This window comes from Clytia hemisphaerica, unplaced genomic scaffold, assembly GCF_902728285.1.
Source record: "Clytia hemisphaerica strain Z4C2 unplaced genomic scaffold, Clytia hemisphaerica genome assembly, whole genome shotgun sequence".
Lineage (NCBI taxonomy): Eukaryota > Metazoa > Cnidaria > Hydrozoa > Leptothecata > Clytiidae > Clytia > Clytia hemisphaerica.
In genome coordinates this window covers 159,060-414,158 of record NW_027104628.1, presented here as the reverse complement: position 1 = coordinate 414,158, position 255,099 = coordinate 159,060, and the positions used below count along the sequence as shown (strand labels likewise).

At 36.0% G+C, this 255,099-nt stretch overlaps 7 protein-coding genes and 4 long non-coding RNA genes across 13 annotated transcripts in view; 5 read left to right on the top strand and 6 right to left on the bottom strand.

The window, feature by feature from the left end:
- Positions 1 to 6,111: 6,111 nt before the first annotated feature.
- Positions 6,112 to 11,419, bottom strand: LOC136824706 (uncharacterized). Of its 3 annotated transcripts, XR_010849149.1 has the most exons (4): positions 11,112 to 11,419; positions 7,342 to 7,419; positions 7,046 to 7,107; positions 6,112 to 6,343 (listed from the first exon to the last, which is right to left on the bottom strand). It is a non-coding gene; the product is annotated as an uncharacterized lncRNA (long non-coding RNA). The 3 variants fall into 3 exon arrangements; XR_010849150.1 differs by lacking the exon at positions 7,342 to 7,419; XR_010849148.1 differs by lacking the exon at positions 11,112 to 11,419 and having other exon boundaries at positions 7,342 to 7,984.
- Positions 11,420 to 31,591: 20,172 nt separating this feature from the next.
- Positions 31,592 to 32,590, top strand: LOC136824710 (uncharacterized). Its single transcript, XR_010849151.1, has 3 exons — positions 31,592 to 31,706; positions 32,037 to 32,169; positions 32,476 to 32,590. It is a non-coding gene; the product is annotated as an uncharacterized lncRNA (long non-coding RNA).
- Positions 32,591 to 38,201: 5,611 nt separating this feature from the next.
- Positions 38,202 to 39,113, bottom strand: LOC136824721 (uncharacterized). Its single transcript, XR_010849156.1, has 3 exons — positions 39,047 to 39,113; positions 38,821 to 38,878; positions 38,202 to 38,440 (listed from the first exon to the last, which is right to left on the bottom strand). It is a non-coding gene; the product is annotated as an uncharacterized lncRNA (long non-coding RNA).
- Positions 39,114 to 40,597: 1,484 nt separating this feature from the next.
- Positions 40,598 to 41,145, bottom strand: LOC136824718 (uncharacterized). The gene is made up of 3 exons (XR_010849154.1): positions 41,071 to 41,145; positions 40,735 to 40,803; positions 40,598 to 40,635 (listed from the first exon to the last, which is right to left on the bottom strand). It is a non-coding gene; the product is annotated as an uncharacterized lncRNA (long non-coding RNA).
- An 11,917-nt stretch (positions 41,146 to 53,062) lies between these two features.
- Positions 53,063 to 58,698, top strand: LOC136824709 (uncharacterized). The gene is made up of 2 exons (XM_067080691.1): positions 53,063 to 58,444; positions 58,666 to 58,698. The coding sequence occupies exons 1-2, from the start codon at positions 53,063 to 53,065 to the stop codon at positions 58,696 to 58,698; spliced, it is 5,415 nt and encodes a 1,804-aa protein (XP_066936792.1).
- Positions 58,699 to 59,232: 534 nt separating this feature from the next.
- LOC136824724 (zinc finger ZZ-type and EF-hand domain-containing protein 1-like) lies at positions 59,233 to 157,946 on the bottom strand. The gene is made up of 86 exons (XM_067080701.1): positions 157,848 to 157,946; positions 157,292 to 157,322; positions 156,954 to 157,108; positions 156,523 to 156,594; positions 155,969 to 156,028; positions 155,342 to 155,441; positions 154,643 to 154,707; positions 153,553 to 153,785; positions 152,520 to 152,585; positions 151,682 to 151,828; positions 151,034 to 151,086; positions 145,524 to 145,602; positions 144,261 to 144,392; positions 143,709 to 143,825; positions 143,283 to 143,386; positions 142,757 to 142,837; positions 141,923 to 142,021; positions 141,011 to 141,102; positions 137,687 to 137,748; positions 136,647 to 136,733; positions 136,132 to 136,191; positions 135,183 to 135,225; positions 134,708 to 134,827; positions 133,511 to 133,615; positions 133,195 to 133,242; positions 132,589 to 132,659; positions 131,697 to 131,856; positions 131,456 to 131,561; positions 129,903 to 130,081; positions 129,320 to 129,385; positions 128,146 to 128,299; positions 127,695 to 127,759; positions 127,244 to 127,300; positions 126,633 to 126,857; positions 125,979 to 126,046; positions 125,383 to 125,464; positions 124,852 to 124,935; positions 124,470 to 124,581; positions 123,808 to 123,941; positions 123,142 to 123,248; positions 122,544 to 122,668; positions 122,187 to 122,266; positions 121,727 to 121,811; positions 113,289 to 113,452; positions 112,645 to 112,736; positions 112,128 to 112,236; positions 111,051 to 111,232; positions 110,307 to 110,437; positions 109,223 to 109,287; positions 107,864 to 108,029; positions 107,396 to 107,507; positions 105,001 to 105,114; positions 104,462 to 104,508; positions 103,927 to 104,049; positions 103,109 to 103,198; positions 102,029 to 102,337; positions 99,683 to 100,588; positions 99,257 to 99,289; positions 97,993 to 98,180; positions 97,415 to 97,570; positions 96,966 to 97,108; positions 96,585 to 96,711; positions 95,689 to 95,779; positions 94,534 to 94,737; positions 86,894 to 87,084; positions 82,663 to 82,939; positions 79,968 to 80,059; positions 79,290 to 79,390; positions 77,455 to 77,511; positions 76,796 to 76,994; positions 76,096 to 76,191; positions 75,112 to 75,285; positions 66,599 to 66,742; positions 66,126 to 66,178; positions 65,608 to 65,720; positions 64,507 to 64,594; positions 64,330 to 64,389; positions 63,622 to 63,738; positions 63,362 to 63,477; positions 62,462 to 62,538; positions 62,083 to 62,154; positions 61,772 to 61,888; positions 60,715 to 60,734; positions 60,014 to 60,108; positions 59,667 to 59,769; positions 59,233 to 59,294 (listed from the first exon to the last, which is right to left on the bottom strand). The coding sequence occupies exons 1-86, from the start codon at positions 157,902 to 157,904 to the stop codon at positions 59,291 to 59,293; spliced, it is 10,146 nt and encodes a 3,381-aa protein (XP_066936802.1). The 5' UTR covers positions 157,905 to 157,946; the 3' UTR covers positions 59,233 to 59,290.
- On the top strand, positions 113,873 to 119,574 carry LOC136824717 (uncharacterized). The gene is made up of 9 exons (XM_067080697.1): positions 113,873 to 114,995; positions 115,238 to 115,814; positions 116,055 to 116,147; positions 116,457 to 116,574; positions 117,307 to 117,477; positions 117,810 to 117,943; positions 118,284 to 118,421; positions 118,989 to 119,081; positions 119,523 to 119,574. The coding sequence occupies exons 1-9, from the start codon at positions 114,047 to 114,049 to the stop codon at positions 119,572 to 119,574; spliced, it is 2,325 nt and encodes a 774-aa protein (XP_066936798.1). The 5' UTR covers positions 113,873 to 114,046.
- Positions 157,947 to 169,466: 11,520 nt separating the features above from the next.
- LOC136824705 (chromosome transmission fidelity protein 18 homolog) lies at positions 169,467 to 191,330 on the top strand. The gene is made up of 21 exons (XM_067080688.1): positions 169,467 to 169,658; positions 170,326 to 170,526; positions 172,160 to 172,440; positions 172,787 to 172,867; positions 173,094 to 173,131; positions 173,327 to 173,426; positions 174,286 to 174,507; positions 175,026 to 175,058; positions 175,874 to 175,971; positions 176,957 to 177,080; positions 177,510 to 177,555; positions 178,477 to 178,564; positions 179,239 to 179,332; positions 180,207 to 180,305; positions 181,299 to 181,548; positions 182,473 to 182,696; positions 183,523 to 183,672; positions 184,720 to 184,850; positions 186,352 to 186,486; positions 188,777 to 188,964; positions 191,094 to 191,330. Exons 1-21 carry the CDS (start codon positions 169,532 to 169,534, stop codon positions 191,216 to 191,218), a joined length of 2,835 nt encoding a protein of 944 aa, XP_066936789.1. The 5' UTR covers positions 169,467 to 169,531; the 3' UTR covers positions 191,219 to 191,330.
- Positions 191,331 to 194,618: 3,288 nt separating this feature from the next.
- Positions 194,619 to 204,557, bottom strand: LOC136824708 (ubiquitin carboxyl-terminal hydrolase 43-like). The gene is made up of 9 exons (XM_067080690.1): positions 203,938 to 204,557; positions 202,697 to 203,103; positions 199,305 to 199,897; positions 198,273 to 198,384; positions 197,641 to 197,774; positions 197,120 to 197,197; positions 196,489 to 196,621; positions 196,203 to 196,325; positions 194,619 to 195,908 (listed from the first exon to the last, which is right to left on the bottom strand). The coding sequence occupies exons 1-9, from the start codon at positions 204,500 to 204,502 to the stop codon at positions 195,429 to 195,431; spliced, it is 2,625 nt and encodes an 874-aa protein (XP_066936791.1). The 5' UTR covers positions 204,503 to 204,557; the 3' UTR covers positions 194,619 to 195,428.
- A 4,961-nt stretch (positions 204,558 to 209,518) lies between these two features.
- On the bottom strand, positions 209,519 to 248,091 carry LOC136824722 (centrosomal protein of 131 kDa-like). The gene is made up of 21 exons (XM_067080699.1): positions 248,025 to 248,091; positions 234,775 to 234,895; positions 234,399 to 234,459; positions 232,977 to 233,067; positions 232,552 to 232,618; positions 230,723 to 232,024; positions 228,703 to 228,849; positions 227,420 to 227,605; positions 226,443 to 226,665; positions 225,498 to 225,628; positions 224,438 to 224,590; positions 222,736 to 222,825; positions 218,685 to 218,917; positions 217,684 to 217,870; positions 215,419 to 215,546; positions 212,889 to 213,114; positions 212,215 to 212,438; positions 211,315 to 211,554; positions 210,811 to 210,939; positions 210,094 to 210,154; positions 209,519 to 209,591 (listed from the first exon to the last, which is right to left on the bottom strand). Exons 2-21 carry the CDS (start codon positions 234,847 to 234,849, stop codon positions 209,520 to 209,522), a joined length of 4,026 nt encoding a protein of 1,341 aa, XP_066936800.1. The 5' UTR covers positions 234,850 to 234,895; positions 248,025 to 248,091; the 3' UTR covers position 209,519.
- Positions 248,092 to 254,009: 5,918 nt separating this feature from the next.
- The window catches only part of LOC136824719 (CCR4-NOT transcription complex subunit 3-like), a gene marked incomplete in the record, with an annotated part of 17,389 nt that continues 16,299 nt past the window's right edge, over positions 254,010 to 255,099 (top strand). Inside the window, 2 exon segments of the mRNA XM_067080698.1 lie at positions 254,010 to 254,075; positions 254,708 to 254,850. Coding sequence (XP_066936799.1) covers positions 254,051 to 254,075; positions 254,708 to 254,850 — 168 coding nt within the window.

Below are 255,099 nucleotides of genomic sequence, written 5' to 3'. Positions count from 1 at the left end.
TTATTATTATTATTATTATTATGATGTATACAAGCTCACAGGCCCGAGGTGGACCTCTACGAACCGATTTCTAATTACAATATTAATATGTCAAGTATCTTAGTTGGTGTTTTTCCCACGCTTTGTTTAGGCTTTCTTTAAACAATTTGATTGAGGTCGACTCGATGACAAATCGCGGTAGTGCATTCCATGTTGGGATCGATCTATAGTAGAAAGATTTCGTCTGAGCCCCACGAAAACCATCATCAGCAAAGTTTGGAACAAATTCATGATCATGGAATCTGGTTGGACGGGATTTTTTAACAAACTTGTTCCGAGTTGTCTGTGGGTCGTAAAAATGAATATGCTTATATATTTGCACCATATCACTGAAAAGCCTTCTGAACTCAAGAGATGGAAGCTTGAGTCTTTTTAAACGTTCTTCGTAGTGGAGATTACGATATTGAGGAATCAGTCTTGTCGCCCGTCTTTGAACACCTTCAATCAAGTTTATACTACGACGTAATTTTGGCTGCCATACTGATTGTGCATATTCCAAGTGAGGTCTGACAAAGGTGGTGTACAGAGTACAAAGTGCCGAAGGACTCAAGTCGTTAAAACTTCTTTTGATAACTCCAAGGATTGAATTTGCTTTGTTAACCTGTTTGGATATATGCTCCTCGAAAGTTAGTTCCGAATCGATCAAGATGCCGAGGTCTTTTTCTTCAAAAACATGTTCAAGTTCATTACCTCCAAGCTGGTATCTGTGTGCATGCTTGATGTTGGCGAATTTACCTATTGTTAAGACATGACATTTATCAGGATGGAACGTGAGTAACCAATCCTGAGACCACTTTTCCATTTCATCGATATCTCTTTGTACAACGATAGAGTCTTCTACCGAATCTATAGTCTTCACTATTTTCGTGTCATCAGCGAAGAGAAATGCATCCGAAACTACTTTGTCTGGCAAATCATTGATGTAAATGACAAATAGCAGAGGTCCAAGTACACTTCCTTGAGGAATCCCACTTACGACAGGGTTAGTTGTTGATTTGGCTGAGTTGACTTTGACCAGCTGCTTGCGATCTGACAAAAACGATGTTATCCAGTTTAGTAGACTTCCACCTACCCCGTAACATTCCAGTTTTTTCTTTAACCTCCTGTGAGGGACGGTGTCAAACGCTTTTGCAAAATCAAAATAGATGCAATCGACAACTTTGCCTTCTGCCATCGTTTCACAACATTGGTCAATGTAGTAAAGAAGTTGAGTGACTGTTGATCGCTTACCAATAAAACCGTACTGTTTTTCAGATAAAAGATTTTCTTCCACAAGATGATCCATAATTGCTTTTCGTAGCACTGACTCCATCATTTTGCATACTATAGATGTTAAACTGACTGGACGGTAGTTTATGGCTAGGTTGTGAGCACCCTTGTTCTTGTAGATTGGCGTGACATGCGCCATCTTCCAGTCCTCAGGTAATACGCTATCTTCTAATGTTTTGTTCATGATTATCTTCAGCGGTTCTGCAACGAAGTCAACTAGTTCCTTCAGCATCAACGGATGAATCTCATCTGGTCCAAATGATTTGCTGGGGTCAAGCTGCTTGATCTGTCTTATTATTGTTTCTAGAGAAATTTCAGGGATATCGATTATCGTATCTGTTCTTTTATCAAATGAAGGTAATTGTCCGTTTGGCTCATTCGTAAATACACCACAAAATTGCTTTTGTAGGATATTTGCCTTTTCTATGTCTTCATGCTTCAATGATTCTTTGTTGTCCTCCGACTCCAGAAGAGATGCAACTCGGCTTGTCGACTTCAATTGATTTCTTACATGCGACCAAAATCGCTTCGGGTTGTTCTTTGCCGATCTGCTAATTTCTCGTTCATGGTTTCTACGCGTGCGTCTCATTATACTGTTGACTCGGTTTCGCGCCGAAACATATTTTGCTCTATTGAACTCCTTGTCAGCATCCGAAGAATTAATCCACTTCCTATGTAGGCGATCTTTTATCCTGATTTCATTTCGAATATCTTCCCCTATCGGAATATTTCCTTTTTTCTTCCAGAAGGAATTTCCAACTTCTTTTAGCGGGACGAATCGGCTCTTTAGATCGTTTAGATCAGTTTTGAACTGTTCCCAGAGCTCACATACTGTCTTTCCGTTTGATGTCGCGATAAAGTCTTGCGTCCAATTAGCCGCTCGAAGAAAGCGTCGCATTTCCTGGAAGTTAGCTGAATTGTAGGAATACTTTTGGCAACTTGGCTTCTGCTCAGCACAACACTTGAAGTCAAAGACAAGTACACTGTGGTCACCTTTTCCAAGTGGACTAAGATATTTGAGATTGTTGACTTGGTTATATTCACTGGTTAGAATGAGGTCTACTAGAGACGGATCGTCTGTTCCTCTACATCTCGTCGGCTCTTTGACGTATTGGTAAAGAAATGAATCTCGTAGTGCATCCAAGAATTTTTCTTCTTTACTGTCCTCAATATGGGGGGTTGTCCAGTTTTCCCAATTTATTGTTGGTAGATTAAAATCTCCAACTATACATTTGTGTGAATATCTCTTGTCTTGACTCAATGACTTCAACAGGCTGTTCAACATAGAATTGTTTTCGTGCGAGTTAGCTTGCTTCGTAGGGCTTCTGTATATACACGCAAATACAAGTTTGTCTTTCTTTGCTAGACGAATCTCGATAATACAGGTTTCTTCGAATTCAACAGGACTTTCGATGTCAGCAACTAGATGGTCTATTGATGAGTGTGCCAATATAACGATTCCTCGACCTTTGTTGTTATTGGTATTAGTGGAGTTAACAACTTTGTAGTCTTTCATTTCGTATTCGTGGATTTGCCATTTTTCACCATGTTTGGGTTTTACTTCACAAATTGCGATTAGGTGCGGTTTCTCGAGTTGATTTATCTTATTTAATATTCCTTTCTTTGCTTTCGTAAATTGATCGGCATTTGTTGATAGGATTCTTATTTCAGGTATAGTTCTTGGGGTAGGGTTTGCTTTATTGCTAGTTGATGCTTGTTTATAGTGGTTTGTTTCTATTGTTGTTTTTTGATTTTCAGCTTCTTTACAGCGAAACCGTTTTTTGTATCACCTCTGACTCGATAAATTTCAGTTTGAGATTTTTCCTCAGAGTTTAGCTTCTTTGCATCGTTCGATAATTCCTTATATACTTTCCGTTGTGCGGGTGTTAGGTCCTCTGTAATACTGATACCTTTGTAGTTTTCTAATCCCTTTAAACTTGTTAAATTTCCGATAACGGTCCATTTTTCTTGTTCATTTTTGAGTGATAACAACAAGGGTCGCTTTTTATTTCCATCTGCTACGCCTAATCTTCTGACACGCTGAATGTTAGCTCGGGCATGGGTATCCTTGATAAAATCTGATGCCCAACTTTTGTCATTTTCTTCATCTTTCTCTGGTAAACCATGAACGATGACATTTGGTGCACGTCTTCTCTTGTCTGCCTCTTCTGCTCCCTCTTCACGCCAGGCATCTTTGATAACTTCCTTTAGTGAGTCTTGATTTGGGGTAGCAAGATTAGTGGTGTTGGAGGAGTAACGGAAGCATACGTTTTTTCTGAGAGTGCTTTACACTCTGTTTTTGATTGTTTGTTCAATCATTTCTTTGATAGTCGGTTTGAGTGACTCGAGTTTCTCTTCAAACTTTTGCTCAACGTACTCTATGGTGTGGAAACCCGGATCTTCATTGAGATTTCTCTTTAGGTTCGCCAGTTCTTTCTTTTGGGATGCAATAGTAACTCTATCGACTTCGTTTTGCTTGAGAAGCCCCTTACAGGCTTCTAGCTCTCTTCGTAGGTTTTCGACTTCCTGTTCAAGTTTAAGAGATGATTGGGCTCGTCTTGAAGGGATGAGGGCTGAGAGTACAGGTTTAACTTCTACACAATTTTGGCAGGTGTACCTGTAATGAGTGCTTTTCGTCTTGTCGATGAACTGCTGTATCTGGTACGCGGGAAGCATCGTACATCTATAGTCAGAAGCAGCCACCGAGGCAAAACACGAAAAAGCCGTTCCTTTTTGCCAGCCAGGAGAAAATTTCTATAAAATGAACATAATCGGGTTGTCCGGAACGGCTCCAAATTTCCAGCTGGAAAAGAAAAATATGCCAGAAAAATGGAACAAATTGCACGGGAACAGCTCTCAAAAAAAAAGTTTCGACCTTTTCCTTAAAATAGCCGTTCACATTTGCCAGGAGGAGATATACAAATTTATAGGAACGGCTCTTTATTTCCAGCTGGAAATGAAAAAGGAAAATAAATGTAGCAAACGTCAGAGCAATATAGATATTTTATGGGAACGGCTCTCTATTTCCAGCTGGAGATAAAAAAGGAAAAATGTTAGAACGATATAGATATTTTATGGGAACGGCCCTCTATTTCCAGCTGGAAATAAAAATGCAAAAATAACTGTCCCAAAATTGCCTAGAATGATTACAGTATTTAATGGGAACGGCACTGTATTTCCAGCTGAAAAGAGGTGAAAATGTAGCACTCTTGGCTCAGGCATTTGGCAGTCCTTCAAGTGACGATAGGCCGGGGGGGGGGGTACTTAGGCAAAAATGGATGATGGGTATGTGCGGACGGTAAGGGTCGGTTTTTTCACCTTTCAAAGTCTCTTTAAGGGTCGGAAAAATCAGAAAGTTTTAAATTAGTCTCTCTAAGGGTCGGAAAATTCAAGATTTTTAGGAAATTTTTTGATTTCCAGAGAAAAAATTGTAATAAAGTCTCTAAGGGTATCACTTTTTTCAAAAATCTAAAAAAAAAATTTCAAAAAGTCTCTCTAAGGGTCACCTTTTCAGCAAAAATCAGTCTCTCTAAGGGTCGGTTTTCGGAGTTCCCGTCCGCACATACCCCTCATTCACCAAACCTAGTACCCCCCCCCCCCGGGACGATAGTTGCAGAGTATAACGCCATGAGAATCTATCACAGGCGTATACTTATTCAAAGGTCGAAAATCAAGTAGAAAGTTCGCAAAACACTACTTTAAAAGTCTATTTAAATTCTCCAAATCCGAATGTTCTGGATATTGGGAATTTTGAAGGCACTATTCGAACATTTTGATAGCATAGCAAAAGAGCCCACCGGGTGCACTTGATCAAAACAGGAGACGGGTATGTGCGAGCCATAAGGATATCTTTTTTCACGCCTCAAAAGTCTCTCGAATGGGGTGTAGATTTATAAGTTAGTCTCTGAAGGAGAAGTTCCAAAATCACGAAAATCGAGAGTTTCCCTCAGAAAGGGTCAAAATTCCCAGAAATTCGAACAAACTTGGTGAAAATCAACCAAAATTTGGGTAAAATCTACCAAAATTTAGGAAGTCTTTCCAAGGGTTCCCAAAAAAAGAAAATGTTACCTCTCTAAGGGTTTATTTTCGGTTAGACTAATTAAGGTTTATCTTTTCAATGTATTGGGCTCTTCCAGAAAAAAATTGTACATGGGGGGTGGAGGATATAACAATTTTTAGTGATTTATCGCCCGAACAGGGTGACTTTTGGCCCCCCGGACAATAGGTTTTACCCCGAAGACAAGCATCTGCTGACCCCCCGGACACCCCAAATTACCCCCGGACAGAGCAAATTTACCCCCCGGACAAGGCAAATTTTGATGATTTTTTGCGACCCCCGGACAAAATATCCTCCACCCCCGCATGTACAATTTTTTTTCTGGGTGAGCCCATTTTTACAAAATAATCATAGAATTATATTGATCTAATAAGAGTACAATAAATTGAAAAATATCTAGGCGTCGAGAGTTTATGATGCATTACTTCCTTCATGAAATAGTCTGCGTTGAATTGTCAATTGTCAATCAGTCTTTAATAACCAAGTTAAAGTTTCAGTGAAAGCAGAATAAATGTTTTTTTATAAGCATTGCACTTATAAGCATATCTAGGCTCAGATATAGGGAAAAATTAGCATATGGCAAGCATTGCTTGAGCCTACAAAAAATATTTTTTTCCTGATTTTGGCTTTTTTGGCTGGAATTTCACGGATTTTCAGCATTTCCTAAATTTATGCTTTAGATTTAAGCATCCCCTCAAGCATTTTTCAGCCTTATCAAGCTTTCGACCTAAGCATCTCTGAGCCTGTTTTCGGATTTTTGTATGCTTCTAAAAAAAATCATGTAATATATAACCATTACAAGTTGGATTGTCTCTTTCGATCGTTTACCATAATTTGTTCTCCGTCAATCAATCGAAATAGCACGATACTCTTTCTCCGATGGCAGTCTTTTGAAGTATTATCACGTTGTTATCATTTCAAATTTCGTTCAAGAACTTCAACGTATGGCAGCATAAATGTCCAGCATCCAGTTTACAGCTAAAATGGAAAGGGAATTGCTCCAATCATAAGCCATGATCTGCATGGTTAAAAGCAGGCGTCATGATGGATAGTTTTAATTTTCTACCAAGAAGGCCACACAGGATATCAATGGAACTGATCGTATCGGATGATATGGTATGATGCGATAGAAAGGAATAACAAAAGCTCTCCAATACTGTATGCTTTCCTTAATGGCACCCTTAACACAAGTTAACTACTACAAAACTTTCGTTGTTTTCTGGTATCTCAAAACACATTTCTTTTATTTTCTCAACCATTAATTCAAGTTTGAAAAAAAAAAGAATTTAATTTTAATTTTTTTTCCATCATCCGGTCTAAAGGTTCCTTTCCAATGTCTGTAAACCAAAAAATTACCTTCCAAACCAGAAAATGGAAACATCTTTTGCCCCTCCCTCTGAGACGTTTAGCCCATTATTCTTAAATTTTGCCAAAATATGCATACTTTTTAGAAAGTGATTCAGCCCTTTGTAAGTTAACCAATAATGCACGATTTTTCAACTGCTAAGTAATAAATTTGCTGCAAATGGTATGAGCTTTGTCAGAACTTTTTTCCCATGCTCTCCTTCTTTCTCCTTTTCAGAATCTCCCTGAATGAACATTTGCCACCCCCTTTGCCACCCCCTTTGAGACCCCCAGCAGAATGTAATATTCCATTAAACCAAGAAACAATAATTTTACCATTTCTTCAATTTGGACATCTTTTGAATGCTGATTATCCATCAAAATAAATCACTTGATCACTAGAGTGAAAAAAAAATTAATCAGATTACAAATATTTGATTCAAACTTTTTCTTCAATTTGAAAAAATTGTATCAACAAAACGTAGATAAAAATGCTATAGTAGTTCATTCAAAGGAACACAAATTTACTAGATGTAACAAATCACATTAAAAGTAGGCAAGACAATCAAATTAAAACAAACTAGTAAGCAGAAGCAGTTAAAATAAGTCATATTTTTCACTTTCTCATTTACCATAAGTGCAAGAAGAATTTTCAACTAATATTCCAGGTCCTCTCACATATTGAAAGCACGGCTCCTCTGAAATGTTGTCTAAGTAAGAAATTAAATAAGCTAAATAGAGGAAATTCAATTTCAAAGTATGACAATCTGACAAGTTGGATAACAGTGATAGGAATAGTGCCTCATATTTGGTTATCAATTATTTGAATAGTTTTCTTTTAGCAAATGATTTCTTTTTAAAACTCAATTATTAATTTCAGTCCATCTTAAATTTGGCATTACAAAGAATGCTGCAAAAGCAGTTATCTTGGTAATTTGTTAAAACTAATAATAGAACGTGTAGATTGAGAACATTTCCAGGACCTCATGAGTAAACAAAAAAATCAAAACAAAAACAACAAGAACTTGAATCATCTATTCATCATAATATTCCAGAATAATAGTACTAGATTTCCTGTCTGTCTGAAGGTTCAGATTTACATCCCCTCAAAAACACCCATAAAAACTTCCTTAAATTTTTTTGTTCAGTCCCCTGAAGCCTTGAATGACAAGCTTATTGTTAAAAAGGTTTGACAATATCATTATCAAGGGGAAATAATTCAATAGTACTGGTTGGGAAATACTATTTTCAAGTATTATCATGAGAACAGATATTTATGGGAATTCCCCCTGTTAAGTGGTACCCCCTTTAGGAAATTGAAAATAAAAGACTCCCCTTTAAGTCTTTGGAAGTCTCTAGGCTTCTGCTCATCGTTTAACGAAAAAGTTTCTTATAGAGGCTGCTTAATAGTCAGCAAATCCTCTTTCCCACTAAATGTTGCCATTCGCTGAAATCCATGAGACATTTTGATTTAAACATTTTCAAACCAAGATGACGGCCTTAGCGAGAGGAAGGATTTTTGTGTTTCCAAGCTTGCTTTGGCTTTTGGAGGATTTTATTTTAGTGTTTAGAGCTTTTTAAAGATAAATTTATGTTCTGTTGTATCTATGGTATGTATAAAGAAAAACTTGGGTCGCAGTTGTTTGAATTAACGATTCACACACACCTAAAATTCTTGAGGAGTGCGATCAAACACAGGCCATAAATTTGGATTTTACTACTAAAGTTATTCATAGCACTCCTCATCACATGCCTAAAATACTTTTTAGGAGTGCAATTTTGGAATGATTCTGGAATTTTGAAATGACAAAGCCTGAGAAACTGTAAACCTATTGGTTAAAAAAAACTAAAAAAACTACCCCAGGTTTCACCCAAAAAAACCGAACATCTTTGAAGTTACAGACAGACAGACAGACAGACAGATGAAGAGAAAAACAAAGACAAACATTCTCAAATTATTTCTCATCATAAGTTATCTAACTTCATGTCTTTGGTATATAAATAAACTGTAGCTTGGTATTGATTTGGTTACAATCTTTTTTGCTTATTTATGCCTCAGCATAAATCACCTCAAAGGGAAAGTATTGTAGTTCGCAAACGCCTTGGAAGAAGGAGCGCGTCGCTCCATATCAATCCCGAGAGACAATTTTGTTTTTGAAAAACTCACAAGATACAGGCAAGTCGCAAACAACTCTGGAATCCCTAATTTCTAATAAAAATGGAAAAATATTCCTGACTAAATTTAAAAATATATAAATTGTTAAGAAAATTTGAAAAAATATAAGGAAAAAATAAGCTAGTTCGAGGGGCGCGTCGTCACCATGTATCTTGTCTCCCAGCCCAATTTTTTTAGGATATGAAATTAGATTTTTCAAATCACAAGTAAACCAAGACTGACTCTACTAAGCTGACCAGATCTAACAAAATAATATTTCATTGAACGCTGGCTAACTGTATTGGTTATGAACACACTGTGATGCTTTGTCATGGTTTTTCTTATGATCGTTTTGCTTATTAATGCCATTTAGCATGAATCATCTCAAAGGGAAAGTATTGTAGTTCGCAAACGCCTTGGAAGAAGGAGCGCGTCGCTCCATATCAATCCCGAGAGACAATTTTGTTTTTGAAAAACTCACAAGATACAGGCAAGTCGCAAACAACTCTGGAATCCCTAATTTCTAATAAAAATGGGAAAAATATTCCTGACTAAATTTAAAAATAATATAATTGTTAAGAAAATTTGAAAAAATATAAGGAAAAAATAAGCTAGTTCGAGGAGCGCGTCGTCACCATGTATCTTGTCTCCCAGCCCAAATTTTTTAGGATATGAAATTAGATTTTTCAAATCACAAGTAAACCAAGACTGACCACTAAGCTGACCAGATCTAACAAAATAATATTTCATTAAACGCTGACTAACTGTATTGGTTATGAACACACTGTGATGCTTTGTCATGGTTTTTCTTATGATCGTTTTGCTTATTAATGCCATTTAGCATGAATCATCTCAAAGGGAAAGTATTGTAGTTCGCAAACGCCTTGGAAGAAGGAGCGCGTCGCTCCATATCAATCCGAGAGACATTTTGTTTTTGAAAAAATCACAAGATACAGGCAAGTCGCAAACAACTCTGGAATCTATGAAAATATGAAAAAATAAATAGAAAAAATAAGCTAGTTCGAGGGGCGCGTCGTCACCATGTATCTTGTCTCCCAACCCAAATTTTTTAGATATGAAATATATCGATCATTGAGTGTACAATAAACCAAGTCACAAAGCACTATGCACTCATACTACAAAATATTAGTTTTTGTATCTCAATTTTCTTGACTTTGTCTGCCTGATCATAAAAATATCTGACAAATGAAAATGTAAGTGGAAGTTTAGGTATATGTCCATGAATCAAAGGCAAGTGTTGATAATAAATAGAAACAACAAATGAAGTCAACATTTCATAAACTTTAATCAATTTCTTATGTTATTTTCTTATTTCTTTGTGTATTATTTAAAGAGTTAAACCATTCAAATGAGACAGAAATCCAGACAGTAGGAAATATATAAACATAATCATCTTATGTTTAGCAAGAATATTCCTTTGGCTAGTAAAACTTTGAAGCAAAGCCAAATTTTGAGGATGAATCTCTCCCTGTCACCTGTATGTAGGACGCATGGCTGCTCATGTTTCAAAAGTATTTACCTATATAGCTATAAGCAAAAAGTTCGTACCCATGTCTTTTTTTAGCTATTAAAACATAATAATTTAAGTTAAGTTCTCTACAAAATCTAGGGAGCCACATGCTATATCCATAACATGTGTATCAAATCAAATCAGAAAGGAAATCATTTTGCTAATTGAAAGATAACCATCTTATAATCATTGGCACACTTCAACCGAGCTAACCAGGTCCAGAAAAAAGATAACACCATTAGACCTGCCACCACATGCTCCAAGTTTTTAGCACCTCTGCTGACAGAGGTTTATGGTTAGTTCAGAACAAATCAAATCAAATGGTCTCATACATAATTGCAGTTAAAAAGTTCCGGATTTTCAAAGATTTCTACAACAACGATAAAAAAAACATCTGCCAGATAAGGTTGAACGAATTTACATAATTTTGTCACATATCCAAACAAAGAAAGAAAAAAGTAAGGCCATTGTGTTGTTGCTTACAAAATTGTAAATTTTCAAAAACACCCCCAGATATTCACACAAGGAACAAGTGAGCAAAATTTAAGCCAAATCTGACCATTTTTGAAGTCTCCAGTCTGTCCAAATGTTTTATTGAGGTGACATACTGACTGACTAACAGACATACATTCTCAGATTCTAGCTCAATTGAAGTTGAGAACCAGTGGAAAAACAGATTGAATATCATGATCAAGTAAAAAGTAAGCAAAACATACCCAATATATTCAATTTGATCCGTATCAGATTCTTCTTCATCACTTGAACTTTCCGATTCTGTTTCAGTATCTGTGTATGTACCAATATCCTTGTCATATTCATTATCAGTCACTTATTTGTCCACCATCAAGGATGCTACATTTAGTGCAGATTTTTCTTCATCACTAGATTCTGATTCCCTCTATCTGTCTGAATAAATTTCCTTGACACGTTCATCGCCATTTCTGTAAAAACCCACTCATTTTTCCTTCATCATGTGTTGACAAGTTTAATGCTGTCAATGTTCTTTCACTCTCAATCAATGTTCTTTCACTCTCAATCAATGTTCTTTCACTATCAGCAGTTCTAAAAAATGTTTAAAAATGTCAGTCTTAAAATTAAGGCAATGATTGATTTTACTACTAGGGACATTTTAAATTTTGATTTCACAGCTTCAAAGATTTTCAAATTGAAAAAAAATTTGAATGTGAGAATACAAGCATAAACTCTTGCAATTTGTTAAGAATTCTTAATATAATAAAGAGGCATTCACCTTCACGAAAAAGCCTTTTAAAAGTATTTGGGCCAGAATTCATACTTTTCAATGAAAATAGCTAGAAAAATTTTTTAATTCATTTAGCTCTGAGAAGTGACGTTGTTTACAGCAGTTCCATTAAAATGTGTAGTAATAGAATTTCAGTTTAAAAAGGTTATACTCACAGATAACTGTGCTCAACTGCTCAATGCTTTCCCCAATGTTGTAGAGTACATTTGATCATCCAACATTCCTATGAAAAATTAGTCATTCATTCTTTGATTTTATCCGAATTATATTTACATTGAGGGTTACATTGAGTGATCTGAAAGCAAAAATTTGAAATAGCTTTTAAAAAAGCTACTCTTGAACATAAGTTCCTTTCAAAAAGCCATCAAACATACAACCAGACAAAAATGTGAACTCAAGTTTTGTTTACATAAAAATGCACCAACAATGAGTTGTGATGATATATAAAAGCAGGACCTATAATTTGCTTCAATTTAAAAACAGAATCGATATAGATCTACTCTCGGGTACCTAATAGCCGGCGGGTTTGGAATTAGCAGGGGGGTTGGAAAAAATCTCAAAATTTAATATGCGGGGGGTTGGAATAAAAATGTCCTGGGTGGAAAATGTTCGAAAAGGAGGCTTAAATAATTGTTGGTTTGCTATCACCTGACCCTAGATTGTGGAGGTGGGTTGGTCGGTCAGAATTTTTTTTTATTTTGGCAATTTATGAAATTTTCGTCCATGGAAGGGTTATCAGTTTGTTTACATTTAGGTAATTTTGAATAAAAAACAGAAGTGCTAGCAGGGAATTTACGATTCTTATCCTTGAGACAAACAAGATACAAATTTTCTATTTTTTATTTTTTATATTTATTCAAAACAAACCTTGAATGAAATTCTTGGTATCATTCTTATCAAACAAGTTCATCCATCAAACTAGAAGTTCAGTAAATTTAAATTCAGTAAATACAATTTTACACAACATATGAAGTGCATGCAAACTTTCTCTTCACTTTCTCATATCCATCATTAAAATTTTACAACATCCATCATTAAAATTTTACAACTTTATTTATTACACTTCAAGTCACGTGATAAAAATAATTTGCGCACTTAGCCTGGTTTCCCCTTCCTTATTTATCAAAAACACACGCTCTAGGCGCTAAGAGGCTGCACGCCGTGACGGCCAGTATGGCGGTCACATTAGATTCAAAAGGAAACTGGGTTCTTTTTATTATTTTCAGTTCTCGGTAAAAAGGTCTACTAAAAAATTCTTTGCGTGTAAAATGTTGTTTTGATTTGGGTACCGTCGACTGCTCTAACTTGGGACGATTGGTCGAAACATGGGACTGTTGCATATCTGGTCTGTATTTTCACTTACTGTAAAATTGAAAGTGAAATCGTGTATCTTTAAATACACCTTTCCTTAACTCAAATCAAATGACTTTGGAGGTTCGGTGAAATGGTGGCCGAATTGCCGTTTTAAATTTTTAGATTTCAAGAGAAGCAAATTTTTAATCTTTCTTCAACAAGATTACTTTAATATAATGCCAATTATGCATGTAAGTTTTATATTAATACTTCCTTTTTGCATATGTTTCGCATACTTTCTAAGGGAATTTCACCACGGCCAGACAATCTCAATCGAACGGAATTGACGATGGAACCAGTCGAACCAAATCGAGAATGCAATCGACTGATTGAAATTCGATTGTCGAACGCAATCGAATCCCAATCGAATATTACCGCAATTTTCAGATTCGATTGATATTTGATTGCGTTCGATTGATGTTCGATTGCGTTCGATTGAGATCGTCTGGAGCTGATTGTCTATTTTTTGCTGCCATCTTTGTTTTGACGGTTAGAAAGCAGTATGGCCCGATCAACAATACGCTTTCGAACCGGGCGACGTTTCCCGACAACAACAACAATCGAACCAGTCGAACAACAATCGAACCAATCGAATTTTGACGTTCGATTGAGATTCGATTGAGTTCAACAATCAAATTTCAATCGGTCGATTGCGTTCGATTTGGTTCGACTGGTTCGATAGTCAATTCCGTTCGATTGAGATCGTCTGGTTGGCAAACGATCGATATCATACTCTAGGATGCATCGTCTCTTATTTCCCCCTATTTTCTACTTTCCTATCTACTATCCTGATTTTCTGTCTTTCTCAAGTGTTTCTCAAGTGTTTCTAGCTGTTGTCTAAGTATTTTTCTGAAATTTGCCCGTACCGGTGAAACAGGTCTCCGAACCCGGCTCGAACCACCAAATGCAAGCAACCTTGGTTTACAAACCCAACGCCTAACCGCTTACGCCAACGATTGAAAATTTAATTTTTGGAAGGAAAAATGTTGTTCGAGGAGCCTTGATTAGTTTTGGCATTGAAGGCAAACATAAGGTACGTGCGTTTGGTTTGGGAACGCGAAATACGAACGCAAACTACCCATGTCTAAACTTTTCAATATATCTCCAGAACTAACAGATCTTTTGAAATTCTGTAAAAAGGTCTAAGTTCCTGAATAGTTTTACTATGTTCTATGAAAAAATCATAAGCATCAGTCAAATACTCGTTCATTTATTTAAGATTGAAGACAAAAATTTGCAAAGAAAAATAAACCTTGAGCACAAAAAATGCTTTTTTAAACACTTTTTTCCACTGAAAAACAAATAACTTTTACAGACTTACCTTCCCCAAACATTGAAGAAGCCTCTACTAATTAAAGTAAATGAGATAAGATAAGATAAAACCTTAAAATCAACCAGAATTTACAACCTTTCGTCCAAAGCAAAAGACGTGCTTTTCTCGCCGCCATTTTGTTTTGGAATGAGAATTCTAGAGAATTCCATTCGTTTCCAGCTCCCGGGGTCTTTTTTCATCCAATCAGATCACGCGATTTCACTTTCGCTTTCTCTAGTCCAATAAGACTGCGGTATTTGAGTCATGTGACATCTCTATTGAAAAACCCGCGCGAAATACAGGGGGTCAAAAATAGAAATACAGGGGGTCACACTACTGGCTACAGGAACTGAAAGCAAGCAATTAAGGCCAATATTTTTGGTTTTTCTGAAGGACAGAATGTATAGGAAGCTTTACTGAAAGAGGGATAAGGCTGGGACAATCTATTTAAAAGATATGGACATAAAAAAGGCACTTTTTTGGGTGATAATTAAGATTTTACTTAGAAACTTTCATTCTCTTACCCCCGTCTCGGGCCCCCCTGATATGAGCAAGGGAACCATGATGGCCACCCCTACTGAAAATTTCAGATCAAAACAAACAAGGAATTAATTCCTGTAACTCGAAGAAAATTGGAAAAAGCTGGTTTTTGACTGTTTTTGATCCTAAAGTGCTATTTTTTGGTAAAAGCTATGCAATTTATGTTTGGATTTCTAGAAAGCTTACCCATCCATTGTTAATACATTTTTTATTTGAAAGTAATCTCTTCATGGAATAAAAAGATATAGTCAAATCTTGTATGGTCATTTTTCAAATTTTTTTTGCCAAATTCGATTTTCGCATTTCTCCATTTTACCCTACGCAAACGCACGTTGAGACACGACAGAATATTGTCATTCACAAGTACTTATAGCGTGTAATTTACAGACCTCAATTAAGAAAGCTCCCAACCCTACCGGTGCCCCTACAAGGATCCCTACACGGGATCCTAAGTTGGGGGGGGTTTTCAGGGGTCTTAAATACCGTCATACCGACAAGATTTTGGGTCAAATACCGTAATACCGTCGGTGAAGGAAGCCTAATACCGATACCGATATTATATTTATGTTTTTTTTCTCGAAAATAATGAATTTTCAGTTATCAAATCTATTGTGTAGTAACAAATGAGAAATTGTACAAACAAGTTTTGTACTTTATGAGGCCCCCCAGTCAACCCTCAATTCAGGTATTCACTCACAAATTTTTGCCAATTCACGTATTCACGCGCGAAAAAAAACATTTTTGCTTTTACATCTTTGGTTAAACGATTGTGACCTTATTGGGCTAAATTTAACCTTTTTATGGTCTCTTTTAAACAGATTGGCCTATTCTTATGGGATGGACTGGAGTTTTTACAAGAGACTTCACTAATTGGTTATTTGAAGTAATAGAGATGACGCGTTCTTTAGAAAAAGTAACAAAATTGTTTTATTACAGGTTAACGACCAACCAAATCAAACGAGAGCTTGTAAAAACTCCAGCTTGTCCCATTCTTATACCAAACATTTTCGCCAATAAAGTTTTTTGCTAATTTTGTGAACTTATTCTCGATATCGTCCACTATTTAAGGCCTCTTTTACAGCTATTTGAGCTTTCATAAAGCAATATTTTAGGTCTGCCGTGCCAAAGTTACTTTCTTGTTACGGGAGGCAAATGCAAACATAAGCCTTTCCCCCAATAATTTCTTCTTCGCAGACCCATAAGATGTCTTTTATATTGAGAATTAATTCAAAATCGAGGTTTGGGCCAATCATGGTCTGAGAAGCTGTAGACTTCAACACAGGTTCATAGAGGTGGTGCTGTGGTGCAACTAGAGGACGCGTTTTTTTTCTAAAGTTTAACCCCCCCTATCGGAGGAAAGAAAAAATATATAAAAAAGAACGTGAGCGAAGCGAGCGCGAAAATTTTTCGAGAATTTTCGCTCTCCTTTGTTATTGAAAAACAGCCTTAATACGCTATTGTTAGCCAAGTATACCTTGTTTGGTCATACAATTTTTGATTTTATTTAACACTGACCATTTGTTGGCAAAAATATGGTACGGCGAGCGACGTACCTGCCGTACCCGGTGCGGCGTTCCAAGAGTTTCGCCCAAGAAAAAATTTAAAATTTAGAATGCCTAGATTGCCTGAAAACGCATCATGTGCATCATGATGTGAATTATTTTTTAATCGTTCGATGCTGCACAAGATGCTTTTAGAACTACTGGATGCAGCATGGGATCATCCCCCCCAGGAAGATGGGGGGGGGATCAGATTTTGGTGCCACGGGGGAAGTGAAATTTTCAAGCTTGATGGGGGGAGAAAGGTGAATAGGGGGTATATTCAGTCCTCTACCTAGTGGGGGGAGTAATAGGATAAATACAGACCTTCCTGGTGTGTTTGGGCATTCAGGCTTATGAGCCTGTCTTTCTAGGGATTTTGAGAGTCTTTTTTTTTGCTATAGTAGCTTGCGAATTGAGGCAAGTCTGGATCATCACTTCGCAACCCTTATACAATACGGCTAGGGGGATTTCCCAATTGGGGGGAGCACGAATTTTAAAGACAGGTGGGGGGAAAAGGCCAGATGGGAGATTTTAGCTCTTATTAGGGGGGACCAAAAAGCTGGAGGACGCCATGTGCAGTATTTGCATCACAAAAGTTGTCATTAAAAAAATGCGCCCGCAGAAAAATAACCAAAATTGTTTAGTTATCGTAAAGTTTTGCTTATTTTGAATAACCTGACCATGACAATAACTCAATAGGACATCGTAGATTGTGCGAGCGAAGCGAGCAAGAAAATTTTACTGGTTAAAATAGCGGAAGAGACTTATCTTTTTTGAAAATTTTTCTGCATGAAACTCATGAAGAAACTAAAAGGTAAATAGTTTTATACCGAAATACCGTTTTTTATTGATAAAAATATCGAAATACCGACAAAAAAACAGGCAATTTACCGATACCGGTAGAAAATGAAATACCGTAATCCCGTCGTTTTTTTCTCGTAATACCGATTTACCGGGGGTAAAAAGGCCCAATACCGTCATACCGTAAAAGTGAAAACCCCCCCCTAAGTTAAGTCACAGGGTACGAATGCCCCTAAGAAGGCCTTCGGCCTTATATTGTGACTCTCGAGCTCCAACCCAAACCCTAACTGATAATAACCGAACCCCCGTCTAGGTCCGCGGATTGAAAAATTTCACTTTAATTTATAATAATCACTCACTCTGTTTCTTGCTGAAGAAGAGCATTGCCATCATCATGTTCAGGTTCTAGACCACCAGTGACATCAACAGTCTGTTGTTCGTCATCACTTTCAATAACATCAGCAACAATTATTTCTTCATCTGTTCCACTTTGTTGGCTGTTTGAGGAATCAGTTTCTGGTTCACTTTCACTCTCACCAGCAGTCAGATGTGTTACCAGAAAATGTGCAAACGCACTGTGTGTCTTCTGTGTATATCCAAGCTCTTTTTTATTTTGCATCCAAATTTTAAAGGTAGTTTGATTGAGACTTATAACAGGCATGATTCTAAATACAGAGATGTTATTGCATTTTGTAGTCCATATTGGCAGTTGATAACCATTTGCTAGACACTTTAAATTTCACCCTTAAAAATTATATCTAACTGTATCTCCATCATCACTGAAAAATACACCTACAAACTTTATACACGTATAGTTGAATGATGTCAACAACTAATTCAGTTAATATTAACACTGCTAAAGGATAAATAGATCCCTTTACAATACGAGAATCAGTGAAAAATTTCAAAAGACATTTCTGTTTCGCCATTATTCTCCAAGATCGAAATTTGAGCAAGACTAGTAACCGATCTTTTTTTCTCGCATTGTAAACGGTGAACTCGCGATTGAGTTTTTTAATATTTTGTCGGAAAAAAGTAAACGGGTATATTTTGCTAGAAAATTCAACTGCAGTATAAATTGGAAATCGTTCCTGGTTTCTGGAAAAGTACCCTACTGGAGTGGAACGGGTCAATTTTTAATAAATCAGCTGAATCAAAACATCAAAATGAGCCGTTCCCCTCCAGTAGGGTGCTTTTCCAGGAAACATCTTGATCCGAGCTGGTTTTAAAGCTCTGAAAAAATCTACCGGAACGCCTCCAAATTTCCAGCTGGCTAACTCAAGGAACGGCTCAAAAAAAAAGAAAAAGAAGCTAGAAATCGTCCCGGGAATGGCTCCAGATTTCCAGCTAGTTGGTTAAAGGAACAGCTTCAAAATTCTATAAGCTGTGAAAAAGTTCCGTAAAATCAGCCTGGAACACGTGTGAATTTCCAGCTGGAGAATTGTTAGAGAACTTTCAAAATTTTTCCAGGGAACGGCTATGCATTTCCAGGAGCAAACTTTTTGAAATTTTCCCGGAACGCCTAGGCCATTTCCAGCTGAGGGGGGTCTCCGGAACGGCTTTTCCATCATTTGGCCTCGATGGCTGCTTTCGTGTTAGTTTTTTCAGTCATTTTCTTTTTCGTTCTTTCCCGTACAGTCGGCTGCACGGACTTAAGGTGTCGAACCGGGTTCTGGGCCTACTTTTTAAAAATTTGTGTTTTTTGATACTTGTATTTTGTCGTTTGTCTTGTTCTTGTCTGTTGTTTACCTTTTTTTGTTTCTTTGTATTAGTCGCGCGGCTGAGGTCGAAAAAAGTGGCTAGAAAATGATTTTCGTGATACACCTCTTAGATTCCACTTTTTTCGATGGAAACTCTCGAATTAGTATATGTAGATTCCAAAATCAAAAAGTTTCCACGATATTATCGTGCAAGTAACGAGTAAATGGCGATTTTTTGCGTTTCCAGGCAAAATTGCAAGGCCTGGGAATTCATGATTTTTGGGGGGTCTTCAAATTAAAAAAAGACCTATATCACATGATAGAGCTCTTCAAACTGAGCAAAAAAGTGTATTACACCAAAGTCCCAACTTCTCTAGATCAAAAGTTATGGGCCTATTTGTGGTAAAAAACTGATGGAAAACAGGGAATTTCCCCACAATCTGCATTAATTTATGCAAAATTAAACACCTTTTTGACCACAAATAGGCCCATAACTTTTGATCTAGAGAAGTTGGGACTTTGGTGTAATACACTTTTTTGCTCAGTTTGAAGAGCTCTATCATGTGGTATAGGTCTTTTTTTAATTTGAAGACCTCCTAAAAATCATGAATTTCCAGGCCTTGCAATTTTGCCTGGAAACGCAAAAAATCGCCAATTACTCGTTACTTGCACGATAATATCGTGGAAACTTTTTGATTTTGTAATCTACACATACTAATTCGCGAATTTCCGTTGTTTTTTTTGGAATCTAAAAGATGTATCACGAAATGAAACGTTTTTCGACCTCAGCCGCGCGACTATATTTGTGTGGGAGTTTTTGTTTATTTTTCTATGTTTGTTAGTTTGTTTGGACTGTTCAGGGTTATGGAATCTGGGGGAGGCTGAGTGTTGGACGTCCTTAAAACATGTTTAAAGCCGCTGCGCCTGTCGCAAGTCAGGGACTACAGATTGCATTGGTTGGGTTTTTGAGTGGGTTTTGGTGTTTGTGTTTTTCTGCTTGGCTTTTTAAAGTTTATGTCTATTGGTTTGTTGGTTCTTTTTCGCATAAAATTCTCATTTCTTGACAAGATGTTTGATTGGTTTGATTTATATATTTAGAAAAATTCAAAAAAATGGAGAAAAAAAGGTACAATTATAAAATATTAGTGCCTTCTATGTTTCATCTTTATTTTATTTAGTATTTTCAACACTTTCTCTCACACTTGAGGTCAGATCTCTGATCTTCACCATATATACAAGGAAAATGTACAAATGTACAAATAACTTAGGAAAATGTGTATAAATAGTTTAATTTAAAATGTCAACTTCAAATAACTAATTTTTCTTGGATTCTTCAACTTTGAAAAATTACGGGCTCCTTAGTTCGATCAAGTTGTATAGACTCTTTAGTTAATGATGCCTTATAAACCTTACTCGAAAAAAATTGTGTTCCTTGTGCGTGTTCGAGTTACGGAGACCAGGCGTTTTTCAAAGAGATGACATTCACGCAAAAATCAGTTACTGAGAGACAGAATTAGATAAAAACTAGGAAATATACATGAATACAACTGTAACAAAGCTGGAAATATGAGAACATGTTTTTAAAAGCTCGTCACTCGTCTTTATCAACTTGAGATAAATATATTTGACTCGGGTTCTGACGGAAGCACTTTCATGCGTATTGCATTGCAAATTTTATATTTCGATTCTTAATACTCATGAAAAAACGACTCTTTTAAAAACTTAATGACTAAATTAAATTTAATGACTCATAATTAATCATCACTGTCTGAGGAATCGTCCCTTGCATTGCCACATGCTCCTCCCAGCGTCACAAAACTGGCCGATTTGCCAGCAACTGATTTACCAGCAACTGATTTGCCAGCAGCTTCGTTGGCTGTTTTTTCCTTTTTGCCAGGCGCATGTTTGATGACATCCCCTATCATCCTGTCAAGGTCGACGGGGTATTTTTGCTTCAAAGCATCTGTAAAAATTGGAAAAAAATGATATTGAAAAAAAAATCATTAATGGTGTAAAATAGTTTCCACCCTTAAAGTATGGAGCAGCTTATGTTTTCAATCTTTTCCCATCAAAAATTATACTCACAAATTACAAGGTATTTTTCTCCTTATTAACACATACATTTTAGACACCCCTGTCTCACAGCCCCGGTGAAACTTTCCCCTACAGTGGGGATAAAAATCGACCAGGTTTCAGGTTAAAAAATCCAGCGGGAATGATTTTGATGTGAAATTTCTAAACAATGAATTCCGAATGGGGATAAAATCAAAGTCAATTTCTAAGGGGCTGAAATTCTAGGATATTTTTCCCACCGGGGACTAAATTTTTGCTAAATATTGTCCAGGGTTGGCGAAAAATCATCAATAGTCTAAAGCAGTCTAATGTTTTCCCTTTACTATCCAAAGGGCTTATGATGCGTTCAGTTTATCTACTCATCTTCAAATTATGTCTGGGCGGTAAATTTTCTTAGAATGGTTTAGAAGGACAAATGCTTCTAGGATTGGCTTGAAACAATTGTCCTTTGACATATTAGTCTTTTAGCAGGCTAAAAAGTGCCATAAAAGGTACATTTTATTCAAAGTTTGAAGTTTTAGAGATTTTCAATTTTGTCAAGAATTTTTCGCGAGCATAAACTTTCGCGAATGGCCCTTCCTAGAATTTTTTAAAACATTTACTTTCGAAAAGGGCCAAATTTGCGAAAATCGCAAAAGTTTCTGCTCGGGAAAGTTTGGACGCCTAAAGTAATAAAATTATATACATTTGATATTATTTCATTATTTATTACTGTAGTAATTCTATGGTTGTACAATATAGTCGAAAAAATTCACTTACCAATTATACATTTGCAATGTTTCGTCTCCTTGAAACTTTTCTTCCCCGCCTTCCCAGCCTTTGAAAATTTGGATTGCAGCCCACGGGACATTAGAGCATCGAGCGAAATTAACACTGCTCTTCTCCCAGCCACTAAATGTTTCAGCATTTTACGCTAAAACGAAAATGTACATACTATTTAATATGTCTAATTCCAAGCACATACGAGCAACACCCCGTAATTATTGATACTTCTTCTCTATATAATAATACCTGTTTCCCCGATGACTTTTTTAATTAGAGGTTCTACTTAAGATACAATGGTGTATTCGATTTTAGGCTTTTTTTGTTATAGAAAGTCAATAAAATAAGTTTGACGTACTTTTGCTCTACGTTTCTCTGGACGTTTCAATTCTTCCTCCACTCTCTCAAATTGGTCCATTAAGGAACTCCGTTCAATTTCGTCATCTTCTTCGTCTTGAATTTGATTGGCATCCGTATTTATGTTACTTAAAACATCCAAAATTTGCTTCTGTGTTTCCTGAACTTTCTTTATGTCCATCATCATTGTATATTGGAAACCTAAAAAAATAAAATTTTGTTGCTTTCTGTAATGTGCTTTAATAGTCTTAAGCTCTTCAAAGATTTATTATAGAGTGGATAAACAACACATGAAACGTTGAACAGCAAGTCACTTTATTTTCATTGCTTTACGAAAGCTTATGATTTAAAAAAAAAGATAATCAATTTCTTTAAAGCTATACAAATAGATTTGTCAAATTTTGTCAATTAACTTCTCTTACAAAAACGATAAATATTTCTTACGTTTATTGGACATTTCTTTAAAGTCATTTCCACCACTACTTGGGTATTTATTTGATTTCGGAAGCTTGGGGGATGTGATTGCTGAAAGATAATCGATAGCGCATTATGAAGATTGAACATTTCGAAAAGTATCCAAAGACTAAGAATTTAGGAAGAAGATTTTCTTAAAATCAAAGTAATTACAAAAAGTTTTTCGATCCTCATGACGGTACATTATTAATAAAATAATGGTCACACTGTGCTGTGTGGGCAAGGTGAAAAGTTATCGAAATTCATTGACAAGACAGTTTTTTTCAAATTTTGTTCATTCTTCTGAAGTAATGAAATCTTACATTCTTGACGAGTATGACGAATTGAATTTGCTGACGAATTTAGTCGAATTGAATTTGATGACGAATTCAGTCGAATTGAATTTGTTGACGAATTCAGTGGATTGTCATCTAAGGGATTAAAAGTATTAACTTAACATCCCTGTGTCACAGAACCACGGGGCTTAATTGTGGGAGAAAGTTCCATCGGGGCTGTGAGACACGGTGAAACTTGGATAGACACACAGTATAACTCCCCCTACTTGAATGAGGCTTTTGTTCTCAGTATTGAAATTGATAACGATTAACAAAAATTTAAAAAATCTCCTAACGTTGAACACTCAAAGCCTCTGAAATATGTCATCACCATTCTATAACGTATTGAATACCTTGGAAATTTAATGCCTTTGTTATCGGAATGAAACAATTATTCGGCAAATTCGAGACTGGTGAATAGCTTGATCTAATATAACTTTGTGCGTCTGCTGTAATGAAAAAATAATTAAAAAGTTAGATAAGAATAATTTGGGGCTCAAAGTGCCATAAAAATAAGAACAGCCAAGCGTCAGAAAAATTTTACTGGTTCTTGTGAAAAAAGTGTAATCTTATTCTATTCAAATTTAACAAATCCATACAATATCTAGGCAACAAAGGAGAGAGAAGAGAAAACTTTTGGGCACTATGTACTTCTTTGACTTATTTTGAAGAAGGATTTGGAAGTGCAAACAGAAATTACAGGGGCTCTAGAATTTCATGATTGGTTAAAATAGTAAAAGTAAACTCACACATTCTGACAGCATGTGAAGCTACAGGAGGAGACGGTGAGAGATTTGACGGCTTCGCTTTGGATGCACCAGGGAGACTTGCCGAAAACATTGTCTGGACGTTGAAGTGTGGACTCGGTGCTCTTTCAAGGGCTTTAAATATATTCAAAAAGAATTAAGAGATATGAAAGCTATATTACCATTTGGTACGCAAAAGATGTCATTCATTTCAAAACTGTTCAAAATAGCATAATTTTAAAATCTATTTTTGGTATTTTACTTATGTTGAGTAAGATCATAAGAATGATTGTTGCAACTTACGTTCCGGTTTCTTCTTGACAGGTGTAACCTCTGCTTCTGTTGTGGTATATGAACCTTTTTCTAACTCTTCAAAGTCATCTAGAAATATAGAAAATTAAAACTGATACGAAAGGCTGTAGAAAGTTTGAATTTAAAATTAAGATTTTCCGGATGAAAGTGCAGTATTTAAATGCCCAACTTTCAAAATAATAACACAAACCTTCAAATTGATATAAATATACTAACCACTGTATATCTGAATCTCCAACACAGCATAAGATTTCCAGGACTTATCTAAGGGAATCAGATCAATGGCTGACTGCCTAGCCTTGTTTGATGGCCACCACATTGTCTTGTCCTCTATCCAATGTGTGGGGGCGATTGTCTCTACAACCTTGCTTTTGTCAAAACATTGAAGTAATGCGTATGCCATTCTAAAAAGATAATTATGAATAAATAAATAATTTTTTGTGCATAAATTATATAAATTATTTTAAAATTGAATTGTGTGTAAAATGCAGAACAAAACAAAGGACAAAGACCAGAACAAAGTGGACATGCAAGAAAACTTCCAAAATGTGTCTAGACCCTTAAGAAAGCTCTGTCCGCATGTGGCAAAAAAACAGACACTGAAAAACACAGAAAACTTAAATATGTATATTTTTTGTAAATTTTGAATAAGATAAAAACATTTTTGAACCAGATCAAAACATAATATATGAAATTTTGCATTTCATGTTGAGGGCTTCATCAAAAGATGTGTATTCCACGTGAGTCAGGTCGGCAGGGATTCCATCATTGAGCGAGGTACTAGGGGGAAGGATAAGTCCAGGATGATACGTTGGGTTCCATCCTTCTTTGGGGCGGCACCAAGAGGGGAACAGAAGAAGGAAGGTAGAGTGTGGGAGTCAAAGGGGCCTGCGGTATGTCCCCGCTTCAACTCTTTCAAGATGGCTGTGGACACAGCCTCACTGTTGGAATCGGCCGAAAGGTTGTTGCGTTCAGGTCCTGAAGCAGGGGGCCCTTGAAATCCAATGTGGAATACATAGAAAAACCCAGACACTAAAAAATCCCTTATTTGAAAAGATGAAAAAGATGACAGTGCTTCGTGGTATTGGCAGCAGAGGAAGCTTGCTGGGGGTTAGGAAAGGGTTGGCGGAGGGAAGGGTAGGGTTGGTAGTACTGTGCACGAGGGAAAGGGGGGCGAGGGCCAGGATGGGAAGGCAACCGAGGGGTGTGGTGTGCAAGCTGAGGAGCTAAGCCAAGATTCAAGGCCGACCGACCAGAAAGGGAAGCAGAAGACACAGGGCATCGAGGGGCAAGGTGGTCCTTGCTCTGGCAAAGGTGACATTTGCTAGGCTCCCTTTGACCCTGGAGGTGCATGATGAATAAAGTTGTGTTATTGATATCCCATCTAGCAGTGGGGTTGTTGGCGATAAAAGTTCTGAACGCTTTGTCGTAAGTGTACCACCCATTAAAAAAGTAGTCGTTAGCTAGTTGTGCAATATAAACTTGATAGGCAATCATCTGGTTGACAAGAAAAGGGCGAAAAACCAAGGTGGCTTGAAAAAACCTGGACCACGCCATCAGCCATGAATTTAGATCAATAACCTTTGCTTTTTTGGTTAACAGATTAGATGAGGAGTCACCACGCTGTTGGAGGGAGATATTTCCATCTCCATCAAAGGCAAATGATACTGAATTATTGGCAGGCCTGCCAATATTGCTAGGCAGCAAGAGGTCAAAGTCAATGAACTCGCCATTCTTTATTTGTTTGATGATCTTTGCTGGGATAACAGGCAGTTCGTTTGTACACGGTTGAGGTTGAGGTTGTTGTTGCTGTTGCAAAGCATGTCCAAGTTGTTGTTGGAGGAGTGGCAACGAAAGCAAGACGTTTTCACCCGTACTCGTAGCCGGGTTACCATTATTGTTTATGTTGATTGCTCCCGTGAGGGCGTTAGAGGCGGTCGTGTTGACGGTAACGGGCGTGAAGGTCGTAGTTGTCCTTTGAAATTGTTGGGGAAGAATTAAGTTCTGTAAGTTACCTCATGAAACTCAAACGGATGGAAGCCCAACTCATTGTCTAAAAAACAAAGCCGCGCTTTATCCTTTGCGCAGGATCTGCGTTGCCGCCAAAATTTTGAATTTTAGTGATTTTCAACATGGCGTCGAAAAATTTTTTTCCGACTTGGCTTGCATAACGACCATAAATTCTGAGAGTTCTCCTTTCACGTTTATGCTGTCAGGCTATAACTTTGATTAGAGGGTTCAAAGATTATTTTTGTACCAACATCCAGAAGGAATGTTCCTCAAACTTTTTATTCATCGAGACAAGGTAGACGACACAATAGCATCAAAAACACGACACTGAGTTTCTGTTTTGATTTGTTGTGGTTGAAAAAAGGAGTTCTATCTCTTTTCCTTTGAGGGAATGGGCTGGAATTTTTTACAGATGACAGGTAAAGAGTTTATCTAAAAAATGAATGCTGTTTTTTAGCCATTCCTCATTTGAAAAGCCCATTCCTTTTGTTTTAACATTGACAAAAATCATGCTAAAATGACGTTGTTGTCAGGGCTTTTTGCCTCAATAACCTTCATCAATACTCGACTTTTTTGAGTGAATAAATTTTTTTTTCTGTGGTGATTCTAGGATTTAAGACACATTAAAATGGGTTAATTTTAAAATGGATAAACATCTTGCTTCACTGGGAAGATTATGCAGAATTTGTGGCTTAAAGATCACATTTTCTGGAGGTTATCAGTCTGCGAAATTAGTGAAGATGGAATTGATAATGATGAAGCCAACATCCATCCAAGAAGTTTGTGCAACAAATGCTACATGAAGTTATATAAAATGAAGAAATATAAAACTACAGAACTAATAACCACCTATAACTTTTTACCACACGATGACGATGATGATGATGATGGTGGTGGTGGTGGCTCTTCTTGTTATGTTTGCCAACAGAAAATTCAAATTTCAACCATGAAAGAAAAGATGGAACCATCAACAACAAATTCAGCTCTAAAATTTGGATTCAAGGTAGGTATAAATTTATATATATTTAGTATAAATTCTCTCTTGCTGATATCTTGGTTATATATACCGTAAGATGCTCCTACTAAAATGCCGATCCTCGGGTTTTAAAACCGACATGTTCTCGCAACAAAATAGCTAGATTCAAATTTGTATATCAGTAAGTTTGTTGAACATTTTTTTCTCATCGCCAAAGCTGTTTTGTATGTATTGCTTTTGTGTTGTAATGTTTCTATTCATGCCCAATTTTGAGATGCAATTTGCATATTATGTAAAAATATATAAATTTATAATTTTACGTTTTTTAGGAAATCGGAAAGAATATATTTGGTTGTCAGTCATTTGGACCAGTAAAAAGTCTTGAAATTTTTGATACAGGTGATTACACCGTCACAATTCATGGCAAGCCTGTTAGACGTGAGGTCCTTACGAAACTGAATTTTCCAAATGTTATAACTAGTTTGAACACTGATGAAATTTTTAAGTTACTTCAACAATCAATATATTGTACAGGCAATGAAGACTTTGAAGACCTAGTCTCACGAAAAATGGGTGATTTAGATGACTCTATTCTATTCATGTCAACTGATAAAACTGTTACAAGTCATTTAAAAACTGTGGATGGAAAGACCTTGAGGGATGTCACTGTAATCAGGCATGAAAATTGTGACGTACTGATCAACTCAAGTAAAGGTTTGTTCTTTTGTATATTTTACATGTATTTTTTAATTTTATCATATGCATTATGTAATGCTATAAAGTCCTTGCTAGTCGTATTTTCTAATAATAATACCAAAAGTTTTGAATATTGAGTTGATATTGTACCATACCCTACATAATTTCCAGGGAAAAGATGTGAACCTTGCTCACATTATCGCAATAGTTTATTTGCTATGCGCTCACGAAAAAGAAGATCAAATGAAGAGTTGATTGCACCTCAGACAAACAACAGGTATATTTTGCGCTAAATACACCAAGTATCGTGGTGTGTTTAAAATTCCATTGTTTTATTATTGTCTAACTAGCCGGTACCCGGCGTCGCACGCCGGTTTAGCTGTTTGCTGAACGCATTTAAAGTCCTTTGAGATGTTGGGAAGGTGGCTTAAACACGATGAAATCAAAGTTTGACTCTATCCCTCCCGGGTGACGTATCTTTTAACCATACTTTGAAAAAGATTTTTGTGGCAAAAATGATCAGAAAACAGAAAAAGGGCGTCATTCCCAAATTACACCATACCGGCGACCAGCGACGTCCGAGACGGCTCTGCAATTAGATTTTTTTTCTCGCTTCGCTCGCGTTACATTTGCCGTAGTTCTTGATGTTTAGGAAAACTTTGATGTCAAGATAAGCGGAGTGAAATAATAGACATGGTACGAGATTCGTCGAAAAAAGGTAGCCCGGAGGGGGGGGTACTTAGGCAAGAGAAGGGTATGGGTATTTGCCGGCCTTAAGGGTGCCTTTTTTGAAACATGGCAGTTTGAAAAATCGGAAAATCAAACTTCAGTCCCACTAAGAATCGAAAAAGTAGGAAAATTTCAACTTTTTTCCCCCAGAAAGATAGAAATTTGGTCAAATTAGTTCCAAAAAGTGAATTAAAATTCACACAATTTCCCTTGTTTCTTCTCCTCTTTATTCACAGGGTCCGAGGGGCAGGGCCGAAAGTCAGCTCGCAACCATAGTCTCCCTGGAAGGCAGCTAACGCAGACAAAAAAGCGTGATAGCGCAATTTTATGTTGCTTTTTATAAAATAACTTCGTCATAACTTCGATAACTTTTCAAATTCAATTTCAAATTCAACAATGACTTAGATTTACAGCAAAATAATTATCGACATAGATGTTTAAAGGTCCCTTTTTACGAAGAAAGAACTCTAGTTTTTACCGCCTTTTGAATTTATTTTTAATGTTGCTGTTGTTCTAACAAACTTGTCTTGTGATTCTTATGTTTTATTTTATATTTGTTCTTTTCTTTAACAGATTCTGTTTAAAAGATTTTTGTTTTGAAAAGAATTCGAATGTCTCAAATCAAATAAGGTCGTTAATTACATTCGAAAAGATTAAACAAAAGAAAAGAGAGAAAAAAAAAGAAAAAGTCTAATCTATCAATCAAAACAAAGTCTTTATAAAAACGGCGCGAATCTGATTTAACACATTTGTGGAGCAAGAAGCGAAAGTCATCTTTTAAAAGAACAAAACATTGCTTGCGAAAACGAAAGTGACACACAAAAAACAAACCAACAAAAAACAAACCAACAAAAAACAAAATGACATACAGACTACGGCTATTAATATATAGATAAACCATATTTGAAAAGATTTGTAAGGGAAGCATTTTAATTTTGAAAAAAATATTTAACTGTCTAATACAGGATAAAGTTCCCTCATTATTCTTCAAATAGCTTGGATTTACAGACAAAGACTCCTCGCTTATTTGTGTTGCTTACATTGTTTTATATACATTATAAATTATAGAAATGATTATGACGATGACAGTTACTTAATAGTTCATTTTAGCTTAAATGGAACATATATTTTCATTCTTCTGTTTATCTCCTGTTCTATGGTAAGTGTTATTCTATTTCAATCAGAAGCTCTGTAAGTTTATATTACATATACAGAAATGGAGAGGATTGTTTTTGTTCTTTTAAATTTTACTTTTGCTTTTGGATATCTTTTCAGATTATTCTCATTGTTGATTCTGTTTCATAACCATTCTTAAATTTTTAAAGTTTAATGAGTGTCGATGTAGCAGAAACAGAAATTAAACATTTTTATTGATTATGGGAAACTTGATTTTATGATCTTTCTACGATTTATTTTCATAAAATTATATTAATGAAACTATATTTTTTTTATAATCAGTATTATAATCAGCCAAAATTATATAATATATTGTATTTATATAATAGGTGTAATAATATATTCATTTTGTATGAAAATTGTACAAAGGTTGGCAAATTATTTTTTCTAATTCAATTTCAGATATCTAAGCACTGGGCAATTGATACAAAAGTGTGAAATGATCCAGAAAGAAAAAGCAAATATTTTAAGGAACTACAACCAGATGAAAAATGATGTCCGAAAAAATATTTTTGAAGATGGAGTAAATCTAGACGATACAACTCAGAATATTTGTAAATCTGTGATTGATAAAAACGAAAACCCATTTGATGAAGATACCCCTCAACATTTGTTATGGACTGAACAAAAGAAATTTGCTAAATCAGATCCAAGGGGAATGCGTTGGCACCCACTCATCATCAGATGGAGTTTGAGTATATACCTGAAATCTCCAGGTACTTACAAACACATTCAAGCTGGGCCTTTTATGTATTTACCTTCGAAAAATACTTTACTGAAGTATATTAACTTCACAACACCAGGATGTGGCTTTAACCCCGACATTATTAAGCGGCTAATTAGCAAATTGAAGATGGACACTATACAAGACGAGGCAAAGAAAAATGTTGGCTTGGTGTTCGATGAAATGAAAATTAAAGTAAGCAGATAGGGTTGAAAATGTGACAATTCTGAATGTTTCAGAAAAAGTTTTCTTTCAAAGTTCAAGGGTATGACAAGTAACTTAGAGTAATGGAAGAGTTTTTGAAGAGATTGTCAAATATCATCAACATTTATTTAAATTCATAATATGTATTGACTTTTCCAAATTCTTTTATAGAGTGGATTGGTTTTTGATAAATTTACAGGAAGATGGTATACGTGGATTGTGTTCAGATCTAGAATATGTATTTGGTCATTTTGCCAGTGAAGGATTCACATCAGACCAGATCTTCCATTGTGCTCATGAAGCCATTGGCATACTGGAAAGTATTGGCTTGAAAGTGCGCTCTTTCACAGCTGACGGTGCAAGTCCCAACAGAAAGTACTTTGAGCTTCATAAACTTCCAGATAAAAGTAATTTGTTCCATGGTAATGTTTACTGGGCTTGGAATCCTTGGGCCTATTCAATGAAGAGAAAGATCTTCTTTATATGCGACGTGCCTCACCTCATCAAAACAACACGGAACAATTTGGAAAACTCATTTGCAAGAGAAAGAGCAGAACTCTTCTTGTAAAAGCCTAAATTCCTTATGTATTTCTTTAAATGTGTTTCTTATGAAAATCCATGTCAGCTGACTATCTGCCATCTTTACACTTTAGCAACCATTTTCGTTTAAAATGCATGCTATTTTTGACATTTTTTAAATACAGTTTTCTTTTGGTGGCGTACAGGAGTTAAAAAAAATAAATTTACAATTTTAAAATATGATATTTTCTCTTATTTTCAGTATGATGGAAAGGAAATTGGATGGCATCAATTAATGAAGTTATACGATTGGGATCTTCGCCCTTCGAGATATTCATTCGGCATCAGATTTGGACATAAGCTGAGACACGAACATATGAAGTTGGATCCAAGGAGCAGAATGCGTGTGAATCTTGCTGCACAAGTATGTATAATAAAGGAAGTTTATTGTCTATATACCTAAAAGTTCCCATGACTGTTTGAAAGAAGCAGGTTAATTCAACTATATGTTTTTTTATAAAATTGAAATTGATTTTTCATTTTGTACAGGTCTTAAGTGCTACTGTTGCTGACATGCTGGGGGAACAAAAAAATCTGGTACCGAGTCCCTCTCGAAATTTATTCGCCTCATTGATACGTTTTTTGACTGTCTGAATGTCTGCAAGCTGATCAACAAATCGGGAAAAAAAGCAAAAGATGCCTATAGAGGTTCAAATGACTGGAGATTTGAGGTAAGCTTTAACTAATGGATGCACGTTCTCCTTGTTTAAAAAATTCTTTTGAGGGAAAGATTTCCCTGATGTGATATCTTTGTTTTTAGTTCTATCATATGGCATTTGAATTACCAAATACTCTATTATAGAATATAATTTGAGAGTTTCACAAAAAAGACACAACCTTATGTAATCACTCAAACTGGAAAGTAATTGAATGATAGTTTAAATTTGTTTACCAAAGCAAAAAGTGGGCATGGTTTCTTCAAGACATAAGCAACTGTTTTTTTTTTCTAGCTCTGCTAAAAAGCCTGCTAAATTACATATTTTTTTTTTCTTTTTGTTTAGTGGTTGGAAAACACCTTTCTAAAATTTTTTGATGAATGGGACGAGCAAGTAAATTCAAAAGCTGACTTAAAAGCCGACGAAAAGGCAAAGCTCAAACTATCACAGCAAACATTGGCTGGTTTGCGCATAACAAGTAAGGAATGAAGTTTTTGTTAAAACCTAGTTTGCTTTTTTTTGCTCAAAAGCATTAGTCACTTATTCCATTTAGCCGGGAAAAAGGTTTGCTTACACTATATGTTGAACAAAAGTTGTTTTAAGGAAATTTTTTAGAGTCAACCTAGGGCTCTTGGTATGGTGCAATAAACATAGGAATATGAGAGATGGACAAAGCTTTATTTTTATCTGGCTAAATTTAAAGAGTGTTCAAACTTTGACTATAAATTGAAGATCAACTTTTTTAGCTGATTAAAATGACTGAATTTTTTTCATTTTCTTACAGCAATGTCATTTATCAAATTGGGAAAACTATTGTTTGATGAGGAGAAGGCACAGTTTTTTCTCACTGAAAAGCTCTCGCAGGATCCTGTAGAAGAATATTTTTCCAAACAGAGAGCAAAGAGGGGACCTGACGAAAATCCAAGTCTTGATATGGTCAACAAAAATGTTTTAGGACTGAATGTTGCCGGTGATAATTTGATTAAGGTGTTAAATGGGAATGTACGCAACAAGGAACGAAAGAAAGTGAGCTTGGACGTCAACGACACAACAAGGCTACCAACTAGACCAAAAAAAATAAAATCTACAGTTGAAATATAAAATAACTTTCTCGTTTATAATATTTTTTGTTTATAATCTTATTTTCCAAATTTCCAAGCAAGGCAGCAAACTTTTTTTTTTTTCAAAAGGCAATATAAGACTTTCATCCACGCACTTAATTCACATTGGGTAAAGGTCAAAATCACCTTAGAATGGACTTCCCGCCAATCAATAATTAAATTATTGCATTTGTCTTTGAATTTAAAACTAAATTTTGTTATTTCATCACTATTTTTATAAACTTCTTACATTTCTATAAGGAAGAATCTTTTATTTATATTAAAATATTTAACTATTTTTATAAAACTCTTATTTTCTTAAAAGCAGGAAAATTTCATTTATATTAAGGTATTTTTTATACTGACTTTGAGTGCTTAGGAACCTTTACTCTTGAAACATATATTTATGCTGTAAAACAAAATTGTACATAAAGAATATTGTTATGTTGTTAAAAATCCAGTCAACTGTGGCCCTGGAAAAGATGCATTTAAAATATAAAATTACCTATGTTAGTTGTTTTTTGCGAAATTTTAGTACACATTTTTTAAATACCTGGTTGCTAAGGGCTGGACCCAGGGGGGGTCTTGCAGTTACTCCTTGACACTATGTGGAGTAACTGCAACTTTGGACATTTTCTACAGACACCACCACCCTTGCAGTTATTCCATAGTGTACTAACTGACTTTACCCTCAAAATTGGTGTATACCACCCCCAAAAATGCCAAATTTGGCAATTTTTTCACTGAATTCCTCATTTTTGATACCATTTTATTGGGTACGTCTTATTAACGACCGTTCAAGAGTTAAATATCTCAATCATTTTCCAAGTTTGTTAAAATATCTTTCATGCCTTGATCGAAGAAAAAATTTTGTGATTTTTTTTTGACTTTTGAAAAAAATGTTTTGAATTTTTTTGCTTCCGGAATTTTTAAAAACCTAAAGTTTTAAGTGAAAAATTGAAAGATGTGCTCACTTAGTACACCATTTCCTACCAAAATCGACAATTTTGGGCTTTAGGCACCACCCATGTTGCAGTTAGTCCACTGGTGGAGTAACTGTTTTCCCAAATTTTGGTTTATATACCACCACGGTAGTTATTGTCATAGTGTTTATATAATAACTGCATGACCCCCCCCCTGCTGGACCCTGAAAATGGTGTCAAACATTTTGGCTATCTCTTGAAGAAAATTATTTTTAAATTCTAACAATTGGAAATAGTTCCGCTCACTCTGAAATGGATTTTAAAGGTATAATTGTGAGGGGGCCTAGACAAACTTTCCAGAAATTAGCCTTAGCTCTGAAGTGAAAAATAGAGTTGCTTATAAAGAAATGTGTATAATTCTTGAATTTGTCACTCAGATTAAATCATCACCACATCAATAGTTTCTTATTTCGGATATCTTTTTCGATCACTTGCCATAAAATATGACTTACAAGAGGTAACTTTCTATTGCCATTTTAGCATTAGAAACTACCATTTTCAATTCTTTAGATAAGCCATTATATCAATTGATACACTTATTTTGTTACAAAACTTTATCCAATACTTGAATTGACAACTGAAAAATATGGTACAATCTGTTTTTATAAGCATACTTAAGCTGAAATTTGCAAAAAATAAGCATAACCTCCAAGCTAAAATTGCTAAAATTTGTTAAATGTTTCTTTCTTCCAGCAATATTTTTGTGTCAAAATTTAATCTAGAAATTTCTATAATTTCCAAAAATTTGCTCCTTTTTTAGTCGAATCATCAAACCAGAAAACTTCAAAGTAGTTTGCAAGGGTAGAAGGTTTTCAGAAATCAAAGATAAATGTTGGAAAATTCTACAAATAAAAAATTCTTTCCAAGGTAATATTAATTTTGAGGGTTGATTCTATCTGATACAAAAGAAAACAGTGATAACAAATAATTTCGATATGAAGACTTCTTTAAAAGTATACACAATATAGAAGTGAAATAAAGCGCTGACAAATAATGACAATTAAATTTGTGTAAGAGGTTAAGAATATCAAATACAAAAAAAACTACTGAAAAATCAATAGAGAACTTGACTAGGGCTTCAAAAATCTCAGGGCCATAATGAAATACTACAATCAGGCTGAAGATATCTTTTTATCTCTTCGATCACCAAATACTTGGTATATGCTGACCATAATTGTAGTGTAGCGTTTTAAATCTATATACATAGTTCAAATAAAATAAAATCCTAACACAAGCACATTTAAAAAAGCAGTAAATATCATCAAGATATCATGAATGAATATTTAGCTAAGCTAACCCAGTTTTTTAAGCTATACAAAAAGATTTTTGTTATTCGAAAGTTTCGAAACAACACAACAACACAACAAATAGGGCCTAATTTTTTTAGGACTAAAACTTGGTGAAAGACGCAATAAGAACAGAGAAGAGACTCAAAAGAATCTACAAACCACAAGCTAGGAGCTGGGTGATTTAGCAAAAATAAATAATATAGAGAATTAGAAAATAAAGTTTATATAAAAATACAACTATCATTATAACCAATTTATTGTGTATGTACAGTATCACAAAAAAACATACTTGTTAAGATAATTTCAGACTCAATTACCTTAAATAGATAAATTTTGGCAAGGATTTAATTTGGCAAATGCTCAATTATGTAAAATTTAGCAGGGATTTAATTTGGCAAGTCGGAAGGCTTTATTCTGTGGTGAACTAAAAAAAATACGTGGTATTTTACTAAGAAATACACATTCTCCATAGAATTTCTATCTTTAAAAAATTTCATTAAATTTGGCGGGGATTTAATTTGGCGAATGGCTGATTTTTGAAATTTTGGTGAGGATTTAATTTGGCGAATTTTGGAAAAAATCGCCAAATTCGCCAAATTTAATCCCCGCCAAAATTTATCCACTTGAGGTATATGCTTCCAAAAAGGTGTGTTCATAATGGTAAACTACTTGGAAAATAAAAGGGCAAAATTTTGATGTTTTGAAATCCCAGGCTACATAAAATATACATGTATATATAATGAAAAAATAAATAAAACTAGTTTGTACTAAGACCCTTTCGCAAAGAGACCTCAGCTTTTTTAGAAAGTTTTTTATCATTTTGTTTCATTTTTGATGCCTGTATCCAAGCTGTCACAAACGACCGTATGCGTAAATTCACCCATTTCTTTAAAACAATCTGCTTCAGTGTCACTTTGAGCTTTTCAGATAACAACATTCTGCTTAATGAGGCCCAAGAGCTTTCAATCAATAAACTTTTCATCAGTTTCTCCAGAATAATGTCTCTCAAATCCTCTCCATTGTACGTCTGAATCAAAGTTTGATTCAGTACTCCACGTACAGTCATTTCAATTCTTCTAATGAAAACAAAAAAAGTCTCTTTAACAATCATCAATCCACCCCTGTTTATGCGATTTGTCCAAGAAAGTGTGTAATCGTAGAAGTCAGTTGCGTCCTCAACCTCACCTTCTACGCACCATGTATTTATTAGTTGAAGAACTGCACTCCTAAGCATCGATTCCTTCAGTCTGGAAAATCTCTTTTTTAAGGAAAAAAGGTATAAATCCAGAAACATACCGTAATACCTTATCTTACTCAACAGATATCTTGACCAGATTGTAATCGACCTTTGGTACTTTAATGACGATTTCATTTTTCCACTTCAAAATCAACGAAAATATTTTTGTTACAACAAAAGTGTATAAAATGTCAAAACCATCTTTCTTTAACTTCAAATGTTCAATTATTGTATTAGATTTTTTCCTTCCAGATTCACTGGTTGTCACGTATGAAAATTTTGTGCATGCCTGTTGACGTGCTTCAGGACAAAAATCAGTGTTGACAGAGGTTAGAAGCAATTCCTGAATGTGGTCAGCAAAATCTTTAATTTGGGCGGTGGCAAGATCAGATTTCTCAGACATTTGTTTTGCCAATTTGGACGCACAGTTTCCAGGACTCAAATTTTTACCCGATTTAAGGTTGAGTACATCATCGTTGATGGCAAGATCCAAAGCGATTGTAAAGTGCTGCTGAGACTGCTTTCTGATTGGCTCCAAGTCCGTCTTTGATAGTACTGAAAAATTAAAGTAAGAGTAAATTGGAAATAATTTGACACTGGTTGTTTCATTTAGAGTTATCTTATATACATTTAAAACAACACAACTTTAATCATCTGTGTGATATATAATTATTTTGCCCCACTTGACTTGACTCAGCAGCCAACATATTTATACCATATATCTATGTTTTATTGTTTTAATCATTTATTTGAAAAAAAATTAACTGAGAAAATGTACTTGTCACTTGTTGAGAAATCTTCTACAAAAAAGGGAACTTTCAATGAGAATGCATGCACGATGGAATATTCTGAAGCTTTTTTTAGTGAGTACCGTAACAATTTACGGTAGATATTTACTTTATATAATTTTGGAAGATATACAAGAAATTAATACCAATTTTATTTCCAAGTTTTGTTCTTTTTGAGGGGTTCTGAAAACACTTCTTGTCATGGTTTTGAAGAACAGTGTTACTTCTAAATGTTTGTTTACACCACCTACAAATGAACACGTCAACAATCTTTTCAGCATTGCAGTTCTCTGGAACAAATCTGATAGCAGGCACATCCAAAACATCAATATCCTTTTCATCAATGAAAGTCAAAGGGGGGATGGTTGAAAGCTCAGCATCATTTTCAAGCAGCTGAGTGTGGTCTGTAGGTGCAAGTTCAATTTCAAAATCAATGGATTTGCCTGCATTTTCAGTGATGAAGAACAGCTCATCAACTTCTTCTTCATTGAACAAATCATCATCAAAATCAATAATGTTTTCATTAAATCCATCCATTTTTCTGAAGCAATTTATTTTATCCACTGTGCACTGATCAGGAGACCCACGTTTTTAACTTTTATTGTTACACCACGATTGAGGGCTATGTTATACTTTTGAGATTTATACGTTTGGGCTATCGAGGCCTCGCTTTCTTAGAAAGAAATTTGACGTAACCTTCTTATTGTTCCGCAATAAAAGATCCCAACGCGCTTCAAAACAATGAGTTGGGCTTCCATCCGTTTGAGTTTCATGGTTACCTGGAAGGACATGACTTGAAGCAGTAGGCAACAACGCACTAAGTCGGCTGTCGTTTAATGATTTCAGCGTTCTCAAGATATCGGTCACGTCGCCTGCTGAGGAGACTGGTGCTGTTGATGTGGAAGCAGAGGTTTGAGTAATGCTGTTTGAACCGTGAGGTACAGCACTAGCAGTTGACAGTATAACGGCAGAAAAGGCGGTGGTTGATCGTCGTTGTTCATGATTTTGACAATAAAGATTGAAGTCCCAATCAATACAAGCTCAGCTTGAAGAGGGCTTGACGCTAGAATATATATAGGCGAGGGAAGAACAACCGGCAGCCGAAATACACTGTTTCCTAACTGCCCCAGGCACGGTGGTGGGATGTACTTCATTCGACTTTGAATTAACCTAAGCTAAGGTTTAGCTCCAATAAAACGAGAAAGTTAGAAAATTTGAATCAAAGTAATCATTTATTAGGAGCTTGAGAAATGTTGAAAAATCAACTACTCACCAGACTTATGCGTTCATCTCACTGTCAGTTTTGATAACAATCCCGTCAGTATTTTGACTGAATAGATCTCCGTCAGAAGCTTAAAGTGAAAAAGATTTGAAACAAGATGTAGCAAAAAAATGTAGCAGCAGACATAAGAAATTGAAAAATCTCCTTTTATATTGTTATTGAAATTGTTATTGTTCTGAAACTAGAAACAGTAGACTGTTTAAATTCTCAAAATCATATTCAAATTCTGCGAAAATAGGTTGATGATACATTTTTGTGTTTTAATTATTTTTATGATTCTTTATAATAAATTAGGATTAAAGTATCGTAAAAAGTGAAAGAGATAATATACAGAAGTAATATTATTCGTATCCCTCGCACTGATGAAAGATGCCAGCGAATAAAATATTTTGGATGGTTTAGAAATTTACCTTTCTTTGCTAAAATCTGAAAATTAGATTAAAGACTTACGCTGAATCGTGATGGTACCCTTCACCTTTGGATATGGCTTCGTCGAATATTGTTGTTCCTAAATTTACAAAAAGGTAATAAATATGCTATGGTGAGTATTACTAAAAAAGTTTCCTGAAGACTCAATTAAAGCAGCTGTTGGCCTGTCCAATCGAGAATATCATGAAATAAAAAGTTAAGTTTTGCATGAAAACCAAGATAGACAAAAACATGTAAACACCCGTACATTTCCAAGTGGCATAATGTGAAAAACAGTTAGTTGAAGTTTGCCATACATATATTGGGCTGCGTCTCTGTGTGAAAGGTTCTCCCTCTTCATGATGAATAGGTGTACATTTCTGGCACAAGCAAACATTTAACTGTTTCAAAATAGGACCCCCTCAAAAACGGTAATCGAAGCCTCTCTGTTCCTCTCAAACTAGCGGGGTCGTCTGGATCACTTTTAATTGAGATAACAAATTTAGTATGAACAAGATGACATGAATATGTGAATTAAAATAGTCATTCCAATAATGCTGGCCTCTTTTTCAGCGCAGCTCCTGAATTGTATCAGCGATGAACGGCTGTTAAAAACTTGAAATCGTTCCGATTGCTTTCTTAAGGATTCGTCTCCTTTGATGAAATCCAGGATTGTATCGTCTTCAACAAGAAATTTTAAAAAGTCTTGTTCGAGCTCTGGACCTTGATCTATAATGAAATTGCACATTTGTAACGTACAATTTTTGGGGTTTTCACTAACACATAAGTAGAAAGGTAGTTGACAAATTTGAAAAGTAACAGTACGTGATAAATTTGAGCTGTGATATCTGTATTTTCTTCCTAAAGATGTCGAAAACCCTCAAAAAATTTATTTATTGAAGAGGGTCAAATGATACACATTTATTCACCCCCAGTAGTACTTTAATAGTCGAAATTTCGAAATTTGTTTTTTTTTCTGAAAATTGTAACTTAAATGTTTTGTATAAAACATCAAACACTTACTGTCACTTGACTCAGAAGAAGTTGTAGAACCGTCATACAACTTAACTCTGTCTATAAATTAAAAAATGTTGGTTACAAACAAAAGCTTAAATTTTGAAATTTATGCGAATAATTAACTGCATTGTGATAATGACCACATAACTTATAAACTATATCAGCCTAAAATTTGCTATGTTTTTAAATGTCGTACCATATTTTGATTTTACTGACGGACATTTTACTGAAACAATCACCTTTGGCGAGCGGTATATACAGTGCCCATACAGTGCAGATAAAAATTAGTGAAATTCATATCCTTACGATATATTATTTTCTCGAATTTTCAACTCTTTTAGACACAAAAAATTCAGAATTTTTGGGCCAAATTTTGCAATTTTACCTAGATTTACTAGATCTTCGACCCTTTCAGTGCATTTATCATAAGTCCACCCCTACAGTGTATTTCTGCTATTTAAAAAATATACCCTTGGAAATGCCCGTCGGTTCCCCCACATAAATTAAAAAGAAAACAATGTCAAAATAAGATTGGATCTAGTTAAGAAATCAAAAGGCATATCCGTGCAACTAAGTTCGAAAACATGTATTAAGCCGAAATTACCGTCTGCTTCATCAGCAAGCAATTCCAAATTGGAGATTTTGTCATGATAAGCATTTGTTGAGATATGAGCTAAAATGAAATTTGGAGAACATTGAAATTTCAAAAAATTCATTAAGATTTTATTATGAAAATTACCACTAAAATCAATATAATTAAGCCGAAATTACCATCTGCTTCATCAGCAAGCAATTCAAAACTGGAGACTTCGTCACGATAAGCATTTGTTGAGATATGAGCTAAAATGAAATTTGGAGAACATTGAAATTTGAAAAAATTCAATGATATTTTTATCATGAAAATTACAACTACAATCAATATAATCAAGCCGACATTACCATCTGCTTCATCAGCAAGCAATTCCAAATTGGAGACTTCGTCATGATAAGCATTTGTTGAAATACGAGCTAAAATGAAATTTGGAGAATATTGAAATTTCAAAAAGTTCAATAATATTTTTATCATGAAAATTACAACTAAAATCAATATAATTAAGCCGAAATTATCGTTATCGCAGTAGACTGTGTTTTTGCGATGTTGCTATTTCCAGCATTTGTTGAGAGTGGAGCTAAAATGAAATTTAAGGAGAACATATTCTCAAAAATTAAGCAAACGAAAACCTCAACGAAATTTATTATCCAGTTTAAAGAAATAAATCATTTAAACATATTAACCGTATGCTTCAGTGGAACGTGTTCCAAATTTATCGTTTTGCCATTTTCAACGTTAGAGATGGGAGCGCCTAATTGAAAGTAAGAGGTGGTCCAATCTGCTAGTACCCCGTCGTTGACTTCAAGAGGTTTATTGCATACTTTTAATCTTTGATTGACAGTTGCAAGATGGCTGAAGATCTCATTGTTTGGCTGACACAAGCTGGACAGAAAGTCAAAGAAAGTGCTTCCAGAAATAACTTGTAATACAGTGTTAACCCAACAATTATTGAAGGGATTCTTTATGCCAGAGCCTTTTGACTTTCAGAGCAGGGACAAGCTGGTAAGATAAAGGATGGCTTTTCAGAACTTTTTTTCTTCCTTTTCTTTCGAATTCCAAAGAAACTCCAAAACTGCGATGTCTGTTTCTTCTTCGTTTTTGAACCCGATGTAATTAGTAAACGGTAAGAAGCGGGACTTAATACAGCGGTCGCAAACAAAACGTGGCGTAACTCTGGCGTATGCAATATCTGTTCCTGCGCAATGTGCATGGTAAGGGTTGTGACAGATGATGCATTCAAACAAGTCATTATCCTCCTCTTTGCAGACGACACAGATATTTCTAGATTCTTCTTTCGTTCTTTCAAATTTTGGCTTAGGTTTAAAATCCAGGGTCTTCCTCCTGGTGGATCGGTAAAACCCCTGTTCATTCAAATCGGTCCGCTTCTCTCTTTTTTTCCAGCCCTCTTCAACTCTAATAGATTTGTTAGGAAGAAAATCTTCATCAGAAATCTTTGGTGTTCTCTCCAAATTATATTTTGACCTGCCCTCTAAAAGACCATCATAAAACTGACGCATCTGCCATTGGAGATCTATGTAGGTGTTTTCAATAAATGCTGGGATAGGCTGATGTAAGCCTTGCAGACGTTTCAGGTTGGAGAAATATCCCTCAACTTGGGCAGTTGTAGTATTACTTTTCAATGTTGATTTCGAAGCAGAAGGTTGTTGCTCTTCATGGTTGTTGGCTCCAAATCTTGTCAAATTACCAAGGCAGAGACCAGTCCAAAGAGTTGCCATCGGAAGTCGGTAAGTAGAAATAAAGTTAAAATAACCTGGCGCGTAAAATTGGTTGTTGATCTCTTCATTGGTTGTTGCTTGCACTGAAAAAGTCGATAGTGCATCATCCCAGAACCCGGACAGTTCTGTTACAGGTTAACGTTTCTCATTTTTCTTGCTTTTCGTTGTTTCTTCGAGAGACGCTAGAAGATTGTCTTCATCAGCTTCAAAACTGTTGGTGATGCTCTCGTGCACTGCTGTTTCTTCCAAAGTTTCTTTCAACTCTTCTTCGATATGGCGGGATTGTTTGATCGATTTTTCGATCTCTTCAACCGCCTCATTGACTGTTTTTCCATAGTTGACAGCATCAACAGCACCAAGCAGTACGTTCCGCATCCGATCTCAGGAACTGAAATAGCTATAAACTTAATTTTTTCTTTAAAAGGTCACCAATGGGTGTAGCATCCGTCCGTTCTATAATTGCAACCCATATAGTGTGATCCAAGTTGGCCAGAACACTGGAATTCCACTTTTCCACACTTTCGGAAATGTCACCAAGCAGTACGTTCCGCATCCGATCCCAGAAACGGAAATAGCTATAAACTTAATTTTTTCTTTAAAAGGTCACCAATGGGTGTGGCATCCGTCCGTTCTATAATTGGAACCCATACAGTTTGATCCAAGTTAGCCAGAACACTGGAATTTCACTTTTCCACACTTTCGGAAATGTCACCAAGCAGTACGTTCCGCATCCGATCTCAGGAACGGAAATAGCTATAAACTTAATTTTTTCTTTAAAAGGTCACCAATGGGTGTGGCATCCGTCCGTTCTATAATTAGAGCCCATACAGTTTGATCCAAGTTGGCCAGAACACTGGAATTTCACTTTTCCACACTTTCGGAAATGTCACCAAGCAGTACGTTCCGCATCCGATCTCAGGAACGGAAATAGCTATAAACTTAATTTTTTCTTTAAAAGGTCACCAATGGGTGTGGCATCCGTCCGTTCTATAATTGCAACCCATACAGTTTGATCCAAGTTGGCCAGAACACTGGAATTCCACTTTTCCACACTTTCGGAAATGTCACCAAGCAGTACGTTCCGCATCCGATCTCAGGAACGGAAATAGCCATAAACTTAATTTTTTCTTTAAAAGGTCACCAATGGGTGTGGCATCCGTCCGTTCTATAATTGCAACCCATACACTTTTTGATAGCACTTTCGATTTGAAAGTGAATATGACGCTACGAATCTGAATATGACGCTACGAATCTGAATATGACGCTACCAATATGACGCTAAGTTCATTTTGGTAAAGCCTCAAAACCAATCATAAAAACTTTCTTTTACACTCTCTATTTATTTACAATGCAATAGCTTCTTTCAATTTATTGAATAAACAAAAAAAAAACATTTTTCACTTTCTTCTTTTAATTATAGTGTTCTTTTATTATTATGCGCAAATCTTTTATTTAATGAAGTTATGTGTTTCTTTTCTCTTCGAAGAAAAAATATTTTTCGCGCCAAAGTTTTTCCGATAACTTGTTTTCCGAAAATAATCCAAAATCGGAATTATACCAATAAATCGGAATAAAAAGCAACACTGGAGACGCTGGAAAAAAGAGATTTGAAGGGTCACCGGGGCTGACCAAAAATGACGTTATGAACTTTAAAAAGATGTTAATAATATGTTGCATCACCCTCTTTTACAAAAAGTGCTTAGTTTTAATGGGTAATTAACTTTTTTGTTTCAAAATTTCTTTACACTGTCCGCAATTGAACTATTTTGAATTTTGCGGAAAATTTTTCTAAAAAGATGTGTCAAAAGTTATGACTGTTTTTTAAAGCAAAATCCAGATGAAAAATTGATGAAAAACCACTATTTTGAAGATTTCGAGACAAAGAAGCATTTAAAAAAATTTTGCGGAAAACTTTTTATTGTTCGGTAAAAGATACACCTACTGCGAAAAAATTTTCAAAATGTTTTTTTCTTTGCCTAAACTAAGCTCTTCAAAGTTGAAATACTCTTCCTCGCAAAAGTCTTCATTTTCTTCTTCATCAATTTTTTTCAATTCAATTTTTGAATTTTCAGATTCAGGAATAGTTTGTCTTACAGAAAATGTATAACATGGCATAGTTTTGTTGGTTACATCAGTCAGAAAACACATTTTAAACACGGCAATTATGAAAAATTCACTATGGTCAGAGCCCTTAAGTGATGTTGCTAAGATTGACGCAGATTTTTCCAGGGATTCATTTTCTTCACCATATCACTTTTTAGTTGATGGTGCGATCCATAAGGCCGCTGGAACGACATTGTCTCACGAGCTTCGGCAGTTTTCGGGTGTCCACCAGGCAGTGCGGTCGTTACAGGGGGTCATATGCTGCCTGCTAAATGTAAGTATTCTACAAATAGTTTTTTTTTATGCCAACTAATAAGAAATTCGTTTCGAGTGGTATTCTTGTTATTTGGTACATTTACAAAGTGCATTTATTGATTTACAAATGCATCCTTCTCGAAATGCATAAAATAATTGCGAACCTCGTTCTCAAAGACTTGTTGCTACGATACTTCAACGTCGTCAAACATAATTGATGTTTGCAAGCTAATTTTGTATCAAAATTGAAAACGGTCTTTTGGGTAACCATATAACATGTTGTTTGAAGTAATTATTTCACTTGAAAACGAGGCTGCAATGGTGTTGATTTATCTGGAGAAGTGTGTATTCCTCTGTGGGATCAGGTCCGGTTTGAGGGGCCGCTGGTTGAATTCTTAACCAGTTTTCAAAACTGGTAAAGGTTTCAGCCGGAGCTAATTTTACTGGCCAGATTTTACACTAAAAACTGGTAAAGAACTCCTCCCCATACTGGTTAACAATCCGGCCGATCTGGTAAAGAACTCCTCCCCATACTGGTTAACAATCCAGCCGACCTGGTAAAGAACTCTTTCCCATACTGGTTAACAATCCGACCGACCTGGTAAAGAACTCCTCCCCATACTGGTTAACAATCCGGTCGACCTGGTAAAGAACTCCTTCCCATTCTGGTTAACAATCCGGTCGACCTGGTAAAGAACTCCTTCCCATACTGGTTAACAATCCGGCCGACCTGGTAAAGAACTCCTCCGAATACTGGTTAACAATCCAGCCGACCTGGCAAAGAACTCCTTCCCATACTGGTTAACAATCCGGCCGACCTGGTAAAGAACTCCTCCTCATACTAGTTAACAATCCGGTCGACCTGGTAAAGAACTCCTTCCCATTCTGGTTAACAATCCGGTCGACCTGGTAAAGAACTCCTTCCCATACTGGTTAACAATCCGGCCGACCTGGTAAAGAACTCCTCCCCATACTGGTTAACAATCCGGACGACCTGGTAAAGAACTCCTTCCCGTACTGGTTAACAATCCTGCCGATCTGGTAAAGAACTCCTCCCCATACTGGTTAATAATCTGGTCGACCTGTTGAAGAGCTCCTCCCCATTCTGGTTAACAATCCGGCCGACCTGGTAAAGAACTCCTCCCCATACTGGTTAACAATCCAGCCGACCTGGTAAAGAACTCCTCCCCATACTGGTTAACAATCCAGCCGATCTGGTAAAGAACTCTTCCTCATACTGGTTAACAATCTGGTCGACCTGTTGAAGAGCTCCTCCCCATTCTGGTTAACAATCCGGCCGACCTGGTAAAGAACTCCTCCCCATACTGGTTAACAATCCAGCCGACCTGGTAAAGAACTCCTCCCCATACTGGTAAACAATCTGGTCGACCTGTTGAAGAACTCCTCCCCATTCTGGTTAACAATCCGGCCGACCTGGTAAAGAACTCCTCCCATACTGGTTAACAATCCAGCCGACCTGGTAAAGAACTCCTCCCCATACTGGTTAACAATCCAGCCGACCTGGTAAAGAACTCCTCCCCATACTGGTTAACAATCCAGTCGATCTGGTAAAGAACTCTTCCTCATACTGGTTAACAATCTGGTCGACCTGTTGAAGAGCTCCTCCCCATTCTGGTTAACAATCCGGCCGACCTGGTAAAGAACTCCTCCCCATACTGGTTAACAATCCAGCCGACCTGGTAAAGAACTCCTCCCCATACTGGTAAACAATCTGGTCGACCTGTTGAAGAGCTCCTCCCCATTCTGGTTAACAATCCGGCCGACCTGGTAAAGAACTCCTCCCATACTGGTTAACAATCCAGCCGACCTGGTAAAGAACTCCTCCCCATACTGGTTAATAATCCGGCCGACCTGGTAAAGAACTCCTCCCCATACTGGTTAACAATCCAGCCGACCTGGTAAAGAACTCCTTCACATACTGGTTAACAATCCGCTCGAACTGGTAAAGAACTCCTCCCCATACTGGTTAACAATCTGGTCGACCTGGTAAAGAACTCCTTCCCATTCTGGTTAACAATCCGGTCGACCTGGTAAAGAACTCCTTCCCATACTGGTTAACAATCTGGTCGACCTGTTGAAGAGCTCTTTTCCATTCTGGTTAACAATCCGGCCTACCTGGTAAAGAACTCCTCCCCATACTGGTTAACAATCCGGCCGACCTGGTAAAGAACTCCTCCCCATTCTGGTTAACAATCCAGTCGACCTGGTAAAGAACTCCTCCCCATACTGGTTAACAATTCGGCCGATCTGGTAAAGAACTCCTCCCCATACTGGTTAACAATCTGGTCGACCTGTTGAAGAGCTCCTCCCCATACTGGTTAACAATCCGGCCGACCTGGTGAAGAACTCCTCCCCATACTGGTTAACAATCCAGCCGACCGACCTGGTAAGAAATCCTCCCCATACTGGTTAACAATCCGGCCGACCTGGTAAAGAACTCCTCCCCATACTGGTTAACAATCCGGCCGACCTATTAAAGAACTCCTCCCCATAATGGTTAACAATCCAGCCGACCTGTTGAAGAGCTCCTCCCCATTCTGGTTAACAATCCGGCTGACCTGGTAAAGAACTCCTCCCCATACTGGTTAACAATCCGGCTGACCTGGTAAAGAACTCCTCCCCATACTGGTTAACAATCCGGCCGATCTGGTAAAGAACTCCTCCATATATTGGTTAACAATCTGGTCGACCTGTTGAAGAGCTCCTCCCCATTCTGGTTAACAATCCGACCGACCTGGTAAAGAACTCCTCCCCATACTGGTTAACAATCCGGCCGACCTGGTAAAGAACTCCTCCCCATACTGGTTAGCAATCCAGCCGACCTGGTAAAGAATTCCTCCCCATACTGGTTAACAATCCGCCCGACCTAGTAAAGAACTCCTCCCCATACTGGTTAACAATCCAGCCGACCTGGTAAAGAACTCCTCCCCATACTGGTTAACAATCCGGCCGACCTGGTAAAGAACTCCTCCCCATACTGGTTAACAATCCGGCCGACCTGGTAAAGAACTCCTCCCCATACTGGTTAACAATCCGCCCGACCTAGTAAAGAACTCCTCCCCATACTGGTTAACAATCCAGCCGACCTGGTAAAGATCTCCTCCCCATACTGGTTAACAATCCGGCCGACCTGGTAAAGAACTCCTCTCCATACTGGTTAACAATCCGGCCGACCTGGTAAAGAACTCCTCCCCATACGGAAAATTTTAATATGGTTACAATGATACCCATCAAGCTGGTGAAAAATTTACAGAGAATTTCAGAAATGTGGAGAAAATCGCTAAAAATACATAAAATGGAGCCTCCGCGGGATACAGCGTTGATCTTTTCACCTCAACTTTTGTACACGAGTAGTTCAAGCAGGTGGCTATTCGAAACTACCTCAATAGTGAAAGATATATTTGTAGTCTTTTTTCTATGCACGAAAGAATTACCAAAACTTCAGTATTTTCACTTGAGTTCTAAGTTCAAGCTGTATTTTAACTATATTGCACAATAAAACCCTCCACTACAGAGGTACTTTCAATATGCCGGCTCTCCTCCCTACTGCCTTGGGAAAAGAAAATCACGAATTTTCAACTTTGTATCGCGCAGAATGTAGGAAAAAAATAGTTTCTCCAAGAAAATACTCTAAAAATGGAAGGTACAGGCCAATGGGTAAACCTGTTTGTTAAAAATGGTTGATTGACAATAAGTAGATTCTTACGCAATAAGCCAGGAATCAAATTTAAAAGGAAGACGCAATTCTTTCGTTCTTTTGAGCATAAACCAATTAGCTCTCTCTCTTATTTTTTTCTTAAAATAATCTTTACAAGAATAAGATTTAGTTTATTAAATAATCTTTTAAAAGTGTTGATTGATGCGTGAGGCCTTTTTTCATTGAACATACAACTCTGTCGGTGTTTTTTTAGACTGTACCAGAGAGATCTTAAAAAAGAGGGAAAAGAGAATTTTCGTTTCAGAACCACTTAAAGGGCCTGAGCATACTGGTTAACAATCTGGTCGACCTGTTGAAGAGCTCCTCCCCATTCTGGTTAACAATCCGGCCGACCTGGTAAAGAACTCCTCCCCATACTGGTTAACAATCCGGCTGATCTGGTAAAGAACTCCTCCCCATACTGGTTAACAATCTGGTCGACCTGTTGAAGAGCTCCTCCCCATTCTGGTTAACAATCCGGCCGACCTGGTAAAGAACTCCTCCCCATACTGGTTAAAAATCCGGCCGACCTGGTAAAGAACTCCTCCCCATACTGGTTAACAATCCGGCCAACCTGGTAAAGAACTCCTCCCCATACTGGTTAACAATCCAGCCAACCTGGTAAAGAACTCCTCCCCATACTGGTTAACCATCCGGTCGACCTGGTAAAGAACTCCTCCCCATACTGGTTAACAATCCAGCCGAGCTTTGGGTAAACATAGCGTTGTGTGGTATATTAGATAGGTTCGATACATCTTATAGTAAGACCTTATTAATTTTAAATCTTGTAACTTTAGCGTGCGGCCACCTCCTTATTTTAGCATTATATCTATGAGTGTGGTTGCTCGTTTCGCTTATTTTGGCGAATAAATAATCTACTTACGTACTTACTTACATACTTACTAGATATGAATTATATCTGGTATCTGATTAGTCTAGCAAGCTAGACGACTAATTTATACATAGTAGAAATAAAGCAAAAAGTAATGAATGGAACAATTTTAGTCGTCTAGAAACCTTTGTGCACTAACTCCAAACAAAAGAAAAGTGTCAATATTGCAATTATAATTTTTTCCTGCTCAAAATAATTCTTGAGAAAAAAAATATGTGTTGATTTGTGTATTGAAAGTTTTTCATTTTGAGTTGATTTCGTTTTGAGAGTTTGTTGTTGCTTGATACATTGTTTTCTCGCTACGAAAGTCTCTGCGTAGCTAGCCCCTGTATCTATAAGGCTGGAACACCGGATTCTTCCAGTCGTTTATACAAGCTAAATCCCGTATTATTATTATTAGTATTTGTATTATTAGTATTACACGCATTATAAACGACTCCAGTCTAGTATCTGATAAATCTTGGACCCTGTCAGAAAAAAATCAAAAAAGATTTCCGATTTTCACCCTGAAAGTGGCCAAAGTGACTAAAAGTAGACGCAAAATTGAAAAAAATTGTCAAAAATTACTAGCCGGTACCCGGTGTCTTTTTATTTAATTTCCCCCACTTTTTTTTTGCTCTAAAGTGAAAAATGATTGATGGTCCAAAAGTAGAATTTAATTTTCAGGGATACCTTACTTTTTTTCTAAAAATACCCAGTTCTTCAGTTATGATAGAATAACCGAACATGTCTATTTTCTGAAAAAAACAATGCGCACTGAGAGCGTGAAAACTTAAAAAGTTGCGCGCTTGGATGTTACCTTATCGGGGAAAAAAATGTCGGGGGAATGTGACGAAAATTTTGAGAGGGTGACGAAATTTTCTCCCGACGAATTTTTTTTCCCGATATTTCATCACCCGACCAAAACTTTTACCCGATTTTTTTATCCCCGACCAAAACTTTTCCCAATTTTTTAAACCCCAACCAAAAATTAAATCTAAGTTTATTTACACCTTTATTAACCGAAATTAGTGCTTTTAAACGTCGAATTACAAGATTTATTTTCGAGCTAGTGAAGGAAACCATTTCATTTGGACAATTTAGTTGGTTGGAACAGAGGAATGTAAAGAGATGGAAAAACAGCTTTTCTGATTACTCAAAGTTCAACGATCACTTCTATTGAAAATACTATTGTAAAAACGTTGATTAGGTCATTAAATGAAAGTCCAGAAAAGACGCTCGCCATACAAATCGGACGGTTTCTACGTGATTTGACGATAAAAATTAAAGTTTGTTTTTCCTTTTTCGCCGATTACTAGTTCAATTTTTAAGAATAAGGAGCAATATTTTTACCAATGTATAACAAAAGAAATTCCAAACGCAATGATATTAAATTGGTTCTTGTAAAACTGTCAGAAGTCGAGTAAAATCAAGATGAAGTTATAATTTTCTCGAGCTCTAGCTTTCCATATTATGGTGCGGTCATAATGCGGTTATATCAGTAGAATCGCTAGGAAATTCTGAGCAAAAAGATATAGGTACCTTTTCGTATAGGAGAGGTGTACCCAAAATACAAGCCCTAAAAGTTTGCGCATAATCAGGCTTGAAACAAAAGAATTTTGTCACAACACGCTACAATGCAGATTTTTTATAGCGACAACAAAAGAAACCTATTTACTCGACATAAGCTCCCTTAGGGGCAAGAGACCTGGTATATGACGAGCCGTTTTTCCATTGTTTTCAAGAAGCTGTTTTTCCATCTCTTTACATTCCTCTGGTTGGAAGTGACTAAATTGTAAATTTCGTCGGGGAAAAGGGACGAATTTAAAATTTGGTCGGGGGAAGGTGACGAAAATGCCTCTAGGTGACGAAATTTTTCCCCGACGAAAAAAAAACCCGACTAAATAAAACTCCGACATTTTTTTCCCCGATAAGGTGCTCAATGAACGAATGTACAATAATAACGTTACGCAAAAATGCTTCATATTTCAAAATCATGATACAAAAACAAAACAAAACAAAACAAATATCAAATATGGGAGATGCCATGGAAAGAAAATGCGTAATTAAAAAATACTATGTTTAAAATATACTGTTGAACAAGGAACATTGTACGATCCGCGATATTGCCCGTAGCGTTCCCTCAACGTCCATTTAACGTTATAAGAACGTCATTTATGGACGTATGAACGTTATATGACAGTCATGTGGGTAATAAAAAACAATTCTTAAGATTTCAATATTGTAGTACGATAAACATTTGTATTTCGCACAGAAAGAGATTAAATTTCGCGAGGATTAATTATTGGTGAATTTAGAATTTTTTCGCGAAAATTAACCCACTTAACTTTTTCAACAGTTATTGATAGTTTTGCCTCTGTTTTGTCCTTTTGATGTATCCAGTGAAATCGCTTAACCGCGTAGTATACATTGCTTTTATAAGAACAGTAACAGTTCACTTGTTCTTATAAAAAAGGGGAGCTTTCTGAAGAGCAACATCGCAGTATACCTTGGAGGAAGGGCAGATAATATTTTAGAAAAAAATCTAAATGACATTAGAAACTAACTAATTATTAATATTTGAATATAATACTATGAAATTGTCTGTCATAAAAATAAATTAAACGTTGAGAATGCCTTATAAATGCCTTTTGATAGGTTCTTTAAAGCTTTTTCCAAATATTCGTGATACTCATGAACGTAATGTTTTATACAGAGGCATCCAGAAAAGACCGGATGTTTGCCACTAATTTTGAATTTACCGTATTTACCAATAACAATCCAAAAGCTCCCTCAACAATAGACCTTTTCATAAATTACGTCACGACCAACGCTTACCCCGTTTTCAAAATATTGCTAAAGTTTTCGATTACCAGAGGAATTCAGATGAAGTTGACTCTACTTGAAAGTAATACTTGAAGACTCGAGGGATTTAATCACCTTGGCAATAGTTTCAAAACGAAATAGTCGTTGTACTCAAAATATTTTACGAAAAGACCTTATCAAAAGGGTCAAAATCGCAAAAAGGCTATACCACAGTACTATCCGAACTTTTGTGATTTTGATTGTTAAGGGAATTTTCGGATTGTTTCTGGTAAGTATGGTAACCAATAACATTAATGTGAAACGCCCCGTCTATTTTGAGTGATTCTGTATAAAACATTATGTCATTAATATCATGAATTACATAATTCCCAGACAACATAGCCCTCGATTTATTTTTTCTGAATCATGGTTTGAAAGAAAGCTATCAAAAGAAGAGTATGGGGTTTAAGTTCTTGAAAGCTTTTTTACGACAATTTGAAAATATGGTTTGTTGGAAATAAATGTCAATTACGGGCTTCATTGAAATGTGATTCCGAGTTTGGTACAAAAGCAAAACTTGAAAAACAAAATATACAAAATTTTAGGAACTTCTTAATTTTCGAAAGACTAAAAGTTACGGAACCGTAAGAATGTCGTTCCAGGTTGCACACAACGTTGTTTTAACGTTTGTCTAACGTCCACAACGTCCATATAACGTTACATGAACGTTAAAACAACGTAAGGTGCTAGCTATAATTGTCTTAATATCTTCTCAAATGCATCAGTAGAACAATACAACATGTGAAGAACAAAGATGAGTTATATAACTATAAGTAGTCACGGGTCACGTGATTAGCACGTGACCCGCTCTTTTATTTTTTACAGTCCTCTTTTGTATTTATATTTTAGTTGCTCGGAAAGACTCATCGGAGACGGTCATAAAGACCTATACTATCTCAAATTATTAGTCTGAACATTTTGGTACACACGAACCGGATATTAAAAACAAAAAATAAAAGTAGAGAAATTATAAAGTATAAGAAATTTATTTTATGGTTTGGCTTGTTACTTTATGGTTTTGGTTTGTTTTGATTTCATGGTTTTGTTTTCTGGATGTAAATATTGAATGTATATAGTTTCACGAAGAACATTTTGGTCCAGAGTTTCGTTGTAAAAAGTTGTACATAATGTCGCTTACCACTAAAAAGAGAACACGTACCGGCTGTTTAAATTTCATGAAAAATTATTTCGAAGAGCTTGAGGCTTCGATCATTGCTTTAAAAACTGTTGATGAAGATACTTTGATTGATTTGGAAAATAAACAAACTTTATTGCAAAACAAATATAAGAAATATTTGGACCTTAGTGAACAAATTGGAGAAATGCTTGAAGAAGACGCTGACTATATTGCCGATCGGAACAGTGTCGACCAAGAAGAGGTGAAATACAGTAAGAAACTTTTGGTGTTGAAAAACTTTATTGCAAAACATAAGAAAAAGCCAGAGGCTAGTGTAAAAGACAGTGACTCAGTTACAACAGATTCAGAGAGCAAAAGAGTACCGGTGAAACTGCCACGTTTCGTCATTAAAGGGTTCAGCGGTGAACCTACAGAATATGAAAGTTTTAAACAATCTTTCACGGAGGCGATAGACAAACATCCTGATCTATCTGCCATTGAAAAAATGAACTATTTGATTAGTTATCTCTCTGATGAGGCCCTAAGATGTGTGAAAGGCCTGCAGTTATCTCACCAAAATTATGAAACTGCAAAAGAAATGCTCGAAAAACGTTTTGGTAATAAACAACTTGTTATTAGCTCTCATGTCAAAAAACTGTTAGACTTAGAGTTTATTGATTCGAAAAATGTTAAAGGTTTGCGGAATCTTTTTGACAAAATTGAAACTGAGATAAGAAGTTTGGACTCTTTAGGTTGCGACAGTACAACTTATGGGACAATGCTTATCCCAATTATTATGGAGAAACTCCCTCAAGATATAAAACTCGTTTTATCCAGAAAATTTGAAGATGTCTGGAAATTGACAGACATTATGAACGAACTTGAAAAAGAATTGTGTGCTAGAGAAAAAGTTTCTTCTGAAGAAAATTTGCGTGATTCTGGTTATACTGCTCAATCTCTCTTCGTCGGGAGGGGAGGAAACAGAAATAGATATAAAAATTCGGGAAATTCTGGTAACTCTGATCAAAAAGGAAAAGAGAAAACTGATTTATTATGCATATTCTGTCGGCGGGATCACTACTCAAAAAACTGTGATATTATTACGAAACCCGAAGTGAGAAAGTCAATTTTAATGAAAGAGTCTAGGTGCTTTGTTTGTATGAAAACTGGACATTCAGCAGGCAAGTGCAGGAAAAATTGGAAGTGTCAAAAATGTCAAGGTAGACACAATACGTCAATTTGTTGTTATCAGCCCAGTCAGGATCAAGAGAAACCTCAGGAGGATAAGGACAGTAAGGACTCTGAGACGAAGGAACCCAAGAAAGTAACTGCTAACATCAGCTATACGAAAACAGCCAATCCAGTTTTGCTTCAAACAGCTAGAGCCCAAGTCAGCTCAACGGATGAAAAGAAATCAGAGAATTTGAGACTTATGTTCGACACCGGCAGTCAACAAAGTTACATTAGCAAGGAAGCCAGAGAACGATTAAAGTTACGTACAGTGGGCAAGAAATCGGTTAACATTATGTCATTCGGAAACAAAACGGAAAATCTTGAACTTGATGAAGTTGATTTTGCTGTTAAAAACCAAAAAGGAACTTTGAATATTTACGTACGTGCTCTCGTATCAGACATCTGTTTACCGTTAGAGGATCAAGTTATCAATTTAGCCCAAAGTAAATACAAACATTTACAAGATTTGAAATTAGCAGACCAGAATCCCGACAATCTACCGTTACAGATAGACGTGTTGATCGGCTCAGCAGATTATTGGAACTTTATTGGTCAGAAACAGATACGTAGTCCAAATGGCCCTACTGCTATATCGTCAGAACTCGGTTATGTTTTGAGCGGTCCAGTTGAAGGAGGGGGAAAGATTAAAAGCTCCACCGCAAACGTTGTTAGTACTCATTTTATGCGTGCAGTGCAAACAGATCGAACTGAGGATAAACTTACAGATCTAAATAAAGCTTATGATACTGATTGGAGAAAAACTTTAACAGAGGAGGATATAACTGTTTTACAAGATTTTGAAAAATCGACTGTTTTCGAGGAAGGAAGATATCATGTTTCACTTCCTTTCAAAGAAAATTCTGAACCTTTGGGAGATAATTACAGAACCGCTAAAAAACGTTTACAACACCTGCATGAACAGTTTTCGAAAGATAAACAACTTTTTGCAGATTATGAGCAAATTATAAATGAACAAAGAAACTTGAAAGTTATTGAAGAATGTGAGAAATATTCTATTGGCACCTCCCATTATTTAAGTCATCGTGGGGTTATAAGAACTGATAAACAAACAACACCCCTTCGTATTGTTTTCGACGCTAGTTGCAAAAGTCGAGTGGGCGGACCCTCTTTAAATGATGTTTTGTATACTGGTCCAACAATAACCGCTCCTCTGTTGGACGTTTTGATTAAATTGAGAGCACATAATTTCGTTATTTCCGGTGATCTTGAAAAAGCATTTTGGCAAATCGCATTGTTTGAAGAAGATAAAAACTTTGTGAGATTTCTTTGGTTCAAAGACACCGAAAATTTTGACTTCGAAAACTTTGAGAACAATGAACTTATTGAATTACGATTTACACGTGTTATTTTTGGTTTGAATTCCTCGCCCTTTTTATTGCAAGCGACACTTCAAAAACACATCGAAACCCATTGTGAGGATGATTTGAAAGAAACTTTGAAAGGAGCTCTTCATGTTGATGATCTCAATAGTGGTGCAAAAACAATCAAACAAGCTGAATCTCTTTACCTCACCGCGAAGGAGTGTCTTGAGAAGGGAGGATTTAATTTAAGAAAATTTCGTTCAAACAGTGATGAACTTGAGAGAAAGATTTTTGAACGTTTCCCTGACGACAAACGATATAACGGGGAAGAGAAAATTTTAGGGATTAAATGGGATAAAAATTCCGACAAGATTATTTTTAACTTTGCTGAAATGAGATCAAAGTTTACACAAAATGCAACTCGAAGGTCGCTTTTAGCTTCGATTGCTTCTATTTATGATCCCTTGGGACTGATAAGCCCAATCACAGTCAAAATGAGAATTTTGCATCAGAAAGTTTGTAATGCAAAATGTAAGTGGGATGAACTGTTACCCCCTGACCTCATGAAAGAGTGGAAGTCCATTTTGAATGAATTTAAGGAGATAGACTCCATTGAAATTGATCGAAATTATTGCTTCGACGACCCCAACGACCCTATTACGAATGTACAGATCCACAGCTTCAGTGACGCCTCCGAAAATATGATTGCTGCTACAATTTATGGCCGGTTTAAGCTTAAATCCGGGGAGGTCAAAACTGCTATTATTTTAAGTCGACACCGCATCATATCTTCTCAAGTGAAAAAGTCGAAAAAGAATAGCGTCCCTCGAGGTGAATTAAACGGGTTATTGCTTCTGTCAGAATTAAGCCCTATTGTGGAGAATAATTTGAAAAAGGTGTACGACGTTCAAAAAACTATTTATTGGGTCGATTCTACATCTGCTTATTCGTGGGCTCAAAACGAAAGTGTAGATTATGACAAATATATACAAGAACGGGTTGAAAGTATTAGAAACAGTATTGATATTGACAGTTTGAAATTGGTGCCATCTAAACTTAATCCAGCAGATATAGGGACTCGCGGTTATAGCCCCTCAACTTTGATTAACTCTGAACTTTGGTTTCACGGCCCAGATTTTCTTAAGCTGAATGAAGAATACTGGCCTAATCTCAGGTGTGGTGACAAGTTTTCTGATTATAAGCCCGGGAGCTGTCCTCCTGACGGGCCACCTGATGATTTATTTGCTGATTTAAAGCCCGAGGCTGAGACTAACTCTACCTGTCTCAGTTCTCCTAGGCACCCTGTTACTGAAAAGTTATTAGTTACACAAATTCAAGAAAAAGAAGAAAAAGAAGATTTAGTTTCAACGAGTACCATCGGTGCTTTAATCCAAACAGAGAGGTTCTCCTCTCTGTCCAAGTTGGTCCGCGTGACCGCTTGGGTCCTTAGATATATAAGGAAACTAAGAACAAAAGCAAGAAACAAGAAACAAAAAGTAAATAATACAAATAAAACAAAAATCAATGGTGGTATCAATGGTATCAATGGCATCAATGGTGGTATCACTGGAGAAGAAATGTTGGAAGCCAAGCTGTTATGGTTGAAGGATGCACAAAGCTCCTTACAAAGCAAAAATAACTTTACAAATTTACAGAGACAGTTGAATTTATTTGTTGATGATAATGGCTTGTTTCGTTGTAGAGGGAGAATAGACAATGCTGAACTCCCGTATGATTCAAAGTATCCAATTTTACTGTCAAAAACGAAATTTACCGAACTCGTCGTCTTGAAATCACACAAAGACGTTATGCACCGAGGGGTGAAAGAAACCCTCAATCACATCAGACAAGAGTATTGGATAACGCAGCCGAGAAACTTTATTAAACGAATTTTGAGTAAATGTCCTACTTGTAGATATTATGAAGGACAGAATTACGATTACCCAGAGGCAGGTCCGCTGCCAAAAGAACGAGTATCTTACGATAACGCATTTTCACACGTTGGAATAGATTACGCCGGCCCAGTACATGTAACAAACATTTACGATTCAGATGGGTCGACTTACAAAGCATGGATAGCGATCATCACTTGTGCCAGCTCCAGAGCAGTTTATTTGGACTTAGCTACTGACTGCTCTGGTCCAGCGTGCGTAAACATACTCAAACGTTACACGAACATTTTTGGATGTCCGAAAACTGTTATTTCAGACAATGGTACGAACTTCATTTCGTCAGACGTACAAGACTTCATGACAAGTAAAGGTGTTATTTGGAAATTCAATATTGAGAGTTCACCGTGGACAGGTGGATTTTTTGAAAGAGTCGTAAAGATGGTCAAACGATGCTTACGAAAAGTGTTACGTAAAGCGATATTGAACTTTAACGACGTAGTTACTCTATTGAAAGAGATACAATGTATATTGAACAATCGACCCTTAACTTACCTTTATTCGGACGAGGTTAATGAAATTCTAACACCCAACAAACTGTTGTACGGTAGAAACATTGTGAATGAAGTGCAATTACCAGATTCAGAAACCGAAAATCTCGAACCTTCCGAACAGTTATCACGGGTTCGAGAACTTGTTGATCATTTTTGGACTTTATGGCAAAACGAATACCTTCTTGAACTACGAGAACATCAAAGACGTAAAAAGTCGAACAGTAGTTTACACGCAAACAAAGGCGATGTAGTATTGATTAAAGATGAACGATTGAAACGTAGTCAATGGAGACTCGGTCGAGTTAAGAAACTTATTCACAGTAAAGACTTTAAAATTCGTGCTGCAGAAGTAAATGTTATTACCAACGGTAAACTACAAACTTTGAAAAGACCGGTAAGTAAACTCTATCCGGTAGAATTTGAAGAACAAAGAGACCAAAAGGACAAAAGCCAAATTAAATTCACAAGTGACGAAGACACAATTATTTTCCTTTGTTTTGGGGGAGTGTGAAGAACAAAGATGAGTTATATAACTATAAGTAGTCACGGGTCACGTGATTAGCACGTGACCCGCTCTTTTATTTTTTACAGTCCTCTTTTGTATTTATATTTTAGTTGCTCGGAAAGACTCATCGGAGACGGTCATAAAGACCTATACTATCTCAAATTATTAGTCTGAACACAACAAGATCAAAAGTTTTGATCTGATTTCAAAATAACGTTTCTTGGTAACTAGTTATACGAGAAGACGGAGCCTCAAATATCTATAAAACACTAGACCAGGCTTAATTTCATCATTGATGAAACAGAATGATGAAATAATAAAAAAAAAAAAACGAGATCTTCAATTTGTTAGCAAGAGCAGCGAAAGTACTGAAGCCTGGTGTAATTACTGTGGTTCACTGTCGGTCACTTTGGTCGAAGTTGGTGCATTATTTGTTTAGCTCAATGTCATGTTGTCATGTCACAAATCTGTGAGCAAAATACTAGTCACCGAAAGACCTGGTAAAGGGTAAAGTTAAACACACCCACCAATAACAAACTGTGATTTAGTCAGATGGAACACCATTATATCAGGAACGTAGACGACCTTTAGTAATGAGACCGTTCCTATTTGGACACTTGTGACGGCTATGGTAGTTCTTTTAGATCAGAAGGTCTTCTCCATTCCGGTTTCTTAACGTAATGGTCACACTTCCTCCATTTTGTTTCGCCAACCGATTCAAATAATGAGAAACGCTCAACTATAAACAGAAGGAAAGACAGAAAATTACATCGAATAATCTTGTTCATTATTGGTCACAATTGTACAAACAAAAATAAGAGGCCTTTCTGCCGTAACTAAAATCCAAATAATCCTGTCCACTTTTTCGAAACCTCAAAGCTCGATTAGCTTACAGGAGTCAACAGCTTTTTTACACAGAAAAAAGTTGGCCGTGACGGCCCAACCAAAAATCAGAGACATTTTTATAGAGCCTTGCACCTGAAAAAGTTTGTTACTCTAATCTTTGAATCTCGATTAGCCAACAATGTCTAACATCCTTTTGAAGACAAAGAGAAAAAAGTTAGCCTCGATTGTTCAAACTAAAATAAGAGGCTTTTGTATAGAAACTTACTTGACATCGGAGTCATCTTCCTCGTCATCGTCGTCATCATCCTCATCTTCGTCCGTATCAGTATCACTGTTATCGTCACTGTCACCCCATGCTTCATTCATACCTACATTTGAAGGACGTGTAAATATAGACTTAAGGGACATGCTATAAAGTGAATATTGCAATCGGGCTTCGTCACATTTTGGGTATCACCATTTCTGCATCATTTTGCAAAAACTCAGAAAAAACTAATGACCCAATCCCGACCGAGAAAAGCTGGACTGACGAACGAATGGACATGGGTTAATTAATAGGAGCTCTGAGGTAGGTCCACAAAGGGGTCATTGATTAAATGAAGGAAGTCTTACCAGCATCCATCCAATGATCATCAACGACGTCTTCATCCTCATCCTCATTTTCCAACGCATCGGAATCTCCGGTTGTTATCCGAAGTTCCCCGGGCCTGTTAAAGTAAAGAAAGTATTTTTTTAGTCAATGAGTCAATGAGCCAACTAATCAGTCAGTCAGCCAGTGAGTCAATGAGCCAACTAATCAGTCAGTCAGCCAGTGAGCCAATGAGCCAACTAATCAGTCAGTCAGCCAGTGAGTCAGCCAGCCATCCAGCCATCAAGCCAGCCAGCCATCCAGCCAGCCAGCCAGCCAGCCAGCCAGCCAGCCAGCCAGCCAGCCAGCCAGCCAGCCAGCCAGCCAGCCAGCCAGCCAGCCAGCCAGCCAGCCAGCCAGCCAGCCAGCCAGCCAGCCAGCCAGCCAGCCAGCCAGCCAGTCAACTCTAGTTTAGACGGCCGACTTTCTGCCCTGCTTATTCTAAATATTAGAGTAGGCAGAAAGTGGTCACAAAGTTGGCAGTTAAATCATTTGCTTGGAAAATATTGAAAGAAGTCATTGCATTGACGTCAAAGATGGCAATGCATTGACTTTAGACAGCCCACTTTATGCCAACTTTAATTCATAATTACAATAGGCAGGGCGAGACTAAAAGAGCTAAATCCGTCTAAACTAGAGCTCAGTCAGTCAACTCCAGTATCAAAGGAAACAGAAAAATACTTACTTATTTTGAGATGACTTTGTCTGAAAAAATGTAAAAGACAAATATTAGAGAGACTTCATGAGAATATAAAAACGAAAGAATAACATCAGCAACAACTGTTTACCTACAAAAAGTTTGAGACAATGGCGAAAGATACATATAAAGACAACGTCCTGGAGGTTTAGGAAAGTTTAAAAGGAAATGTACTAAGTGTGCTTGGACAAAGCGAACTGGACAGTCGCTATTAAAGATTTATTTCCTTCTTTCGTACATAATTTGGTTCTTGGCAAAACATAGACGCCTTTTGTTCCATAAGTAATTTTTCTAACGGAAAAAAGCCAGAACATGGCCAATATCTGTTACCACCGTCGTTTCGCATAAGATTCCCTTTCCTGCACTAAGATTCCTCTGCCACTTTTCTACCGGAATAAGACCAGAACTCTTGGTAGTTGGAAATGAGCTTCGGATGTTTCGTAAGTACAGACAAGATTTACCGTACCGTTAGAAGGAAACCCTTTCCGATCTTATGTCAGTTCAGGGAAATTTTTGGAAAAGTCAGGAGAGACTTAGTGCGGGAAAGGAAATCTCATGCAGAACGACGCTAAAAATAGTGAAACAGTTCTGGAAAGCCGGCTTATTTCAGAAATATTTAGAAAATATAACGCCATCTTGACTAACAAGAATAAAAAACACACAACACTGTCATCAAGGCAAAAGGTCCAATTTTAAAATTAGTGTCTGAGAAAACTTAAACTTTTATTACTTTGCTAACTTAAAAATTTGAGACAGACCCTTTCCTTGTAGTGGACGAGGATTATCTCTACAAGTGAAAAGGCCAAATCTCAAAATTTTAAGTCAGCAAAGTAAAAAAGAAGATCGGACCTTTTGTCTTGATGGCGGCGACAATAGACGATATCGGCTTAACGTGAAAGCTCAGATTTAACCTCGGAAAATTGTCCACAATGCTTTGCGCGGAAAAAAGTTCACGGTGAAATTTTTTCCGCACAAAGCATTGTGGGGAATTCTCGGGGGGGGGGTCAAATCTGAGTTTTCATGTGAAGCCGATATCGTCTATTACCTGATCAATTTCATTAGGTAATGGAGATGGAGGTTTCTCTTTGGCTTTTTGAATCATGTCAAATGCTTTGTTTGGTATCCCAATCGCCAGACCGATCGCTGCAATGTTTTTCACGATCTGAAAAGTAAAAGAGACAACTTTTATGTAGTTAATTCCCATTTTCATGACATTTCAAGGCTTTTATAGATATTTCCTTTTTGATTTAGAAACTAGGTAAAAAAAATTTATTGTATCCCTATCTGCTTTTGAATAAAAAATGAAATGGTCTAACAATGTATGAAAATCCTATTTTAAATTTAAAAAAAAATCACCTTTGTGAAACAATTCTTCAGTTTTTGATCAGTAGCCAGCCCTGCTACCAAATCATCAGCTACTCCCCAGTCCTAAACAAAGATATTAAAAGTCAATATTTTACGTGAAGGGTCATCTAATCTAGGACTTAATGACAGTCTTTGGAGTGTTTTCACAGGATCCAAGGCCAGCTTGTTCGGCAATTTATGAACTGAACGGAACATTGGAAGGAGCGAGGCTTCGAATCGCGAACCCCTTGTTTGTAATGACCATCGCTACTCATTGTCCAGGGAAAATTTTTGTCATTCATTCTCCTGACTTATGATGATAGAGCATTATATTCTAAGGGCAGATTTCTTATAGTCTTTTGGTTTTAATTCTGCTTGAGGATTTTTATACCTGAGCAACGTTTTCAACGACCAAAAAAAGTTCAGACAATCCACGGATGACTGGCGAAATCAATGCAAGACTTGTACCTGAAAACAAACAGATAAGTGTTACAATGAATTACGATATATACCGTAAAAATACTTTCAATAGCGAGATTATGTATCTGGAATTCTCTACGGCTACGGCTAAAGCGGCGAGGGAAATGGCGAGTAAGGCAAGTAATGGTGGGTGAAAGCAAGTTCGATATTTGACGTACGGCATTATGTCGACTTTGCTTATACGGTGTTTTGGTGTTTCTTCCGTATACATAGCAAAGTAGAAAACGACATGTCACCTTTGGTGACGACCCGCATGGGCAGCCCCGCAACCGTAGCCGTAGAATATATCCGATACATAATCTCGCTAATGAGTGGGGGGGGGACAGTTTTACTTATAATGTCTGTTCCTAAATAAAGGGAGCCCGCATGTTCTCATTATATCTTAAAGAGGTTTTTCATGCTTTCCGTCAAGCTACGTAAATTCCGCTATTATAGAAGCAAACGTTCGATTTGCATCAGAGATCGTCTCTAAAAATTCGAAATGACGTAACTTAAGAAAACATGAAAAACCACTATATTGGGGTCACGTCAATTCTAGCCTGTATGACTGTTCTAACAGTTATATTCCAAAAGACATCGAAACTTTGTGTGTAAACATGTGGACACGATACACCCACTGAGCTTTATATAATAGATCATGGAGCGTTGTTTGACGTTGGGCCAAATTTTGACAATGACAAAGAATCAATCTTCTTTGCGGGTACCACTTTAGTATCAACTCGGATCAAAGATGGCGGATATAGCTTTGTCCAGGGTTTATAAAGGTGAGTGGACCCCTAATAACTTGAAATAAAAAATCAGAAGACTATACCAGTATCAGATTCAATGGAAGTTGTGTAGAGTGACCACAGCGGGCGAAGTAGACTCAAATTAGGACGATTCTTCTCGGGCGTTGGTTCGGAATTCTCTCCAAATAAATATGAATCACTGAAAATGTATAAAATTTCGTTTCAACAAATGGAAATTGAAATTTCACCCAAAAAAAAGATAACACAGGCAGATTCTTTAAACATTTGAATAACTTTTATAATTCATCGAGTCGTGAGAACTTTGAGCTCTGCATCGCCTTACCCAGCAGCTATTTGAAGTATTCTTAAAAGTAGGCCAGTAGCCATTAGTCTTTGTTGTCCAACTTGGTTGCAAGTCACCACAATCAACCAAGACCATAGTTGCTTCAAAGGTAGTCTCCTGTAAGTGAAAAAAGTAGAATCGATATTTAAAGTGGAAAGCCTAGTCCATACGAGGGGGAATCATAGAAGTCTTGAATCAGGTCCGGTTTGAGGGGTCGCTGGTTCAAGTTGAACTAGTTAGCCAGATTCTTAACCAGCTGGGGGACGAGTTTAGTTCTTTACCAGTTTTTAGTGTAAAATCTGGCCAGTAAAATGAGCTCCGGCTGAAATCTTTACCAGCTTGAAAACTGGTTAAGAATTCAACCAGCGATCCCTCAAACCGGACCTGATCCGAAAGAATTTACTCCTTTTCGCGGCTTCCAAGGCCAGCTGATTCAGCTATCTGTAAACTGCACGCAACATAAATAGGAACAGAGATTTGAAACAGGAACTTCTAGGTTATGGCACTCAAAGCACCTTAGACAACTCGGCCTTTACTCTAAAAGTGATAAATAGTTGTAGCTTCTAATCGAGATTTACAAGAAGCCATTCAAATTGAAGGTGTCTAGCTTTCACTCGACGATAGTGTCTTAGCTTTATTAGAAAGGTAAATCTATCTTTACTCTCCACAAACAAAGCTACTCTTTAGCATTCTTATAAAAAGAAATACCTTGCAAATTGTAAATCTTGTGCAAGTAAAGCACTCAATATGGTACAACCAGTTTCAAATCTAAAACAAAGGTTTGTAAGAAAAAAACTGAGAAGTGTCGTAAATAAAAGTTTAAAAATTAATCTAGCACAAAACTGTAGAATATCTTTAAGGGCTTTAAAGTTGCAAATAGTTTACCTTCCGAGCTGACCGCCTGTGACCGTGAATTTCCATCCCCAATCGTAATTACTACTGTCTGATGTGAAGCGATAGTAAACGGTGTCTCCTAAAACGAAACGGAAAATCAGAAGGGACCTTGAATCAGACAATCAGAACGTCACTGACAGTCTTTATATACCTTGGAGACAGTTTCTCGGCTCTGACCATACAAAATCGTTGGTCGGAGTTTTTGAAATTGGTAGCACTACTCAATGTTGGTGAATTTCATTGGTAATTCATTGAATTACTTATTGACCCACATCAAGAAGTGCTACCATTAGGGTACCATTTTTCTGAAAACTCCGATCAAAGATATAGCGGGTTATAGTTGGTCCAGGATATATAAAGGTCAGTGATCAGACCACCTTTTCCATCGTGATGTTGGGCATTATTCAGGTCTATGCACCCATGCAATGTTTTCAGACATTCCGTCATTTTTAAACAGCTGATTGGTTGCAAATGAGGAATCTTAAAGGTTTTGTTTTTAAATAAGAGTGATATCGTTTGTTTACTCATCAATTTTAATTCCCTAGCTTTTTCACATTGAATCGACACAAGTGTGGAGCAAGATTGGTCAAAAAGAGAAAAAGAAAAACAATTTTTTGTTTATTTAGCACAATATAACAATAGAGAGACGCCGACTGGATATGAAATGGGAACACTTATGTAAAAATAAAACCTTCAAAGAATAACCAGAAAGATATTTAATTCTCCTAGAGGTATCGAGGGTGGTAGACATCAATAAAACTTCAAGGAATGTTCAAATAGTGCAAGTCACTGAGCCATGTTATTTCTAGGCTCAGCTCAATGAAAACTGACCCGGCTGACTAAAAAGAGTTGTTTTCCAGTTTTAAAATTTAGTAAAAATTCTTGAACAACATTGCATCTGACATTATATCATAGACCAACAGTTTATTGGTTGTAACTGACGTAGAATCAGTCAATACGTCACTGATGCAACCAAATAGCTGTTGGGCCCGTGATGTAATATCAGAAGTTTATATCATGAACTCAATGGTGAAAGTTTTTTCGATCCGAAGATGACGATGTTTTGACCTAATTTCCCTGTTTTTTACATACCTGGCATTTCGAAGTCGTGCCAATCAGTAGAACCGCTGAACGTTCGTCTGTTTTGCGTATAATTTGACGATGAAGAAATTAACAACTCATCGCAGTTGTGCTCTGTTGAACATCTAAAGTGAAAAGGAAGGAGAAAATCACGGAACCTTTTTTAAAATAGATTATAGATTAAAAATATGTCTCAATTTTTTAAGGAAATTGTCCTAAATCAAATGGTGTAGCGGCCATTCTACAATAAGGGGTACGTTACATTACACTAATTTTTGACTGGACACCGCCAGTAGGGACCTAGGAGCGCCGCGACCTATGCAATATTTGATAGCACCCATAGAGGCCGTTCAATCTAATCGTGATTAACAATATCTCAGAATGGTAGAATTTTTATCTTTTCAAAGAATATTTATGACTTTATTCATCAACTCATATACTTGATCTCCTTTAGCTCTTCAGGGGAAAATAATCACCGTCAACTGATTAGAGTTAAGTAGTTAATCAAAATAGTTAAAATTTATTCTTACCTTTCGTCGAATTTGATGAAGAGACTTGTCGCACCTGGAATGTGAACTTTGTCCTATGGAAAAATTATTTATGTTTAACACTTTTTAAAAGGAAAAATCATTTAACAAACGAGGTTAACAATCTTATTGGAAGTTTATCGTGGCTTGGATCAGGATATTTAAGTTTGGCTACGTTTCAATAGATTCTTCTCCCATTATCGGACAAGGTGGAGGATAAAATGATGGGGGAAATGTTTCATTTAAGATTTGAGTTAAGTCCATGTCCTTTTGCCAGCTAGTTGAGAGATGAAATTTAGTCTCGAGAGAAATACAATATCACAATAATAATGTTTCGGAGGCCGTGAAAAAAAGTCTTATAGGAAAGAACTTTGAGAGGCCATGAAAAATAACATCACTCAAAAATAAGGCAATACAATTATCATACCTTAGCTTCGCGGAATTTTTTTTCAAAGACAGTCGTTAATATCACTAACCTCTACTTTAGAGTTATTTTTATATTTGTGGTCAGACTCCCTGGTCTCACTGGCTAGCCTGACTTCACCCATACATTGAACAGCAGACAAGGCTAGTGGCTGGACCAATTGTTTGTTGCAACAGCGAATGAAGTTATGCACAACCTGTAAAAATAATAAGAAAAAAATATGTCAAGGAAAAATCTTTTAGCACCATATTCTTATTGGTCAGCCGAAGCTGAGCATTCAAATAGGTAAAATTTTCTTCCATCATCATAAGACGGCAAAAAAAAAATCCGATTTCCCGGATCTTACTTTGATTTCTAAACCTTCTTCCGATCGGGTTAACTTTTCGGGTACTTTTAGCGTGTGTTGTTTTTACAGATCATAATGTGGTGATTCAAGATGGCGGCTCAAGCGATAAGTCGATAAAGTGTTGTTCCAAGGTATTTCCAGTGTGAAGCTGTTGCAAGCTTCAATTTCTGTCATTTATTTTTTTCAAATCAAACACATGATTTTCATCAAGGGGATTCTTTTTCTACATCTTATGAAGGTTTAAATACGTTTGCTCAAGTTTTTTATGTTGAATTTTCTGATACTTTTTATTGTTGGGATTGATGGTGTTATAATGTTATTGGAATTTGATAAAGTATACAAAAGTACATACAGCTACTGTCTAAATTTGATAAAGACTGGATGCAATCGTGTTTTTTTGGACTTAGACGTGTTTGGCTTCAGACGACCCTGCCGATACACCGGACATTCCGGCGTTATTTTTTGTCTGGTGTTTTCTTCATTAAATTTTCAAAAGTACACACCGGAATACACCGGACTGTCTAGTACCGTCAACTGCGCCAACTTGGGACAAGTGTACGCAACATCGGACTTGTTGATATCTGGCCTGTATTTTCACTTACTGTTAAATCTCTTTGACAATCAATCATACTTTCTGTCGTACCATGTCACGATAACTTTCACTCATAGTGCACCCTTTTTAACTTTTGTTTCCATTTAAAAATGACCAGACGCCGAATGGAGAATTAGAGAATGCCCGCCGCCTAATCACCCGATGAGATAATAAGTATTCCCGTTTCTGGTTTCTAGATATTTAGGTTATATATTTTCAATTAAAAGTGGTTTGGGATTGTTCGCACCCCGTCCAATTTTTTGTGACCTCAGCTGCCTGTCCATAACAAATAGATCACCTTCGCGCGTGCTCTACACGGATTTTTTTCCATATTTCGATTTAAAAGCCTATTTGGTGCGAAAGAGAGATTGTGTATTTATTAATACGCGGTTCATTAAACTCAATGCAAATGACTTAATGGAGGTTCGGTGAAATTGTGGTGGAATGGCCGTCCCATGTTGCGTAAGATAGTGATTTATCCATATATTGCGCACCTGACAAACTGCATCGGAATGTCCTGTGTATCGGCAAGGTTGTGGCTTCAGTCATACAGTATTATATAAGGCGGATCGCAAAAAATTGTTTTGTTCCCATCATTTCTACTTTAAAAAGGTGGGTCGTTCGGTCGAAAATGTTTTTCTGTTAAAGAAGCAGCTACATCTTGTTGAAAGGGAATCCGCGTGGACTGGTCCGAATTAAAAAATTGAGAAACCGTCAACCGTGGATAAACTAGTTTTCGGTTTACTCTCCATTAGCACACAGCTCTCTACTTAGATCTGAAAACTTGTAAACACAGAGCGTGCAGAGGTTGACAGTGGGAATCCAGCAAAGCAGCGGAAAAGCTTTCAGACTTACAGACTCTACCTGCTGACTATAAATCAGGGTCGGTCAGATGACGGTAACCAAATGATGACGATCACATCTCCTATTATTGGACTTTCAAAATTATGACAAATGGTCTTTGGAATTTGATCAATTATATTGATATTATATACAGTTTTTGTTGAAATTGATCAAATTATTTTTAACACGCAGTTTTTTCTGATCTTTGCGCACGTTTTTGGCTTTAACTAAATGGTTGATATGGAATGAATGGCAACAACAGTTTTTACATATCTTTATCTGACTTGCAGAAAGCGGACTGCAGAAAGTTACGAGAAATGGTTTCTAGATTTTTTAATGAAGTATATATACCATCAAGTTACACAACATGGCCACTCTTGTCACAACTTGCACAGCCATAACAAAAAGTTTGTAGCTTAATGGCAGTCAGTTACAATTTTTAGAAGAAGCTGGAGAGAGTTACAACAAAGTGTTATTGGAGTTTTATCAAGTAAACAAAAAAAGTACAGTTTCTATGTAATGAAAACTAATAATGGTTCTGCACTAAAATTATGGCATGCATCTTTATTTTGGGTTTGACTTTTTGGCAATTTTCTTATTTGTAGTTGCCCCCGCAGGAGCGTAGCGACGAGGAGGCACTCATAGTTTCACGCATAGATATTGGACTGGAATCTCGAAATTTTGTTGTTTTTTTGTGTTTTGTCGCGCAAGCATCCCCGTAGTTAGTCTCTTCCGTAAATGTTCGGTTTTGCATATTTTCATATTACGTTATATGCTATTACCATTATTACATATTACAATCTATTAGTTTTGATTTAGCTTTGAAAAGCTGAAGCGAGTGTTATAAATGCAAATTATAACAGTGTATGATATAACACGAATTACAATATTACTTACGTGCAAATCATCAAAACAAACAAAATGGCAGACTGGTTATGATGGTGAGCTGATTCATTGACTGGAAAAAGTGTTTTGTATGTCAAATTTTGTTTCTTGTCTTTGAAACTGAATACTAAATATTGTAATTTAGTCAGAAGTTCATTTCAGCAATGATTTCAATTCTTTTTCTGGAATCTTTAAAGAAGTTTGCTCAAGTTTTCAAATGTACATTTGATATTTTTGTTCAAACTGTAATTTATCTTTCTCTGTTATTATATTAATAACTAGCTTTATTGTTTATAGAGCTTCTTGAGCTTTAAAGACCATCATATGGTCGTAACTCGAGAAAGTCCTTCTTAACTTGGTAAAGCAAGATACCGGCAAAGTACAAAAAAGTTGAATGTACACATAAGTAAAGTTGAATCCAAAAGTGGTTGAATGTGTTGAATGTCAATCAATGATTTTTTTTTTTGGTCTTCAAAATAGATTTACCTCACTTAGAGTGTTTTCACTGTTTGTTCAGTGTGGTAAATCTATTTTAAAAACCTGAAAAAAGTTTGTTTACATTCGTTTAACTTTGCATGTGCACGTTCCACTTTTTCATGCAGTTGTGATAGGGGCCGTCGTACGTACGTACTCAAAGATTTTCCAAAAATTTGATACCCCCGCCCCCCTTGTACGCAGAGAACAATAGAAATGATGTCATTTAAACAATAGATGTACGCTTTTGCTAAACCCCCCTCTCCCCCCTTCACTGCGTACCTACGTACTATATGGATGGCCCCATAGCCTAAATAACTTACGCTCTAGGGTTTGGTGAAATAGCTCCAATTCTAGCTTTCCAAGTTAAGGCATTTAACGGTGGTTAGACTAGGCACACAGACAGTCATACAGGAACACCATAAAGTGAGAGTATATAGCTAAAAGCTCAAAAAGTCTAGTTTCCTGAAGGCCCGTCTCTTCATTGTCTGCGCTGCAATCATATCTTAATGGCTTCAATCCTTTCAGCTTGGAGAAAAGATCGCATCATGAAAAAGTACTATGCACTTGAAAAAAAATTAGGCAAATTTCAACTTTTTGACTGGTACGTCTGAATGGACCACAATGACATTCCTTTATTTTTCTTTTGCCTGCAATCACAGCGTAAGCAAGTGGAGCCCGGGCCTTAACTAGGATTGGTCTATTTCAGATGGCGCAGAACTTTTTGATAAATTTTATACGCAGTATCATCTTATCATCTTACTATTGTTTATTAGGCAAAGTAGCAATAGAGAATTGTTGAAATATATAGCAGCCAATGAAAAATAAACAAGCTAATTCTGATTGGTTACCTTGTTGATTTATTCACCGCTATATATTTTGCCTACAATCTAAGATGTCTGCAGCATTATCGGAAAAGGTCTATTTAGTGAATGATCATGACATATATTGTTGTAAGAAAAAACAAACAAACAAGGAGATGTGAAAGTCAATAAGATAATGATACCATGATTTTCGAAATATGTTTTTGAGAAGCTTTTCCAGCTTTTCTTTGAATTTTATTTAATTGTCAAGCTGCATGAATTCTTCAAGTATTTTGTTAATGGAATATAATTTTTTTTTCAATCAATCAATAAATAATTAAATCAATCAATTATTCCTGATTATTTTTTATGCTTTAATTTTTAAAGCATTAAAAGCTTTATAAGTGCATGAGATGACCTTTCTGTGGGGGCATTTAGTGAAAGCTATGACTAGTATAACACTTTGGTCAGATATGGATATTGTCTACACCCAACAGAAAAAATGTATTATAACTGACTAAAATGAACAAAAAGTTTAATTACACTATGTAGACTAACTAACATCCCAAACAAGCGAGGTTCCTGGACTTTTCAACCGGCAGCAAATTGCCACTGTATCGAACGCTGATCTAACATTTGCTCGCATCTCATCAAAACTATCCATTTCACCCCTTTGACCCTCTAACCATCTTAGCTCTTTTGGCTGACCTTCCAGCCTCGGCTGGTTTATTGGTCAGCCCCGGTGACCCTTCAAATCCCTTTCACGATTTTTTTCCCGGAGGTCGTCGTCAAGACTTTCAAGTTTGAATCCGATTTCGGATTATTTTCGGAAAACAAGTTATCGGGAAAACTTTGGCGCGAAAAATATTTTTTCTTGGAAGAGAAAAGAAACACATAACTTCATTAAAAGATTTGCGCATAATAATAAAAGAACACTATAATTAAAAAGAAGAAAGTGAAAAACGATTTTTTTTGTTTATTCAATAAATTGAAAGAAGCTATTGTATTGTAAATAAATAGAGGGTGTAAAAGAAAGTTTTTTATGTTTGGTTTTGAGGCTTTCTTGTCTCGAGAGTTTTTGTATGTAAGAAAGGAACGTCAAAGTGTGGCGTAACATAAACTTAGAATCGTCATAACTTTTGATTGCGTTATCGAAACTGGACGGAATTTCCTAAGCAGCTTCCTCAATATAAAATGCCCCTATTCATTCACATTATACTAGGTTCAACACGCCATTTAAATCAATCTGAATCAATTGCCTCAGTGGGGAGGCACTTAGGCAAAATTGGGTACGGGGACGTGCCACTTATCAGGGTTTCTTTTTTAGGCTCTGAAGATATCTGACAGGTTCCCAAATTTACTAATTTTCAAGATGTGTATCTGATAGGGTCGATTTTTTATTATTTTGGACAATTTTTAGGATGGAAAACACAAAATCTTTCAAATTTCCCCCCACCCCCCTGTGTTAAACTTTTTTTTTGTCTGAAGTTCAACCAAAATGAGCTTTTTAACCTCTTTGGCTTTAAAATCGAATTAGGTTTCTTGATTGTACTTCCTTCTAATCGTTTTAAGCTTATTGGGCTGACCTTCCAGCGCAGCTGGTTTATTTTAGTTTCTATTCCTATCCAACATGTTGGACTGATTCTAAGCATAAGCTCTTAAAAATTTACTAATGTAATTTTCATCAGCACAGGGAATAGGCCATCTATCCTAAGATAGGACAGAGATCAGAGAGTTAAGTAGATAGAAAAAAAAGCGAAAAAAGCAGAAGTTGTCTAAATGGATGATAAGAAAACGATATGCTGAACGTAGACATAGACGTAGACAAGAGGGTGTAAAATTTGAGTAGGAGAGCAGATTTTTATGACACAATAATTGGTCAGCCGAAGCTGAGCATTCAAATAGGTAAAATTTTCCATAAGACGGCAAAAAAAAAATCCGATTTCCCGATCTCACTTTGATTTCTAAACCTTCTTCCGATCGGGTTAACTTTTTTGGTACTTTTAGCGTGTGTTGTTTTTACAGATCATAATATCATAATGTGGTGTTTCAAGATGGCGGCTCAAGCGATAAGTCGATAAAGTGTTGTTCCAAAGTATTTCCAGTGTGAATCTGTTGCAAGCTTCAATTTCTGTAATTTATTTTTTTAACTTGGCAAATCAAACACATGATTTTCATTAAGGGGATTCTTTTTCTACATCTTATGAAGGTTTAAATCCGTTTGCTCAAGTTTTTGTTTATGTTGAATTTTCTGATTTTTATTGTTGCTTTTTATTACAATAGTTTTTGCAATAAAAACATATTTTTCTTGTTTGCCTCTAGAGGGGGGATTGATGGTGTTATAATATTATTGGAATTTGATAAAGTATACAGCATACAGCTACTGTCTAAATTTGATAAAAGACTGGATGCAATCGTGTTTTTTTGGACTTGGACGTGTTTGGCTTCAGACGAGCCTGCCGATACATCAGACATTCCGGCGTTATTTTTTGTCTGGTGTTTTCTTCATTAAATTTTCAAAAGTGCACACCAGACTGTCTAGTACTGTCAACTGCTCCAACTTTGGACGAGTGTACGCAACATGGGACTTGTTGATATCTGGCCTGTATTTTCACTACTGTTAAATCTCTTTGACAACAAATTTGTTTTGATAATTCCACCAAGTTTATCAATCATACTTTCTGTCATAACATGTCATGATAACTTTCACTGATAGCGCGCCCTTTTTAACTTTTGTTTTCATTTAAAATGACTGGACGCCGAATGGAGAATTAGAGAATGCCTGCCGCCTAACTGCCCGATGAGATAATAAGTATTTCCGTTGATCGTTTCTAGATATTTAGGTTGTATATTTTCAATTAAAAGTGGTTTGGGATTGTTCGCACACCGTCCAATTCTTTTGTGACCTCAGCTGCCTGTCTATAACAAATAGATCACATTCGCGCGTGTTCCACTACGGATTTTTTTCATACTTCGATTTAAAAGCCTATTTGGTGCGAAAGAGAAATTGTGTATTTTTTAATACGCGGTTCATTAAACTCAATGCAAATGACTTTGGAGGTTCGGTGAAATTGTGGTGGAATGTTGCGTAAGATAGTCCCAAGTTGGAGCAGTTGACGGTACATTTTTCTCTCGGAAACAAAGTACACCAGACACTACACCGGACTTTTGTCCAGTGATTTATCCATATATTTGCGCACCTGACAAACTGCACCGGAATGTCCTGTGTATCGGCAAGGTTGTGGCTTCAGTCATATTATATAAGGCGGGTCGCAAAAAATTGTTTGGTTCCCATCATTTCTACTTTAAAAAGGTGGGTCGTTCGGTCGGTCGGTCGAAAATATTTTTCTGTTAAAGAAGCAGCTACATCTTGTTGAAAGGGAATCCGCGTGGACTGGTCCGAATTAAAAAATTAAGAAACCGTCAACCGTGGATAAACTAGTTTTCGGTTTACTCTCTATTAGCACGCAGCTCGGGGTTGGTCTAAAAAGCAGGGTAGCCAATTGGGGTAGCCAATTGGGCTAGGTTGTGGGGTACCTAAATATTTTACAGACCAGAATAGAAATACCGAAAATGAATGTATAGAACCACATTTTACTGACCAGGGAGCATGAATCTGATTGATACTTAGATTGATCATGTATGATTCTAGTCTGGCTAGTATGATTCCAAAGATAAACAAAGATATAAATTACCACGTGTTAATGCACGAGGAGTAAGAAATAGCTTCATTATAATAGAGCTATTTCAAAAGACTTTTTGTACCTATTATAAGCTGTCAAATTTAAAAATTTTGAAAGGAATTAATTGTTTGAAACATCTAAACATGATTTAAATTAAACAATAGATTCAATAACAAAGGATTGTTAAGATATGACAAGATTAGAGATCATATGGCCCAAAGGCGATTCCAAAGCTATTATCATCGAATTACAGCTTCACGGAAATAACAATTAAAAACATAAATAAAGAAAATCTAAAACTAAAATATTAAAAACTGTTTTGTATATATTTTTTATTCGGGTCTGTAAAGTTTCAAACGAAGCCAAGAAGGAAGACAAAATGGCGCCAGGTCTCTTGAGTAGTAACAAAGTTCAGTACCTTTGGAAAAAAGGCTATTGTGGCTTAAGTTCGAAAGGAATCTTAAATTTTATTACATGGAATCATTAACAATATGTTGTAATAGTTATTTCCACATGAAAATAGGTTTCAGATTTCAAAAGTTTAGGTAAAAAGAGGTACCCCATAACCTAGCCCAATTGGCTACCCCATTGGCTACCCTGCTTTTTAGACCAACCCCGCAGCTCGCTACTTCGATTTGAAAACTTGTAAACACAGAGCGTGCAGAGGTTGACAGTGGGAATCCAGCAAAGCAGCCGACGCTGATCCCTTTGACCCTCTAACCTTCTTAGCTCTTTTGGCTGACCTTCCAGCCTCGGCTGGTTTATTATCTTTTTATATCATGAATGGATAATTGCTGTCATAAAAATCTGCTCTCCCACACAAATTTTGCACCCCTCTTGCCTACGCTACTACTAGGGAGTCTACAAAACTTTGCTACTTAGATGAATAGCCCTCAACTTAATTAGCTATTTCGAGGTAGTGAATTTTTAGTTCCAAACCTTTTGGAAGTGCTGCTTTGACTCCACGCTTTGGATTAGGTCTAACAATCCAACGATATTGTGCGGGACAATGTTATCCAGGAGGTTAGGAAGGATATTTTCTGTTGAGGGCCAGCTTGCAAATAACCAACCGACTAGATGACGCGCGTAACCCACTGCAACTGCATGGTTCAACTAGAGAGAAAAACAAAAATAATAAACAAATGTCAGATGCTAGACATAGCAATGGATTTCGTGTTATAAAGTTACTGTATCATTTACCGTTCCTGTTATGATACCGTAAATCCTCGAATAAGCGCCCCCTTGAATAAGCGCCCCCTCCAGGAAGGGGCGCTTATTTGAATATTGTTATTGATTGAATAAGATATTGAGTAGATACTTGTGTCTTAAAAGAAAGAAAACGATTAAGAATAAAATGATAGAAATTGTCAATTGGATTTTTCCAATTTTTCTTTTATTCATCCTTTTTTGAAAAATCAACCCTTTGAAACAGTTAAGTTTAAGCAGATTCCAAATTTGTTGATATACGAATTTCTGCAATAAAAAATAAGATCCCCGCTCGAACAAGCGCCCCCCCCCCCTTAGAGCCTGAAAAATTAAATAAGCGCCCGGGCGCTTATTCGAGGATTTACGGTAGTAGCGAGTTAATGTATTCGAGATAAGTCGAGGGGGACGGTATAAAGCAAAGTTGACATGTCTCCAAAATCACCATCCACTTTGCTCGACGACGTTAAAAACACCAGAATACCGTCATCTGTTTAGGTGAGTAAAGGCGATATAGAGCCGTACATCAACTATCGACTTTGTTTTGTATCGATTTCACTTACCGTCGCCCTCGATATCCTCCGAATAATAACTCGGCAGTGTTTCACTAGACCTTTCATAAAATTTCTGTTCTGAAAAAGCTTTCAAAATTTATGGCGTATCTGTACATCAATACAAAACATACGAGACGTTTGAAACTTTCATTCAAAGGGTACGCACCTTTTTAGCGAAATCTCGCGGGTTCTCACGATTACTGATCTCCAACTCTTTCTTCAGCAATTCACCAGATTTGCTGCGTTTTTGGCGTAACATTGTCTGCGAGGGAAAATAAAGAAACGAAATTAGGAAAATTGTATTACGGTCGAGTCTCGCTTATCCGAGCTTCTTTTTACGAATCTTTCTATAATTCGAACTTATTGTCAGTTCCTGTCAGGGAGAAAGCCTCTTGAAATACTCTCTATAATTCAATTCTTCTCTCTGTTATTCGAGAGATTCCCCGTTCGAGAATCAACTGTATAGCCATTGCCATTGGAAAACAAGATGCGTGCGCTAGAATATTGCAATACAAAAAAAAGTAAGTGTCTACATGATACAACAGACCTGAACATCTGGGTAAGAAAAGAACAAGGACAAGGCCCCGTCTATTTTACATTAAAACAATAAATTACAACTATTGAATACTACTGTAAGAAATTAATCACAAGCCTCAATCCTTAAAGAAGCTTAAATAATCTCAATACGATTTCTATCCAATTTTGAAACTAACCAATCAAGCTTCAGATTAAACCAAATCATAGTTTTGTCTTCAAATTCCCAGATAACCCTATATAGGAAAGGGCTCGAAAAAGTCTCAATTATTAGGGGAGGGGGCTGTTATATAGAGGAGTTGAACCACCAAGTAAACTGTAAATTTCTTTACCTCATTAATTTCAGCTTCAGTAATCGAGGAAATCAATTTGTTAGGGTTTTCCCCTCCTTCGGGTTTTGCTCTGAGATCTTTGAATTCGACAGTTTGTGGCTGGAATTTCAAAATACCGACGTCGGTGGACGAATCGACCGGCATCACAAATTCCTCTTCTCCTTCTTCTTTCTTCTCCGCTACGACGCCGTCTGCTTCCCTGAAAAGTAATGTAATAGTTTTTTTCACGTTAGGGATCAGGTAGCAATAAAGGCTAATAAAAGTCAATTTGTATGGCGCTTATAAAAAGCCACCAGCGTCAAGTTTGCCAGTTTTACATATAAAACTTCACACATTTTCAAGGTTTTAAAGATTTCTTGGCGGAAACTTTCAAGATCAAATTTCAAGTCACAAAAATAATCTGTTTTTAATAATAATAATAGATTTCCATGATATCAGTTTCAACAAACTCACGTGATTGAGTTCTTGCTTTTTAGCTGCAAAATATCCGCAAAAAGTCCATTAAAAGTCACATCATAGATCATGCACAGTATAAATTGTTCCCACGCTGATGTTCTATCGCGTTTATGAAAGAAAGTACTAAGTAAATGTTAATTGTACTGTAACGAATACAATGACTTCACTTTTAGTTTTGGGGCTTAAAAATTGTTTCACTTTACCACGTTTTTGCGAGATCTCTCAGCTCATCAGAAACACGTATTGTAACACCGTCAAACCTTGAAATATAAGAAAGTCAATGTCACTGAACTTTACTAGCTATTGTCAATACCTAATGGACATCAAATACCTATTTCGAGAAAAAATGATAATCTAAAAGAACATAAAATAAAAAATAAAAACATATCCAGTAAAATCAACCAAATGAATAAAAGAAAACAAAAAACGACAAATCCACTTAAATTTGCGGCAAGAAAAAGGGGTTGGTGTAATTTAAGATGCACGATCTAACGATTTACGATGCACGATTCGCGATCCGTGCATAAAATATGTTAATTCATGCGTAATTATACTAATCATGATAAAATATTTAGGCAATTTACAAACTTTTATTCGCTGAAACTCAATTATTTTTAAAAACGTAATTTATGTAAGATTATACAAATTATATTTAAAAAAAGTTTTCAGTGCGTTTTCATAGATTGAAAGCCACGTGCATTCACCTTCTGTACTCTCTCTTTCTCATAACTTGAATCAATATAGGGGAATTGTTTACCGAAAGAAAATTCTTTCTCATAATAGAGCATCCGTTTTTTGCTTCGTACATTACGGTCCGCAAAACATATCATTCTCAAATATATTCTTTTATTTGCTTTAAGAAAGAAATTCCTATATTCGATTATTGATTGTTAAAACTGAGAGCAAAAATGTTTCTTGTGCATTGTCTATTACTTTCACTTTCTTTCTATTGTAAGATTATGTAAGTTATTTTTTCCATAATTTTACGGTCGTATTTATTTGTAGTTCCATCGCTTACTTATTCCTTTTTTTGGATAAATTTACTGTGGTAAACAAAAGCGAGAAAATATTATGCCATTGTTTTAGAATTATGTTAAATAATTTAAGTTTTATGATAATTATTAGGAATAATCAGCATACTTTATGCATGGATCGCGCATCGTGAATCGTAAATCGTTAGATCGTGCACCTTAAATTACACCAACCCAAGAAAAAGACAGAGCCTGAAGTCAGGTGTCAAGAGTAAGCACTTCCTGCTACCCATGAGAAAGAAAGAAAGCGATGATTGAATTTACTATGTCCTCTTGTATCTTAGACCCAGTATCAGAGTATCATGGTACCCTTAGCATTCACTTGCCAAGTGAAGCGCAGTACAGTACTGTCTCTTCAGCTCGAACTCAAAATTTTCTCAACCTTCGTCCTTTTAGTTTTAACAATGTCTTATAAATCTTACTCAAAACATCGAGATTTCCTTAATTCGAACAAATTGTTTCCTCCGTGCGGATTCCAGTTATAGAGTTTCGACTGTACATCGAATTCAAGCTCCCCAGGCGAGAGTTAAGAGCGATGAACACCACACTATTAAGCCTACCTATTCTGAAATATTACAACTTGTATCCTCTCAAGATTCACTGGCGGATTTAAGACAATAGAGAAAGTACGTCGGAAACATGCGAAGGAGTGCAACGCTCGTTAATTGACAATGAAATTACAATTACAAATCTCTTTCCCTGATAAGCTGGACAGGGTCTAAAGTAAAACCGTCTAAGAAAATAGTAGCGAGTTTATGTACTCGATATAAATCGAAGGAGACGGGATAAAGCAAAATTGACACATCTCCAAAATCTCCGTCCGCTTTGCTCGATGGCGGTAAAAATACCAACAGCAAACCGTCGTCTGTTTAAGTAAGCAAAGGCGATTTGGAGCCGTACATCGACCATAGACTCTGTTTTGAGTCGACTACACTTGCCGTCGCCCTCGATATCCACTGATATATAAACTCGCTATTATTTCAGAATTGAAAGTAGAAACACATTACCTGCGTTGAACCTCTTCCAACATGACCTCACGATTCTGTCCGTAATGTTCGTAGAGCGCTCTCAAGATCGGATAAGATGCTCCCAGTGCTTCGTGTATTCTCTGATTGAAAGAAAATGATAATATTTGTTTTCTAGTTCTCCGATAATTCTTATGATTTATTTCCTCAGTTAACTTTTAATTTCACGAACCAAAAAACTTTTTTGGATTTATATTTGCGAAGTAACCAAAAATGTATTAAAAATTGTCCTCATAACGCTAAAAATATCACGTTTACATTGTTACTTTTTGCACTGAAAATCGGATTTTGAAAATACATTTATAACGTTATCATCACATTATAAAGTATCATTTAGGAACCTTTGATCTTAAAAGAATCTCCACCGTAATGGAAGAAAAACATTTGATTTCCACAAACAGTTGACTCTCGCTAATTCAAAATCGAACGGATATCTTACTTGTTCGAATGACAGACAGATTCGAAAAAAAGAAAGTATTTCTAAGAGGGTTTCTCCTTGACGAGGCCTGGAAACAAGTTCAAATCATAGAAAGATTCGAATAGAATAATAATAGAAGCTCGAATAAGCGAGAGTTTATTGTATGGTATTGGCCCTTCAAGATCGAGTGTTTTATTCCATGATGGCGGATTTCCCGGTAAGTATTTGTTGTGAGTAATTACCTCCATGCAAAGTTGTGTTTCAGTATCTAAATCTTCGATTGGTTTCTTTTTGTCATCATCAACAGCAGCAGCTGTGCTTGCCGCAGCTCCTTCTGAAAAGTTAAACATAATACAATCTTCTCGAAATACATAAAATAATTGCGAACCTCGTTCTCAAAGACTTGTTGCCAGAATACTTCAACGCCGTCAGACATAACTTATGTTTACGGTTTTGTGTCAAAATTTCGGGAAAGCGTATTAAATGTATAAATGTCGTTTGAATAAATTACTTCATTTGAAAACGAGACCCGCAATGCTTGGCAATGCTGTTGATTTATCTCGAGAAGTGTATTAACTTGACATAATATTGCGCATCTATTTTCAACCCTCTCATTCAACGTATGCTTATTTCAATCATTCCCGAGGCTTTTTTTATCTAAATGGAACTTTTTCACACAGCCTGAATAGGGACCTAACTCCAAATGTAAGTTAGAAAAACCTTGGTCTCAGGCTAAACTACTTTGGGCGTACAAATCTTCGCGAGCAGAGGCGTACAAATCTTCGCGAGCAGAAACTTTTGCGATTTTCGCGAAATTTTTGCGAAAGTAAATTCTTAACAGGGCAATTCGCGAAAGTTTATGCTCGCGAAAAACATTTTTTCCTCAAATTCACGGAAGTAAATGTCGTAAATTTCGCGATTTTTCGACCTCGCGAAAGTTTCTGCTCGCGAAAGTTTGTACGCCTAAAGGAGCTGTCCCTAATCAGCCCCCTTCCCTTTCCATGGGGAGTTCAAAAATGCTGAATATCACACGCTATCTTAAGAGTCCGAAACCTCGTTTAGTGAAAAACATTAGAATTTGGACTCAATCATTCCAGAGACCAGCAAGCACACGAAATTCCTCACTACGACACATAATGAATGGGCTTTTCCAGAAAAAAACCATGCACCCCCTGTTGAGGAGGCTTTTGTGACCTCCTCCTTGGAATTCCAAGCAATTTTAGGATCATACCCCTCTGGAATTCCGAAATTTTACAAATTTTCAATCACTACCCCCTTGGAATTTCGCTTATTTTTGACAGATTTTCGTCTACCCTTACGGAATTCCACTGCATTCCATGTCAGTTTTTATTTGAAGTCAACTAGATCAGACGCTTTTGCAACGCTCTTCGAAAAAATGGCTGAAAACAAATAAAAACATCAAATTTCATGAAAATAACATCAAAATGGATAAAGATCAGCCTTTCGAAGCAGCCTCACCACCTCAAGATTGCACGCCGTCAAGATGTACTGAAGACGAAGACCTGGATCGCTTAACATGCAAAACATGTAAAAGATCAGTTCATTATGAGTGCACACAGTTACCCCTGTATCAATTACAAATATTCGTGACATCCTACAACGATCATTACTTATGTTCAAACTGCGTACGAATAACGAAAAACCTAAGAAATAAAGTGGGAAAAAACACTCAACATATGATGCAAAATGAACTTAAAAAGAAAGACGACGTCATACAAAAACTGAACAACGAGGTCAACACCAACACCGAAACCCGCGATTCCATCAAAAATGACTTAAAAACTTTTCTGGCAGGGAAACTACAAGAGATGGAGGAAAAGACAAGAAGCATGATAAAGGAGGAAATAAAGCACACCGCAGAAATAATGACGGAAACATCAAAGAAAACATACGCCGAGATTACCAAGAAACAAAAAGAAGACTTAAAATCTGCCGAAGAACAAAAACGGAAGGAAGAAAGTGAAAAGAGAGACATATAATCTAGAAAACTGAATATGATCGTTCACGGGTTTCTCGAATATTCAGGCCCAGATAAGGAAGAAGAAGAAAAGGGGAAAAAATATGACAAATTTCGGTTCCGAGAACTCCTAGATGACATTAATGTTCCAGAAATCAATGTTACTCATCACAGATTAGGAGACAGAAAAATAAAGAATGGCCGTCCTCTGAAAGTCACTCTGCAAAGTCAACATGACAAAGATCTTATCATGAAGAATTTACACATGCTAAAAGAAACTTGTTTCTTTCAGGTAAGTATAACGGAAGATTTCACAATCAACGAACGGAAAAAGATCAAGGAGATGCACGAACAAGCAAAGAAACTCAACAAGAACAATAACAATAAAGGATTCAACTGGCGCGTAAGAGGAAGCCCAAGAACAAAGCTACGCCTCGTTGAAAAATTACAAAACCAAACAAAAATATCAAATTACAAACCAAAATGCTCTACAGAAGAAATCGTCAGCGATTGGGCATTGACAGATGATGATGAATAAAACATTTTGTAAAATAGGCAGTCGAACTCTATTAGCTTTCAAGCTAGTGCAGATTTGTACACATTTTTCGACTTTAAAGAATATATACATTACATTACATTACATTTCAAACCTTACCCCCTTGGAACGGAAATAGACCTCCTCAACAGGGGGTGCACGATTTTTTTCTGGAAAAGCCCAATTAGGGGAGATTCATAGAACGAAAAAAAGCACTTTGTTCCGATAGACTCGATCCAAATTTCATGAATTATTTTTTTTAATTCTATTTTTCTATTCTTATTCTGCCATCCATTCCCACCAAAAATAAATGATATGCAGCGCTGTTATAACACAACTTTCTTTCTACCCAGTTACGTAAAATTAAATGAATGTCAGACAGGGGTGAAAATCCTAAATCCTAGAGCCATAGACGAGTACATACCTTCAGTGCTTTCCCCTGTAGCCGTGTCATCTGTGGCCCCTTCTTCTGTTTCAGTGGCAGTTGTAGTTGGTGTCTCAGCTGACACTCCTTCTTGATCACTACCTTCCGCTCCCGGGGTGAGTTGCCCATCCTTGGAAGCGGTAGAAGTGTTCAAGTCCGTTTTAGATGGAGGGGTGGAGGGCGTTAAGGGTGTCTTGGAGGGTGTAACGGATTGTGATTGAGGCGAGATAGTGGTGACCTCACTGCGACTTGTTTTGTATAATTTCCAGCTCAGTACCTATAAAATAGAAAATATAACATCAATTCGTAGATACAACCATGTCTAAGGTAGAATATTCAAAGCAGAGAAAATTTACAGACTTTGTAGTCCGTACACTCAGAAACATTTCTTGTGCGGGGGAAATATTTCGCTCAAAAGTAAACGACTCGTTGGAAAGGTTATTTTGGGAGGATTAATTTTGAAGCGTTCTAATATGACTTTTAAACATTTTAAGAAATCAGAAAATACAAATGAAGCTAACGTTTACGATTATGAAAGACCGGCGCAAATGCATACAAAGTTGGATTCAACAGCATTGCTGCATGAAATGTTCGGTTCATTTGCGCAAGTCATAAAATTGTATATTTTTAAGAAAACTGTTGGATCCTAGTCAAACTTTTCATTCAACTTCTTTTAAGAGATGAGTCACTTTTATGTTGGCTTCAATATTGGATGCATTTGCGTAATCATGTTGGATGAAAATGTTTGACGTGCAACTTTTCGAATTTGTCCACTTTCATTTCGTCCAACAAAGAATTGGAACCTAGGTGTAGTTGGAGCATCTTATAGCCCGGTTACGGCAATCCAAATAGGAAAAGGAAAATTCTGATATAAAACCACCCCTGTACAGGTTGGCGTCTTGCAGGGTTCTCTTATGCCTCATGGGGTGATTGACCTCTTTAGACACTTGTTACTGTCATTCTCTCTAGGGTGTATCCAGTGGCGTGGAGCATTCGAAACAAAAAGCTATCGAAAGAAATAATCATGACTTCTCTAAACAGCACCAGGGTTCAAGCCCCTGCTTTTCCGGTTCTACAACCTAACCTTGTTTCTTCAGAGACTGATGAACCTCCTTCTCCAAACTCATCTGAGCGAGAAGGCGGTGATAGGATAGAGTCTGGAACCAAAAATAATAACCGCAAACTTCTTAGATGTAAACACTCTACGATTTTTAGCACTTTTAACGCGCGTACTCTTACTTTAACTAGTCGCAAACAGGAACTACTCTCCTGTTTTTCCAAATGCAATATTGATATACTTAGTCTCCAAGAACATAGAACATTACATCCTGAGGTTAACTTTCAACATACTAATATTGGTAAAAATAAACTTATAACATCCTCTGCTTGGAAAAACTCTCAGGGTTCGACCATAGGGGGCATAGGTTTACTACTCTCTCCTAAGGCAGCGAACAACCTAATTTCACTTTCAAAAGTATCAAGCCGTATTATTGTCGCCGAATTTAATAGCAATCCGAAAACAACATTCATTTCTTGCTATAGCCCCACCAACGTTTCTGATGAATCTGAAGTTGATGAATTCTACTCTTCTCTTTCTAGGGCTGTCCTTAACACCCCTGCCCACAACTTCTTGGTGATATCTGGTGATTTTAATGCTCAGCTTGGCCTAGACAACGTTAAGTTCTCTTTCCACCCATTAACTAATCGGAACGGTAACAAACTCTTTGACTTCATGCAACAGTTTCAATTACTAGCAACAAATACAATGTTTATGAAAAAGGCTTCCAAACTCTGGTCATTCCAACACCCTTCAGGAAGCCTCTCTCAGTTAGATTATGTGATTGTAAGAAACAAATGGAGGAACAGTGTTCGCAATGCTCAGTCCTATTCTTCTTTTTCTTCTGTTGGTTCTGACCACAGAATTGTTTCCTGTCGCATTTCTCTTAGCCTTAGATCATCTAAAAAGTCTAAACCTGACCCAATGAAATCCATCGATTGGCAACAGGTTTATTGTAACCACGACCTCCGAACTACTTACACTATTGAAGTGAAAAATAGATTTGATACATTGGCTCAAGCAGACGACGACATTGAGAAAAGTTACCAAAATCTGATTAAAGCTAATAAAGAAGTTAGTCTTGCTCTTCTACCAAAGAAACAAAAAGTCAAAAAGAAATATCTCTTTGAAAACAACCTTGTTTCTGATGCACGGAATGCACTTGTAGAGGCCAAACTAAAACATCAGCGACGCCCTACAAGAAGAACATCAAAAATCCTCTCTGATGCTCAAAAGCTCTGGATGATGCCTACCTTAACGCCGAATCGATGTTTATTCAGGGTAAGATAAACTCAATTTCCAATCTTCATGTTAGCCATCAGCACTCGGCCGCTTGGAAAACGATCAATGATCTAACAGGTCGAAAAGACCACCCTTCTATTCAGCTCAAAGGTGGCTCACCAGATAAAAGAAGAGAAAACTGGCTCAACCACTTTAAAACTTTACTTGGAAACCAACCTATTTTAAATACTAATGCTCTCCCTTTAACTCAAATTTTTGATGAGCTTGACATATCAACTTCTCCTTTTACAATTGATGAACTTTCAAATTGCGTTAAACTTTTTTCAAATAATAAATCTTCAGGCCTTGATGATATTCCAACTCTGCTTTGGAAAGATCCCGTCTTTATGGAAATGCTTCTCGATTTTTGTAATCACACATTTGAGTTTCTAACTCCCCCTTCTGCTTGGTTAACTGGCGGTATCATTCCTGTTCCAAAAAAGGGTGATTTGACCTTAGCATCCAACTACAGAGGCATCACTCTTATGCCTATCGCCGCCAAAATCTTCAACAAACTTCTTTTACAACGTATCGTTCCAGTTCTTGATCCTCTTCTAAGAAAAAACCAAAATGGTTTTCGGAAGGGAAGAAGTACTCTTACACAGATTTTAGCCATCAGGCGTATTTTGGAAGAAATGCGAAAACTTAACAAAGATGCTTTTATTTGCTTTGTTGACTTTAAAAAAGCCTTTGATTCCATATCTCGTGTAAAAATGTTTGAAATTCTTAAATTGTACGGCATTCCAGAGAAACTCATTTCAGCCATCAGGGCACTCTACGTGTCCACCAAAGCAAAGGTCATTACAGCTGACGGAGACACTGATATTTTTGACATTCATGCTGGAGTTCTACAAGGTGACACCTTAGCTCCCTTTCTTTTTATCATTGTTTTAGATTATGTTTTAAGAATTTCTGTTGACTTATCTAATGACAAGGGAATCAAAATTAAAGTTCCCCTGCGCAAGCGTAACCGCGGCCTTTTTCTGACCGATCTTGACTTTGCTGACGATCTTGCCTTAGTTTCTGAGAGTATTCAAAATCTTGAAAGTCTTCTTCACTCACTTGAAACTTCGGCCAGTCAAGTCGGTCTTTATTGCAATGCTGGAAAAACTGAATTTATCAGCTCCTCTGGGATTGTTCTCCCTTTAACTTCCAAGAATGGTGTCAATATCAAACTTGTGAAGGATTTTAAATATCTTGGCTCTCATATTAACAGCTCTGAAAACGATTTTAAAATTAGGAAAGGTCTAGCTTGGAAAGCTTGTAATAAGTTAAACAAGATATGGCACTCTAATTTGTCTAACGCTCTTAAACTTCAAACTTTTAGAAGTCTTGTCGAGCCCATTCTTCTATATGGCTCGGAGACTTGGACCATGACAAAAACCATGCTGAAGAGCCTTGATGGCTGCTATACAAATCTTTTGAAAAGAGTCCAGAATCTTGATTGGCGCAACCACCCAACCCTTCAAGAGATATATCATGGACTCCCAAGAATTTCCTCTGTCCTGACTAGCAGGATGCTCTCTTTCTCAGGTCACTGTTTCCGTGCGAAAAACGAAATGGTGTCTGAGATCTTACTTTGGTGTCCTGCGGGCACTAGGCGCTCGAGAAAGCGCACTTTTCTTGATACTTTGAAACGAGAAACAGGGCTAGAGATTGAGGAACTGGGCACTGCAATGGCTGATCGAGAGCTGTGGAGGGATGGTTATTGTTTGTTTCCGACCTAGGTCCATTCGGACCTAGGTCGAAGGATGATGATGATGATGATGAACAAAGAATTTGAAATGTTGGAGAAAATGTTGGATGTATTTGCGCCGGCCTTTAAATGAACGTTCCTTTAAATCCCTTACAACGTTCGAAAAAACATGTGAAGCAGAGAAAGAAAACACTCACCTCTAAATCCCTTAGCAACCATTGATTACTGAAACCAGTTCCTTGGCATGATAAATTGACTATGTACGGAATGATACCACTTCGTACAATCTTGAGCATATTCTCACTGTCCAATCCGTTCTTCAAAATGTTCAACAAGGCTTTGGAGATTAAACCTAATACCCACATTCGCTCCACAGACATCGATTGACCTAGAGAATAAAGGCAAAAGTATTCTTTGAAATTTTGCCATTTCAAAAAGTTAAGTTAAAGAAAAAACAACAAAGTTTTATTCAAAATTGAACAAAAGCTTTTCGATTAAAAATCATCTTCAGTGCTCTAAACAAGCGATGTTAAAAATTGGAAAAGACAATATTTTCAGTGACTAAAGTTTGAACTAATTTTCCTATGAATTTCAATAGTAAGAATCACACAGAATAGAATGATTCTGGATTCATGCTATTGCCATTATTACACTTTACGGCTTTTTGTTTCAAATGGCACAGTGACTATTAGATCTAGACCAGCTCCTGAGTGCGGGGTAGCACCACCTAGGGGGGTCCTAAATTACAATACGATTTTCGTGTTGCTTAACATCTCTAGTTTATGGAATGGAAAGGTAAATAGCGTTTAGAGGGGGCTTTTGGTCTCCAGAGGGTCTGAAGTAGGGGGTCTTAAAGCGCTAGGGTAAGGAATTACTATGGAGAAGCCGTTTTCCTGTCAACAACATCAGACAATATCCTTTGAACTAGCCAAGAAAATGACTTGAAATTTTGCAGAAATACTCAAAATAAGTAATACAACTATTTGAAAAAAAAAAATTTTCGAAAAAAAAATTCCGGGGGTTTGCCTGAACAAAAATGGGCAAAAAACAGCCATTTTTGCCTATTTTGGACTGTTTTGACCATTTAAACCAATTTGAAAACTTCAAAATGTTCAAAGACTCCTTAAAAATATAGAAAACGTTGAATTCTATCAAAATTGTGAAAAAATCTCAGTTTGTGACGTCATTATTGGCAATTTTCAGGGTTTCAGGGGGTAAAAATTGCTATTTTTGCCCATTTTTCATCTATTTTGATCATTTAAACCCATTGAATGGCTCAATAAATCCTCAAAAACTCCGTAACAATATGAAAAATGTTAGACTCTATCAAAATCATGAAAAATCTCAGTTTGTGACGTCATCATTGGCAATTTTTAGGGTTTTAGGGTAAAAATTGCTATTTTTGCCCATTTTTCACCTATTTTGATCATTTGAACCCATTGAAGGAAGCTCAGAAAGTCTTCAAATAAGTGAATGATTTTTGACTTCATCAATATCATAAAAGGTTCAGGTTATTAGCCTCCGTCTCAGAACGCGGTCAGAAAATTTTGCGGATAATTTCACAGCGAAAATGCATCCAGTGAAATGTAAGTAATGTATCATGAATCAAGTCGACTGACATAATTATACACATAATACATGTTACAAGTTCTGCCTACGGATTCTCAAGCTGGGCTATAATAAAACTATTACATGTTAGTAGCAGACCCGACTGACCAATGTTATGTAGCAGGTTGAAACATGAGTTTCTGCTGGAAAGATGCAGTTTGTTTTCAAGTTAAATCTTCAAAATAAAGCAAACTGTGTGGGTTTCTTTACTTCCAAACAACCTACCATGTACCAATAGTTTTGGAACACTCCATAATAAAGGAAGATGGCTCTTCTTGTGGATTGGCTTTCTGATACCCATATAAACACGATGTGACATGAAAGTGAAGAGACATGATTTGTTGGTTTTTGTTTGATTTGTTGACTCAAATATATCATGGCAAATGGGATAGCAAATGACTGTTCATGTATTGCTTGGCTCTACATATGATACCTCTAACTTTGAACACCTCCAGAATGTTGAAAAAAGCATTTTACGAGATAAGTTTCAATTATAATTTTCATGGAAATTTTTAATCGACAGATTTGGCTTGGCGTCAGTTTTGTTTGATTGATGTTTGTACTCTAGGGACTGAGTTAGGTCTCGTATGCACATCGGCGTATAGTCATTTTTTCTTTTGATCATGAAAGTATAGTCCTTGAAGAGTCAGAAAACGTGTGTGGCGTTATTTGGATCAGGCTCAAATTTCCATAATGGCGGATTTTAGATTTCAACCCTTTTTAGTCCTCTTGCTTAAAAAGAAATTTTTTTTTGACTTTAAACATAGACATATTATATACCAATTTATGCTGATTAAGAAAAAGGTCAGAATCACGGTCTGAAAATTTTGTTATCTGGAGATATGAAGCACTTTCGATTTCGATTTTTTGAAATGACTACTTTTGGTTCCAGATTTGCGTGGCTGTAACATTTGATTGGCTTACTTAATTTACTTGAAATTTTCGGAGGGTCTTGCCTACCGTTCAAATAATAAAATTCAGGAAAAGTTTTTTTTCTACATGAATTTCGAAATCCATAATGGCGGATTCAAAATTTTCTTTCGTCACATGGGCTCTTAGGCTCTGCTAGCCTAAGAAAAATATTTTTTGAGCTTAAAACCCTGCATATTATATACCAATCGATCAGAAATTTTATACTGATTAAGGAAAAGGTCAGAACTATGGTCTGAAAATTTCGTTATCATAAGATAGGAAGTACTTACGTTTTCTAAGTTTTGAAGAGCCCATGTGACGAAAGAAAGTTTTGAATCCGCCATTATGGATTTCGAAATTCATGTAGAAAATTTTTCTGAATTTTATTATTTGAACGGTAGGTAAGACCCTCCAAAAATTTCAAGTAAATTAAGTAAGCCAATCAAATGTTAAAGCCACGCAAATCTGGAACCAAAAGTAGTCATTTCAAAAAATCGAAATCGAAAGTGCTTCATATCTCCAGATAACAAAATTTTCAGACCATGATTCTGACCTTTTTCTTAATCAGCATAAAATTTGTGATCGGTTGGTATATAATATGTCTATGTTTAAAGTCAAAAAAAAATTTCTTTTCAAGCAAGAGGGCTAAAAAGGGTTGAAATCTAAAATCCGCCATTATGGAAATTTGAGCCTGATCCAAATAACGCCACACACGTTTTCTGACTCTTCAAGGACTATACTTTCATGATCAAAAGAAAAAATGACTATACGCCGATGCGCATACGGGACCTAACTCAGCCCCTAGAGTATTGGTATCCTGATCATTTAAAACCAATGAAATGCCACACAGTCACTCTACACATGATGCCTCCAGCCATGATTGGTATCAGAATGTTGGAAAAAAAACATTTTACGAGAAATTGTTGATAGAAATTATATTGACTTATTTTTACAATTTTGGCGGTGTGGGTTATTAGTTGGTTGATAATGTTTACACTGTGGGATGGTTTTCAAAAAACTGTTATATTGATTGTTGTTTGTTGGAATTGATTACCAAAAAAAAAGAGAACCTTTTTATTGATAAATACTTTATTTTTTTCATGAATTGAAAAAACCGTGTGGATAGTATGTCTTGTAGTAACCAATGCAGTGTCTGTTTTCAAATTTTGAAAGCTCTATACCTACTGAATTGAAGCTCTGACTAGCTCTGTTTTTGAAACTTTGAGCCATGTTTTTTCTTTGTTGCTATTAAAGATAGATTCTTAAATTGTCGTAATGTAAATTTATGGTAAAGTTTTAGTTTTTGAGTTTAGTTCATCAGTATACATACAGTAGTTTTTTTTCAGTAATCCTTTCTTGTAAATATAGTAACATTTAACCAGACTCATTGCCCTCATTATATTCGAATTTGTATTTTTTTAGGACTGATAAGTACCTACATATTTTTAAACACCAAAACAAAGCAAACTACATGCCAGTTCTTTCTGGGCAAATATATTTGTATACTTTATTGTGTGCTTTGAGTTCTATTTTAATCAACCCTCTCAACTGCTGATCTTTCAACTATCATTTAGGAGTATAGAATGGGCTTCCATAGTACCATTTTCTCTAAGTATTTTCAACAAAGTAGACTTCTTGACTGTCCTTGTCCCTTATGTTAAAGTTGTTCTGATGGAGGACATTGCTATTTTTGGTAGCCTTCACATATCAATAAGGAGCTTTGGTGTAAATGTTTTTTCTGATGAAATCATACTAATCTGAAACTATTAGGCCTTTATGAACTTTCTAGAACAATAATCTTGCTCCAATCTTGAGAAACACTGGAAAAATAGGTTAGCATTCCCTGCCATAATTTCACAGATTTCCTCTGCTTTCTGCTTGAAAACGCTGTCGTATAGCCGAAAACGAAAGTGAAACTGTGAAAACATCCGCAAATTCGGGCCCAGTCCTCTTCCGAGACGGAGGCTAATGGCGTCACCACTATCATTTTTTTAGCATTTCAGGGGGGGCAAAAGTTACCACCTCTTTTGATTTGGATTTTTTCTAATGGCTTTTTTATGTGTCTGTCGGACGTACATCGATAAATATGATTTTTTATTGTCCAACTTTGAGGTTTCCTGTACTCAAAATAGATAGAGACATTAACCCAAGAGTGATGTATTTCCATGAAAATTAGCCTTTCGACACTTGAATTGAGGTAACTTCTCTGTTAATGAATAAGTCTAATCGCTCATCAAAAACTTGAGTCGACTGTCGGACGTACCCTGTCGGACGTACCGGTTTTGGTTTATCGAATCCTGGAACGAGGGAAAAGTGTTACCTTTCAAAATATATATTTTCTGAAAGATTTCGTTTAGTAGTTTCGGTGCTATCAAATTTGGCTTACAGATATTACCAAGTATTTCGCTATTGAAGCTCAAATATCTGTTGGACGTACGCGTACATCCGACAGAAAAAACGGTTTTTTTACCATAAAAATTCAAAATTAGGTAAAATGCTAACTTTAGCGTTTTCTTTGGTAAATATGAACAAAATTCGATTTTAGGAAGGCTGAACTGAGATTCGGTTGCCACTTACTCGCCAAAATCAAGAAAAACGTAATTTCAAAAAGTGTGATTTATTAAAAAAAGGCCCAATAGTTTCTTCCTCTTCTGGTAACAAGAGTAAGACATTAAAATTTTCAGCTTTTTCAACTACGTGCTCTGCTAAAGAGGCTTCCATGTCAAAAACTTTAGTGTAACTTATTGAGTGTCCAAGTTTATTCATAATCCTTACTGGTGCTTTCTGACCCGTCATGTTGTGAATGCTTTTCCTCTACTGACGGTGTTGACAAGATCAGCGGTAAACGATTCTACCAATCGTGACAGAGTATATGTATTACCTTTCTGACGTTTACTAACGTCGTAATCCCTCAATACACATGACAGAAATAGTTGGACTGATGTAGGGGTTCGCCATACTCTTCCCTGACACTTTCAATAGTCAGTGGCCGATTATTTTCACCAGTTCAACAAATCTGATCTGAGTCGGCGCGAGAGTCGGCGTGTAACTTCTTACAAACAATTGTCTGTACCAGTCATGAAACTCAGGACCTCCGTCCAATTATTTGTTCCCAGTACAACCTTAACACATTGTTATGGTTAACTTGAAAAAATGCAATATCATCAGCATATTTTCAAGCGTTGTTTTAGTTTATGACGATAGCGACAATCATGACCAGTTCCATGAATATCTTGTAAAGTTTTCATCGAAACCACTTTTCCGTTGCCAATTATTTCATCGTCAACGTATTTCGTAACTGTCTCAAAGTCTCCACTTGCTTGAGTTTCCTTAAATGATGATTTGAGACTTTAGAAATTAATCGTCATATAGAGTAACTTACCCGAACCTTGAAGGTAGATGAAAAGCGATTGAGACTACGTAGTTCTAAGTTTTATTGAATCTGCTTTTGAGCATCACGACGGGTTAAAGGGCTACAAACTTAGATCCACATTTGATTTCCTGTAATTTGAATAAATATTCTGTGGCCTTTCAACAGATTTCGAAATACAAATAAGAATAAGACTGTAATGACGAAACGTGACTTACCGCTTCTTCAGTTGTTTTATACATTTTGAACATTTCGGCTGGTAAAGGATTTCAGTTGTTTCTGGTTCTTCGCTTTTCCGTTTCCGAGAAAAATTCCCTAAACAGTGCTTGTGATATTGGAATTCCCGCGCTACAATAGCATCGGCATCGATTGCGCCATAAACTATATTCCTTTTAAACTGTTACCTCCTGGAATTCGTCGAATTTAAAGCCACTTCTAATTGCAAATATTATATGACTTGACTTAGATTTATGACTTTTATGAAAAAATGAAAATGGAGAAAAACAGCAATTTTTGCCCGCTCAAATGCTTATAAATCGTCTGTGATGACGTCACGACCTGAAAGATTTCCATGATATTGATAAAGTCCATCTTTTTCCACTTTTTTCTCGAAGTTTTTGAAAATTTATGAACATTTTTGAGCTCTTCAATGGGATTAAATGGTCAATGCAGGTGAAAAGTGGACAAAAAATATCAACTTTTACCCCGTGAAACGCCAAAAATTGCCAATAATGACCTCACAAACTGAAGTTTTTTATGATTTTGATAAAGTCTAAAGTTTTCCACTTTTTCTTGGGGTTTTGAGCATTTATGGGCTCTTCCATAAGTTTTTATGGTCGAAATAGGTGAAAATTTGACAAAAATAGCACTTTTTACCCCCCTGAAACCCTCAAAAGTGCCGATAATGACGTCACAAACTGAAATATTTTCATAAATTTGATAGAGTCTAACATTTTCCATATTTTGATGGAGTTTTTGAGGATTTACAAGCTCTTTAATGAGTTTAAATGATCAAAATAGGTGAAAAAATAGCAATTTTTACCCCCGAAACCCTAAAAATTGCCAATGATGACGTCAAACTTAGATTTTTTCATAATTTTGATAAAGTCTAACGTTTTCCATATTTTTATAGAGTTTTTGAGGATATATGAGCCCTTCAATGGGTTTAAATGATCAAAATAGGTGAAAAATGGGCAAAAATAGCAATTTTTACCCCCTGAAACCATGAAAATTGCCAATGATGACGTCACAAACTGAGATTTTTTCACAATTTTGATAGAGTCTAACGTTTTCCATATTTTTAAGGAGTTTTTGAACATTTTAAAGTTTTCAAATTGGTTTAAATGGTCAAAACGGGCCAAAAATAGGCAAAAATGGCTGTTTTTTGCCCATTTTTATTCAGGCAAACCCCCGGAAATTTTTTTTCGAAAATTTTTTTCTTCAAATAGTTGTTCTACTTACTTTGGGTATTTCTGCAAAATTTCAAGTCATTTTCTTGGCTAGTTCAAAAGATATTGTCTGATGTTGTTGACAGGAAAACGGCTTCTCCATAGTAATTCCTTACCCTGGCGCTTTAGGATCCCCTACTTCAGACCCTCTGGAGACCAAAAGCCCCCTCTAAACGCTATTTACCTTCCGATTCCATAAACTAGAGATGTTAAGCAACACGAAAATCGTATTGTAATTTAGGACCCCCCTAGGTGGTGCTACCCCGCACTCAGGAGCTGGTCTCATCTGAAATCTTTTAAGCAGAGAAAGAGAAAGTTTAAAAACTAGAAGAAATGGAATCAATTATCAAAACTGAATGCAAAAATAAAGCATTTTCTTGAATTTCGCAAGTTTTAGTTACGACAAATAAACTTTGAGAAAAGATCGAAACTGTTGACTTTCATTCGATCTTTTTCCCCCGAAATGAGTAAAAAAGTAAGCTGTAAGTAAAGAGGAAACCTTTGTTCGATTGGAACATTTTCTGCATAACGTCCAATAGTAGAGGCAACCTATCACCATTAATACAATTATGAAAGAAGACAATAGGTTCCATCGTGTGCTCTTTAAACGTCACTTTCTTCCGATTCTTGAAATTGACGGCGTTGACGGAGGTTTGTTCTGGTGAGTAATTCAGTACGACAACTTTCTGAATTTCATCGCCACCTAGATGCAGAGAATTTGGAATGTCAGTTCATAGATGTAAAGGGAAAGCTAGATTTGGACGGTGCGAACTCGATGATTGGACAGAGAAAGGAAAGAATCTCATTTAAAAATCGGTAAGGATTCAGTGAACTGATCAGATTTTTTGTTTCATTTTTAAAGGATAGAGAGAAACGGAAGACTAATCTAATAACAGGGTATTTTGCTGGCTCGGCTTTTATTAATGACCTTAATTAAACCTTGGAGGCGGCGAGTTTTCTATAACAGGGATAACCTAGTTTCCAGGCAAGCCTGTCAACCTAGACTGCTTGGTCAACAAATAGCAAGTTTATATGTCGGGGGATATCGAGGGCGACGGTTAGTGGGTAGATAGTTGATGTACGGCCCTATATCGCCTTTGCTCAGCTAAAAAGACGAAGGTATTTTGGTGTTTTTACTAGACTGGAGTCGTTTATAATGCATGTAATACTAATAATAAACACAAATAATGATACGGGATTTAGTTTGTATAAACGACTGGAAGAATCCGGTGTTCCAGCCTTATAGATACCGGGCCTAGCTACGCAGAAACTTGCGTAGCGAGAAAACAATTTATCAAGCAACAACAAACTCTCAAAATAAAATCAACTCAAATGAAACGTTTTTAACACACAAATCCACACACATTTTATTTTCAAGAATTCTTTTTGAGCGGGAAAAAAATTTAATTGCGATATTGACACTTTTTTTTTGTTTGGAGTTAGTGCACAAAGGTTTCTAGACGACTAAAATTTACTTTTTTGCTTCATTTCTAATAAGTCTGAATTAGTCGTCTAGCTTGCTAGATTATGTTTTTACCGTCATCGAGCATCGAGTAGAAGCCGACTTTGGATACATGCCAACTTCATTTTTATACCGTCTCCTTCGATTTTTCTCGATACATAAACGCGCTAATATGGAATGAATCAGGTATACCTTTCTTAGCATGAGCAAGTGAACCTTGACGATAAGTGTCCGGAAAACCAGCCAAAAACATCAGCGAGAATAAGGAGAGAAGCGACGGATCCTATAACGCAAAACAAGAAGAAAGGTTTAGTCAGATATGTGCAAGCCGTAATGTCACAGTACCAAAGAGCCCCATTTAACAAAGATCCACTTAACTCTTGTAAAGGACATTTTCAATGGCTTCCAAGCCCCTTTATCCCGAAATCGAAAGCTTCGATCGAATCGGCCTCGATAAAATTGACTATGGCGGGCGTTTGCATGGCCTTCAAATTTAGAGCGCCATGGGGCGGACTGAAGTCCATTTGTTTCAAGTGTTCAATCGTTTTTGCTACCTCGTGGAAACCACGCCAGCGTCAATAGACCAATTTCCTTGAGAGTGGTTTTCCGCAAAAAGGAGTGCCCACTTAAAGCGAATATGGACTAATTTCGACAATGATGAAAATTTTCATTACGATAACAAGCTTGTAAGAGAGTGGAGAATTTTGATTTTGTGGTAAAGCCATTATCATCATTACCACAAAGGGCGTTTCAATTTACATTTTAGAAAGAGTTGATCTTTTTCGTAAGTTTCCTTTAGTTATAAGGGCTCTATTTATTAAAGCTAGCTAAGATGGATCTCCTCGAGCCACTACATTAAAACTGTTTTTAACGAATCAAATTGCAAAAATAGGCTCACGTGACGTCAAAATATAGCGTCCCTCGGATCCGCCAACAGACAAACGTGCTCTAAGACTTAAAGCAAAGCAATCTAAAAACCACTGAAAGTTTTAATACTTTCAGCAGTTTTTAGATGTTTTTGTAACGTAAATAAAGCCTTATTACACGGAGACGAAGTTGATGGTGACTTTGATTAACATTTGATATACCTGTGAGTTAGTTGAGAGTTCCTCCAACGTTTTATTGGCTTGCAGAGATAAAGATTCGCTCCACTTGGTGTTTCTCCATAAGCTTCGGAGAACGTTGTCAACGCCTGATGCTGTTTCGAGGTCAGAACTGAAAGAGGCCAAAAAAGATACAAACATCACAGAGCAGAAAGGTTTGTACAGTGGAACCTCTTACTAGCGGAAATCATCGGGGAGACAGATTATTGTCCGCTAATCAGATATGTCCACTTTTTGGAGGGTTTTTAATTTCAGGCTCCAATGTCGGTATTTAGACGTATCGGGTGTCGTAAAAATAAAATAACGTTCTTAGGAATTTTACTAAAGGAAATTGTGTTGAGGCGCTCCATGTTCTTGAACACTTACTTTTTGAAGCATTCTGCACCCAGATTGAATAAATAAACAGCAGTAATTGACCCAGGTTGAGACTCTTCTTTCTTTTCCTGGTCATCTGCCATCGTGGAGCCATCTTCAAGTTTGGAGGAGTAAAGAACTCCAGCATCTGCTACCTGTTATAAGAATTATAAATGATATCATTACGCGCAGCCGATAGCTACTTTTGATAACTTTGAGGCTGCTTAACTGTTAATTTGGAAAAGGAACAGTAGAATTTGCACCATACCCCTTAATCTCCAAGCAGATTCTATTTTGTAAAAGATCATAATTCACATCAAGCGTATCCCATGTCTCGTTTTCGAAGTAATGCTATAACAACTCATAGCCAAAGACGAGACAGGGGTTGCTCTTGGTATAATTCATGAAAAGTCTTACAGAAAAATGTTTTATTGGGAGTGGAAATTTTCATAAAACGTTACCTCTGGCCCAAAGCAATGTAGCGTCTTCGTAAGCACACCAAGTGTGACAAGACGTAGCTTGACTGAAGACGTCGGGTCTTTGAGAATGGTGAATATGGCGGGTAGCAATTTGCGTGAGATGAATTCGGAAAACGATTTGTGTTCGAACGTCTGTTGCTAAAACGGGTGGAAAGGAGATTGGACTTAATCAACGGTCGACAAATTGTACTAGGTAAATTGAGAACACGTGACAAGTGGCAAACTTTAAAAGGTTATAATTAAGCCTTTATTCTCAATTGTGAAAAATAATACATGAACAATTAGCAATAGTAGTAGGGGACATACCCTTAGGATCAAACCGCATGTGATTGGTTAGAAAATTGATACGATTTTGGAACTTTTATGTGAGGAGGCCCGCAAATTAGGTCTGGCAAAAGCCAGAAAACTGACGTCGTAGGCAATAACTCTTTACCCCCAAAATGAATGAAAATTTGAAGATTCTTAAAAAGCTGAATTCAAGAAATATGATCGATACTATTAGAAAGAGCATGAAATTCTGAGTAAAAAAAACATAAAAAGAAAATGCCGACTATCCTTACACTAGCATTACTGGAAGGAATGATGGCAGCGATCAGGCCTAACAATTTTTCTTGCATCCAAGCCCGGTTGTTCGCTTCATCGTCCAGTAAATCATCTTTCAGATCACTTGTCTTCTCATCTCCTTTGGTACGGTCTTTATCAACAGAATCTTTGTTTTCATTGTCATTTTCTTTGTCTTTGTCTTCGCCTTAAATGTGCGAGGGATAGACAAAAAAATTTTTTTTTGATATTCTTGTCTAGTTTGCTGGCCGACTAATTCAAACAGAGTAGAAAATAAGCAAACATAATTGAAGTGCCAAAATTTAGTTATATAATTTATTTAGTCGAACGTGCGCAACGCACTGGGCTCAACTTCGGTGGCTTCAAATCATTCATAGGCCCAATTGTAGACCCCCAGATATTCACCCAATGAACAAGTGTGCCAGATTTCAACCAAATCCGATCATTTTAGAGGCCTGTAGACTGCTCCAAAGCTTTAGCCTCGTTTTGGCAAAAAACTCGTTCCCAGGCCCCAAAAATCAAAATTTTTGAAAAATGCAAAAAGCACCCCCAGATATTCACCCAAGGAACAAGTGTGCAAAATTTCAGCCAAATCTAACAATTTTTGAAGTCTCCAGGCTGCCCCAAAGTTTTAGCCTCGTTTTGGTGAAAAACTCGTCCCCAGGCCCCAAAAATCAAAATTTTTGAAAAATGAAAAAAACACCCCAGATAATCACCCAAGGAACAAGTGTGCCAAATTTCAGCCAAATCGAACAATTTTTGAAGTCTCCAGGCTGCCCCAAAGTTTTGGGACATACACACACACAGACACACATTCTCAGATTCTAACTCAACTGAAGTTGAGAACAATCTGATATTGTACCGTATTTTAATTATCATGTCATAACGTCAACTGCTCTAACTTGGGAAGATTGGTCGAAACATGGGACTGTTGCATATCTGGTCTGTATTTTCAATCGTGTATTTTTAAATACGCCGTTCCTTAACTCAAACCAAATGACTTTGGAGGTTCGGTGAAATGGTGGCCGAATTATCGTCCCATGTTTTGTCAGATAGTCCCAAGTTAGAGTTAGTTACTATGTTATCATAATAACATCCATACTTCTGTATTAGACTGATAAACGACTCCAGTCTATTGATATGTGTAAGTCGAGACAACATAATGTTCTATCAGAAATAGCAAATAACACTTTGACCCCTATTTTGCTATTATCAGTGATAAACAATGGTCAGATTCCGGCTCTTAGACCTTTATGTTCTTACCTTCAGTATTTGTCTCTTTGGATTTATCCTCACCTGAATAGAAATTGTCGAGTGCTATAAGAAAATTAGACGACCCTTCTCACGATTGACACACGTTCACTATAAGGAGCCCTTTTTAATAATTGAGAATTTGACCTCTTGAAGTTTATCGAAAGTTTGACATTCAGAGACTCTTGTGGCCTCAGTTTTCCTTCAAATGGTGATGCAATGCAAATGCCTTAAAAATGTACACCAATCGATCTATAATTTCACGTACATTTCAAAAGTTGCAATAAAAGCAAAACGACTTCAAGACCAAAGATTTTGATACAACTGATATTGTTGGAGTTTGAATACAAGAAAAATAGCAATCGACCAAAAGAACCAATGAATTTAAGTGGGCATAGATAACAAACATAAAAACAAAATTTAAGAAGAAAAGAATACCTTCTTCGGCTGCTTTCTCCATAGCCGACCAATCAAGTGATTCTTTTATGAGACCATCCGTAGTTGAGGGTTCGCTTCCAGGCTCTTTAGGTTCAGATGAAGAGGCTTCTGGCTCAATTTTGTCCTCCACTTTTGTTTCTTTTGTACTATCAATGGAAGTTTGACCACCATCAGTTGAAGATTCACCAGATTTATTAGGTTCTGTATCTTTTGAGTCTGTTTGATCAATAATTTGAGTCTCAGCTTCAGAATCAGTAGAAAGAGTACTGTCTTTTGTAGCATCTAAAGCATTTCCTTGAGGCGTTTCTGTGACGCTATCTTTAGCTGGGATATCATCTTTCGCCTTCGATGGCTCAGATGTATTCTGATCACTCAAAGGTCCCGCCTGTCCTTCATTTGCACTATCCGTTGCATTGTCTTTTAAAACTAGCCCTGGTTCGGGAACAGATGGATCAATTTTCAGACTAGTGCTTGAGTCTTTGTTCTCGCCGTCTTTACCAAGACCTGAATCTAAGCGAGTTCCAGATCCACCTTTCTCTGGAGAGTCAATGACCACGATTGAAGAATGATTTTCAACTGTTATAGATTTAACATCTCCAGCTTCTATATCCGCACCTCCCGTCATCTCAACTACCTTGCTTTCAGAGTCTTTGGCAGGATCTTCAGTCTTTGCAGAACCACTTGACTCGCCAGAACCCTCCGTTTTTAAGGCGCTTCCATCACAGTTCAACTTTTCAACATTTTCTTTCTTTGAAACCGGTTCATCATCGACCTCATCAATTCCGATATTTTCAAAATCGGATCTCTGCGACAAATCTTCGTCCTCATTTTCGTTGTCAGATTCTTCTAAAGCAGGCATGGGAAGCATCTCGTTTGATCGTGTCAACATCTGGTCCTCCTCAAGATCTGTTTGATCAAAATAGAAAACATTAATGAAGAAATGGTTTGAGGCCTTCGACAAATTAATTTTTAATTTCAACATTGAGTTATCAACACGGGTTGCAAAATTTTATCAATGCATTCAAAACATGTGATTACTCGAAAAAGTTCACGTGATTTTATTCCCATGGGACTTGCTTTACAACTTATTACAGCTGATAACTTTATTAGTGTCAATAAATTCGAACCAATCAGAAATAAATGTCATGTAACAAGCACATAAAAATTTCGAGTAAAAGCGTGATTTGTCTTTAGACTTTTTATTTTACAACCTGTGTATTGGCGGATCTGAATAGGGTTCCAAACTTATAATTTCCTTGTATAAAGGGTTATGGCTAAAAATAACACTCTCTCACATAAACCTTGAACCCCTTCTTAGATCCACCTTTTAACCTTTACTCGTTCAAATCCTTTTCCCGCATCCTACTGATGTAGTCAGAAGATTGAGCACAAGCAACCTCGGTATAAGATTGCAGCCACTTGTATCTTTAGATGGTATAATTTCCTTGTATGAGGGTTATGGCTAAAGATAACACTCTCCCCCATAAACCTTGAACCCCTTCTCATATCATACCTTGAATTGCCCTTATAAACATTTAATTCATGATATCGTCGCATCAAAATAAGAAAGCCTTAAGTCCATTTTTTCAAAAATTGAGTTATGACCATACCGATGCTTTACACCCCATTTTTTATCGAATTTTTGGCTTAAATCCATCAAAAACCAACCTAAAGTGGCCTAATTTTAAGTTTTTTGAAAAATAAGAATTTTTATTTTTGAAATTTTCTCAAGTTAAGAAAGTCTTAAGTCCATTGTCATTTTAGTTGGACTTTAGGACCTTTTAGATTAAGGTTTTAGTTAAAGAGATCAAAAAAGTCAAGAAAGTTTAAAGCAAGAAAGTCTTTAAGTCCATTTTGGAGTTAAGACACTTTTTCACTGGAAATTTTTCAAATTTTCAGTTTTAATCAAGGAAATTTACATAGAAAAAAAGGTTTAAGTCCATTCTCGAAAAACATGCTATGAAGAAGCATTCATATCTCCGCAATGGTATAAGTGACAATGTTGATACTTTAGAACTTGAAAGATCTTTCTTCATTTATATTCATATAAAAAAAGCAGCTAGCTAGCCCAACATGGTCAAAAATGGCAGCCATTTCAAACCTTTAAACTTGATTTTCTCAAAACTACAAAAATGGACTTAAAGCTTTCTTATTTTGATGCGACGATATGCACCACTGCAATGTCTTCTGACATTACGTCACAGACCCAATAGCTCATTGGTTGAAAGTGACGTAAAATCAGTCAATACGTCACTTTCAACCAATCAGCTATTGGGTGGAACGGAAGACATTGCAATGGTGCATATCATGAACATATTACGACACGGGAATTAGATTATTCCATACCTTGGGAGGTCACTGAGAAGTATTCTGTTTCGTTGGATGTATTACTCGTAGCTGAATCATTATTCGTCACAGATTTCACAATAACTGGCTCCGAAGACGGGTCGCTCAGAGTGCCAATCAAAGTTTTCGATTCCAATGGTTCAGTCGGTGCGGGAATTCCGGTTATAGACGGCACGTCTTCCGATACATCGGATACCCGGATGATGACATTTTCGACATCTTCGAATTTGACTTTGGATATCTTTTGGAAAGATTCAATGGTATCAATGTTGGCGTTTGGGTTTTGGAGTTGTTGCAGCGACGCATTGGCTGAAATGAAGAAAGGAAAAGTATGCTTCTCGTCTATTTAAATGGACATAAAAGTACTGATGAAATTTGTAAACAAACTGTATGCAGAAGAATACTAAATCAAAACAAATGTCACATGTCGAAATCAAAAATCAAAACAGATATGGCTGATTTTGATTGTTTCAATTGTTTTACAAGTTTGTTTAGGACACGTGATTTCAATTGTTCTCTTTAATGACACGTGGTTCGCGTAATGTTTACATTTTACTACTTTTATGTCCCTTTAAGATATAAAGGACAGTCAGCTCTTTCTAATTCGAATCTCTATTATTCCAATCTTTCTGTAATTCGAACTTAAACATTGTTCCCTTTAGCTGGAAAATCGCCTAAAATTCTCTCCATAATTCGAATTTTTCTCTAATTCGAAGAACATTCTTGGCCCATTCAAAAATCAAATTAGAGTGAGTCAACTGCAACAGCAAAACTTATTTTTCGTTTTTGTGAGCGTGGCGTGCTGGAATAAAATGATAAGTTTTATAGTCTATAAATTCACTTAGACAAAATATTCTAGAATTACAGAGAGATTCGACGGGCACTGAGAATAATTTCGAATTATAGAAAGATTCGAATGAGAGAAGTTCGAATAAGCGAGACAGTATTTACCAACGAAGAAAAAAATATAATTCCATTTAAATATGGAAAAGTTGTAGGAGTAGTAAAGGTAAGAAGGTTGGAATAAAAAAGTACAACACTTTTGACTCGCTCATCTAAGGCAAAATATAAGAATGTTACCTTCGGCCGTTTGTAGCAGCGAGTCAACCAACTTGTACAGACATTCCAACAACAAATCAATCGCATGCTTCACATACTCAACTTCAATGCCTGTTTGGGTGAAAAAAAAGATAAGTCAGATGTCTCTAGAAAGGGTAGTAACAATCGAGATTTCGAAAGTTGAAAAATTGAAAGTTTTTTAATATAAGAACAATTGGAAGATTTAAATCGTGAAATTTCAAATACCCCGTCAAACTTGTTGACCGCCGAAGGCGGTTTTTTTCACGTTGGTCCTTTAATCTCGCTTTTTGTTGGGCTCACTTCTTTGACGGCCATTATTCTTTGATTTCGCTTGACTCGATCAATTTAGTACTCACTATATACAATTTTTCGTTTCAAAATTAATAATCGAGTCTTATGTATTTAAAATGGTAGCGTTGCTACGATCATTTTTGACCTGTGGTCGTTTCAGTGTGATTTCCATACTAGGTCACAGTGTGGATCTAAACCACACTGGAGCGACCGCCTTCCATCACGCATCACGCTCGCGAAAGAGCACGCGCACATTATTGAACCCTACATGTCATCTCCAGTACATTTTAGATTATTCATTGAGAACAGATTACAATATAGTCATTTTTTCATGTCTCGATTATTCAATTCCGAATAAAAGACATTCAGCGAAAAAAAAAGAGAAACACCTGGGTAATCTAGTTAAAAAAATCGAAAGTAAATGGTAGACAAAGTAATGAGCCAAGGCAAAACGAGATTAGCGTACCACTATGAAGATTATTTAGTATCCGTCGATCGCGTAGGGGAGTCGGGAAAAGACTAGATACCTTTCTTGTTCTGTAAGCTTTCTGACAAGGAGAGAGCAAGTGCTGAGAATTGAAGCCAACTGTGGTGGTGTATGTAAGAAGTGAAAAATCGTTCGCTTGTTGCTTTGTGTTTCTGTAGTAAACCTGAAGTGGAAGATCAAGAACGTTACCGAAATGACTATGTTACAAATTAATACAGTATGTAGAGTCTCCATAACTCGAACATGCACGGAGAAAACAAATCTGTTTGAGCCGAGTTAAGGAAATTTCGAGTTATGGAGTAAGTTTAAAAAGACATTTTTAACTAAAAGGGACATAAAACATGTTCGAGTTAAAAAACAGTCAAGGTATAGAGGTTCGAGTAAAAGAGACTCCGATGTATAAAAGAGCACTGGAAATTTCAATTAAACACAAAAATTAATAAAAAGTAGAAATCTTCCAACGCCAGTATCTTTGAATGGGAAGACTGGAAGATTTTAAAGCATCCACAGTGTTTCCAAAGGCACTTTCGTGAAAAATAGGATCGGATTTTAGACAATAAGTGATCAGAATATACCTCCTGGGATGAGATGTGATTTACTGATGGAGTGGTTGGAATTGTGACTGAAATGAAAAAAAAAAAAGACAAGTTTCTTAAAATTAATAGATTGACTCGATAAAATTAATGGAGTGGTTGCAGCTATTTTTGAGCACGGCAGAGTGACTGAAGCGATTTGGAATAGCCCGCGGTTGTTGACCCACAAAAACCGAGGAAGGTAAAAGTGCGAATTTACCGTCGTCCCTAGTCAATTGCAGGATCTATACAATTTAGGATCTAGAAATTAGAATCTTACCATCCTCGTCGCAGAAAAAAAACACATATACATAAACTCGCTAGTGCTCCTGATCGGAAGGTTGGACATTTTTTGAAAACAAAAGATAACCATAAATTAAACCAGGCTATTTAGAGCGACTCTTCTTTTAGCAGCCGAAAACAACTTCAAAAATTAATAAACAGGGGGTCCTAATTTCCGGGTGGTGGTGGTGGTGAAATTAATAAACAGGAGGGATCGAGGCGTATATTAGGGACCTGAGATTCAAAAGGTCAATACTTACGTGTCCGGATAACGTTCGTTGGTATAACATCCAAGGCAGAGATCGAAATCCGAACATTCGTTGCAATGTATTCTGGTCTCGATAATAAACGCTTGACAGTTATCACATGTGAACCTATTGTAAAACGAGTTGAAACTTTTGTTTGACGATCAGAGACGCCTGGCCTACTTTAAGGCATTACACGTAGATACAATATACTTAAAGGGCACAGTTTTCACTATCTTCTTTCTTTTAAAAGAGTTTCTGCCGGGTAAAAGATTTATTAAGAAATTTGCAGAGTTTGAACAGATGGAATTTTTATGATTTCATAATCTTGCGAAATTTGCTCTTACGAGAAGCGAGTAACAACTCTTAACGTTTTAAGATATGCGTCCGAGCTCGGGCAAGGAAGACTTAAAGTCCTTTTTCGTTTTAGTATATTCGTTTGCAGTTCTTTTATTTTTTGACGTCACTATTATAGCCTGTACCACCCCGAATGCACACTTAATAGTGTCTAACCATAAACAGGGTGTCTACGGATTTTTTTTCAGGATTTTCAAGGTTTTCAAGGTTTTTTTGGTCATTTTAAAGTGGTTTTTCAAGGTTTTTTGGCTAAAACTTTGGCACTTTTCAAGGTTTTTTGATACTCAGTTGACATGGCTCTTTACAGGAATTTTGTTTTTTTTTTCAGAATAGAGGACAGCAAATAAAATTGATTCGCTTTTGGTGCCCTGGGAATTACTTCCACAGTTAAGGGCTCTGACCATAGTGAATTTTTCATAATTGCTGTGTTTAAAATGTGTTTTCTGACTGATGTAACCAACAAAACTATGGCATGTTATACATTTTCTGTTAGACAAACTATTCCTGAATCTGAAAATTCAAAAATTGCATTGAAAAAATTTGATGAAGAAGAAAATGAAAACTTTTGCGAGGAAGAGTATTTCAACTTTGAAGAGCTTAGTTTCGACGAAGAAAAAACATTTTGAAATTTTTTTTGCATTAGATGGTGTATCTTTTACCGAACAATAAAAATTTTTGCAGAAAATTTTTGTAAATGCTTCTTTGTCTCGACATCTTCAAAATAGTGGTTTTTCATCAATTTTTCATCTGGATTTTGCTTAAAAAAACAGTCATAACTTTTGACACATCTTTTTAGAAAAACTTTCCGCAAAATTTAAAATAGTTCGATTCTTTGCGGACAGTGTAAAGAAATTTTGAAACAAAAAAGTTAATTACCCATTAAAACTAAGCACTTTTTGTAAAAGAGGGTGAAGCAACATATTATTAACATCTTTTTAAAGTTCATAACGTCATTTTTGCAATTAAATTCTTAATTACTCTTAAGGGATTTGATTAAAAAGCAATTTATAAAGGCAATTCTTTGTTAAAAGTGTTAAGGAACCTGAAATATAACTCATGTTCAAATACCAAAATCAATTTTTGGACTATGGTCAGAGCCCTTAAATTCCTATCTCCCTCTCGAGAACAATACTACAAAGAGAAATAATCCAGCTCTCTAGTCTTCCAACTGTAGAAATAAAAAATTAGAAGCGAAACTAATTGTTTACAGTGACCGAGGAGGCGCAACCATGGTTTGCAGCGACGAGAGAAAATTTTGATTTTGACTCTTTCAAATGGCTAAAAACGCCTTGTTTTTGATTTTGTTTTTTACAAAAATCAATTTCCAAAAGAGTTATTTTAAGGAATCTTCGAAATTTTATTGATGAACGGCCATTATTCCAAGACGCCCTGAAGCGATTTGAAAATTGGGGAACAGTCGATTTCTTAGGGCTCATGCAAACATGAAATTAGTGTGACAAAAACTCAGCTAATGATAAAAGAATATGTTGCATTCGTTGCGACAGAATCACAACAGAAACAGGGAAATATGGAATTCTCTAAATGTTATAAAGGTTTAGCGCCCCAGGCGGTTTTTTACTTATTCTTACTTTTCGAATGTCTGGATAGTGCTTTTCAAGGTTTTTAACGATTTTTCAAGGTTTTCAAGGTTTTTCCCAGAAAATTGATAGTTTTCAAGGTTTTCAAGGTTGGGTAGTTCATTTTCAAGGTTTTCAAGGTTTTCAAAGTCCCGTAGACACCCTGATAAAAAACCGTACCTCGTGGTTCTTTCTCGTGAAAAATAGTTTGATACGGGCTAACACCATTCTTGCTATTTTGGACATACAGTCGACTCTCTCTAATTCGATCTTTAAAAGAACCAAGAATTTTCTTCGAATTGGAGAAAGATTCGAATTACAGAAATTTCATGTTACTTTCGAGCTGAGGGACCGATATTTTAGTTCGAATTACAGAAAGATTCGAATAGTAGAAGTTCGAACTAGAGAGAGAGAGAGTTGACTTTCATTCGTCAATTTTAAGAAAAATGGTTAGATAATTGATTAGGCGATCGTACCTCAAATCGATGACGTCATGAGAGTCGATATGGCCTTGAGGTTTGCTTTCCTTGCGGTAACAAGTCGAGCATAAATCCATGTCTGCGCACTCCAAGCAACGGAAACGGCTTCCTGGAAGATGGAAATACAATATCGATCAATTGTTCGCAAGCTGAGAAAATTAGTTACTTGAATTTTTCGTTAACATTATGCGAACTACCTGGAACTACTGTAGACTATATAGTGCTATAGTGTAGCAGTTTGTCACTATTTCACAAATAATATCCAAGCCAAAGAAACCATCAGTTCATACAGCCAGTAGAACTTGCAGTACTCTTCAAAATTCCACCATGGAAAGCTTTCTCTCCTACTACTACCAGTGCCGGCTACCAAAAAAGTTTTCACTTATTTCTAAATAGTTTCTTTCGTAAATGGCCAAGTCCCCAAAAAAAATTTAATGATTTAAAAAAAATGCAGCCATTGCAAACCTTTGATTTTCTCTTGACATCCATCACACGTTATAACAACATCCAGGTCAGACGAATAGCGCGCGATAAAGAGATTAATGTCTCTTTGTTTCTCAAAAGGCGCTTGCTGGCGATGCAAATTGCACCATTCGTTGATTCCCATCTTTTTGGCTTCTTTGAAATATTTCTGAATGTAAGAAAAAGAAAACAGTAAAGGATTGCGATTTTATCAAATAAAAATGCGCTGTCAGGCTACATAAGTAACTCTACGACCCCAGTCGGAGGCGACCCGAAGGCTCCTCTTTCGATATCTATCTACCCGAAAGTAGGGGAGGGGGCCACTCCTTTTCCCTGGATTGCTCCATTTACCCTTGATCCTTCTCTTAATCGCTGAGCATCAAGCAGAGAGGCATCAAGGACCATTTTGGGAATCTTTGGTATGACCCGGCTGGGGGTTGAACCCACAACCTTGAGAACCGTAGCCGGATGCTCTACCACTACACTACAGTTGCTACATAAAGACTAAGCATTTAATCTCAGAGCATATACTGATTACCCTACGTATGGCTTTGTATTCACTCTAAAGGCCATGGCTCCGTAAGGGAATCTCCCCTATTTGAGATCTTTTTCATCCAAATTTTGGATGAATATAAAATAGCTTTTAAGCGCGGTGATTAGCGAAAACAAAACAATCGCACCAAAAGCCAATCACAAACATAAACATGTTAGAACCAAGTTACTTTAGCTTTTGTTTTCAAGTAAAAAGCAACGCGGTTTTGATCATTTTGGCTGAACAACCAGGTCAGATCGTCACATTCGCCATATCCTTTGAAGCAGAGCCTGGTATGAACGGAATGGATGACCTATTATGAGATCAAAAAACACCCTGCCAAGCTCTATACAAACGAACATTTAGTACTGGTAAAAGCCGTCCTTCTTCGTTTTAAGATGGACCTAGCAAAACAAATCAAACAGTCCAGACCCTTGAAATGTTGCTGAATTGAGCATGGTTTTTGCACTTCACTGAAAAGTAATTCTATCTAAGATGAAAGAACTTTGAGCACTGATTTCCAAAGGTTAAGGGTAATATGTTTAGAATTCAAGCGGGATAATTCTTCTTCTAGCGAATGTCCTAGAACAACGAGCCCGGCTAAGCTCAGTCTTTGATCAGAATTTGTTTTAAGGTGGTAGCAATGGTAGCATTACTCAATATGGGTGAATGAAATTTCAAACCGAAAATTATATTGAATTATAAACAGACCCACATCGAGTAGCGATTCTATTAAGGTAACACTTTTCGAAAATCCCAATCAAAGATGGCGGATATCGCTTAGTCTAGGGTATGTAAAGGTCAGTGATATCCTTGAAAGACGTTCTCACCTGATGTCTTTCGTACATTCGGAGTTCGTTTTCTTCCTCAGCCTCTTTCGATGGCGCGGCTGGTCCTGTTGCAAAGATAATGAAAAGTGGTGTCCAACAAGGAAGAAAACTATGCTATCTTGAAATAAATCTAACTGCTTAAGCGCTGTAAAAACGGACATTCAATACAGATTCGCCAGAAGAAAACAAACTCATTATTTTTGATAAATAATCGAACATTTTAAAAAGGTAAAGCCTTTTGTTCATAAGATTTGATTCATTCGACTCAATCTCTAGATTGTAAATATCGGGTGTCCCAGAAGAAAAACCCCCTCTTAGAAGTGAATTTTCTCGAGTTCTATCAATTGTTAAAGAATCAACCCTTTTACATTGGAAAGAGGTAGGCTAGAATCAAATTATAAGGGGTCATTTCACTTTTTTATGGGACACCTGGTACCACAAATTAAGCTTGTGTAACTTTATAAGTATAGGGTTAAATTGAAAAGTTGGACGTAGTTTTATGCATAGATATCTTATATAACACATTAGATAAAGCTACTCTGTCCCTGGCAAAATAACGCACCATATTTGCTGCGTAAACCAGTTCGGTACCGGTAAAATGTGATCAATCATTCTCTTGCCACCTCGTTTCCCGCCATATCAGTTCTTTATTCTCTGATTGAACAAATTAACGGTACCGAACAGTGGTCTACTCAGTAACGATTTGTAAACAGGTTTTGTAAACTCATTATTTTGCTTCAACTGCAGTGGCTTGAGAAAGACAGAGTAGCCGTATCTAGTGTTTTATATAAGAAATTTGTGATTCAAACGTTTGCTGACACGATGGTGGATATTGGGTAGCTATAACAAAACACGAGTATGTACGCATGGGGTTAAACTGAAAAAGGGGTTGAAATTAGACATATAGGAAAGAGCAGGCACGACCGAATCTTTTTATATCTGGTACGGCGAATGAGGAAATTTAAGCGATTTTATAGCGATTTTACCGACGAAGAGGAAAATTTCGGTTTTTTTTTGCGAAAACGCCGTACCTGCCGTACCCGTTGCGTCGTGCCTGAAGAGATAAATATTTCATAATGATTACCTTTCATGCTGTTAATGAGGAGGAAGGGAAGATTGAGTTCAGTGATGAAATGATAATCATATGATTTCCATTCCACGTCCATGAAGTGTAAGAAGTAAGCCTGTGATCGTTTATGGATCGGGGAACTGAGGCTAATGAAAAAAATGTGAAAAGATATACAGTTGACGCTCTCTAATTTGGCGTTCTACTATTCGATACAATTTGAGAATCACCGTCAACAAGAAACTCTCATAAACGACGCCCTACTATTCAATACGCTCCCTTATTTAAATTCGAATTAAAGATAGCCTAAACTGTACTTAAATCTGAATGCTTTATCTACAAGAGTCTCTTTGCTCTAATACATGAATCGAGAAGTTTTAGATACTCTTTAACCTCGAAGCGATGGCCTAGTGACCTTAGTAAGGTGTTGACGCCCCAAACTTGGCGTTCCTGTTCGAATCGCCACTCCTTCCAATGTTCCGTTCATGATAACCAAGTTGGAAGGAGGGGATCCCGTGAAAATAATCAAAAGACTGTCTAGAAGTTCTAGATTACCTGGCTGCTAGCATTATCCGTAAAATATAGGCTAAACTCAACTCAGCCAGCTGTTCTTAATACAATACAGTCTTTTTTAAACTTCCCGATAATTCATCTGTCTAAGTTGGCCTCGTTTGACCCTTGTTAAACTCAGGTAAACCTAAGCCCCCTCAGGATCGGCAAGTGTCTTCAGTATTGCTGTCAGTGAAAGAATAAATCTTATACCTGATATCTTCCACATGCATGGTGGATCCGACAATCTCAGCCAGTTTCCTGATGAAGTTGTAAAAGGAGTTGCGGACCAATGCTTCGATTTCAAGTCCACATCCGTTCAAGTATTCCGCATAATGTTGGGGAAATGAGTCTTGTGAAGCTAACATGTTTTGCAGAAATAAGAGAGCTGGCACCTATCAGTGAAAAAATTAAAATCAGTTCAATAGACCTTTACATAAATTAGGTCACGAGCAACGCTTACATTGTTTTCAAAATATTGCAATGCTAAATGATTTTATAAAATGATTTACTTTATTTATAAAGGTACATCTGAAGACACAAGAGATTTGATCACTTTGGTAATGGTTTTAAAACGAGGCAGTCGTTGCACTCAGAATAAGCCTAAAGCTTCAGTTTGGTTGGCTATAGAAAAATATTTGGCTATAGAAAAATATTTAGCTGGAGAAGAACACATTGAATTGAGTACCTATCATTTAGTCGGCAAAAAGAAAACAATTAAAGGTCTGGTACATACTGTAAGGTAAATCATTGTAGAAAAGATTCGTTCAAACGAGGTTTCCACCAACTATCACACTGTGCGATAGCAGTGGGAATTACACTACGATAGTGATGATTTTCTTAACTCACAAAATGTGATGGACACTAATCTAATTCCTCGATTCATTTCGAGAAAAATCTTTTATTAAATTTTCTTCGAATCTGTACACATGTGGTACACATGCTTTCAGGGCTCTTTGAGCTACAAATTTTGAGAGATATCGTAGCGTTGGAAACATAGGCCACCCTATCACAATCATATCACGATATCGCCATATATTCTCTTAACGTTCATTTAAAGACATATCGTAGACTCCCACTAATTCGAACTTCTATAATTAGAATCTTTCTATAAATCAAACGAAATCTCAGTCACCGTCAGTTTTCCTAAGGGAACTCTAATAAAACATTATTTACTATTCAAACTTACGTACAAATTCAGGTAATTTCGAAACAATCTATATTATTCGAACAATTTTTCGTCCGACTCCTAGCTTTAGCGATTTAGAGAATTAGAGCTGAGAGACGTACCTTAGGCTGGTCAACTTCGCACATACGATCAATATATTCTGCAGCAAAAGTGTAGACTTTGGCGATCGTCCTCGCGTACTTACATCGCAATTGTAAGAGGTCGTGAATCCTAAAATGACAGAATTCACGAAAGTTAAAAGCTATAAAAAATTGTGTAAGACATCTCGTCCCCGTGTAATCCAGGCTTTATTTACGTTACTGATGGATGCTAGAGAAAATTATCTGGCGCTATCAGTAAGCATCAAAAAGCTGATAATACGCACTGAACGAGGTTGTGTAAGAGTTGTTGTTTTTTACACAACAAATCAGCCCAGATTCTCAAAATGTTGCATAATTTTAAGACGGGAAAGTCTCATTTTATTTTTTGCTAAAACGGAAAAACAATCGGAGACGTAAGAACTTTGAAGACTGATATATTAGCCCGGTCCGGTAGAACTGCACTACGTGAATAGCCGCCTTGTACATATAATCAAAATAAAGTAGAGTTCCCTGGTAAATTGGGACAAATACAACTTACTTTGAATGGGACAGTGAGACATTGGTCACAAAGTCAAGAATGAGTGGAAAAGAAGGATACTTCTCGCTTGATTCATCCAAGTGCGAGTAACTCTAAGGAAAGAACGAAAAATGAAGTTCAGACGAGTTGCTCGAGAATTGATTTATATTTATGCGTTATATCGTTTTGGCTTGGGATTCCACTCTCTGACGGAAAGACCAGAATGGAGGAATGAGCTCGGAAAGTTAACCAGTTTCCGAAATAAACATAAGCTATTTTTCGTACTTCTAGAAAAACCCTTTTCCAATCTTCAGCCGGCCATCCCGGAAAGAACAGCGGAATCTTAGTCCGGGAAGTGGACTTATCTTACCCAAAACGACGGTATAAGAGCTTACCGTAAAATCGTTAATTTCATTTGCGGTTGGTTACTCAGGCACTATCAAAATTTAGACTATTATTATTATTCAGTCCGAAGGGAGGTCACTAATCTGAGAGGTTTTAAAGTGTGAAAAAGGCTGATCGGAAGGATATTGTGTGAAGATCAATCATGGCGCCCGGGAGATCTTACATTTACAAGCATATTCCTCATCCTAGCTACCAAGCTCCGAAAACATTAAAATATTTTATACACAAAGTGTTTTACAGACCAAAATAATAATACTTACAATCTTTCTCTGTTCAACACTTTCTTGTCGTTGTATAGTTTTCGGTTGCCGGTTGAGAATCGAATGTCGTCTTTCAATACCGTGCGTCGATTGTTTGCGTGATGCAAACTTTGAAAGGCCAGCGAACTTCAGTAGGAACAATGCTTTTTCGCGACACGATACAACTGTATGAGAAAATAAAATTTGATTAAATATTATTGTTCCGAAAAGTACACCTGAGAAATCTTGTTTTGTATGTTGGTTTAGGAATCTCAAGTCGAACATCTCCCACAGAAGCTAAAAACAGGACGACCGAAGCAATAGTCAATTTTAACTAGCAATTAAAGCGAGTAACCAAGCTTACTTCAAAGGGAATATATTTTTCCCGAAATTTTCCGAAGTTTCTTAAGCACTTTGTGATTCTATTTATTCACTGTATTTTTCCCGATAGTATTTTTTTGGCACAGATTTCCATTCCACTTTTTTACAGAAAATCATTCCGCGAATTAAACTTCTTTCGTAAACAAGTGACGTCAAAAAAATAATTGACGTCAAATAAAACTTTTCTATAAAACTCAATCAGTTTCTTTTGAAAACCCAAACTATCAAGCCGTAAAAAGTTTGAAGAGACGTTTTTTAGTGAAATATCATAGTAAATTAATCGCAAAAGTAGATTTCAAGTTGTGAAATCATCAAAAAATCAACAAGACTTTGCTGTAGAAGTAAAGTATCAATTTTTTTAAAGATAAAATCATCTTAAAGTCATCCAGAGATTCAAAATGGTTGAATCAACAAAGATATTTGTTTTGCCGTGCAAAACGTTAGAGCGAGAAGTACACGCTCTCTTCGATCAAGACCGTAGAGTGAGATCTTTACTTTCAAGTCAGGAGAAGAACAAGAAAGAGTGGAAGAATCGCTTTGCAAAGATGAAGGTGATTATTAACAGCTCACCAGAGCCTCGATTGGTGACATTGGAGCCAAGAGTATCTAGATTCTCAAATTCCTCACAGCAGAGTTTAGGATCGACAACCCAAACTACAGCTAGCTTCTCTAGATATACGAACGAGTCAGCAGAGCCTAGATTGATGTCACCTGAGAACAAACCAAAATTTTCTCGACACATGAACGGACTGGAACCAAAGAAAGTTCCATCTAGCAAATCATTGCATCATGGGAAAGTTCCATCTGAGAAACGGATGCAAACAGCTTCATTGCAATATCCAGAATCATCGGGAATGCCGAAAGTTCAATCAGAAGCTAGCATCGAAGTTAAACATTTGAAATATGCAAAAATGGAGGCCAGAGCTCACTGGTCTTCCAAAGTCGTGTTCAAAGAATGTTTAGAATTCTGCACTCCAGAGCTTCAAGTTGAGCTGAGAAAAATAGATCCCGAAATCAGCGACAAGAACTTGGATAAAACCATGTCGCGCTTCATGCAGTTCGATTCAGTTCGGCGAAGTTTGACTGAGGCTGAGCGAATCACGAATAGTATGAATCCAGGACTGATGACTGGCGAACGTGTAAAGCATTACCGTAACTTGATGAATAGCTATCTTGAGGAGCGTGGATTGTCTGATGAACATAGACCAGTCAAGGAAGTAGGAGTAAATGATACATGCAAGAAGTTTCATGAGATGGACAATAAGGACAAGGAGATTCTTGATAAGTTGCAAAACAATTTGAAAAAGAAGAAAGAAGCAAAAGCTGAAGCCGAGAAAGCAAAGAAAGGTAATAATAATGTAACTTTGTTGCCTTCATTACATTTAGTTTAACTAAAGATTCATTACACCAATGACTTAACGGGCTGGCAAGATATCCAATCAAAACGCAACTTAAAAATATATGGGAAATCGTCGATTTCATTGAGGTTATCCCCGAGTTTTCTTCGAGAATTTCAGAATTAAAAGTACACGATTATTTGCGTGCGTATAATTTACTCGCATAGTTACTCTTCATTTTTTATTTCACAGATGTTATGAGCGACCGAAAAGAAGTTTTGCCGCATCTTCCAATCCAATACTCTGTCCATCCCGAGCCGTACGACGACAAAGTGAACAAAGCCGTCGCGCAAGTGAACGCTTCCGTCGCGAAAGCCACCGTTCACGTCCCTCGTACCACTCCGAAAGAACGTAAAAGCGCTTTCTACAATCTCAGTAAAAAGTTCGATGCAAACCTCAGACGACAACATGAAAAGAAGAAAGCAGAACGGGAAAAACAAACCGGCCCTTTCATTGGGAACAGAACAATCGTTCCGGTTCCGAAACACCGGCGTTACGAAGCATCCACGATGACGTTAGATGAACGCCGTGAGAACGCTGAAGAGCTGATGCATAAGTTCAGCCATGACATCGTAAACGCGCCGTCGATTGACGTAGGTGCTGGTCACATTGAGTCAGCAGATACGTATTGTAAATTCCTGATTGATAACGCATACGATTACGGCGTACCTCCGTGTTACGTAGAAGAGCCACGTATTCGACGTAAGATAGAGGAAGGAAGTTATCCCAATTGGACAGTCAAAGAAGAGGAACTGTCCACTGTTTTGAGGTAAAAATGGATTGTTAAATTTTCATTTTGTTCAATGGTTAGAATTAGAAATCTTAGAAAGATAGAAAAAACAATGTGATTGGATGTGTGGAACTTAAAAACTATTTCATTAAGATTCCAGGTAGAAATCCTAATATTTGTTATTTGTAGCTGAAGATTTTTAAATAAAAACAGCATTAATAAGGTTTAATATTTTCGTTGTGTTAGAAATCTGAAAATCTTTCATCCTACAATTCATAGATTCGCCTGGAAAGGCAAGTTGAAGAAGCTGAGACAGGTTTTAAAAGACGAAAAATTCCAAAAGAAAATCAATCGAGTGGACAAACAGCAACGGTAAGCTTTATATAATACAGTTGACGCTCTCTAATTCGACATTCTACTATTCGATAGGCTCCTTATTCGAATAAATTTAAAGTCCCCGTCACCAGGAAACTCTCATAAACGACGCTCCCTTGATCGATGAAAATCCAATTCCCCTTATAAGATCGAATTAGATACAAGTTGACGGTTGTATTCCTAAATAACATGAAGAGAAAGAAAAGATCATATAGGGCAGCATAAACAGTTCTCATAAGCTTTAAAACATTGTTCTCCTAACCTACTTTTTCCAATCTTTTTTATATGTTTGCTTTTTGCTTTTAGAACGGCTGTTCACTATGCCGCATCTTGGGGATGCATCAAAACTTTGAACATTCTATTGAGATGTCCTGGAGTCGATGTCAACAAACGCGACAGTCACGGAAAAACTCCATTATATAAGGTAAATGATTATTTTCTTCCTGATAGAATTTCTCTTAGCCACGTGTATTTTTATTCCGCGTTTTGGAGGTTCTACACCTGCGAGGACATCCGTTCTCCCGTGTAGTTCGAGCGTCCTGGTATACACGCAATGACTCGGCAGCTCACATGTCTGCTTGCGCTGTGATTCCTACTCCATCGTGGGTAGGGCCCATTCCGATGCATCGGAGGGTATATCTATCTATCATATCTATCCTTTTGGATCGTGGAAAATGATTATGAAGTCACGTATCTGAAGAACCAAAGAAAATGTGACTGTTGGTGGTTTCTGTAACCTTGCCTTACAAAGAAAGAAATGATTTTTATGTATTACGATAATTCATTGCTTAGTGGTAGAAACTAGGTATGGTCATGCAGTTATTTGAGCTATGGAAGTCCACTATAATTAGAGAAATCGACTGCAATCCTGAATTTCAATACACCTTTCGACCGTAGCCACCAATTGCCGCGAAGGCATTTTTTTTTTGCCCATTTTACCACCCTAAAACCGTCCCTGTCTTTTTTCGCACCTATAGACAATAGAAAAAGGTGTAAGAAAAGGATTGGATCGAGTTTAGGGGGATGATTAAATGATAAAGTGGCATACGCCTGACTGCGCGACTACGGTCGAAAGGGTGTATTCGTCATTCGAGGAACGCTTAGAAACAAGTTTAACTAGAAAGGATGATCGATATATTTCGTTTCTTTCATTTAGGCCGTGGAGATCGGTTCCCTCGAGTGCGTTAAAGCGCTCATCAAAGCAGGAGCTGACACACGCATTAAAGCACACGATTCTCGTGATGCATTGACTTATTTGTTACATTTCCATGGTGATGAACGCTTTGAGATGTTCAAGCTTCTCTGGGATGTCTCACCAAGAACAAACGTGAGTTTCATTTGAATGTTTCATGATTTAACTTTCTCAGCTCTAATTTTGTTAACCAGAGAATATTAGATTTAGCTGTAAAGGCTTTTTGAGCTTTTTGCACTGTTTACAAACTTCTCGTAATGTTTTGAATTTTTAGAGGCTTTATAAATTTTCTTACCTAATAATCATCCAAAATATAAAAAAATCTATCCCAATTATTTATTCAAATCACGAAACAATAACAGGAGAAATGACCATAATAGTTCAGATATTTTGATAACTCCTCTCAAAAACTGAGACGTAAAGCGAAGGCTTATTCATCTACTACAATTTCTCCTTATTGATCACAGGATGAGAGCAGATTGGGTGAGATGACTATCCTACACATGGCCTTGATGAGTGATAAACACATTGTGCTGCTCAAATGTATCGATTACATGTTATGCCAAGGAATTGACGTCAATGCACGAGAAGGAAATGGCCGGTAAGTGACCCATTTTCAACTCTTCAAAGTAGGTGCGATTTAACAGTGTTCAAAGTCGTGTTTTTCGTTTCCGACCTCAAATGATTTTTACATAACAAACTAACCCAAATTCCACAATATTTCATTGAACTTTATTGAAATTTTGAGATAGAAATTCCCCGTTCAACAATTCTCCGATATGGAAATCTGTTTGTGACATTGAGACGTTCCGAGATTATTATGAAAACCGGCGGGTTCAAAAAATGTTGGAATGAACATATGAAGACTATAACAGCCTGTAGGCTGTATCATTTAGGTAATAAAGAAAATCAAAATAAACTTCTTTCTATTCAACTTTTAGGACTGCAGCTCATATCGCAGTAATCGATCAACGAGAAGATATTCTTCAATTATTGATGGCTCACAAAATGAACCCTCTTTATGAAGATCTTGGAAATAAGTCAGTCATCGATTACGTTCGACAACCAAGTGACTCAAGGTACGCTTTTCCGTATTGAGAACTTTTAAAGGACATTATTAACGCATCGCCTTCCATTTGTTGACAAAGCATTTTTAAACAAAAGAAAACAAACAACTTTCTCCCCTTTCCGCACCGCACGAGGAAGAAATTTTGAGAATTCCTTTAATTGGTTTCTGCTTGGTCAGCATATTATGATATATATATATCGTACTCTTGTTTGTTACCATGTAAAAACCACTTATAACGAAACAAGTCTTTATTACGCTGTCATGGTTTCCACGCGATTGAACAAAAAAGTGAAAACATAAAACGAATGGATTTCACTCAGCGGGATGTTAACAAAATAAATCCAGCTCATCATGTGCAAGGTTTTGGTTTTAGGGCGTTACAGTCCTGTCAACTGCCTTTGCCCATTGTGAACAAAATAAATCCAGCTTGCTATGAGGATTTGAATTTTTATAAAATGATAACAATACCCAAAATGCTTTACAAAGAGAACTGTGCACGAAATGAAGTTTAAAATGTTAGAAACGACCGACAAAGCGATATTGGAACCGTAAATATTTATCTTTTATTCATTAATAGAATTTACGATGTCTTACAAAATTACTTGGAGTATGGTCCAGGTGATATTGCTGAAGCCTCTAATCTTCGCGATGGAAAGAACAAACACAATATGTAAGTATTTTAATAGTATGCCATGTCAGGCAATGCAATTTTGTCCTCATCCTGTTTTTTATAAGAACATCCAAAATTTTTGAAGTCTTTCATTGAGTTTTAGGCCTGAAAATGTTCTTAACATGGTCTTATTTCACCATTTTCTAAGTATTTTTGTGCATTTTCCTAAGAAAACGGGTGTTTTGGGGTCCACAAAGCCTTAAAAAGTGCTTAACTTGTTCTTGATATTTTGGCCGTCGAAGCCTGATGTTCTATATAGTTTGTTCTTTTAAAACGTGTATGTCATGCCATACCATGCCTACATGGCTACGATTTTTATTCAAAAATGGACCCCGATGACTTTTGGCTCCTTTAATGAGGAAATAAGATCAATAAGATCATCTTAAGAACATTTCAACCTGACATTCTTATCATCTGTGTATTTTTCTTGTTTTTTTTCAGGCGACGGACAGAGGACTACCGAACAAAGTACTTCGGACATCGATTCCTCTAAATATCATCCATCATCCGTCGAATCTTTCAATTTCATTATCTCTTTAACGTACATTGTAAATTAAAAATAATGTTCAATTACCTAGGATTTTTTAAATAGCATATAATATAATTTTTTCGTTTTTTCTTCGCAGATTTTTTTTCCGTTTTTCCATAATAATTTTGTAAAAATATTTTTCTCACCTTGGATTTTTTATTATTATTTACCATTGTAAATATATCTTCTCCGTATACTATAATTCACCGGTCCCATTATTTTCCTTTTGGAACGGACACATGATATCGAAGAATTTGGTTTAATTGTCACTCACCCATTGCCCGTCTCATCAAAGAATGATTTAATGAATCTTGAGCCCAGGAGTTGGTAATCAGGCAAACGGAGGTAGAGTATGTGCCGCCCTTAAGGGTGCACTTTATATCTGAAAAAGCTAATTAAAATTCAGAAAACGCGTGTCAAACTAAAAATCAAAAACATTCAAACAGAGCGAGAAATCATTTTCACCAACTTAACGCAACAAGGACAAAAGTTGAAAACCAACAAAACAAAACAGCGACAAACCTTAAAACCAACAACAATAACAAAATAAAAACAAAGAACCAAAAAGTAACAACCCACAAAAAAACAATCTTACAATAGACAAACAATCAATATAAATCTACAAATTTAGCGGAGAGAAAACCGGTAAGTGAATTTAAAGAAAGTAAAATAGACCTTCAAAGCCCCTCTAAGGGTCGCCAATTCACAATATCTAATTTCAGTCCCCCTAAGAGTCCCAAAATTCACATAGTTTCGTTCTTCCCTTAATTTAAGACCCTAAAATTTCCGATTTTCAAAAATTGGACGGTACCCGCTTCATTTCTCAAACCTAGTACCCCCCCACCCGGGAACTTCAGCTTCTAAAACAATTTTATTTAAAGACGTACTGATAAATTCAACTAAAGACCTCTCCCCTTTTTAAATAGACCTCTATTGACCCGGAGGCGGTCTTGGTTGACCCTGACAAGTAGCATATAAAGTTATCTTCGAGACGCATCGCCGAATAATAGCCGATCAAATGAGACCCCATTTTGGAGATCTACTATTCAAGCTCTGACAGATGGTACAATCAGTTTTTGCCAATAACGAACTTCAAAAATTGACTTTTCAAGGGTATCTAGACCAAAATGACCTAATCCCCTCCAATGCTCCACAGAAAATTTTCCCCAGCCTTACCAGTACCGTAATGCTTCGATTAAAAGCCCCCCTTTTTTTAAACGCCCCCCTCGAATAAACGCCCCCCCCCTTTTTCCAGTTTTTTTTTTAAATAAACGTCCCCCTCTTTTAAACGCCCCAACCAGAGGGGGCGTTTATTCGAGGCACACTAAAAACATGTAAAACGTAAAAACAAGTAAACTACTACATTGCATTGTTTCAGTTTCGCAGTATTTTTTCGTATAAAATTTTTTTCATTGATGTATAAAGGAAAATAAGAAAAGAAGAGTTCTACAAAAATGTAATAAACGCCCCCCTAAAAATTCAACAAATTTAATAAACGCCCCGGGCGTTTAATCGAAGCATTACGGTATGGCAAAATTGGTTTTTAAGTCACAAGGGAACATATAATGAGAAAATTAAATAGAAACCCATATTATATAAAACTTGTGAAGGTTAAGACAAGAAAAGTCATTTTGCCACCGGACTATATTTCCCTATTTTGGTCAAATGGCAAGTTCGTCGCTCAGTTTACAAGACTTTCGAGCAAACTAGTCACATTTCTTTGACTAATTTTACAAGCTTTTTAGATAGTATGGTCTAGCTAGGTAAGAATTGTTCACAAGGGTGTACAGGTGTGATAGTTTTGGCATTGCACAAATTTCAACTATTTAATAAGACCTGGTTTTGTATAAATCAGAGACCAAAATCATATCTTTTCTGAATAGGTATCAATTAACTCTAAAAGAACCTTTTACATCAATTCGTTAAGAAATTGCACAAAAAATACTCACAAAATGGTGAGAATAAAAACAATTCAAGAACATTTTTAGGCTTAAATCTCAAAAAGTTAGGAACATCCGAAGGATTAAAAAATTCTGGAAGTTCTTAGACTTAAACGTTTCAACTTACTGGAAGTTCTTAGACTTTCAACAATAAAAATACTAAAAGATTCACTTACTGGGTGTATCGGGGTCAATCTTCTCTTTGACGTTTTCATTGGTTGCGTCATCGAGCTGAATCAAAAGTTTCTGGCGATTCTCCAGCTGTGATGAAGGAAGAAAGGGAGAGGTTGATTATTTTTATGAGATAGAGCTTTTCAAACATTCAAATGCCTCAAAGGGATAATCCTGATGGTTATCAGATATCTTTCCTGTCGATTACTTCAATGGTTCTGTGCAAAACCTACAGATCTTTTTGTCTAACTCTTCTCCAAAATTGTTGACTTTTAGCAAGAAAACAATAGAATTTTGACATAAAAACCGTGTAAGAACCCATTTTTCAAACTTTCATATTTCAACTTTGGAAAAGATTTGGAGGTTTTGACGGATATCAAACCATCCAAACTAAAAAATGTTAAGAACATCTGAGGGCCTCGAAAAGGACATTCTTAAACAAACGTGTACAAGGAATGGACTTACCAAAGGTCGTCTGATAGTTTCGGCTGCATTGTAAGCTTGAATGATCGTACTTGGGATGTCTTTTGGTGGATTTTCACTCGCTGACAAAAGAAATGAAACTTTATTAAAAGTCTATCAACAAAATGTCTGAAAATTTCTCGCTTCTGTAAATTTCAAGACAACAAGTGCCATCCAGAAAAAGGGAGATTATAGTGAATGTCGAATATACAGTTTTTCTATACAGTTTTAAAGTAAAAACATGAAGATTCTGGTTATTCTTTTCATTAGAGATTATAGTGTGGAGAGTAATTTTTTTCTCGTTAGTGTTGTATTCTAGAAAAAGAACAGATAAAAGTGTAACGGAAAAACTTGGATTACCAAAGGAAGCGACAATCTCTCTCAGTTCTTGGGTGTGCCAGATGAGAGCTGCAAACACTGCATTGACAGCATTCTCCATCAGTTCACCTCCGCCCAGCTTTTGCCCTGAATACAACTCTTTGCATCTGAAAAGGGGAATGGAAAAATAAATGAGGAATTGAGTGGTTCAAAATGTTTATGTTTTATTAGAGAAATTTGCTCTACCTAATTCTCTCATGACACAGTGAGCAATAATCATTCTAGGAGATATTAATTGATTTAACAAGAAATAAGCCTTCGGGGGGGGGGGTTACATAATACAGAGCCTTTTCATGTTTTGTTGAAATACGTAATAGAGGAGACTCCTTACGCAACTTGAACGTTTGCTTCTATAATATCGAAAGCTATGTGACTTAACAAACATATGAAAACCCTCTTTAGAAATCTTTAAAGTTGTTAATTATTATCATCGTCCAACACCAGACGAATTAGGACAGAACATTTTATAGAAAGTAAAAGCGAAGAATAAAAGGCAAGGATTAAATTTCCATTGTTAAAAAAATGAATGGGCAATTCTTTGGATTAGGGGGAAAATAAGCTGGTGAAACCTAAGGCTTACTTTGTTAAGAAATTTTTGCTTTTCTCCGATTTATCTTCGGGGTGTTCAGAGGTTGATGAAATTTCACCGAGGAACGAGTTGACAGCAGAATCAGCTGGACTTGTTCTCTGCAAGGTGAAGAGATAGTGTTAAAGCAAGCAACACAGAACAATTATTTCAAAAAAATAATGTATGAACTAAATTAAACCTTGATCGGTTAAGTCAATTCGCCACCGTGATGATAAATGCAATTCTGCTGCCACTGTGGGAAATCCCGGCCCACTAATAATTTTTAGCAAGCGAGGAACAATCAATGCTCAACGCAATGAAGGCGACTTTCCGTAAAATCATTTTAAAAAATCACTTTACTTTAGGTGAATTTATAAGCTTGGTCGATTTGATTTGATCTTTCCCGCTTATTAATTTTCGAAAAATTTTCGGGACCATTCTTATTAGGACCTCCCATTTATTCATTTTCAAAATATTTCAATTATCACAAGCTGAATCGCTCTAAATGGTTTTAACTCATAATCACCTCATTTTGGGGGTTTTAGTCGAGGTACAATTTCGCCGTTTATTGAATTTGAAAAAATTTCGGACCTCCCCTACTATTCGGGACCTTAATGTAAGAAATTCCCAAGGAATCACCTTTTTCAAAAACTCTAAAAATCACAAAAAAGACCTTACATGAAATCCTGACAATGAGCGTTCCAACTTGCCAACCATGTAACCTCCACGGAAGAGGGATCCCCATAACTCACTATGGAGGAGAGCTCGTTCGTCTTCTTTCTCCTCCGTGTCAGAGTCTTTTTTACCAACGGCTGAAACGAGAAATGAATAAAAATTTCTTGATCATGTTATTCAGTTTTTTTAATAAAAACCCGGAGGCTCAAATTTGCAAAATTTAGAACCTCAAAAATTTTTTTCGGATTTTTCTTCGGGTGCAAAAGGACCGTAAAAATCAGGCGATCCTACCCCACTTGATAGGTTTTAGAAGCTCATTTTGGAGTGTTTTTTTTCATTTTCCTTCATATTCTCTAACATGCAAAATGCAAATCAGGTTAAAATTTTTGGCTTAAATTGAACCTTAGGTTTATAGGAACAATTTATAGAGGTTTACGCAAGTCGAACGCTTGCTTCTAAAACGGTGGAAGTTACGTAATCTTTCGAACTTGAAAAACCTCTATACAAATTAAAAAAAAAAAACTCATAAATAACCTAAGGTTCAATTTAAGCCTATATCTCTACAGATTCGAATGTTTACTTCCATAATGGCGGATTTTCCTTAAGTTACGTTATTTTATTCCATCAATCCCTAATGCTACGACAATTATGGATTTATTACTTACCTTTCTTGCAATCCAGTGAGATGCTACAGAAGATGCCAAAACAACGAGCCAATAGTAATTGTAAATCACATATCCAAGTCACTGCTACATCAGGACTCCCTATGGCTGAAACCTACAAGAGAAAATATTGAGAAAATGTCGAAAAATGATAACATTATTCGTTCAACAAAGTTTAAAGTTTTACATAACTGTTCCCGTTTCATATCAGGCACATGTTTTATATCAAGCCGGTGTCTCCTATTGTTATATTGTGTTCGGGTTCGTTTTTCTTTCCTTCATCTTTCTAACCAATATTGCTCCTCATTCGTGTCAATTCAATGTTATTCTCAACTTTGACCTTAATTAAAGACCTATACAGTATCACTGTGAGCATCAACCTTACTTTAAATTTATATCCCCATGCAGTATTCGAACCATCTGAGTGGAAAAGGAAATGTAACCGTTGGCCAGCGTCAAAATCCACAATCTATATAAAAAAGAAAATTGATAATACTGTATTCAGATTTCGATTTAGTTCAATGGATTGATTTCGTGTAATTTGCACAAAAGACTCAGACATTCAATTTCGGTATTATTCAATGATAAACGATAAACCAGGCGCACCACTTATGCCGAGGAGGCAGAATAAACAAATATTTCACATTTGTGCTGGGTGCAGGAACCGGAGAGATCTGTCATTTCTTTTTTTGCAGTAAGAAAATGATATATGAATCGTCCTTTAATAGATCTTATCGGAGTTTTTTATTTTTCTAAAAAAGCGATACATTGTGGGATTGTTTCGAGTGTATTACAATAGAAATCTCTTGGAATTACTCGAGAGAATTCTATTGTAATACACTCGAAACAATCCCACAATGCATCGCTTTTTTAGAAAAATCAAAAACTCCGATAAGGTCTATTAAAGTAAACTTACCAGAGGCCATTTTTCTGTTCCAACCGATTGATCGAACCTGCGTTTGCGACCAGTGGAATCTGTGAATTCTAAGTAATCGTATCTGAAATGTACAAACAACAAATGTTTGGGGAAAACTTTTTGTATTCCTAGGTAAAGTCCGTATTTACAAAGACTTGAAAAATGGTACTTGATTTTCCTCCATTTCTACACCAGTCAAGATATATAGGTGGGACAATCAGGAGAGAAAGAGTGGCGCCCTCCCCTGTCTTTTAAATAAATAGCTACTGAAAGAGAAGCCTTCGGGAAACTCCCGACTGTGGTTGCAGGACTTTATTTCCTGGAGTCTGGGTAATACGGATGAGATGGAGTTTTCATAAGATACTTCAATAATTGGTCATTTGAAGTAATAAAAATGACGCGTTCTTTAGAAAAAGAAACAAAAATGTTTTATTACTGGTTATAACGACCAACCAAATCAAACGAGAGCTTGTAAAACTCCATCTCGGTGACCCGGGGTAATGGTCTTCTACAATCTTAGTTAAAAACACATCAACGATTTCTTACTGAACTAAGAACTCAGCAATGATGATTAGTATATCAACAATAATGCTTACTTTCTTTCAGTTTGGCATTGCGGTGAGAATTCAACTCGGAAACTTGTACATCCCGGACAATTGAAAACCTTTGGTAGAAAATTGAATAAATTAAAATTGTGTATACTGCAGGCTATTTATTTCTTACTCACTAGCGCTTTACTCACTTTTATACTAAGGGAAAGTATGGGCCTCTTATGTGGCAGTATCATTTCTTGAAAACCTGAACTTTATTTAGTTAAGGCCTTGAATCTAACAAGTCAATCTTTTCATATATATACATTTGGTATAAAATTTCGTCATAACAAAGTGAATCTGTTTCAAAAACTATTTTGGTTCGACTCCTAAACTTTAAATTTGAGGCTTTTCCATATAGGCATCTCGATTTTTACCTTTGTGAAACTCATATTATTTTTGAACATGCTCTTAGACTAGATTTTTCATTCCATCAAACCGTCTTTAAGTAACTTTTTTTGGCTCGATTTCCCAAACTTAAATAAGAAGCTCTTGTATGGAAAGAATTTTTACCTTTGTGAAATTCATGTTATTTTCGTATTCATGCTCCGACTCCATTTCCCATTCTCTCAAAGTCGTATCTTCTTTAAAAAACTATTTTAACTCGATTTCCCAAACCAAAATAAGAAGCTCTTATATAGAAAGTTTTAGAATTTTTACCTTTGTGAAATTCATGTTATTTTCATATTCATGCTCAGACTCCATTTCCCATTCCCTCAAAGTCGTGTCATCTTGTTTCTGAGCATTCTCCAACCCATTGCCATTGGTAAAAAGCTCCGGTAGTAACTTTGAGATGTTGTTTAGAAGCGTTGCTAGGGGTTGCAAGTGACGTAGCAACAAAACAGAATCGATTTCAATTTTGGAAAATAAGTTCAAAAACAGTATCTGGAAATGCAAAAAATAGCATGGTCAACTAGGAATGTCTTCAACGTCGACATGAAATTTAGCTCAAATTTGAGGATTGAGATATTCAAATTATCTGAGGATCTGTATAAAGATTATTGAATGCAATCAAAGATTGAATCATTCCACCCTAGGCGTTCGATTCAAATATTTGTGGAGTTATGGTTGATAAATGGAAAAGGGCAGCTAAGACCATATCTCCTGGCAAACAGATTCCATGGTCGACGATAGTTAACAAGAAAAGAGAACTCTTCCCGGGGTCGCCGCCCCAACTCTTCCCGGGGTCACCGCCCCGACTCTTCCCGGGATCACCGCCCCAGCTCTTTGAAAACAATAAATAGAAGATACAGGGGGGCGGAAAATCATACCAATTGTCGCATGCCAATTGAAACAAAGGTGTACTCCAAATTGTCGACGGCTTTGATCTTGCGAAAGAAAAGAGTAAGGACGATGTTAAAATCGTGAACGAATATAGAAATAAATGTTTTGTTTTAAGGGATGGTAGACCATAGAAATTAACTAAAAATTTAACAGGGTAGACCTAAAAACCTTTAAAGTCCCAACGATCTTTAAAGTATTTCAGCTCATTTTTTTTTTGATTTCAAATGAATTACACGCTGTAATTAAGAAATATTTGTCTACTTTTGACAGGTCAAAAAATAAAAGCCTTTTCCTTGTACATCCAAGGGATGTAAGATAAAACGATCACTTATGATGCCAATTACATGCTTGATAGTTAAAGACGCAATAATAACAATGATATTAATGTCTAACTATTAGGACAGGGTCTATGAAGAAGAGATAAGTTAGAAGAAATACCTTATTTTCAGCTTCTTGCAGTGTTTTCAATGCATCGATGGACTTTTGTGAGACCATTTCAACGTCTAAACAAATGTTTTAATAAATAATATATCAATTTTCCAAAATAATTATATAGCTCATCTGGTTGATTGGTCACATTACAATCTAAGGTTCCAATGTTCGATCCTGAGTCACCGAAAGTTCAGTTAACGAGAAGCTTAGATTGTGTAATTTAATTGTCCGCGCAACAAAGAGAGAAACACTCCGACCCTCTCTAGCGATACCAGCCATTAGAAACACCATATTTTAGTAAAAAAAGTTTGAAAGAAAAGAACAACACTTAGAATGTCTTCTAAAACGGCTTCTTGTGTTCATGAGAAAATCAATATAACGCTTTCATATATTTAAACGTCAATCCAACCTGGTAAATTTGGACCCAGTATCCCCACACGATAGTAGTACCACTTACATTGTAATAAGATATTGGTTGCAATATGTCTTGTGACATCATTATTGCATTGAATATGGCACCAAGCCAACAAGCTTTTCTGCATGGCACACAATAACAGTACGATGTTGGAGGGAGCGAACACGTTGCTTTGTTCCTTGGCTTGTGCTACACACTATAGTTGAAAGAGGAGAGTATGGGGAGTCAAAGGTTAAAATCGTTTATAATATGTGTTTTATGATAATGCGCTAACTGTTACAACGTTTGTTCATAGGTTTTCTTATCGAGCCTTACCTTTTCTTATAAATTTAGTGCTAATGGTCTAAATGTCACGTCATGGCTAAACTAAGAAATTCATAATTAAGGTAGTAGTAACCTTTCTACGTTAGGATTCTTTCGCTGCATGCTACAAATATTTTTAGCTTATTGGTTATAGAGTAGAACCTCCAATTAGCGGACACTCTAAAAGGCGGACACCTCTGATTAGCGGACAAAATACTTTTCCACGGCCGTTTCAAAGTCAAATCCTTATAAAAAAATCTCCAAAAGGAGGACACTCAATAAGCGGACACCTCCATTTAGCGGACAAAAACTTTTGCACGGAATGGTCAAAAACCTGTTTTTTCCCTCCAATTTTAGCGGACACCGAGGAAAACATAGTTTCAGACATTAAGATACAAGTAATAAGTGATTTTAAACCATTCATTTCAAGAGTTTTGTTGTTGTTTTTTTTCCAAATTTTGTTTACAAAGATTCAGTTTTTACAGCTCTTCAAGCTCTTTCCCAACCCTGAAGTTGACTTTGTTATTTTTAGTATTTTTATACTTTTCTTGAACGATTGAAAAAAAGTAGTTTGTTGTGTTTAAATAACTTTTCTCGAGTCTTTTCTTGTTCCTATGTCTTAAGGGAAATGCCTAAAACCATAATTTCATGTTTGCGACCTCCTAGTACGGTTTAATTTCGAAATTCGAGCCTGAAACTCAAAACCCTCCAAAAGGCGGACACTAATCCGATTCCCCGATGATGTCCGCTAATTAGAGGTTCCACGCAGAAGCTCTTATCGCGTTCTGGTGTAAAATAGCTGAAGTAAAATACATCTAGTTCTCGGTTTGTATGCATCGAAAGGAAAAGGGGAGCCGCAGTTCCAAACGCTCTGGCAAGCTATCAGATCTAAGACATAAGAAAGTACTCTCACCTCTCTATAAGCAACGGATACCAAGGTCATCATCACGTGAACCACTGACTCCGGGTGGAAACTTTCCTAAAAAAGCAAAAAAATGAAAATAAAACCATCAAATATTTTTAAAACACCTTGAACTTAATTTATGTTAACTTTTAAGTTGACCTGCAAATTATGATTAAATTTATAATTATAAAGAATTCAAGCAGTTCAACTGAATAGAAAAACGTACGTCAAAAATTGGATAATAGGGGCGTTTTTTAAAGCACACCCGGTATATTGCTTTTAAATTCAGGACTGGCTAGCATAAGTTCATTGTCCTGTCTATTTATAAATCGTATTTTTTGATTTGTCCTAAATTGTAATGTAAAATGTATTTATTAAATCAACTATCTAACATATATTTATTGATTACATAGGTCGCTTGCTAATTCGAACTAATTCTTGGTCCTCGTCAATAGGAGACGAGACATTTATGAAATCCTTTCAATATTTCAAAAAAGCTTAAAATCAAACCGAAGTAATTTTCCTGTCTGAGGCCGAATTAGCAAGGGCCAACTGTGTATTCTCATTTACGGTTGAAAAGAATTAGCTATACCTGTGGAAGATATTCCGGTAATCCAAGCAGACCACTGGCATCTTTATTACTGAAGAATCTACATAATGATTCGAAAGTGTAGGATAAAGAAACTGCTTTGCTTTCCTCCATAACCTTCTCAACGAGTGATAGCAAGTGAGCACGTCTGGCTTCTGCGTCCGGGAAGAACACTTCAGCTCCTGTAGTGTTTGATTTGAAGATAAAAGGTGATTGAGTCATACGTGACATTGAGGGTACGCCGGGCGGCACATATGCCTTTTTTAACCTACAAAGTCCCTCTACGGATCGCAAAATTCATAATATCTAATTTCAGTCCCCCTAAAGGTTACAAAATAAACAAACTAATAACTCCAATATCTAACGCAAAAAGGCTAAATTTTAGGGGAAAAGTCCCGACAAGGACCAAAAATTCACCAAATTACGGTTTTCCTTCGATTTTAGACCATAAAATTTCCAATTTTTAAACATTAGGCGGCACTCCACGTCATTTCGCAAACCTATATATCCCACCACATTGGAGCTAAACAAATTCGGGCAATGAAGACGGAGCCTTCTCGGTAGACATGGTTGCTGTCACTTTGTAAACATTTCCAAAAAGAATTGAGGACAATTACCAGTCAAGAACTATTGCAAACTAGGATAAATGCGAGTATTTAGCCCAAATAGGATAAATTATCCTAACTAGGATAAAATCTATATCCTAATTAGGATAAAAGGAAGAAAAACTTATTTATTGAATAAACTTTGAGGTCCGCGTCAAGATTTGCATGAATTTGAGTAATTTAGAACCAGCAAAGTATGCTTGTGAAGTCTCATCTCCCAGTCAGCGTGCGTTCAGAAGTTATTCAATTTTCAAGAGGTAACTTTACAAACTCCAAATGTTAAGCATCGAACTTTCTTGGTGATAACTTTGCTTATGATGATTGTTTGTTAAAGAAAATCTTCAAATAGATATTATTAAGATATAACACAGCGTTATTTACAATTGTTTCAAGGAGAATGAACACTTTTGACACTTTCATTCACTCAAACTTGTTTTAAAGTTTTTATTATTTTATGACGGGAAAAGCGCGTAACACATAAAAATATTATGTACTATTCCTCCTAATTAAGCTATTTTATCTTAGTTAGGATAAGTGTTTTATATTTTCTTACTCTGCGCTAATAAAAAGTTCATATTTGGTTAAAGTTAATCTTCTTTAAGTGCATAATTGATTAAAAGAGTAAAGAAGACGCGGATCTGTATCATTCTTCCAATATTTCAGTTTCAATTTTTCACATAGCCTAACTAGGATAAATTATTCTATCTAGGATAAATATTCTAGCCTATTTAGGATAAAAGCCTAACTAGGATAATTTATCCTAGTTTGCAATAGTCCTTGACTGATTACTTTCAAAGTACATACACTATAGACCCATATGAGAAAGCCAGATCTTCCGGTCTTGCGCCGGTAGGTCCGGACCTAGTACCACCGTCAAAAGCTTAAACTTCCGTGGAAGAAGGTCCGTACTTACCAGGTTGGCTATATTTTCATATAAAAAAGACTTCTTACCATCAAGTATAATAGATCTGGCGATTTTGTGAACACCGCGCGTCTTTGGTTGGTTGTCGACGATATCACATAATGATTGGAAAACACTGGCTGAAAATTGCACCACCTTATAAAAGAAATTGATCAAGATTATAAACAGTAGTTGAAACAGATAACTTTTTCATAACCCGCAAATGAGAAGGACGTCACGTGGGTGTTGACAATATTCTCGTATACACAATTATACCAAATAGAAGCCTACCTCCATCTCGAGTTTATCCACGTTAACTTTCTTCCCCTTAGACATCAACTTCCGACTTTCCCTCAACCGTTGAGCGCTCGGTTTCAGGTAAGGGAGCGCGATGTGAAATAAATTCAACAACATTTCTGAACACAGGTTACGTTCTTCTTCTTTCATATCGCTGGAAATAAGTAAAAGTTTTAAATCAGTACCGTAAGTTGGTCTTTAGAGCTGGGGATAATAAGAAGGTCGGAATCGCTTATGAAAACTATTTCTTTGCTTAGAGGTCAGAGAGGAAACATTTATTTTGTCAATCAGTGATTCTGACGTTCCTTCTTATTTCTATTTCTAAAGAAGAGTGTCGGAATTAGAAGAGGGATGTCGACATTAGACCAACTCACGGTACAGCGGAGTCTCATAACTCAAACACGCACGAGGGACGCAAATTTGTTCGGGTTAAGGAAATTTCGAGTTGCGGAGTAAGGTTTAGAAGACATTGCTAACTAAAGGGACCATAAAACTTGTTCAAGTTGAGGAGTTTCGAGTTAGAAGACTCCACTGTATTCTTTAAATCACCAGTACCTACATTCTCGGTGAAAAATGCGTCGGCAAAAATAAAATTCTCACTTGACAAAAAGTTACTTTTTACAGACAAATACTTTTCGACGATTTTTTTTTCCAGCTGAATTTTTTCACTTGACAAAAAGTTTTCCAGCTGAATTTTTTTTACCGACAAGGTACATAAAATCGGGCATAGTCCCCTGCATCAAAAAATGATCCTCATAGTTAATTGATAAGTAACGAAAAATTTAATTATCTCCATTTCTGTATGCAGTAGTATCGAGATAATTTCACAGAGTCGTTGAAAGTATTTTTCGAGAACTTATTTCGAATTTCAAAACAAATCTCATACCTTTGGCAAATCAAATTATAAACTTTCCAGACTTGTTCCATTGTGACGTCATAAATATCGATGGTAGCATCCTGAGTAAAAAAAGCGATTTTTCACAATCATGAAAATAAATTTCGACCGAAGGTATAAAAGCAGCAAGGCGTTCATTCCCATTGTGCCTTGTCAATAATGGGTTGAAAAAAGATTTTCTCTTCTACAGATATCTTATATAAAACACTTCACTTTTTTCTTTCCAAAATTTTTGAAGCCTTCGGATGTTCTTAACTTTCCTAGCTTTAAGCCTAAAAATGTTCTTAACATGTTCTTATGTTGAGCATTTTGTGGGTATTTTTGACCATTTTCTTAGGAAATAGGGTGTTTTATAGTCCACAAAGTCTTAAAATGTTCTTAACTTGTTCTTAACATTTTGGCTATTGAAGCCTTATGTTCTTATATGGTTTGTACTTATAAAACAGTAAGTAGAGCTTTTTTCAACGCCAAGGCAGTTGAAGTCAAACGATGGACCATCTACAAAACAAAATAAAACATCAAATTTGGGAAAAATGCTTTTTACTATCTTCAAAAAATATTTCTAACGAAAAAAAAATGCAACGAGAAAGGGTTCACCTTTTCGGTTGACATCATATCTTTGGCTGATTGAAATTTCAAATTGACCTATTGGGAAAGAAGTAAGGATAAGATTGCGTGAAAATTAGCTTTTTAATTTTACAATCTTGCAGACTTTTAGTTGGTATTGTAAGTTACACCATGAGGAGCTGATACAGTGATAACTGATAGGATATTGGAACAAGAAGAAACTTAAAAGATTTACAATTTATACCACAAAGCTCAAGTACACTGCTTTAATAAAATGCGTGGAAGTAATCAGAAGATTTGTTGAGAGTTTTTTCTGAACACAGTAGTAGAGTACAAAATATCATACCGCATCTTTAGACATGACTTGAAGGAACTTCAAACATCTAATGAAGACAGCAGGACCAGGAAGGATGGCATCTTCATCGGCTGGTAAGCCCTGGTTGTAAATATCCTTAAGTAGAGAAACGAAGAAAATTGTTCTTTGGGAGATGTTTTCTTACATTGTTAACGTGAAAAGTTTATACAAATCGTTGAACCAAAATCAATGGAAACCATGTCAGTCTTATTACAGTTGAACTCATGTAATTCGAATTCTCAAGGGACCGAGAATTTTGTTTGAATTACATGAGTTTCGAACTAGATGAGTTTTTGTATTTTTGACCTAATTCGATAAAAAAAGTCTTTCCCAGGTTTACTTTTGAACTATTTTTTGTATTTGTACTTGATGGATGCGTCTTTATTGGACATACCATCCTCCAAGTCACGGAGAGCTTCATATTTCGTTTTTAAAGTGACTTCTTTGTGTTTTTTAATTTCCCATCTTGTCTTGATAAGAAATGGAAGGCAAAAGCAGTGGACAAGCTCCAATCGAATGTAAAAAAGAAAACATTCGATTGATAGACAATAATTCTAACGTCAAAAACGTTTAATTGAAAACCTTTGATTGATAAAATTTTTGAGTTTGTCAGCTTCAAAAACTAAAAAAAATCGAAAATTCGAATTACATGATTAAAATTTCTTGATGGGACCGGAAAATCTGTTCGATTTACATGATTTTTCGAATTACATGGAATCGAATTATAGGAGTTTTCTTGTAAGGTTTTCAAGGTAAATTCTGAGGGGACCACAGAATCTGTTCGAATTAAGTGAGTTTTCGAATTATAGGAGTTCGAATTACATGAGTTCAACTGTAATTTCCTAAAGAGTGGTTTTCACGATAACAAGAAAGAATCCACACTTAAAGCGAATGGACTATAAAAGCTACCAAAATTGCGATAGCTGAAGGGAAAATTCACTCACAAATGAACAATCAACATAGAATGTTCATTCGTCAATAGTTGCACAGATTGCATAGACTTCTATTAGGTGATCACTGGGGACAAGCTGGAGTTTTTACAAGCTCTTATTTGATTTGATTGGTCGTTAAGATGTAATAAAAGAATCTTATTACTTTTTCTAAAGAGCGCGTCATCTCTATCACTTTAAATGACCAATTAGTGAAGTATCTTGTAAAAACTCCAAGGTATCTCGATCACTGGCTTACCAGATATCCGTTTTGAATGAGCATATCTTCATTTTGTTCATAGCCAATCACATTGATGCCAATGATACCCAACCTCTCTGCATTCTCTTGCCGCGCACCCAGAAATTTGATCACAACACACTGAAGGGGTAAAATAAGAAAGAAGATCGTTAGGATATCATAACATACCAAGCGTGAAATATGTTTTTAGGAATGGAAGTCTTAGTTAGCCGGGAAAAATATTTCGTCATCCGCCTAAAAATTTCCTCATTTTTTATCCACTAAGTTTTTCTGTTTCAGACTTCAAAAAAAGCATCGCGTGCACGATTCGCCTGGCACTGTCTTCGTGTCTCGTCTGAACTTATTTCAACATGGAACACATTGATTTTTGCACCAGTAAAGGTGCACAGAAGACTAAGCCCTCAGCAAGAAGGGGACGACTAAAATCTTTCAGACCAAATTTATGATGAGATTTGAATAAAAGTATGACGCTTACACTGCCGGTTTTCAGTCGATCAATGACTACATCAACATCCGCCCTGAATAATTGGAAAGTTACCGAGAAAGTTAGTTAGGCGACAATAAACATGCTGCGACGCAGTACTCTCTCAGCCTCTCCACTTCACCATTTTTTATTCTTTAACATGTGATCCGTAGCGTGGTCAGTCGAACACAATTGGGGTAAATTGGGAAGGCAAAATTGGGGTAAACTAGGAAACAAATTTCAAAGTAGGTATTTTGGCGCCCCCTATTAAGGAAAACCTGTTTGGAAAATTTAAACGAGCGAAGCACAGAAGGTTTTAGATAGCTTTTTCAGCCAGGCTACTGCATGTGGTGCACTTTTTAAACAATAAGAAATAATCATTTCGAGGGGAGGGAAAAAAAGTGATATGGTTTAACTCACTAAACGATTTTTTTAACTGGACACACACTGTTAATTAAAATGTTTAGCTAGTTAGACCCTAGTGCTCTGAGTTTTGACTAAGACCATGTTCAGATGTTACAGTTCCGTATCGTTCTGGAAAAGAAACGGTCCCGAAGCAAGTGTGAACGTCAAAAAAGAAGACGTTACAAAGCAAACCGAATCGAAACGTCTCGCTCTACTTCTTTCATCCGTTTTCTTACCGATATGAACACTCCCAATCCGTAAGATCATGTTCAGACGTTACGGTTTTTTATCGCTTTGAAACGATACGGTTCCGAAACACTATCTGTATGAACGTCAAAATTCACAACGTCAAAATGTAGACGTCAAAAAGCAAAACGGATCGAAAAGGTTTCAGTCTACTTTTTGGAACGGAACTGCTCCGTTTTCTTGCTCCGAAATCAATATGAACACTCTCGCGATCCGTAACAGAAACCGTACCGTAGCGGCATGGAACCGTCACATATGAACATGGTATAACTCTGACGCCATGCAAAGAACGTTTGGAAATGTCACTTACCAGTCTTTGTCGACGTTGAAAAAGGCGACGGGATCATAAACACTCAATTTTGATTTCGGTCTGAAAAAAATAATAAAGAAATAATAAAATTTCTTTCCAACAGTGCAAGGCTTATCTAAAACCAAAGTGAGCTCATAGAACGAAGAATCATATTACTTATGGTGATTTCTTTTGTGATTTAAGTCAAAACAGAATTTTAATATGAGCCTAAACCTCGAAACAAGGTCAAGAGTGTGCTTTGTTGATTAGCTTAACATCGAGATTCTCACAGCGTATAGACACTTACTTTGCTGGCCTTATAGGATGGAAGAGAATGACCTATCTAAAGAGTCAACAATAGAGAAACCGAAAAAGGCATAAGACGGCATAAGTTTTTGCTGCTCTCCGATCTTTCTCAAATTTCTATTTTCCGAGAAATAAAGTTTTTCGAGAGAACACAATAGAACGAACTATCAAGAGAGTAGCTAGTAGCAAAACTAAAGGAGCCAGCGAAGAAGCGTCAACCAAATACTTACTTGTCTTTCATTTTTTTGTAGTCTTCTTCAGTCCATGAACTATATTCTTCTAAAGGTTGGAACATTGTACCCTCATCTTCATCTTTGCTGTAAGTTAAAGAATGAAGAGGAGTATTGACCTTTATCCAGACCCTAGACAGAGTTTCTCAATCAAGGCTAAGAAATCTTTAATCAGAGTTTTTTTTTAAGTGGTGCACTATTGGTAGCACTACTCAAAAGCGTTAGATCTTTTATTTCTCGAATAATTAGATGATGTAGCGTCGTTGAACGCTAATTTTTTAACACTACAATAACTTTTTTGCGGATACCACTTTAAAAAAACTCATAGATGGTTGATATGGCTTGGTCCAGGATATATAGTGGTCAGTGGTGGAGGAGAACAGACAATATTAGAAGATAACTTATCAAAAAACAAAATCTAGTGACTTTCATTGAGACGATTTGCGTAAAAGTGTAAAAGTGAGTCTATTTAATTGGCCTGACGTCATTCCTGCTATTAGCTCCAGTGGTGAACTGCAATGAGCTTCAAAAGCTAGTTGTGACGTCAAATTCTACCCCCCCTAACACCTCGAAGAAGAACGTTTCATAAATCATCTAAACCGAATAGACGCTACTTCACAAGAAAAAAGCTAGTTTTTTATGTGCTAGTTTTTTATGTCTAGTTTACTCGATTTGCGTAAGGGATCGTCTCTATAGATTTGAACGTTTGCTTCCATAATGGCGGTAATTACGTAATTTAACAAAACAAAAAACCTCTATAGGCTACGAAAATGTCTGAGTTGAAGACGGTCAGTTAATACCTTATCGAAAAGTTGGGGTAAAAATTATTAAGGGAAGTATTTGGGAATTTATTTGTTAAAGTTGTCAATAACAAAAATTCAAAACCCCACTGGAAGTAATTTGGAAGAATAATCATCCATATCGAGATGTTCTCAAAAATATACGAGCCAATAAATCAGTACGTTTTCCCCAGTGAGAGGGAAAGTGAGTTTTCTTAGATTTATTTTTATTTTTTAACCACTGCATAGTAGTTTACTTACATGTTTTCGGAGTCGAAGATAAAAACCATGCCACCTTTTGGTGCGTTCACGCCCTTTGACAGCTGTCGAGAGAAGAACAAAAATATGATATTGTTATTTGGCCAGTCAGAAGGGTTCAACCTCATTTTTTTTTCAAAAAGAGCTTAGGTTAAGAACTCGGGGCTAGTTGTGAATGAAAGTTTCTTTCCTTAAAGTTACGCCGTTACTTATAAATTTGGGTGGGAGTAGATAAAAAGTCGTCTTTACGAAAAAATTATTTTTTCATGATTAGAGAAAATCGTTGAATATAAAAATTCATGATCTTCGATGGTAGTTGAAAGTAATCAACAGTGATGACTTTTTAGATTTTGATAGGCTGCATTGCAACGCATTAGATTAGGTATTATCAACCGAGAGTACACATGTTTTTTATAAGAACATCCAAAATTTTTGAAGCCTTTGAAAGTCTTTACTTTTTGAGTTTTAAACCTGACCATGTTCTTACCATTTTCTTATTTTCACCATTTTGTTAGTGTGCAACTTCCGAAGAAATTGGGTATGTTAGAGTTTGTGAATCCTTTAAAATGTTCTTTACTTGTTCTTAAGATTTTTCCATTAGCACATTATGTTCTTATATGGTTTGTTCTTAAAAATAGGTTCGAATATTGTACAACTTCACTGTTTCCCTAGGGAAATAAACCAATGATTTGATAAACAGAAATAAAATGACGTCAAGAAATAGAGCAATATATAAAGTCACAGCTGTTCTCATTTTTCTAGGTTCAGATGTTCATAAGATATATTGTTGATAGACCCTCGCATTCCATTAATTTTGTCTTTTTTTTGGGGGGGGGGGTAAAAATGCAGGCAAATCTTTTTTATTAATCCGAGGTAACGCATCCAATATAAAGAGTTCCAAGATCGAAAAGATGGGGAGAAGTTTAAACTTTAGGTGGCTTGCCAAAAAAATCCGGATTTTAAAATCATTCTAATCGATTGGAACGAGTGTTGACACAGCCATGTGTATATAGCCCTTTATAATATAATAAATATCATATCTGTGATAAGATTTTAAGTAAACACTGAATTTTAATCGTCAGAAAAAAAATGACATTTTATTCTAAACCTTTGAGTTTAGAAAATATTGGTGCGAAAATTTCTCAAAATTCGTGATGAAGGATTTTATAATTTTCAGTGGATGTGTAATTCTTAGAATTTCGGTCGAGACAATGCATTGTATTTATTATTAAAGAGTAAAGTTTATGATTATAAACGACATAAAATAATGTCAATCTCACAACGTTTTTGCAACAAAGTTCTTCATGGAAAATCCACTTCAATTTACTTCTGACAGTTTGAAAATTGTGATCACTCGATGACGTCATAGTTTTATTTTTGTCCATTTAATTTATTTTCCAGGAACCAAATCAATCAATCAAGACAGACGAATAATAAATACAGTTGGAACCAAAGTCTGTAACATGTTATGATAAAGTTATCATTTGTAGAGGAACTGCATCTTGGAAAGGTCGGAAGAATATTGAAGTCATACAATCAACAATGCTGAAGCTGAGAAACCCAAACATCTCACTCTTAGTCTTGTTTGCTATAAGCTCCATATCAAACGCTTATATTGGTGAGAGAAAAAGCGCTACAGCCACCTTGCCGGCTTTGAGTACGCAAGCATCTACGGAAGGAAAACATGAATATCACACAATTTCACTCGTACCTACATCTCCAACAGACAAGACAGTGAAAAACCCGGTACAACAACCAGAGAAAACTTCTACAAAAGCAGCATTGCACCACCATACAAATCCACTCAGAACTATACTCCCCACGAAGAAAACTACGATTACAAGAAACAACAAAAAACACCCTAAACCCACACCAAAGAAGATTAAACCTCCAAAACCTAAAATAGACAGTATAGCAGAAAGCCTTCTCACCACAAAAACACCAACCACAAAACGCTACCACGCCCACCATACACATCCGCACGCCCATCATCCCGCCAAAAGAAACACATCAGGAGACAACCATTGCTCGAAATACCATACATGCACTACTTGTCTCCAAGCAACCAACTGTTACTGGTGCGGTCACACAGAGAAATGTGGCGAATATCACTGGCAAGATGTTTTCCCTGAAGATTGCCATTTCAATGAATGGCATTACAAACACTGCTATATCCAAGAAGTCTTATTCATGATTGTCGTCATAGTGATGGCCTTGTTGTTATTCGTTTCCTTTCTCCTATTCTGCTATTATTGTTGGAAAGCAAGGCGTTATCCCAGTGTTCATTTGTCGCCTATCGAGCTTTCAAACTCTAACAGTTTTCGTGGAAATTGTAAACTGTATAACCAACTACGCTAACAATTTCATTTCATCTCTGTTAAAGAACGGATTAGGATCTTGAATTCGAATTACAGACGTTCGAATTAGAGAGAGCCGACTATACATAAAGAGACTTCGTCTTTTAAGACTAGCGATCAACCAAATCATAATGACGCTTGTAAAAACTCTCGTTTGACGACAAAGAACAATATAATTACTTTTAAATAGATTTTAGACTATTATTTAAATACTTATAGGATTGTAAATATTTCACTGGATCTGTTTAGCATTTTACGTCAGAAGCATGTCTTTGAATGAATGAACTGACGATAACATTTTTGTTTTGGAACTGAATATTGGTATGAGCTTTTGGGATTCTTGTCTTTGACGTAACCCTAATAACACTTTGTAATATTAGTAGCATTTAGCCTTGGATAGCTTCGAGGAGATATTTCGTTTAATTTGAAAGGCTTGTTAAATATTTGACAAGATAGTTATTTCTTTACGCCAAAATGAAAGTCTACTTTAATAAGGATCGATCCCAGCCTGTTCATACAATAGACTTCGTACTTAGTACAAATATGGTACTTGATGTCTCTCGTGCAATTAAGAGAAGGTTCAAGGGTAAGTTGAGAAATCTAGGAGAAAGAACAGCACCCTCCCTTGCCATCCTTTTCGGTAGACAGCTATTGAAAGAGGAGCCTTCGGGTCGCCTTCGACTGCGGTTGCAGACTTGCAAGCGAGTTTATGTATTCGAGAAAAATCGAAGGAGACTGTATAAAGCAAAGTTGACATGTCACCAAAATCGCTGTCCACTTTCCTCGACGACGGTTAAAACACCAAAATACCGTCATCTGTTTAGGGAGCAACGGCGATATAGAGCCGCATTTCAACTATCGACTTTATTTTGCGTTGACTTCACTCATCGTTGCCCTCGATATCCTCTGAAACGTAAACTCGCTACTTACTTTAACAAGGAACTGAACTTTTTCTTGGAAGAGTACTAACCTTCATGTAAACTCGAGTGACCATCAAAAGATTGTTGGATTTCAATCCAAAAGCGATGTTGAATTTAGTCTTTCCTGTCGCTGTGAAGTAAGCTAAGGGAAGAGAAATAATTATGCATGAAAAAACCTTCTCCTGGGATCGTTCCTTTTAAAATGTCAGCAACGGATCTGAGGAGATGAGAGACTCCATTTCTTTGTAGGAGTATCGCGAAAAAAACGCTCTCCGTCATAAATTTCAAACCCCTTCAGATCCACCACTAAACATATATTTTCATATCTGAGTCACAGTGATCCGGTGAAAATTTTAAAGGCAGAAATAGTCGGAATAAAATGAAGATCGGTTCAAATCAGCCATTCCAGAAAGTGAAAGGGAAGGAAGAGCAAAGTTTAATTTTTCGAATTTTTCGGTTAAAAGCATCTTCAGTGCTAGATGTTTAAAAATTAAATGAAATTCAAAAAGATACACTCTATGCATTTTTGTACATGACGTATATGTTGTAAAAAATCTGAAAAAACCGAAAGCAATTGGTGAAATAAGAAATGAATACTTTGGTGTATCTTTGCTCTTAAAATCCTCATACCAAGGGCATAAAAATCCTCCTGTTCTAAAAAGGAGGGCATTCAAATTCTTTTGTTTAAAGCTCGGAAATCCAGATGGCACCCAACTTGTCAGTTTTTTGAATAATATAGTGGAGTCTCCATGACTCAAATACGGGAACAGGGAACAACAATTTGTTCGAGGGAATTTCGAAGTGTGGCGTAAGTGTTGTAAGGCATTGTTAACCGAAGGGACGAGAAAACTTGTTCGAGTTAAGGAGGTATATTCGAGATGTAGAGGTTAAAGTTGAAGAGTTCCCACTGTATTATTGAAATAATATTAAACAAAAGAAAAAAAACGGATCTAACTACTTACTGTCAGTTTTCCAGTTATCCGATAAGACATTTGAGGGGCTTGTTGACGAGTCACGTGCTCCACCGTCACAAGAAAGAATCATGATTGGTAGTTTTTGACCTTCAATTGAATTGAAAAATACATTAAGAATGTCGGGAAATAAAGAATTAACTACACGATGTTTCATACTGGCACACTTTTTCAGGCAATGCAAATTGGAGATTTTATTTCAATCTTCAATCTAATTTCAATTTCATTATAATATGTTTTGTGGGTTTTGTCTTTCGTGTTTCCATTTTGAGAAGTTGAAGGTTTTATACTTCTAGACTATATATATATCTATCAAGCATTTTTCCAACGTTCGATTTGCGAAAGGAATCGCCTCTACAAATTCGATTCCATAATGGCAGAAATTACGAAACTTAACCATGCATGAATAACATGTATAGCGGATTCTTCTAATTAAACTTCAGACGCGAAAATTATCAGTCCAATCTCTGAAATAAAATCGACAAAACAATGCATTGCCTGAAGATTACATCCGAACGAAAAATCGTCAGCAGTTGTAAGGTAACTATTTGTTTCTCTATTAGGTCAATCCTTCAAAGATAAAATCACACAAGTAATGTCTGGTATATGTAACACTCTACTCTAATATAAAACCAAACCAAAGCTTAATATGGATAAGTGTAGACTAAAGCTTAAGAATAGCTTATACATGAGATGTGTGTTGAAGTGCGTTACCCTCTTTGGAAAGTCTTTGCCCGTGACGGATTCATGTATGTAAGAATAGCTGACTTAAATAAAAAATCTAATTATTATTATCGAGTTATTTTTCGGACGGCAAGCACATACCATGCTTTCGGACAGCTTTTTCTTCGGTTTCCGTTAACGTCCGTAATAAACTGACCGCTGGGTAATCTTCTTTGATTTTCTCTGGAAAAATGAACGAAAGGAAAATTACATAGGGTGATTGCTCGTTTTGTGCTGAGCCGTTTATAGCGAGTTTATGTATCGGAGGATATCGAGGGCGACGGTAAGTGAAGTCGACGCAAAACGCAAAGTTCATAGTTGATGTACGGCTCTTTATCGCCTTTGCTCACCTAAGCAGACGACGGTATATTGGTGTTTTTACCGTCGTCGAGCAAAAGGGACGGCGATTTTGGAGAGACCGCCTCCTTCGAATTTTCTCGAATACATATACTCGCTGTTATATCGACGGAGATCGAGGAAAAAGTAATTTTTATGTCATACATGGCCAAACGACTCACTAACAAATGTAGCGAGACATTGGATTGAAGGAGTGGAGGGTCGAGGCACGAACGCTGGTTTATGTAAATTTCTAATCCCTCTTAATGAAAAATATGTTTTTTCTTCTTACCTAAGAGAAGTTTGAGGGCATCCAGGATGCTTCCAAGACTACCACGCGCCATTGCAAACTCCAAAAGAACGATCAATTCTTCACCTGTAGGCCCTTCATCAAGACTAAGAATAGATAAAAAATTCCAAACTCCGAAAATGATACTTTACTCTCGGTCTACTTTATAGCTTCGAGGCCTCTCTAGATATCACGCCCGGGGGAGGGGGGTTCACACCTCAAAGTCCCTCAAAGGGCTACAAAAATCATTAAAAGAGTCTCTGTGAAGGGTTCCAAAATTACGAGAATCAAAAATTGACTCCCTCAAAGGGTCATAAATTCTTGACTTTTCGACTAAAATTTGAAATTCTTCGATAAAAGATTTTGGTTGACTAGAATTAAGAGAAACTGCCTCTAGGGTTTATAAAAAACTCAGTGTTAGCAACTTACCAAATAATAGTATGCAAAAACTGTTCCATTTGCTCCATGACATTCCGACTGAGAAAACCAGGCTTCTCAGTTGAAGTAGCCGATAATGAAAGTGGACTCATATGCGATAGCGAGATCCTGGAAATAAGATTGGGAAAAAATTAAAAGATCATCTGTTTTCACCTATTTCCGACGTTATAGGCAAAGAATCAAAAGTTATACAAAGGTATAAATGAAATCAAAACTCGAGGTACGATAACAAGACTTTATACGTCAAACTTTGTATGGCTAGGGCTGGCTGAGTTAGTTTTTCCTGTTGTTTGATTTTAGATTCTAGAGATATCAAGGCTATTTCATCTACTGCATCGTATAAGAATAATTAACTTGTGTATGTATTTGCCCTTTTGAGGACGGTAGAGTGACTGAAGCGATTTGGAATAACCCGCACTTCTGACCCGCACAATCGAGGATGGTAAAAGTGCTGATTTACCGTCATTCTCTTGATCAGGATTTAGTCAATTTAGAACCTTACCAACACACATACTACATAAACTCGGTATTAAAGAGACTTACTTGGTATGTTGAATGATGGAATCTCGTAGATGAGGAGCAACTGGCAAAGACGCTTGAGCTGTTGAAGCCAGCACTGAGAGATACCACATCGCTGTCGCATCCATGATGCTCACACCTTTTGATTTCACCACTCTGCAAAGTTAAATATAGAATAAGACTTAACTTTTATGACCTAGATACATACAAGATCATGAAATCAGTATATAAATTCTCGACTACGATCGAATGATGACAAGGACCACCCTGGATTTTCGACCTCGTTTTTAATACTGACCAACCTGGATTTTTTATTATCCAGACCACCCTGGACGTCACTCCTCCTCAATATAGGGGGTACAAACAATTTCTGGATTTGTTCTTCGATAGTCAATCAACGTTCCCACTGAACTTTAAAACAAAGACAGGAAGGGAGAATGTGCAGATTTAATGGATATTCCCTTGTAGATGGTCTATTCTTTATTGATCCTGGTCAAAAAAGGTGGGGGGGGGGCATTTGTGGCATTTTTGTTGGTTTACTCTTAGCTCAGTAAATCAAGGAATATTTGAGGCTAACAACTGAAACTTTGTTAAGGTAAGGCTAAATAAATTTTTCCTTTCCGTCTTTTTATTAGGTTTAACCCAAACTCAAAATATTGTTTTTTGAAGCTGGTAAAAAATGATACAAATCGTAAAAACTCTCATTTCAAACTCTGAGTTTCACGAAAAGCCCACACCAATCTTCAGTGAAATTTTGGTGCTTTCCAAGCTTTTATTTGACTTGGACATACAGGTAACTCTCTCTAATTCGATCTTTAAGGGACCGAGAATTTTCCTTGAACTAGAGAAAGATTCCAATTACAGAAATTATTTCATGCTAATTTCTAGCTAAGGGGACAAATATTTTAGTTCGAATTTAATTCGAAGTGACCGTAGCATGAAGGTAGAGCATCCAGCTACGGTGCGCAAGGTTGTGGGTTCGATCCCCAGCCGGGTCATAAAAAGAATCCCAAAATGGTACTTGATGTCTCTCTGCTTGATGCTCAGCAACTAAAGAGACGGATCAAGGGTAAGTGAAGAAATCCAGGGAAAGAAGTGGGGCCCTCCCCTACCTTCGGGTAGACAGCTATACGAAAAAGGAGCCTTCGGGTCGCCCTCGACTGCGGTCGCAAACTTACTTACTTACTTACTACTTAGTTCGAATTATAGAAAGATTCGAAAAGTAGAGGTTGAAATTAGACAGAATTGATTGTATTAACAACTTTAAGTAGAGTAGATTATCCCAACCTGTATCCTACAGCTTTCACTTGACGAATTCTGGTATCACATCCGTCACTGTGACATCTTTTGATCGCAATCTGAATCACTGAAAAAATCGAAAAAATGAGAAAAGATGTAGTGTATACTCCATTCAAAATACTGTTGAGAAAAAATATATTTAACTTACGATTGCAAGGCGTGTTTAAACTGTTGTAACTACAGTGTCGTGCTTTTTTTATGATGATTTAATACCTTCGTTTTTCGCCTTTTATAAACTTTTTCAAAAAGTAATGTTTTAGCATTTAGGCCATACCTTTTTATCTAGTTGGCCAAATTTGACAAATGACCCCTCAAAATTTAAGTTTATTAATTTCGCATAGCGAAAGTATTACGATCGTCTTTCGCGGCGGCGGCGCGGATTTTTTTTCCGTCAACGAACGAAGACCTACGCTAGCGGCCGAATACCTTTAAAACTTTAATGCGTGGTTTTCCAGCGGCCGAAGACCTACGCTAACGGCCGAAGACCTACAAATTTAATGTGTGAAAACATAATGGTACTCTTGTAAACATGGAGATGGATTTGATTGCTGATGATTTTGAGGAAATCGAATCAAAGTACGAAATTGTTACATTTTCTTGTGATGAAAATCATGAAACTGATATTGAGATAAAATGTGATAAATGTACTGAAAGCAGTACAGATCTCAAAAATTTTATTGAAACCTACTCAAAATACACGGGTGAAACCTTGAAAATTAGGACCCGAAAAAAGAACACTGAGAAGAGTATCTACTCGGAGCGAGTGTTTTATAGATGCTACCACGACACAAGGTACGAAAAGACAAAAGATGTCAAGTCAATATTGGAGAAGAAACCAACCAAAAGATTCAGGAATACTTTTTGTCCCTTTCAGATGTCGGTTAAGATACTTAAAAGTGATTCTAATGAACAACCAACTCCATTTAGACGTACCATAGATAAAGAGCATAAACACAATCACCCCATAAATTCTCTTCATGCTTTAAGCTTTAAATTGATTTCAGAGGAAACGCAAAATTATATCAAAAAGCTATTTGAATCTGGTATGACTCCATCACAAGCATATGCTCAGTTTCTAGGTGAATTTCGTAGGAAATGTGCTACCGAGTACCATTATGTTTTCATGTGACTTATCACGAAAAGAATTTATTTCACAAAATATTAAAAATTTATTGCTTGAATGGCAGTTTGGTGCGAAAAACTTTCATGCGGCAAAGAAAGGTATTCGTCCGCTGGCTCAGATTTAGATTCTCAAATTTCTAAGTTTTGCAGGTCTTCGGCCGTTTGTGTAGGTCTTCGGCCGGTGAAAACTACTGATCACACATTAAATTAACCTCCAAGCAGCTCTTCGTGCTCCACGCATTCCACGCATGCGCTCTAAAGGGAATGGTTCTGCAAGATATTCTGCAAGATATGCATCATATGCCTTAGCAATGGTGATCGGTTATGAGATTAACATTAAATTTGTAGGTCTTCGGCCGTTAGCGTAGGTCTTCGGCCGCTGGAAAACAACGCATTAAAGTTTTAAAGGTATTCGGCCGCTAGCGTAGGTCTTCGTTCGTTGACGGAAAAAAAATCCGCGGCGGCGGCGGTGCGGAAAAAAAATTAGAAAACGAAAGTAGTTGAAACTTCTAGAACATTCTCGAAGATTCTAAAATATGAACTCACTCGCTAAAATAAAATTTAATGATTCCACTCCGCAAGTGCTTAGGTAGGTGGAACCAAGCATTCGTAAATATTGCTAGTTTTTTTAAATGGCGGATTCGATCATGCTGTCAGATTTGCTCTGGATTTTTGTATTTTTATCATGTTTTTGATGTTTTTAGAGTACTTAAAGAGGTTTATATTTCTTTACAATAGCATAGTATTTTATGTTTGTGTAGTTAGTAATGCACCAATAAAGTGATAGGAATCTTACAATTAGAGTTGCTCTTGAACTTCACTACACACAACAACAATAATACAGACAACACAGACCAACACAGAACAGGTATGATCTTCATTTTTACAAGTAGAATTATTTGTTGATATTTGATTAAGTTGTGTTGTAAGATAGATCATCATTTACTAAGTATTATCATTTACTAACAACTAAGTATTTCACAGAAGAATTTATAGCAAGGGGTGTCAATCTATAAGTGATAGAGAAGTTACCTTTTGCTAGCTAGAGTTAGTTAGGTGCGATGTGTTAATTGTCATTTTCCAGCCTCAATATCAATCGATGACTAATTGGTAACCAACCGATTGATTGGATTTAGATTGATTTCAATAATCGAGACTATTCTAACTGATAATAGATTAGTTTTTTAATCGATTGGACTCAATTGGCTGTCAATTGTGATCAATCGAACATCTTAAGAATAAATCGATGGAAAATTGATCACAATTACAATTGATAGCCAATCGAGCTTCCCGTGAAATATTGATTATCGATTCTGTCTATCATGTATCAATTATTGAAATCAAACGATATCATCCAATCCATCGATTATTTATCGATTAGTCATCGATTGGAAAAAGTTACCTTGATTGCTACGGTTGGCAAACGATATCATACTCCAGGATGCAAGTGAAATTTTCCAATCCGCGGACCTAGACGGGGGTTCGGTTATTATCAGTTAGGGTTAGGGTTAGGGTTGGAGCTGGAGAGTCACAATATAAGACCGATGGCCGGTAGGGTTGGGAGCTTTCTTAGTTATGGTCTGTAAATTACACGCTATAAGTATTTGTGAATGAAAGCTTTCTGTCGTGTCTCGTTGGCGCAAGCGGTTAAGCATTGGGATTGCAAACCAAGGTTGCTTGCATTCGGTGGTTCGAGCCGGGGTGGGAGACCTGTTTCACGGGTACGGGCAAATTTCAGAAAAATACTTAGAAAACAGTTAGAAACACTTGAGAAAGATAAAAAATCAGGATAGAAGATAGGAAAGTAGAAAAAAGGGGGAAAATAAGAGACGATGCATCCTGAAGTATGATGAGCGGTTCACTTGGAAAGTGTACGAGCCTTCACCCGGTCAACCCAAATGGATGCGAGGGAAAACGGCAAGACTGTTGTTGAAGTCTATATCAAAATCTCACTGTAAAATCTGTATCAACTTTGATTGAATATTGTATATACAATGGATTTGAGTTTTGATTGATCAGATATATAACTCAAAGACAAACTTTTTTATACAGTGCCAGACTCCCACTCAAAACAATTGATTTATTTTCTATCGATGACACATCGATAACAAATCAATTGACTGGATATTGATAGGTTCTAGTACCTTAAGTTGGTCTAATGTCGACATCCCTCTTCTAATTCCGACACCCTTCTTTAGAGATAGGAATAATAGGAAGGTTGGGATCACTTATATAGACAAAAGGTATTTTCTTCTCTGATCGCTAAGCAAAGAAAAATAGTTTCCATCAGCGATTCTGACCTTCCAATTATTCCTATCTTTAAAGAAGGATGTTGAAATTAGACCAACGTACAGTAATTGATAGGTATTTGATAATTTTATGCTATCATTCAAATCCAATTAATGATTAATACTCAAAATTATCTAATGGGCTTCATTACCTATCGAATATTGGAACAAATTGATTGGTTATTCATCAAAAAAAGAAATGGAAGTCAATCAAATTTGATCGACCAGCTCTAAAATCGATTTCCTACTAGTCAATCAATAAATTCTCAAAAAATATGTAACTCCACGTCTCAATGATATGGATGCAAGGCAAGTAACAGCAGAAACAAAGTAGCAGTAGCTTAAAGGTAAAACATTTTTGCAGAAAAAAGAATGGCCTTAAAAATTTAAATTAATTTCCATCAAATTTAAAATATTCATGTAATTTTCCAAATTTGTGCTTTTCGAGCCTTGAAACAGTTATTTTTGATTTATCTACAAGGTGTAAACATTTTAATATTTTTGTAAATAGTCAAAGATATTGGTATGATATTGAAATGTAACTTGGTGAAAATGGTGAAGGTGTGGGGATGTACTTGGGCATAAATAGGTATATACCAGGTATATGCTGATACTAAGGTTCTGTTTTTAACCTTCCCAAGTCTCGGAATTATTTAAGGTACGAACTTGAAAAGTCAAAAAAATCTCTAGAAGGTTAGAACATTTTTTGAAAAATGTGCTCTAAGAGTCACTTTTTCGCCTTGTCTCTGTAAGGGTAACTTTATTCTCTGTTAGAGGTCCGATTGACATTCTTCAACCCTTGTATTCCCCAGTCGTTTGATATGATTATTTCATTTATGAATAATAGTAGAGGCCACTATGTCTTCCCGTGTGCAGCAGCTTGTTGATATTTTCAATTTTTGCCTGTCGAAGGTTGGTGCTTGGGAGTACGCCCAGCCAGCACATTATTACAGGCAAAATTTAAAAATATCAATTTTGGCTAATACACTTCTTAAAAAGGATTTTCTGACTTTTTCGTAATAATATTTTATGTCCACTGGAAGGTATTCTTTCCAAAAAAAACTAAAATTTTTGAATTTTGACAAATCTTTATTTTTCGATAACGTCATCGTTTCATGACGTCATTTTGGCTTATTTCCTTGATATCTCATGATATATTCATTTTCAGATATAGGTTGTGATCTTTTTCTTCATCAGTTTTTCATGCTCTTTCGAATGGAACAAAAATGTTTTCAATTTTGACTTTTTTCTTTTGATTTTTTACTTTGGTTGCCATAGTAACCAATGACGTCAGTTTCCATGGCAGCGGGTGGTCCCACCCGGCCCCACCTCTCAAATTTTGATCTTCTACATTCAAGGAACAATATTAATTCATAAAATCCCTTTGCACAAGCTGCTGCACACGAGGAGCTTTTTCGCGACATAGTGGCCCCACTATAATCAAATACTTTGCGAAATTTTCGACTCTGAGTCGTCTTGTTCTTCTTCTTTCCAATGCAAAAAGATTTTTTGTCAGTTCATTGAACTCGAGAAATTCACTTCAAAGAGCTTTTCTCTTGGACACCCGGTGACTTTTAGGATTGCAAGCAATGTTTCAGTTTGTTTGCAGTTTTCAGGCAATGCAGTGTATTATGGATTAGTACAATCAAAGTCGTAATATTTCATAAAAATGGGAATTCCCTGCAAACTTTTAAACACAAAAAATAATTTCTATGTGCTCTTTAAGTTACCTATGAATGTAGAGTTTTAATCCTGAATCAAATAGAGTTTAATACTAGTGACCACCCCCCTCCCTAAAAATCAGACTTGGAGAAAAAAAATACAATACACTGTATTTCCTGAGCATAGCTCTTTATTTCTTGATATTTCGCTATAATATGTTTCGCTAAATCGAGCACTTTGTGATTCTATTAGTTTCAGGTATTTAAAATGTTGAAAAGACCAATCGCTTTAAATGTGTATTTTTCTTGCTACCATGTGAGAACTACTCTCAAGGAATCATTCTATTTACGAGGACATTGTAGCAAACAAGAGTGCACACCTAAAGTGACTTTAACAACTGATTATTCCTAATAAAAATCTTGATACCTTGATATGGCACTTTCAGATTTTCGAGCAAGGTGAAATCTCCGGTAATATGACTGAAAAAAAAACAAGAAATATAATTTAGAATAAAATAAAGGACAAAATGAACACTGACGTTTGAAACGTCTTAAAAAGTATTCTCAAATCAAAAGTGAAATAACTAAAATAATTATTGCATTTTGTCTTCAGAAATAAATCTCACATTCTTTGTCGAGATATTTAAGCTAATTGTAGTACTCTGCCAATTTGAACCATAAGTGTAATAATTTTGGCGTGTACTTAATTAGGCGGTTGGCCAAAATGTGATTTTTCTGGCCGTTATTAAATTTGGCAGATGGTAGAATCTGTATATAGTTTGGCGGGGATTTGATTTGACGAATGGGGAAACTTTAGGCACTTGCAAATAGAAAATTATTTGGTATTTTGACTGTTTTTACTTCAAAATGCTGATTTCATATAGATTTTCTATCCTAAAAAGATTTTTGTTAAATTTGGTGGGTATTTAATTTGGCGGATTTTACCAAATTCCACTTAAACCGCCAATTTTAGTCCACGCCAAAATGAATACACTTAAGGTAATTAGCTGACCTATAGAAAACAACTTAAAAGTCATTTTAGTACTTAGTCATTAAAAATTCCATAAGATCTTACTTGGGTATGCGAACGTCATTCAGTTCCCTTAGATTTGATTCATCTTTTCCACCATGAACTACCACATGGTGAGGCATGTAACTCTGGTCGGAAGCCACAACGTACATTGATAACTGCTTAATGACAACATTTGCTGGGATGGTGAGCCTATGGTTATAGAGAAGTAAAAATGCTCACTGCAGCTTCAAAGGGATATGGGTGCCGGGTATTTGCAAGCCATAAGAGCCCCTTTTCACACTCTCTCACTTTTTCCCCCTCAAAGGGGTACAAAACCATCGAATAGTAATTGGGTTCTGTAAGGGTTCTAAAACTACTAAAATCAAAAATCAACTTCCTCAAGGGGTCATAAATTCTAGAAATTCTTCTTCACTTTTTCCGCCCCCAAAATGTTCGCATATCCTTAGAAAGTTCCGATTCGCGTAACCTTAAGGTACGTATAAAGGTAGTAATTTAATGTAAACACTCGGAATGAATTTTATTTGGTTTGCTTTGCTTTGATTCCACGTCTATCATAGTCAGATTACACAGCTTATTCAATGGGTCATTTCATTTTATATCCCCTTTTTTTATAGATGGACAACCGTTTCCAGGGGGTAATCTGGGAAGAATCTCCAGGGGGACCAAAGGTGTGTTTTTCACTTTTCCAGGGGAAAAAATATTCTTAAATTTCCGGGGGGGGTAAAAGACTGGTTTTAGTTCATCCACCGTCACTTTAAGCATACTTAAGAACTTTTCCAAGATTATATTTGCTCGTCTACCCCCTAATATGGATTTTATGATTACAATTACTGCTGTTTTCTCGCTTCAACTTTCTTAACAAAGAAGTTCATCGTCTTACCGAACCCAATGTGATCTTGCAGGGCCATCTGATTGCCAATAAGTACCATTGTCGTTATCAATCAACCTTTGTAAAAAAGAAATACAATAGACGCTCTTTAATTCGATTTTATCAAGGGGACAAAAATCTCTCTAATTCGATTTTCAAGGGACAAAAAACTTCTTCGAATTAGTGAAAGATTCAAATTACAGACAGTATTTATACTTTCCAGCTGAGTGGAACAATATTTTATTTCGAATTATAGCAGTAGTGGCGAAGACGTAAAGCTCAAATCTGATTGGCTCTTGATTTTCCCCTGAACCTTGGCTAATCTATCGAGGTTAACATTTTCTCACAAATCCAGCCTAGCCTTAGCCTGATACTAGACGTCAACCGCGTTTTTTACGAAATTAACGAGATGAAAAATCCCGGCTTTTACTGAGGTGCTTGTTAGCCTAGTCTAAAACCCAATTTTTACTTTTTATAATGTTAAAACATGTGATCGTTGTTGTGTTCTTTATGCGTAGTTCGATTAGACAAATGTTACTTAACATGTTGAAACGTGTGTTCGTTGTATTCAGTGTGTTATGTTATGTCGCTAATTACCTTATCGGCCCTTTTTACGCCGGCCCTAATTTAACGCAGGCCCTTATTCCGCCACAGCCTAATTTTGGGCTTACGCAAATTAGGACCGTAAATAACGCTTAAACTTGTAAAAATCGCTATTCAGGGTTCAAAACAGTAAGTATCAACTAAAATTTACATTAAAATGTCATCTTTCAGTATTAAACTGTTGAATTACATTGAAAATCATTGAAGTTTTAGATATAGAGTAAAAAAATGGATAGTTTTCATCCTTTAATCATGCCTAAAATCCTTTAAATTGAGAAAAAAACGGGCAAAAATTAACGCCGCTTTTAGGTAAAAATTGCAAAATGTTGGCCCTTTTTACACCGGCCCTTTTAACACCGGCCCTTATTACGCCACGAGCCCAAAAATAACGCCAATAAGGGCCGGTGTAAAAAGGGCCGATAAGGTAGTTAAATAAGCTTACTTTGACGCATCATTTCGGTTACTTGATACTTCAGCAGAGGTGAAGCATCGATTGATGGGTTTTAAGATCTCATCAGCTTGTAAAGGAGGTTCTTGTTTCTTGCTGTCAGCTTTCTCTTTCAAAGCAACGAGGTGAGCATGTAACACCTTCAATCGCATTTCAGTGGACGTGATGAACCCACGGAGAGCTGGCACTGGGATGGAGACATGCAATGCACGATTTCTTGAAAGGAACTGAAAAATAAAAGACCTTTACACAGTGTTGCGACCAGCTTTGGTTAATCTGGACGGAAAGTCTAAAATTTACAGCAAGTTCACGAAAATGCAAGACGGAAAAGTTTTGGTTTTGAGAATTGAGACAAAACTCTGGTATCGTTGGAAAAATCTCGCCAACAGAAAAAGAGGTGGTTTGGAGCGATGAAGGGTTGGTGAATCTTCAAACGTATTTGGACCAATGAGGACAATATAAGAAGAAGTCTTTTACTTAAAAATCAGAGCATGCAGTTTGAAAAAGTCAAAATACTTTATATGCTTAGAGGGAAGATTCATAAAGTGGAATTTCGATTTGTTTGTGATTGATGTTGCAGAGTGCTCAATGAAATCAGAGCCAATTTAAATTTTAAAAGTTATCTTTCATCACAAAATAAAAAAGTACACTACTCCGAGTTTCATGCTTACTGCACTTGTCAAATGTACAAATAAAATGAATCTGTTTTGAAATTCTCATTTAAAAAGCTAAAAAATGTTAAAAAGTTGAAATAATTGGTGCGATAAAAAATTGATGTGCGTATAAAAGGGTAATAAAAGGTAGATAAAAGGAATGCATAAAAATTCTAAAAAGTGGAATTTCTATAACTAGAATACGCACGGGGAACACAAATTTGTTTGAGTTAAGAAAATTTCGAGTTATAGAGTGAGATTTATGATGCATTCTTCACTGAAGGGACCAGAAAAATCGTCAGAGTTAAAGAGAAATTCGAGTTATAAAGGTTCGAATTATGGAGACTCCATTGTATCACCTCTCCTACCTTATAAAATGACAAGTTTTGTGATAGTCTGGTACCTGATAAGCAAGCTGGAGTACTTCTTACCTTAAACAGTCTTTTGCCGTGATTTATTTGAACAGTTTTTCCACTCGTGAAAGCATCAACGAATCCTAATAAAAAGGAAAATTAACTACTGGCTAAACTTCATAAGAATCAATTTTCAAAAAAATACCCTAAGATTAATTCGAGATTAGTTTTCAATGAAATGCCTTTATCGGTTGTTTTCTGCTCAATTCCTTGATTCCATTAATTTTAACGCGCCTTTTTAATTTCTTGCTGAAAACGTGCGCGAAAGTCCAATAAAATTTTAGGCAGTTTTTCGCCTAAATTTACCAAAACATCTTTTAGAAAATCAGGTTGTCACTTTTTAGGAATCCCTATTTTGTATCTTTGTGCAAAAATTCAGAGAAAAACTAATCAACCAATCCATAGAAAAGCTGATAACAAACAGACAGACGGGCGAACGAACGAATTCCCCCCGGGAATTATCTTCCCTACATAGAGGCCATAGAGGCCATACGTTTGAGGAGCAATAACGAAATGAGATAATAAATGTTGAAAGATATTAGATTTTCGAGGGTGGTTTGTTAAATTAAAAGGCTTTTATCGTCCCGCATTAAACCTGTTATTGCTTTCATGGTATTGAGGTTTATTTCCACAAGTCATTTAGTTGTCAGCCATTTAATTTTGCCTTATTTTGGGAAAGATTTTTATACACCAGAGACAGTCAAATATCATACATACCTGGTGCTAGAGAACAGTCTTGAAGAATACTATTGACAGCTTGAAGATCTGATCGAACACCTGAGAACCCTGATACTGATCGGCTTGATAGATCAAGCATCTAAACACAAAGGAATCAAATAAATAATTGTAAGCTCTAAGAAATCTATTAAAATAGGTTATAAAAATGGAACTAATTCGGCAAATGAAAATTATGTAGTGATAGTTACATCAATCAGACCATTTTCATGTTTTTTTATAAGCGTCCAGTTATCAACTACCACCCTTCTTGAAACTTTCATAAAAAATTCCTACAAAAGCAACCTTTTTGTTAAATAAAAGAACAACAATAAACCGCCTCTCTTGATCTTAGTAAAGCAAATACTGTATTTTGAAAATAAGGTCTGTCAACAGTCAATTTTGCTTTGAATTGACTTTTATCTTGAAAATTAAAAAATGGATACAGAAAAAATTCAGAAAATGCAACAAATTTTATGGGCTTTTTTTTTTACCAAAAAATGTCACTTGCACTCAAGCAGCTGTTGGGAAAGTGATATAATGTCAAACAACATTACATGGGATACAGAGAATAAGTGTTCACATTATGTTGGTTTCTAAATAATGCTTAAATTTCATTTCTTTTCATACCTCGTGAAGGTAGTCCAGGTCCACAACTCCTTCACCTTCAGTATCAAATTGCTGGAAAATCTGAAAGATAAAATCAATAACTTAACAACATCGTTTTTTTGATTAGATATAAAGCATGGGTACATCTTAGGCTAATAAAGCAGGAATTAGTGAAATAATTTATACAGCTTTGTAATGGCTCTGTTTGATCGAAATTCTTTCCTATGTACATTTTAAATTCATCCTTTTCATGATTAATCTACCATGAAACTGCATGAATAAAACAACTTGAGAGTAATTCATGTGCAACATGAGGTTGCAAGAGTCAGGCAAAAAAGTGCCAGTGAGAACCAGGTCCACCTCTCAAATTTATGTCCAGGCCAGACCATGATTGAAAGGTTTTATATGCCATAATAGCACTTACAACCATAACACATTGCACTTAAAAGTCTTTTGAATGAGTGCCGGCATGGAGCAAAAACACATCATAAACAGCCAAGCTGACTGCCATATTTGCAACTAGTTTTGTACAATATTACACACATATAACGGAACGAATTTAATCAAGTTCTTACAGCTGTGGCTACTTCTTTGGAAACTCCTTTGTTGGAAAAAGAATCCACAAACTGCATGACTGTTACTGTCTCCTGAAATAAAGAGAAGTCCTCAGTTTAGTAAGTCGCTATTAATTCATATAATATGCGTGTTGGCACTACATAAGTCCTTGATAGTTGGTAATAATTTTATTATGATATTATATACTTCAGCGATGTGGTTTCAACCTGTATGTAACCCTACTAACTAAAATCTTTGAGTTTCATTGGTTATAGGAGTATTATGTAAATATAATTGAAGGTAAAGTGTACTGGTAATTGTAGGTAAAAAAAGACCTTGAATGAACTTCGTTGGACTCTGGTGGACTTATTGGATATAATTTGATATGTTTCTCATGTAACAAAAAATTTAATATCATAAAAAAAGAAAACGGTTGAATCAAAATACTTACTGCCCCTCTTGCATGTCTCTCTTCCAACCATCTGATCAAAGCATTGTGATGTTGCTGTAATGGACTGACAGTGGTATCTTCTTTGATTTTACCAGCTACCAACCGTAGTTGTTTTGGTTCAAACAGAACAGTCAAATCAAGAACAGCAATATCACCTGTAACAAATATTTTAGCAAATAAAAGCAAATTTAGTTGAAAAACAAAATAAAAAACATTAACTTCATAATAGACTTTTTTTTTTTAAATAAGAAAAAATAAATAAATTTGAAGCAGAATTATAAGACAATCATGAACTTAAAATAGAATTCAAAATAATTTTTATCTCCAAAAAATCATACCTATCTCTTTCCCAGAATCTTCAATTGATTCCTAAAGACGAGAAACATGAATTTCATAACAGTAAAAATAATGACCCACTGGACAGCTAAGAATGAAAGCCTGGAAAGTCAGTCTCAAACAGAAAGTCTTGTTTCCTGGGGTCAAAGAAGGCCATTTTTATTCTTACAACTGCCCTTCTTGCCATTCTAGTTAGTTTTGATTGAACAAATTGGCTGTACCAAATATATGGCCTATCTAAATAAGAAAAGATGGTGTATTATTTTGCTTCACCTTTTATAGCTTGAAAGAGTAGAGTGATCTACATACTGTCGTTCACATGACTAAAGGTTCAATCTCTTAGTACCTTACACAATTTAAAGTTTTACTGTGGTGGTCATCTTTTAATGAGATGATAGTCAATGTTTTCACAAAAAGGCCACTCTCAAAGGCATAACAGAATTGCAAGATTTCCAATTTTCCGAGACACTTATTTTGAGATTGAACCTTTAGTCATGTAGTCGACAATATTTAGTGTTTTGATATCATTTTGTGTGGAATAAAACACCATTGACATACCTTTGATGTTTCTTCATCTTCATTTTCACTATTTGCAGCTGATCCACTGTTTCCCATTGCAGATTATTTCAAAATATTGTTATTATTGTGAAACTATACAGAACATATAAAGTATACAATATTTACTTCTTGTATCCTTTACTACTTAAGTATCCATACTAATCATGCAAAACATCAATGCTAAGATATCTAACTTGTATTATAATGTAGTATGGGGTCTGGGGTCATCTATTTTATAGTACAGTACATCAATGCAAAAAAAATTGGGTCCATGTGTTTTGCCACTTTAGAGATCTTTTCAGTCCAAATTTGGGTTTTTGCCTGAAAAATGACTCTTAGCAGAGATTTCATTTTCTATAATGGCGGACATAGGCGCATCCCAAACCCAAATGATTTTGATTTCCCTTGAGTATCTCCAAAATACTATCACTGCAAAAAGAATTTCAGTCAACATTTAAACTTTTTTGTAGAATCTTGCCTTAAAAAAACTGCTTTTTTTATGAAGTTTAAAGATGACTTTTTCTTGTTAAAAAGAGATTTCTGAAAACGCCATTGCATTATGTATTTTTGAAAAAAGTGAAAAACTTGAAATTTATTTTGCTTAAAGATTAGATTGAAGACTTCCGTCTCTGAAAATGTCCTTTATGAACTTAAAAAAAATGGCCTTAAAATTGGATAAAAACAAGCTTTTTTAGGGCGCAAGCAAACAAAAACAATTTTCAACCGAATATGATTATTTTGTTGTTTCTTCATGAAATCTAGTACAACAAATGAAAAAAGTAAGACAAGATTTGCAAAATTTTTGACATTTTATATATTTAAAGGCCTGAAAAAGCCAAAAAATACCAATAATTTTTGTCTATAGTGTAACTCAGTACCCCCAAAGGGGGTTCGGCCAATTTTGGTCTTCTGACCTTAAAAATTGCGCAGAATGAAAAAAAAAACACTCCATCTTGAATTTTCTGATTTTGACATTTGATTGACGCCTCACCCTACCAAAGTTAGGGTGCTCTTTTGGATTCATTGTTAACTCATTTAAAATGGTGGACAAAGTTGCGGAAAGACAAAGGCGCTGTGATCGTAATTTTCTTATGAGTGTGGCTATGATTTTTTTATTGTGGCCAAGTACAGGAACTTGCCAAATGTTCCTAACTGCCATTTATATGTTCTTTTCCTTCTCCTTTTAGGTTGTTCTTCTCACTTTCGTTATAAATCTTATTACTTTCTGTATCAGACTTTTTTATTTTGTTTTGTTTGTTTTTGTTCACTTCTCTACTTGCATCTTCACCCCCCATCTTGTTTTGCCATTTATAATTTCTTTTAATTCCTTACTTTCTCGTCCAAATTCTATTTAAATGCACCATTGCAATGTCTTCCACGGACCCAACAGCTGATTGGTTGAAAATGATGTATTGACTGATTTTACGTCATTTAAAACCAATCTTCTCTTGGGTCTGTGATGTAATGTCAGAAAATATTGCGGTGGTGCATATCATGGATATTGAAGACAAACAAAATAAATACAAATTGCATTCTGAGAAATGTTTGATGATGAATGGAATAGTTGTTCAGCCAGTCTGGAAATTGCGGCTTGTGCGCCAGATATCTCCGGCGTAGATTTGAGGTTTGAGATCTGCTGCCTTCTACTTTTCCCAGTTAAGTTGGCGCAGCTCCAGCGTAACATTTCCCTCCTTTACAGGCTGGTTGTTCAGGAGAACGCGACAGCCTAATTGAATAACAAATTACTCCAGCCACTAAAAAGGGATAAATTATCTTGTACATAGGTAACAGTTGCAGGGGTTTTTCCAAGCACTAAGCAATGCCTCCGTTTGTACTTTCAAATTCCTTTTAAAGGCGTAAGCCGCGCTATCCAGCCAAAGGCTGGATAACAGAAGCTGGGGGCTGGGGGGCGCCTCGAGCCCCCTGTGGGTCCAGGGCTAGCCATGGTGGGGGTTCAGGGGACGAAGCCCCTGAAAGCTGAGCATATTTCTGTCTTGACTAGCACTTTAAAACAGTGAAGCCCCTGAAAGCTGAGCATATTTCTGTCTTAACTAGCACTTTAAAACAGTTAAAATTGAATGAATTTGTAGAATTTATCAATGAACTTCCTTAAAAGTCCTCTCAAAACTAACTGTTAAATTTAACTTGAACTCATATTCAAATAACAAATTAAAAAAACTACAAAATTATGTAAAGAACTGCTGCTAAATGATAAAAAAACTCCACCAGAATTATATAAAATTTTTCAAAAGACACTCAAAAGAGTGTGATTTTTCAAAAAGCTGAGCAAATTTTGTCTCAACTGGCACTTTGAATCAGCAAAAGTTGAATGTGTATATACCTAGAATTTATCTATGATCAAAGTTAATTAAATTACTGAAAATATCTAAATCACAGCTCTTTTTAAATGAGAAGATGATGAAAAATTTCACATTTTGAAAAATTAAAAAATGAACCACTAATGATATAGTAATAGTGGTGCTTCTAAACCAGCACTCTACGTAATTGAATGAGCTAATAGAAGAATGTAAATGTAATGTTATGTTGAAAAGTCAGTGTTCATAAATACTGGTTCATTTGAAAACAAGTTTTTGCATTTTGGCAGCAATTAAACTCAATTAAAAATTGTCTCCTTTATTGAAGATCAAGAATAATTTCAATTTCATCTTCAATCAAGGAGAAGGGGGATATATAAAACTCAATTAAAAGAATCAACTGCAGCTGTGATAACTGAGTAAACTCTAACTATGGGTTTCATTCATTTTTAAATCCTTTTAATGGGTTTAAAAAAGGGGAAGAGAGACTTATAAAGTGCTTTATATGGTTAAATTTGATCTTTTACTTTTTTCTTGTAAAAGAGAATAATAAACTTTTTTTAATTTTCTTTCAAATTGAGTTTTTAAAACTCAATTTGAATTGAGTTTAATGCCTCCGTCTAACGGGGGCATTTGGGTGCTTGAAAAAACCACTGATGTGTTGTAAATGACAAATCAATTATAGGACGTTATCATTAAATAAATTACTGTTAGTTGGTCTAATGTGAACATCCCTCTTCTAATTTTGTCACCCTTCTTTAGAGATAGGAATAATAAGAAGGTTGGAATGGCTGATTGAAACTAATTTTCTTTGCTTAGCAATCCATAAAGGAGTCCATCAATGATTCTGACCTTCTTATTATTCCTATCTCTAAAGAAGGGTGAGGAATAGAAAAGGGATGTCGACATTAGACCAACTTACGGTTACTGCTGGAGTAATTATTCAAAACACCGTTGCATTCTCCCAAACAACTATATCAGACATCGGAGATTGGACATATTGTGGCGGCTCAATGTTCACAACATGGGATGATGATAATGATAGCAAAGGTGTTAGCAACTGTGCACAAGAGATAAGAATATCCTTTTACTCAGTTTTACTTGGTGGTGTGATTGTTATATGCATTGAATACTAGGAGCAAAAAAAACAACAAACAACCATAACATGTATATAATGTAACTAAATGTGCATGCTCACTATCAGAAAATAAAACGAGAAAGCGAGACAAGGCACTTTATTTATTGTTTTTGTGTTTCAGAAAAGATAGTTTCTTTCTAAATATGATATAAGGTAACTTGGTCTAATATCGACATCCCTCATCTAATTCTGACACCCTTTATATCAGCTGAAAATTGAAATTGATTGAAAGGTCAAAACAGTTTTTCTTTGCTTAGTGGTCACAGAGGAATAATCCTTTTTCAATCAGTGATTCAAGCTTTTATATTATTCCTGTCTCTAAAGAAGGATGTTGGAATTAGACGAGGGATGTCGATATTAAATTAACTTTCAGTAGTTTCGTTTCAAAAGAAATGATTTCATTTTGAACAAGATAGCTAAGTTTCTCCTGATAAGGACTTAATTTCTTTTTAGGTGATATATGTAGTCAGTTAGTGGAAGTACTTTGATTTGCAAAGCTTTTTGACGTCACACAGAACAAAAGAAAATAGCAAAACAGGCATCGAAATTAGGGATAGAAAGTGCATCGCAATTTTTTGATAAGCATGATTTTGCATCCTAAAATTTTCAGTTTTTAGCTTGTAAGTAATCCAAAAACGCATCGCGAATTGCAAAATGCGATACGCTAATTCGATCCCTGGTAAAAGAACAAAGGAATTACCCATAGATACCATTTCACAACCATGGGGAATCGCGATATTACAGAAATGGAAATCCTTGTATCGAATAAAGCATCTTCTGAAAATTTCATTCTTCCTCATGTATAAATACAAAAATGAAAAACAAAGAAGCTTTCGTTTTCTAATTGTCTTTTTAATCTGCCATGAAGTGTTATAAAATTCTCCTACAAAAAAGGTTTAAAAAATGACGTAGAAACAAGAAACTGTGAAAATCGATTACAAACAAAACCTACGTCACAACCACAGAGTGCTGACTTTTAGTTTTAATATGACTTGTTCTCACTTGTTTGGTTTCCGTAATAAAAAGAAAGACATTACATAGTCAGTTACATCAATATGCCAAAACATTTTGTTCAACCACCTTCATTTCAAGATAGGCCACCATAGAATGAACTTCCTTTTATGATGAACCATATTCATGTGGCTTTCAGCCTTGCAATCCATCGCAGAGGCTAATCAATTTTAATGACGTTTTTGACTAACGACCAAGTTAATAATTTTTAAATGTTTTTATATTTGAGTATTTTTAAAAAGGCATGCATTCAAATAATAAAGGTTTAAAATTTTTCTCTTGGCTACAATCAAGGTCATAATATATTGAGAATTTTGGCTATTTTACCGTTTTTCAAGATTTAAAGTTCTGGCGAGAAAGTCGATTTTTGGCCATCTTTTTAATTTAATCGAATATTTCAATTTGGGAGGGGTTGGCAGACTTCCAGGCTATATTCTGAGTCTTATTGGACTATTTTTGAACTTTTGGATCCTCAGATCCTAAGGTCCTAAGTCTTAAGTCTCATGTTAAAACTCAGAGTTAAAACTCTACCCTTCCAACCTACTTTAGAGCACTTACAAATCGATTGTGGTTCAAAAACTTCCCGGTGGATTTCCCTTTTTTCTCAAATATTATGACCTTGATTGTCTTTGAAAATTAAAAATGCCGATTTCTGCTCTGCGGGGGGTCTAAAATTAGGAGAAAACCCCAAAAATTTGAAAAATAACCCTTTTCCGACCATTTTGAAGCATTTTCAATAGGTCAAAATCAGTTTTTGGTGAAATATTTCACTTTTTGATAAGGTCCCGTTTACAGAAATCTAAAAATGCCAATATTTGAGAAAATTTTCAATTTTTTAAAAGTTTTTGGCTGTTAAACCGAAGAAAGGGATATTTTTAACCGGGAAATATGACTTAAGTTTGAAATTAGACCCCCAGCAGAGCAGAATTTGGCATTTTTGATTTCCAAAGACAATCAAGGTCATAATATATTGAGAATTTTGGCTATTTTAACGTTTTTCAAGATTTAAAGTTCTGGCGAGAAAGTCGATTTTTGGCCATCTTTTTAATTTAATCGAATATTTCAATTTGGGAGGGGTTGGCAGACTTCCAGGCTATATTCTGAGTCTTATTGGACTATTTTTGAACTTTTGGATCCTCAGATCCTAAGGTCCTAAGTCTTAAGTCTCATGTTAAAACTCAGAGTTAAAACTCTACCCTTCCAACCTACTTTAGAGCACTTACAAATCGATTGTGGTTCAAAAACTTCCCGGTGGATTTCCCTTTTTTCTCAAATATTATGACCTTGATTGTAGTTAGTAAAATATCTCAAATACAGTCAGGCACATCCCGGCAAATGAACGGGGTATTTTTCACTTGCGACCATTGGCAAATGAACGGGGTCGAAAACGAAAGTGACATAATATCGCCGAATACCCAGTTTAATTGAACCGGGTTGGAAATATTTTGCTTCATTTCAAAGAACTACATAGATGAAATTTTTTTTCCATGGGTCAATTTTGTCTTCGAAGATTGAAGAAACTTGTAATGAAAAAATAAAGTTCCCAGTTTTCTTCCTTTTTTCCCTTTTTCAGTTTGAAGTTCATTTTTATTCATTTTCATGCTTTTAGCCAGAGACGTCCTATCTCATTTACAGTACACTGGGTGACGAATACCCCATGCAAATGCGATGCTCACCCCGTTCATTTGCCAGGATGTGCCTGACTGAAATAGGCTCTGTGATGGAGTGCAAGGCTGAAAGCCACATGAATATGGTTCATCCTATAAAAGGAAGTTCATTCTATGGTGGCCTATCTGTGCCTATCTTGAAGTGAGGGTGGTTGAACAAAATGTTTTTGGCATGTTGATGTAACTGATAGTGAACTTTGAACATGCTTTAAATGGAGGTATTTCCACTTAACTGATAGTATCTGCCTGATCTGCTGAATGAAAGATACCTTAAGTGGATTAATTTTGGGTAGGCGTAGATTTAATTTGGCGATTGCTAAAAATACAATTTTTGGTGGGGATTTTAATTTGACGATTGATCAATTTGTAAAATTTGGCAGGGATTTAGCTGGCTAATTTACTCCAAGCCAAAATTAATCCACTTAAGGTAGTTTCATTTCAAATAACTTAGCTAGTATTCGCTGAGAATAAAACAACATCCCACTAATAATAGTTTCGTTTTAAACAATAAGAATTAGCATTTTTCCTTTGCTGCTTCGTGATGATGTTACGAGGTTTTGGATAAGCATTAGCCTGCTATACTCAATATACTCAACTCTGTTTTTCATCGGCCAGATTTCAGTTTCCTTCAGTATTCCAAGATATGGCGCTGTGTGTGGCTGGCATGTTCAGGATAGCTTTCAATAGACCTTTTTTTAAAGAGGCAGCCATGTTGAATAATTATGTACTCCAGCATAAAAACAATGATACAGCCATGCATAATTATTGTATCTTGCATATTTCAAAAATTATGCATGGCTGTATCATTGTTTTTATGCTGGAGTACATAATTATTCAACATGGCTGCCTCTTTAAAAAAAGGTCTATGCTCTCCGTGTTGACGCCTTGCATCCTTTCATACGAAAAACCATTTCTGCGCGCTCTATCTATGTAGCTAAGAGATTTAAACAGTCAAATATATGAAGAACTTACAAATACGGTAGCAGTCTGGAAGAGAAATCATTTGGAAGGAAACAATTTTTCGAAGTCAATTTTTTGAGTTTATTTAATTTGTGAGTGGCCATTTTTTCACATTACCTGACAGTTATCTCACTATCTCGCAGCGTGCGTTTAAACCAAGACTTAAGGTTACCGAGTTAAGGAAAGCAGCTCACTGTGACTTAAAAGATGATCCCTAACGGGCGGGCCGAAGGATTACAGCAAATTGGCGCGAAAAAAAGTAAAAAAAACAACAACACTGAATGAAATCTCAAAATCTGAAAAATTGGCAGGCATCCATAAGGCCACTGTGTGCATACATGGGAAAATACAAGACAATACAGGTAAGAAAAAGCAAAATCTCTTGATAATCAAACATAGGGCAAAGGCAAAAAAAAGGCAACCAAGGCCTACCTGAAAACTATCGACCTGTAGCATTAACTTCGCATGTAACAAAGATCTTCGAGAAGATTGTCAGAAAACGGCTACAAAATCATCTAGAAGAAAACGACCTCTTTAACGATAATCAACATGGATTCAGGTCTGGAAGATCATGTCTTAGCCAACTTCTTTCGCACACAGAACGACTCATCCATCACATTGAAAAAGGACGTAACGTTGACGTTATTTACCTTGATTTCAGCAAGGCATTTGACCGTGTAGATAAGATAAGATAAGATAAGATAAGATATTTTCTTTTTTTTAAGGACTCGTTAAAAACTATATACATTTTGTAAAAACCACCATACGGCGTGATAAATATCTGGAGAAGCATAAGTAAATTATATATATAGCTTCACGAGAGGCAAAACCATAAGGTTAACTACTAAAAGCTAGAAATTATATGGAAACCTATTCACTAAAACCGTAAATAATAAAAATACAGCACTTTTTATGCTGCAAAAAGGTATCATGTCAGTTTGATAATATCTAACAAAATAATGATATCTAACAAAAATGAAAATAAAATCATGTAATGGTTATATAATGTAATAAATCAAAAAACTTTTTTAGAAATAAAACCTAAATACTGGAGACACGAGGAAAAAAATAAAATAAGTCCCTTTAGTGAAAATGTAGGTGAGATAAAGGTTAAATATAGAACGTCAAAAGGACTGATGATGAAAAAAGAAGAAGACTCTGCATAAGAGGGGGATAAGATAAAGAGAAAAGAACGAGAGAGGGAGGGCAAGCTGTCAAATGGAGCAGTTACATACAATACAATACATACATACAATCTTACTCCATAAAATCGAGAGAAATGGTATAACTGGCAAATTACTGCAATGGATCAGATCCTTCCTTACCGGTAGGACCCAACAAGTATCTGTTGACTACATCCTCTCCAAAAAAGCAGAAGTCATTTCTGGCGTCCCCCAAGGATCAGTTCTTGGTCCACTTCTCTTCCTGATAATGATCCAAGATATTGACACTAACATCCTACATTCATTTCTATCTTCATTTGCCGACGATACACGTTTAATGAAGGAGATCTCTAATAACACTGATGTTCAATTTCTACAAAACGACCTTGATGTGGTGTATCAATGGACATCATTAAACAACATGCAGCTCAATGGCTTGAAGTTTGAACATCTTAAATACGGAAAAAATGAAGAACTGAAAGAACACTCAAGTTACCTCTCAGACACTGGCTCTCCTATCGAAACCAAGATGGACGTGAAGGATTTAGGAGTCACTCTGGATGTTAACATGACATACAGCAAACACATTACAAACCAGATCGAGAAAGTCAAAAGTATCATTGCTTGGATCCATCGAACGTTCAAAACAAGAGATTGTCAAGTAATGCTAACTCTTTGGAAGTCACTGGTACTACCACGCATTGACTATTGCTCCCAGCTGTGGTCACCTTCAAAAAGATATCTGATCCAACAACTGGAATCACTTCAAAAATCTTACCTAAATAGAATCCCTACACTTCAACATCTCAACTATTGGGAGAAGCTCAAAGAACTTAAACTATACAGCCTGGAGCGGCGCAGAGAAAGATACAGGATTATCTACACCTGGAGCATCCTAGAACAGCTTGTACCAAATTTTAACTATGCTGAAAACAAAGGTGGCATCTTCAGTTACGATAACCAGAGACTGGGTAGAAAATGTTATCTAAAAGAGGTGAACATAAGGCAAAAAAACATATGGAGAGACTCCCTGTCAGAAGAAGGTCCCAGACTATTTAATGCCCTCCCACAATCCATCCGTAACCTCAAAAACTGCTCCAAAACTAGTTTTAAACATCAATTGGACCATTTTCTCAATTCACTACCGGACGAGCCACTGCTGCCGAATTACTTTCCTCTTAGGAGAGCTGATTCAAATAGCATCAAAGTCATGGTCCATCATCGGATTTCTCAAATTGGATGATTGTTGAGACAAACAAAGAAGCCTTCAAAAAGTATCAAAAAGTAAGTAAATCTATCAGTAGTCTCTGCCTCTGGGAAATCCTTCTAACAGTTAGCCACACTATCGTCCCGCCAAAATGCGTATCAAAGATTAGTGCTGCGAAAGCGCTATATCGTTTACTTGACTCTCAAGCAAAACAATGCGCCGCAAAACTTCTAAAGAGATGCATGAAAAAATAACCCGGTGCTTTTTAATGAAATTAACATTTTCAAAAACTTTGAGAAATTGAGATGAGAGCTGATAGCAGACTATCACTTTCAAAAAGAGAAATTTGTGCCATACGGTTAGATGAAAAAATTTGAGCCAAGCCAACCTTGAAAACTAATTTGAAGATCAACTTCCCAAGAAAAAGATCTACGGGGGAGGTGGAACCCGCCTAGATCCGCGCACTGCCGGATAGGCTATCTCCCGGAAATTTTGCCGGACCTCAAACAATGACCCATTTACATGTGCGTAATTGTTTTACTTTAGCGTATATACAAGGCCTTAAAGATCGAAGCGCTGTCTCGGGAATGAATGACAAATTTTAGTTGGTTGATTTTGGCTGCTGCACGTTTTATTTTGTTTCCAACTTTTAGTTTTAATTATTATTGTCTTGCAAACTTGATTCAGGTAACTCTCATCCTTGTTGTTGAAATGTATCCTGTAGATGACTGATGTTGTTTTTTCTGAAAGCTAGATTTCCTAGTGTGACTAACTGTCTAATTACTGCATGTTTAACCTGGTGCTTACAGCATCATTATCATTGACATTGATGTATAAATGAAGACTCCCCTGCTGAGTGGATTGGTAAACATATATGGAGATATAAAAGAAAAACTAAAAATTTAGAATCGTTTTATTTGTTATATTTGTTATGTTACTTTAATCTGTCAATCATTAGCGAAAAAGTACACGAAGAGGGACTTTAGCTTAGATGCTTGCATTCAGCATTGGGTACAAATATGCGTTTCCCGTACATCCAAATACGATTTCCCTTATACTTTATTATATGAAGGGCTAGGGCTATACTGATTTGTGGAAACGCCAAATATTTTGTTATCCAAAGACTGTCCACTAGGAACATTTTGCGAGTTTGTGTATGCAATGAAAAAAATCAAAGAAATGATTAGGTTCGCATTTTTGTACCGTTTCTTTCCTAGATGATATAGCAAGCATAGTAAGTATAAGAAGACAAAAAATTTCAATGTCTAGTTTCTAATTCTAATGTAGGAGTTTTAGTCTAGGCTGGTACTTAAAATTGTTTGAGGAGTCACGTGCGTGAAATGTGGTTTATAGGAAGTGCTTCATAGCATACACAAATGTGGCAAAACAATGTCATAGAGTGCTCAATCAGTTCAAGAAACCAGAGCCATGTATCAATATTTTTAAAAGTCATCTTCCATTTGAAAAAAAACTAAGTAAAGTACATTACTCTGAGTTTCGTGTTTTTACACTAATCATATGTATGATGACGTCATCACAAAGTTTCCCAATTATCGCTGACCAATGAAAAAGTACCTTTCATTAAAATAGCAATTAAACCCAAATAAACCAGAATAAACCTAAATTAACAATGATTGAAAAATCTGAAATTCGACGTAAAAAGTTAAAAAACTGGATAATTAGTGCAATAAAACTAGGAAATAAAAACAATGACGAAAGCATTAAAAAAGTATTGAAAAGAAAATTTATGATTTGTCCGGGGGGATCGATTCAAAGTTTTTTGGAATAAATTTGTTGTTATGACGACATTTAGAAATAAGTTCAGATCTTTTGTTAACGAGATCGAGTTCTGACATAATTATATGAAATTTTTCTGTGAGACAGAGGTTACATTTTTTTGAGCCATTAACATACGGCTGTAACTAACTTTGAGGTTATTTCTGTTAAAAAGTTTGTGAAGTCTTTGGAAAGTTTTTCACGACAAAAAGTAAAGAGATCTTTTTGCAACATTGGTTTTAACATTTGCACTAAATGGGGGGTTGAACCATATGATATTCCGTTTTCTGTTAGCATACATACAATAGATAATGGTTTTCTTGGAAATTAATGAAAAGTTTTATAATCTATATCATTTCTAATACTTACTGCCTAATTTTCTTATAGGAAGATTATCAAGATTGAAACTTTATAAATTCAAATTATACAAAGATAAACAGAAAAACTATGGATTATCCTGATCCTGAAGATTTTTTAGACCAGGATGATTACGATTTGTATGAGAATCGTTTTCAAGATGAATTTGAAATGATGGAGGAATTTGAAAATGAAAATACAACAAAGAAAAAGAATGGTAAGTCAAATATACACCCTTTTTACGGTAGACATGCTTACCATTTGATTACTTAATTATCCCCCTAAAACAAGATTCAATCTTTTTGACACTTAGTTTGGGGTTTAGGGTCGTGATAAACAGACAAAAATTGCCTGTGTGGCAATTGGTAGCTACAGTCGAAAAGGTTATTATGGCCGACCAACCTTCATTGAAACTGGCTGATGTAAGAATTTATTCTTATAACTAACAGAGTGTGTGTCTTACAAACCGTACTGAGTATGACCTTCAAACTCACTTTTTGAGAAACAACCATTTTAAGAGGCCCCCAAGCGGTTATCATAAGGGCTGTTTGGGACTTTTTCTAGCGTGATTACGTGATTTGGAAATTATTTTTTCGTGATTGCGAGATCAGAAGGCAAATCGTGATTGTCATTTGAAAGATTTTTTAGCCGTGATGCATGATTTGGACTTTTTCAAAAGGATGTGTGATTATCCATTTTTTTTTGCTGATTTTTGCGATCGTGAGATTTAAAAAGACAAAAAATTGCATTATACAGTGACCAGACTTACCGCTGGGGGGCCTCTTTTAGAAAGCTCTTGGAAATTTTTTCTACATTCAATGTCATGAAAAAAAACATCAAAAAAAGAATAAGTAACTCGATTTTTTTAATGTTTCTTCAAACAGATAAGGTTGATTTCACTGTTGAAAACAAGACAACCAAAACTGCAAATGAACTTGACCGATCACTTTTGAAAGGCAGTTTGAAGAGAACTTCCACCTTCTTGGAATCAGATGATGATGAATTAATGTACAGTGACGAAGAAGATAAGAAAAAAGAATCATCAAAAGGGGCCAGCATCAAAGAAAATAATTCACCAATGAAAGGTATTTATTAAATTAAAAATCCTATTTCTTTCAAAAATAAGTACCATTTGAATTTTGCCTAACAGATGATCATTTAATATTTTCAAATTGATATATGCCTCTTTGTTAATGGAAAAAGGTCTCTGTTACCACAATTTACAGGGTATTGTTGAAAGCTACTAATTATGATTTTGGTATATATTTTTATCAAGAACCATTTAAAAATATTCTATTTTAATAATTGGAGAGGTAGAAATTTTAACAGAAAAGAGAATGGCGGAAGCACGTAAACATGATGGAAAGCTCTCTTTTATAACACAACCAAATGTTTGATATTAAGATTTAAGATACTGCTGTCAATCAGGGTTAACTTTCATAGCAACCAGATTGCACATTTTTGGACCTACCCCGGTGGGGTGGAGGTCCTATAAGTTAACCTGTGTTTGTTCGTCCGTCCGTCCGTTCGTTCGTTCGTTTGTTTGTCTGTTACCAACTTTTCTCAGGATTGAATCATAGGAATCTTTTGATTTTTGGTATAAAGGTGCAAAATGATGGTGGCCAAAATGTGACGGAGCTCGATTTTCAAAAAAACAAATTTTGGGCAAATTTGGGCCAAAAAACGGCTAAAATACGGGTTTTTCAGACTTTGTGAAAAATTGGATCATTAATTTTTTCTGATTTTTTGCATGAAAGTAGGTCTAGATATGAAATTTTGGTTGCTTGGCAATGTTCTTAGTCAAATTACTCAATTTTTTTATGAGATATATGTTTTTTTTTGCTCATGAGGGCTTACTTTTGAAGAATATCTGTGTTAGCCATGCAATTTTGGTTGCTTTGCGTGTTTTTATAGAAAAACTGGCCGAATTCGATATTTTTTTATAAGCACATTATAAATTACTTAGGTATAAGCTTTTCTCGAGATTGGCTCTTTCATTCTTTATGATTTTTTGCACAAAGATGCATAACTATAAACCCTCGAATGTGATGGAGCTTGATTTTTCGAAAAAAGATTTTTGGGTAAATTTCAGCTAAAAAACGGCTAAAAAAAGGGTTTTTTGCATGAAATTAGGTAAAAGATGGCTCAAGCAGATTTTTGTAAAAAAATATTTTTTCAGCTCAAAAAACGCATTTTTATCTATAAGAATCACTATTAATAAGCATACATCAATGTTCTTAGCCAAATTACTCAATTTTTTTATGAGATATATGTTTTTTTTGCTCACGAAGTCTTGAATATGAAAGAATATTTCAAGAGCATGAAATTTTGGTTTCCAAGCGTTTTTTTTATAAGAAACAAACGACTAATTTTAATAGATCGTCACTATTTGTGTTCTGAATGATTGTTTAATGGTCAAGCTCACGTAGATATCAATTATATATGTGTTAAATGCATAACCAGGTAGGTCCATAAAAGTATCACTTGTTCATCCTAGAATTATAATTTATATTTGTAAGTCAGAATACTGCAACGTGACATTTTTACATTACATTTTAAGCCAGCTAGCATGATTTAAACTAAAGCTTGCAGATCAGAAGAGTTCCCTGGTAGGAGGCTATGAAAGTTACTCCTCCCTGACGAAAGCAACTCTAAATGGATGGTGCCACTTTTAAGCACTTGGTTATACATTTCTTCTCCTTACCTTTTGATTATTAGAAAAATGTACAAAAAAGTTGAAATTTGATGAACCATCACCACCATCAGAAACAATAACACCTCAAAGTCAAGCTTCAAAAGAATTATCAGAATTGAGACAAAGATTACAAGGCAATATAGAGGATGATGCAGATGATTTTGATGAACAGCAATACAATAATACAAGACAACGTGTTTTTCGTAGACCTTTACTTGGGTATGACATGGTGAATGTAACAAATACAGAAGGTGATCGGGTTTTCTTGAAATTGTCACCTGATACTGAACACGAAAAGTCAAAGGTATGCCTTATTTTTATTTTTTCAGTTTGCAACAGCGTTCAGTGTATTGCCATTCCAGACAGTTTTCCCTCATTACAAAGTACAAAATGAGGCTCTGTTTAAAAATGCTGCAAAATTTTAAAGAATCTTGGCTAATTTCTAGTGTAAATTTGTGTACAGCTCTTTGCTTTTAGCACTGTAGTTGCTAAATTTAAAATAACAACATTCTCATTTCAATGCCTTTGCGTTTACAGCCTTTTGGGTTTGTTGATGATTAGGATTGCTAAGCGGTAAGACTGTATAGTTTGTGTAATTTTAGTTAAAATGTTGGTAAAATTTTAAGAATAAATGTTCATTTTTATTTCAGGTCACATTTCGTGATACAGATGGTCGGTTGAATTTGCTCTCCGTTCCATTTGAAGATCTGCTCTCAGAAGTCAATGAAAAGGTTGACATTTTACCTTTATAGCATCTGAGAAAGCCTTCAAAATCCTGAATTTTAACATTTTGATTTGATGATTTCACTGAAGATTGGTGCCAGAGCACCAATGAAACTCTTGAGTTTGATAGATATTGAGTCAACTCTTTATTATAGATCAGTTCATGATTTGATTAATTTTTAATATAGATTTTTCCTGCAAAGTTTAACTTTCTGTTGTATTTTTAAATTTTAGAGACATCAGAATTTAATCCAGCGCCGTGCCATTAACAGGTAACATTGATTTTCATATGTTGACAAATAATTATACAATTATGATTATCTGTCGAGGATTAAAGAGTATTTTTGGGAAAAGTTTTTGTGTGCATTTTTGGGCCCTGACAACAACGAGCAATCAAATTCACCAAGTTCACCATATATTGCGAGGTTCACTTCGTTCAATGTTATGAAATTCATTTTACTTTTTAGTTCTGATCGTCGTGTTCCTGACATAAGAGGGACAAAAGACCTGGCTTTATGGGTGGATAAATATTCCCCTCATAAATACACTGAACTTCTAAGTGATGATGTAAGTATCGTTCTGATTTTTTAAATAATTATACTTAATTAAGAAACACCATTTAACGAATCTACTACCATTTGCTTACCCAAGAAAATTAACACTTTATCCCCTTTCAGTGCAGCACAAGCACAGATTTTTAGAAATTCCATTGTTTATTCTGCTTTGTCAGCATAGAGGCATGCCTCCTTTCTTAGACAATTGACCTGTATAAGACTATATCGAAAATAGAATAACAATGGAAATAAATCTTTAAAAAATGATGGACTTCATTCAGACTTAAGTGTGCCTTGTCGACTTGTTATAGCTAATGATTTGTTTTTACTCAAATCTTTTAGTTAGTAAACTAAACATGTCAAAGAGGAATTTTGATTTTAACCATTCACAAAGAAATTCACAAGCTAAGATTTTCACCTCCGGCCTATTGCTTGTTTTGGAAACTTGACTGGAAATGTTTGGTTTCAAAATTATTAAAAATTGGTCTTTACACAATCGAAACCTACAATATCACTTTTGAATATTGAATTTTCAAAATTAATCCCTCAATAAAACATTTTAGAGGCGGAAAATATGAGGTGGTTCGGTGAACACAAGATATCTTTTAGCCAAATATTTTAAAGGATCTGATTATCTCACAAAAGCACTTCTCAGTCTGCTCCTGTAAAGAATCCTTCATTATAACACCCATGCGCAATTTGTCGTTCTCTAAACCATGTGTAGTTAATCTTTGTAATGAACAAAGAGGATCAAAACATGGGGTGGACAAACTATCCGGTTTGGGGCTGTGGATTGCGTAACCTGTCGTTCTTTTTGTCTATTTTTTGCAAATGTAGGATTCTTTAGACTAAACTCCCTCTCTATTGTTTAGGGAACAAACCGACTTTTATTGAAATGGTTGAAGCTCTGGGATAACGTTGTTTTTCACGAAGGGAAAGCAATCAATACAAAACGTTTCACCAATAACAACAACAATAACAAATTTCAAAATAAAGATGGTGGATTCAAGAAACAAGATGGCGGCAAGTTTAAACGGAGAGATTTCACTAAATCAACGTTTGCAAGTAGACAAGCTATTTTGGAAGAGGAGCTGGTATTAATTTTATTCCTTGCCTTCCTTTTACACGTTTTTTTTAGAACAAACTAATAAACCAGAATATTAAGAACAAGTTAAGGTTTTGTTTCATAGGAAAATGGACAAAAATACTCTTAAAATGGTGGAAATAATTACATGTTAGAACATTTTGAAAACTCAAAACATCCAAAGGCTTCAAAGATTTTGGATCTTATAAAAAAACGTGTTTCACCATCTAGAGCCTTATTTAGAGTCTGGCATTCTTTGCATCATCCTTCAAATATTTGCCAGTTCTTGTGAATCAATTAAATGGCTTTCCTCGAAAATTTTATAACATCACTTAAAATAGAATGAGACTTTTTAATTGTGACCCATGCAAATGATTTTTATCTTAATGCCAACTGCCGAATTTTCTTCATTAACTGCTCTTTTCCTTACTACCTCGTATAAAGCCTTTGTCTCTTCTTAACCTAAGTGTTTCTATTATAACCAGTAGAAAACCAAAATGATTTTCCTATTTTTCTTTTCCATTTTAGGTTCATGATAAAAAGGGAAGACCGAAAATGAAGGTACATTCCATTTTTCGGGTCAGGGTTGTTTAGCATTCTAGCTCATTTTCTGAAAAATTTGCTTTGACCACCCCTGATATAATACCATATTTATACATATATAGGTGTATCTTTTATAGAACTAAAGTTATTTTTTCGGAAAATTTTTCTAAAAGCTTATTTGCTTCAAAAACTTGAAAATAGTGCTTTTTGACCAATTTTCCATCCCAATTTTTCATAGAAAACAGCCATAACTTTTGATGCATTAATTTAGAAAAATTTTCCGAAAAATTTAAAACAGTTCAATTCTTTGCGGACAGTTTGAAAAAACTTCGAAACAAAAAGGTTAATTACCCATTAAAACTTAGCACTTTTTATAAAAGAAGGTGATGCAACATATTATTAACGTCTTTTTAAAGTTCATAACGTCATTTGTGCAATTAAATTCTTAATTACTCTTAAGGGATTTGATTAAAAAGTAATTTATAAAGGCAATTCTTTGTTAAAAGTGTTAAAGAACCTGAAATATAACTTTTATGTTCAAATACTAAAATCAAATTTTCCGACTATGGTCAGAGCCTTTAAGGTAGATACTTCGATTATAAAGAAGCGATCGTGGCGCACGCTCAAAGTTTGATATTGATCATATGAGCCTTCCCCATTGGGGGATGGGTCATACTCCTTACAAAGTAGGAATTAGGAATGTACCGATAGTAAAGCAATTTGATGATACTTTTCGGCACTGGGCACCGGACAGTTCGGTGCATCGGCAGGATCGTCCTAATAACTGTGATTATTTACACCGATAGTAAAGCAATTGAACATTTTTCTTTCAGATTGCTTTGCTCTGTGGAAACCCAGGGCTTGGTAAGACGACATTAGCGCATGTCATTTCGAAACATGCTGGATATAACGTCATTGAAATGAATGCCAGGTATGTAGCAGTGTCTTGTGTTCATTGTTTGGATACGAACGGCATAAGTTAAGAAGTTTAAAAAAGCTCTGATGGTCAACTAAAAAGTTCTATTGTTTTTTTTACATACAAAACAATGCAATGGGCTTAAAAATATGCTCAACTGAGGATATTGATTTTTCGAAGTATCGAACCCCCTGGATATCCTACTTTATTAGTAAAAACCCCCTGGATATCCACTCTTAAAAATATGCTCAACCCCCTGGATATCCTCTCTTATAAAGATGCTTACCCCTGGATATCGTATTTTTTTACTTGAAAAGACACTTTACCCCTGGATATCCGCTCCCTTTTAGATATTTAACCCCCTGGATATCCATTTTTGAACAAAAATCTTTAACCCCCTGGATATTTATCTGGCACCCAGATGGTGAAATTTTCATCCGACACGCTAAAGCTCTGAAGGTCGGGAAAATTTTCAACATCTGGAAGGACTGCGTCAAAGAATTTTGTAACGGGAGGTCTGGTAACCCAGCCCTCGTTTTCGGGGATTGGCGGGTCCAACCGAAATATTTATAGGTTTACGTACAAGGGCTGTTGAACCCGACTGGGGGTGAGGCACATCAAAGGCCGACTATCATTCCTCTCCGATGGGAAATTGGCCCGCTCCTTTAGAGCTTTAGCGTGGGCGGCCGCCAATCCGCCATCGGAATATCAGATAACCTGGATATCCGATATCCTCAACAGGGGGGCACGGACTATTTCTAGAAAAGCCCAATCCACCATCTGTGAGTTTGGAAACAGCTTGAAGTTTTACTTTATATCCGATCCTTGCTTTGACCCTTTTGAATCTAGGGCACCGCAAGGTCACCTTGCTAACGGCCCTATGTGGCCGTTCGAGTCAAATAAGAAACAAAATCAGACCCTAAACTTCTTTCATTGGATGTTTGAAATACTTAACTCTATACAGAAAAATATTTCCATTTTTTTGAATGTCCATTTTCAGTGACGATCGTTCAACAGAGATATTTCGCAATCGAATCGAATCATCGGTTCAAATGAAAGCTACAGTCACTAGTCACAAGAAACCAAATTGTTTGATCATTGATGAAATTGATGGAGCTCCCGCTGTATGTTCTTTTGATTATCTTTCCAACAATCTCTTTCTCTATCATGCCTTTTTTCTAATCTTCTCTTTTAATTTATCATGGTGTGATAGAATTTGTCAAGGCTTTATAACTAGGTTTATCCCATCATTTTGACTTTTAGGCAGAATCACCCTAAGAGATAACTTAGTAGAGAGATTATGTATCGGAGATATTCTACGGCTACGGTTGCGGGGCTGCCCGTGCGGGTCGTCACCAAAGGCGACATGTCGTTGTCTACTTTGCTCTGTACGGGAAAAACACCAAAACACCGTATAAGCAAAGTCGACAAAATGCCGTACGTCAAATATCGAACTTGCTTTCACCCGCCATTACTTGCTTTACTCGCCATTTCCCTCGCCACTTTAACCGTAGCTGTAGAGATTTCCAGATACATAATACACTTCATTTTAGGCTGCAATCAATATTCTAACAGAACTCTGCAAGACAACTGATAACTGTAGGTGATCTTTATACCACTTTGTTCTTAATAAATAACAACTTTTTCAGTAGAACACTTTCGGTTGTTGGCCCTTTTTCAAACTACAGTGGAGTCTCCATAGCTCGAACACCCACGTGGATCACAAATTTCGAATTGTGGAAATTTCAAGTTATGGAGTAAGGTAAGGCATTATTAGCTGAAGAGACAAGAGTTAAGGGCTCTGACCATAGTGAGATTTTAGTATTTGCCACGTAAAAATTTCTGCTTGATGTAGCACACAAAACTGTGGCATGTTATACATTTTCTGTTAGGCCAATTATCCTTGAGTCTGAAAATTTACGAATTGCAATGAAAAAATTAACTGTTCAAATACTAAAATCAACTTTTCGACTATGGTCAGAGCCCTTAAGGAGACATGCCAGTTACAGAGGTTCGAGCTATGAAGACTCCACTGTATCAGAGTTTGTGTAACCGTCTTTCGCAAAGAATGTTCCATTCTCTGATGTTTGATCCTTTTGTTGTTTTGATTTGTGTCCCCCCTGACGGACTAAACATCGAGACATCCCGAGGGGGGGCACTCAAGGTATATGACCTACCATACGTGCGGCCCTTAAGGGTATATTTTCCGAGCTTCCCAAAGTGCGCGGTAAGGGTCGAAATTAGCAAAAGTGAGAAAAAATGCATTCTAAGGGTTTGGAAAATTTGACCATATTTTGCCTGAAATTGGTCAAAGATTTTCAAGAAAATGTTCGCCCAAATGTTCTCAAATTTTCCAAAATTTTATCTGCACTTTAAGGGTCCGCTTTCGAAGGCCTAATTTTGGGCTGCACGTATGGTCGTTTTTGAATCGAGTGCCCCTCCCCCCGGGAAGACATCGCAGTCATCTAGTAGTAGTGCTCTTTCTTTTCTATTTAGTTACTTTGTTTTCATTCATTTTAGCCGGTAACCGGAAAGGTGCCAAAGGAAAAAAGAAGAAAAAGAGAGACTTTATTTTGAATCGACCAATCATTTGTATTTGTAATGATCTGTAAGTTAATTATGTCTCACAAATTTGAAATGTCGGATTAATTAAAAGTGCAGTTGACTCACGCTAATTTGAACTTATTACTCGGATCTTTATATAACTCGAGCTAATTAACCGTCAAGGAGAGCTCTTATTACATACTTTCTATAATTTGAATCTCTCCGTAATTCGAATAGAATTCATTTATGTGTTGACCTCGAAGAGTCAACTGTAATATAATGAGAGTCGTGCGTGTTGTTAAATTTTCAATTATGAAAATGGGCCATTCCATTTTATCTCCATACAGGGGGGGGGGGGTGGACGAACATTTCCAGGGGGTAACCTTAGAAAAATTTCCAGGAGGTCTAAAAGAATGTTTTTTTCATTTTCCAGGGGGGTAAAAAGTTATTCTAAAATTTCCAGGGGGTAAAAGACATGTTTTAGTTCGACCACCTTCACTCTAAAGTATAAAATTAAATTTTTCCGAGGGTTTCTTTGCAAATTTTGCCATTTTCCATGGGGTATCCTCACATTTCCAAGAATTTTGTTTTGACTTGAAAAGGTTCGTCTACCCCCTTGTATGGATTTTTAATGGAATAGCCCAATGATATTTAGACTTTTTTAAATATTCATCTTCAATTTTAGATCCTATTTTAGAGTTCTCAAGCTTTTCACTCATTGCTCATTTTTTTCGATAGGTATGTTCCAGCGCTTCGGCAATTACGACAGGCTTCATTCGTTCTTAACTTCCCATCCACGCTTGCAAGTCGGTTGGCTAACCGTCTTCTAATGGTATCTGTTTTATTCCTATGTTACCTCTATTTGGTATGCTGAATTTATTATGTAAACAATACAATTGCCCGTAATTGTTAATTGGGCTCTTCCATGGGGGGGGGAGGGGTGGAGGATATATTGGATATTTGTCGGGGAGGGGGGGTGGGAGGATATATTGGATATTTTGTCTGGGGGTATTAAAAAATCTGCAAAATTTGCCTTGTTTTAGGGGCAAATTTGCTCTGATTAGGGGTGATTTTGAATATCCGGGGGGTCAACTGATGCTTGACCGAGGGGTGGGGGTGAGATCTGTTGTCTGGGGAGTAATTTTCCAAAAAATGTTATATCCTCCACCCTCCCCCCCCCCCCATATTCAATTTTTTTCTGGAAGAGCCCATTTAAGGCCTGCCAGTCATTGAGTTTGAAGCCCCAAAGGAAATGTCTTGGATGGAAATAAAGCCTACTTGTCACACGAACGCGAAATTCAAATATATCGCCAGATAAAGAAGATACTGCGTGAAAACAAAGAAAGCGCTCGATTGCTTGAAAGCTGGTAGTTACAACTAGGTTAAAAAAGTTATAAAAACCATAAATTAAGCACCCTCCCTGAATTAGGGCAAACAGTGCTATCCTAAAAAGGCTGGTCGTGTTAGTAGCTACCATAATTATTTTACTTTGCTTCAGTTAGAAAAAAGTACAATCCATCTCAAACGGCCTACGTACAAGTTCTTGATTAAGTATTTCCAGCTTACTAAACCTGTACCCCTCACCAATTCCTCATCACCGTAGGACTTCATACATAAATTCATTCGTCTATACGAATGAATTTATCCTGATTTATCAGCCATTTTTTGACTCACCAATTTTTCAAACATCATCAACCTTTACTTAGATATCGCAAACGGAAGAAATGATCATCGACATGGGATCATTATTATTGCTTGCTGAAAAAACGGAAAATGATATTCGTTCCTGTTTGAACACTTTACAGGTTAATTGTGTGTTTTTTTGTTAAATCATGTCTATAGGGTTTCTATTGGGCGATGAAAAGGATCTGAGCCACTGACCTTTATATATCCCTGCCATCTTTGATCAAAGTTTTTTTGAAAGTTGGTACCGCAAAGAAGCCATTGTAGTGTTTCCTTTGCCTAACAACAAACGGCGCTACATCATTAGTGTACAAGCGAAACGAGATCTAGCGCTCTCTTCGCGGGTACCAATTTCAAAAAAACTCCGATGATAATATTTTGTTTTGCCGGCATTGAGTAGCTTGGTCCAGGGATATATAAAGGTCATTGATTTGAGTTTGTCTTAGACTAGTAATAGCCGTTGAAAACAGACTCTATCTAAAAATTCAAGCTCAAAAGAAAAAGAATCGAAAAAGTGATGTTGCGTGTCTTTTTTGAATTTCAACGACTAGAAGCTTCTTCCCTCAAAAAACGTTGTTTAATTTTTCAACTTTTTTTAGATTTTTGAGAAACCATCCAACTTTTTTGACTAAATTTTATTTCATAGTAGCATTGAACTTAGGAACATAGAAATAAAAGAACAATTGTTAAAACACAATTAAAAGAAAGAAAAATAAACGCAAACACGTACGCACCTGACATACAGAAATCTGTATGTCTGAGCTTATGATTTTAGCTGAAGAAAAAAAAGGCGTGGAAGAAGCTTCAAGTCTGTAATTCTCCTTTTGCACGTACATTTATAGTTTACTTTTTATTATTATTATTGTATAGTTCTTATAGCCAGAGTAATTACAGACTTGTTTACAAGTCTAAGTTTGTCTATGTTATTGTGCTGTTTTTTTCTTCTTCAAAAATTGAGTTGCTTTTATAAGATTGAAAATCACAAAATGGTGAAAATAAGAACATGCTAAGAACATCCGAAGACTTCAAAAATTTTGTATTTTCTTATAAAGAAAACGTGTATACACTTAAGCCCAACATATTTTCTACACATGCTCTTTTTCTTAAATTTCCAGTTCGTCAAACAGCAAGGAAAAGAACTCAAACAAGACGATATAAAAAAGCTGGATGTCGGTCAAAAAGATATGAAAAAAGGTGTTCGTACCATCATCCAGGGGGTCTTCCAATTACCACGTGTCAACCGCAAGAAGTTGATTGGTGACATGAACAATAGAGGTGTGAACGTGAAAACTGGGGCGAGTGCACGCTTTCATCACATGCTACACACAGTGTCGGGAAATACTGATTATGAAAAGACTATGCAAGGTTAGCGGTAATTTTTTTATTTATACTCTTTGCCACGTCATTACGCTAGAAATTGGGGATATAGTGTTTGTTTTCCCCTTGATTTATGAAATCTTATGGCTGAAAAGTTCATCCCTTACCTTTAATAGTGAAGACGGTGATAAATAATTGTTTTTTCAAGGGCCGCCCGTGAGCGACGCTTAAGGGCTCTGACCATAGTCCAAAAATTGATTTTGGTATTTGAACATAAAAGTTATATTTCATGTTCCTTAACACTTTTAACAAAGAATTGCCTTTATAAATTGCTTTTTAATCGAATCCCTTAAGAGTAATTTAGAATTTAATTCCAAAAATGACGTTATGAACTTTAAAAAGACGTTAATAATATGTTGCATCACCCTCTTTTACAAAAAATGCTTAGTTTTAATGGGTAATTAACTTTTTTGAAATTTCAAAATTTCTTTACACTGTCCGCAAAATTTTTCCAAAAGTTTTTTTCTTCGCCGAAACTAAGCTCTTCAAAGTTGAAATACTCTTCCTCACAAAAGTCTTCATTTTCTTCTTCATCAAATTTTTTAATGCAATTTGTGAATTTTCAGATTCAGGAATAGTTTGTCTAACAGAAAATGTATAACATGCCATAGTTTTGTTGGTTACATCAGTCAGAAAACACATTTTAAACACGGCAATTATGAAAAATTCACTATGGTCAGAGCCTTTAGATTATCAAGATGGAAAATCGAGAGTTTTTTGTTTCAAACCTTTGTTTGCTTCAAACCTATTGTCTAGCAAGCTAGACGGCAAAATCAGACGTAGTAGAAAATATGCAAAAAATAATATTGCTGTATTATACACATTACTAACGACTCCAGTCTTAATGTCATCGAATGTATCTATTCCTGACTCTATAGTATATTGTCTTGTTTAATGGTTTTATTTTTGTAGGATTATTTGACCAGTATCTGCATTGCAAAACCAAAGATCCATACTTAGAGAGCATAACTAAAGGAGGGGATTGGCTCTGTTTCGCCGATCTGGTCCAGGAACGGGTGCAACACGATCAGAGCTTCGTACTGAGGAAATATTCAGTGTTTTTACCAGTAGCTTTCCATATGTTCTTCGCCAAAGCCACACCCTTCAAATTACAATATTCGAACGTGTCATATGAGGTATGTATTTGTCATGTTTTTGATTTGATTATATACTTGCACTTATTTTTGCCAGATCTCTAATTTAATGCGACCGATAAAACAATTGTTTTAGAAGCACAGTGGAGTCTATTTAAATCGGACCTCCATAACTCGAATGTCTCCTTAACTAGAAAAAGTTTTAAGGCCCCTTCAGTTAAAAATGCCTTATCAACTTTTTTCCATAACTCGAAATTTCCTTGTGTTCAACGTAGGTGTTCGAGTTATGGAGACTCCATGGTACAAGTAATGAGAGATGATAAATTACTTTGAATCATTGACTCTTCAATTAGACCTTTTTTCAAAGAGGCCACCCTGTTGAATAATTATGTAGTCCAGCAGAAAAACAATGATAAAACCATGCATAATTATTACAATATACAGTACAGATACAGTAATTATGCATGGCTCTATCATTGTTTTTATGGCTGGACTGCATAATTATTCAACAGGACGTCCTCTTTGAAAAAGGTCTATACGAATCAGAGGAGGTACACTCTCTATAACTCAAACACGTACGGAGAACACAATTTTGCTCAAGTAATTTCGAAGTATAGGGTAAGGTACTAGAAAACTTGTTCGAGTTAAGGAGGTACATTCGAGTTAAATTTGCGAGGGATACTTTTCTCATATCTTCATTTTTCGATCCTTTTGAAGGCATTTCATTTCATTTGCTTGTGGAGGACATTCATCTGTATTTAAAAGCATTTTGTACTAAGCGAGGCTAAATTACAAAATTCTAACTGCATCTTAAATGGACTGAAATTAAGAAACCCCCAATCAAACTTTCGCCACTCTTTCGTCATAGAACTTTGTGAAAACGCAGACCAACAAACAAACATTGCAATTGATGTTGTCCGGCATGTCGCCGTATGTTCGACGTCATTGTTTAGGACGTCCGACGCTTTTGGAACTTGTTCCGTATCTTTTCTTGATGACCGCTCCGAATTTACGGCCGGTAAGTTATTGTATATCGACTGTTGTTTTTATAGTTTTCAGAGCTTTATTACAATTCTCCAAGTATGGTTTTCGTTTAATGTACTAATTAGCCCACTGGTATTTAACCCTTATATACTGGAGCCTATCTAAGGGGATGACCAGACCTCTCAAATAAAACCCAGTGGGTGAGTGAGACCGGACTACAAAAGGGACGGGCTTAGAACCTAGGGGAGCAGAACCTAATCTTATCTACAGACAGTGATGTGCGACAATGCAGTTACAATACATTCAGATTGTTTAACAATAACAACGCTCTACAATACTAACTATAAATATGAGGATACTTACAACCCTGATGTCCCGTTGCCGATCGCTGCCAAAATAACACTAAAGTTCAGGAAGGCTGGACAGCAATTGTTAAGTTACTGTTCAGTGGAGAGTGGAAGGCGCTATTGGGCGTTAGGAGGGCGCTTTGTGGTTGCTATAAAGGTGTGGTTGAAGGAACTCTAGTACACTTATGATAAGTTTGTCTAAATCAAGGTCCTCCGTCAATACAGTAACTCTTTCTTTGAAATGGAACCTGATTTGTTCGAATCTTTATACATCATTTGAAATTAATTCAAATTCTTCTTTGCGCATAAAATGCCTGATGTTAGCCATCACAGCTGCCTTTTACCCTTCAAAAATCAAGAATGAAACAATTATTAACTTTAGAACTGCAAGTTTCAGAAATATTGAACCCAACAAAATTTATACAGGGGAGTCTCCCTGTATGACACAGGGAACACAAGTATGTTGGAGATATAGAGTAAGATTTACAAGGCAATGTTATTTGAAGGGACGAGAAACCTGTTCGAGTTCAGGAGAAATTCGAGTTATTGCCCAGCTGGTACACAACGTTGTTTTAACGCTCATCTAACGTTATATTGACGTTGTGGACGTTAAATGAACGTTGAAACAACGTTGGGTGCCAGCTGGGCGAGGTTCGAGTAAAAGAGACTCAACTGTATACTCTGTCAACTTTGGCCAACATTGTAAAGTGGTTTTACTTTCACTTTCATTTTAGGTCAATACCAAACTGTATAGTGAGATGGAGAAGCGAATGTTCGTATCGCTCGTAGAAACCATGATTTCTTACAATCTGACTTTTCGACAAGAGAGAAACCAGGATGGACAATATACATACATTCTTGAACCGTAAGACTTGAGTAAACATATTCTTCACTAAAATGATGACAAACCCTTTTCACGTTAAAAAGTCTAAATACCTTAAGGGAAGAAATTTTCGTGGGAACAAAATTTCGCGGTTTTCGCGGATTTTGCGTAAAACCCCGAAATTAAATTCCCGCGAAATTTTACAAAATCGTCAATCCGCGAAATTAAATTCCCGCGAAATTTGATTTATTTCACGCATTCCCCCAAATTCGTACTATTTCAAGCCTTAAAACAGGCTTTTTGCTTATTTAATAACGTTTTTGGTCAAAAATATCTTGCAACCGCGAAATTAAATTCCCGCGAATTTTTCGAAAATTGATGAACCGCGAAATTAAATTCCCGCGAAAAAAAATAATTTGACCAACCGCGAAATTAAATTCTCGCGAAAATTTCTTCCCTTAAGGTAATTAAACGGTGATTTCTTCAATAAAGAGTTTCTTCTCAAAGTTGGATAATGAAAGTCAATTTCTTTGAGATTTTCACCAATTTTAGACAATTATCACAGAGTAAAATAAAAAAGATGGTTGAAATGAAAGAAGGGAACACGTCAGCTAACATACATCTATATTACGTTATATTAACGACGTTTTGGACTTTAGACGTTGTTTTGCTGTCTGATGACAGATGAGAAGTGGCCTTTTTAAACCCTGGCCTAAAATTTATTCGCCAACTTTTCTCGGTGTTTTTCTTTTACCTGCCTACCGTCCGACGGCGTTACTTCACGATTATTGGAGGATATGCAGATCTAGATGCCTTTACATTGCTATTTATTAGTCGTGCTATTATTAAGTACCACTTAAAACTCTGATCAAAGATTTTGGCTGGTCGGGATTGAGAGACTGCCTCCGAGGTTGATATATAAAGCTCAGTGGTTGGTAGCGAGCACCTAACCAAAAACCGGGATTTTTCATCTCGTTTCTTAGTGAGTTCCACTTTGACGATTTTCAAAAAATAGAAGCCTTTCAAGTGTTTTGACGCAAATTCGATTATTTTGCTACTGCAGGAGTTTGGAAAGTTAAAAGTGACGTCAAAAAATCGAATGTTTGGAGCCCGAGAATCTGGGCTCAAAACATTCGAAAAAGTCGCAAAGTGGAATAGACGTTAATTTGCGTAAAAAACGCGGGTGACGTCTAGTATAGGCTAAGTGGTTGGTACTTATTACAATTTTCAAAGACGGATTCTGACACATCAGCAGTTGTACTATTATTAAAGGTTTTATTTTTACATAAGTGTTCCCGTTTCATATCAGACACATATTTCATATCAGGGCAGTGTCTGCCTATTGTCAGGCTGATATAAGCAAAAATATGTTTTTCTTTACCTCTTTCTGACCAATCTTGCTCCACATACTATGTGTCAATCCAATGTAAAAAAGCTTGTGAATTAAAATTGATCAGTAAGTAAACGATATCACTCTTGTTTAAAAATAAAACCTTTAAATACGAAAAACTAAACTCCATTTTGATCCATTTATATTTTGCAGGAATATTGAAGAGTTGATTGCGTACAGTAACATGCCTCAACATAAACATCTCCCATACGCTACTAAACAACTCATCGCAAGAGAAATCGATCTCGAAAAAATGCGAAAACATGAAAGGAATGCTAATGCATTGGAGTAAGTACAGTGAATTCTCCCTAATTCGAATCACGAATTTCTATATACAATTACCTCTCTCTAATTCGATCTTCAAGAAACCAAAAAAATTTTCGAAACGGAGAAAGATTCCAATTACAAAGAGTAATCGTCAGCCGTGCAAAATTACTCGAATCTGATTGGTTTAGAGGAGTGCGATTAATCGTTAATTGCACTATTACCACTTTTTGCACTCTTCGGCGGGGGGACACTTTTGTCCCCTTATTCTTTTCTCTCCCAAGTCCTGTGTCAGACTTTTTTTTACTATATACCAGTAGATACCCCTTAAAACCCACAATAAAAAGTGGTACCCTCTATCTCATTGTTTAGTTGGAGTGTAAGGCTGAAACTTTTTGTGTTGAAAGTACGTTGTCTATGATTGTCTTCCCTAGCAGTGATGTTTTGTAGAAAACAGTTTTCAGTTTTTCACGAGGAAGTGAAAAAGTGCAGTTTTAGCTATTTACCCCTTAAAACCTACAAAATGGTTTTTCTCGAATAACTTTTTACAAAAAAGTTCTTTTGACCTCAAATTTTGAACAGTGATTCACTGTAAAGTTACTAATGTTATGAATATACCATTTAGTACCTAAATGATCTCAAAAATATGTGTTAAAATCAAAATACCCCTTAAAACCTACAAAAATAAGGCTAAAAACCACAAAGTCCGACCCTTGCTAACGGGATACTCAAGCTGATGGATACAAATTTGGTGTTTCTTCGTGATTCAATGGTTCAAAGACTTGCTAGAAATTCATTCCCACAACAATATTTTCATTTTTCAGGATTTCATGCCCATAATGCAATTGTGTGTGGTTTTTTCGTCAAAAACGGCTACGAAAGGCCAAAACCTTCATTCGCTTCATTTTTGACCAATGGTTCTAAATGTTTTTCTAAATCTCCATCAAATTTGTGACATTTTGGTATGCAACATGACCAGGTTTTGAGAAAGTCGATTTTCAGATTTATTGATCATCACCATAAAAGTGTGCTTTAAAGTAGAATTTTAAGGGCCTGTCATTTTCGTTGGGGTCTATTCACGAAGATGAAAATGATTCTTTCATACCTACCATAAGTATAGGTATCTAAAAGTTTTATGACCTTAAATTCAATTGTGTAATTTCTAGGTCCAAAAAACCTGATTTTTTGAAGGGGTTTTTGATAAAATTTTGAATAACTTCGAATTTTAAGATACTTTAGCATCTTTAAAATCCTTAAAATTTGGTATTTTATGAAAGAACATTTATAAGAGGTTGTAAAAAAGTGAAACATACCACATAAAGTTAAATCTGGTAGTTATGAAAGCCAAAAATGCAACATTGTGGGTTTTAAGGGGTATGTGGTTTTAAGGGGTATTCACTGGTAATAAAAAACAAAGAAATTTTACGTTACAATAGCTTCTTTTAATTGAAAACAAAGAAAAATTACACTGCAATGTTTTCTTTTTAAACAAAAGAAAAAAAGGAGGTTTTCGAATGTTTACAAAAATATAAAACTTAGAAAAAGATTCTTTTTCAAAACTATTTACTGACGATTACCTCGGAATCGTATGTTTTATCGTGCAATTAACGATTAATCACTCGTAACAAAGGAGAAAATATCGTAATTTGCACGAGTCCGAAGGACTCGTGCAAATTACTATTTTCTCCTTTGTTACTCGTGATTAATCGTTAATTGCACTCCAAACTATACGATTACTAGTACTAATTTGAATTACTCATCTAACAAAGGTAATTAAAATAAGATTATTTGTTGGTATAAGCTGGGTTTACATACTGATTCGATCGATGAGAAGAAACGAGAATATTTATTTGTACCTGTTTTCAGAGGGTTTTTTTGAGAAGCTGGCTATTTCTTCCCTACCACAGGCTGACTGCTTTTTACTCAAATATCAAGGGTTTGAGAGACGTTTGTGCGGTTCTTGATCTTAAGGGCTACTTAGACTACACAATAAACTGACGAACAATATTCAACAATATGGTTTGCGGACCGTAATGTACGAAGTAAACGATAGGTACTCTATTATAAAAAGGACTTTTCTTACTCTAAAAATCCCCCCATATTGTTGGAATATTGCAAATCGAGCTGACAATATATTGTGGACACCTTTTCAATATATTATGCTGACACTCACCAATATATTCTCAATAATATATTGCCTGACAATACACAGTGTAGTGTATGTAGTAGTCCTTTACACCATGTACGAAAGCTAATTTCTTTTGTTTAAAATAAGAATATCACCCTGACTCATGTTTCTTATTTATCTGTTTAGGCAACCAAACTTTCAAAGTAAAACCGCAAAAGGAACAGAATCACAACAACAACAGCAGGCGAAAAAACCTCAAGTTTCTGCTCAAACTATCGTCAAACGTCAAAAATTAATCCCGAAGAAAATCGAGAAAGAATCGACGCAACTAGATTTCTTCGGGCGGGTGATTAAAACGCCCGTCAAAGGTCAAGGTGCGTCCTTTCATTTCCATTTCTATTCTTTGTACCGGCATCAGCGAGTTTATGTATGTGTGTTTTTCTGCGACGGAGACGGTAAGGTTCTAACTTGACTAGATCCTGACCAGCTGAGGACGACGGTGAATCAGCACTTTTACCGTCCTTGGTTTTGCGGGTCAGAAGTGGCGCAAGTCTGAAAGCTTTAACTTTTCTTGCTCTCTAGCCCTTCGGGTTTTAAACTCAACTAGCCGGTACCTGGCGTCGCACGCCGGTTAAGCTGTAGCTGAACGCACTAAAAGTCCTTTGGATAAAAAAAGGAATCTCTTCAAAGTATGACTCTAGCCCTCCCCCGGATGTCTCATCTCTTAACCATATTTTGATTGTGTAGTGTCCCCGCCTGGGGGGGGGCACTTAGGCAAATATGGGTACGGGGACGTGCCGCTGGTAAGGGTCCCTTTTTTAGGATCTGAAGATATCTGACAGGGTCTTTAATTTACTAATTTTCAAGATTTCATCTGACAGGGTCGACTTTTGGTCATTTTTGACAATTTTCAGGGTGGAAATTATCAATTTTTTTTCAATTTTGCTTCTACTTTGTTTTTTTGATTTTCTTTCTGTCAGGGTCCAAAATTTACCAGATACCCCGATATAATTCACATCTGACAGGATGCATTTTTTTAAATCCAGTGTAGATATTTTTCTCGCTTCGTTTGCGTCAATTACGCCGTTCAGTTCTCGATAATTTGAAAAAATTGTGTGTCATGGTATGGTAGAGGAGTGAAATGTAGAAATGACAATTCTTCAGGAAAAAGCGGGACAGTCACAAAGAATAGTGCATCTCTTTGTTTTTATCATATTAAAAAAATAATAAGACAATTCTAAATTGCTTACAAATTAAATATGTAAAATGACGGCCACACTTTTTAACAGTAACGACGACTCGAATGATTTTATGTGAAGAAAGAGGTGGACTAATTCTCACATTCTCCTTTTGCTTATCAAATTTTGCTAACAAACTTATCGAGAACAAAAAATATATTGCTTGCGAAAACGAAAGTGACACACAAAAACAAACAGACATACAGACTACGGTTATTAATATATAGACGAGGAGGGCATTTTGGTATGATTAGTGTATGCAAATTTACACTCACTCGAAAACTATGTTTTATTGCATCTTTGCAAGTACATTTGAGTCTCTTTAACTCGAATGTCACCTTAACTCGAACAACTTTTATGGTCTCTTCACTTAACTATGCCTTATAAACCTCACTCCGTAACTCGAAATTTCCTTAAAGGTTTTATTTTTACATAAGTGTTCCTGTTTCATATCAGGACAGTGTCTGCCTATTTTTACATTGTGCTGATATAAACAAAAAATGTTTTTCTTTCCCTCTTTCTTCTCATCTTGCTCCACATCCGTGTCAATCGAATGTGAAAAAGCTTGTAAATTAAGTAAGCAAACGATAAAACCTTTAACTGGAACAACTTTTATGGGCTCTTCAGTTAACAATCTCTTACCCAGCTGGCACACAACGTTGTTTCAACGTTTATCTAACGTTCACAACGTCTATTTAACGTTAGGTGAACGTTGAAACAACGTGTGTGCCAGCTGGGTATAAACCTTACATCGTAATTCGACTGTCTCCTTAACTCGAACAACTTTCATGGTCTCTTCACTTAACAATACTTTATAAACCTTACATCGTAATTCGACTGTCTCCTTAACTCGAACAACTTTCATGGTCTCTTCACTTAACAATCTCTTATAAACCTTACATCGTAATTCGACTGTCTCCTTAACTCGAACAACTTTCATGGTCTCTTCACTTAACAATCTCTTATAAACCTTACATCGTAATTCGACTGTCTCCTTAACTCGAACAACTTTCATGGTCTCTTCACTTAACAATCTCTTATAAACCTTACATCGTAATTCGACTGTCTCCTTAACTCGAACAACTTTCATGGTCTCTTCACTTAACAATCTCTTATAAACCTTACATCGTAATTCGACTGTCTCCTTAACTCGAACAACTTTCATGGTCTCTTCACTTAACAATACTTTATAAACTTTACATAAGACTCTACTGTAGAAGTATTTTCTGAATTGGTTGCTTGACGAATTTTGTTTTTACTTGTAGGTGGACAAGGCGCGGGGAAAGAAAAAGAAGAAAATTCGTTGCTCAGTAAAACCATACGATTTCGTTTCAATGAAGGTTATACGAATGCTGTTCGACGAAAAGTGAAAGTGAAAGATTTCTTTTGAACGATGAAGAAGCCACTTTTAATGATATTTATGATGAAACCCCGGTATCACAGACCCGGTGGGACCCCTACCCATTGGAAAATTTGGCTAAAATTTCGTACCCGTTGGGAAAATACCATACAATTCAGCCCCACTGGATTTTTTTTACCTTGGAACAATTTTCATCGCTCTTACTGTGGGAAGAACTTCCACCGGGGTTGTGAGACATCGATGTATGAAGTAAGCTTTTTTAACGGAAACACCTTGGTTTTTGCAAGTAGTGACAAATTTAAGCACGAACAAAATTACAGCTTCTGGCACCGGGGTGTTACTGTAGAAAACATTACGTAATTTTATTGCCTATTAGAAATATGGAAAGGTGGGAAAAGGGATGATATATAGTACTTGGTATGACATGGAATCGAATTTTTTTTATCAGTGTGTCGAAACTTCTGAAAGTTCTATTAAACCAGAGTCTTGAGATACAAATTCTTGCACACTCGAACATTTTGAGGAGTCTTTTTGTTTACAATTCGTTGTAGCTTAGCTTGCTGAATCGCTACTGTCTGAGCGTTGTTACTTTTCCATCTGTGCCATCAAATGCAAATACAGTTGAAGCTGTCTAATTCGACGTTCTACTACTCTATATACTCCATTATGCAATATATTGAAAGTCACCATCAACAAGAAACTCTCATAAACGACGCTCTACTGTTCGATACGTTCCCTTATTCGATGAAAATCCAATTCCCCTCGAAAATCGAATTAAAGAGCGTCAACTGTACACAATTTCAGTTTTTCCTAAAAAAGTAGTTTTGGTCAAATGACTCATCTATGCAAATTTGTCCAAAACTACTTTTAATTTTGTAGGAAAAACGGACATACTAGTCCGTCACATTCACATCACCTAGTTTTAACACAGTCCATTGGCTATGAATACAGAAGTTTTTTATAATATCTTCTGAAATATTGTATTAAATTTTGAATATTTGTCTTTTGGCAGTATCTTAAATTGAAAAAGATAATGACTTTCTATCAAATTCATGACACCTTGTTCCTATCAATTTTTTTGCAAACTTTTTTCAACAACTATCGCCATGGAAGGAATTTTTCTGCAAAATTTAAAAAAGCACAAGTTGTTTTTAAGTGACACTTAGGGTTGGAAAATAGAGTTTTAACTCTAGAGTTGGGACTTAAGAGAAACTTAGGATCTGAGGATCCAAAAACTTGTGAATGGTCCGATTAGATAAAGTAGCTATTCTGAAAATGTCATTCTCGCCCGAACTTTGAATTCTGCAAAATGCTAAAATACCCAGCAATGCCAGCATATTCCGACCATGATTCTCAGAGTATTGAGAACAAAAGATTTAGCTAAAAATTGTAAACGAGTTTTATCTAGCCATTTTCGATCTTTCAAAAGTACTGAGACAGCTGTAAAGACGAGAGAAATATGCTCTTTTTATGCCTTTGAAATCAATCAAAGTGCCAGCTAGAATGGGATCTAACAATGGCGTTGTAAATCTAATGCCTAGCAAACGTGAATGGACGTCAAAATCCAAAGGGCCTATTTTTGAAGTCATAACCACCACTTTTCATCTCCATTTGTGAAATTTCTGAAAAAAGTCTTAAAGGCATCTGCTTAAGATTATCTTTACAATGAGATATTACTTTTAACAAGAAGCCGGAGCGGCGTGAAGGTCCAGCTGACGTGGCAATAACCGAATGTCGTTCGTACCGGGTTCCTTAAGTGACGCATAAAAATTTCCTTCCCATCCTCCACTCTGAGCTTCTATTCTTTGACACTTTCTTTGTATTGCTAAGCTTTGAAAGTTTTTGATGCATTTCCCGAAATTTCGAAACTTATGCCGCTCATGGGATTCGAACCCACTTTATACAAAGCACCTATGATATGAACGCCAGCGCCTTATAACCACCCGGCCATCGAGTCACAACTGCATCAAGGAGTTCAAAGTTCCTTATAAACATGGTATTTACTCCGCAAACTCTACCCGGGGGCTAAAACCCTAACCAGGGGTTAACTCCCAACCCTAGCCCTAACCCTACCTGAAACAACACTTTAATCTAACCGGGAAATTTACTACCAATTCAATCCAAAACATAGATCAAACATTGCGCGGGTAGGCGGGGCAAAAATTCTAGATCGGCGGTTGGTTGTTTAGCCTGGACTTGTTAATTTATTGCGCGCACAGGCCCCGACAAAGACAAAATCTTTTCGATCAATTGCTTTATAAAGGACCAATTATATCTTTTCTTCTTCAACAGCAAGGTATCAAATATACGGACTAGCAATTTTTTTAGAACAGACTTTAGTTGTCACCTTATAATGACTAAGGTTGTTTTTTTTTGACATATCCAAATTTTAACGTTACGACATCGTCAACTATATATGACGTGATAAAGGACTTTTTTCCCCCGGTTTTTTCCCTAATTTCTCAAAAAAGACAATTAATTTTATTAACTGGAATTTCTAAAATCTACATCCTAATACGCTTCTTTTGACGTATAAATGACCATGCTTAAAGCCCCCAGTTTTCTGCGCCAAGCTTATGTCCATTTTGGACATGCCATAAGTTATACGAGATGTCCAAAATTTTAGTAATTTTGCAGAGGCACTTTCTCCACTTCGAACATAATAAACTATACATCAAAAGAAGCCTGTTAGAATGTAGAAAATTGAAATCAGTGCTACTTAAATTCAGTTTATGCCAATTTCGAGAAATTGGCTGAAAGCCTTCTTTACGTCATAAGTGATGACGCAACCTTGTCCCCATGTATTTCCTCGTGCCTTTACGTTACTGGTGGACGCTAGAGAATACCCTGGTGTAGGCTGATGCAATCATTTACCCAAGGAAGACACTTTTATGATTTCAATTCTGTTATGATATTGTAATCTTATAAAATATTTTGGTAAATTTTATGTACAAATTTTTACTAAAATTTATTCACTATATAAGGTTAATATTCAAGAAAAAAACACAAATGGAACGACGTACTTTGAGTCTGTTCTTGACAAGTTTCAATATATAGAAAAGAATCTGGTTATGAAAGTTATTTCAGAGATGTGTAACAGCGTAGCTGGATAAAGGACGAGAATTCCTTAGCGGATTGCTTCTTTGTCTTTTCTATTGTAAACTGTTCATAATAGAAATTCATTACCCTTGAGTGTTCTGTTTTATAAGAAAAATGAAGCCAGTCAAAGTATTCATGCAGTACGTCAGCACATTTTTTGCTATGATGTTCCCGCTTTTCATCAAAATAATATTTGCAGAAGATATCCCAAAAGCTTCCTTGTAAATAAAATTTTATCTAATTTTATCAACGTGTGTTATGAATTTGAGAAGCTTTCATGATTGCTCTTAAAAAGTCTCGGATGTAAATATTTTGACAAATATTGTTTCAGTTGACTTGAAATTTTTTTCTCCATAATCACACATACCGACTCGCTATCTGAAAATATCAGTTAGAAAGTGGGGCACCCCGTGGTGTAGCGCGGTATCAAATGAAAAAGTGCTATTTATAATCTTACAGAAGAGATGTCTCATATAACTTTACTAGTGAAAACAATGTTTTTCATTTTTTTAAATTATCATTCACCAATGTTTTACGGACCATCTTGATAATTAAAAGTTTTTAATCGTGAAAAATAAACGCAGCAGCAGAATCATTGGCTAAGAGTAAATATAAATTTTACAAGTTTGTAATTAAGATAGTTAAATTTCATATCAAATTTTAATGTCAGGGTACAGAGATAGAATAAGGCTTTTTCAAAATGTGCGCTATCCAGCTTCGCTATTTATCCTCGGTTATATATTATAATATGTGCTCATTTTGAATTTCCATCATATTTGTAGGTGATCGTATCCCAGCTGGCACACAACATTGTTTCAACGTCCATCTAACATTCATAACGTCTTTTTAACGTTATATAAACGTCGAAACAACGTTGTGTGCAAGCTGGTATAAAACCGATACAAATGACTCTCGCTATTTCGAACTCGAACTCTATTATTTGTTCGAATAAAAGAGAGATTTGAAGTATAGAAATTATTTTAAGAGGGTTTCTCCTTGACAGGGACTGAAGAACAGTTCGAATTACAGAAAGATTCGAACAATAGAAAGTATTTTAAGAGGGTTTCTCCTTGACAGGGACTAGAAACAAGTTCGAATAAGGGAGACTTTGCTGTACTGTATTAATCTTTAATTGTAGATGCTATTCCACTTTATCTATATCTTCTGTCGCCCAATGATCTTGGATGCGTTTCGAGCGCTCTTTATTTCTCAAGGACATCGAAACTTTCTCTGGAACACGATCACTCAATTCACGCCGCTGATAGAACAATATATAAGCATCCGAATTGACGACCTCATTTTCGGACAAAGAATTGACTGTCCGGTCATCAAAATTATACCAATTTCGATTAAAACTGTTATAACAGCTGGCTGTATAATGCCCTTGGTTTAAATCAGAACCAATATGGTTACACACCGCTTTTAAATCGTATAAACATTGGGATTCATTCTGCGGAGGAGCCTGATATCGTAACCGGATACTCTCCTTTTGAAAGCGGGAATCCAAGAGTTCCGTATGATCTTTTGTTGAGCTGGTTGTCGTAGCAACATATGATGATAAATCTAATCCATGAATCGGGAAACGTACCAAAGTACGTGCTTTATCTTTAAATGTCTGAATCTGTTGAAGAAATATAAGAAAATGCATTTAGACCAATTAACATTTAATTATTATTGGCAGCCGTAACCGTTTCTATTCCTATAGGCCATATAGCATAGTAGCATTGATTTTGAAGATAAATTTCTAAAATTTCTATCCCTGTTGGGATTTCAATAGGCAATTTTATCCCGCTGTTAGAGAAGTTTCACCGGGGCTGCGAGACAGGATTGTATAATTTTTTTCCCTTTTTGAAATGCAAATCAATTTAGAAAGAACAGACCTTTAAAAAGTTTGGATTGTAAGGCCCCAACATACCTGATCAAACCGTTTCAAATGGAGGACCAAAACATCAGGTAAAGACCAAAGCGACATCTTTTTCGTGATTCCTGACTGTTCTTGTTGACAAAACTGACATTTCCATGCACCCACCTCCATCAGCTGGAAAAGGGTGTCAAAATAATTTAACAATATTGAATAAATAAACAAACATATTCTGTTTTTTAAGGCTCAAGGGCTGTGCGGCGATTTGGGAGTGCCTTAGGTATCCTGAGTGTTATCAAATCACGCACGAAACCGAGAAACGACTTTAAAAAAACGTTACCTTTTCTTCCTTAGTTTGTAGTTTGAGACAGTCGTGAATGTCAACCACGAATTGCTCGTTCGCTCGCTCGCGCATGCGTGAACAAGATTTGTCATCTGTTACACTGATTGGATATCGAAATTTTGACATGAACCTAAAATCAAAAAGTTTGATAAAGCTCTTTTCCGCACTCTTCTTATACATATCATAATTCTCATAATGTCTGGTTTTATATTACAGTGGACCCTCTATAACTCGAGCACGCACGGGAACACAAATTTATTCGAGTTAAGGAAATTTCGAGTTATGGAGAAACGTTTATAAGGCATTGTTAACTGAAGGGACGAGCAAACTTGTTCGAGTTAAGGAGACAATCGAGACTCCACTGCATTTAATTTACGTCACTTAGCGTAAGCATTCGAAAATTGTAAGCATTGTCAGTGGTGACTTACAACTTTGATCTAAAATTGGTTGATGAAAATAGCAAAAAAAGTTACTAAATTTACTTTTCTCGGAAAAAACTTTTCAAATTTCTCGTGTAATTTCTTACTTGGCAGAAACTTTCGCAAAAAAAGGCAAAGATCGTGAAAATCGCGAAAGTTTCTGCCCGCGAAAGTAGAGAAAAATCTGCAAAGGATTATGGGTTAATTACCAATGATTTGCACTAGACTCCCATTCGGCTACTAAATATAAACATGTCTTCTGGATATTATCATCATATGTCATCGACCTAAAAATATGAAAAGTAGGTCAACCAGTTTATCAAAATTTCGTTTCGAAGATAAGTCAAATAACTATTTAATTAGTTATTTAGTTTTTTTTTAACTTCACTGTAGTTCGAAACTGAATTTGTTAACTGTTAGATATCCATTACAGCGTTTTGTATGCACTTAAAAGTAGACGATCTTATCATCTACACAAGATCACTAAAAAAGGTAATAATTTAGGAGGCAGGAAAAATTTGTGAATGGGTAATTAGCCCGGGGCGAAGTAAGCACTGGCGGAAACTCTATCGCCACTATATTTTCCGTAAACCGCCCTGACGCCCTAACTCTACTAAGCATATATTTTTTTCGCGTTTAACCATCTCTCTAAGGGACGATAGCATTATTTAACTATCCCTCTTAACGGACGATAGTGTCGTCTAACTTAAAAGAAGTTTGTGGAACTTACTCTAGAATGTTGGGTTGAAGCAGAGGATAACCGACATCGTTCTTCAGAAATATTGGTTTGGTGTTCACTGATTGACTGTCGTCGTTATTGTTGTTGACAATTCTGAGTCCAAGACAGATCGGGTTCTCCTTGATCTAAAAGAAAATTGGATTCGTTTATACGTTTATAATCTGTGTAATACAGTAATATGAGTATTAGATCATGATACTCATGATACTCGTTCTGGATTTTTCCCGTATATTTTGCTCAACTAAAAGCTTGGAAAATATTAAACGGAAAACTCTCGGAACCATACATACCAGAGGTGGTCAAAGTAAATTTTTCAGAAAATGAGAGCTAAGCACCCAGCCCTGACTCGAAAAAGGGATTAGCTTATTAAAAAAAGTGTACTAAAGCTAAATGAAGTAACTCCATTGTGTTTCAAGCCCCGAAGGAGATAGAGAGGAATCTTCAATCTTTCTCAAACAAATAAAATGAAGCCTTAAGTTTGCCCCACATTTAGAAATTTTGTTTGAAAAACACGTGGGTCACGTGTTTTGGATGGGAAATAAGTGCCTTCATTCCACATCCAGGAGTGTCGGATCTAGTCCTCGGGGCTTTAAAATCAATGAGTTCTGAAAAAAATTTCTTACCACTTTAGTGAGATGTTCTTGAAGGTTTGTTTCCATTTGTTTTCGTATTAATGTTTGAAGTCGTTTGAAACTCATTTGATCAGAAACGCACAACACAGATGGTTCACCGAAACTGGAATGTTAAAAAGAGAATGGTATGGTTACGGTAAAATGAGATAGGATCATTGAGTTTACCAGCCAAAGGCTACACAATCAGTGCCAAAATATTTGGCAGTAAACAGTGATTTCCATGCTCTTTTCTGAAATCCCCGGTGCCCAAACTTAAATGGTTCGATTTGTTGGCTGGTTTTCCTCAACCATTGAAATTTGGAATCTAGGAAGTGAAATAAAAGTTATGAAAGTGTTTTTCAAGGCTTACTTGCACGAATCTTTAACTTTTTCTAGGCAAACAAAAGTGATGCCTTAATATTTACGCCTTATTTTGGATGACGGGTTGCACTGCTTTTTATTATTTCGCTTTTTACAATTTTTCGAATTCTGGTGGCAAATATTTCTCCCTATCTACCGTTTGTATGAGAACAATACGCCATCTTTGCTGCGTAGACCACAGTTAGGTATCAGCAATTTTATCAATTAAGACTATTTGATCGCCTTCTCGCTGCCCGCCATGTCAATTGTCAGTTATTTATTCTGGTCGAATAAATCGGCCGGGTAGCTCAGTCGGTAGAAATTTCGCCTTACAATCTAAGGGTTGTTGGTCTGATCTCCGTCACCATCAACTCAGAAAATGAGTAGCTTAGATTGGGCATTCTGATCTAGGCGGTAAGTTAGTGGGAGCTGAGAGTAGGTGTGTCGCTCCACCTCAGCATTCGACCTCCCAGGTCTTGTACTAATAGAAAAGGGGATAGACTCCTTCACACCCGGCTCCGCCAAAAGCCACCAGATGGACGTACTTACTTACTCACCGAACTGTGGTCTACAACTGATCTATATTCAACAAAGATGGCGCATTATTGTGCTTTAACTACCACGGGCTTGAGAAAGACAGTATCTCTATCTAGTGGTTTTGTATAAGATATTTGTGATTCTTACCTAATGTTAGTTCTGTTTCTTCGCTCTACGTTACTCACGACCAGAACAATCTCATTGGATCGTGTTTCCGCCTCATCAGCTTTATGTACGTCTTTAGAAAGCTCCACAGCATATAAACTTTTCTCGTCGTTCGGTAAAATACTCAATGGGTTATCGTTCTGTAAAATACGTTTCACGCCGTGAGTCGTTATCTCCACTATAACAAAATCTTGAATACCTGATTGGTCAACTATTTCAGTTCTCAACTCGTGTAACGTTCCCTTACGTTGAAATTCAAAACCATATCGAACCATGCGAGGTGGTTTAATCGTAACAGCTACATTACCAATTGTCTTATTCGTAACAGGTACAGTACCTGGAATCTGTTTCCGACTAACTACAGTCGTATATAAAACACTTTTTGGTTTGGATGGTATCTCAAGAGATAGATTAATATACGGATCAAAAGTTGATGAGGATTTTCCACAGCGTAGACAAGGTATACTTGATTGATATTGAGAAAGGAATAGACCTTGAATATAACTTTGTTTGTATTTAGTGAAGGATGCAAATGATGCTACGGCTTGCTCTTCCTCGTTTGATTGCTTCTTCTTCTATGATGAAAAAAGTAAAGTGAATACCTTAAGACCGTCCACACACTACGGTTCCGTTTCGCTCCGAAACAAAATTAAGCCATTCTATTGGTTTGAAGTGACGTAAGACTTGATTTTAACCAACGGAATAGCTTCATTTCGTTTCGAAGTGAAACGGAACTGTAACGTGTGAGCGTGGTCTAAGTAGATTGATTTGGCGAATTGAGAATCTGAAATTTTCGCGTGGACAAAAAAGGTGCAGTGGAGGCTCTATAACTCGAACCTTTATAACTTGAGTGTCTCATTAACTCGACAAATTTTATGGCCCCTTCAGTTAACAATTCCTTATAAACATTACTCCATAACTCGGAATTTCCTTTAACTCAAACAGATTTGTATTCCCCGTGCGTGTTTGAGTTATGGAGAATCTATTGTACTATATCGGAAGAAAATTGGCCGGTGAAAAACTTCCTTGGCAAAAAATTTCATCACGCTCTGGAAATTTTCTTGTTCGTAATGAGACTAAAAATTGACCTAATAGCATGATGAACAGTGTCGTCAAGGGAACCTCGTTATGGAGTGAAGGAATCCAAGGAAAGAAGTGATTTTCTCCCCTACTTTCGGGAAAATATATTTTATATGAGAATGCTTTTAAGATGGAGAAGAGTTATTTGTATTTTTAGGAAAAGAGAGATTATTTCAGGTGCATTTTCCGGATATTGCTAAATACCATACCTCAAAAGGTATAGCACCAATCTACTAAAGGGTTTTCCTATACTGAGAAAATTACAGCACCATTTTAAGAAGTTTTAAACAAAACATCAAGAGTAAAATTATGGCTAGAGGTATTTTATTTTAATACTATATGTAAAGTTTACTTTAGGTTACGGGTGTTTCATTAAAAAGCGCAGCGGGCAGAGGAAGCATAATACATAACTATACACTTTCACGCAGCACGTAGAGAGACGCCAATACTTCTATAGCTAGAGTGTTGTCATGAAATCTCTATGGTTATGGATCTAAATACTAACACGCATAAAATTCTTAACCTGATTAAGTTATACATAACTATATATACGTTTCTCACGAAATTGCCGTTAGTGCGTGACCTCCTAGCTAAGCATACGACTGCTTTAATATGATAACTTTTCGCGAGATTAAATTTCACGAATTTGCGAATATTTTCCATTTTCGCGAAATTAAAACTCGCAAAAACGCGTGAGATTCCGAAATCCGAAATTAAATCCACCACAAATTTTTAAAATCGCATTTTCGACAGAGAAACCAGTCCAAAGTCTCCATTTGTGGCAAAAAAATGGCTATTTTTCAGCTGCTTTCAGCCTTATTCGCGAAATTAAATCCATGCAAAATTTCTCAAAACTCTGACTCGCGAAATTTAATCCGATTAAAGTTCTTCAATTACCGGAGAATAGGGTTAGAAAAGGGATGTGTTCCTTATCCTGAAAAGCTCTTCTAGCTCTGGTTTAGACGGCCTACCTTTAAATTTGCCTATTCTAATTGTGAATTAAAATGGGTGGAAAGTTAGCTTTCTAAAGTGAATGTATCGCCCTTTTTTGACGTCAATGCAATATCTTTTTCAATCTTTTTGAAGCAAAGGTTTTAAATTGCTAGCTTTCTACCAATTTTTGCATAATCTTACAATTAGAATAAACAGGTTAGTATTTCTTCAGTTTTTTACAGTGCTCGATACATAAGTAGAGCGATGTCAGTAAGGAAGAAAAGACACTTTTTTATTCTGCTACTGGCAGTTTCATGCCAGAGTGGCCTGAAGATTGTCAAAGTGGCATGAAACTGCCAGTAGCAGAATAAAAAGGTGTCTTTTCTTCCTGACTGAATAAGCAGGTAAGAATGTTGGCCGTATAAACTAAAGCCTAAACTCCTGATGTCATTGTTCCACCTGTTACATTGCATAATCTTTTAGTTTCAATTTAGTACCAAGATCCCCAAGGGAGGCACTCAAGCGAAATTTGGAACGGGAACGTGCCGCTAACCATGGTGCCCTTTTTAGACTCTGAAGATATCTGACATGGTCTCAAATTTATTAGTTTTCAAGATGTATATCTAACAGGGTGGTTATTTTGAACAATCATCAGCTGTGGCGTGGTGGCAGGGGGGGCCAGGGGGGCCAGGCCCCCCCAGCGGAGCCCCTAAGGGGCCCCTAAAATAAGGGGCGCCAAGAAGGATTTTTTTCAGGCGCCCATATCAAAAGATTGACAAATGAAAAAATAAAAATGGCGCCCCTCATCACCTCAAAAACTCAAAATTTTCTGGCTCGCTTCGCTCGCACACAAAAAATCTTTAAAAAGGGCGCCATATTTGCCATGTCCACCCAAGAGAAATTTTTCCACCACGCCACTGATCATCAGGTTGGAAATAAGAAAATTTTTCGATCTTATATTTCGTCTACATTTCGTAATTTTTGCCGACTTTTCAGGGTGAAAATGGGAAAATATTCATATCTGGCAGAGTCCACTTCTCAAACTTAAGCGGCACGTCTCCGTCGGCCGCCAAGGTCAGTGCTTCCCCTGGGACAAGAACTATGTGAATTTCTCGTCCTCCTCTGTACCTGTTCGTTAGACTAGCTATCTATCTAAAAATGAAGTCCCAGATTAGACTTGAAAACGGACTTTTTCAGTTCGTTTTAAGTAGTGTGCACTCTTTTTGCTATCATTTGGAGACCATATCAGCTATATCAGATGAATTCCCTTGAGAGGGTCCTTAATATGGTAGCAGAAAAGTACAGATTTAAAGTCTATCAAAATTATAACGAGGTCGAGACAGGGGTGTAAGAAATAGTACCTTTATATCCTTTGATTTGATGCTCCGTCTTTTAGGTGCTGTATTACTGCAACTTTCACTATGTATCTGGTTGATAAGCCACATGAAGATCTCCTGAGCGTCTTGTTGTTCGTTAATATTGTACGATCGGTTATGAAATCGCACGACTTCTAAGACCTCCTCTAAAAGCTGTCGTGTGTAATTCTCACCAAAACAAATACTTTTAATGAGAAGTCCAATCATATAAGTTAACTGTCCTAAATCGTTATTATTAGAATCGGAATGTTGTCGGTGACGCATTTTGAGTGAATGGTTATGATGGTTACGTGTCGTTAGATCAGCCATGAAATGTTCCATGACAAAGTATTCACTGATGACGTCAATGTGAGCAAGACATTGGATAACTGCATTGAAGTAACACGTGTTCCCTAAAATGGAAACCAAATAACACTGTTAACACACCCCCTTTTCACAGAACCGGTAGAATTTATTTCAGTCAATTGGGATAAAAATAACGGGCTTAAACTCGATGGGGATTGATATTCCGATGCTTTTTATGGATGTGGATTTTAATTCTTTTGTTTTCAAGTCAGAAGATTCAGTAGGGTTGTGAAAAATAGGAAATATTTTGCATTGAGGATTGGTCTATTTAATTATTTTCCACCGGGGACGATATTTTGGCCAAATTTTCCAGTGGGAAGGAGTCCGAGTGGGTCTGAGAGAAGGGGTGTTGTTAACTTTGGTAGCCAAAGCAAAGATTTTTCATCTCAAACGGAAAATAAATACAACAAGACAAATTAGCCCACACTTTAAATATTTTGCTAAATTTTTTCTAAATTCTAAGGATGGAAAAGTTGTTTTTTTGTACTATGCTGCGACAGAAATCTGTCTGAGACGGAAGCACTTACACTGTAATTTCTTATTTGGAATAAGAAAAGTGAAGCTTTTGAAACCTAAATTATAAGCATCAAATATTGATCAAAACCAAAGAAAAAGTTGCGGAATTTTATTCACGGTTAACAGCTCAAAATTTGGAAGTTTCGCGGAATTTAATATCGCAGTTGAGAAAATTTTTCATTTACAATATGGTCTTTTTTGCCCTAAAAAGACCAATTTTGAAGGTGATATTTTTTCAAATCCTGAGAATATTCGTGTTTCGTGGAATATAATTTCGTGGGTTTGTCAAAAAGCCGCGAAATTAAATTCCGTGAAAATTTGTTCCGCAAAAATTTCTCCCCTTAAGACAAAACTCAAAAAGTTACCGAGGTTATGCAAACCGATGGTGCCAGGAATTTCAGTGAATCCAGCGCTGCTGATTGTGGATACCGGTGTTGATGGAACAGAATCACCAAGGTCTGATGTGTAGCTACCAATAGTTGCAGATCCATGACTCAATCTTGATGAAATTTGTCCATGTCCAGCGATTGAAGAATTTGTACTGGTTGAACAAATACTTAATTTTGGTCTTAGCTTTTGGTGGTGACTTGATGGTGGTAAACTTAAATCTACATTTTGAGATTTTTGATACCTTGATTCATTTGAAATGTTTAGATTCTCTGGTCGGTTGTTTTCACCGAAACGATGATCTTTTTTTGACTTACGACTGAATATATTCCAAATACTACCGCGTCTACGTATACCATTTTGATTTTGTTTTTGTTGACTGGAGTTGGTTGCTATTGGTGATATTTGGTCATCTGCATTGTCCTCAATTCCACTATCAGAGTTGCCACAAGAGACCGAAGATATCGTCTTTTTCAATTCGTTATTAGATTCTGGTCGTATCATGGACTGCTTGACTTCCAGTTTTGCCAATGGTAGTGCCATTCTCTTTGAAAATATTTGGTTTTGAATTTATTAGGTATATTTTCCTGAAAAATATGATTCTAAAAAAAATTAAAGTTTTCCCTGGTTTGGTATAGTCCACTCTATTTTTTTCTATGTTTTTTAACTCTTCTCGAAATTTAGTTGTAAATAATACTGCAAGTTGGTCAAATGTCGACATCCCTCTTCTAATTTCGACCCTTCTTAAGAGATAGGAATAATAATAGGAATAAGGTCGGATTCACTGATAGACTGTTTGATCGCTACGTAAAGAAAATTAGTTTCAATCAGCGATTCTGACCTTCCTATTATTCCTATCTCTAAAGAAGGGTGTCGAAATTGAAAGAGGGATGTCGACATTAGACCAACTTACGGTACACTAAATGGTCCATTTGTCAGCTTGGAAATAGTTGCATAAGACTCTTTCTAATTCCATTGCTCTCGAATTCGAAGAAAATTTGTTTCTGCATATCTTTAGAAATCTGGCGATGTGCATTTTACTTTCAATCTGACGTTTGTGTGAAAACCACGCGGGCCATGCGTTTCGGATAGGAAAAAAATGGCTCATTCCCAATTCATCCTTAGCACCTTCACAAAACTGGCGTTTTAAACTCAATGATCTACACTCCAATTGTTTTCTGGTTTGATTTTCTCAAACATCAAGTTCATCTCCAAATAATTACCAACATTTTACTAATTATCTACAAACGTTATAACCCACAAAACATCACCATAAAACCATCACTAAAATTTTCTGACATCAATCTTTATAATAGTCATGTAGTCAAACAACATAGAAAAAATGAAAGAAAAAAAAATTATAACCGTACATGACTGCGTCCTTTTTATATTACTGATCAATTTAAAAAGACATATCTACGCAGTTAGGTAATTCATACATTTATCAATTTTTATCATCAATGATAATGGTTCTTTTGTTATTTACCCCAAAGCATACTTCAAAAGATTAAGGTGAGATACGTATTAAAACAACTTTTTAAATCTCTAATCTCTTAATACGTAAGCTAAAGTGTATGCCACAACCATAAATTGATGCATGAAATTTGACATAAAAGCAATTATACATTTCTTTGATTATAAAAATGACGTTTATAAGAAGAAAGGATTTATAGGTAATTTTATCTATGTATCTAAATGAAGTGGGCAAAGACCCAAGGATTAAGGTAAAGAACGGTTTCAAAAACCATACCATATAAAACGGATATCTTTTTACACCCCTGTGTCACAGACCGGCTGGGACCCCAACCCCACTGGAAAATTTGGCCAAAATTTCGTCCCCGGTGGTAAAAATACCCCAAAATTTCAGCCCCACTAGAAAATTGACTTTGATTACATCTCCATTCATAATTCATTGAAAAAATTGCACTCCAAAACCATGCCCACTGGATTTTTTAAGCTTGGAACAATAGATTCTCTATCCCACTTGGGATTACGATGGAAAATTTTATTCCCGCTGTGAGAAAAAGTTTTACCGGGACTGTGAGACAGGGGTGTATCTGAATGAAGTGGGCAAAGATCCAAGGATTAGGGTACCAAACGGTTTTAAGAACCATACCATATAAAACTGATATCTTTTCAGGAACAAACTATATAAGAGCATAAGGCTTCCATCACCAAATTATTAAGAACATGTTAAGAATATTTTAATGCTTTGCAGACTCTAAAACATCCAATAATACTAAAAAATAAGAATAATGGTAAAAATAAGAACAGTTTTAGAACATTTTTAGATTTCCTATTGGAAATGAAATTGCATATCTTTACAGTCTAAAAGAGCCTTAGAGTGTTCTTAGTTTTTTTGTCTTGAAATCTATTTTTATACTTTGTTCGTATTTACAAAATTGGTACTATTCGAACTCAAAATGACAGTATTCTTAAAAATACTTCAATAACATTCATAGTACGATATCGATACAATCTATTGTTTATGAGAACCAGTAAAACTCAGGTAAGTTATAAGGTGAAATACCCTATTTTTATTATTATAATTAATCCTTAATTTGCTTAAGATTCAGCTTTTCCAGGCTAATTATTGTTCTTAAATTGTTCTTATTTTCGGCATTTTTCATTCTCATTGTTTCTTCTAATAAAAAAGAGTGCATGATACTTAAAGCAATGGAACAAACTGAGAAATGAGAAATTGATAACATTTCTATTGTATTGTTGTTAAACTTGCTTTTACCTTAAAAGTTTGCCAACGTCAATCACAATATCATTACTTAGTCATAAACACAAACCCCACTACTTACTTCATAATAAAGAAAGAGACATACAATCCAAATACCATAATATTCCGAATAAGCGTTTATTAAATTTTTAGGATTTTAGGAGGAGTGTTTTTTCGAGAGGACATTTAAGAGAGGGGGTGTTTATTCGAAGTAAATAAGGCAGCATTCAAAAGATAAAGTTCTCTAAATAAAAGACACAAAGCAAAACGTAATATTACTCAAATCTCAGAGCTCTAACTGGACTACCTGACACAAGCTAGTTCAAAACATGTGTTTTCTTTCAAATCATAATATTATCGTCAGCATTGACAATTAATTTGTAATGGGATTACATATAATTAGACTCATTTGAGGAAAACCAATTTTCTAATTTTGATAATCGAAAGCAAATAGCACACCGTTATGCAAACGTCATAATTATTACTTTTAACACTTGACCGAAAATCAATCCCACAATCCTTTTCGTTTTAATTAAAAAGTCGTGAAAGTCATTACTTTTTCTTTGTAGTTGAGTGTAATTTGCATGCAGGCGTAGTTAACGCGAAGGGTGATGGGATTGAATTTCGGTCAAACAGAAAAATCAATGTCTATTTTTAGATTCACTGCGGTATGCTATTAGAAAAATCAATCTCATACCTGCAAAACACAACAAGATTTTTATCTGAACAATCTTACAGGAACATATGCTTATTTGTCCCACATTTTTCGATAAGATTTTGATACAGAGGATCTTCCATCTGGGAAACTACCTGAAGTTCTCTCTGAGGTTACTACTGTAAATGAACTTTTGACTCGCTGTTGAATTAAAGGTACACACGTTTTTTTTATAAAAACAAACTAATATAAGAACATAAGGCTTGATGGCAAAAATGTTAAGAACAAGTAAAGAACATTTTAAGGCTTTGCAAACTCTAAAACACCCGATCTCTTACTCTTAGGAAAATGAACAAAAATACTCACAAAATGGTGATAATAAGAACATGTCAAAATTTTTTTACTAGGCTTAAAACTAACGAAGTTAAGAACATCCGAAGGCTTCAAAAATTTTGGATATTCATACACAGTTGACTCTCGCTAATTCGAACTCGGACAGGGAATTTCATTTGTTCGAATTACAGAGAAATTCGAATTATAGAAAGTATATAAAAGGTTTCTCCTTGACGGGGACTGGCAATAAGTTCGAATTATAGAAAGATTCGAATAATAAAAGTTCGAATTAGTGAGTCTACTGTAGAGAAAATAAACTTTTGACTCGCTGTTGAATTAGGGGTATATGATGGGACTGCACCTACTGTCAGCTGTAAACTACTTCCTAGATGACGTCCTTAACAGATATTACGTTTTTTTATAAGAACAAACTATATAAGAACATAAGGCTTCGATGACCAAAATGTAAAGAACAAGTTAAGAACATTTTAAGGCCTTGCAGACTCTAGAGCATTGAATTTCATAGGGAAATAGACAAAAATACTCAAAAGATGGCGAAAATAAGAAAATGTTAAGAACAAGGCATTTAAGGCTTAAATCTGAAAAAGTTAAGAACATCCCAACCCTTCAAAATTTTTGGATGTTTTTATGAAAAACGTGTATTACTCATTATAACAGTTGTCAAAGAATGACAAAAAAGGGGATATTCTAGACTGTAAACGCAGCTTGATTCCTCCTCACACTGATACTGTCAAAAGAGAATCGGTCAGTGACCTAGAGTAAGGCTAGGATAAACGTGCAGGCTAAAGATGTTAGAGATATCCGGCCTAATCCAGGGGGTAGGACTTAAATGACGTAATAAATTGAATCTTTCTCCGGTGTTTTTTATATATATTTTTTTGTTTTGACTGAACTTTAAGTTAATCTTTTTGTGATAAATGACATCATACAGTAAATATTATACTCTAGCATTTTTTTTAAATTATACAAGTCAACACAAAAAAAAAAGATACAAAAATTAATCTTTTTAAAAGTCATTTAGAATTCTAAATAATTTATTTACAATTTTTCCAGTCAGTGCAATGATTTTCAGGTGAAAAGTTCAATCCAGATTGAAACAGACATGAAAACTTTTTTTGAAAACTTTCTTGATACAGCCAATGACCAAGATCAGACTATCTTTAACTCAAACTAATATTGAGGGCATTGTGGCCATAAAAGGATATGTCTAAGGGAATATTTACCGTAAGTTGGTCTAATGTCGACATCCCTCATATAATTTCGACACCCTGCTTTAGATATATAAAAAATAGGAAGGTCGGAATCACTGATAGACAAACGAATTTTTTCCTCTCTGATTACTAAGCGAAGAAAATTAGTTTCAATCAGCGATTCCAACCTTCTTATTATTCCTATCTCTAAAGAAAGGTGAGGAAATTAGAAAAAGGGACGTCGACATTAGACCAACTTACGGTACGTAACAGAGTCGAACTGCTCAGTAAAAACGGCTGAAAATAACTGAAGTCTGGTCACTCGTTTATACCCCAACAAACATTATTGAGGGAAGATAGAGATGGCAATAAGTGTACAAAAAGAAATGAAGTAGGTCGAAGAATTGGAAAAGAAATACAAGGAATGACTAAGTTAGGAATAACCTCGCTTTCAAACTGGATTGTCTTTAATAAAAAAAGGCTTGCAATCAAAAAAAGAAGTAAAAAATATAAATAAGTGACAATGAAACGGGATAGTTTGAATAAAAAACCTGAGAAAAGATTAGTCGAATCTGACGAGCCAAAGCCAGAGCTTACCAGGAGGAAAAAGCTCACGACGGAATGAGTGATTCTTTATTTACCCAGAATCTTTTTCCGCTGTTCCGCTAATAATTGTTCCAAGTGTTCAGCCCTTTTTTCCGCAGCCTAAAAAGGAATTGGGAAAAGTGAAAAATATTTGGTTAGACTTTGAAGTGAAAAAATTAGGTTTGACAAAATAGAATAAGAATGGGAAGATGCAGTGTGATCTGCATTTTACAGGGTGTCCGGAAAAAAGTATCAAGTCGTACCACTTCTATAAAGAAAGTTCTTGTGTGTGTTTCACTAAATTTGCAATGTATTTCAAAGTTTCTCTCTGTGTCATACTAATTGTCACGAGACATCTTTTATGAATAACTTTTACAAAAAACAATTCTCAATAACTGTTGTAAAAACAATTATTGAGTTGGTATATATTTTCTTACATTTTGTTAAACACACGCAACAACCTTCTACTCAGAATCATGTTCGAGCTCGATACTTTTTTTCCGGACACCCTGTATTTTGAAACTTTTGCATACGAATTCTTGAAACTTTTATTTGATCAATTCTTGATCGTTCTAGCTGAGAGCGGCCTTGGGACTTATAGTAATATCTTTTGAATTCTTACCATCATTTGATCCCTCAGTAATTGCGTCGTTTCTTCTTTTTTCATGATCGCTTTCTTTACTCTGTGTGTGGGAAATAAGTCAATCATTAAAGTTATTAGAAATCATTAAAACACCCAGAGTCACAGACCCGCGGGACCACAGCTCCACTGGAAAATTAGGCAAAAAATTCGTCCCGGTAGGAAAATACCCTAGAATTTAAGCCCACAGGTAAAAGACTAAACTACAACAAATGCACTACAAAACCATCCCCACTACTGGTTTTTTAGCCTTGGAACAATAGAATTTCCATCCACATTGGGATTTCAATAAAACATTTTATCCCGCTTTGGGAAAAAGTTCCACTGGGAAGATACACGCTTTCTATTTGAAAACATAATTTCTTTTAACTGATATCAATTTCAACAACAAAAAAGAAACTTTAACAAATGAACACGTAAAATAAGAACCAATACTAACAAAAAGGAAAATTTTAACAAGTTTAAGGTCTATCTACACTGTAATAAAATATTGAATTATTCGAATTTAATTAGCGGGGGGGGGGGGGGGTCTTAATAAGAGCGAGGGGGGGGGGGGTGGATTTTTTTCTCTTAACAATTAGCTGGGGGACGTCTATTCGGGAGACACGAGTATGTAATGAAATAGACTAAAATGTAGAAAATTTTGGCAAGATCTGAGCATCATCATAAAATTCAGTACCAGGGCCCAGACCTCATTACCTTTTATGAACTTCTTCTAGTTCTTCTTCCTTAGCATTGGTGACTTTTTCGACGTCGAATTTATGGCGTGCTTTTTCTTCACTTAACTCACTTCGTAACCGCTTCGATTCTTCTTCTAATATCACAAGCCTGTAGAACAATGAAAATTGTTTTATTTGATTGATGATAATCCTTAACTGTGGCGTTCTGTCCTTAATACATTCCATATATGCAATCCTTCAGTGGATAAATTTTCGCGAGCAGATATTTTCGTGATACAACTTTTTTTCAAAAATAATTTAATTTACACGGGATTTATTTTACGAATCGGTCCCTTTTTCAACTAATATCTTTCATTTTTCTAGAGGTTTTAGCAAACATTCTAACGCTTTTGGCAAAATTCCTGCTTTTAAAATTCTCGTGATCATTGAATTTCGTGAATTTTCGGAAAAACTCGCGAAACTCGCGAAATATAATCATCGCGTAAATTGATCTACTTAATGTAGCTTAATCGTCATATCGTACCTATCAGCGAATTCTTGTCGAATGATATCGGTAACTTTGCCTCGTTCCTCTTGTAAACGACTCGTTAATTTCTGATTATCGATTAATTCTTGATCTTTCGATTTCCGTTCGCTTTTCAATCGAATACAATCGTTTTCCAATTCCTCGACTCGTTCTTTGAGTGATTTACATTTTTCTTGTATGTGGCGTTCTGAATGTTCAAGCTCTTTGATTTCTGTTTCGTATTTGTCTCGTATTCGCCTGTAAGAAATTGAAAGAAAAAAATACAATTGAACCTCTCTAATTCGACGTTCTACTATTCGATAGGCTCCCTTATTCGATGAAATTTAAAGTCCCCGTCAACATGAAACTCTCATAAACGACGCTCCCTTATTCGATAAGCTCCCTTATTCGATGAAAATCCAATTCCCCTTGAAGATCGAATTAGAGAGCGTCAACTGTACAATTGAACCTCTCTAATTCGATCTTCAAGGGACTAAAACTTTGCTTTGAATTATAGAAAGCTTCGAATTACAGAGAGTAATTTATAGGACTTCTAAGCTGACTGGACCAATGCTTGAGTTCGACTTATAAAGAGATTCAAATATGTTTTTTTATAAGAATGTACTCTATAAGAATATTCAGGATGAAATTGGTTTTAGACTAAAGAATACCATCATGGACATGTGGCAAATGAACCTTTTTTATCTGCAAATTGCCATATGTCCCTCAGTGTAAGGCTCAAAGCTTTCACAATATTTATGCAATTTTATGCCAAATTTAGGTTTGAATTTAGATCCTAACCTAGGAATATCGTAAGAATATTTTAGGATAATTTTCCCCCAAAAAGGTTGAGAATATCCATGATGAAATTGAAAACACCATTCTTATAAAAACGTGTATGAAACCTGCATCACTTACTTTGTCCTATTCTCAGATGCTCTTTCCGATTCTTCACGCGCTTCGGCCGTCTCGCGTTCCAAGCGGGCGATCACCATTTCAATCTCTTTATCACGTGATTCACGTACACCTTCTTTCAATTCTCGTTCTTTGGCCAGTAATACGGTTTCTTGTTTTTTCATATAATTTTCGATCCATTGTTGACGCTCTATATCAAGTTGTTCTTTTAAAGTCTGCATTTCACTCTGGTGACAAAAAAAATTAGTAAAAAAAAGATTAAGCTAGCTCTCTCTAATTCGAACCCCACACTATTCGAAGCTTTAGACAACTTGAACCAAAATATTGATCGTCTCACCTGGAAATTAGTACAACATACTTGCTGTAATTCGAATATTTCTATAATTCGAAAAGAAATTCTTGCTCTCTTGAAGATCAACTGTATGCTATTACTTTCGAAGAGGACTAAGGAAAGCTTTTTTTTCATTTTTCTAGGGGGTAAAAAGTTATTCTATAAATTCCAGGAGAGGTAAATGACTAATTTTTGTTCGTCCACCTTCACTTTAACCCTTCGAGCATCCCTTATAAAAATGAATATTTTTGATAATTTTCCAGAGGGTATCCACGTATAGTGAAGAATTTTTTTTTGTATGGAAATTAAAGGGAACAGCCCACTCTCATAATTGAAAAACTTTTACCAGGTGTTTATCTCTTAAGTGGTTCAACTGTTTGTCATGATCGGTAGAAGCGTGCGTTAACGTTTGTCGTAATGTTATTTCGTACGCACTCTTCTTTTCATCGAAGTCACTTTTCATTCTTTGTGTTTGTTCTGCCAATCTTTCTTTTTCATCTTCAACTTCTTTGAGAAGACGTCTGCGTTGTTGTTGGAAAGATTCTTCTTCTTCGCGGAGTTGGCTTTCAAACCTGAAACAAAATATAGTTCGCAAAGTTGAAAGCCGAATCTGGTCTGGGAACGCTGGAAAATCGTCGTTCAACCCTGGAGAGGAAAAAGCTCTATCAAGGGAAACTTAAGATTTTTCGACTGGAGAAGCTATTATTCTAGGAAGATAGAAAATATGTCTCATTGATAAGGGATAAATAAGAGCCAGGCTAAAAAGGATTTATTTTACACATTTTGAGAAATAGTTCATACAGTATTACTTTGCGGGAAGTTCGGAGGAGCTGAATTTTTTCGGCTTTAATTATTAATTACAAAACAGTATGTAGAAACCTCGTATTCATAAATAAGGGAGAAAACGATCTAATAATTTTTTTCACAATTTTTGAGCTCACATGACCCGCTATCCCAGAAATCGAAGCTAGATAAATTCAGTCACTTTGTTTCAATCAGATGTTAAGTTCAAAGACAAAATTCAAAATCCGTAAATATAAAAATATCTTTAAAGCAACAAACGAAACCGCGACATTAATCATTCATTCACCAGAAAATGTTAAAATATGTTAATATCGTAAGCTTGTCTATGATATATGGTCTTAAAAATTAAGAGAGAAACCTTCAGTGCTGGCGAGAAATACTTTTTTCACGACCCAAGAAGTAGAACCACACCAAGAGGCAGTGATACACAAAACTCTATCCCAAGAAAAGAAAGTTAAGTCACATCAGAAAGTAATAAGCAAATGACGCTATTTCCAGAAGCAGCCGACGAGCCTGTTTCCCTAAAATGCCTGTTTCCCAGGAGATATCTTTTACCCGAAAAATTGGGAAACAGATCAGAATTTCTAAGAAGGACAATTTTCTTACAATCATTTGTTTCCTTGCTCCAGCTGATGACGTCATCATTGGGGAAAAAAATCAAAATTTCTAGTAGATGGCAAAATAAATTGAGAAACAGATATCTGTTTCCAAAAATATGACATTGCATTGGAAACATTTTCTAAAGGAAAACAGAGAAAGATTTCTAGGATTTTAAGGAACCTAAAATAAATCTAAAGGAACAGATCCGATACCTTGGAAAAACATATCAAAATTCTAACTCAGAAATTGTAGAAACATATCATATTTTCTAGGGAGGACAGTTTAAGTTTAAAACTTTTGTTTTTGAGGGGAAAGAGGTCTAAATTTGTAGAAATAAGATTTTTGAAACTTCTGGCGAACAGATCGAATTTTTCAGTATAAGCCTATACCTAGGTTCTTGCTGGATGTTTTCGAATTTCACACGAGCCTTCACAGATCGAAACAACCTACCTATCATAATAGATCTCACTTTACTTTAGCAGACTCTCAAATAGAAGGCTAGTAAGCTAAAACTATAATTTTCAGTACAACTCTTAACATTGATTTTATTTAATAAAATTTTATTTAATAAACCTATCCGTCTTAAGAAAATTTAAAGTAACCAAAGCTGAGCAGCAAATTCTTTTTACCGCTCATGCTACTACAAAGGGACAACATTTCATATTTAAAGGTTGTATTTTTACTTAAATGTTTCATATCAGACACATGTTTTATATCAGATCGGTGTCTCCTATTGTTATTATATTGGACTTTCCCAGAAAAAAATAGACCCCCGGACATTCGACTTTTGACCCCCCCCCCCGGGACAAGCATCAGTTGACCCCCTGGACATTTAAAATAACCCTAAAACCGAGTAAAATTACCCCCAAACAGAGGAATTTTACCCCCCGGACAGGGCAAATTTTTTAGATTTTACAGACACTAGATTTTCCCAGACCCTAATCCTCCATCCCCTATGTACGAACATTTCCTTGAGAAGATTGGAAGAGCCCATTATGTTCAGTTTTATGCTGAATAAATTAAAAATTGATTTTTTCTCTCTTTCTGACCAATCTTGCTCCACATTTGTAAATTAAAATTGATGAGTGGGCAAACGATATCAACTTATTTAAAAACAAAACCTTTACAACTCTAAATCCCTCTTACGTTTTATTAAACCTTCAAACAACACTATGGCATATATCATTAAAACTTTTAAACCTTAAAAATACCAAAGTAAATCGGTTTTACTATGTTGGGATCCGGATGTTTGTTTAGCAATAGCATGCACCATTCCGCCAAAGTGGCGGTTTTTTCGTGAAGTCATTAAAAAGTCAAGTTAACGTTATATACGCCCACTAAAGGGCGGTTCGCACTCGGTGTAAAATTGATGCTTCGCATCATTAAAATGGTTGAACTTTAATAAGCCACTTAAGAACGTTCGAATGAAACTGAAGCTAACTCATCGTCGTCAGTAAATAATTCGTCCATACCTTTGTCTAGCGATATCTCTTTCTTTTCTGACAGCCATTTCTTTTTCTTTCTCAAGTTGCATTCGAAGTTCATCTAATTGTTGGATATATTTACGGCCAACACGTTCGTCAGCTTCTAAAATCTCACCCTGAAAAATGAAAAACAAGCGATACTTTTATGGACCTACCTGTTTATAAAACGAATAATAAAAGTTTAATGAAGGCAATGTAGACAAATTTCTTTTTCGAAAAATGAACTTTTTCATATTTAGAACACTGTATTTCTACGTCTTTGTACAAAAAATTAGGAAAACTAATCAACAAATTTTTCAGTCCAAAAAACCCTATTTTTGGGCATTTTTGGGCCCAAATTGGCCCAAAATATTTTTTTTCGAAAATCGGGCTCCGTTAAATTTTGGTTTTCACCTTTGTACCAAAAATCACAAAATTCCTATGATTCAATCCTGAGAAAAGTTGGTAACAGACGAACGGACAGACAAACGAACACAGATTAATTTATAGGACCTCCAGATAAGTAAAAAAAAAAACAAAAAACGTTTGGTATTTTAGTATGATTGAAGTAAAATATTAACACTAGAGACACTATTGAATTTAAAAATTCTGCTTTCCATATTAAAACATTTAAGCGAGTTTATGAATGATCTTCAATACTGCAGTTTGTTTTAGGTTGTAGTGGAATAGGCGTAGTGGTATAGTGGTTAACATCCTTGACTCCCGCCTGGGAGGCCCGAGTTCAATACCCACCGTGTCTCTACGATTCACTTGGCAAGTGAATATACCTTCGCCCGGGTCAACCCATGCCATGTGAGGGGAATTGGTACCATTACTCTGATACAAGAGTGTGGATAGATTAGACATTGTGACGAGCCGTGGCACTAATAAGGTTCGGCCTCGCGTGAGCACCGCTCTCCCAGTGTCGTTTGAGTGTCATGGTATACGCCATGGCTTTGCAGCTCGCGTCTGTCAGCGCCGTGATTCCTACTCCTTCGTGGGTAGGACCCATCCCGAATGCATTCGGAGGGCTCATATCTATCATATCTATCTACCCTATCGGCCTTTTTTACGCCGGCCCCAATTTAACGCCGGCCCCTTTTACGCCGGCCCTTATTACGCCACAGCCTGATTTTGGGCTTACGCCAATTAAGGCCGTAAATAACGCCAAAATTTGTTAGAATGGGTATTTATGCTTCAATTTACATTAAAATGTTTAGATATGGAGTAAAACAATGGATAATTTTTTATCTTTGAATCATACCTAAAATCCTTTAAATAGAGAAAAATGGTCAAAAATTAACGCCACTTTTAAGTAAAACTTGCGAAATTTTGGCCCTTTTTACACCGGCCCTTTTAACGCCAGCCCTTTTAAAGCCGGCCCTTATTACGTCAAGAGCCTAAAAATAACGCCAATAAGGGCTAGCGTAAAAAGGGCCGATAAGGGTATCTGTTTTAGATTGTTTTACAATCGTCTCTCTGTCCACAAGAATAATAGATATATAAACTCGCTATTGCAGCCTGTATTGTATGGCCGAGTCAAAGATTGCATGAAAAAAAACTTTGTAGCTTAGAAAATGCTTTCCAATGAAAATAAATCGTTCTGAAATTCACGAAGCTTAATATTTTGGTAGTCTGTTGCTAAGGATTTGGGAGTTGTCCTATATAGCAATGCTCCATATGATAAAACAATCCGGTGTCTCATCTACTGGAGTAAGATTGCTTCTTTCAGTGAAGATAAATATCAGCCCTCCGAATACGGGAAGAGATGGAGTTTTTACAAGCTCTTATTTGATTTGGTTGGTCGTTAACCAGTAATAAAACTTTGTAAATTTTGTAACTTTTTCTAAAGAACGCGTCACTTTAATTACTTCAAATGACCAATTATTAAAGTATCTTATAAAATACATTCGGAATGGTTCCTACTCCTTCGGGAGTATCACACCGCTGACAGACACTTCGACTTGACAGACGCGAGCGCCATGGTGTATACTATGACACTCCAAAGACACTTGGATAGCGATGCTCACTAGAGGCCGAACCTTATGAGTGCCACGGCGCGTCACAATGCCTGTCCAATCTACCCACACTCTTGTATCAGAGTGATGGTACCCAATTCCCTCACATGGCATGGGTTAACCCAGGCGAAGGTATATTCACTTGCCAAGTGAATCGTAGAGACACGGTGGGTATCGACCTCGGGCCTCCCAGGCGGGGGTCAAGGATGATAACCAGTGAAAGTTTTTGAAAGGAAAAAAAAATGTTGAATCATACCTGTTTCATTGCTTTTATTTTCTTTATTTCTGCTTTATGTTTTGCAATTAATTTTTGTATGTCCGGTTCCAAACCTTTGACTGTGATTTCTTTAATCTCATGCGTTTTCTCTTTGATCCATTTTTCACGGCGGATTTTCTCGGCCGCTTCCATGATTTCCTTCTGTTTCTTCATCTCGATCGTATGACTGAAAAAGCAACAAAACAAAAGAATTTCATTTTATAAGAGCAAACTATATACAAACATCAGGCTTCGAAGGTCACAATATTAGGAACATTTTGAGAACATTTTTGGGCTTGAAACTCAAAAAGTTAAGAGCATCCAAAGGCTTAACAAATTTAAAGTTCTTTATCATAAAAAGAACGCGTAAATCAATCAAGGCACAAAAATCATTATTTCTCAAACCAATCAGTCTTGTAAAATCGAATGACTGCAAACCATGATGAAATGAAGAGTTTTGGTACAGAAAGTACAAACAGCGTTTGTCAGTTAGTAAACTAATCAACTCTTGCATTTAAATTTGTATGATAAGTAAATTCGGGTGGTATCATCGGATGCTCTTTATCCTGCACCACCACTAGATTTCCGAGTTGATAAATAGAGAATCTGAAACCCCCATCCATTACACAATTCCCACTAGTTTAAAAATGCTGGTGCATTGACACATGGGTATGGGTAATCCATCGGGGGAGGGGGGAGGGGCATTCGGGGACCATAGTTGCGGCCCTTAAGGGTACGTTTTTCGAGCTTCCCAAAAGTGCACTGTAAGGGTCGAAATAAGAGCAAGTAATGCAAGAAAGTGCACTGCAAAAGTGTAAAAAGCGAGAACAAAAAAGGACGAAAAATTCCAAGAAAATGCACATTAAGTGTCGATTTTTATGGATAAATTTTCTCTGTACTGTAAGAGTCCGATTTTAAAGGCCTACTTTTGGGATACACATACGGTAGTTTTCAGATCGAATGCCCCCACCCCAGCGGTAATTATATAAAATATTGAATACCTGTCGGTAATTTGTTTAATCTTTGCCGTGTACTTCTGATCAATATCTTTTAGTTTAGAGACCAATTCTTCACAGCGCTTAGTCAGCACTTTTTTATCATCAATCAATTGGTCAATGAATGAGAGATGTCGTTTGATGGTTCCTTCGTAATCATCTCGTTGGATGTGGAGTTGCTTTTTGTGTTCTTTATCCATTTCCTTCAGTTGCATGGTTGTGAAATCCTTCTGTTGATTCTAAAGAGAAAAAAAAACTAATGACCTTTACTTTAGAAAGTAGAAAGTAGAAAGTCGCCACTCTTTCTCCACTTACCCTTGATCCTTCTTTTAATTGCTGAACATCAAGCAGAGAGGCATCAAGCACTATTTTGAGAATCTTTGGTATGACTCGGTGGTTGAACCCACAACCTTGCGAACCGTAGCCGGGTGCTCTACCACTGCACTACGGTCCCTTTACTCTAAGGTCCCGAATACCACCCGGTTATTGACTTCCAAAAGATCTTGACCCCTCGTTTTTATTAGGACCTCCCATTTATTTATTTTCAAAATATTTCAATTATCGCAATCTGAATTGCTCTAAATAGCCTGGTTTTAACTCATAATTACCTTTTTTAGGGGACCTTATTTTGGGGGGTTTTTAGGAGGTACAATTTCGCCGTTTATTAAATTTGAAAAAAATTTCTGACCTCCCCTTTGCTTATAAGCTTGTTCGATTTGATTTGATCTTTCCCGCTTATTAATTTTCCAAAATTTTTCGGGACCATTCTTATTAGGACACCCCGTTCGTTGATCTGTGAAAATATTTTTTTGGGGTTTTTTAGGAGGTACAATTTCGGACTGCCTTTTATTAGGACCCCCTACTATTCTGGACCTTATAGTATTAAACCATGGACTAAGTTATATCCCCCATCTTTGAACGGATTGGAACATGATGGATCTGGCTACATCAAATGCATTTCCTGTTAGATTTAGGCAACACAAGCATTGAGTAGTGTTAGATAATGAGTACCACTTTCAAAAAATCTTCGATCGAATTATTTTGGTTGGCCGGGATTGAAAAACTTCCAAACAGAGTTTATATAAAGCTCAGTGAGAAAAACAGATTCAAAAATTCAAAATTTACACGCTCTTTATATAAGTGTAACCAATGATTAATGATGGCTTTGTCTGAGACTTCTATATATTAATAGCGGTGCTTTGTGTGTCTGTGTGTCACCACTTTCGTTTTCGCTTTGTTTGTGTTTTAAAATTATGACTTTTAGTCTCTTGCTCCACAAATTTGTTTTATTGGATTCGCGCCATTTGCAAAAGATCGGATAGAGGTTGGTTTAGACTTTATTAAGCCTTTGTTTTGAAATTTAAGGCCCATCTACATTTAGTAATTTTAACTTCTGCCCAGACTTGCCTTTTTCTCTCTTCTTTTGTTTTAAATGTTTTCGAATGTATTTAACGATCGTATTTATTAATGACATTCGAATTCTTTTCAAAACAAAACAATCACATTTCATAGAAAAGAATATTTAAAAAGTAAATCAAAACATAAAAAGGTTTGTGGACAACAACAGCATTCAAAGAGCGATATAAAGCATAAGAAAAAATTAGTTCACTTCTTTTTTCTTATAAAAATATTCAAGCCGTCGTTACCATTGAGTTTAAAGCCCGAAGAGCTAAAGTTCAATCTCTAACCTTTCTCAGGCAAGAAAAAGTGCAGCCTTAAAAAATGCGCCGTATTTTTGACGACAGATTGAATCTAGCAATTCCTTTGTTTACGATTGATATTTTTTTCGAAATTTAGAGGTAAATTTTAGTATTAATGTCATTTGTGTAAAAACCAGGCGAGCCGCTCAAGGCTGCGCAACTTTGGTAGGATTTGTTGGCTTCAAATCTTACCAAGGAGATTGACTTCTAGCCTTTCGGGCTTATACTTCATTGGTCGTTACTGCTAAAAAGTGTGCACGCCATTTTTTATGTTTAAATTCGAAAAGTTTTGACAAGGGTTTAAAAAAGCAATTTAAAATTTTATATTTTTTCGATCTGATAAAAACAAAAAGTTGCACTATTCTTTTTGACCTTCCCGCTTTTTCCTGAAAAATTGTCATTTAATCTGGACGGCATATTTAAAGCGAGCGAAGCGAGAAAAATAACTACCTGTAGAGTCGTTTCAAACGACACTGGTACAGTAAACGATGCTATTTCTGATAACTTTTGACTTAAACAAAAAATTATGTCTCGGGAGGGGGGGGGGCAGTAAACGATCCAAATATGGTTAAAAGATATGACACCCGGGGAAGGTTAGAGTTAAACGTTGTACAGATTTCTTTTTTTTATTTGACCGCTTTTTTAAGCCAGCTAGCCAGCTTCAACATCCAAAGGACTTTTAGTGCGTTCAGCTACAGCTTAACCGGCGTGCGACGCCGGGTACCGGCTAGTTTCTTAATATTTCGATACCTCCACACAGATGTTTTTATGCTTAAGTTTTCTTTACTTTTAAGGGCTTAAAAGTATTTTCCTAGATTTCTCGAATTGTGTAGCAAAATTTCAGCCGCGTTCAACTGATGGTCTTCGAAGGAACAGTGATTACAGTATAATCTTGCTTATTCTTTCTATAATCCGAACTTTTTCCCAATCCCGGTCAAAGAGAAATCACTTAAAATACTTTCTATAATTCAAAAATCTCTCTGTAATTTGAACAAATAAGATTCCCCCGTTCGAATTCGAATTAGCGAAAGTAAACTGTGATGTTATAGACTTTCCAAATACCATCAAATCTTAAAGGGAAAAATGGGTAGGCTTGTAAAAATGCCAACCATACCTTTATTCTAGACATTCTGTTCTGCTTACGCAAGTCGATTCAAGTGAGAGAAATATAATATTAAATACCAAAAATTAAAGTTCTCCATTTTCTTCATACAAAGGGGTTCGGCCTTGTAACACCAAAACACCTTTATATGAAAAAACAATCTATAAAAACATTCGTACTCTTATGAATAAATTTTCGAATTTCAAAATGTTCTGCTTGTTTTAGAGTATTGATTCAACTAAATTTCAACGGAATTACTAAAAGATGACGTTTTGTCAAAAATATTTTTTTTCTTAATTTTTTATAATTCTATTTTTTAAAATTTTATGTAACAATAAGTCTGATAGCTCTTAAAATAGTTCTTAAAAGGAGACTTAAGTTTTGTGTAAACTTAATATCTCATCTGTTAAACAAAAAGTTAAATTTACTCTTTAATCAAGAGTGGGCGTTGAGTGAACAATAATTTCAAGGGTCCGAATTTACTTCAGGCGTCCATAAATTCCCTTTATTCATCCGATGAAGCCGATAAAAGATTAAATCGGTTTTTTAAACCATAATCTCAAATGAGTTGAAGATCTTATGCAAATCTTACGTCAGTCCGGCTTTTATACCGATTGCTACACTGTGAAAATAGACTTTTCTTCTTGAATAAAGAATTCTTGAATCTCATTAAATCCCACCTAAAAATTTTTCTTTGTAATAGAATACTTTTTTATATCATACCTCACTTATTATTTAAACATGAAAAAGGGGATTTTGTACTTGAACTTACCATGGCTTTCTTCATCATGCTCGTTTAAATTAAACGAACATGATGAAGAAAAGCCATGGTAAGTTCAAGTACAAAATCCCCTTTTTCATGTTTAAATAAGTGAGGCATGGCATTGAATATTTCTATTAAATTAAAAGAAATATTCAATGCCATACCTCACTTATTCAAACATGAAAAAGAAGGTTTTGTACTAAAACTTACCAGGGCTTTCTTTATCATACCCAGTTAATAAGCCTATTCAATTCCATGCCTCACTTATTCAAACATGAAAAAGAAGGTTTTGTACTAAAACTTACCAGGGCTTTCTTTATCATACCCAGTTAATAAGACTATTCAATTCCATGCCTCACTTATCAAAATGAAAAAGAAGGTTTGTAACAAAACTTACCAGGGCTTTCTTTATCATACCCAGTTAATAAGACTATTCAATTCCATGCCTCACTTATTCAAACATGAAAAAGAAGGCTTTGTGCTAAAACTTACCATGGCTTTCTTCATCATACCCAGTGTCCTTTCCTTCTCATCCATTTCCATTCGTTGTGCATTGATAGCGTCAGTGATATCAGAGGCAACCTATAAGTTAATAGCGGTAGTCTGTATGTCATTTTGTTTTCTGTCTGTTTGTAACTTTCGTTTTCGCAAACAATGTGTTTTTGATCTTTTAAAAGATGACTTTGAGTTATTTGATAAGTCTGTTTTGATTGATAGATTATAATTTCTGCCTTGGCTTGCCCGCCTTGTTTTTCTTTTTTTCCTTTCTTTTCTTTTGTTTTATGTTTTCGAATGTATTTGACGACCTTATTTGATTTAAAACATTCCAATTCTTTTCAAAACAAAACAATATCTTTAAAAAAAATCTGTTATAGAAAAGAACAAATCTTAAATTAAACATAGGAACCACAAGACATTTTGTCAGAACAACAACAACATTATAAAAAGACATTCAAAAGGCGGTAAAAACAAAAGTTCATTCTTCGTAAAAACATCTAAGTCGATAATTATTTTGCTGTAAATCTAAGTCTTTCATTGTTGAATTCGAAAAGTTATGATGAAGGTTTTATAAAAAGATAAAAAGCAACATAAAATTGCGCTATTACGCTATTTTTTCTCCATGAGTCCTGCCTTTTCCTAAACAATCTTATGTTATGTCTATAATTTCACTCCCCTTATCTTGACATCTTTTATCTTTACAAGTTTTCCAAATTATCGAGAACTAAGGCAAATATTGTAAAGCGAGCGAAGCGATAAAAAGAATTTAATTGCAGAGTCGTATCGGACGTCGCTGGTCGCGACGTATGCTGTAATTTTAATGACGTCCTTTCTGATCATTTTTGACTTGAGAGAAAAATAATTCTCGGAGGACATAATTTAAAACTCTTTTTTCAAATAATGGTTAGATACGTCATCCGGGAGGGCTAAAATCAATTTTTGAAGAGATTTCTGCTTCCCTCTAATTCCATCGTTCCTATTAAGCCAGCTTCAACATCCAAAGGACTTTAAGTGCGTTCGGCAACAGCTTAACCGGCATGCGACACCGGGTACCGACTAGTTGTATCTATTGTAATAAAATCTACAATACACTGCATTGCCTGAAGATTGTGCAAGCATGAAAATGAAACACCATTGTAGCAATTGTAAACACTGTTAGTTTTTTAATATTTCGCTCGAATTTTTTCGAGCACTTTGCGATTCTATTTATTTCACTGTATCATATATGGTAATATATAATCAAAATCATTAACCTAACATAATTACACGAATCTGTGATTCTGGCGTAGAGATCCTTAGGAAGACAATATTGAAGATCCTTATAGAAAAAAAACAGCTATCCATCTGATTGAAGAGTAGAACTCCAAAATGGGTCCCAATTTTATTAAATTTGGTCAACTTTTAGTTAAGTCTTCAAAAATGTTTTTATGAAACGATTACCGTAATTTGGTCTAAATGTCGACACCCCTCTTCTAATTTCGACACCCTTCTTTAGAGATAGGAATAATAGGATCAGAATCACTGATAGACAAAATATTTATTCCTCTCTAATCGCTAAGCAAAGAAAAATAGTTTCAATCAGTGATTCCGACCTTCCCATTTTTCCTATCTCTAAAGAAGGGTGTCGAAATTAGAAGAGGGGTGTCGACATTAGACCAACTTATTCGGTATTCAGATGATAGTGGGTGGACTATACCTGAGAAGCGGAATCGATATTGAGGTCATCGTATTTATTTGGTTTATATATTGATTGTTTTTCATCATCCAGTAGTGTGGTGGATGTTTCGTCATGTGGTGGTTGACTGATTAGGGTCAGTTGTGATGTTGAGGAGCACATACTTCGTGATGTCTGTATATAAAGGTGATGAAAAATATTAGAGATTCGACATTTCAGAATTTAGTAAGTAAGTCAGCGATCACAAACGGAGGCGACCCGAAAGCTCCTTCATCGATAGCTATCTACCCGAAGGTACGGGATGGCGCCACTTTCCCTTGATCCTTCTCTTAATTGCTGAGCATCAAGCAGAGAAGCATCAAGTACTATTTTGAGAATCTTTGGTATGACCCGGCTGGGGGTTGAATCCACAACCTAGCGAACCGTAGCCGGATGCTCTACCATTGCACCACGGTTCACTAGAACTTTAGGAACAAGCAAAGACACTAAAATGTAAGACTAAAAGAGGCAATAAATGAATGGAAACAATCCGTCATTTCGAGAAAAGACTGAAAATATTATGGAGTGCATTATCTCTTCCCGTAGAAAACTCTATTTTTTCAATCACATTATTCGGCTTTTTGGGAGTCTGAGATAGAAACAGGAATTTCACTTACGATTCAATTCAATTTCAAGTCTATACCCCGCGTCCATTATAATGTTCGTTAAAGACTTTAAAGGAAAAACCTTTTCTTTCCAATAAAGTGTTTACTTGTAAAAAACATTACCCAGATGATAGTGGTCAGGCTTTAAAGCTAAAGGTTTTGCTTTTAAATAAGAGTGATATCGTTCGCAATATCGCCTGCAATTTTAATATTCACAAGCTTTGTCACATTAGATTGACACGGGTGTCGAGCAAGATTAGTCAGAAAGAGGAAAAGAAAAACAATTTTTTGTTTATACCAGCACAATATAACAATAGGCAGACACTGTCCTGACATGAAATATGTGTCTGACATGAAACGGGAATACTTATGTATAAAAATAAAACCTTTAATTCAGGACATAAATAAAAATAAATAAATCTGATTATGATATTTACCCTGGTAACTTCACTCCGAACATCATCCTCAGTTCGTTCCACCTCATCAAGAAAACTCATAATGGATTGTAACTTGTCTGCTGATAATAACGTCGATCCCAGGGATGGCATCCCTTCTGATGATTTGCTTTCTGAAATAAAGAAGAATTACAGGTTTTTTCTTGAACTTAGTGTAAATTATAAGTCAAAAGTGCTAACACGAGAATATTATATTACGTCGATCCCAGGCTGGCGTGCATCCCTTCTGACAATTTACTTTTTGAAATAAAGAATTTCGGATTTTTTTCTCGAACTTAGTGTAAATTATCGGTCAAAAGTGCTAACACGAAAATAGCGTAGAGCCACTGACAATAGCGTCGCTCCCAGGGGAGGCATCCCTTCTGATGATATTGCTTTCTATAAATATAAAACAAGGTTTGAAAGATAACTCAAGTCAAATAGTGCCAAAGCGAATTTTGATCTAAATTTCCGGAAATCGTGAACGCCAGAGATGGGAAAGTTTTTATTTGAAACCCTTTTAGAGATTGGAGTAAATGGTTTTCAGTAGGGGAGAGGTTTCGCGTTGTGGAAAGATACCCTTATCGCTTGCACATATCTGGTACCCAGTCTCCCGAGGTCCCCGGGTTTTCATCTCTAACAATAATAATACCCCTGTCTCACGTAGCCCCAGTGAAAATCTCCCCCACAGTGGGGATAAAAATTCAATATCAAAATCTCAATGAGGATAGAAATTCTATTGTGGTTTTAGCATTCAATTTTTTTCTCGAACTTTATTTGAATGGGGATGAAATCAAAGTTAATTTCTCATTGGGCTGAAATTTTGGGGTAATTTTGCCACCAGGGTCAAAACTTTAGTAAAATTTTCCAGTGGGGCAGGCGTCCCAGCGGGTCTGTGACGCAGGGGTGTATAATTTGTAATCCTTTTAAAACCTTTTGACTCCTCACCTTCGAAAGTTGAAGATTTCTTAGGTAGATATTTATTTTTATCATCATCCGTGACGTCATCTTCAAGGTCTTTCAATGTTTTCATCAAATCACTGTACGTTGTTTTCGTTTGCGAGGTCACACTCTCTGAAATTAATGTGATACCATCTTCATCTTCCTGTTCTTTTAGTGTGTTTGACCGTGGTGTGTTTTCTGCTGAACTGTTTGTGTTCTTACAAGATGACTAAAACAATGACAGAAAAATGTACAGTTGATTTAACTAATTCGATTTGCAAGGGGCCAAAAAGTTTTCTGCGAATTAGAGAAAAATTCTAATTAGTAATAGTTATCACACGGTACAGAGTACAATATGGGATATATTTTTCAAGTTCAGATTTTCGTCATATTTTCCGATCCTTTAGGCGAGATCAAAACATTAAAGATTAAAAGATCAAAACTTTTTTGTGATTTGAGAGGAAAACGTAAACATTTCTGGGAATAAATTTAGGTAAATGATACATCAAGAAAGTTCAAAATACAATCTCTCGCTTACCAGACCCCTTTTTGGAACGAAGTCTTGTATTTGTACGGTACAATATGAAATACAGCATTTATGTACGCGTTTTTTAGCCAATCAGATTGGTTGTATTTTTCATGTTGATGATAACAGACAGTATTTATACTACTTTTTAGCTGTGGGAACCAATATTTTAGTTTGAATTATAGAAAGATTGATTTGAATATAGTTTCGCATAAGAGAGAGTTGGTAACAAGTCCTCGCGTTATTTATAAGGAACCTTTTAGGGGAATAAAACATTTGATATAAAGATTACAGATAAAGATAGCAGCAGCACAAACCACTTTACACTTTTTTCCTCTACGAATGCAAATGACGGAATGCTTATAAAAAATTTATCTTGTAAAATAAGATCAGTACGTATATCATTATAGGCAACAATTTCAAAAGAAATCATGTGCTTCGTACAAGCTTTAAATACCTCAAATATTTCATCAATATGTCGGCCAACACTGCTCGAAGTATTTGGTCTTTTTTCTTCTTTCTCATTTTTCCTGACAACTGGCTCTTCCATTGGTTTCACTGATCCCCTTGATGGCTTCTTTTTCGCGCGTGACCGCTCGGCGTTCTTCTGAGGAGAAACTTTGCCGTTAGGTAATGCGTATTTCTAGAATGGAAAAATTTGATCGAATTACAACTTAACATTAGGTGAAAGGATTTTCTAGCTATAGAACTCTCCATTACTTTCTCCTGTTTCTTATCTGATTTTCCGTCCAATGCAGACCAATGGCGGCCGACCGCCCACAATAAAGCTCTTAATAAGCGGGTCCATTCCCCGTCGGAGAGGAACGATAGTCAGCCTTACGGACGATTTTCCGTTTCTGTAAATTACGTGCATGTGAAATAAGCATAAGAGCTTTAGCGAGTCAAGTGCCAGATAAGTTGGCTGTGTTTCCTGAGAAAAATTCTTCAGAAATCTAGGTAAAAGATGATGGAGACAAATATTTCTCACGAGTAAAATTAACCATGTAGAAGAAATACATTCCAGAGATTGAAATCCAATAAAAATCTACTTTTATTGGAATTATAGCTTAGTTAGTAATATAGTTTGATCTCTTTATAAAGTATCAAAAGGATAAGGATCTTTAAAAACATATACACCCTTTCTGAGAGGATCAATGACTGAGAATGTAACACAGGAATAAATGTCTTGTTTTGGAAATCGATAATGCTCTTTGATTGAATCCAACGTCACATATACTGAATAGTTAATAGCTTTTTAATTTTGCTAAGCCATTTTTATGTAACTTTTATGAGATAATTGATAAAAATATGGGAAAAGAACATTGATGTGTGCTTATTAATAGTGATTCTTATAGATAAACATGCGATTTTTGAACCAACAAATTTTTTTTGCAAAAATCTGCTTGAGTCATCTTTTAACTATGATGGTACCCTACTTTCATGCAAAAAATCAGAAAAAATTAATAATACAATTTTTAACAAAGTCCAAAAAACCCGTTTTTTAGCCGTTTTTTAGCCAAAATTTGCCCCCCAATTTTTTTTTCGAAAATCGGGCTACGTCACATTTTGGCCACTACCGTTTTGCACCTTTTGAACCAAAAATCAAAAGATTCCTATGATTCAATCCTGAGGAAAGTTGGTAACAGACGAACCATAGCAATATTTTGATAAGCATGATAAGCGTTGCTCGTGACGTAATTTATGAGTCTACAAACATATGATAAAATAATAATATCTCACAATATTAGTTTTGTTTTTCTTCTGAAGTGAGGTGCCACCATTATCCGACTTTTTATGCATGTCAGCGATGATTTGTTGACGGACTTGACGTGCTTTTTCTTCTTTTTTCTTCACCTCTTCAAACTGATCCACTTGTTTCTTGTATTCCTGGAGAAGGAAAATTCCGAAAAAAGAACAAATAAAAAGCAAGCAGAATTTAACACTGTTTGTCTCCTTAAATTTTGAGTAAAGAATATCCAAAATTGTGGAATCCTTGGGATTGACTTTTTGAGTTTAAGCTTATGATGAAATGTTCTTAAAACGTTCTTAATTTCACCATTTTGTGATTATTATTGTGCAATCCCTAAGAAATTGGGTGTTTTAGAGTAAACCTTTTTACTTTACAAAACCTTAAAAATGCTCTTAAACTAAATTCGGCCATCAAAGCCTTATTCTCGATTTCAATCAACTATGGATGGACTATAAGATTCTGGAGACACCTCAACATGAAGAATGCATAGAACAAGCAATTGCAACGCATCGTGGCTACTATAAATTTTTGATTATTTTGTGTAATGCTAAACCTAGTGACCCTTTTGACATTTTTTACCACCTCATTCCAAAATACTAGAAAACCTAGGATGCATGCACACTTCCCTAAACTAATTTTTGTTATAACAAAATAAATCAGAATACAGAAAAATATTAGCTTTTCGCCAGCTTTGACTCTTTGACTCTGCTACTGAAATTTACCAATATCTAGTAAGTTAGTATTCCTTTAAAACCTTGTAAAAAGTCTTTCTCTAGAAGTCTCTAGATATAAAATACATTTTCGTTCTTCAACTTGTTACAAGAAAGTATGCTTCTTATGAATGAATTATTGATCACAAAACAGTTTAAAATTGATTTAGCTCTAGTTTAGACGGCCGAAATTCTACCCTACCTATATTCTAATTGTTAGAGTAGGCAGAAAGTGGGCACAAAGTTGGCAGTTAAAATCTTTGCTTGGAAAAGATTGAAATGCACTGACGTCAAAAGAGGGCAATGCATTGACTTTAGACAGCCTACTTTATGCCCACTTTAAGTCACAGTTAGAATAGGCAGGGCGAAAAGTGGGCCGTCCAAACTAGAGCTTAGTCTCCGAATTTAGTACGTGGGTGAACTCAAGTGAGTTTTAATAGATGTTGGGTCGTGCAGTAGGCTCTAGAAGTAGTCTGGGTGCGTGCCTGCTTTCGATTGCAAACAACAAGGATGCTTCACTCCTTATAATATCTATCTGACATTACGTCACTTTTACAACAGCCGATTGGGCCATTTCATTTTATATCCATACATGTTAGGGGAAGACAGAAATTTCCAGGGAGTAATCCAAGAGATATTTCCAGGGGGTTTAAGGAAAGTTTTTTCAACTTTCCAGGGAGTAAAAAGTTATTGTAAAACTTCAAGAAGGTATAAGACTGATTTTAGTTCGCCCATCCTACCCTCACTTTAAGGTACGAAGAAGAAATTTTCCATGTTTTTTTTTTGCAAATTTCACCATTTTCCAGGCGGTTTATTTTTTTAAGAATTTTTCTTTGACTTGAAAATGTTTGACAGCCCCCTGTATGGATATTATAAATGGACCAGCCCATTGGTTGCAAGTGACGTCTTGGGTAGGAAAAAAACAGTTCTTTGAATTGAAAGACTGCGTAAAGCATAGTTTGCTAAAGGGTTTGTACAACCCCCATATTTATTTCATCCCCCATATATCCATCCACCCTTCTGTAGTGATATTTGAGCCCCCCTTTTTGGACAGAAAATCCATTTCGAAGAAAACTCGATTTTTTCTATGCACCACCCAAATGGTCATAGAGTGCAAAGTATATACAGTCAAAAGCCAACAATTTCACAATATAACAGCGTTTTTATTTTATCGTTTTTAACTTTATAACAGACTGTGACCATTTGTATATGATTAATTGACCAAGATTTGCAAACCCACGTTTTAGATATTGTAAATAACATAGATAAAAGGTAAAAAAGAAATACAAAGAATTCATACCAATTCACGTTCCATGGAAAGTCTTTGTTTCATTAATTCTTGCTTTTGTTCCATCATACGTTTAATTGCTGCAGCACCAGCTGTTTTTCTGATCTTAGTACGTCTCCACCACACTTGTATCAGACGTGCTGCATGCGTTTTATCACCGTGTGAATAATCTGCTGTAACCACGATATGTGACTTTTTGTTCCTTGGTTCTTTAGAGTATCGATCACTTTTTGAATTTTGTTTATTTTTAGACTTGTCTTGCACAGATGAATATTGGTCAAACGGTCCTTTCTCATATGTCTTTGTCCCTCCTCCTGTAAAAGCCTCATCTCTAGAATCAAGTAGTTTCTTTTCACTACCAATATCTTTGGTTGGTATAAAATCACCATCATCATTATTATCAAATTCACTGGAGTCTTTTCTATCGAATTTCCTGGTATTCTTAATATGTCCTGTATCAGTGAAGAACTGATCAATATCGTCACTGGCATCTGCAATGTTCTCCACACCTGGTGACGATTCTATTGAACATTCATCTTCGAGAGTATCTCTGGTGAAATCCTCATCTTCTTCAAGCCGGTATGTGCTCGTTTCCTGTCCACTACGAGCTGTCAAGTCCTCCATACTTAAATCATCATCACCAATGCTTTCTTGATCTCCATAAGTCCTTTTATTACTGTGCTCAGTATCATAAAAATTTGAAGATGCCAGACTCTTTGATGACTTTTTGTTTTTATTCTTACTATCAAACAAGTCTGTATATGATGAGTGCTTTTGTGAATTCTTCTTGCTACTGTTTGAGAAGCTTCTTATAAAGTAAGGGTCTTTTGATCTCGAATTGCCAACAGATTTGTTTTGATAAGAATCGTCAGTTGAAAACGTTTTCACCACCATCGATTCTTTAGTAATGCTTGATTTCCTTGCTTTATCGACCCTAGGTTTAGACTTGGTAGTTGATTTTGACGTCAAATGTTTGCTATTTAAAAGAGCGTTTCTAACTTTCGGTTTGGAGGTATCTTTAGCGTCAATTTTTGAGTAATTACTGCTATTATTGCTTTTGAAGAAAATATGGTCGAGATCATCATCTCTGCTTGTTTCGTTTGTATTGTCTAGTTTACTACTACGTCCAGTTGATATTTCACTACGTGGCGTGTCCTCTGATAACAGTTCTAGTAAGCTTTTATCAGCATTAAGCTGCCGGTCCTGGTAATTTAAGTCATCCAGAGAATCTTTCGGTGGGTTATATTGGCTTTCTGTTGTTGAGGTGTCCAGGAAGTCTTGCATTGATGGACGAATTGAAGTGGTATAACGTGGCTATAATGCAGAATAAAATAAAGAAATCATTTTATGTATCTTTGCTCAAATACATAAAGAAAAATACAAGATGTAAAAAGGCTTTACTTCTTAATAAACAAATTTACCTTGCTAAATTCGTGAACTTCAACAATTTGCAGAATGTTAGTCTAATTTTCAATTGGATCACCAATATTTGTGTCCACGTAGCTCAGTCGGTAGAGCATTTGCCTTACAATTTAAGGGTTGTTGGTTCGATTCCCGGTTACTGCCAACTCAGTGAAAGAGTAACTTATATTGGGTAATCTGGTCTAGACAGAAAGTTACTGGGAGCTGAGAGTAGGTGTTAAGCTCCATCTCAGCATTTAAACGCCCGGGTCTAGCGCAATTAGAAAAGGGGATTCCAGCAATTCAGGCTCCATCGACAGCTACCAGATGAATAAACTTACTTACTTCACTTCATTTTCAAACTAATTCTTTCAATATATCAATATATCTATATAATATATCTTTTAATATGTTCAAACAAATTTCACAAAACCACCTACCGTTTCATCCTCAGTGGATTGTTTGATCAGCCAAGCTGGCTTTTTTTCTGATGGAACAGTTTTCTTACTAGAATTTTGAAACAAAAAGAAAATAATTTGTCGTTTTTTTGTTATGGTGTGTCTTGATTTTCCTTTTTTAAAGATAACAAAAATAAGTTAAACAAGATAATTATTGTTTTAAATCAAAATTAATTCTGAAAGTATTTTTCCATAAAACTAATAATATACAAAAGTTTGGACACAAACTTATACAAAAAAAATGAATGGAAATACCAAGAATTACTTTGCAATAACTATTTCAAAGCATAAAATAAATAATATTTTGTAGTAATAAATTAGTACAAAAGTATCATTCTCAGAAATGAAAGACGAAATCGGAGAAGCCTTTTCAATTTACAGAAATAATTATCGATCACTTTATATACCTTGTACGGCTACTGTTAGGTCTTGATGAAGGCCTTGGTTTCAGTTTTCTTGTATTTCCAGATATTTCTAAAGCACTCTTTGTTTTGCTTCCTGAAATACAGCAAATAACAATGGAGATGAATCCATAAATTTCCACCTTCGACTCGAGGTTTAGGGCTAAACTTGAAAATGTAATTATTCTCAATTCTTTGCCACGGAAAGTCACGTGGCATCTTTTTCAACCAATAAAATTTAATAATTTCGAGGGTAAAACAAACACTATGGTTTAACTCACTAAAAGATTAAGTTTACTGAAAACACATAATTGATTTTTAGTAAGTGTTCTGTTGTACCCCAGTTCTGACGTCATGCCGTGTAATCATTCTCAATATAAATTGACACAAAAACATGTTACACCTATTTAGGTAATGGATGTTCAATTTTAATATTGATAAGAATCTCACTAAAAAGTGGAAAAATCAGCCAGCTAGTCTTCATGTTTTAACTACTTTAATTGGATTAATTTTTGCAAGATTTAATTTCCCGTTTTCGCGAACTTTCGCCTTTTGTCGTTAAATAAAACTTGCTAATTCGAGCGAGGTCGCTGACTAGGGATATTAAATCTAACGAAATTTTTCAAATAAAAACTATCCAGTAAATTAGCTATATTGACAAAATTGAATTGAAATCAAATCCATGTGAAATTTTTCAAAGCGCTGATGGCGCTGATTTGCAAAATAAAATCAAAAAATTTCAAGATTTTTTTTGACTTGGGAAAATAAATCTTGTGTTAAATAAGCCATTAAAGTATTTTATGCAAGAATACCGGAAGTGTATACAACAGTATTATTTACATTTTGATTACGAATAAGCTCAACAAGAAAAGAAAAAAATTCACACAACCTATTGTGTACGTTACTTTTGACCAACTGTACATCATTAAACCTTGGGAACAATCCAGACTCCCAGCTAACCAAAATCTTTGTTTGGTAATTTGTTACATTGCTAAGAGCTGGCGATGACTGAATTTCGATACCTAGGATAGCATTCTCTCGTTTCAAGCCACTATTTTATAACCAGCTTTTTCTTAATCTTTTGTATACCTCTTTTGTTTAGCATCTTGTTGTACACCTTCCTAGTTTGGCTGGTTGTTCTGTTGTCACAACTTACACTTTATTTAGCCAACTAAGCTAAATAATTTTGTTATGATATACCTTAATATACTTTTTATTTTTGTACAATCTTATAATTTGTATGTATGGATAATGGGTCTTAGGACCTTTTGATACTTAAAATATAGATAGATAGATACATTCAGTATACCCATACACACAACATTTTGTATTATTTCTGATCAAAGAAGGTGGATACAACTTTGTTCAGGGTACAACCATACTTTCATATCGATATTATTAATTAAAACTTTCTTTAAAAATTTGAACCTTTATCATTTCTTTGTGGAGATACACTTGAAACTTTCAGCAGGTCATCAACACTTGAATTCTAAAAATAAAAATATATATTTGCAATATGTGTTACCAACATTAGCATTGATTCTCTGGAAATGTCATCAATATAATCATATACATGAAGACTATAAAATCAAGAAGTATTGAGAGCTATCTTTGCAACACTGAGTATCACCTACTAAACATTTTACCCAGTTTTCCAGATGACTTTCACAGCTCAAATAAAATATTTTGCAGTTTGATTCTATTCATATTTACCATTTTTAGCTGCATTGATTTACACACATTCGAACTAATTCAATTTTTTAATCAAGAAAAAAAAAAAATGGAAATCACTTTATAAATATACCTGACTGGAACTACGATTATGCTTCACTCTTGTTTTTGTTTTGTCAATAGAAGATGTTCTCCTCATTGATGCCATTTTATTTTTGTCTTTTGATTTCTATCATTCTTTTTCTTCTTACACTCTGAATCATGAAAAACCATAAAATTACAATAGCAGTCTTTTTCTATAACAACCTCTAGCTCCTTTTCCTTATACAAGACAAGTATATTAAAGATCAAACAATATTATCAATAAGAGGTTTTAAAAACTAGTTCCACGGGGAAAAAAAAATCTTTGTGTCTGTATCTAAATATTCATGTTTTTCTTTGTACAAGCATAACATTTTCAAAAGCATACTGAAATCTGCATTTGGTGAAAAAATAAGCATATATACCAGTAAGCCTTGGTCAAGGTCATGGCTTGTATACTTGCAAAGCTTCCTTTTTCTTATCCATTTAAAATGAATCGTTTTTCTTTCTTGGAAAAATAAGCGTATGTCGGGTGTCCCAGGAAAAAAATTTAAATCTTATTAAATCATGACTAGCCGGTACCCGGCGTCGCACGTCGCACGACGGTTAAGCTGTAGCTGAATGCACTAAAAGTCCTTTGGATGTTAAAGCTGGCTTAAAAAACGATCAAATGAATAAAAAGATATCTTCAAAGTTTGACTCTAACCCTCCCCCGGAGATCTTTTTCTCGCTTCGCTCGCATTAAATACGCCGCAATGACAATTCTTCAGGAAAAAGCAGGAAAGCCACAAACAATAGTGCAACTTTGTTTTTATCAGATTTAAAAAGATAAATAAGTCAATTCTAAATTGCTTTTTTTAAACCCTTGTCATAACTTTTCGAATTTAAACATGTAAAATGACGTACACATTTTTCAACAGTATCAACCACTTGAATATGTTTTTATATGAAGAAAGAGATTGTCTAATTTCTTCTCTTGCTTTTTATCGCCCTTCGAATGCTGTTATTGTACAACAAACTTTTTAATTTTTATGTTTTGATTTACATTTTTGATTTACATTTGAAATGCTCTTTTCTTTAAAATAAACTTGTTTTGTTTTGAAAAGAATTCGAATGTCATTAATAAATACGATCGTTAATTACATTCTTACTTACTTCGTGATACTTTGTTTTTGATTTTTTCGTGGAATTTGATGATTGACCATTACTGATACACTGTTGGAATCAGCTCTCCTGAAGTTGAAATAACTAGGAAGCAGTGGTTCGTCTGGCAGTGTATTGAGGAATTAGTCAAGATGTTGTTTAAAAGTTTGTTTGGTACATTTTGTGAGGTTTCGAAGGGATTTTGACAGAGCATTAAAAAGTCTTGGTCCTTCCTGTGAGAGACAATCCCTCCAAATATTTTTATGCTTGACATTAACAGCTTTTTTTTAAATTACATTTTCTACCCAGTCTCTGGTTTGTGTAGGAATGCACATCGCCTGCATCATCGCTGTAATTGAAGTTTGGAGTGATATCTTCTAGTATGCACCATGTGTAGATTATTCTGTACCTTTCTCTTCTTCTTTCAAGACCGTAAATTTTCAGTTGACTCAATTTTTCCCAATAGTTCAAGTGGTTCAACGAGGAAATCCCGTTCAAAAAAGATTTTTGCAGCAGCTCCAATTGTTGGATGAGGCATCGCTTTGACGGAGACCATAGTGGAAGCAGTAGTCAAGGTGTGGAATAGCAAGTGACTTCCAAAGGGTTAGCATTATATCAGTGTCTCGTGTCTTGAAGGTTCGGGATATCCATGAGCTGATGGCTTTGAATTTGCTGATTTGATTTTGGATATGTTGACTGTAGCTCATATCCACATCCAAAGTGACTCCAAGGTCTTTGACTTGGTTTTTGGTTTCAATTTGGTCCTGGGTATCAGAATAATAAACTGAATTTGGTTCCAGCTCTTCATTTTTCCCATAACACATATGTTCGAATTTCAGTCCATTGAGTTGCATGTTATTGATCTCTGACCATTTGTATACTCTATCGAGGTCATTTTGAAGAAGCTGAACATCATCTTGACTGGACACTTCTTTCAGCAGTCTTGTATCGTCCGCAAATGAGGACAGCACTGCATGATAAATGTCTTCATCAATATCATGAACATGGCGTCCTCCAGCTTTTTGGTCCCCCCTAATATGAGCTAAAATCCCCCATCTGGCCTTTCCCCCCCACCTGTCTTTAAAATTCGTGCTCCCCCCAATTGGGAAATCCCCCTAGCCGTATTGTATAAGGGTTGCGAAGTGATGATCCAGACTCGCCTCAATTCGCAAGCTACTATAGCAAAAAAAAGACTCTCAAAATCCCAAGAAAGACAAGCCTGAATGCCCAAACACACCAGGAAGGTCTGTATTTATCCTATTACTCCCCCCACTAGGTAGAGGACTGAATATACCCCCTATTCGCCTTTCTCCCCCCATCAAGCTTGAAATTTTCACTTCCCCCCTGGCACCAAAATCTGATTCCCCCCCCATCTTCCTGGGGGGGGGATGATCCCATGATGAATCATCACAAGAAACAGGATGGGACCCAGTACGGAACCTTGGGGCACCCCAGATAAAACATCTGCACTTTTGGAAAGCCTTGTGTTGACTGAGACTCTCTGTGTTCTCTTTGTTAGGAACGATTTAATCCAGCAGAGAAGTTTTCCATAAATGCAATTTCTTTCAAGTTTATGCAGAAGTATTGAGTGGTCAACCCGATCGAATGCTTTACTGAAATCAAGGTAGATAACATCTACGTTGTCGCCATTTTCGATATGATGAATCAATTGTTCAGTGTGGGCAAGTAATTGGCTAAGACAGGATCTTCCTGACCTAAATCCGGGTTGGTTAGTATTATATAGGTTGTTTCTTTCTAGGTCTTGCATGTTTTTTCTTACGATCTTTTCAAAAACTTTGGTTACATGTGATGTAAGAGCAACAGGGCGGTAGTTTTCTGTTAATCCTTGATTTCCTTTTTTAAATATTGGGATGATGTAACTTGTTTTAAGTATCTTTGGGGTGAATCCTTTATCGAGAGTATTCTGCCATATCAGCTTGAGTGGTTTTGCAAGCTGTGACTTGCTTTTAAGGAGAAACATAGCTGGAAAGCCATCTGGACCAGTAGCTGAGTTAGGAGAGAGGATTTGTATTTCTCTAATGAAATCTTCCTCTGTGAAGTCAACATAATCAAGTTTCTCGGTCACTTGTGAAGGGTTGAGATTGGGGTTGTTATATTGGGGTTTTGGTGGTGTGAATACAGATGTATATTGGTCTTGAAGTATATTGGCCATCTGAAGATTGTTGTCTGTTAGCTTATTTGTAGTAGGATCCAATAATGGTCCAACTTTAGGTTTGGTTTGAGAAAATCTTTTTGCATAAGAGTAGAAGAACTTGGGGTTCACTTTGATTTTTGAGATTGCATCTAGCTCTTGATTGTGCCTTTCGTTTGTATAACTGGTTTGCAATTTTAGCTCAATATTAATACAATAATGACCGGTAAGTGAGGGCTGTACTGAGAAATATTGCCTGAGGTCAAGTAACGACCAAGCTTGCGTTATTGTATTTGTTAACTGTTTCCTTCAGCTTCGATTGATTTTTAGCGCTTTATCCAGGAAAATAGCGAAATAAAGTGAAAGATACAAGCGAAAAGAGCTAAAAAATTGTTACAATTTCTGAAATAAAAAATGAGAGAAATGATGTCAACGCATTGTTCATTTTCCTTTGAAAAGTGACGTCACAATGAATTTTCCTAACGACGGGCAACTCTGTACAATGTAGGCCCGTCGTCATGCGAAAAGAACCAATTGCATTGCGCAAAAAGTCGTGTAGCCCGCTTCGAAAAAGTAACCGGTTAACAATGATCAGTTTTGACCTTGTGTCCTTGTTGGGCTTTCTTTTCTTCAGTTTCTTTCTTTTTCGCATAAGAATACGACGATCGCGTGGAACAATCTCTTTCTTTAATGGCTTTCGAAGTGGAATGCTGTTTGAGATTATAACGTCAATGCATTTGTTGATGAATATTTATTATATTGCTCATCAGGGTTAGAGTCAGAAGTTTTTAAAATATTGTCCCAATCAATATCATCCAAAGTTTTATTGATTTTTTCCCAATCTATTTTTTCACTGTAAAAGTTGAATTTGTCAAAATCATTGCTAAATTTTTTTTCTGAATCAGTAGGGCCAGGCCCAATTGATAGTTTGGTTCGTGTCCTCCAACTGACTCTAAATTTTTGAGAAAAAGTGGTTCACAAAAATTTTACCTCCTTTTCACATGATAACAACTATCTCTGCGGTTCTTTTTTAACTGACTGCTTTGATTTTTCCATAAATAACATCCACTTCGCACACAGAAAATGTCCCGGTGTAACCCATACTTAAAAACAAATATTAAGCACCTAAAAGCAGAGAGTCACAGCTGTATTACTTTAAGCACACGCCGCAAACGCCTTAATCTCCAACTAGAAGTTATCTTGCGATCGTGGCGCGTGCCTTTGTGGATCCGGGCTTTAGGCTAGCAGGGAGTCACAGCAGTATTCCTTAGCACATGCCGCGAACGCCTTAATCTCCAACTAGAAGTTATCTTGCTTGGTTTGGGTTTGTTGGCTGTCTGTACAAGATGGGGCTTGAACAAAGGAGAGATGTCATCCCTCAGGTAGAAGGCAACACCACCACTGTATCGACCTTGTTTGGCTTTTGCACGATCACAGTCTTTTCTATGTAAAGTGTAGCCTCTGATTTCCAGATCTCCAGCTTTGTGGTTAGATGATAGCCAAGTTTCTGTTAATCCAATAAATTTTTCAATTGTCAAAATATCTCTGATAAAGGAACACAAGATGGTGCAGTTTGAGGACATAGACCTTGTATGTTCAAGAAAGCAAAAGTTGTCAGTGCAGGTGAGCTGCTGGTTGGTGTATTGAGGGAAGGTTTTCCTGTAGTAGATATTGTTTGTTGTGTAGCCTGGACATTTCTTGTGTTTGTTGGAACGTTTTGGAGAGAAGGGTGTGTCGTGGTGGTTTGAGACTTTCGTTGATGAACGAGATCATTTGTAGACGAAAGTTGTCCAGTACTTTGAGAAAATCCAAGGAATCATTTGTTTCACCTTGATTCTTTGTTCGAAGTTCTGGTCTTTTTTGCGTTCCTTTGACATGAACAAAAGTGCAATGGGTGTTTAAGCATGTACCGCTTTTGATTGAAGAGGAGCACATTCTCGGGTGGAATTCGGAGCATTTAGTTCCAGCATTACACCCCCTTAGGCCCTTGTTTCCATATTTCATGAGTTTGGTGCAAGCTTTTTGTCGAGGTTTCTGCTTAATTTTGGATTGTTGTTGAGAATAACATTTGGTGAAAGTGGGATTCGTGGCATTGAGCAGTCCCTTGGAATTGCAGGGAGGGACCTTTGCCGTTGCTGTTGAGAGGGTAATGAAGTGGCTGATGAGAGGTCAGTAATACTTTTGGTAGCTGAGGGTGCAGGTGTTTGTTTAGGAGAGATCATGACAATTGTGGTGTCAGGTGTTGTGATTGTTTGTGTAGGTGTTTTGGAGTTACTTTTGACATTATTGATGCTGGTATTTGAAGCTTTGGTTCTTTTGTGTGGAAAGTGGATTGTATTTTCCTGACACTGTTGACAAAGGTAGATCATACCAGGTATTTGATATATCAAGTCTCTCAATACTTAATCTTGATCAATCAAGTTCATGTTCTTTAACAATTTTAGATAGCACGGTTGGTGGACTTCTTGTCCGCAGGAGCCGCATTTTAGGAGTGAGCTGTCATGTATTTTAATTCTGTATGACTGGTTGCATATTTGGCATATATCTGGAAAATAACCACACATAATTTTTCAATTGCTTCGTCTTTGTTCATAATATTGATGGTTTTTGACAGGAAATTCAATGTTTCCATAATGGGATCTTTTCGGCATGATTTCAATAATTTTATGTTGTGAAAAGTCAGGTGTGGTTGAAAACATTTCAAACAAAAGAAAAGAGAAAAACAGGGTCGGGCAAAGCTGGGCAGAAATTAAAATTACTAAATGTAGATGGGCCTTAAATTTCAAAACAAAGACTGAAGAAAGTCTAAACCAGGCTCTATCCAATCTGTCAATCAAAACAAACTTATCGAGAACAAAACATTGCTTGCGGAAACGAAAGTGACACACAGACAAAAAACAGAAAACAGAAAACAGACATACAGACTACGGCTATTAATATATATATATCCAGAATCCAGAAGTGCTGGCATATCTGGAAACCTTACAGAAAAGATTTGTCATTGTCACAATCGACAAAGCATCTAAGAACTTTGCTTTGATTTGTAAAAAGTTTTATGTTTCTAGATTACTTAGAGAAATCTCTGGAAATAACACCTATCAGCCTTCTAATCTTGATTTGAACTCCATTTTAGAAAATAGCGAAAACTTGTGTAAAACATTTGGATTATCATTATCTGACAAAATGAAAACTCTCCCCATTATGTATTGGATTCCTAAAATGCATAAGAATCCTATTGGTTGCCGCTTCATCATTGCTTCCAAATCATGTAGTACCAAACCGCTGTCTCGTGCTGTATCCATGGTCTTCAAAGTTCTATACAAACATGTTGAGCAATTCCATCATAAATCTCGTTTCTTTTCTAGTTTCAATAAGTTCTGGGTTGTACAAAATTCTTCGCCTGTTATTGGACATCTTAACAGAATCAATGCCAAGAAAAAAGCAAAACGAATTTCGACATTCGATTTTGCAACACTGTACACAACCCTTCCACACGATCTTCTCATTGAAATTTTAACCAAAATTATTAACTTTGTGTTTGATTTAGGTTGTAGAAACTTGGTTTTTCAAATACTTCAGCATACTGGACTACAAAAGGGAAGGATGATAGGTTCTTTACTAGTACTTCACTGTCTGAGTGTGTGTCCTTTCTGATAAAAAATTGCTTTTTCAAAGTTGGCAATTCTATCCTTAAACAGTGCATTGGAATTCCCATGGGAATAGATCCTGCTCCTTTTTGGGCGAATCTGTTTTTGTACCATTTTGAATCTGAGTATGTCAAAGGTCTCATTTCTGCTAGTTCGCCTAGTGCCTATAACTTCCACTCTGTAGGTAGATTTATTGATGATTTGTGTGCCTTAAATGACAGAGATGAGTTTCATAATTGCTACAAACAGATTTACCCTAAAGAATTAGATCTCAAAGTTGAGCACCATGGAAACCATGCATCGTTTTTAGATTTAGATATCACCGTTGAAAACAATATTTTTAGATATAAACTTTTTGATAAGAGAGATGCCTTTCCCTTCTTCATTGTAAGGATGCCACATGCCGACAGTAACATCCCATCGTGCATTTTTTATGGATCTGTCTTTTCAGAAATTTTACGGATAGCACGTAGCACACTCATGTTTGAAGATCTGACTCCTAGAGTCACTGAGCTTTTCATTCGAATGCGAAACCAGGGTGCTTCAAACGCTTTCTTGAAGAAGCAAGTTGTCAAATGTTTTTCCAGGTTTCCTGACTGTTTTATGAAGTATGGGAAAACCGTCGAAGAATTTTTACATATTTTCAAATTGTGAAATTGAAATTGTTTCTTGTGTATTGTATGTGTGTTTGTTTGTTTGTTTTTTCTTGTTTTGTTTTTGTTTTGTTTTTTTTTTTGTTTTTTTTTCTGTCTAAAGAATTAGCATTAGCATCGGAGGTATTCATTTCCTACTTTTCTTTGCCCTGTGCAGTCCTCCCGTCGCGGCACGCCGAACCGGGTTCTCGGCCAACTTACGATTCTATTCTTTTCAGTTTTTGTGTGATTTTTTCTATTTTTATGTAAGATTGTGTTTGTTACAAATGTTTGTTTCACCTGTAGTGTACGTGGGATAGTTGGTACAGTGTGTCTTTCTGCCCTTTTGTACTGTATTTTGTTGTAGTGTCTGTTTGTTGTCTGTTATTTATTTGGAAGCTGCTGGTCAGTTCCTTGTTTTCCGAAGGCGACTGAGTGTGGGCCCTTAAACACGTGGAAAGTCACTATGCCAGTCACAAGTCTGGGACTTCGGGTTTTGTTTTGTTTATGTATCTCTTTTTTTTTTTTTTTTTTTTTTTTTTTTTTTTTTTTTAATTTATTTGATGTGTTTGCTTTTGTATTTATTTGTCCCCATTTTGTATGTATTTTGATGAACTTACGGAAGTGTGTTTATCAAAAAAGTTTTTTGCAATTCATTGTTTCTCCACTATTACTTTTCTTCTATCTTTATTTGGATTAGGTTTTTCTTTCACATACCACTATTTAAATTCCCTTTAACTTTTTGCTAAATTACCCTCTGTTTCGGAATGATTAAAAAATAAAAAATACCAAAAAAATCGTAAATACACACAATTAACAAAAATATTCTTAACTTTTTTCGTTTTTATCAGTTTGAGTTATTTATATATCAATACTTTTCTTTTTCTAAAATGACAGATATTACATATCTTCACTATATATATATAGATAAAGAAATTCTTTTTTTATCAATATATTAATGATCAGTCTCTTTGTCCTCTTTGTGGCCAGTTGCCAAGAAAGGTGTGGTCAACAATCAAGGAGATGTTGAGTGGCCCCTAAGTTTGCCTGATCTGACAGCGTGTGGTTTCTTTTTGCCTTAAATTCACTTTTAAATTGACTTTCAAAAAATAGTATTAAAAAACTATGAATTAATAATAATTACAAAAACCAAAAAGTTTGATACTTCATTAGTGAAATATTCTATAAATTCCTAGTTAAAATTTTCAGTGGGCGTTTTTCTAGTGCTTCGTTTACCGCGCAATTTTTGCGTCACACAAATAATAACACTCGTAATAACTATGCATTGCCAAATTTGGTTATCCGTTGTCAAGTCAGGATCGATGGTGATGTCACCTAAGCATAAAAAAGTATGTTGACAGTTTTATGCATATATTAATTTTCAAGATATTATATTCGCCGCGCGAGCGCACTTTTCGTAGACTAGTCGAAATATCGCTCTTTGTTGTGACGCTGTGGTAATCACCCCGCCATTTTGAGTGTGTTTGCACTAGGTTTCTCAAGTAACTCCTCAAGTAACTCATATTGTACATTCTCTGATTGGTCGGAGAAAACGAAAGTGGTTTTCGCATGTGAATCGCACATTTTAATTGGGCGAGATAAACTCGCTTGGTTTCCAATTTTGGGCAGTGATTCACTGCAAAGTAACTAATGTTGCAATTAGATTATTGGGACCTAAATATTTTCAAAACTGTACGTTAAAATCGAATTACACCTTAAAACCTAAATTAGAACAATGAGGGCCTTAAGATTTGTTTGGCTGGGGTCTAACCATGAAGAAGAAAATTATTTTTTCATAGCTACTATAAGTATAGGTACCAAAACGTATAGGTTTTATGACCTTAAATTCAATTGTGTAATTTCTAGGTCTGAAAAACTTAATTTTTTGAAGGGATTCTTGATAAAATTTAGATAATTTTATAACACTTTGCGATAATTGAAATTCTCGAAATTAGGTATTTTATGAAAGTACATTTATAAAAGGTTGTAAAAAAGTGAACTAAACAATATTAAATTAAGTTTGGTGGCTAAGAGAGCTCAAAGTGCATCTTTGTAGGTTTTAAGGAGTATCCACTGGTACTTCTAGGTTTTCAAAAGACATCTCTTTCGAATTGATCATAGAGATCTATGTTTTGACAAAAAAAAGTCTGAGGACTAAACTGAAAATGGCTAAACTCATAAGATAAAATCTTATGAAAATTATATATGTACAATCACATAATAATTCTAACCAACTCCTGACATAAAGCTATAAAATTAAAATTTCAAAAAAGTTTTTCCAGTTTTTCCAGCTTTCTGTTTGGAAAATGTACCTATTTCCAGGCAGTGTCAACCGAACCCTATCGAACCGATTTTCGTTATCGAACCATCGAACTTTATCGAACAAAATCGAACGATAGCTGTTCGATTACCAAACCCGGTCGAACAGCTATCAAACTTTACGAAAATTTCTTGATAAGTTCGATGAGTGTTCTTTGTTCGATGAAGTTCGATTGATGTTCGATGAGTTCGATTTAAGTTCGATGAAAGTTCGATGTGGTTCGATGATTGTGTCGGATTGATTCTACTTTTCTTTACCTTTCAGAAAATTACGAGGTTGTTTAATCAAAACACAGGCACCGTATGCTTCACTCATTATTGCTCATTTGAAATAATAGAGATGTCAGTTTCTTTAAAGAAAGTAATAAAAATAAAAATATTTTTTTTTACAAATTAACGACCAATAAAAAGCTTGTAAGAGCTCCAGCTTGTCCCATCCGATGGGATAGATATAGGATGGCCCGTGAGAATGGCTGGTGGGCGGCCGCCAATACGCCCTCGGAATATAAATAAAAAATTGGGCGGCAAGGTATAAATCGATTTAATGGAACCAATCGAACTTCATCGATCTTAATCGAACTGATCGAACCTCAATCGTATTCATCGAACCTCAATCGTATTCATCGAACTGCGATCGAACTATAATCGTATAATCGAACAGTCATCGAACTTTACGAAAGTTTTCCTGGTTCGATAGGTGTTCGATTGGGTTCGGTAATCGAACAGCTATCGTTCGATAGGGTTCGATTAAGTTCGATTAGTTCGATAATCGAACAGTTCGATTGACACCGCCTGGCTATTTCCAGTTTTTCCAGCTACTTTTCAGAAAAAGGCCATTTTTCCAGTTTTTCCAGCATGCGTGGCCACCCTGAAAAAGCTGGTACGATCGTAATCCTCAAAAATTGAAGTTCCAGCCTCACTGATGTTAGCCTCCTCCACTGCACAAGTGTTTCAACAGGTATTCCAACGAAGCCATATTTTGGTTTTGTACAGAAATTTCGCCCGCTCAAATCAAAACAACAAAATGGTCAATCTCACTAAAGCAAAACATTGCTGCCACGGCATTTCCCTGGATAAAAATTCTGGTCACGTGAACATTCGTGATTTTAGACCAATGAAAACGCTTCATTTCCCGGATTATAGTTGTGTCTACACTAACACGCGGGAAATAGCTAGAAAAAGAGACAAAAAACCGGGGGTCAAATTAAATTTTTCTCCCTTCTTGCGGCAAACATAAAAGACTTTAAGAGGCCATTTATTTTAAGAAAGGGGTGTTATATCATAAATAAATTATGTAAGTAAGTGATATTTTAGGTAACAAGTTCATTAACAATTTTATTTTGAAGTTTGTTTTTAAAAACAAAACCCCCGTGCTAGATGATCATTTCAATTTCTTAACTTATGGACCCATTTGGAAGTATTTGTAATACAGATCATTTGGCAGTGTAGTTGCAACCTATACAAGAATTGGAATCTAAAGTCTGAAGTCGTAACTACTTGCCAGTGACCCCCGCAGAGAAATTTTTAGTTGGCAGACACTGACTTTAGGTTGGTTTGGAAATCGTTTTATTTTGAAATGTAATCTTCACTTTAGATGAATACTTTTATTTATTTGGATTCATGAAAGGTTCAAGGTTTGTTTACTTTTTATTTCAAATTATTTCATTGATTTATTGAGCTGCAATAGCTGATTGAAAAACGAAGATTTTTGATAGTTATCAGCGTGGGCTTGGCCGCCATTTTGAATTTCGATTTCTTTCTCTCCTGTACTCGGCAATTTAGAGGTTGTTTGTAATACGCGATTTGGCTTACGCGTAACAACCCAGGGGATGTCAATCGAACCAATCGAATTAATCGAATTTACTCGAATCCAATCGAATGATTGATTTTCGATTAGCCGAATTGATCGAACGCCAATCGAATTCTAATCGAAACCGAAAAACATGTGAAATTCGATCAACTTTGATTAATGTTCGATCAACTTTGATTAACGTTCGATCAACTTTGATTAACGTTCGATCAACTTCGATTTTACTTTAAAAAGTTTAAATTTTGCGGGGCTAAATTTGGAAGATTTTTTGTAACACCACCATGAAATTCCCTTCCCGCCAAAAGAAGTTAGCGGAAGAATGTTTGCTTAATTCCTGGGGGGGTACTTAGGCAAAAATGGGTGATTTCCGAAATACCGAATGTTTTTGCCAAAGTTTTAAAAATTCCCGCCACTCTGATACCGATTTTTTGGGGTATTTTTCCTCGTTTCGACTAATGTTTCATTTTTGATTTTTTATGTATGTAATGAATTCCGAAAAAGGGGGATAAAAAACTTATGATACCAATATTTGGAAGCAAAAATTCATGGATTTCCGATACCGAAAAAATATCAGAATTCTGAAATACCGAAGAAATGTTGCCCGATTTCCGAAATTCCGAAGAAAACAAGGTCGAATTCCACAATTCCGAAATACCGTTCGTATCCTATTTCAGCGCTAATTTCGAACTTAAGATTTTATTTATATTTCTGGAGTGTCTTTAATTATTACTACTGAGATAGTTCTGTGGGGTTGGTTCCCACGTAATACGCGAGCCGCACTCGATCAATCCGGCGGTTATTGGATGGCGGGGCTTATTGGGGGAAGCGCTTATTTCAAAACTTGAGATTACGGTGCAGCTCTTATATTAAGGGAGGCGCTTAAAACAGGGTGGCGGTATAGAGGAAATACGGAACCACGAAAATCGAAATTACAAAAAGACCGGAACAATATTTGATCGAATGCCAATCGAACATAAATAGAATCACAATCGAATGCCAATCGAACATAAATCGAATTAATCGAATGCCAATCGAACATAAAACGAATTGATCGAACATTAATCGAACTAATCGAATCAATCGAATAGTATATGCAATCGAAGCTAATCGAAACTAATCGAACGTCACTCGAACACCAATCGAACGGTAATCAAATCCAATCAAAAAAAAGATGTGAAATTTGATTGGCGTTCGATCAATTCGGCTAATCGAAAATCAATTATTCGATTGGCTTCGATTAAGTCTGATTGATTCGGTAATCGAATTTTTCGATTGACATCCCCTGGAACAACTTGTGACACTGATGCAAGTTACCCGATCTCCTCACTGTAGGTCATATTGGGGGATTGATCCTCACATTGACAGTAAGAATGATGGAAAACAAAATATAACAATGCTTAATTATTACGAAAGACCAAGAATGTTTGTGTGACACAAAAATTGTGCAAGAGATAAAAAACAAAGTAAAACAGAAAGTAGAAAAAATGCACTTTACCGGAGTAAAATAAATAGGAGGAAACACCGACCTGACATAAGACATGTGTCTGATATGAAACGGGAACACTTATGTAAAACTAAAACCTTTAAAGCTATCCCTACCTAATATTACAGTCTTTCTTGAATGCATCCTGTTAAAATCAGTAAGCTATAAAAAGGCAGAATCCAATCGAAAATTACCCGATTTCTCTCATTTCTCTAAATCACTGCTAGCTCTACCATTTTAGTAAACTAACAAAATGTTAAAAGACAGAATGATTTTTCGCGTAGTAACCACGATACACTATTTGCAAGAAATTTGAAACACGCTATTCTGCAAAATAACGGTTAGTTGTTTACGTTTTCCCGGGGTTTAAAGTAGATCCTTCTGCGCGTGCGTCACGGAATCCAAGATGTCTGCCTCACGAACTCACTTTTTCAAAATTTGAAACCAAAATCCGATGTACAATACTTTCTCTTAAAGTGGCTCTTGGAAATTTTCACAACATTCTGTTATGCTCTTTACCTGGTTAATTATAGTATTTATTGGATAGGGATCATGCTGTAACTTTGTTGTTGATTTATGCAGTAGTAAGTTGTTTCTGAGATTTTGAGAATGATTCAATTTTTTCCTGTTTTACTTTAGTTCAGAGAACTTTCAGAGATCATTATCATTTTACTGAATGACATTCAAAGTTGCCACATTGTATCCTGCATCTTTTGAGACACATCTACAAAACAATCTTTCATAAAACACTAGATAGAGCTACTCAATATTATTTCCAAACGAACAGTAGAGTTAGAGACCTTTTAGCTTTTAATTTTAATTTTTTTTTGTTTTTCAATCTGTACATGGCCAGTTTGCAGATTGTGGCACGTTTGCTCGAGTTAACAACTCAGAAAAAAGTCGAGTGCAGGTGCAAAGTTTGAGTTTTTCAGGTGCAGACGGTTTTTTAACCGCAAGCCAAGTGCAGAGTTCCTCTATTTTTTCCTCAAGTGCAGCTAAATTTAGCAATTTTTTAACTTTTATGGCCAATTTCCGAGGCATAGGTGCACCTTGTGCAGACCAAAATTTATCAGGTGCGCTCTTCCAGTGCACAGTGCGGAACGTGGTATTTCCAAATTATAAACATAAACATCCCTACTCTACATAGGTTTTTTTCTGACGTTCATTCCTTCGAAGAATACCGTAACTTGGTCTAAGGCGACACGTGCGTTTGCGTAGGGTAAAATGGCGAAATGCGAAAATCGATTTTGTCAAAATTTTTTTGAAAAATGACCCTACAAGATTTGACTATATCTTTTTATTCCATGAAGCAATTACTTTCAAATAAAAAATATATTGACAATGAATGGGTAAGCTTTCTAGAAATCCAAACATAAATAGCATAGCTTTTTATACCAAAAAATAGCACTTTAGGATCAGAAACAGTCAAAAACCAGCTTTTTCCAATTTTCATCGAGTTACAGGAATTAATTCCTTGTTTGTTTTAATCTGAAATTTTCAGTAGGGGTGGCCAACATGGTTCCCTCGCTCATATCAAGGCGGCCCGAGACGGGGGTAAGAGAATTAAAGTTTCTAAGTAAAATCTTAATTATCACCCAAAAAAAGCGCCTTTTTTGTCCATTTCTTTTAAATAGATAGTCCCAGCTTTAGGCCTCCTTCAGTAAAGCTTCCTATACCTTTGTTTTTCAGAAAAACCAAACATGTTGGCCTTAAAAGCCTGTTAAACTTTTAGACTTTTTAAGGCCTGTTTACTTTCAGTTCCTGCAGCCAATAATGTGACTCCCTGTATTTCTATTTTATTCCGCGCGGGTTTTTCAATAGAGATGTCACATGACTCAAATCCTGCAGTCTTATTGGATTAGAGAAAGAGAAAGTGAAATCACGCGATCTGATTGGATGAAAAAAAGACCGTGGGAACTGGAACCAAAAATCATTCTCATTCTAAAACAAGATGGCGGCGAGAAAAGCACGTCTTTTGCTTTGGACAAAAGGTTGTAAATTCTAGTTGATTTTAAGGTTTTATCTTATCTCATTTACTTTAATACACCGTTTAGGAGTGTCGACTGCGCACGCGTCAATCCAATTTTCCATTGTTTTGATTTTAGCGATCACGGAAAATTCACTCTCCTCCGTAAAAAAACGGTAGGTAAACATCTGGTTCTCATAAGGAAACATAGCAGAAAAACGGTAGGTAAAGAACTCCTTTTAATCATAACTTCTTTTCCTCTTGATGAATTTTTGTGAAATTTTCAGGAGAGACTTATAAAATTATCATTGATATCATGTTCAAATATCTAAATCATTCTCTTTAAAGGAGAGAAAAAAATTCACAATGGTTACATTCCTCTAACCTTTCACAGTACTAAAGTGCGCATTTTTACCTACCATTTTTACCGGGCCTCTGTAATGGAGTACTGTGAAATAGCGAGAATCCTAAACGGTGTATTAGTAGAGGCTTCTTCAATGTTTGGGGAAGGTAAGTCTATAAAAGTTATTTGTTTTTCGGTGGAAAAAGTGTTTAAAAAAGCATTTTTTTGTGCTCAAGGTTTATTTTTCTTTGCAAATTTTTGTCTTTAATCTTAAATAGATGAACGACGTCGAGTATTTCACTGATGGTTATGATTTTGTCACAGAACATAGTAAAACTATCAGGAACTTGGACCTTTTTACAGAATTTCAAAAAATCTATTAGTTCTGGAGATAAATTGAAAAGTTTAGACATCGGTAGTCTGCGTTCGCATTACGCGTTCCCAAACCAAACGCACGTGGCAAGGAGAATTAATGAACGGGTTTACCGTCGCGTTGGAAAGAATATTTGATGCGGCAAAAGTTCATTATTCATTATTTTTCAATACACATTGGCCCGAACCTTCAGTGTAAAGAAAGTTGCCTTTTTGCCACTTTTTCCCATTGAAAACAAAAAACCTTTGGATATTTAGACTCCCAAAACATTGTAGAATCTTTTGATTACCGCGAGATCGGGTAACTTGCATCAGTGGAGGCTAACATGCATAGCCCTCAAATGAATGACCTGTCTGGTCATTAAAATACAACTGCACAGCTCCGCTCACATCTCTAATCTACCATTTTTGTTTTGATTTAACTTTGTATTTTAATGACCAGCTAGGTCTTTTATTTGAGGGCTATGCATGTTAGCCTCCACTGATGCAAGTTACCCAATCTCACGGTATTAAACTAAGAGAAAAATAAAGAGTTTTAAACCTTTAAATCTAATCATATTTCCTTCGTGTTTAAACTTTCACAAAGTCATGTTCCCTCATGCGCCGCCATCTTGAATTTAGAATTAGAAGCATGTCGGAAACTAGAATCGACTTTATCTCACCCAATAAAAACGCACGATTCACAAAGAAAAACCACTTTCGTTTTCTCTGACCAAATAGAACGCATGAAAACCACTTTCGTTTTCTCCGACCAATCAGAACGCGCGATATGAGTTACTTGAGGAAACCCAGGGCAAAAATGTTTTGATTGGTCTTCGGAAAAAAATTATGTCATGGCGCAACAATTTGTCCGCCGGAAAGTAGAAAGTCGGGCTACTTTGTTCTGTCCACGCGGGAATGCGCCCGCTCCCTTGTGGAGACCGACCTTTAATGTTGTGAATCATCGTCGATCGAAAACCAAAAATGACTTTAAAGAAGGTTGTGAATGTGAAAGGTGATTGCAGATACTGGAACTGGAAATATTTCTGGAAAAAAAAAAAAAAATAATGAACTTTTATTAAAATAATGAACTTTTTTGAGTGGCAGCTCGAGGGCATGCGGGCGGTCGACAGTAAACCCGTTTATTAATTCCACACAAAGATTAAAAAGATAACAAAGCATCTTATAAAGAAATATTGTAATCATTAGAACAATAAAAGATGGAATTTCTTAATCCAAAAAGAAATATTTACAGAACAACACAAGCCTTTTAGAAATTTGTTCTTAAAAACATTGCATATTCTGTTTTCATGCCATTTAAAAATTCCACCAAGACGGAGTATACACACATCAAACTTTCAAAACATGCAAACTGAAAGCAGTAATCATGACGTCACACATTCAGCGGGTTCAGATCAATGTTTTGATTTGATCGTTTGGTGGTTTTAACTATTCCCAGGAGAATAATTTACCGTCAGCCGAATAAGGATTATTTTTGTACCTTCGCGGGTGATTTTTCAGCTTGAGTTTATGTCTAATGTTATGATGGTTTCTTGAAGTGCTTGTTCTAAGAGATGAGCAAATTTGATTATTTCTAGTTTTCAAAAGAAGCAAATTTAATCTTTCTTCTACTACACTTTAATATAATGCCGATTATGCATGTAAGTTTTATACTTTCTTTTTGCATATGTTTTGCATACTTTCTAAGGGAATTTCACCACGGCAATTCAACCACCATAATTTTTTGCATACAATTCAATATGGCGGATGGAAAGGCGAAAAGGTCTATTCAGACCTATTCAGCTGAAATTTATAGAAAGGTTGAAACTGTTTTTCTTTGCTTAGTGGTCAGAGAGGAATAATTCTTTTTCAATCAGTGATTCAAGCTTTCATATTATTCCTTTTTCTAAAGAGGGGTGTCGGAATTAGACAAGGGAAGTCGATATTAGACAAGGGAAGTTGATATTGACCAACTTATGGTATCAATCACTTTCGGTTTCCCCTTGAGCGCACGAGAAAAAAATGATTAGCTCACGTTCTCGAGCGGGTGAATAAAAATGAGGCGGCAATCTTGCGCTGAGAGCGCTACAGGTTCCGCCTTATTTTGCGTCCACGTTACAGGGGTGTTACAAATGATAGACTATCTTATTTTGTAAGTGTTTATTTTCTGAGAGATACAACTTCGGAACGGCTTCAAGAAAGCCATAATGACAGATCATTTAAAAGTTTCTGATGAGGAAATATGCTGGAATTTATTTGATGTTGATGGTTTGTAAAGAGAAATAGCTTTTTCTAACCAAGGAATATCGAAGGTCCAGCTGCACTGTGTAAGCAGGTGTAAGAGGTTGCAACTGGTAAAATTGCTGATATTGATATAGTTTGGTTTCCTGATAGTGGTTTTAGAAAAGGTTCACAATGTCTTTTGATACACAAATATGGTTGAAGTTTTACTGGTTATTGAGAGGGGAGTGGTGTGGTTTGTATGGCAAAGGTCCTCTCCATGTAAAATGTAACTGGGTATGAGTTTAGTGTCAGATAAAAAGTTCTCAAAAGGGTTTTGGTTTTTAAATTGTCTGTAATCCTTCTTGCTGGAAAAGATTGGTATTCCCCTAAAATTATAACAGATTTGTCATCAGTTGAATTTTTTATGTTTTTGATTAAGCTGTGTATATATTTAGTTTTACATAGTTTTTGAGTCAGATGCACATTATAAGTATACTCAAAGAAGAGGTATTGCTATTAGTGAGTTTAATGATTTGAACTTTTACCACTGAAGTAAAGTTTCCTGTAAGATGAATTCAGGTGTATAATACTTTGATTTCATAAGTGCAAAGTGTTTTACCTTTGAAGGGTCTCCCTGTAATACATTGAGTTACTGGGAGATAAAAAAACATGAAAGTTGTTTGTTTTAAATCACAATTCAAAGAAGAAATATCTTGGATTGAGTGATCCAATGCTTTTTAGGAATACAGTATGCAATAATTTTGTTTTATTATCAGATGATTCATTCATATAAACAGAGAGTTTGATTTGAACCTTTACAATACAATTCAAAGTAATGATTTGGTGGCTAATTATTTCCGTTTTGATCTCAACGGGGGTAGGAGTCCTGGGCGTGGGCATTTCTTAGTTGGCAGTGAGGGGGGGCTTTATCTTGGTATGTGTCACTGATGCTTTTAGATTATAAAGAATGGATTCTAAATCTGAAATTTTGGATCAGAATCTTTGAAAATAAATTTTATCAGTTCCTGATCAGATTAAGAACCAAAGGGAAACTCTCATCACTACCTGGAATCTGATCAGAAATTTGTCCAAATCTATTGATCAATTTTTAAAAACCAAATTTCACGTTTATCTTTTTCCCTATTTCCACATCTTTGCCCACTGTGCTATGATAGAAATCTATGCCAATTTTCGGAAACAACATTGCTCCGTTCTGAGAATATTTGTTTATTTCCTAGATATGATAAATAAAAGCTATTATGGCAGATAGAAGGAAACTGCAAGGTAAGCTATTGTCTGTTTTTTTGACACATTACCATAAAAAATAAATTATCTATTAACATTTCTTTTACTTTTTAAGTTTTTGATATACTATAGAAAGCTAAGACAATAAGATGTTATGACTGACCTAAACGCTTCTTCATAATCATCAATTTTGAGATGAAATTTCTCAGGAATTGAAATTTCAAGATTTTGCAGTGATATTGTTTTGCTGATGACATAATCAGGGGGGAAATACCATCCTAATCTACATTGGGATTTAATTTCGTATGTGACAACCACATCCAAAAAATTTGCAAAATTTTACCGAAAAACAAAGATATCGTTTTTAATGATATATAAAGCTACAAAGAGACCAAATTCTTTAAAGGCAGGGCAGTGCCCTTGTGGCCAAATAGGGAACTTTTTCTGTTGTTTATTTAAAATAAACGGCTGCTTTTAGGCATAGAAAGTTGTTCCTTTTGTTTAAAAATAAAATGCTTTTTATGCAAATGATAAGAGGATGTAACATCTCATTAAAAAGCAGACATTTTTAAAAACTGAATCAAAATTTTGAAATTTAGAATAAGTACTCCTATTGTTGATGAGTCCAGGCATATGATAATTTCACTTTTTTTAAATTTTACTTTGCATAGGGGAAGTTGATCGTTGCTTGAAAAAAGTCAGTGAAGGATGTGAACTGTTTGAAGACATCTGGAAAAAAGTACAAAATGCTACAAATGTTAATCAGAAAGAAAAATATGAATCGGAATTGAAAAAAGAAATCAAGAAACTTCAGGTGATTTTTAGGGTCTACTTCCTAATTCCATTTTACTCAAATAAAACAGTCATTAAAGCTTGTTCCTCACTTGTTGAAAAAATTGCGTCTAATCACTAGACGCCCGCATCTAACATTAGACCGTCTAACATTAGCTGCAGGCGTCGAGTCCTTAGGCGTGTGCGTCTAGAAATTATGTCTTTTTTGTCCTCACTACCATGAACTTTTTTGAATTAAATGATTAAAGTATGGGAAATGATGAAGTTATGA

Coding starts and splice junctions, on each gene's coding strand:
- LOC136824717 (XM_067080697.1), top strand. CDS start 114,047: ATGGTTGAATCAACAAAGATATTTGTTTTGCCGTGCAAAACGTTAGAG. Junction 114,996..115,237: donor AGCCGAGAAAGCAAAGAAAG/GTAATAATAATG, acceptor TTTATTTCACAG/ATGTTATGAGCGACCGAAAA. Junction 117,944..118,283: donor GCACGAGAAGGAAATGGCCG/GTAAGTGACCCA, acceptor TTCAACTTTTAG/GACTGCAGCTCATATCGCAG.
- LOC136824709 (XM_067080691.1), top strand. CDS start 53,063: ATGTCGCTTACCACTAAAAAGAGAACACGTACCGGCTGTTTAAATTTC. Junction 58,445..58,665: donor TACAAACTTTGAAAAGACCG/GTAAGTAAACTC, acceptor TTTATATTTTAG/TTGCTCGGAAAGACTCATCG.
- LOC136824705 (XM_067080688.1), top strand. CDS start 169,532: ATGGATTATCCTGATCCTGAAGATTTTTTAGACCAGGATGATTACGAT. Junction 183,673..184,719: donor CCGCTCCGAATTTACGGCCG/GTAAGTTATTGT, acceptor CTTTCATTTTAG/GTCAATACCAAACTGTATAG. Junction 186,487..188,776: donor AGGAATGCTAATGCATTGGA/GTAAGTACAGTG, acceptor TTATCTGTTTAG/GCAACCAAACTTTCAAAGTA.
- LOC136824722 (XM_067080699.1), bottom strand. CDS start 234,849: ATGGCATCAATGAGGAGAACATCTTCTATTGACAAAACAAAAACAAGA. Junction 222,826..224,437: donor ATATCGATTCCGCTTCTCAG/GTATAGTCCACC, acceptor ATTAACTTATAG/GTTGCCTCTGATATCACTGA. Junction 215,547..217,683: donor AAATAAAAGCAATGAAACAG/GTATGATTCAAC, acceptor TTCATTTTTCAG/GGTGAGATTTTAGAAGCTGA.
- LOC136824724 (XM_067080701.1), bottom strand. CDS start 157,904: ATGGGAAACAGTGGATCAGCTGCAAATAGTGAAAATGAAGATGAAGAA. Junction 157,109..157,291: donor AGATTCTGGGAAAGAGATAG/GTATGATTTTTT, acceptor TATTTGTTACAG/GTGATATTGCTGTTCTTGAT. Junction 137,749..141,010: donor TCACTCGAGTTTACATGAAG/GTTAGTACTCTT, acceptor TTCTCTCGACAG/CTGTCAAAGGGCGTGAACGC.
- LOC136824708 (XM_067080690.1), bottom strand. CDS start 204,502: ATGGCACTACCATTGGCAAAACTGGAAGTCAAGCAGTCCATGATACGA. Junction 203,104..203,937: donor CATCGGTTTGCATAACCTCG/GTAACTTTTTGA, acceptor TTTCCATTTTAG/GGAACACGTGTTACTTCAAT. Junction 196,622..197,119: donor GAGTCTAGTGCAAATCATTG/GTAATTAACCCA, acceptor TTTTGATTTTAG/GTTCATGTCAAAATTTCGAT.